We start from the raw sequence: 288,358 nt of genomic DNA, 5'->3' as shown, positions 1-288,358 counted from the left end.
CTTTTCCTCCAGAGCCCCCCTGGGTGCGGCCCCCTGGGCAGGCTCTTGGCACCTCCAGTGTCACCGCTGGAGGGAGGGACTCTGGAAATGATGAAAATGATGAACGTGTCCCTCAAAGGTGACCCGGCCTGGAGACAGCAGACAAGGTGACGGTGACGGGAGTGAAAGAGGAGGACGCAGAGTGCACACTGCACGGAGGCCGGTCCGGGGCCGCTGGCAGGGCAGATGAAGAGCAGAGTCTCCACTGACCACAGAGGCCAAGAGGCCCGTCCATGCAGGTGGTCACGGCCGTCATTTTCACGCCTTCTCCACGCATCGCGAGGACCTCGGGGTGAGTCTCTATAAGTACTTCATGGGTCGGGATTGCCTCCCTGTTGGAGTCCCAGAAATGTAACCACACCTTTAGAAACCTGGGTGCATCTCACAGAGACAGGAATTTCGGTATTTAACTACCTGTCTATCTGATAACCGCGCCTTGTTCCCAATAACGTGAAAGCATTTGAACCTTTTAGTATCAGGTGATCTTCCCAGACCCAAAGGTCTTTGTGCAAATATCTGCCCCACCATCAGCCACATGGGAGAACCTTCGAGCAGATGAGGTAGTTAGTTGTACGTAATCTGAATTTTTATGACGGGTGGAGAAGAAGGCTGAAAGGACACTAACACGCCTTGAGCACACACTCTGTCAGGTGCAGGGCTGGATGCACGAAACACTCAGCCTCGCTGAGCTTCTGCCTAAAGGCATTTCTCTGCATACGGTTGGGGGTTTTCTTGGAGAGGACGTGTTCGTTTGTATGTTTGTTATTGAAGTATCACTGACATACAATGAACTGTACATATTTAAAGTGACAATATGATGAGTTTTCACACGAATACACACCCGTGAAGCCATCACTGCCATGAACATAGTGAGCGCATCCATCACCCAGGAACTTCCTCTTGATCCTTTGTAACCCTTTTCTCCCACCTTCCCCACCCACCCTGGCCCAAGGCAGCCGTGGTTCTACTTTCTGAATCGACATCACTGTAGATTAGCTTATATTTTCCAGAATTTTATCTGAATGAAATCATAAAGGATGTACCGTTTCGTCTGGCCTTTTCCGCGCAGCATGTACCGTTTCGTCTGGCCTTTTCCGCGCAGCATGTACCGTTTCGTCTGGCCTTTTCCGCGCAGCGTGATGATTTTGCGATTCATCCAGATGTTGTATGTATCAGTAGCTTTTCCCTGTTCATTGCTGAGTGGAGTTCCGTTGTGCGCATGTGACACAATGGGCTTAGCCAGTCACCTGCTGAGGGACAGTTGTGTTGCTTCCACTTTGGGGTTATTACAAATGTTATGAACATTCACGTCCAAGTCTTCGGACATATGATTTTTTATTTGGAGTAAACACCTACGTGTGCAATGGCTCGACCACATGGTAGGTATATATTTAACCTTTTGAGAAACTATGGAACAGTTTTCCATCTGCACATCTTTAAGTGTTCTTTTTGTATTCTGGAGACAAGTTCTTTATCAGATATGTGTTTTTTTCCCAAGTTGTGGCTTGACTTTTCATTTCCTGAAAGGCATTTTTTTTTCATAGTAAAGACCTTTATTGTGACAGTTCTTGACATTTAAAAAAAAAATTTATTGAAGTATAGTTGATTCACAGTGTTTTGTTAATTTCTTCTGTACAGCAAAGTGACTCAGTTATACATTATATATATATATATATATATATATATATATATATATATATATATATATATATATATATATATATATATATGTGTGTGTGTTCTTTTTCATATTCTTTTCCATTATGGTTTGTCACAGGATATTGAATATAGTTACCTGTGCTATACAGTAGGTCCTTATTGTTTGTCCATCCTATATATAATAGTCTGCCTCTGTTAATCCCAAACTCCCATTCCTTCCCTCCACTCCCCCTGCTTCCCCCCACCCCAAAAGGCATTTTTGAAAAACAGAAATTTTTAACTTTAATGAGGCCAAATTTATCAATTCTTTCCTTTACATTTGTGCTTTTGATGATGTATCTAAAGCAATCTTTGCCTAATCCAAGATCATGAAGATTTTATCTTATGTCTTCTTCACGAAGTTTTCTAATTTTCTATTTTACATTTAGATGTGTATCTATTTTGAGTTCATCTTTGCAATGTGAGGTATGGATTGAGTTCCCTTTTTGCATGGAGATATCCAATTTTTCTAGCACCATGTTTTAAAAAGTATCCTTTCTCCACTAAATTGCCTTTGCACCTTTGTCAAAAAACAATTATCAGTGTATGTGTGGGTCTATTTCTGCACTCTCTGTTCTGTTCAATGTATTTATCTGTCTACCTGTACACCAAAACCATACTGTTTTGATCACTGTAGCTTTATAATTAGTCTTGAGATCAGGTAGTGTTAGGCCTCCAACTTTGTTCCTCTTTCTCAGTTTTTTGGTGTCTTCTATGTCTTTGCACTATGAATGCAGATTCATGGAAATCATCTTGTCAATCACTACCAAAAAAAAAACCCTGCTCAAATTTTGATTGGTGTCGTATTGAATCTTCAGATCAATTTGGGGAGAACTGACATCTTAGGAACAGTCAATCTTCTGACTCACGAACATGGCATATCTCTCATATTATTTAGGTCTTTTAAAATTTCTCTCATCTATATTTTATAATTTTCAGTTGTCAGATTTATCCCTAAATATTTCATATTATATGATGCTATTGTAAATAGTATTTCTGGTGTCAATTTCTGTGTTACATTCTAGCACATAGCAATTCAATATATTTTTGCATATTGATCTAGTATTCTGCAGACTTGCTAAACTCACTGATTAGTTCTAACAGCTGTTTTCATAGATTCCATTGGAATCTCAGTGAAAGAAGCCAGACTAAAAGGAATCTACACTGTACTATTCCATTTATATAAAACCCTAGAAAATATAAACTAATGTAGAGCAACAGAGCATTAGTGAGGGGTCAGGAGAGTGGGAGAAGCGTTACAAAGGGGAAACTCTGGAGGGCCGTGGATACATTAATTCTTTTCATCGTGCTGGTGGTTTCCCATTTCTATACATATGTCAAACCTTATCAAAGCATACACTTCATGTATGTACAATTTATTATGTATCGATCAAGCCTCAAAAAATCTGTTTAAAAAAAATCATTTGATAAGTTGGAACAAAGTTTTCCACTGATCCAAACACTGGAGTTACAGGGTGAGAATGGAGGGGTTGGGAGGGAAGCAAGGCTACCCAGACTGTCGCCTTCTCACGAGTTCCAAGAGGAGGGGCCGTGAGAACTGCTCAACTCTGAACCGGTGCTGGAGGGAAACCTGGGCAGGTAAGGGGGAGCAGGGGGGTTGTGACCATGTGCGGACTTGGGATCAACTCACGGATGGAGATTCTTCCCGACTGTCATGTCCTGTATTGAAGGGACTCGAGTCATGACAAAGGAGACGTTCTCCGAGAAAGTTACAGATAATTCACATAATGATGACTGGCAGCTCAAATCCTGGATGCAGAGCCATGGTTCAGAAACATGTCAATGTACAAGGATGATAATCCAAAATTCAGGAGATCAAGTTTGTTAGGAATAAACATAAAATACTGATGTTAGGTTCAAAAATCTACTCCATGTGTTCAGCCCAGGTAACGTCTTACTTGATAGTAGTTCTCATCAAACAGACCTCGTTAGGCTTGCTGACCAAAAGTCAAAGACCAGTAAAGACTACAGAAATTACAGGATGCTCTGGGCTAAGTTAAGAGAAGCACAGACCGTGAACCACGGCTCAGACAAGCCTTCTCTCCTTTCCCACGTCTGGAGCAGGGCGTCCAGCCAGGCCCCAAACTTTAGGAGAAACGTGAGCAAGAGGGAGACATCAGAAGGGGTGCCACTGGCGAAACACCTTGGTGTGTGTATAAACACGAGCTGAAGGAGCCCCACACGTTTAACCTGGAAATGGGGCAGCTCAGACACCCGGTGGCGGCTTCACATACGTGTGCTCCTATGTATGAGACCGGACTGGACCCGAGAAAATCAGGGCAACAGAACGGCCAGCAGGTGGGAGGTAGAGGGGGAAAGAGCTCTGGAGACCACAGGGAGCGCCTTGTCACCAGAGCCGTCCAGACTCCCTTGTCCACTGATGGAGGACTGCCCAGGCTGTGAGTCTGCACCACTGTTTTCTAAGACCCTTTCTGGCTCTGAGGGCCCATGACATAAGGAGCTCAGAGGGAAAAGAAGACAGGATGGTTTGAAGGGATGTACAGCAGAGCCCACAGTCACAGGGCTGACTTCGATAGAAACCCTGTAGCCTCTGCTCACAAAGAACTTCCTCTCACCATTAGCTTTTCCACGACTGCAAATGTGGTTCTTCAGAGGGCTGACAGAGTTCCCAGAGAACTCTCCCCACACCGCCCCGAAGAGACTCGGCCAAGGCCAGGTCTGCTGATTCAGGCGACAGCGTGTGCTTTAACTTGCAGTCCTCACCGGTGTCCCGCAGGTTCTTACCTCCCAAACCCAGGCCCGTGCCTGGCTCTTGGCAGCCCAAGAAAGATTTGCAGGGTGACTCCCCAGCAGCCCGTGCGGGGAGGGCCATGGCTGGAGAAGAGACACTGCTCCTTCCAGACTGTGTCCTAGAACATTCCCTGGGGAAAATCCAGTCCCACGTCCTTCAAGGTCAGAACCCTACCGTTCCTGACTACCACATAAGACAGCTGATGTCAGGTACGTACTGGCCTTTGGAGAAACTACTGCACATTTTAAAGGTCAAACAGGGAGTAACAGATTGGCAAGCGGCTCCTGGGCTGTTGAATGCTGAGACATAAAACATTCTGGAACTGATGCCCAGAGAGAACAAAGCCTGAATGTGTGCTGTTGGTTTTTATGCCAGAAAATACAGAATCCAAGCGGCCTCTGGATCTGTTGCTGGGTGTCTGCTGGCAGAACCTTTGTTGTTTCTGATACAACAATAGGAAGAGTTCTTTCTGTTTGCACACGGGTTAGTTAGTGTCTGGGCTGGAAGCAGAATGCACAAAAGAAGTCCTCTGTCTTTTCGAGACAAATGACTCGGATATTATGGAGACGCAGCGAGAAATTCAATTAGTTCTTCAGGGCCGTGGAGAACCTTCCCCTCTTTCAGATCCAATTCCCAGATTAACAAAGAAGGTGAGCAGAGCCGACGCACCTACACTAACAGAGACGTCCCGAGGAACCGGCCCAGCTCCCACCCGGTCAGGCAGACCCCTTCCGGGCGGCCACACCACAGGCCTGGGCTACCCACCCACCCTGAATCCCACTCCCAAATTTACCTGGGGTCTGGCTCCAGAAGAACTGAAAGAATTATAATAAAAATAACAACAGACGATTCTTGGAGCACTTACTGTCAGGCACTGGACATGGTGTGTGTTGGGGGCGGTTTGTATGTATTTGTGTGTATGTGTGCATCTGCATGTATATGTGCATGTGTGTGCATGAAAATTTCTGTGTGTGTATGTATGTATTTTGTGTATGTCTGTGTATTTGTGTGTATGTGTGTGTTTGTATGTATGTGTGTATGTGTGTATATGTGCATCTGTGTTTGTGCGTGTTTGTACATGAAAGTTTCTATGCGTGTAGTCTATGTTTGCTTGTGTGTGTGAGTTTGCATTGGTAGATGTGTTTGCATGTATGTGTTTATATGTAATTGTGTGTGTGTGTATCTGTGTTTGTGCTTGTTTGTGTATGACAGCTTTTGTGTGTGTGTATGTGTATATTTGTGTGTATTTGTATGTCTGGGTTTGCACATGTGTTTTGTGTGTGTGTGAAAACATTTGGTCGCTTTGGTTAGAGAAACAGCTTCTGAGGAGCGGCGTTTGTTTGGGGGAAGGTCAGGCACTTGCAGGAATAAAGGTGTCCGCGGTGGGGAAGTCCCACCTGGGGTATGACGAACGGGGGCGGCTCTGGCCTCAGAGGCGGCCACCTGGTGGAGTCTGTGGGCTGCCAAGTGCGCCTCTGCTTGGCCTCTCTTCTCTCAAAGCGATGTCATCCCCCCAGCTCACATGTGATGGAACAGATACATGTCCACAATGCATCGTCCAAGATGATGCAAATACCCTGTAAGTATCTGGGTTTTACCAGCCCAGGACCCCTCAAAGGTCCCCAGATATTTCTTAGGTTGTCTTAAAAGCCAGATGCCCACACACACCTCAGTCCCAGCCTCCGAGAGGAGCATGTCCTGGGGATCTGTCTGTGACCGAGGTCAGCACCAGTAGAAACCCAGCCTGTCTGCCGTCCTGAGGCACCTCGTCTGCCCTCGAAAGACTCCCTAAACCCAGATGGCTGGGGACAGCCACAGCGTGCAGGCGTGTGCGTGTGCTGCGATGGGACAAGTAGACACCGCAGCTCAGGGGATTCGCTGGGAGGAGAACACAGTCATGTCACCAGCAAAGGATAAATAACTATAACATGCACCACACATCGTCCACACATGTGGACCACTCATTTGCAGTTAGGCGTGTGAAACAGTCCAGGGTGGGCACAGAAGACCGGGCGGATGGTGCCTCACAGTGGACCTGGCGAGTCAAGTGCACGTGGGGCTCGGGGGTCTTGAGAGAGGAGCGGGGGGGGGGGCGGGGGGAGGAGGTGCACGAGAGCCAGCTGCGGGCACTTGGTCACAGGTCAGCCGCACGGAGGGCACCGGGGAGCCCCTCGCGTGAAGAGCAAGGGACTGGCCGGTGGGGGTCTCCGAGCACAAGGGGCCCCTTCCTGGTGGGACGGAGCCCGCCCGGTACCCAGGGGAAGAGCGACTCCCTGGACAGAGGGATCCCAGACCCTTCTGCCCACCGGGGGCCCGGGTCACGGTCCCTCACCTTGTCTCAGGAGTCGACTAAACACAAAATACTGTGCTGAGTGCTAGAGGGGAGCCCACAAGAGAATAAAGACACCCTCCACTGCTCTCGGAGGATTGACCATCCCCCTGGGAAGAGCACAGAGCAAAACACAGTCTCTGCCCGGAGCCTAGTGGCCTGACCGGCCACCCACGACGGCAGCCAGCCCAGGCGTGGGAAGTGTCTGTCCTGAGCAGATGGAAGGGGGTGCGGGGCAGTCGGCCCCAGCACTGGGCACCCACCAGGCACGCCCCTGGGGACCCCTGGGTCTCAGCCGTCACCCCCGAGGCAGCCTGGCCTGGTCCTGTCCCACGAGGGCTCCGGGCTGGTCACAGCCCTCCCAAGGTTTGGGATTTCTCACGCATCCACACAAGCCTTGGCCTCTGAGACAGAAACTGGAAGCCCGTTAGACGTGAAAACTCACCAAGTGGCTCTGCCATCATCTCCAGCCACTAGGAACCCGTGAGATGCAGGGGCGGGAGCGTCTGGCCTTGGCCTCCTGGCCGCAGCCTCTCTGGAAGCCCCCTGTTCTATCTACGCCCCACCCGGCGCGGCGGGACCACCTGGAGAGGCCGGGTGGCGGGAGTGGGGAGCTCCTGGCTCCTGCAGGGCCTGGCCGTGGGCCTCAGTGTCCCTGTCAGCCAAGTGGGGCTGCGAGTCCTGTTCTGCGGTGAGGCGTGCGGTGCTGAGCCTCCCGGCCACCTGTCCCCCAGACCCCCTGCCGGCCCCCCGTACACTCACCTGCCCTTTGCCTGACACGAGCCTGAGCTGCCGGGCCCGGCGCCTCGCCCCAGGATGGACGGCAGAGCCTGCATCCTCACTGATTTCCTCAGCAAGCCAGCAGGCCGTCGGCCCCCACCCACCGTGAGGAGGCTCCTGGATCCCAGCATCCTCTCCAGACGCCATCTCCCTTCCCTGGGCCTGGACTGTGGGTCTCCCCGCTGTGTTCTCAGGACCCCACCTCTCCCCTAGCCTCACACACAGCACAGGAACCATCACTTGTATAAGCGTCTGTCCTCCCCACATGGACACCATGCTCTGTGGGACAAGGGCCACGCCCTCCCTGGTCACTGCTGTACTCCTACGTCGAGCTCAGACGCGGTCAGTAAAAACTTACTGCACTTACCAATTTTCTTCAGAGAGGTTGAACAAGGCTTCTGGAATTCGGGATTTCTAGACTCTCACCTGACTACTTAGCTGAGGTGGTTTGGGGAGGGGTGTGTGACAGCGACCCCTGGAAACGGTCCCTCTGCAGACCTCTGGGCCTGGAGAACTGGACAGGTGTATGCTCCCTCCTCTGGCCTGGAGAAAAACCAGGCTGCAGCCTCCGGGCCTGCTTCCTGCAGGATTTAACCAAGATCTCCATCCTCTAGACCAGGGTTTCTCAATGTCTGCACTATTGACATTCGGGACCAGACAGTCCTCGGCTGGGGGCTTTCCTGTGCATTGCAGGGTGTCCAGCAGCATCTCTGGCCTCTGTCCGCATCGTTTAGTAGCATCCCTGATGTGACAACCCAAAATGTCCCTGGATATTGCTAAGTGTCCCTGGGGCAGAGTTGCCCCCATTGAGGGCCACTGTCCTAGATCTGCCACTCGGACGGGTGAGAAGAGATAAGGAAGAGAAAACCAGGCCAAGGAAAAGAATATCCCCACCCCAACCCTTCCTGAGACAGGAGGAAACAGGTAAGCCGTGCACCCTGCTCATCCCTGCTCTTTCCCAGGGTCCCTCTTGGGTCCCCACACGGTTGTCCAAGAGCCGGAGGAAAGCGGGGGGCATCCTCCAAGCTTCACAGGAGATGCTCCTGGGACCCTTTGGAGCACCCAACACACAGAGAAAAGAGATTCCCATGAAGGTGCCTGAAAAGCACCAAAGGAAAAATTAAAGAGGAGGACTCCCAAAGCATGCTATACAAGGTCATCCCCCCGTGGAAGGTCATCCCCTCAAAACTGTCACCCTCAAGACACAGAGCCCAGTACTGTCCTGGGAAACAAACATTCCTCCCCGTGACTCAGCACCCTGCTCTGGTATGGGTGCTCGGTGAGGGCTATGAGGACGAGATGTCTGAGTTCTTTCCTTCTGGTTTGACCTGCTCCCCGAAGCCCGCTTCCCTCCTGGGGTACATGGGGCAGTGGCTGCCGGGATGTCAGTTATGGAGAACTGCATCCCACCTGAGTGGGCGACCTTTCTCCCTGCAGGCATCCCACCCTCTACTCCAGGAAACTATTTTCATCAGGAGTCATGCTACATCTTTTTTAGTTGCTATTTGTGATGGTTAATTTTATGTCAACTTGTCTAGGCCAGAGCACTCAGTCTAGATGTTGCTGTATTTTGTAAATATGATTAACATTTAAATCAACAAACTTTGAGTAAAACAGATGACCTTCCAATCCATTGAAGGCTTTAAGAAACGAGACAGAGGTTTCCTGAAGAAGGAATTCTCAAGGCTGCAATACAGAAATACAGCCTGAGTGTCCAGCCTGCTGGCCGCCCCACAGATGGTGGACTTGCCAGGTCCCATAATCATGTGAGCCAGTTCTTTAAAATAAACTTCTCTCCTTCCCCTTTCTATGGAGACAGAGACAGAGGTGATGGAGATGGTGGGGACAGAGAGACGGTTTTCTCAGTCTGGCTCTCTACAGAGCCCTCACTGATGCGCTAGTGACCACCTGAGCATTCCGGACCAAGGTGGAGGATGTATTTTGTCTCCCAAGACCCTATGAAACCGAATGCAGAGGAGAAGTATAAATCTACAATAACAATGAGAAAGGAAGCAAAGCCATGAAGAACCGTGAGATTTCAACAAACTTTAGGACAATGGAAAGTGAGGAAGTCACTCTGCCTAAGAGATCAGCAGAGAAGGTGTGGGCCCAGAGGCACCAGGCTTGAAGGAGAACATGGGTGAGACCTGGGGCCAACGTGAGGATGAACGGGAAGCCTGTGAGGGGACCGCCCCCCCCCTTCCCCAGCTCCACACAGAGCACAAACCACGGCCAAGTGTTTGCCCGCCACACTTCTCTTTAAAGAAAGTAAACGTGAACCTCGGAACATTTCCATGTTCTGCCTCTTAGTGGCCCCCCAGCTTAATGATGGTCCCCCGGTCCCCTCACCAGTAGGTCAAGTCCACCAGTCGGCAAAACCCAGCCACTCAGAGCTCCCATGGATGTTTCGCGCTTCATTCTTAAGTACGCATAGACACCCACAGATCACCAAATATTTGAGGAGATACAGCCACACAAAAGATAAAGTACTAGACAAAGACAAAGGAAAACAAGATATTAGAGGATATAGATCATTCAGAAAAAAAAAATAGTACTTAAAAATTTTTCTATTTTCTAAAAGATTCAGTAGACTGAGCCCATGGAGGAGGGAGGGGGAAGGAAATGGATGTTAAAAGGAAAATACTGAACAGTAGGAAGGAGCCTTTAAAAGTGAAAACAAAAGCAAATTTAAAAGAGAAAATTTAATATAGAAAGTCAAGGAGATAAAATTTTGGAATGCTTCTAGAAAATAGAACAGTAGGATATAGAAAAAAGAATTATAACTAGAAAGCTAAAGAAAAAAATGAGGATTAACCCACATTACACAAATAGATCCAGAAAGGAAGGCTACAGAAAATCGTCCAAGAGATAATAAAAGAAAATATCTTAGAGCATTTCGGAAAGAACATTCCCCCACCAAATACCAGCAGAATGAGAGTAAAATGTCAGAAGGTCGAAGGTAAAGAAAAGATCCTAAAAACTTCCAGGAAAAATACACAGATTCCCCACTGTTTCTTTCTGCTGCCCATTATCTTATAATCACCAAATACCAGAAGACAATGGAGCCAAAATTGTCAACCATGGTATGTTTCTTTCAAACTAGGTTTGTATATCTAGCTAAGCTACAATCAAATGGGAATATACATGTAAATGCAAAGCAACTTTACCTTGGAGGTACTGTCTTTTTTAAATGCAAACAAACTGGGAATATATTCCAGAAAAACAAAGGAGGAAACCAAGGTACAAAATCTGGTTATGCTCATTAATTTTTATTTTCCTCCCTCTCCCTCCCAAGAATGTTCTTCCGTTGTTAGACTGTCTGGGTTTTGGTGGGTGGGTGGTATTTGTAAAACCAAATCCAAGGGAGAAACGGAAGGAAAAAAGATGTGAAGGTTAGGAATGAAAAAATGAATTTTTAAATAATTTAAAAGAAATACTGAAGAAGCTGATGGAAAGAGGAAAGCAGATGGGAGAAGAAAGGGGGATTTTTAAGAATTGCTGTTGTCTATATAGCCTCAACATGGTATATGAGAAGTCTAAGTAGGAATTTCGGTTATTTTCAAATGAATTTTTCATTGGTGGGATGCCTTCCTTGAACCTCAAGTCTTCTATGAGACTGGACCACTTGGGTCATGTTTTCCTTGGGTTATAAATTAACAACAATAATTTCAGTCTCAAACCACAGATCATATAATTAAGGGAAATATGATGTGAAAAGTCAGGGAAGGGGACATACGATGTAGGTGAAATCAAGATATAACATTTGATTCTTTTAATCAGAAAAAATGCAGATTTACAGGAGGAGTTTTAGAAAAGCTGAAAGGTAAAAATAATTGCAGATATATACATGCTGAATAGCAGAATCTAACAATAAAAGGATTTTTAAAGTAATAGTAAGAAAAAGCCTTAAAAACTCTTAAAACGAAGGCAGTAGAGAGCTTTTCATCTTGTTCTGGAATAGCTTACATAGCATCATCATGGAATGTTTCTTAAAATAGGATATCGTCTCAGCAAAGTTGATGATTACACCCTTGAAATCCACCCTTCTAACCAATGCAATGATACTTAAAGTTGAAATAACAAGTATCCACGCTAAAAAGTGAACCTTGTATTATTATTTTCAGATATTAATTTGATTATAGGCTAACTAAGTTCAAGAGAGTCAACAATAACAGCAACTACAACAATAAAACTACCTTAACTAGTAAGGACTTCATAAAATACCCAGGCTCAAAACAAACCTACCAAAACTATGAGCTCTCCTAAGGCCACTCTGCCTCCAATTTTTAATTCTTCAGTGTTCTTGTATTCTCTCATTTTACCTCCTTTCAATTCAGTTGCATGGTGTTATGATCATGATAATAATAATAATAACAGATGAGCTGGTTTGCAGGGCAGAAGTTGAGACACAGATGTAGAGAACGGACATATGGACACCAAGGGGGGAAAACTGCAGTGGGGTGGGGATGGTGGTGTGCTGAATTGGGCGATTGGGATTGACATGTATACACTGATGTGTATAAAATTGATGACTAATAAGAACCTGCAGTATAAACAAACAAACAAACAAAACAACTAGTACTAAACTTTCATTGGGTTATCTGTATGGAAATATGTTAATATATATGTTTCAGACATTACATGAAATTTCTAAAAATCTTATATGTTCTGGTATAATGTTATAAGTCATAATTCTAGTTATTACTTTAAAATGTATAGCTCAGAAATAACTAAATTTCCTTGTCAATTGCATTATTATGAACTTTCATCAAATCTTTAACCGTGAAAAAAATAATAATAATAATAATAACCACCATTCATCAAGTGCTTACTATGTTCCAGGGAAATATGTGATAAATCATATATATCATGATTTTATATCATATATATTTATTTTATATATGTATATATATATATTTTTGGCCACGTGGCTTGCGGGATCTTAGTTCCTTGATCAGGGATCAAATCTGTGCCCCCTGCAGTGGAAGCACGGAGTCCTAACCACTGGAATGCCAGGGAAGTCCCACCCAGGTGACTCACATATAATCTTAATAACGTTCCACAAAAGCTTATTTCGGCTTGTGGATTAGAATACTGAAGTTTAACAAAGCTAAGCGTTTCACACGAATTTGTATTTATAGAGAATGAAAAGCCTGGATTTTCAGTCCACGTTCCTCTGGATACAAAGTCTATGTCCTCACCACATGTTCCTCTCCCAGGTGTGTTCCTCTCCCAGGTGTGTTCCTCTCCCAGGTATGTATACAGGTAAATGTCTGCCTCGGTGGTGAGCTGGGCCTTCAGCGCAGCCTTCTCGGGCTCATCAGTAATTACTGGCAGAAAGCGTGTTTGTGAGAAGGGGCAAAATGATGCACCTACGCAGGAAGACTAAGTCCTAGGCCCTACCCCTGACCCTGTGAATCTGAGTTCATGGGTCCACCAAGGTCAGGCACGAGCACGGATGCTATCTCATTCTCCTGGAATCAACTTCACCAGCACCTGCTCAACATTCTGAAGAGACTGAAATGCATGCTGCTGCCTCACTGATCTCTAATTCAGCGTCTTTCTGACGCTGATCAGCAATATTTACTCAGAACGTTCTTCCAGTCATTTATTTTTGTCCTCACCCAGCTGACATTCTATTTTTCACTCATTTTTATTTAGTGTCTTTCACATTTGTATTGTTTTCTCTAGTTGTTATGCCCGTTTTAGCAGGCTGGAGATGTTCTACCCTTCGCTAGGCTGGAGATGTTCTACCCCTTGCTAGGCTGGAGATGTTCTACCCTTTGCTCTGTTTAGAAGCTGCACCCGGTCCATCCTCACCGGGTTTCGTTTAAGATTGGGATTCATATCGGCCATCACTACCAACTATGGGAATGGCCTCTGAGTGTCCAGGGCCGAATCCTTCACGGGCACAGGGAGAGGGAAGGCATGCGGCCAAGAGTGGGGAGGAGGCCAGGGTCTCCCTTGATGACTCTGGACTAATTTGAGGCTGCAGCTCCTCCCTCACCTCGTCCTCTTGTGCCGCTGGTGGATGTCCTGAGAAGGACTCGGTCACCTCGTGGTGATCCTACCCAGCGTGCACGACTGGCATCTGATGAGGAGGAAACACCAGGCAACCCAACCTGAGGGACGTTCTACAGAGTAACCGGCCTGTGCTCTTCAAAAAGACCGAGAAAGACAAAAAGTGTGCAGCCCTGTTACGGATCTGCAGAGATGGCCCTGTATGAGGCAAGAAGTATATCCACAGAGGAGAGGATTGAGACAAAGGACAGAATGTGAACATGTGCTATTGATAGGCAATACTGCTGATCAAAGTTAAACGTGTTGATTTTGATGACTACACCGTAACCATGACATGTGTGACCCAGATACACACAGAGAGGAGAACCCCAATGTGAAGGCAGACAGAGAGATTATCAGCCACACCAGAAGCTGGGGGTGGGCGAGACAGAGTCTCTCTCACAGCCTCAGAAGGGACCAACCTGCTGGCGCTTTGGTCACGAACGTGCCGCCTCCTGCATGTGGGATGTAAGTGTTTGTCGTGCGTCCAGCAGCCTGAGCGGGCAGACAGTGATGTGTTAGGGGCTTTGGTTTCTGCTCTGAGTGAAATGGCGGGGAGGGCACTGGTGAGTTTCAAGCACAGGAGGGCTGTGATCTGAGTGCCTTTTTAAAGGGATCTCTGGCTTTGGTGGAAATCACAGACTTCAGGAGGAAGAAGCAAAGAAGAGGCCAGAGAGCAGGCTGGTCACTCAGGAGAGAGAGAATGGGGGCTTCCGGCAGGCGGAGGGTGGGGTCCCAGCAGCATGGAACTGTGGGCTCCGAGGGACCAGAGGACAGAGGAACACCCCTGGCTCTTCCCCAACAAAAGGTGCCACCCTGGCGGCCTTGCCCTGGGGACCCCGGCTTTGCCTGCAGGGCCGGAGGTAAAACAAGCAGGTCGTTCAGACGACTGAACACGTTTCCTCCAAGGCGCTCGCCACCCAGCTGACAAGCTGAGTCAGTAGGAAGGGGGCGCAGTCAGGCCTCTCCCTGTGGGAAACAGGGTAGATGTGGGGAGGCAGGTTCTCAGAAGCCCATTCCGCACACAGATCGAGCCGCGCCCCACTTGGAAGCCCCAGAAAGCGCTTTTTCATGAAGGAAGGCGAGCTAAGGCCAAGTCTCTCCAGCGACCTCTTGCTAAACATCAAAGTTCAGAAACAGGACTGCATGATCTCTAAGCTCAGGGAAAGAACCAGAATCCAGCAAAGTGCCTGCCCCCCACCCCCTGGTGGGAAGGAGATCGAATACTGGAAGAAAGAGGAAAACAGAATTTCCATGTAGAGAGTACACTTTTCTCCAGGACAACTTACCACTGACATGGGGAAGTGCAATTTAGAGAAACATGAACAAATGGAGAAATTGTTTATGACTGGTGATTAATAGAAGCTGATTACGCTAAGGCCAGAGGGGGCCCAGGATCACCCTTAATGACTCTAATTGTGTTCACTTGAGGCTGCAGCTCCTTCCGCACCGAGCGGGGTGCCGGCCGGGGGCACAGATCCCATTGTTGGGGCTCCACCCCAGGGACGAGGACGGAGGAGTGATGCAGACGCTGACCGTGACTCTGGCCGGGACTTGGGCGCGGGGTCTGCGGGAGCAAACGGTCAGCCCGGGCAGAGCGCGCGACCCTGCTTACGGCCACAGCCCAGAGCCCCGCGCGACACCGCGGAGCAGGGGTTGTCTAAACAGACGCAGCAGCCCCCCAGCCAGGTGGTCAGCCAGAGGAGCTGGGCCCGCGGCCGAGCTGGCTTTCTCAGTACGTCAACATGGGTGGTTCAATGGACTGAAGTTTGCAGGCCCCCCCTCACCCCGTTACAGGGACCTACACAGGCCCATCTGCATGGATTATCAACCCTCTGCCACCCTCGCATGCCCACCTTGCCACCCCACCCCACGGAGCCAGGGCTGCAATTATTACCCCCGATAGTCGAGGGACAGGAGGCCCAGCCAGCGTCTCAGGGCTGGTCGGTGCCCGAGCAGGATGCCCGGCGCCTCGGCCACTAAGTCTCCCGCCAGAGAGCAAGCACTGAGCGCCCGCCCCCGGCTTCTGTCCTGTTGACACAGGGGTTGCCCCACCCTGAATCAGGGGACTGGAGGGGCATGGGGCTCCGTGTGCCCAGAGTGTCCTGTCCCAGAGACACAGTGGTGCAGCTGTGATTATAGGTTTTCCCGCTGCGGGAAACAGGAGGACACAGACTTGGGGATTGGGAGAGGGAGAGGGGGAGGAAGTGGGGGGAGGGGAGGGGAAGAAGGAGGGAGGAAGGGGGAGGGGGGTCGGGTAGGGGAGGGGGTGTCAAGGCGACCAATGGGATCCAGCAGGAGCATGGCAGCACCTTCTATTCATGTCCTTGGGATGAACTGGGCATTGTCTAGACCGCAAATCTCAGAACATTCCTCTGAAGACATCCAGTGGGCAGTGGGGATAAGGTCTAAAGTTCAGTGAAGAGGTGACTCTATGGCTAAAGATTCTGGGTGAACTTGGGGACAAACTGTAGTGGACAGCTTGGGAACGCAAAGCAAAAAATAGAGAAGGCCAAGGTCGGAACTTAAAAGAGACTGTTTGCCATGAACCAGCCTCAGAGGCCAACCAACTCACACACCCTTTGCCTTTGTTCCTCATTAATAATATGGATCCTTACATATGTAATAATATATAAGTGATCTTTTTCCTGATCAAATCCCAGATTTTGAAAAGAATGTTATTGGGAGCAAGGAATATTATCATCTTTAAAATGAGAACTTGTAAAATCTGGGATTGCATCAAATAAAAAGTCAGTGGACTGTAATGGTTATAATCTCCCCTCTCAGATCCCTGGAAAGACAAAACAAAGACTTCCGAGCCAACAGGGAGAGACGCACAGATGGAGGCCGCCACCTCTGCTCACCTCCCACAGGAGTGGGAGCGACACCCACCTGCCTGGCCCCTGGGCAGGCGGTGGTCAGGAGCTGGGAGGCCAGGGAAGAGCCCGAGCAGAAAATGAAGTAATGACGACTCCTCAGCATTGATGAAAAGGGAGAACTCACTTGCTGAGTCCCTGCCACAGTATTAGAAGGTGTTTCGCAAAAGTCGCGGCTTGGAACACCAAGAGTCTCCTTGCAGCCATGACCAGTGGCCTCTTTGCAGACCTGACTGGCTCCTGACAGCAGCTGGCACAATCAAAAGTCCTCTGCTCTCTGGGTGCCCCTCCTTTGTCTCTCTGACAAGACCCATCTGTGTCTGCAGCAGTCTCCTCGCTAAACTTCTGCCTCCAGCCTGGCAGCTCCGTTCCCCACCTCCCCATCCATCCAACTGTCCATCATCCATCCATCACCCATCCAGCCATCCATCCATCATCTAGCCAGCCAGCCACCAGCCACCATCCATCCATCCATCCACCATCCATCCATCTATCCATCCATCCATCCATCCATCCATCCATCCATCCATCCATCCATCCATCATCCATTCATCCATCCACCATCTACCATCCATCAATCCGTCACCCATCCATCCATCCACCATCCATCCATCCACCATCCAGCCACCCACCTATCCCCACCCACCCATCCATCATATATCTATCCATCTATCCACCTGTCTACTTATCCAGGCTTCATCCATCATCCGTCCATGCATCCATCTATCATTGATCTATACATCCTTTATTCATCCAGCCACCCATTCATTTGTCTGGTGGTCACACCATAGTCAATGTGCTCCATCTAAAGAGGAGACGTGTATCTTTTCCTGCAGCATCTCTTCACTGGTCTGAGATGATATACCAACTTCTCAAAGTGACAGACAAGGTCCTTCGTGGTGGGTCCTTGCTTGCTGTCCTCCTCTCTTGCCGTCCTTCTGCCTTTGCTCTCCAAGCTCGGCACGAGGAGTTCACCTCATTCCCAAGCAGGTCGGGCTCCGAGTCCCTCACCTCTGAGTGAGTCCTGGGCATGACCTGTTCAAAGGTTCTGCCTCATGAGACAGACCTGACCAACCGAGCCCTTTCCAGTCAGCTTGTGGTCTTAGCTGAGTTGTGACTTTCTTCAAAAGGATTTCCAAGACTCCCCACCCACCCTGCAGCTGGGGGCATAATAATAATAACAGTGTCTACCTCAGAGAAGTGTTGTGAGCATTAAATGAGATTACGCAAGTCAAGCGCTCAGCACAGGGCCTGGATAAGACTGTCCCAAACCCAGCGGCCATCATAGTGGTCCTTTGTGTCCCTCCATGAAAACAATGAAGCCTGGATGAAGCCTTTGCCAACTCCCAAGCTGGGTCTCCAGGGTGTCTGTCCACACCCCTCCCTAGAGCCTATCACACGTTTCATCTGTGTGTGTGCCCTGCCCCCACGGAGCTGAGCCCTTCAGGAACAGGTGCTGGCACAACCCCCATCTGGACTCAGGCACCCAGGTAGGTATTCACTGTTGAATGTCCATGGGTGTATTGTTATCACCTTGACGAGGGGGAAACTGAGGCTTGGAGAAGTTAAGGATTAAAAACAATTCACTCTTCAACCAACTCCACTGCACAATGCACTTCCTATGGGTAGTACCACAATCAGAAAGAGTAAAGGGGTATTCCAGGTTCAAAGGACGCATGTGCGAAGTCCAGAACCTTGAAAGGTGTGGAGGCTGGGGTGACCGGAGCGAAGGCGTGTGGACCATCGGAGCAGAGGGAGGCAGGTCAGGACTAGCCGGGGTTCTGCTTGAAAGGCCAGGACTCTGGGGTCTGGGGTTTACCTTACACACACAGCCAGGGCCAGCAGGGGAACTTCAGCAGGAACGTGAGGCAGGCAGACGGGAGAGGGGCGTTTGCAGAGGAGGTCCCGGGTGAGGAGCCGGGCAGGGCTGATGTCAGGTTGACAGACACACAGAGGCCGTGGGGATGTGCAAGTGAGGACAAAGCTTTGAGCATGCAGGGTTTGTGGTGCCGGGAGGCGTCCAAGAGGTGGTGACTAGCAGGTTATCGGACATGGGGTCTGGGCCTCAAGGAAGGTGTGTGGCTTGTACACATCTCGGGAGCCATCAGGGCACAAGGTACCTGGAGAAAGGATGAAAATCCTCCAGGAAGGGGGTGTGGAGCAGGATGAGAAAAGAGACAGGTCCCAAATACCATGTGGGAGGTGGGGCTCATGCAGGGAACATACACAGCAAAGCATAAGGGGTCGGTCAGTAAATAAGAGAGAGACTTCCCTGGTGGTGCAGTGGTTAAGAATCCACCTGCCAATGCAGGGGACACGGGTTTGAGCCCTGTTCCAGAAAGATCCCACATGCCGCAGAGCAACTAAACTCGTGCGCCACAACTACTGAGCCCGCGAACCACAACTACTGAGCCTGCGTGCCACAATTACTGAAGCCCACGCGCCTAGAGCCCGTGCTCTGCAACTAGAGAAACCACTGCAATGAGAAGCCTGCGCACTTCAACAAAGAGTAGCCCCCACTCGCCACAACTAGAGAAAGCCCGCGCACAGCAACGAAGACCCAACACAGCCAAAAATAAATAAATAAATAAATAAATAAATAAATAAATAAATAAAAACAAAGCAAATTTATTCAGCGAAATAAACTTCATAGTAAAACTACCTACAAAAAAAATAATAAAATAAATAAATAAGAGAGAGGGAGGGAGGGAGGGAGGGAGCGAGAGAGGGAGGGAGGGAGGGAGGGAGGGCGAGAAAAGGAGGGAAGGAGGGAAGGAGGGAAGGAGGGAGGGAGGGAGGGAGGGAAGGGAACTTTAAGGTCAGATGGAGGATGTCCTTGAACGTGAAACTAAGGAAGCTGGACCACTTTTAATGAACTCCCTAAACCTTATTTATGTAACTCCATACATCTAAACTCTGTTTTTTCCAATAACCAACAGTGTGTGAGAGCAAAGGAACCCATGAAACCTTCCACAGTGTAGTTTAGGTGTTCAAGTTCATAGAGCGATAGCACACACACAGTGGCAAGGCTCAGTGTCTCCCCATTAGTTTCTTGATGAGCCTTAGACGCTTTCCTGATGGTGTCACACGGCACCATCCAAAGATGCACTTGTGGAGAGGAGAGAGGGGACAAAGAAAGGCAGTTCCTGCGCCAGACGCCTTTTTTACATAAAGCTTCATCTGGGAACACGATAAAGAGAACGCCTGTATGGACTTTTCCTGACAATTCCCGAGCAGAACTCAGCTGAACCACCTGACTCCTGTGTGAAGTTGAGATGTGTGGCATCACCACTGGAAAGGGTTCGGATGAACCGTCTCTGTCCTGGAGCTCCTGGGGCTCTGCTTGCACCTGCCCCAAACCACGCCCCCCCACCCCAGAACTGAGGCCGCCCTGCAGGCTGGTCTCCACCACCTCTTTGTTAATGCATTTTACTGTGACGCCCGAATGTCAGGACAATTTCCTTCCATTGCTAAGTTCACATCTCTTTTCAAGACTCACTTCAAATTCCACACTTTCAGTGACTCACTTTAATAATTAATGAGACTGAAAATATTATTTCCATCTCCCCTGAAGATTTTCCTTGGGGTCCAGTCTCACATTCTAACATGAATACAGGAAAAGATTTCCTAAAGTCTCACAAGGACATTTAAGATTCAAGTTGTAGCAAATTGTCTATGAAAAACAAACAAAAGAGTGTGTTCAGACTTAACAGTGGTGGTTCTAAACTATTTAAATATTTAAGATTGCCTGAGTCATAAAAACAAGTCAATCACAGAAACCTCTCCTCCACTGGAGGTGGTTTGTATAGGTCCTCCATAAAGGTAGGAGAATGGATCTTTTCAAGTCTGTCGGAAGTGGTTGATTTTCTAGTAACAGCTGTCATTCAGCTGACACTTTCTGCGTTCAATCCTGTTACATAACTTCTTTCAGTCAGGCCAGGGGGTCATAACATTTTCATCCAGCAAAGCTTTGTTGAACATCTGCTGTGTACCAGGTACTAATCCAGGTGGAACAGATTTAAAGATGATTTAAAGTCAGTCTCTCAACGTTGCTAACAGTCTACTTGGGAAGACTTCATGGGAGCAGGTGAGGAAAGTCTGGCAAGGTGCATGGCCTAATAGGGGTCAGTACCAAAAAGCAGTCAAATGTTTGGGGGAAGAGCAGATGGGGGGCGACCCCGACTGGGTCACAGAAAGGAAAAGCTTGGCTTGGCCTGGAAGTGGCCATGCTGGTCAGTAGGTATTCACAGGCAGATGGGGAGAGGTGCCGTGGACAGCACCCTAAGGGGAAGAAGAAGTTAGCAGAAGGGGTATCTTACCCTGGGGAATCATTGGTGCTGTAAGGCAGACAGAGCTTTCAAGTGAAAGAGCCTAGAGGTGGGGTCGGAATGGCCAATGTCAATAAATAATAAATAAATTGGGGAAATAAGAAAGCTCTTCCTGAGTTTTGGGCTTTTTAAGCACAAGCCACCCATTCTTCTTGCTTGGTCCTGCAATAAACCTTTCTCTGCTCCAAAAAAGAAAAGAAAAAGAAAAAGATAAAGGAAAAGAAAGCTCTTCCTTACAGCAGAATGCCTGTGTCTGTCTCTATATAATATGATATTCCATTATATTATATTTTGTTATGTTGTGTTATATCTTATCAATAATATCTAATAATAGATGTAGAAATAATAATAGATGTAGAAGAAATGATGGGCTTAGAAAAGCACTAACAGATGCTAAAATCAGTGGACAGAGTTGAATGAGGAACAGAGTATTTCCACAGACTCAGTGTATATCCCACAAATTACTAATTAATTAGGATAAAACGTCACTTTCCAGTAGAGACACCATCCTAACCACATGTGCGGTGACAAGGCCGACATGGTCAAGGTTGGAGCCCCCAACATCAGTGCCTCTGATGACACGTCAGGCACAACACTCTTTGGTGACAGCCCCGCCCCAGGTGCAGGGCCTGAATCCAGTCACGCAGAAGCACCGATCAATCCAAATAACAGCCCATCCTCTTCAAAGACGTCAAGGTCAAGACCGACCAGGAAAGCGGAAGAGCAGTTCCAGACAGAAGAACATTAAAGAGACGTGACAGCGCAGTGTCATTCCTCATCCAGGACCAGACTCTGATGGGAAAAGAGCATCCACAAACGATGCTGTCAGGTCAATTGGTAACAAACGATATTGCCTGAGAATGAGACCAGCGGTTCCAGGCCCCTCGCTGTGTGTCCGAATTCCCCCCGAGGGCTTGTCGAAGCTTCCTGCCCCGTCACCGGGGTTCCTGACTCAGAAGGGCTGGGGCAGGGCTTGGAGTCTGCATTTCTAACAGGTTCCCAGGAGCTGCTGCTGGTCCAAGGACCCCACCTGGAGAACCACCAGATTAATGATATACCAGGGTCAATGTTAAACTCCTCAGTTTTGATAAGTAAGCCTTATGTATGTGAAAGAATGTCATGTTCTTAGTAAATACACACTGTGGTGAAGGGTCTTGACTTAACCTCAAATTAAGTGGTTTGAAAAGTTATGTGTGTGTGCACACGTGTGTATTGGTGTGTGTATGTGTGTGTGTGTGTGTGGAGAAAGAAAGAAAATGATAAACAATGGAGCAAAAGGTAAATAACTGATGAACCTAGCTAAAGGGTATGTGGAAGTTTATTGGACTATTCTTGCAGCTTTTCTTTAAGATTGAAATTATATTAAAATAAAAATTTGCCAAAAATATTTAAAAATGAAATATCATCCCTTCTGCAGGTCTTACCAGCCGTGAAATCTGATTGCTATCTTTGGCTCCACTAACACGGATTTTAATGCCTGCAAGGGTGGTAGCAGAATTTTTGAGTATCTCACCAGTGCAGATAAAGTGCTCTGTGATGAGTGAGAACTTCAGCAAGTCTCTGAACCCCTCACTCTGTAAGCAAAATTGGGTGTGTGCACACCATTTCCTGGAGAGAGGGTCATTAGCTTTTGAACCACTGGAGAAAAATATATAAGAATTATTGCACTACAGAAAAATGCTGTGCAATCTTAGCAAAAATAACCTTTCCTTGTGCTCCTAACTCGATTCAGCAAGACCTGTCTGGAAGGACAGTTCACGGGGATCACCTTTTCCGGCGGGTGGGAGCCTGGGTCCTGCTGGTTGTTAAATATGTAGAACACCCCCAGGTAGGGTGCCACTGTACACCAAGGAGAAAGCAAAGACTCCCCTTCCATAGGTGAAAATCCAAACAGCTAAGCAAGGTTTCAGTGAATGACGAGTTTCGGTGAAGGACTCGCTGAGCCGCGTGGAGTCGGGCAGGTCACAGGGTTTGAGCACGTGACGTAGTTCAAGGTCCTCCCCAGGTGATCCCCGTCAGTCTCTGGCCGGTCCGGGGAAGGAACTGCCATCCACAGCCCTGCACTCACGTGTCTTTAGGTGATGCACAGACCAGTCTATTCCACAATCACTTGGGAAAGAGGGAAGTCAGCGCCTAAAAGATTCCACTGCTCCAATAACTGCTCCTTCCACAGACCCCACTCGGTATCACAAAGCCTCACAAGTCACCCAGCCTGGCTCTAACCATCTAAAGAATCACACACACATGGCTGGTCTCCTGCCGGTACCCGGGGCCAGGCACAGAGGGGGCTCCGGGGGTTCCGTTTCCCTGACGAGAGGCCACTTTGTGCCTGAGAGCCTGGGGCTGTCAGACACTTGGAGTGGATGGCTGGGGGCGCAGCTCTCAGTCGGGAGTGATTTCCACTTTACACCCCGCCCCAGATCAAGACGTAACCCCATTAATTCCCTACCCTGTTATTTTGCTGGCCATAAAGAAGAGAAATCCTGCTATTTTTATATGAACAAACTACCTGGCCCCCACCCCCTGCGGCGGGGAAAATTCTGCATGTTCTCTCTGCTACGGATATCAGAGGCACCTGGCGGGCCGAGAAATGATGTTATTAAATGTGGGCAGATTTGTAGCAGGAACAGCTGCATGTCAAAATCCGGTATTAACGCTGGATGGAAATTAAAGGTGGTCGGTGAAGTCCGCAGCCACAGGCCTGGCCGGGGGATCCATGTAGTTCTCTCTTGGGGTCGTTTACCTTCCCAGGAGAGGCGTGTGGGGCTTCCAGACGTCTTCCCATTGTACTTGGGGACACTTGAGGGCAGTGCCAAGTCCTCCCCGTCACGAGCAGCTCTGCCCTTCGACAATTTAAAGACACCTTTCAAGTGCCGGTTAAGCCCCATTCACGGTACCCACCGCAGGTTACGTCACCGGTGGGTTTTCTTCCTCACCTACACTTTTCTTCGATTTGTTAGACTGATAAAGAGAAAGTCTGAGGCTAAAAAACCCTTTTTCCCCAAAATGGTTCTTTCCTATAATGGTTGGGGTTACTGGTTTTAGAAGAGCGTGATTTTAGGGCAGGAAAGGGGACCATTGGCTGGGACACGCCACGGTCCCTTCCATCAGAAAAGCCCGTGGCATCCTGGGACCCGCTGTCACACCTGATTCCAGCACTTGCCAACGTGGGGCCGTGGGCAACTTCAGGATCTCCATCTCCCCGTCCACGCAATGCAGGTGACAAAGCCCCACTTCACCACTTAGTGGTGGGATTAAAGGAGACAGCATTTAGCCAGTTGCCAGGGGCACATTAGCCTTTTAACTAGGCAAGACTGACCACGGCTCCCTCCATTCTTTCCTGACTTCAGCTGCACCTCTTTCTGCAGCCGTGCAGGTAAATACCCCACAGCGGCCAGAGGGCCCGCCACCCCGCAATATGCACCTCTGACAGATTCTCCACTTCCCTTGGTCAGAAACTCTGAAATCTTAACAACCGAGGGATAAAAGGGTCCTTTCTCAAATGCCCTAGCAGCAAGCTGAGGTCGGCAGTTCTGTGGGCGAGGTGGGAAAGGAGAGGAGGGAGCCGCTTGCAGAGCAAGCTCTTCTGGTCCTGGAGGTGCCATAGAGCAGGTCCCCCACCAGGGCCACGGGGCTGGAGGAAGGGGCGCTGAGGACACACGGATGCATCGGGGTCCTCGGGACTCGCAGGCAGAGCTGTGGGGAGGTCAGAGGGTAGTGAAGGGAGGAGGGTGCACGGCCTCCTGAATGGCAGGCCCCCTGCTCCCGGCTTGTTCCCAGCCTGTAACCCACTCCTCATATAACTACACCACCCTGGAGTCCACAGCACGCACATCACAGAACTTTGGCCAAGGACCGGACCTAAAAGTCTGCACTGTCCTGTGTTGCTGCCACTGGCCACACACGGCAAATTCAGCTTGAATTAATTGCAGTTTAACCCTCAGTCCCTCAGTCCCAGTGGCCACGTTTTGAGCGCCCACGGCCATGTGTAGCCATGTCTGCTGTCGTGGGCGGCACACGTAGCGACATCCCCGCCATCACAGAAAGTGCTATGGGAGGCACGGTTGCAGGTCCACAGAATTACACAAAACAGCATGTGGAATGGGGCCCAGCTGGAGCGACTGGGGCGTCACGGGGGAATAAGAAGGTGTGGCCACCAGAATAAGGGTTGATTTAGATTCTTCTCTTCCTTCTTCTTCCTCTCCCCCCTCTCTCCCCCATCAGAACGTGATTAGATCTCATGTACACGTTTATTTCTGTAGGGTCAGAAAAGTAATGGAATATAGAGGAAACTTTGGAGGGTTGGCCATGGCCATGTGTCTTCACACAGTGCTTCTCATTATTTGTGGGAATTGTGTTCTGTAAAGTTGCCTTGTGGGGTTCCCAAGAGCCTCTGATCACAACATTTTCATCAACAGATCACTACTTAACCATGTTTTATGCATGGTTTTGTTCAAGGACACTGTGATGATTAATTCTATGTGTTGGCTTGACTGGGCCATGGGTGCCCTGCTATTTGGCCAAACGTTATTCCAGGTGTTTCTGGATGAGAGTAGTGTTTGAGTTGGTGGACTGAGGAAGCAGATTGCCCTCCCCAGTGTGGGAGGGCCTCACCTAATCAGATAAGGGTCTGAACAGAACAAAAAGACCGAGTAAAGAGGGAACTCCTGCCTGTCTGCTGGGCCTGGACGTTGGTCTTTTCCAGCTTTCAAACGTGACCTGAAACAACCGCCGTCCTGGGTCACAACTTGCCATCTACATGTCTCGGGACTTCTCAGTCTCCATAATCACATGAGCCGATTCCTTATAACAAATCTCTGTCTATATATACATATCCATCCTGTTGGTTCTGTTCCTCGGGAGAACCCTGACCACTTCAGACACCTTATTCACTATATACTGCTGATTCATTAACAAGGACCCCACAGCCATCAGTACTGACACTTGGGCACGTCGCAGCCTTCTTGGACTTACAAACATCAGACAGCATTTCAGAGTGATGCTCGGGGACCATTTCAAGTGACTACATCACCAACAAAAACCACAAACACGAGAAAACATGGCACTAAAAGGGGGAGGGGACGAAGGGGACAGATTGGGAGTTTGGGGTTAGCAGATGCAAACTATTATATACAGAACGGATAAGCAACAAGGTCCTACTGTACAGCACAGGGAACTCTATTCAATATCCTGTGACAAACCATAAGGGAAAAGAATATGAAAAAGAACGTGTATATATATATGTATAACTGAATCATTTTGCTGTACAGCAGAAATTAACACTGGAAATCAACTAGACTTCAATTTTTTTAAAAAAGTGAAAACATGGCACTAAATAGACAACAAAAGGGCTTGTTCACTGTGAGAGCCGAACCCAGAAGGCTTGGCCTCCCCTCCCACCGGGAGCATGTGCTGTTGGAAGACCCGTTCCTGTGCTTCTCGATGACCACCAGCGAAAGCCCCCCAGCCCCTGTGGTACTGACTTTAGGGTTACAAAGGCATTTGGGTGAGTAGGTGGATTTGCAAATAAACACCAAATCCCCAAACGGTGAGGATTAGTGAGGATCAACTATCTACCATTGAACATCAAAAGGCAGCAGGAGGGCTTCCCTGGTGGCGCAGTGGTTGAGAATCTGCCTGCCAATGCAGGGGACACGGGTTCGGCCCTGGTCTGGGAAGATCCCACATGCCGCGGAGCAACTAGGCCCATGAGCCACAACTACTGAGCCTGCGCGTCTGGAGCCTGTGCTCCGCAACAAGAGAGGCCACGACAGTGAGAGACCCGCGCACCGCGATGAAGAGTGGCCCCCGCTTGCCGCAACTGGAGAAAGCCCTCGCACAGAAACGAAGACCCAACACAGCCAAAAATAAATAAATTAATTAATTAAAAAAAAAAAAAAGGCAGCAGGAGTCCACGCAGCTCAAAGGCCCTTCTCAGATCCTCCAAGCAAACCTATGAATTGTGCAGAGAGAAAACCAAATCCATGATATGAAATCAGTCTCCTAGACACAAGGTGCTGAGCTAAGGAAACAGCTCAGGTGTTACCCCCACTCTACCCCATTCTTCCCTTTAAAATCCGTTAATGCCACTGTTACTCAGTCGTCCATTCAAGCCCCTACAGTGTGCCAGGTACCTGCACCTGGTGATGGGAATCTCACCTGGCTAAGACCCTGTCCCTCCCCTCACCAAGTCTCTGGTCGTGGAGAAATAAGGATACAAAACAGGAAATCGCACCTCCTCGTGGTAAGTCCTACAACAGAGAGGACAGAGGACTTCCAGATTTGGTGACACCAGAACCGCCACTGAAGACTTTTCAGTTGCAGAGACCAGGAGGGGTCTCCTGGAACACAGTCGTGCCGTGTGGAGCACAGGTCTGTACAGCCCCTTCACGTCCGTCTGCTGTCAGGAGGGACACCCCCGACCCCTCAAAAAGGTACCTGGATCCAGCCTGTCAGCTGTGACAAATGATGGGATGACATGTACGGCCGCATGCCCAGCCTGAAATTTACCAGAAGCAAAAATCTCTTCTGGCTTTAATGATTCATGCATTCATTCTTGCTCCCAAAATGCCCCATTGTATTTGTTCCTCATCAGGTTTAAGATGGAAAGGGAGAAAAAGAGATCGCCACCCCCTCTGCTCTCTGGGGTCTGGCAACAAGGACATCGTCAGAATGGCTCCTTCCTGGACATCGGCTGAGGGTCTTGGGCCCTGGAGGGCAGTTTCTTCCTGCAGAGGTCCACCACCTCTTGCGTTGGGTCCTGACCTCCTACCTCACCCCTTGAGAGCAGGGTCCCTGGTGCACGCTCTTCTGCAGTACAGACCAAGCTGGCAGTAGAGACGGGCCTCCCAGAAAGGAAGAATCCTGCTGCCCAGACCTGCTACCCAGGCTCTGCCACCCCGCCTCACCCACATGGCCATCATCCTCTGGAGGGAAGGGTCTGACCCACTCTGTGTACACTGGCAGGGACAGGAACGTGGCATGATGGGCAAATCTTCTAAGTGCAGTTGTTGTCTTCTGCTGTTGATTCCTAACGACTCTTTTAACTTCTCTCTGTGTAACCACCTCAAGTCTTCTGATCCCTCAACCATCAAACTGACTTCTAACAGGAAAAGCCTCCACAGAGAAAGAGCTGGATTTTCATTGCGATATCAAGTCTGGAACGTGATTTTTAGTAATACTCTCTTAACCAAATTATATTACTGTCGGAGAGAAATGGAGATTCTGTGGGATGTTTTACTCATCCTGCTTCCAGCTGGCTTCCATTGCTCTGGAATTTCATGGTTATTCCGTCCACAGAAAATCCAGAATTTTCCTCAATGCCTGAAATTGTGCGTTCTCTTGCTGACATGGACACAAAGTATACATTGCAGACTGAAAAGGTGTATGAACACTCCTGAGAACTCTTTTGACTGCCCTGAGTCTTTGATAGATAACCTTCTCCTCAAAGCTGTAGTCACTCACCCCTAGTATGAAATCACTATTTCTAGACCGAACACCACGTACAGCACAGCACGTTTTTCTCCCTTAGCTCATTTCTTTTTTTCTCAGTTTGTATTAATTTTTATTGGAGTAGAGTTGCTTTACATTGTTGTGTTAGTTTCAGGTGCACGGCAAAGTGAGTCAGCTATAAGTATACACATATCCCCTCTTTTTTGGATTTCCTTCCCATTTAGGTCACCACAGAGCACTGAGTAGAGTTCCCTGCGCTCTACAGCAGGTTCTCATTAGTTATCTCTTTTATACATAGTAGTGTGTATATGTCAGTCCCAATCTCTCATCTCTTCTATTTAAAGTTGCTAGTCCCATGTGTCCTGAATGTTTACTGTTTTCCTTGGAAAGCAACCAGCAAGAATGCAAACTAGTAAACATTTACCAGGCACCAACTGTGAGGCGGGGGCTGTGTTTGACGCAGGGGCAGATGGCAACCAATTCCAAACGCCTGGCGTCCGTCTAAGCGCTCCTTTCTGCATCTGAAGGACACTTCCCAACATTGACTTCAGCCCGTTGTTCACGGTGGCATGTTAAGAATTCCTTACTAATGGCGACTGCTGACGATTTTCGTTCAACAGAAGGCCACGTTGCAAAGCTGGCTGACTGCGAAGGCTCCTCGAGACGCGTGATTTGGAGGTGGAGGTCCGTGCTGACCACGTCCTGCTTCTCCGTCCTGCGGTGGGGTCACTCCGGCCCCAGCTTCTGTGTCTGCACACAGAGGGAATCAAAACCTGCTCCCATCTGTGGGCGTTTGTGGAGGCATTCGCTACACCAGGAGCCTAGGACAGAGGGGCCGACGGCTCCCTAAGGGCACAGCTGCCCCGGGGTGAGGGGAACCCACTGAATGCAAGGCTCTCTGGGTCCCCGGGGCCCTGGAGGGTTGGTCTGCCGGCTTGAGACTGGGGCCAAGACAGAGCCAGTGGGAGGGGCTGGACGGGCAGCGAGCGGGTCAAGGTCGAGGCCGGGGAGAGAAGGCCGCCCGTTGGCCGGCGCAGCCTGGGAGGGGGACACGGCAGAGGGGCTGGATGCCCAGGTGTTTGTGCTGTGCCTGTGAAGCCCTCACCCGCTCACCCTTCGGCGCGGCGTCCACGGCCCGGAGGCCCTGTGAGCACTTTGCGTGCAGCCTTTGTGGAAGTGAGAGCCAGCTCTCGGGCTGGGCCCCCGGCGCCACGCCTGGGGCCGCGCGGACAGCTGGCCGGGCCGGGCCCCGCGCGAAGGCTGGGGAGTGGGCGGGACGGGATCGCTGTCTAGACCGCAGGCGCAGAGACCACGCTGACTTCCGACGTCTGCCTGAGCGTGCTGAGCGGGGTCCCCGGAACGCACGGTACCTGGGTCGGCGTGAATGACGCAGACTCTCGGAGAAACCCCTCTGCTTTCAGCCACGCGCACCATCGCGACCTGGCTGTGCGCGGATTCCCGTCTGCCGGCTCCGCCGCCATGAAGAGTCCAGACCCCATCGCCAGCCCTGCGCCCCCCGACCTAGTAAGGCTACGGACGCAGGAAATACCGGAAAAGCGTCTTCGTCAACAGGACGCATGGCAAAGTTCAGTCCCTCCTAAGAAAGGGCCTTTGACGCACTCCCCCCGAACGCTGGGGACTCACACGGCCCCTGAGAAGAAGCCCCACCCCGTTGGCTGGGCGCCTGAGGCCTCGGCCAGTCCAGCGTCCAGAACTCCCGAGCTCTCCCCCGGGGCCGGCATCCTGGACCACCAGCAGGAACCCACTCAGCTCTGCCGAACCCCACACCCCTCCTCGCGGCCCGGCAGCCCCACCTGGGCACGAGGGCTACGGCGCCCTTTCTCTGGCAAACGCCCTCTTGTCGTTGCCCCTTGCCCGCGTTTCCCGCAGTCCTTTCCCCAGCACGTCCCCTGCAGGATTCACCCCTGCACCACCGACATATGACTCCAGGCTACGGCCACGCAGGGAGTCCCCAGATGGAAGAAAGGATGCTGGGACCATCCGCACCCCCGTCTGGCCGCCAGCCCGACCCCGTCCACCTCACCCTGACTTCCCGCAGCACGGCTAGGCCTCCTGAGGAAGGGTCAGGAACTCTTCACTCCGTTAGAAATCCCAGCGGCCCTGTTATGGAAGCTGAGTCATAAAGACGAATCCTGTGTTTTATACACGTCAATGAACGTCACGGGGAGCCTTTGCCAGATGAAGCCAGGGAGGTGCTCGGGCCAGAGTTCAGGTGACAGCCGTGTCCTGTCCCTTCAGCATGGAGGGCACACGAGGGCAGTGACCACGCTTACCCGGGGTCGGGCCCTCCACCGGCACCCCTCGGATGCAGACGCAGTCCCCAGGGAAGAGTCTGTGTCCTCCTTCCCGGGGACGCTTCTGAGCCGACGGACTTACCGCCCACAAGTGCAGAGAGATGGCAGGACCCACCCCAGGATGACCGTCACGCGGGTACACAAGGTACCAAGCAAGACGGCACCTGAAGACCTGCAGCCAGACTCACGCTTCTCCTGAGCACAGACGCCAGCTCCGACCCGGCTCCGGGTGCCGGTTCCTTCCAGACGCGCAGAGGCCCGTGGTGGCCTCGGCAGTCCGCTGTCCGGGGCCTCCTGCCTCCTCTGTGCTGGTTCTCAAACGGGCCCGCACGCGGAGGGCAGGGAGGGGCCAGAGGAAGGGGGTCACTCCGGATCCGCGGAGCAGGTGTCATAAGCAGGAAACCTACCTACGCGGCTTGCCGGGCTCCCGGCCCCGCCCGCCAGAGTCTCAAAAGTTTACAGAGAGGCCTTAGCAGGGTTCAGGCGTGTACACCATCCAGGGGGTCTCAGGCACACCTTGCTCTCTCGAGGCTGCGTCGCTGGAACAGTTCCCACTGCGGGAGCACTGAGCAGAGCCTGCATGCCAAGGCCGGGGAGGGGGTGACGGGCCTCTGATTGCCCACATCCAGGAGGGTCATCCGGTGGTCATGCCCTCTCAATGACCTCCTCCAACAGTCAATAGCAACATCCTTTAGCTTTTGCATCCATTCACTGTGACCTCAATTTCCCCTGATGCAAAAGCAGCTCTTTTTGCAAAGATGTGAGGTATGCATCATGCAAACATGCAGCTGAGGAGTGAGATGTCGGTGGCAGGGTTGTGTCAAAGGAGTGAAGCTCTAAGCGTGGATTTCAGTCCTCAGCCAAAGGGGAGAGGGATGTTTTCCTTCTGGCTATGGTTAGGGGGGCTTCTCCTTTCTATAAACCCGGCTGCACAGGTCTGCGTTCTCTGACTCAGGACAGGTTCAGCAGGCACAGGACGGATCTTCTGTGTGCTCAGAAAATCCAAGCCAAAGAAGATCCAAAGAGAATATCTGCTTATTCATAGTCTGATCAGTTTGGGGTTTTTCTTATTTTTCTCATATGAAAGCAAAGAGATTTCAGGTCAAAAAAAAAAAAAAAGACTAGAAGAATCACACCAGAGATTAAGATCAGCTGCCTTTGGGTGATTTTTATTATTTTTCAAGTATTTTTTAATTTGCATTAATGAGCTTATATTACCTTTATAAAGAAAACTAGACTTGTGAAATTTAATGATTACAGGGTAGATTTTATATGGCAACAAAAAGTTTTAATGGCAATTTCAAAGCATGTAGAAACCGTAAGGTAACATCTGACTTAAAAAACAAAAAAGACAATGAAACTGTGCTGCTTTGATTTTTGTCCCTCAGGTTCCATTGTACACTGTTCTCTTGTGCCAGGTTGCTAATTCTATTTGAGTGGATTTGTCCATGTAAACAAATACCCTAAGAGGCAGAGATAAATCAATTAATTATGTATTTGAGGAGGCCTGACAGGAACCTTTCAGGATGCCATCAGCTCCAGGTGACGGGCTATCTCTACATTTGGTCTGGGATAGAACCGCCAGGTTGCAGGGTGGGGCTGGGTTTCCAGAACCTTCCCAGTGCCGCCCCTCCCCCCATGCATCCTCCATTCTCTCCCCACGGCCCCCCTAGTGCCCTGGGGTGCAGAGAGAAAATGCTGGCCTGACAATTTCTCTGCTGCCAGGCTGACTTCAGACAGTTTGGAGACCCCTAAATCTATACTGTTTGGATTTACTTTATTTCACCTTTTTTTTAACTATTTCTTTTGAAGGTTTTTTTTTTAATGAGCCCCTTGCTGGGTGTTCTCAGCCTGTCCCTCCCTCTGCAACCCCCTCCTGTTCACTCCGTCTGGGCCTCGGAAACTGTCACCTATAAACCCCATCACCTGGTCCTTTTGCTCCTGGTTGCTTCTTGCCAACGGGAGACATTTGTAGAAAATTGAGTATTCCAGAAAAGAGAGCGTCTGGGGTGTTTATTTACGAAACCAGGTGGCGGCCCAGCGGGGGCTGCATTCCTCCCCCTGAAGCCATAGTGCCTGGTGCTTCTTCCAGGGCAGAGGCTCTGGGTGGCCACAGCCCCGGGCAGGGGGGCTGCCCCATCACTCCTGGCCCCTCAGCCCAGCCTACTTCTTCGTAGAGTGTTTGCCGGAAACTCCTCACTTGCCCTTTTTGAATCTGCCATGAATTTCGTGCCAGGACGCCACCAGCAAATGTACACAATGTGTTAGACCAGCAACACCTGCACGGCTTATGAGAACAAACACACATATATCAGGAGGGCACCAAATCCTTCTCCATGAGGCATCTACATGCTCTAGATCATCAACTTCTCGATCAGGGTGAACGTAAGCGCCCCCCGAGGGTTTCTCTCCTATCCAGGTGACCTTGAGAGTCTCTTAAGTAGGTGAAGGTAAGAAAGTACATTAAGGCCCCCATGGACCACCCGGCAGGCAGGGAGGTGGAGGAGGAGGAGACTGGGCCTCCCCCCCGTCCCCCGCCTCCAGGCAACCTTCCCGACACCGAGAGGCCGAATGCCACCCCAGTGAGGACACCCCCTGTAGTCCGGCCAGCATCCCAGGCCACAGAGTCTTGACCCAAATTAATAAGGTGGCGCCATCCTCTTTTCTCAGGTACCGCTCTCAGGGCACCCATTTCTCATTTTCTGGGAAAACCATTTTTTGGGGCATCCTCGGTAACAGGACCCGGCACACAGGAGGGAAGGAAGCAGGCTCTCTGACGATGCCAGGGCAGTAGAAGCAGAAACCAGACGAGCTTGGTCTGCATTTCTGGAGGGAGATGAAGGGCACGCACGTCCCGAGAGCCCTGCTTAGCTCCCGGGTGAGTACAGCCAGAAGCCACGGAGAGCACAGCATCCTAAAGGAAGCTGAGGGGGACGTGAGAGGCTGCCCTGAGGTCTGGCCTGGGGCGTCAGTGTGTCTGGAAGCAAGTTAGGACACAAGGCATTTTACAAAAGTAACGGGAAAGATGACAGTTCTGAGAGAACGTTTGGTTTGGATTTAATACTAGATCCTGAGTAGAGCTGATCCCCTTCCAAGGGAAGGGCGAAAGATTTCAAGTCAATTATCTTCTTTTTGTAAAGACTGTGTGTGCCCAGAATATAAGACAAAATGTTTTGTCCCTTTCAAAACAGAGCAATTTGTGTCTTTCTGAACATCCAATGTTCTGGTGCTGATTACAGGGCTTATTGCTTCAAGATGCTGTTTGTTCCGTGTCTCAGTTTTAAAAATTTGACCAACATGAATCTAAACATTGACATTGTGGTTCCTCTTTACTTGAGCATCTCGGGGAAATGGATTCTGGGAGACAGATTTTCATCAATAATCCACCCAGATATCCTTTCCTTCTCAGAAATTCAGCAAATCCTCAGATAATTCATTAATTATTGAAGAGTCAATCGGATTGATTGCCATAGCTCACCAAATCCAAGCTGTTACAATACAGACATCCTGATTTCACAGATATTAAAATGTAAGAAAGTTCATGTTAGAATCTGAGACACAGCAGGGACTTCCCTGGTGGTCCAGTGGTTAAGACTCTGTGTTTCCAACGTAGGGGGCATGGGTTCAATCCCTAGTCGGGGAATTAAGATCCCACATGCCCCGCGACATAGCCAAAAAAAAAAAAAAAAAAAAAAAAAATCTCTGACACAACAATAACAGCCAACATGTACTGAGAGCTCTTCACATGCTCAGGGAACTCCCAGCACTTCATATGCGTTGATATTAGCTCATTTCATCCTCAGCATGGCCCTAGGGGATAGATCTCATTATCTAACTGTCCCAGTTTCATGAACAGGGAGAGCCAGCCTCGGGGAGGCGAGGGTGGCCGATGCAGGCTGTATCCAGGCAGGTGGCCCCTGGGTCTTGCCACTGTCGCCTTGCATCCAACTGAAGGTACGTCCACCCTCTAAGGGCGAGTTGGGCCTAAATTGTTTTAGTTAAGGTTCAACAAAGTCCAAGTGTTGGCTAACTTGAACAAATCCCATTGTAAAGACAAACAGCCCTTGATGAGGGCAGGACTTGCCAAGAGTTGAGTAAATACATCCTAAAGTTAAGACTGCACTGCCTCATAGAGATGCAGCCCACGGGGTCCATACTCTGACCCGTTTTCTGAGAACTGCACAACTGGGGGACCACTGAGTCCTCTGTCCTTGGACCAGGGCTGGGGGCGCCTACCTGAGCCCTACCCCTCCCGGGCTCCTGCTTGAGCCGCCCCCCAGTCAACCCCACCCCAGTGGACAGGCTCGCCCGGATTGGACCCACGTTCCACACCAGGGTGCCAGGACCTCAGAACCCCGGTGCGGACGGACGCAAGCCCCCTTCCTGGGCCTGCACGGGCCGTTTCCCTGAGGCAGGAGTGGGGCGCTTGGTGCTCTGGAGCCAATTTACCTTAACCTACCAGGTTCCTGAGCCGAGGCCCTGGAGGTGAGAATTCTACATGCACGCCAGGCCCACAGGTTATCAGGAAGGCATTTCGTCAAGGAGGGGCAGGACCCACATTCGGTAGCTTGCTTTGTAACTGAAGTACCCAGACATGTGGTCCATGGGCCTCCCTTTGTACTCTCGCCCTGGGCTCCACTAATATTAGGGATGGGAGCCCAGCTCTACATGCTTTGGGGCTTGGCTGTTTGCTTGCTGCGTGTGTGTTCCTTGAAAACAAGAATGTAAGGATTTAAATGACCCCGGGAACAAATAACTCCTTTATTTTCAGCTGAAGGACGGAAGGCCCAGCGAAGTAGCCAGTGTCAGGAATGGAAAAGATGGGTGGATTCAAATAATCAACAAATCCAAGAGAAGGAGAAAGCAGACATGTATATGCAAAGGTAATAATCCACTTTTAAAGAATGAACATGACCTGGGGTCACCGCCCGCTGCACTGTTCTTACTTAATGCCCAGTGATGTGATTGCGGCTACTGTCAGACCTCCCTCAGTTCATTGTTTTCCTTTTAAAGTTATGTTTTCAAAATCTTTGCTTCAAACCCAAGAATAAAAGCAAAAATATTTTCTAGCAGAACTCAACTATAAGTAAAACCAATTGGATAGATGATTCATGTTATAAAACATACCTTTGTTGTATACTTTCTTTAAAATTAAAGATACCTGCACTATAAAGTAATACTGAGAAAAGAATGAAAACTAACTCTAATAATAATTCCAACCATTGTCTCCAGAAATAAGTGCACTCATGAGTTCTCAGACATCAATCCCAAAGGACATCCAAACCACGATGCAGGAAATAAATGTTCTCCATGTTGGAAATACACACTGGATATTTCTAGAATCATAATACTCCCACTGACTAAATGCTTTCTACTAGGGCTAGGAGTTTGGATGTAATAGTTATATCCTAAAACATTATTTTAACTTTTCAAAAAGAAGAGAAATGATATTTTGAGAATGTATCCAATACTTTCCAAAGAATGCTAGAGACATTTTTTCACTTTCAAGATAAAATATCCCAGATACCTGACAGATGGCCTTCTGAATAGTATACACTAAGGAAAAACTAAAACTGGGGTAAAATATATAATTGCATATTGTCAGGTTTGTCTTTCAGTAATGTGAAATTTTTCAGAAATAGCTGGAAGAAGATTCGGTCATTAGGTTTATGAAATGTGTGCTTGGGATGAGAACACAGTTTAAGTAGGATCTGAAAACCTTATGTGTCTGCAGTGGATAAGGAACAGCCATCTGCAAACAAGCTTTTAATTTTCAATAGCACAAGACAAAAGGGAATCTCCTAAGTCGGGACAGCTCCATACCAGATGGGTGAACTTTGGAGAGGTGATTTGCATAGAGCAGTAGAAAAGCATTTAACCCAAGGCCCCAAAGTTCCAAAGAGAGGAAGGTCAACTGGCACAGACTAAAACAGAAAAAAAAAAAAAATGAGATGCAGTTCTTGACAGATTATTATCTGCATTATGTCCTTTGAAATGGTTGACATTGGCTGTTAGCACTAAAAAAACCTGCCTATTTTTTTTAACCTAACTTTTATATGTCATCTTTTTCTAATGATCAAAAGTCATTAGGTTTAATCTACATTCTGATTCCCTAAAAAATAAAAAATGTACTTTCAAACATCCCTATTACATACTTAATACATCCTTCCTTGCCTTGTGGAAAACCTAGACCGGCCAAGGTAACCACAAGTCACTTGACAGTCCAGGATTAAAAGACTGAAATGATGTTAATGGGCGGAGAGTTCTGCAAAAACAAGTAACGAAGAGCCTTTTGACTCCATCGACATCTGCCTTAGAGTAAATCCAGGTTACTTGCTTCCTAATTTACAGGGTGGGTTCGCCTGCGTGAGGCCGCGTGCATGGCTGAGATGGGTCCCGGCGGAACACGCCGACGCTGTCCTGCGCGGACATTCACCCTCTCTCTTTATCCCTCCCTCCTCCACCTCCAGAGTCAGCTTACAGTGTTATCAAAAGTCATCAGAGGAAACTAAGCCAGTCACCTTCACACCTGTCAGAAACCGCACGCTCCACCGGACCGTGCGGTCTCGCACCCCAGGATCCAGGTCACCCGCCCAGAGTGATGCAGGCTCTCCCAAGGTGAGCTGCTACCTGTGTTCCAGGTGAGCTTGCCATGGGGGCGGGCTCAGCCTCCCTGTCTCCATGGAAACCAAGGAAGCAACAACCGCCCACGCCGGTCAGCAGCAGGCGGCCTCGGCGGGACGGGGCCTCGAGGCTGCGGTGACCCTCAGTCCTGGTGGCTCTCCAGGCTGGAGACCGAAGGCTCGGTGTCGCCACACAAGGCAGGATGAAGGCGCTGTGGCCGCGATGCGGGAGCTGGGGCTGCTCCCAGGGAGGAGCTGGTGGCTTTAGAGCCGGGACCGACCGGCTGCTGGAGGATTTGTGCAGACAGGTTCGGGGCCTGAGCTGAGAAAGCTTTGGAAGACCCTCCTGGTCCGAGTGTGCGCCCGCCGGCCCTCCCGCGTCTCTCAGCTCGCTTCCCGCCATTGCCTCACCCCCGTCCACCCTGGAGACCCGAGTCAGAAAGAAAAGAGGGATGCTCAGCCCCGGGCTGTGAGGCTGCCACGGGGCTGCGGGAGCAGGTGGGGGAGAGTCCGTCCTTGTCACCAGCCCGAGGCGGAGCCAGAGCCCAGAGCAAGGTCGGGAGGGTGGGTGCAGGGCGGCAGAGTGGCCTGACCTCGGTGACCCCGGTGACCCCAGTGCTGGTGGAGGGAGGGCGCCTTCACGTCGCTGCGTCTTAGAGACTCCACAGACTACACCTCGCATCCACCCTCCCGCAGCACCCATTCGGCGGCTCCCGTCTGCAGGCCCGCTCAGCCGAATGTCCACCAGGCTCCTAGACGCCCATCTGGTGCCCTGGGCCGGGGGAGGGGCCGTGCGGTGACAGCGGTGCCAGCGGTGCCTGGGGAAATCGCCTGTAACCGTCTCTGCCGTGACAGCATCCCCAGAGGAAACGCACCAGGCCACCCAAGCAGGGGACAAGACGTACCACTTGCTTTTCTCTCTTTTAAGTAACTGGAGAGAAACCAGGCTCAAAACCAGAGCCCATGTGCCTGCCGGCTGGCAGCTCACCACCCACGGAAACCCCTCATTTCTCCCCACTCTTTACCACGCACATCTCATGTGGAGAGAACAAAGCCACAGCATGTTAAAACAGGAATTATAGAGAAGAACTTTTCTTCAAGGCCACCAAATAGTTAAAATGCAGGAAATTATAATTTTCAGGTTGAAAATTTGCTGTGATACGTGATCAGCGGTTTCCATCATGAATAAAATCTTTTTCATCATTTCTTCCACAGTGAAAATACTCCATGAACTTTTCTTTACCAGTTCCCTTACATGAAGTTGAAAGGTAATTCTTTGACAATTAGCGATCTTTTCTTTTGCATCAATTTAACTTTAGCATAAGAATAAAGCCCCACGCGATGCAGCTCTGTCAGTGGGAGAAAGTAAGAAGGAACTTGTCAGGTTTTTTCTGACAAAGTATGTAATGAAAGCCAAAAGAATCCTGCCTTTTTTCCCCCTAACTGAATGTGAAAGAGATTTTAAAAATCAGAATTTATTCAGGTGCTCATGATATTGAAAAGCACAGAACACTAACTGCAGCAGAGTAAAATACATACAATTAGAATCCTCATTTTGAAAGACTTCAAAGAAAGTAATATTCGTTACAGCTGAAAACACATAGAGGTATGTTAAGTAAAGCATCAAAACATACACTCCTGTAAACTAATTGGATAATGACATATATTATCCCAGCTGTCAGCTTCCACCGTGCCTTTAAAAGTTCCTTTTGTTAAGCACGAAATTTCATCATTAAAATACCAAAACAACACAAAAATACCTGTTAGCCAGCACTGAACCTAGCACACACCGCTGCCTTATCTCAGTGCAAATAAACACTCTAGGCTTCTCTCCTTTTCTCTTTTCTGTTCGTTTCCGTGGGGTAAGCTCACTGTTTATTGACTCAGCTTCCCTGAAGCTCAAAGTTTGGTAGTTTAAAATTACACACCATGGTCTTCATCTCAATTTCTCCCTTCTTCAGTTCTGAACCAAGGATGGAGTTTGCAGAGCCCTCAGGCTAAGCCAGAAAATACTCATTATTTCGTAGGATTCTCACAAAAACCGTAACCCAGAGTAAAACTGCCGCTGTCCACCAAACAATCAAAACCCAGCGAGAATGACATTATTCCGACGAGGGCAGATGCTGCCCACGCCACCCTATACATTTCTCAGCACTCAGAAGGGTTTTCCTTTCTCTCCCCTCCTTTCTTTCTTTCCCCTTCTTTCTTTCCCTTTCTTTCTCTTTCCCTTTCTTTTTCTCTTTCTTTCTTTCCTTCGTTCTTTCTTTCCCTTTCTTTCTCTTTCCCTTTCTTTCTTTCTTTCCTTCTTTCTTTCTTTCTCTTTCTTTCTTTCCTTCTTTCTTTCCCTTTCTTTCTTCCTTCCTTTCTTTCTTCCTTTCTTTCTTTCTTTCTTTCTTCCTTCCTTCCTTCCTTCCTTCCTTCCCTTCCTTCCTTCCTTCCTTCCTTCCTTCCTTCCTTCCTTCCTTTCTTTTTCTTTCTTTCTTTCTTTCTTTCTTTCTTTCTTTCTTTCTTTCTTTCTTTCTTTCTTTCTTTCTTTCTTTCTTTCTTTCTTTCTTTCTTTCTTTCTCTCTCTCTCTCTCCCCTCCTCCCTCCCTCCCTTCCTTCCTTCCTTTCTTTTTCTCTGTTTGCCCTTTGAACTATATTCAGAGCCAAGAAATTGGAACTTAAAAAGCAACCAGAAATGATTCCCCAGAGCACAGCCAGGGCATCCTATCAGAATGGAAGTGTTCACGCTTGGTTACTCTTATAGTCACTGGGAGACGGTAACAGAAAATGACCTCCAGGGAACGTCCCTTCACCTGACTGGCCCCGGCCCCTAGGTCTGGGTCCAGGAGCACCGTGGCTATTTTCACAAACATAGCAAACACTTAAAGGTGGGGCTGGCACACATTTCTGCAATCCCCAGATCATAACTTTTCACCAACTTGAGAGAGAGAACAAAAGTCTCCGTTGCCCAGGTAGCAACAGTCGTAATGAATCGCAGGTGGCAATCCAGCCCCACCTGAGTCCCACGGCAGGTCACTCCTGCCCAGGAGAAAGCATCCTTCTGCCTCCTGGTCACACAGTGACCTCGAGGACCCCGAGCACGGCCCCAGCGGCCAGCACACAGGTCCCCGGGGCTCCCACGAAAGGATCCCACGCCGGATCCCGGGCAGAGCTGCCGTGGCCCAACCTGTGATCCGGGGGCAGCCACTGCAGTACAGACGACCAGACCCTCCCCCCGCACCCCAACACTCAGCAGAAGAGGCATGGCCGGGTGTGCTCCCACACGTCCCCCCTCCCCATGCCGCCCAAGGACACCCCCTCCTGCAGGGGGGACCCACAGCATACCTCCTGCGCCGGCGTCCAGCTGCCCGTCTGGGCCGGGGCTCGGGGACTCCCTGGTCCTCATGGCACTGAGAGGCTGCCCGAAGCATCCCAGCGTCCTGGGGCAGCAGGCGGGGTCTCCGCAGCCGCGGAGGCCGAGGCAGCGACGAGCACAGCTGGAGACCGTCCACAATGAGCCAAATGTTGTACGGCAGCAACAAATCAACCGGGAAAACCAGCGCACAAATCAAGCAAAGTGCCGCTTCTGGAGGATGCTGAAAGCTGAAGCCACCGAATGCTACATTTCCTCCTCAAGACCGTTCCAGCCAGCTCCTTCTGCTGTTTTTACTGTACCATAATGCACTAGGTCTGGCTTTTACCCTATTGAAAGAACATGAATATATTATTATCCACACAAAAGAGCAGGTTATTGTTTATGAATTACCAGCCTTCCCAGCAACAAAGGCTATTTTCATAAGAAAACTCAATTTCATTTTAGCTCCAATTTGATTACCAGCTGAAGAAAAGAAGCTCTGCTCCTAACCCTCAAAGGATTTTTATTCATACCATTGAATGGGCTTTATTGCTTCCTTTTCAAAACTGACGCAGAAAGCTTTTAGAGTAAAACATTGACAAAAAATTATTGCGCTGCTATTTTGTGCAATAACAGAGCTGAAGAGGGCAGTGATTTCTCAGCCATCCTTCACTGTACTTCAGAATAGCAAAGGCTGGAATTAATGACAGACCAGGGAGAGGAGGAGAGCGAAGGTCTCACAATGCACGTCAAATCTAAATGATCACCATACACTGAAAAGCCCCCCAAAAAAGCCCACAGCTGATTGATTCACGGCTTTCACAAGAAAGACAGGCTTGAAGAGTTTATTGCACCACAATTTACTCGGAATTATCATAAAAACGAACGTAGAGACTGAATGTCACCCCGGCACGCTCCAAAGACACACACCCAGGGACTAAGTTCATGCAGGCATTGTCGCCTTGTGGGCAGGAGCTGAGGGCAGTTGGGGCGTCCGTGAAGGGGCTTCATGTGCTCTTAGCATGTAGAGCCATGACTCGGGCTCCATGGGGGGAATGTTCACCCCCCACCAGAACATTTGTTCATCTTCACAATTTAAAATGGGAAAAATCCGCAGCTGCAAACAATGGCCCAGTGCCCCAGAGGCTGGATGCCTGCTTCGCACCTGGATAGTCTGTCCTGGGGCCTCCCTGGAGGGTGCATGTAGGGAGGCCCTCTGTGTGTCAGCTTGTTTGTTTCCATTCCCCAGGGAAGCGTGAAGTTTGCAAGGCCTCAGCTGCTCACAAGAACGGTTTGGAGGTAAACGTTTAAATGACACAGGTTGTTGCTAAAATGTCTCTCTCCAGACTCACAGCACTCCTCTTTTCATTAAAATTTGAGCAGTAATGGCTAAGCTGGCGGGATTGCCAAAGAAACCTGCACTTGACGTTATGCAAATAGAGTCTACAGTGTAATAACTTGGCCCTGGAGGTGCCCGGGCCGTGGCCCGCTCACACGGACACCGCAGGGGGGATCGGACCAACCAAAACTGAAAAGATGCACTTAAAAATCTACTTACTAGCCAGCGGGCCAATCCCTGCACTTGCTCGTCTACACGGCACCATCCGGTTTTACAAGTGAAGAATGTGTCATGTTCAATGTTTTACTGGAAAACAACATTGATATTTAAAAACAAACTAACCAAAAAAAGTAAAACGACCCTAGTTGGCCACTACATTTTTCAAAGACTGTTGAATTTGAACACGAAATACGGGTGTTTTCTCTCTTCTCGAGTCAGGCATCTGAGCCCCACTGTTCGCTAGGAAGGAGGGCTTCCAGTTGTAATAAGTCATTTTCCAAGACTTCCCCTGTTGTCACTGTGTGTGACTGCTGACGCCGTACATTGTGATGTCAAAGCTAATAATTAAAAAGCCAGGCTCCCGCCAAGCATCCATGTGCTTACAGATATCTAAGCGTTCAGCATTGGCTTGACAACAAAATCCAAATAACTAATGCCAGCTGCACCTTCCCTAGGGTTTCTTGGCTTTAGGGACCTAAGGTCAAATATTCACAGTAATTTTGTCCTGTAAAGTCACCGTGAACCCTGAATTAGCAAATACTGACCTCGGCTCCCGTGGACACACAGGGAGTTTCCTGCGAGCCTCTGGTCACAACATGCCCACCGACCAATCAACCCAGGAACTTGTTTCATGTATGTTTCTGCTTAAAGACACCTTACTTAATATTTATCATGGATTCATTAACATGGAACCCACAGCCAGCAGCACTCTTACTCGGGCCCGAAAGGGGCTCATCTGATGCACGTAGTTTCTCCGTACATCCCAGCCTTCCTGGACTTAGGAAAAGCAGACAGCACTTCAGCACCACGCTTTGGGGCCTTGATAACAGCAAAACCACCCCCAAATCACAAAAATTTGAAAAATGTGGCTCTAAGACTGTGAAAATGTTTATAGTGAGAAAACTAGAACGAGAAACGGCTACCGTCTCATCTGGCCTGAGCTGGGGACCTGCATGTTGGTTGATACATATTTTGTGCTACACTGTACACGCCCATCCATGAGTGACATTGAAAGCTCCGCGAATATGGATCTGGGGTTACAAATAAACTTGAGCAAGTAGGCGAATTTGCAGATATAGAATCATGAAAGAGAATCAACCCCATTCTTTTTTTGACGTAAGGCCGTTTGCGTTTGTGTCCAGAAAGCTGTGGACTGAACTTGTCCTCCCAAAATGCAAGTGTTGAAGCCCTAACCCCCGATGTGACCGTATTTGGAGATGGGACCTTTAGGAGCTAGTTAAGGTTAAATGAGGTCAGAGGGGTGGAGCCCTGATCTGATACAATTGGTGGCCTTATAAGAAGAGGAAGAGAGCTCTTTCTCTCCTTCTCCATGTGAACAAACTGAGGAAAGGCTGTGTGAGGACACAGCAAGGGGGTGGCCACCTGCAAGCCAGGGAGAGAGGTCTTAGGAGAAACCAGCCTCACTGACACCTTGGTCTCAGACCTCCAGCCTCCGGAACTGGGAGAAGTAAATGCCTGTGTTTAAGCCACCGGGGCTGTGGTGTTTTGGCGGCCTGAGCAGATTAAGACACAGTGAAAAGTGGAGCAGAGATGTGGCACTTCATCAACCATAACCACTAGTGAGCACCTACTGTATATCAACTCCAGTCCGCAGTGAGGGCAGGAAACAGCGGGGGGGTTCAGAGAGACCCTGAGGGAGGAGGTCCGGTGGGGGGGGGAGGGAGAAGCAGCACCCAGGTCAGGGGACAGGCCCAGGAGCACTGGGACCAGCCCATGGGGCCTGGGTGCCCACCCCAGAGGGGGGCAATTTTTCAAAATGTGGCTTTGGACCCCTGACATCACATCACCATCACATCACCATCCATTGTCAGGAGAGGAAGTTTGGGGTCCACCTGGTTGTAGGGCCCTGGGAATCGCTTTCCTGACTCACCAGCCCAGGTGACCCCTCAACCTCATTAAGTTAGAAAAACATTGCTATCAGTCGAGCAGATTAGAGAAGGATTGAAGGAAACCACCACGCAGAGCAGGTCAACGCAGGGTCTTGGAAAGAGCCCCCCCGCAGCTGCAGCTCCTCTCGTCCGAATGGCGACCTGGGCCCAGAGAGTCTGCAGACCCTCGGCCAGGCAGCCAAGCATGGCTCGGAAACCTGCCCTCAGGTGTGCTTGCCTAGGCTTAACTAAGAGGAACATTTCCTGACTTCGAGGGGCAAAGGAATGCACAGAATGGACAGAAAATATCCTCCCTCATCAATGACGTCAACCTCAAACACAGGGGGGACACTGAAAATGAAAGGAAGCTTTTCCCCATGTTGTTGTCGTGTCCAGAAAGCCAAGAAAGGTCTGGCTCTAGTGTCAGGCAGACCTGCCACTTGCTTGTGGGCCAATTTCTCAGTCTCTCCGTTAAACTCTGAGCTCCTCGAGGACCAGGAGGTCCCCTCGTTTGTCCTGGGTTCACGGAGCCAGCACATATTCGGTGCTTGGTAAAGTATTAGGATGAAACGCCTTAAACATTACAGGATGGAATCCAAGGCCTTCACTATACATTGGCCAAGGTCAAGCGCTAAGAATTAATATAAGTGGGGAGGGTGACGGTGAAGTCCAATGTTACGAGCTTGTTTACCGGAAAGAGAGGGATCTTTAAAATTGTGAGGCCCCACTTACATTTTCAAACAATTTAGAACGTCTTTCAGCCACACCGCGTCGGTCTCCTGCCCCTTCCTCATCATCCGGACACACGTGAACCCCACTCACCTGAAAACTTTCACCTGACCGCTAGGATCCAGACACAAAGAAACAGAAGCACTGCCGGGTGAGAAAGCACCTCCCCTGTACACAGGCCTGCAACCACCTGAAATCAATAACCATATAATCTGGGTTCCAGAAAGTCTCACCAGATCTCCAAGGGTCCAGAATGTCCCGTGATACTTTGTCCTTACGTTTCATCCCCTCAAGCAAAGTCAAGTCCCCTGAGAAGCAAAACCCTGGAACAGATTGGAAGTCAGGAGGCTGCGGAAATGAAGAACAATGTTATCCAAGAGGTAAAAGTGTCCCTGAGCCCAGCCCTGGGTGGCCCCATTTAATCCTCGCCAAGCAGTGACAGGCGTTCGTGCCATTATTGGAACATGACAACACATCTCACTGCTTCCCCCAAGGCTCCAAGTACCTTGGGAAGATACTTCCCCAAGTCTGATGGTGTCAGAGGACACATTTAGTTACCAGACATTTAAGCAGCAGAGCACGCTGCCGTTTAACTTGATAGCCATCCACTGCTCAAGGAGAAAATCTAAAAACTACACTAGGTTGAAAATCACTTTCCATTTTTTTTCATTGTCCAGCGTTTATCTTATTCCACTTTATGTTTCAAAATTATGATCCAGACACTTTGTCTGTGATTTGATGGCGTACTTACCCCGTCCCACTCTCCTCTTTTTTTCCCTCCTCCAATTAACAAAAAATAGAGACTCTGGCCTCATGTAGTTGGCTCACAAGTTCTTACAATAACTGCACATCTGAAAATTAGACTCCAGATGGGTATGAGCCATTTTAGCCTCTATTTCCATATATAAAGCAGTAAGAAAATGAGCCAGACTCAACCCAGAGGACAAATTACCTCACTGAGGAAATTTCAAGTTAAAATCCTTCTGGATTTTGACAAGACTCTTTTCAACTTGCTCCAGTGATGGGCATTATGATCTCCAAGGCTTCTCAGGTGGTGCCTGGGAACAGGCATGGCCATCTGATAAGTTCAAAGGCCAGCTGTGCCCCGAGGGGAGGCCCACACCCCCAAATGTGCATTGGATCTGTCCTCTTCCGGCCCTCCCCAGAAGGTGCACCCAAACGACCTGGAGAACGGCCACTGGGGTCTCAGGAAGGAAGTGGGTGCCGACGACAAGCCACCCCACCCTCGCAGCCTTCCTGACTGAGGGGAAGCCCAGCTTGGCCTGCGGTGGGTTTGGAGACAATTATCCCTTTAAGATGAAGAACACATGTGACGTCGGGCCAGCGAAGCATGGTATCAACCAGCCGCAGAGCAGTCATTTACCCAGGATGGTCTATGGCAATTCTCCAAGAGCAAATGCGCGTCCTGTAATTCAATCCACATCACACAGGCGTGATTGATTGAACTCTATCACCTGTCCCTCTCCCCGCCCGGGAGTTCAAAGGGGTGGGGCTGCGAGTCCTAAAGCGGCTCATCCTGCGGTCGGTTCCCAGGGGGTGGGGGCATCTCATTAGCATAAACTCAGGCACAGCCAAGAGTTTCCTTACGAGTAGCAAGACACTCAGGAAACTCCCAGGGTTTGCGGAGCTCTGTGACGGGAATGGGGGTGGGGACGATTCACATTTTCTGACGCCACCCCTCAGCGAGTGTCCCAGCCCCTCTGCTCGGGATGGTCCAGGCACATGGGAGGTCTGTGGTCCTCTTTGTGCTCCACAAGCCTGGACTAAGCTTGGGGTTGCGGTTCCACGAGGCTGAAGGTGTAACAAGCAGAAGTGAGTTGGTGTAGTAGCCACTCTGCCTTGGGGGCTCCTTCTCACTGTCTGTCCTCTCCTGGGTGGTGGGTCCGTCCCCTCAGCACCTGCAGGCCCAGCATGGCTGGCCCGGGCCAAGCCACCCTTGTCCCCGCAAGGGCGTGGGGACGATGCCTGGCCTCTGGGGTGGGTGGCGACATGAAATCCAGAATCCCCTCCCAGTGCAGATCTTAGCTGACATGTCTTCCTGTTGGGCACTCTTGTCACGTACTGGTCAGAACGGAGTGGAGCTGAACAGGCCTCAGGACAGCTGGACCTGAGGCCAGGACCACAGACCAGTAACCCTCAGCGGCGCTACACGGTGAGTCCTGTCATGCGCTACTCAAGGCTCCTCAGAACCAATAGGATGCATTTATGAAGCGGCTTATTAAGAGCCATTAGTTCACATGATTATGGAGGCTGAGACGTCCCACCGTCTGCTGGTCCCACCATCTCCAAGGTCATCCTGTTAGACCTGGGAGAGCCCACGGCATGGACCCCAGTCGGGGTTGAAGGCCTGAGGGGCAGATGCAGAGGGAGGGGAAGAGCCTGCCGCAGCTCAGCAGCTGGGGGAGAGAGAAGCCCACCCACCCCTCCTTCGCTCTGTCCAACCGGCTATGGTTGGAGGGCTACGCACAGGGGAGAGCGACCCTTGACGCAAATGCCAGCCCCATCTGGGGACACCACAGACACGCCAGAGCATCGACCGACCTGCTCTCTGGACTCTGGTACCAGGACCCCTGCCCACGCTGTGCTATACCTGCTCCGCGGATCCCGACTCCCCACCGTCACGCAGCTCCAGGTCATGGACGCAGGTCTGGGGCGCAGGGCGAGCTGTGCCCCTGAGAAGCTTCTCAGACTCGGGGTAGACACCCCCCGCCCTGGGCGTCGGCTCTGCTCCCAGCCCACGGCACCCGCGCCGGACTCACAGAGGGGTCTGTGCACCCTGCCCTCGGGGGCCTCCGCTGCCCTCGCGTTTGCTGGCACTCCAGGTTCTGAGGGTTCCTGCAGCCGCGCTCGGGCCAAGGGCCAAGGGAGGCCCCTGCTGGGGCGGACAGGCTGGGGGAGCAGCCAGCCACGCCGGGAGGAAAGGGCAGCTTTTCAAGAGGGAGGAGGGAGGCCGTGCTGGCTGAGAGGCGGGGGCAGGAGGGGGCCAGCTGAGGTCAGGTCAAGCTGTCAGACTCGACGCCCACAGGCTTCAGGGAACGGAGAGAGGGGTCAGTGCCTGTGACTGTGGCATCTGGCTCGGCGTCAGGACAGGGTCACCTGCTTCAGCTGTGTGGACAGGCCCCAGGCAGGCCCGCGGGGTCCCCCCATCCTGGGGCAGGGTGGGTGGGAGCGGCAGCCACGGCAGACAGAACCCGCCTTGAGCCTGGCCCTGCAGCCTCAGCGCACCCCCCAGGCCAGGCATCCTCAACAGGGACATGGTCTGTTGTGTCCCCTCGTGGCTCATCCCGTGTCCCTGCCCCGGGGATGGAGCCCTGGAATGTCAGTCAACACGTATTTTTCTCACCTATTTCACCCAGAGCAAACTGATCCCAGACTCCATCCCCCTTGAGCCTCCCACGTGGGAGAAGCAGGGTGTGGACCACATTATCATCGGGGCTTCACCTTCCTCCAGAAATGCACCTCATCGTGGACACAGCTGGTCCTGCAGGCCACATCTGGTTCAGAATCTCCTTATAGCTGAATATACATCCGATTTGAAACTGATCAGCTGGTACATCAAGACCAGCTATAGACATTTTCTTTTCCCAGGAAAAAAAGAAAAGGAAAAAATCTAGATAAGATATTAAACCCAGGGAAACAGAGGAGGAAATGATTTGGAAAGAGAGGCAAAGAGAAATACAGGTCCAATACAAAGAAACACTGGCGTCAGACAGGACATCACGCAAATGCGTGGGAGGCGACGGGCCAGAGGAGGTGAGGGAGTCCGTGGGGAGAGGAGGACGCGGCCAGTGGTCTCAGCGGGGGGCAGGAGGACGCAGCGCTCCTAAATGAAAACATCTTTTCTCCTGCAGAAATCAAAATATTACCCCAAAACCCGAGACCACCCTGGTAAGCCGAGCTTACAATAAGCAAAGCAGGAGTTGATGATTAGCTGGTGTGGAACCATCCAGAATGACGTGTGAATGCAACTTCACTTACACACACACATTCACGTACACACACTCACTCACACACACACTCAGAGACACACAACTTGCTCACACATACACACTCGTACACACACCCACACACAACACACTCTCCCACACTCACACTCACACACATTCTCACACACTCACGCACACTAACAAGGCTTAGAAAGTGCCAGACTTGCTCCTGTGTATCCAAATCAGAGCAAGGAAATAAATCTTGCTGAAGGCTGTTAAATGGGAGCTGAAGCCGTTAGGGAGGGTGAAATGCAGAGATCGGAGCCTCTTCACAAGGTGGAGAAGGAGGAGCCGTCAGAGGGAGGAATGTTCCAGAGAAAAAAGAAGAAAAAGGCAAAGCACAGAATGGTTCGGGGAGTGCCGTGGTAAGTGACGGCCTGTAGCAGGCGTGCGTGTGGAAGGGTCTTCGAGAAAACACGGGGAGAGCGGGCTCCACAAAGGCCTCAGGGCCGCGTTGGGAGGACGGGGCAGAGCCCGGCTGCACAGTGGTTCCCAGATCATCTGGGCAAAACGGGTGCCGTGGCACCAGGAACCCAGTGAAAGCTGAGTGAGGGACTGTGGAGGCATTTAGACAAGTTCCACCTGCTGGTTGACGGCCAGATGAGTCAGCCGACTCGCCTCATCGTCTGTCCATCAGCTGAGGCTCAAGGTCAGGCTGCCCTCTGTCCTCTGGGAGCCCAGCACTCGGCCCACGGGCACAGAAGCATCGCCCCCTTTCACAGGCGAGGAACCGCGGCCTCAAAGCACAACCCAACAGCAGGATTCCAACTCAGATCCCCAAACTCATGTCAACACGCGAGACCCCTCAGAGGGGCCTGCCCTCCACCCTCCTCTGGCCCCGCCAGCGTGAGAGGCTTCCTCTAGAGCTGGGTGACCGTGTTCTTTGTCTCCCATGTGGGACACTTTAGAGAACGTGGGCGGGAGGGATGCCGGCCTATGCTCGGGAGCCCCCAGGCCAGAGCTGGGGGCCGGCCCAGCAGGACACGGCCAGCAGCCGTGCAGACAGCAGCCTGCCCAGTACTCACCAGTGACAATCAAAACACTCAATAACCATACGGCGGGGCACCGGCCAGTCACACAGGGGAGACGTCGTACAAAGACAAGGGCCTGCGAGCCCTGAGCCCCTATGCCGGTGGCTCCGGGGGGCCCAGGGCCTGGCGGCAGAGGAGTGGGACTCAGGAGGCCTGAGGGAGGGTCTATCACCAGCCGCTGCAGGAGCATTTCTGTGTTCTGACCACTGGCACGGCCGCACCTGGGTCATCACACTGCAATAACACAGCGGGCGACCTGTGACAACGTGTTTTTGATGCAAAACAAACCACCCACACTTGGCGGCTTGCACAACAGCTGCTGGTTTAGATTTGGGCTCTGGGAACCGGTGCTCTGAGCGAGGCTTGACTGGGGCACATCTGGCCTCTGCGGGCAGCGGTCATCAGCTGGCGCTGCTTCTGCTGGTGCGGCGGGGTCCCTACCGCCAGCCTCCAGCAGGGAGCCTGGGTGTGTTCACGGGGCAGCAGTAGCGCCAGGAGGGGCGGGAAGACACAAGACCGCCCGAGGACTGGGGCGAGGACAGCCTTACTCCATGTGCTGGCCACAGCAAACCACGTGTCAGCCCAGGTGCCAGGCGTAGAGAACCGGCCCCGGCTCTGGTGGGAGGAGAGCCATGGTGCAGTCTGCCACAAGGCGCTGTGGACCGGTGATACCCACAAACCTCCGGACTCAGTGGCCAGGGAGAGGTGGGGACAGGCCGATGCGGAGAGCTGTTGGGTTTTCAATTTAAAGCATCGGAGGGAGTGGGGAAGAGGCGGCTCTTCTGGATATGTTTGCCTGGAGATCAAGAATAAAAGCTTTGGCCAGTGGAGTCAGTTTTTATTTTGTATATTTAAGTTATTTTTTCTTTTACTTATTTAGGAAATCAACTGAGTCTGGGAGTAATTTTCTTCTGTGTTTTCAAATAAGGCTTTAAAAGGTTGTGCCCTGGGTCTGCATTTTCTGGCAAAACCTCTGCACACAGCTGTGCAGACAATTGAGGGGGGATGTATTTATATTTAATGCCGTCACATTTGCTGGTGATCTGGGTGAGGATTCTTTAAATAGAAGAAAGGACTGGGTGTACAAAAGACCAGAAAGGACACCCAAAGCAGCGGCTGAGAGATTCCACTTGATTCTGCAAATACCCAAGCCCTTCATGACCAAAGGAAGGGATTGTTTGCTTTCTGTTCATCCTCATGAAACCAGAAACCCTCCACCGTGGGCAAAGCTCCTTTTTCTCTAAACGAAACAAAATTCTTCTATCGATTTGTTTTGCATTTAATCTGAATGAATCCGATTTTTTAAAATACATTTAGTGTGATGAAAGGCTGACCATTTTATGTAGGAAAAAAGTTGAGGGCAGCTGGGACCCTGCTGGCATGCCGGGGATGCGGGTTTTTATTAGTGTTTTAATGACCCCAATGAAAGAGCACGGCTCCGCCAGATCGAAGAGCAGAACGCCAAAACCCAGAGACGTCCCCGAAGTCCCAGAAAGCGCGCAAGTGTGTGTGTAGCGTGATGTGTGTGTTTCCTCCCACTGCTGCTCTGCCACGTTCCCAGACCTAGATCCCCACCAGTACCAAGAATACCATGGCAGGACACTTAACCAGAATGTGCCCTAGCAACACTTGTTTTCCTTTTCGGTTTGGTTCCGTGAGGCATTACCATAACGTTCTATCTGGGCTGCCCTGGATCAGCCCACAGCTCTGCCAGAGACGGAAGCTCCGTACCCAGGGAGCTGCCCCACCTGCACCTCCCACAGCTCAGCCCCCTGATCTCGCTTCCCACCCCCCGGGAGGGGCCACCCAGACCAGGGCCCAGCAGAGCTGAGTTACTGCGTGATCTAGCTCCACCAGCGACAAGCTGCAGGATTTGGTTTAGAAGAAGTCACTTCACACCTCTCAGCCCACGTCTCTCGGTAAGGCGAGGAGCAGGCAGAGAACCGCCTCGATCCCGTTGATCTGGGACTTCTTTCCCCAGGGATGCCAACACCTATCCTGACGTCCGCCTCTGAAATTATTAGTCGCAGGGAAACTCATCTCTCAAAGGGTTTGTCTTAGACCCCAGAACTGAAAGCATTTGTGGACGGGGTCGCATTCAGTACTCTCTTCCATCCTGGCTAGACAAACTGAGGCTCAGAGAGGCGACAGGGCTTAGTAGAACGGTCCACGTCCTCAGACGAGAGCTCGGAAGAGTCTGGCCAGTGGCTGTTACTCCGCACCAGACCCCTCCCGGTCTGCCTGGGGGAGGGCGCCTCAGGGGCCTTGGTCTGATGTTTCTAATCTCCTGGGGGGGGTCGCCCACCTAAAGAGCAGAGCATCTGTGGGCTTGAAGAGGACCCTGGACGCTGAATCAGGAGAGACGGAGGTTGCAGGGAGATAACGGGGTGGAGGGGCAGGGGACTGAAGCTCAAATAGTTTGGGGAACCCTTTTCTAAAAAAGAATCCAAACTTGCAAACACAGAGCCAGGCAGAAGCCTTGGAGGGGAAGCTTTCCGTGTCAGTAGTTCTGTGGTAAGTCCACCTCTGCGAATAACTGGCGAGAGAGAACTGGACAAGGAGACGCCCCTGTCACCTGAGTATAAAGAGGCATCAGCTTCAGATACGCGTCCCTGAAGCCTGGGAGGGACGGGGAAGGTGGCCTGACAGGGTAGTCTCCTGCTGAGTGTAGACAGTACCTGGACCACCCGGGCCTGTGTCCGAGCCCAGACAGAGGGTGCACGCAATCCAGCGTGGTCCACCATGAGGACACACCCACCCAGCCTGGCTGCTTCCTCACCGGCCGGGTCTCAGCCTGCTCGGGGCTGCCCTCCCCCCAGACCAGAGTCACAAAGATGCCCAACCACAGACCTACCCCTGCCTCCAACCCAGAGCAAAGCCCTTCCTTAAACCCTCCCCAAATCACCTAACGCGGGCCTTCCGTTGAGTCCCTCTGGCTGCTCTCCCTGGGACACCCGGCAGGTGTGCTCCAGCTCAGGTGTGTCCTGGGGTCTCTGCCGAAGGTGCTGACAACCCACGACCACGACCGCCAAGGCCAGGAGGGCTGCCTTGCCCCGCCCAACTACGCCTGATGTGCACGTGAGCCTTATCCCCCGTCAGCGTGAACAGAAGGGAGGAGAGGATGGAGAAGAGGAGGAGGGGGGAGGGAAAAGAGGGAGTGAGGAAGGGAGAGTGTTTCCTGGACGCTGGGGGAGGTGAGGCGCTGCACCACCCCACCTGCCCTGTCCAGGACCAGCCCCGCCCGAGGAGACCCCAGGGTGCGCCTCTCCCTCTCCCCATCTGACTGTCCGCCTCAGGCTTGGCACCTTAAGGCTTAACCTCCTTCCTTGCCCACAGCACAGCCCCGGAAGGGCTCCTGATCCCAGGGCTAGACTCCCAGGCTAGCCCTGCAGCCCCCTGACCGCCCAGGTCCTCCTTCAGGTGACAGACTGCCTGGCCCCAGCCCTCTCTGCCCAGCCTCTCTGGGTGAGGGTCCACTCGGACCCTCTGCTTGGCTCCTCAAGCACACTTTTCCCACTAGACACTGTGTCCACTTTCCTCGGCTGCCCGACGCTCAGATGGGCCCCAGCATCCAGAACCCCGGCTGGGGTTGGAGCCTGGACCTCCGCTTGCCCGGGGAGGGAATTAAGAGCTACGGGCACAGGTGGAGGTGCGTTTCCGACAGGTACAATTCAAAAGTCTCACAGCAGAGTGGTTCGGGGCGGGTCTTGGAGGCAGTTGGGACTTGAGTCCTGAACTTTGTGACTGTGGGGAAGTGTCTTGGCCTCTCTGTTCCTTAGGTTCTGGCTGGGAAGTGGGGAGATTGCTGTGCCTTAGTGCAAAGGCTTGTGGTTGGGATGAAATGATGTAATAAAGGGGACCGGGGCTGTCCCTGGAGGTCCAGTGGTTGAGACTCCTCGTTCCCAGCGCAGGGGACCTGGGTTCAATCCCTGGTCGGGGAGCTAGATACCGCATGCCGCAACTAAAGACCTGGTGCAGCCAAATAAATAAGTAAATAAATAAAAGGGGGACGGAAGCCCACGAACACGCTGGTGGTGGCTGCCGCGCCCGGAGGGCTTGTCGCGGACCACTGTGCTCCCCAGGCAGCTCCTCGGCTGCAGTGCTGCTGCAGTGACCGGCCCTCTGTCGTGGCTCTCGCCTCCCCCCCGTCTCCTCCAGGACCTCCCTGCTGCCTTCTGTAGGACGCACGCCACCCCATCCCGTGCCTGCTGCACCCCAGGGACGGTTGGTGACAGGCTCTGTCCCCCCAGATTCTGGACGCCCGTTGTCCATTTAGACTCTGCCGTAGCGAGGCGCGGAATGCGTCCTCGCTTCTTTATGTCCCCAATTTTCCGTCTGTGAAAGAAACATCATTCCTGCCAAATACCTGCCCTCCCAGAGGTGGAACCAGAATGAAACACGTCTGCGCAGCAGCTCGACGTTTGGGGGAAGAAAAAGAGCCCCAGAAGCAGAAGGTATTGTCTTTCTGTGTGACGGGCTTGGGCTTTATGTTTGTAGCAGAAACAGTGAGGACCCATCTCTTCACCGCGTCTCGTCCCCCTGGGGGCGCCCTGGCTCGGCTCGAGCCTCTCTCCTCCTGAACCCCCTGTGATTCAGGCTGGTCCCCCGCCCTGCCAGCTGCTCTCGTGGGTCTCAGATGAGCTGAGAAGGTGGCTGAAAGCGCACGTGGCCACGTCTCGAGACCTGACATCTCCGCATCTCACGCAGCCTGGGCTCCACCTGCATACTCTGAATTCTAAAACCACCCTTCTTTTCTGCTATGGATTCAGAGCTAATCGTATTGCAGCTTCTACTCGCACGTGCAAGGGGTAGGAGACTTTGGGACGAGGAACCTTGGTTCCCTAGAGAAGGAAAAGTGTGCAGGGCCAGATCCCAAAGTCCTGGGTTACATTCTTCACAGTCTAACATTGACTCGCCCGTCTGTCACCTGAGCGTCCTGAGGTCGATGAGGCACCACTCAGAAACCGCCCATCCTTTTTAATGGTTGACCAGACTGACTCACCGTGGCCCTGACCGCTCTTGCGAAGCTCTCACACATCCATCCCTCCTCTCGTTTCTACCGTGATCTAACCAGAAGAAACAGCGCCCCAAAGTCCCTATTTTCCAAGGACACATTTTTGTTACTTGGAGGAGCAGTCAACGCAGCAGCACCCGCTTCTGCTGGGGAGGCTTCCCCCGTTCTCCCTGGGCTTGGTGGGCACGGGGGGCCCCCAAGCAAATGACTACTGTTGGGCCGAGGAGTTACCCCGAGACCTGCAAAGGCCGACCCGCCGCTCTCCCGCGGCTGCACGCGCGCCCGTGTCTGAGCGGGAGTTTTGGGGTTGGCGATGACTCTAGGAATCACTTTGAAAGAAGATGGAGCAGGAGGCCTGCCCGCCGCTCACATCTGGACTCGAGGTGCATCAACCAGTGTCGTCCGCAGATGCTCCGCTGGCACCCGGTGCAGAACCGAGCGCCCGCTGGGGACCACAGACAGCAGCCACGGGACTGAGCCCAGGAGGGACCTTAAGTAAATGAGATGATGATGAACAAAGAGGGAGAAAGGGGAGGGGCCGTCAAGCGCGTGAGCGCCCGCGTGGGGAGCGTCGCAGCTCCTATGCAACGCGCTTTCCTCCGGATCCTGAGCGGGGCTGCGTGGGGCTTTGAGCAGGTCCCGGCCCTCAAGGCAGCGCAGACCGAGCGGCTCTGGCAGAGGGTCCCGGGCCCGGCCGCCGAGCTTTTGTGCTTGCTTCCCGGGGTCCTGTCCCCTCATTACTGACGCCTCTTATCTAGAAAAGCATGTGTTTGGTGACGGTGGGAAATGACTCTGTTAATGGGTTAAGAATTGAGAGCAAACGTTGTCCTGACCCCTAAAAATCAGTAGCCGGGACAGCGGTACTGACTAATGTAATCCGGGGTGTATTGAGAGCAGCCAGTTGTCTCTCCGCCGCAAGCCCTGGGGTTCGCGTGCCCTCCCGCAAACCCAGACTCCAGCCTGGTGGGAGGCGCTGGGATGGGAAGGAGAACCGGGCACGGTCCCCGGTCCCCACCAGCCTGCAGACTCGACGTTGGCCATCCGTGTCCCCAGGGCTGTTTTCCAGGGTGACGCCGCCCCGGGACGGGAGCGGGAAGGCGAGCGAGAGCAGGTGGGCGCCCAGACCTCGAGTCTCTCGCCGCTGGGTTCCCAGGGGCACAGCTTGTGAACCACACAGCCTGCCTACCACGGAGCCTCAGAACCGGGGTTCTCTCTCATCTCGGTGGGGACCCTCAGCCCTGCACAGTCACGTGGCAGCAGACACTCCAGGCGTCCTCACTGCCCTGAGGACGAGATCCTGTGATAAGCATCTCCAAGATCTTCTATCTTTCATTTGCAAGTGACTGAGATCTCGTGGCATATCTCAAGCAAAGGAAGACAAAACAGTTTAAAGGAGACCCACTGGGTCATAGACCAGAAGAGCTCAATTTAACAAACGTATATGTTATGACTTTGTTAATTTAATATTTGTTTATATAGCTATATATGTGTATATATATCTCTGTATACGTATATTCTCAGAGAACATGTGGCTAATAATTAACACTGAACTTGAAAGTAAACGGCTCTCGGTCAGAGAAGCAGAGAAGGAATCCAGTGGACGCTGGCAGCTCGCTGGGTGACCCGGCCACCGCTGACCTCCAGACCCAGCTCCGCACCGCCACCCTCTCCTCCCCTGCCGACCCTCTGCTTGTCACCAGGTGCCGCCAGCTCCCTCTGCGATGTGCAGTCTGTGCCTGCATCCTGCACCCTGGCACTCCCACGGGACGAGGCCTGTCCAGGCATGCGTGGCCTGATGCCCCAGCAGGCACTGGCACTCGTGCACACACACATTCACACACACCCGCACACGCCCCCTCCCTTTCTCACACCCATCCAGGCGGAAGTGAAGGGGGAGTGGACACTGCCTCTCCATGGGCACGTTCAGGACGAGGGTACAGGGAGTAGGGAAGCTGGAGGGACAGTCCCTCTGGGTGACGTTGGCTTACACGGAGGGGAGCGAGGCTTGGAGCCCGTGGAGGACCCCAGTCCCTGAGTGAGAGGTGTTGCGGCTGAAAGAGAAGGGGTGTTTTAGACTCATGTGTGCATTCCACTCCTACTCGGATGGACCCACAGTGTGCGGGCAGCCCTGGGCTAGATCTGGGGTTGCGGTGGAGGTCAAGCAGGGGTCTGGCTATGGCGGGGGCCGCTCATCAGTGGTCACAGGCAGGGATACGGCCCCCAGCCCTTGATCGGTGCTGTGAGGGAAACGTGAAAGCAGTGACAAGTGTCAGATGGGGAACCCCACCCGGCCGAGGGGTCAGGCCTCGGGGCCCGAATTAAGCATGCTGCACTTCACTGCGCTTTGGAGAGACATGCCCGTCCGGCCATCGTGGTGGGATGGAGGGGAGACAGGCAGGAGGCCCCTTCAACACCCCGGTGAGCAGAGATGGAGGCACGAGCAGACCCCGCAGCGTCTGGGGACCAGCCCTCCTTCCTCCCCTGCAAAGCCAGACACAGGAAAGGCAAACAGACAGCCTCCTAATAAAACTGAGGGCAAATACGTGGGTGTTTCCATTTATTCTCAATTGGATTGTAGAGTCATCATGCTTCAGACACGGACAGCATCTGTCTGGGTCTCCACCCAGCTCACCAAATGTCCCTTTTTTATGACAGTGTTTGTAAGGGCTCCTTCACTGTCCTGAAATACAAGGCATAGATATAGGGTCTTCTCACTGCTATAATTTCAAAAAACGTATAACACTGTAACTATACTGTAAATCAGAAGTGAGAGTAATTCACAGGCGGTACTGGTGTCCCAGCCCTGGTGTGCTGATGACGTGCAGGGGTCTGTGCTGGACCACCTCTGCCTCTGCTCAGGTTCCCGCGATGGACACTCGGGTAAATCCCAGAGTAGTGCAGCGTCACCTCCATTTCCACTGTGGCTGCATTCTCAGGGGGAAAATGAGTGCATATTGAAAGTGTGCAAGGGGCTTCCCTGGGGGCACAGTGGTTAAGAATCCGCCTGCCAATGCAGGGGACACGGGCTCGATCCCTGGTCCGGGAAGATCCCACATGCCGCGGAGCAACTAAGCCTGTGCACCACAACTACTGAGCCTGCGCTCTAGAGCCCGTGAGCCACAACTACTGAGCCCATGAACCACAACTACTGAAGCCCACACGCCTAGAGCCAGTGCTCCGCAGCAAGAGAAGCCACCGCAATGAGAAGCCCGCGCACCGCAATGAAGATTAGCTCCCGCTCACCACGACTAGAGAAAGCCCGCGCGCAGCAACGAAGACCCAATGCAGCCAATAATGATAATAATAATAATAATAATTTTAAAAGTGTGCAAAATGCTTTGCACACATTTGTAAGACAGGGCTGGCTTCTAAGCTCAGCCAATGACCACCTGTTTTCTCGCCAACGCGCATGGCTGGCAGGACAAGTGGGATGCAGGCCACACCTGGCTTTCAGCTCCACGTGTTGTCAGAGGTCTGGCACTGCTGAAGTCACCCACTGAAGGCCGTTTCAGCTCACCCCACAATCATTAAGACCCCAAAGATGTCCCTGCAGTAGGAGCTACTGATGTAGCCCAAGCCTGCACTGACAATGTGAGGACACAGACCCCAGAAATGAGTGACTTGTCCTCAGAGGCAGTGCTGAGGTCTGCCCAGCCTCCATCCAGGTCCTCTGTGGGGTCGTCTCCAGTGACACACTGGGGAGCGGGGGAGACCCCTGACGGCCAAAGGGAAAAGGTCCATCCCTCAAGTGTATCACTGTCGAACGAGGTCCTGGAAACACTGAGCGCCAAGTGGATTTCACACAGTAGATCTGGGACTCAGGATTTTAAATATATATATTATGTTGTATTATATCTCACTGCAAAATAAAACGCCTTCATTGCAAAAACAATTAGAAAATGCAAGTACACAGAAAAGAAAAATCACACAGAGATAAGCATTGGTAGAATTTTGATGTATTTTCTTTCAATCTTTTTTCTATGTATATGTGTGTATATATAACAGTTATATATATATAGCTGTACACACACACACACACACACACACACACACACACATTCTATTGGTTTTTTTCTCCAGCAAGCTACAGAAAATTAGTCCCTGACTGATACATGTATTTATACACATTTTTAATAAAAATCAACTCATCTTCATAGTGACGGACACCTTGTTTTATTCACCTGAGAGCAAGGCAGGTAGATTTGTTCATCATGAAAGCTTCTCCCTGTCCTGCTCATTTCCAGTAGCTGCATAGAATTCTATGGATATGCCAGTTATTCAACCAAGGATTTGCTGATTTTCCAGCTGAATCTGCTTTCCTACTCTTCCCCAATGTTTCTTATACAACCCGTTCCAATGGTGGCCCAGTGGGAACCAGCCCTTCCAAAGTCCCATCTCCTCCTGCTGAGGCCCTTGGATGCCGGGCTCCCCTGCCCTCCACCGGCCTCAGGTGCAGGATGGGGAGGGGTCTGCGGAGCACAGGCACTTCTGTGGGGACCCAAGCTCCCTTCATGGAGCTGCTGGAGGTGGCTCCCAGGTAAGGGGGTCGCACCCGACCACAGTCTACACCTGGCGCTCCTCATTGATAACGTCATTAGCAGGAGAGTCATACGCTGCACACACAGCGTTTTCAACCATTTATCACAATGTTGATCTTTATTTTAAATATAAATCAGGCAATCATTTATGTCTTTTATGTTCTTTGTATTTATTCAAGAATATTTAACTGCAGACAAAAGGTGACTTATTCATTATTCATCCTGAACAAGGCAAGTATAGCAATTTGAAAAGGCTGACATTTGAGCTTTTTGCCAACACTAGCAAAATTATATCCTTCCCATTGTAAATCAATGAAGTAGAATCATCGTGCACAAAGGAATTAAATTGCCTTGTCACTTTAATAAGGCCACCTTATGTACAACCTTCCACCAGTGCCATTGTGCAGAGAAATGGCGGTCCTCATCCCCAGGCGCCTCAGATCTCAGCTGGCTTTCCAATTACAGGGGCATCCTGCAGGTCCTTCTCTTTCCTGGGAGACAGTGTCAGAATGTCATGGGCACAACTTGCTATCAGTGACGTGCACGCTTCTGAGCAAATTAGCATCCAAGCTACAGCTTTGTTTTGGGCATTCTGTGAACTTATCTGGTCTTCCTGTACTTGGACACTCCACTCTCATTCTGCCTTCCACTCCTTGCACACCACACACACACACTTACTCACACACACACTCTCTCATACTCTCACACACACTCACACATACACTCACACTCGTGCGCACACACACATTCACACTCACACACACTCTCCCACACACACTCACACAACTCACCCTCTCACACACTCACTCTCTCACACACACACACACTCTCTCACACACTCACACACACTCACGCCTCGAGAAATAATTCTACCAACTCATTTTTGTTTTCATTGAGAAAGGTCCAAATTTTCCGGGTAGGAAGCATTTTTGTAACAACAAATGACAACTTTTCAAATTTAAACATCTTTGTAGACATGTCGAAAAAGAAAAAGGTAGGGTTGGTGAGGCCAAAATGATAAATAAACAGCTTGACAGCAACACAGAAGGCAGCTTCCGGTTGAACTCAGCAGGCTAGAACATCCTTTATCTCTGCTCCCTCGACACTAAATTCACCCTGACAGAACAGAAAAGGTGCTCCCCAAACAGAACGGAAAAGGCATTGCTGGCAGATTCAAGATATCACTGAGTTTTGGGAAGATGGAAAGCAGGTACACAATGGCAACTGACAGAGAAAAATAATGATGAAAACTAAGTGCCTTCGGGGTGGAAGAGGCAACAAGCAGCCACAGAAATCTATCACATTTAGCCACAAGTAAAAGTTTAGTAATGAAATACAAACATAAATCTCCATTAGGAATGCCCAAAAGCTGGAACACAAAATCAAAATACCAAAAAGCCTTTCTCTTGAAGAAAACAATAAAAGGGCTTCCCTGGTGGTGCAGTGGTTAAGAATCTGTCTGCCAATGCAGGGGACATGGGTTCGAGCCCTGCTCCGGGAAGATCCCACATGCCATGAAGCAACTAAGCCCGTGCGCCACAACTACTGAGCCTGCGCTCTAGAGCCCGCAAGCCACAACTACTGAGCCCACGTGCCACAATTACTGAAGCCCATGTGCCTGGAGGCTGTGCTCTGCAACAAGAGAAGCCACTGCAATGAGAAGCCCGTGCACCGCAATGAAGAGTAGCCCCTGCTCGCTGCAACTAGAGAAAGCCCACACACAGCAACAAAGACCCAACACAGCCAAAAATAAGTAAATTGATTAATTAATTAATTAATTTTTAAAAAAGAATTGATTCACACTGAATTAATTGTACACTTCAAAAGGATGATTTGTATGATGTGTTAGATATTGCTCAATAAAGCTGTTTTTAAAAAAAAGACAAAAAAAGCTCCGTAATAAACAGCAATTGACTGAAAAGTACAAATAAAAGTTGTAGAATTACTAAAATTTAGTGGTGATAAAAATGCTGCATATCAGGATTTATGGGATACAATTAAAACAGTGATCAGGGAAAATTTTGTAACTTTAAAAAATTATAGCAATAGATGGGACTTCCCTGGTGGTCTAGCAGTAAAGAATCTGCCTTCCAATGCAGGGGACGCAGGTTCAATCCCTGGCTGGGGAAATAAGATCCCACATGCTTCGGGGCAACTAAGCCCATGCACCACAACTACAGAGCTTGTGTGCCACAACCAGAGCTGACACGCTGCAACTCCTGGGCCCACGCATTCTGGAGCCCACACGCCACAACTAGAGAGAAGCCCGCGTGCAGCAACGAAGACCTGACACAGCCAAAAAAATAAAATAAAATATTTTTAAAAATCACTGTGTTCAAAACGGAACTTCTGAAACTCCTCACACTGTCAAAACAAACAAACAACAAAACAAAGCTACTTTGGTTGATGACAACTCCATTTAAAAAAATATTATACCAATAGAATAAAGGAATAAAAATAAAGGAAATAAGTTCCCAACTGAAAACCTGGAAAAATAGCTGTAAAATAAACCAAGAGAAAAACAGAAGGAAAAAATAATAAGGCTAAAAGCAAATGTGACAGAATAGAAACTAAATTAGTATTAACTTAATATTTACTTAGTAATATTGACCATAACTATTAATAGAGTATAATCGGATATTAAACAGAACTATTAAATAAATCAAAATGCCATTTCTGTTAGAAGAAATGAACAGACACTTCTATAATTTGCCTAATCAAGAAAATAAAGAAAAAAAAAAGAAATAAGGGAAAAATAACAATGAAAAAGATGAACATAAAAAACTCATAAGAACTGTTTTGTACAACTCTATGCAAATTCATTTAAAAATACAGATGAAACAAATAATATCTTAGGAAGACACAATTTGCTAAAATTGACTCAAATAAAGATAGAAAGCTTAAACAGACCTACTTCCACACACAAAATACAGAAAGTTATCAAAGAACTGTTTCATTAAAAAATAAAACCAAGATGGTTTCATAGGGAATCTATTATGCAAATACAAGATAATCTCAACATTAGTTAAATTGTTCCAGAATATAAAAAGCTGGAAACTTTCAAATTCTTTCTTGAAGCAACTATAATATTGAGAGAAACCAATAAAGACAGCACCAAAAGGAAAGCCAGAGATCCATATTTTTTATAAATATCAATACAAAAAATCCTTAAAAAAAAAATTAGCACATAAAATCCAAAAACACATTGAAAAAACAGTACATCATGTCCAAGTAGAACTTATTAGGAATGTAAGGCTGGATCAATATTAGAAAATCCATTAATATTGTTTGCCACATTAATAATAGCTGTAAGGAAAAAAATGATATGATTTTCTCCAAAATACTAAAAAAGTCTTCAACAACATTCAACAATAATTTCAATAAGAATTCATGGATATTTCTCTAAATACATACACATATTTACACACATATATAGAGCTATCTACATTTGTATCTATACACACACATATGCATGTATATACATACACAGATGTAAAATCAGCCTTTAGGTCATTATCTTTCTTAGCAGGAAAACAATAGAGGTATTTCCCACTAAGAGCAGAAACAAGGCAAGAATTCCCACTATCTGCACTACTATTTAACGCTGTATTGAAAATATAATGAATACAATTGGATAAGGAAAAGGCATTACAGCGTTAAAAATTTGGAAAGAAATAAAACTTTATGTGCACAGATGTAATAATATACTTGGAAAACCAAAGAGACGCAATAATGAAAGTAACAAAAACAATAAAAGAATTTTAAAAAATAGAAGAATGTAAAATGAATCTACAAAAATCAATAGCACATGTGTGTGGGTGTGTAATGGAAGAGAAACTCGCCATTACCAAAGCAACAAAGAGGATAAAGTGCTTAGCTTAGGAATTAACTTATCAAGAAATATGCAAAATCCATATGAAAATAATTTCAAACCACTCAAAGAAGAACACAAAAATGACTTGAACAAATGCAAAAATATCCTTTTTTCTTGGACAGGATAGCTCAACATTATAAAAACATCAATCCTCCTAGAGTACTATACAAATTTTAAAAAATTGAAATAAAACTCCCAGTAAGTTTTTAGTCTGGACTTACACAAGTTGATTCTAAAGTTTAAATGAAAAATTAAGCCTTCAATGTGATTATTATTGTATATTATTCAAATGCAATAAATGCAATAAGAGCTAGGAAAATTCTAAAAGCAGAGCAGTGAGGGAGGATTAATCCTACCAGATATTAAAACATACTAAAAAGGCTCAATAATTAAACTGTGATCTTGGCAAATGAATAGACTGACCAATGGAACAGTAAGTCTAGGCAGAGACCCAAGAGTATATGCGAATATAGTAAAGGGTACGGGTGCCAGATCAACTCACGGGGAGTAGATAGACTCTGTGATAATAAAGGATGTTGTTAAACCAGAGCAGGACCCTATGGTCCCTCACCCCCATGTTCTCAGCCTGCCTTTTGTCTGTGGAAAAACTTTAGCCAAAGAATAAGTTTAATCAGAGAAGTGAGAAAATGCAGAAACAAAGGAAAACAGTCCAACAAGACTAAATAATAATAGTTTAGACATTAAGCAAAGTCAAGGACCTTTAGTTCCTTCTCAAGGGCTATAGGTAATATTCTGAGCCATAACTCTTGAGCTGTTTTATAGGTACTGAAACCCCACCAAGTGGGAGAAGTTAACCACATGATGATCAGACTGTAGCCATGACAGAAGTTGCCACAATTCTGAGAACTGGCCTCAAAGAAATGGAAACATGCTGGCTATGTTTCCATTCAGTTCCATAGCCAGCAGTTCCAGGGAGCTTCTGGCTATGGAACTGAGGACTAACTGTACTTAAAACAATCGAGATGACGCTGATCAGACCACCGAGACTCATTTCAAGATGACGGTCAGAGCTGCCTGTACTGTGTGTGCATGGAGCCCCTGCCTCAGCCTGTAAAAGCTCTTGCCCCCTGATTGGGGTGGGGAGGGGAGCGGGGATTCGACCCTTGGATAGGAGTCCGCCCTATCTTCCGGGTTGCTGGCTTCCGAAATAAAGCAAACTTTCCTTTCCACCAACCTGGCCTCTTTACTGGCTTTTGGGCTGCGAGCAGCCGGACCCCACTTTCGGCAACATTGTGATCATTGGATGGCCGTTTAAAAAAGGCAGAAATGGGTCTACACTTCACACCATACACCAGAATAAAGACCAAATGGATCAGTGATCTAAATGGGAAAACTTCTAGAGGAAAATATGGGTAAATTGTTTTATAATCTGTATATGAAAGGGGTGAAGAAAACTATTAAAACCGTGACATAATTTATATGCAGTAAAAGAAACAGTTGATTAATTTGACTATGAAAACTTTCTTAAACTTTTGGAAAGCACCATAAAGTCGAATAACAAGAGACAAACTGGCCAAAAGTCTGCAACACTCTCGCAGGTTAATCTCCCTTATACATAGCATCTCAAAAACAAAGGAAAAGAAAGCGTGAAAATCCAGTGGAAAATGGACAAAAGCATGAACAGTTCATAGAGAACAATATACAAAAGTCCCTTAATGTATGAAACGATGCTCAACTTCGCTTATAAAGACAGATTAAAACTGCAGTGAGGACATCTCACTTCTCATGCTGGGGAAACTCAGTAGCCTGACCACACACTCTGTTGGCAAGACTGTGGGAGAAGCAGGCATGGTGTACGCTGCTGTTGGAAATGCAAAATGGTACCCACCTATGGAGGGGAATTGGGCAATACCTAAGAAAAAAGTGCATTTACCCTTTGATCCAAAAATCCCACTTCTAGGAACTAGTCTTGAAAAATACATCTTCACAATGACATGCCCAAGATTATTCACTGTGATGTTATTTGTAATTGCAGTATATAACTACCTAAGTGCCCATCCACAGGCAACTACTTATATAAACCATAGGACAGCCAGATAATGTACTATGCAGTTATAAATAGGAAAATATTATAAACGAATATAGAGTGATTTCCAGAATATATTTTAAGTTAAAAAAGCAAAATACAGAAGAGTATATACAGTATACTACCTTTTGTGTACATACAAAAGAAGGTTAAATAAGAAATACATATATACTATATATATATGCACTCACATATGTAGACACACACATACATACACATATACACAGGAGGATAAACAAGAAACTAATAAAAATTATTACCCAAGGGGCTGGTGAATAGGGAATAAACAAAAGGGATGTAGATGGGAATAAGAATTCTCTGACTACACTTTTTTCATATAGTTTTGTTGTTGAAGCATGTAAAAGCTTAACATACTTCTTAAAAAGTCAAATATGATGATAAACCTCATACCCTAAAGTTGGTAACCCACAGAAACAAAGGAATGTGATGTCATACCAGATTGATAACACAGCCTCACAGCAAGGAGAAGTAACACAAACAAAGTTCTAACCCAGTCCTCTGATTATTCACACTTCGTGAGATCTAGTCTGACGACAACAATTATTGCAAGGAAATCTTGAATTTTTCTTCACAAGCTTGTTTTTGGCAGTGGCGTTGCTGTAGTGATTCTGGGGTGAATTTGCGCATGGTGTAGCGTAGAGCAAAGAGGTGGGGTATATTAACCTTTAGGAAACCTGGAGTCTTACCATAAGAAGGGAAATACAAACATGGGACAAGGTACAACCCTGTGGGATTGGACTTGAACTGGAGCATTTGTGTGAATATATAACTTCTAGCCGTGTCCACTTGAAGGCCCAGAAGCAATGACACCCCAGGAGCGATTAGCACTCCTACCACCAGGTCTTTGTTTATAAACTCCACTCCCCACAAAAAGTAACCAAGACTCCTTAGAAAAATAGCTCATCCCAGGTCTCAGGCAGAGAAAGTACAGTAAGCATGGACCACTTTTCATGTCAGAAGGCAGAGAACCACTTAAAGACGAATGGGGCATATCAAAAAGTACAAGAACCTGATGGAAGAGGCTTCTACTGGCCAGACTTGGAACAATCTGATCATGAAAAAGGATAATAATGGTAATAGATTATAATACATTGAATTAAAAAGAATAATTGAGTCCACAGTGAATTATTTTTTAAAAAAAGACTAGAGAGGTAAAGTTATTCTTTACAAAAGAAAGTCAGTTAATAAATGTGGGAGCTATGATAGAATTAGAATATCTGCAACCATAGTTGATAGCAATAAAAATCATCATGTGAACGTTTTTGGGGGTGCAGGATATTCACATGGCTTCCATTTATCATCCCACAGATTTCTTACCAGTTTCAAAAAGGGCCACGCTACTTACACTGGAGAAATCTGGCAGTCAATCATCTCAACCAAACGATTAAATCCAACCCATTGCTGTATCCTCCCGATGCGATGAGGCAGGAGGTACGCAGATCACCCATGTGGCCGTCTGGCCAAAATGTTTGACCTGAACTGAATCCCGAGGAAACAAGCACCCAATCCACTCCGTGGACACCACACAAGACAACTCACCCCGACTCCGTGGTGTAAGAGTCACGAGGGGAGGGACAAGGCAGTAGTATTGCTCTAGATTAAAGGAAATTAGAGAGAAGTTATAACAACCGTAATGTGTGACCCTTGATTGTTCCTAGATTGAAAAAGTATGTAAAAGACATTTTGGGGACAATTGGGCAAGTTGGAATACAGAGTGTTTCTGATTTGCTGGGGATGAGATCAGCACTGTCAAGTCGGGGTACCCTCGTTCCTGGAAAGTAAGTGCTGAAGCACCTCCGGGTGAGTCAAGAATTGCGTGTGTGTGTGTGTGTGTGTGTGTGCGCGCGCACGCGTGTGTGTGTGTGACAGAGATAGAGACAGAGACAGACAGAGACAGAGACAGAGCACGCACATGAACGTGGCCATCAGTGGTGCAGACGGGAAGCTGGAAGTAGGGGAAACATGGGAGTGGAGGATGTGAGAGAATAAGCCTTGACCTTGCATGACGGTAAGTCAGTGAACAGGAGGAAAAACTGATACACCAACAACACCGGAGCCGAGACGTCAGGGTCAAAGCCCATCCCTGCCTCTTGCTCGCTGTGTGTCTGGGCCAACTACTTAACATCTCTGTGTCTGTTTTCTCATGGGTCTACGGATAGTACCTGCCTCATTGGGTTGTTGAGAAAATCAGGAGTTAAAACGTGGAAAGCGCTTCGGAGAGTGCCTGGTACAAAGCATCAAACAGCGCTGGTGAAACAGCTACTTAAGCAGGAGATTGTTTAGAAATATGCAGGAAAATCCCAAAGTCACCACTGAAACAAGTAGCTTTGGCCACCTCTGGGGAGAGGATCTGGGGGTGGGAAGGAAGCTGATTTAGTTATAAACTATGTAGGACTATGTGCATGTTAAACTCCGCTCCTGAAGGAATCTGATGGAGGGTAATTTTTAAGAAGGAAGCAGCACAGGATTCAAGGTGCAACTTCTAACACCGTCTGGATAGAAACCAGCTCTGAGACGTACACACCTCTGTGCTTCCGTTTCCTCCTGGAAAATGAAAAGGTAGAACTGAGCAACCAGAATACAGCTCAAATGGTTCTTATTCTGAAATAAGTAAACCTACAGCCAATGAACTGTTATATAAAAATCTTGAGGGCAAATGGAAAACCACAGCAAAACGTTCTACCGCCACGGGCACTATCGTGACACCCAGAGTTAGCTAGCCTGCCCACCCTCACCTGTCGGCACAGCCTGTGGGACGCGGGTCTCTGGGGCCACTCCGCCCCCAGGATCATCTTTCCCTGTGGCTCCAGGCACCCTCCAGTTCCGACGGGAGCAGGGTGTCTCTCTCTCAATCTCAACCCACACCCGGAACTGGGAAACAGCAAGGTGTCATCCTCAAGAGCTAATAAAGCTCACGCTGCAACCACAGACCCCAAGTAAACATATTTTCTCAAAGTTACAAACACACATACACATATGTCGTAGCATTGGAACTCTCTCTGCTCTCAATATTTCGTCTTGTTTTGAGAGTTTCCTGAAATTGCACGACTGAAAACACACACACAGGGGAAGGTATTCTACGCGCTGCTCACGTTGCTAGTTCTAGTCAGAATATGTTAATACCAAATGACCTTTTTCCGAAGGGTATTTTAAGGAGACAAAGCAATTTTCCGTAATATGGTTACCATAGTGATTGGCCCTTTAAAAGGCTGGGGGAGAAATAATGCACATCCGTAATCAACAGCAACTGCAGCAACAAATGGTTTGATAAAAGCAACATTTGGGGATTAATCTGAAGCAGAATAGATAAGCGGGCTTTTCAAAGTCAACCAAAAAAAAAAAGAAGAAGAAGAAGAAGAGCCACAGTGCTGCACAGGTGGGGCCTGGGTAATGGGCACAGACCTCTGCTCAGGAGGAAAGGAGGCCCTGGGCGGGTCCCAGGAGCTGCCGGGAAGAAAGGTGGCCCACGTGGAGGGGACAGTGAAGCAGCCTCCTGAGGGGCGAGGGAAGACCCCCCTGCTCCCCTCACGGCCGTGTGACTGTAGCTGTGACCTCATATTCAAGAGTAAAGCGGGAACCACTAAAGGAACCAGGGCTCCTGGGAGACGGCCACTCCCAGCGCTGGACCTGGAATACCGAGCCGTGTCAGGAAGCAGGAAGGTTCTCATGGAACAACAGCGACATGCCAAAGAGAGGCAGAGCCAGCTTGCAGGGGCTTCTTCTGGCTGAACTAGAGAGAATTTACACATCAAAGTAAATAATGGTAGTAACAGATTATAGTCCTTTAAACCATTGGACCACAAGTCCATGCGGTTATGAATGAATGAATCAATGAATATATAAATGGGAAGTTTAATGAGGACACACATAATTCCAAAGTACGTGTACACAAAATACTAGCTAAGATGGGGAAAAGAGAAACATAAAATGGATACCCCTGGGAGACGTCAACTTCATCGAGTGATTAACGATGACGGACACCCGCAATGAGGCTACTTAAAGGTGACTCCTGAGGGGTGCAGTGATGAGACCCAGCCCCTCCTCCGTGTGCCTGAATGTGGTCACGAGGAAACATCACACAAACCCAGAGGAAGTCACACTCGGTAACTGGGCTGTAATCTTCCATGGTCGTCTAGGGAAGCCTGAGGAGTGTTCCGGACGGAAGTCGACAGGGGCCTGACAGATAAGGGTAAGATGTGCCGACCCAGGTCCTACCCGTCTCTGCTCTCCGGGACTCGGGCAGGCAGCACCTGCAATGCTGTTAAATGCACATTCTGCCTCAGTCGGGCTGCTGTGGACACAGGGGCCTGCGTTTCTAACGAGCTCCCAGGCGGTGCTGATACCGCTGGTACCCAGGGTCCTAGACGGCAAGTTCACAGCGGCCCCCCTCTCCCCAGGCCTCCTCCACCACCGTCTAGCATGCTGTTGCTGCCACGAACGTTGGGGCACGACGCAACACAACGTGTTATCTGACGATCCTGAGGCCAGAAGTCCAGCACGAGGCTCCCTGGGCCCAAGCGAAGGTGTCACAGGGCTGCCCCTCCCAGAGCCTCCAGGGAGAAGCCGTGCTTGCCTTCTTCCAGCTTCCAGAAGCACCACACTCCCCGGGTCTCGGCCCCTCCACCTGCACAGCTGGCAACGTCACACCACTTTGCCTCTCGCTGTGGTGGGATTGCCCTCTGAGCCCCCCCGGAGAGGCCGCCCTTCTCAGGACCCACGTGGTTAGTGGGGCCACCTGGACGATCAGGACCGTCCTCCCACCTCAAGGCCCCTGGCCGTCAGCCCATCTGTGAAGTAGGTTCCAGAGTCACAGGATCCGGGCTTAGGGTGTGGTCGTCTGCGGGGCCGTCTTCCTGCCTCTTTCCCATCCTGTCTCCTGGCTGAGGATGGTGCTTCCCGCACAGGATTTTAGCAGTTTCACCACCACCCCCGTGTCCCCCAGGCCAGCTCTGTCCCAGCCCTGCATCCCTGGGCAAGCTCTGTTTCATTCCATCTCACCCAGAACCTGGCACATGCAGACGCTTCATAGAAACCTGTTCCTTCATTCATCTGAAAGGACTGATTACATGCTGCTCTCAGACAGGACGAAACGCTCTGCCCTCGGCGGCCGGGCCGGACAGCAGGCTCCCCCCACCCGCCCGGCATCTCCTCTGCCTTGCCCACTGCCCCCAGTGATGCCACAAACGTCCCGGACGAGGGGGCCCATGCTGAGCCCGAGCCTCGGCCACTTGCTCTGTTCCCTCTCCACGTCCAGATGTGTCCGTGACGTGAAAAGATGACACCTCACCCCTGTCCCCAGCCATGCTCCGGGAAGCAGAGGCCCCCGTGTGGAGGGAGGACAAAGCCTTCGCTCGCAGCAGAGGGACTTGACCTTTGTCCTAAGCCCTCCACTTAATTCCTAAAACCACTCTAACAAGGCAAGAGATGGGGATTCATTTTTTAAATCCATGTGCTTGCAACCTAGAAACAAGCAAAAGAAAAGCCAGGCTGGAAATCATCGTGGGAGGGCAGGGAGAGTTTTGAGCCAGAGCAAAAGCCCTGACTTTATTTCTCTTCTTTGTGGAGAATCAATAACAGCCTCTGTGTGGATTGGACCCAGAAAGTGCCGTGTGCCGGCGGGTGGCTTATAGACACCCGTGTGCCCACAGAGAATGGGGAGAAGGCTGAACGGCATCGGGCGCTTGCATACGCTGGATCCAAATTAGGACTTATCAGCAAGTTCATTATCTAAAAATAAATCAGCTTTTCTTTGCTTCATCAAAAGATCAGATTATAGTGTACGCCGCCTCACTTTCAGAATAAAATGTTTTTATTCTTAGACAAGCGAGGACAATGAAAAGCATTACATAATCTGTCAGGCCAACTGTGAAAGGGAATCGTTTCCTTGCGGTGAGGGTTCTCTGGTTCCCCTGTTGCAGAGGGAAGCCGACTTCAGCGGTCGAGAACAAAACAACTCCAAGATTCAGCATGCAGACAGAGAGCGTTTACTGCCCGGGTTTCAGACGGGGTGCTCTCGGTGGGACGCAGTTTTCCTTCAGGCACAGAATGTCCCTGGCACCCCAAGATCAGAGCTTCGTTCTCCCCACCTCTGCCCGACCCTGGCGAAGACGCCTCATTCTGTGTGTTTGCAAAGCAGGCCTGGCCCCTCACAGCAAGGCAAGGGTTCTCCTGTCCCCAGTGAGCAACAGAGCAGATCTTTACAGGAGCGTGTAAGTCTAGCTCCCACCCCGGCCAGTGGGGGGCCGGCAGGAAAAGCTCTGCAGTGAGGAAGGGGTACAAGAGCATGTACCACAGCAGCCTGAGGGACCAGCTCTCGCCCCCGATGCCAGCCCCAAGTCAGGGTCCCCAGACCACCCACACTTCAGGCCAGCTGGCTGCCAACGTGGGGTTCTTCGAGACCACCCTCATGTTCCGTAATTTGTGAGAACTCACAGAGCTCAGGGAAGGACTGTTCTTACGATTACAGTTTCACGATCACAAAAGGATGCGAATCAGAACCAGCCAAAAGATGAGCTACACAGGGCGAGGTGGGAGGGTCCCACAGGTGACGCTGCCGTGTCCTCGGGAAGCATCACCTCCCGCTACATCGATGTGGGTCACCCCGCAGGGGCGCTCGGCCCAGCCTCAATGTCCAGAGTGGTTTTTGCAGCTTCATTTATACAGATATGATTGATCGTCGCCTGGATCTCCAGACCTCTTCCCTCCCAGAGGTTGGGCTGGCATCCCGGGGTCGGTCTTTCTGGTGCGGCCAGCTCCCACCCTAAGCCACTGTGTCAGCGTAAACCTGTGGGCTCCTCCACCCCGAGTCACACGGACACGCCTACCACTTGGGAAGTGCCGTGGGTTTCAAGGTTACCTCCCAGGCACCAGATCTCTCTTTAGGCTGAGGCTGACTTCTTTATTGCCCAGAGGTGTACTAGTCAGCATTCTCCAGAGAAACAGAATCAACAGGAGACTGACTGATTGATTCTAAGGACCTGGCTTGTGCAGTGATGGAGGCTGACAAGTCCTCCTCATATCGGGAACCTCTTCCCCACTGAGCTCGTTCTGACCGCCACGCTGCTCTGCAGTAATTCTTTCCAGCTTGTGCTACTTGTGATGTTGCCGTGCGGTTCTGAGTTTTGTAAGCCCAGCAATGCAAGCCGGTCTTGACCCCTCCCAGCTTCCCGCGGTTCACGCTTGGAGAGCGTGTGAAGACCCCAGAGGCGCCTGTGAGAGCTCACTCCCGGCTCTAGAACCAAATCGACCTTGTTTCCGTTCCCCGCATCAAAGAAAGACCAGAGGGCTAAGCTGTTGAGGGCTAAGCTGTCGAGGGCTAAGCTGTCGTTTCCCGAAGACTCAGCCTCCTCAACAGGACACTGCACTCTTGGTGGAGCTGATGCCTCTGTCGGCTTGGCGTGCACTCCACGCAAAGCGATCTCGGAAATAAAACACCGCGGTACTTCCAGCTTTGAGAGGAATCGCTGTGGCTCCTAATTGTAGAGGAGACCCGAGGTGACCAGCGGGGCTGATGCCAACGTGAGCGCCCCAGGACCCCGTGTGAGCCTGGGGACCCACGAGGTTGGCGTCACAGCGACATCAATGTCAGTGAAACATCCAGCCAGCTTCCCTCTTCCGTTCTAAAGATTTGCAAAACTCTGCAGAGTCTCACTCCCCAAACAACCAGAAACTCTGCCACGCATGGAATTTCTTCCTGGTACCCTCCTCCAGTCAGCAGATGCCTCCTAAGCCTGATCAAGTTCCAACTATTCGTAACTCGGGGGAAGTACCTCCACTCTCCCAGATTTTCTTGGACGGTAAGTCTCTACCCCTCTGCTTCCCCAGTCACCCACCAGGAAGGTTGCATGTTTCCTTGTGAATTATTCCTTTATTATTATACTGCATACTTTTCCATGCTGCAAGTTTCTATACCAAAGTGTGTCCACCCTCATCAAATGTCATTGCAAAGTCTCTTGCCTCCATATTTTCTTCCTATACAAAGCATTTTACAGACTACTTTTTTGCAAAAGCAAATGTTTTGGACATCTCCTTGCAGATCTTAGTTTGCAAAGTTGATGCTTTATTAGTAAAATATCTAAAGCAATTTCTTCACAAAGGATTTACCACAAAAGTCGATTTATTCTGAATTATTTGGGAATAATTTTGGAAATTGGGAAATATAGACCATCTGAGTTGAGGTTAGTGTAAACATAACCCTAGATGCATTGAAGAAGGCAGGTCAAGTCCATAGATTAACTTCACTGCTATCAACTCACAGCTCACAGCCCAAGAAAGAATAAAGACATAGCGACATTCAAGGCACTAGGCTGAGTTTGATATTTTATTCGGAAATCGAGTAAAAGCAGAATTAAGGTAAGGACACAGATATACATTGTTACAGAAGTGATAATAGAAGGAAATAAAGACAATTTGGGGGAAAATGATTTGCAAGATTTTTCTCTCCTCGAGAGCACATATAAAGTCTGGGTTAATGAGCTTGTGGAAGAGAAAGGGCCACAGGACATAAGAATTTCTACACAGGAGGTCTCCTGTCTCTGATAGAAGAGTCCTTTAAAATTTTATCTTTTTATCAGCCTCATCAGTATGAAAAGATAGCTCAAATATAATGGGTGCAATAGTCACAAATGTGGAAAGCCTTTTTTTTCTTTTTTGTAAAATTGGATCATACTGAAAAGAAAAGATGCAGGATAATTAAGGAAACGAACTACTGAAGGGAGCTTGGTGTTTGTTAAAGATTTAATTGTTGATTAAGAAACATAAAGAACCGTGTGGGTAGGGGGAAAATCAGAACTCGGCTCCAGGGAACACCAAAGCTGGGATGCCATCACGTGTCTGTGACAGGGTGGAATTACCGCGCGGGCTGTGCTTTATCACAGTGTTCAAATGCTCCTCTGACCCGAGTCTCTGATGGCACAGGAATTAGAACTTCCCTGTTGCTCTGAACCGAACGCCATGCCCGTGTCTGCAATCTCTGCAGGCTGCGCTTGGGCTGCTTGACTTTTTAGAGGCTGGTGGCCATTTCATCGGCCTTTATTTTCTTAATGTCAGAAAGACTTCATTTTACATTTTTTAGCTTTTTAGTTTGAAATCACCATAGTTCACAGGAAGTTTCAAAAGCATCCCAGAGAGGTTCTGTGTACCCTTCAGTCAGAATTTCCCCATGGTTCCATCAGCACAGAACCAAAACCAGGAACACTGCACTGCAACAGTGTGTGTGTGTTTGTGTGTGTTTAAGCCATGTTGACATGTGTACACTCATGTGACCACCACTGAAACTAAGATGCAGACCACAGGGCACCACAAAGACCCCTTCATGCTGCCCTTTACGGGTACACCCCCCCTTCACCACCACCAAGAACCTTCCTCACCATGGCGACCACTAGCTGCTCCCCATCGTACAAGGCTGGCATTTCTAGAATGTCGTCATCTGAATGGAATCACACAGTATGTGACCCTTTTAGATAGGTTTCTTACTCAACATAGTGCCTTTGAGATCCGTCCAAATTATTGCTAGTTATCATTAGCTTTTCCTTTTATTCCCTGGTATGAATATACCACAGTTTAACCGTTCACTTGTAGGACTGTTTCTAATTTGGGGCTATTACACATAAAGTCTCCATGAACATCATTACAGGTTTTTGTATAAATGTTTTCATTTCTCTGCCATAAATGCCCAGGAGCACATTGGCTAGTTGCATGGTAAATATATGTTTAAATTTTTAAGAAACTGGCAAACTATTTTGCACCGGTTTGAGTGAAGGGTGGAAACCTTCCTTCCCCTTCTGTCACTTTAGCCGCATCCATTTGTAATATAGCAGTCTTAGATATTTCCTCCACATGCATTGAAAAGCACATTACAAGAGTGTTACAGTTTTTACTTCAACCATCAAACATAATTTAGAAAACTCGAGGAGAAGGAAAAGCTAACAAATTCTTAAAATAACTATTCTTTTTTTAAAAAATTTTTATTGGGGTATAGTTGATTTACGATGCTGTGTTAGTTTCTGCTGTACAGCAAAGTGAATCACTTATACATGTGTCCACTCTTTTTTAGATTCTTTTCCCATATAGGCCATTACAGAGTCTGGAGTAGAGTTCCCTGTGCTCTACAGTAGGTCCTTCTTAGTTATCTATTTTCTATATGGTAGTATGTATATGTCAGTCCCAATCTCCCAATTTATCCTTCCCCACTCCTTACCTCCTGGTACCAATAAGATTGTTTTCTACATTTTGCAAACAGGCTCTAACAGTATACAAATAGGATAATATGTTATGACTGAATGGGATTCACCCCAGGAACAAAAGTTTGGGTTAACATTTGAAAATCAGTGTAATTCACCCTATTAGCAAACTAAAAAAGAAAAACCATATAGTGATCTCAGTTGACCCTTAGACATCAATTTAAGTCATTCCTGGTTTTCTGGACTATTTTCTAACTTCTCTGAATCTCAAAATTCCTAGGATAGTGTACACCAACAAAGCAGGCACTGGTTTATAAATGAGTCACACCATCCATCACAAAGGAAGGCAGATTCAATTTGTTTTATTACCATCAATTTTGTTATAATCAGTCATGTGATGGTTGATTCAGTTTAAATACAGTCAAACAACCTAGAAGTGCCCCAGTTTTGGATCCCCCTTCTGCATGGGCCGGGGGCTTGGATTCGTCCCTCCGTCACCACAGGGATCCCCAAACCTTCCCCGGCACCAGAATCATCTCAGGGAGATGCCTGGAAAGAGATTTCCAGGCTCCACCCCAGACCTGCTGCATGGAGAATCTCTTATTTTTTTAACTCCGAAGTGATTTTAGCACAGAGCTTTGGCTCCACAGAGCCTACCTGAACGCTGCTGTTTCAAAGATGGCACCGCCCCCAACCGTCCCTGAGAAGGAAGAAGCTTTCTGGCCCACCATCCACGAGGTTCTCCAGGACAGGTAGAATCTGAGTGGCTCCCGATGCCCGAGTCAGGCCACCTGGGGACCAGCGTGTGCAGCTAGGAGCAGCAGAGCAGCCAAAGGCGACGTGGGTCTCCCTTCCAGAAGGTGTGTGCTCAGCATTGGTAGGGGAGTCCCAAGAACCTCCCAAGGTCAGCGGCCCAGGATGCAGCCCAGCCTTTCGGCTGAGGCTGTGCTCGCCCCATGCGGACGCTCGGCCAGCGCCCTGCGCTCGGGGCCCCGCCGGCTTACCCAGCTGCCCCCTCCCTCAGGCCACAGTCCAAAGGCTCCCGCTCCGCCCTGCATCCTTCTCCTGTCCCAGGAAGACGCCCAAGAGCCCGCGTGCCCCCCATCCCAGTGTCCCCTGCCCAGGCACCAGGTGACACGCAGGTTGTCACTCACTCTTCTGCTTCCACCACAAGGTGAGAGGCACTCAGATCTCCGCCAGCTCCCACCTCTGCTCCGAGCCCAGAGCGGTTGCCGGGGGAGGGGTCAGTGTCCCCCGCAGCCCCACGGACCTCCGCACGGACCCCCAGGCCCAAGACCGGCAGCAGCAGGACCGGCAGGGCTGAAGCTCCGAATTTCCCAGGAGGAGCCGTCGCCCCGTCCTCCTGACACTCCCCTACCCAGCAATCCCTCCGTAATCTGGAAAATAAGGGGATGACGGGGCCCGGGATCTTGTCTGGGGCCACGTCACATGCCACCCAGGTGGTTAAATGTTGTCGATGTCACCTGGCCCCGAGGGGGTCACCGTGTTGCGGCTGCTGCTCAGGAGCCCATGGGAGCTGCCAGGGGAGGTCAGCCCGCACGTCCTGCCGTGGCCAGGCTCACCTGAGGGCCGCGCATGGACGACCTCGCTAGCCCTGGGAGCTCAGGACCATCCCGCTGGGCCCACCCTCTTCCTGGCTCCACACCAGGGCACCGCCCTGCCTTCAGACCCCATCCCACCACCCTCAGCAGACCCTGCACCCAAACCCTTGAGGGTTGCTCAGTGAGCTCGGAAAATGGGGAAGCCCTTCCCTACACCCAGACCCACCAGGTCAGAGGGGCTTCAGCAGCCAGGTTGTCAGGGACCCGGCCCCTCCTCCAGCACATCGCTGAGCTGGGGCAGCTTTAGGGAGGGGCAGTACCACCTGGAGCTTGGTGTCCAGAGGCCGCGGAGTCGCCTAAGGGGCCTGGGGCCTGGGGAGCACAGGCCCAACCTACCCTGGAGGAAGAGATGCCTAGAGGCCATTTCTACGTCCCTTGGAAACACACTCCATTTCCCATTAAAGGCAGAAGCTCTGCAGTAGGCGTGCCCTGCACCGAAACTCGGGGCTTAAGTGCTGCTTCTGGGGCATCTAATCCCCCTCATCTCTGCAAGCGGTGGTCCAGCCCAGGCCAGGTAGGGACCAGACTCCCTCTGGACAGCACGAATCTATAGACAGAGCTCGCCCCCATTCACTGGCCAAGGCCTTGGGCATCTTCCCCTTTATTCAGAGATAGTCCAAGGAGTTCACAGGTACCCAGGTCACACAAACACACTTCTAGTATCTCAGGACTCGGGGATGACAAACCACGGCCGGCGGGGACGTCCACCCTGTTACCTGTTCTCATAAAAAAGATTTTATTGGAACCTGCCACATCCACCCAGGCATTTCCATCACCTGTGGCCGCCTGGATGCCTCACCAGCAGAGTTGAAGAGGTGTCGGGACGCAGGGCCCGCAGAGCCTAAAATAGTTGCTATCTGGTCCTTTATGACCGGGGTGCTGACACCTGACCGAGACCAACCCGAGGGTGACAACCAAGGTCAGCAGGACGCTTGTGAGGCGGAAGGGGCAGTAAGACCCTGACCCACCACCATTCACATCCACATGCGCTAGAATTTACCAGCTAGAAAAGAAACGAGGGCTTCTAGGGGCTTTTTTGTGCGATTTCTTATCCAAATAATCCCTTTGTGCAGCTCTGGAGAATGCAAGTTTCCAACAGAAAAGCAGGGATTCTCCAAGACCACGGGGTCTCCCTGGGCTGGCATCACCCACACTTAGCATGTGTCAGTCACGCTGAACCCATGTGCGTCCTGTCACAGGAGGGGGACCCTGGGCGGTGTCATGCTGCTCCTGCTGGGCAAGGCCTGCCCTCCCTGTGGGTCTGAGTGGCAACCCGCCCGGTGAAGCTGTAGCCTGTGCCCTGCAAAGGGGGCCTCAGTGCTCAGTCAGCACTGTGAGCTGCCGGTCCCGGGGTCAGTACCAAGCCGAGCGTCAGAAATGAAAGCTCCTGGTGCATGGCCTCAGCTCCGACGGCTTCCTGCCTCTGAAGGTAAAACTCCAGCCCTGGGTACACAGCACGGAACACGAAGCTTTCGAGATATTTTTATTTTTTCTCATCGGGTGGCCATTGCATAACATATTTCAACAGCCGTTCCCCTGCTGCCCCATTTCTTTCAGAGATTCCCTCCCATCTTCACTTGGTCCCCAGCACGCACCTCAGTCCTCAGTTTCTTCGTCTTCTGGTATGGCCAGTGCTGCGGGATGAAGAACAAAATAAAAAGAAGTGGCTTCTGAATGGAATGCTCGGCCACCCCAGGGGAATTTCTTCAAGGCCTGTGAACACAGCTACATGGCACACACTTGGCCATGATTCACTCCAAAGCAAGTCTGGTGGCGGGGTGTCTCTGCTGTCCCGAGTCTCTCCACTCATTCCCGGGGGAGAAGCATCTGCACCTCTCCCCGCAGGGGGCACCCCGAGAAGGTGCGCGCCGGGCCCGCACATCCGCCAGGGGCCTCGTCCAGGTCCCTGAAGACGTCGGGGCAGGCCGTTCACTGCTCCAGGAAAGCCACGCCTTGTGACCCGTGATACCAAGAGCCCTAGACGGAGCTCCCGCACGAACGTGGCCCAGGGCAGAGCCGATCACTGAGGACACTCTTCTCTAACCTGCCAGGGGCTCCGGCCAAAGGCCGCCTAAGAGGGTGAGTGACCAGACAAGCAACTGGGCTTCCTGGAAACCAGAGCAGCGGGGAGACACTTCACAGCTGCAGGCGCTGCAGAAGGAGACGCTCTCACGCCGCCAGCCAGCACCTGGGCTGCGGCTCAGCCGGCACTCCCGCTGCCCACGCCCCGGCAGGATGTGTCTGCGGGGACATGGAGGGCAGGAGAGGGAAGGCGATGTTTCCAGGAGGGAATGGCCTTGTGGACGGGAAGCCCGTGCTGAGGGCAGAATCTGCCTTGCAAACCCGCCCCTCCCAGCTGGAGAAGATAGACTTTTGTCCAAACTAAAAAACAAGTATAACTTGCAGAAGGGCTGACATGGCTGCCGAGTGTCTTCACCAAAGACCGCCGAGGAAGTAAAGCTGGTCATTCCCGCCACCTTACCCTCCTCCCTACCGCTCTCCAGGCTCTTGTGCGACGGCTCTGTGCTCGGGGCCTTCGACCCCGCCGGCCGCTCGCCCGAGGGCACCATTTCCACTGTAGCGCTGGACTTGGAGGACAAAGGTACCTCTGTAGGGACTTCCTTTTCTCTCCTACTCTCTTGGACAACTCTGATGGAAAGAGAGTTTTTATCACAATCAGAGAAATTAAGGGTGGAAAACTCTATGGGCCGCCCAGCCCTCCGCCAGGACGTGCCCCTAAAAACACAGGCTTCATGATCATGAACGTGTATTTGCCAAGATAAATGCTTTGTCTTAATAGTCTTCGTTTTTGTTTCTTACACGTGCTCTAAACAGACTCGGCACGTGGCACCCCGGCTTCCCAGGACAGAACAGGGAGCGTCACGTGCAGGTCACAGCCAGGCCCGTCCATCTAGACGCCACCTGGCACCACTCGGAGGAGGACAGCGGTTTTCCTCCTTGTTGGACGCAGTGACTCAACTAATCTCAGTGGCTTTTGTTCCTGTCACAGGTGCCAGGGCCCCGCATGATGGCTGGACTCCAGTCCTGCCCGTGGACCACAGGTGACTGCCAGGGCCTGGTGAGTCCTCACCACTGCCACCGCCCGGGGACTCGGGTCTGAGCACACAGCTGCATCACGACCATCACAGGCTGAAGGACAGGGCAGCCTGGGTGTGGACCAGCGGCCGGGGCTCTGCAGACCCAGCGCTCGCTGGCCATGAGGCTGAGGCGGGACGAGCCAACCTGGAGATGTCAGGTGTCCTTCGATGCCACTGGCATTGCTATCAAGAGCGCCGGGGACATAGGCTGGTCCCCCCAGCAGGCTCGCGTCCACAGAGGGCCCTCCTCGTTCCCCATGGCAAGGCTGGGGAGCCTCCCGCCCGCACCATCGAGTTCCTCTCCCTCTCGGGTCTGCAGGTGAGGCTCAGAGAACGAAAGCACTGACCTGTAAATAATGGTGATGATAAAGGCCCCGGCGATGATCACGATCAAGGCGGAAAACACTTGCACATAAGCTGGAAAGCAATTTCAGTTCATCATTTGGACCCAGGTCCATCCCCAAAGGGATGCTTCCCGGAGTCGGCCACGCCCTCCACCTGCCCCTGAGGCCCAGCTCCGCCCTGAGCACCCGCCTCTCCACCTTCTCCCCCCCGGAAACACGTCCAGGATCCAAGCCACTCGCAGAGGGAAGAAGGCTCCACCTGCAGGCACTCAGGGCAGCCCGTGGCTCCCAGAGGACCCCTGAGGACAGCTGTGGGGAGAGGATCCCTGGTCTGTCCTCCAGAAAGAGCAGCACGCGGCCTCCTTGCCTCCTGTGCCCAGGCCCGCGCCCTGCCTCCAGCTCCCTGGAAATGGCCCCTCAATACTCAGGTCAATTGTCCCAAAACATTAGGAGATGATTTTGGGTGACCCCCAAAATCCCGCAGGTCTGATGTCAAATTTCATGGACTGAGCCCTCCTTTATTAGCGAGGGGTGTGCACTGCCCCAAGTTGCTCACGTCTTCTCAAAACCCACCCCCGACAGAAGAACCTGAGCCTTTCAAGGTGCCCCAGGGGCAACCGCTACCCTGGCGCTTCCCTGTGCGGGAGCATGCATTGGGGTCAATTCCTGGCCCCTCTCCACGCCGGGGAAGGGGGGGGAAGGAGGAGCTGGGCGAGCCCCCCAAGCCTTCCCCAGGGCTTCCCCACCGCAGGGGCCTCGCGGCGCCCAGGCTCACAGGCGGGCCTGGGGACCAGCCTCCCACGAGGACTGACGGTGGGCCTCCACCCGCCGGCTGGCTCGGCGCTCGGGCAACCGAGGGGCGGCACCCACGGCTCCTGAGGCCCGGCAGTTCTGCGTGAGCGCTGCTGCACTCAGTAATCAGACAGCCTTCCGCCCCGGTCCCACCCTCCACGTTCCCTTCATCAGGCTCACGCCAGGACTTGAAAGGAGCGAACGCGAGCACGCCCGCCAGCATGGCGCCAGGAGGAGCTCGTGCACGGTGACACTTGCTGGGCCACCGGCATTGCTGGCCTCTCTCCGACTGCCCTTCCGCCCTTTCAAAGGAAGGCAACCGGCGGGCTTGCAAACGCCGACCTCGAGTGACGTGATTTGCTTCAATTCTCTTACTTCTTCCTCCCTCTGAACCATTTCACCTTAACCAGTAATAACATCATCAGACAGAGTGTCCCCGCTTGGGCAGTGCTTTCCTGGGGCTGTGATGACGGAGGGGCTCCACCACTGGGCAGCTCGAAACCACAGAAGTGTATCGGCTCACAGCCTGGAGGCCAGAAGCCCAAGGCCAAGGCGACGGCAGGGCCGTGCTCCCTCTGAAGGTTCTGGGGGGTGGAGGTGGGGATCCTTCCTGCTTCTTCCAGCTCCTGTGGCTCCCGGCAACCCCAGGCATGTGAGCGCATCACCCCACCTCTGGCTCCGTCATCACACGGCCGCCGTCCCTGTGTGTCTGCCTTCACCGAGCATTCTCCCCGAGTCTGTGTCTCCCGAGTCTGTGTCTCTGCGTCTCCTCTTATAAGACACCAGTCATGTTGGAACAAGGGCCCACCTCCTCCAGGATGACCCCATCTTAACATCACATCCAAACAAGGTCACACAACAGGTACTGGAGGCTAGGGCTTTAGCATCTCTCCTCGGGAGACACAGTCCAACCCAGAACAGAAGGTAAGCGATGGTTCTAGAGAAAGCTGCCTCCCAGGATGCGAAGATGACTCCAGTGGGACCTGCACTGGCTAATCTGCAGGGGCTCTGGCAGTCGTGGGGGGCACGGGGGTCCTCGATGTGGGGCTGAAGTCAGAAAACTGAAAGGGGTTGAAGCCAAATAGCTCAGAGATGGAAACGCAGATGCTCAGTTTCCTGGAACTGCTGGTGCTCAGCGAGCAGAGGCTGGGTATACAGCAGGCGCTCACGCTCGGGAGTTCACAGGGAGAGGGCGGGGTTCGGGGGAGACCTGGGGCTGGATACAGTCTGCCTCCCCGCAACGGTGACCAAATTAGGAAACTTCCTGTTGGAGGCTCTTTCCGATCAGTTGGCTTCTTTCTTTCCATGAGGCCTTTCCCGTGGAAATGCGTGCACCTGGGTTCACTCCCGAATCTCCAGGGCCTCCGAGATGCCTCCAGTGATTCTCGCCTCCTGGAATTTACACCGTGGTGTAGACGCTTCTGCGGGTGTAGACGCTTCTGCGGTGTATGGGGCTGACCTCTGAACCCCCAAGGCGAGGTCCGAGTCACCGTGGCTCCTACTCTGCTCTTTCGCCGCTCGCTGGCTGTGGGGAAGACCGTCTCATGTAGAAGGACGTGCAGGCAGACTTGTGACAAGGTGAGACCCACGGGGCAGATGGTGCAGCCCCAGGCCGGCCTCGGACGACTGGCGCAGCCTCCTGAAATCTTGACTACAATTCCCATGAGTCACCTGAGCCCAAACCACCCAGCTAAGCCCCTCAGTTGTTGCTTGAGGCCACTGAGTTTGGGGTCATCTGTCACACGGCGATAGATAACTAATACAGGGGGTCCTAGGCCTTGACACAAAGTACGCTTTAAACGATGTCGAATGAATGGAATTGAAACAAACAAAGTGCGAATTAGGAGATTTTAAGGGACAAGAAGGCAACCCACGAATTCTTGAATTCCAAGGAGTGTATATTCCTTAGTGTGGTTTTGTGTCCTGGTTCGTGAAAGAAATTCAGAATCTGTATGTAAGTGAATCCCTGTTAGTGAGACACACATATTTAGTCAATGATTTAGTTTTCTACTGTCAGCATGTCTTCTGCATCTTTACATGTGCGAGTACTTTTTGTTCTTGAGGTCAAGCTCCTGAAGGCAGAGATTGAATCTCAATGATTCTCTCTGCACAGTCTCTGGCCAGCACGCTATTTGTTACAAGCAATATGTGTGATTTATCATAAAACACATACTATGATTGATCACTCAGAAACAGCAGCAACTGAAGGAATATCTTGGCAAGTCCTCCCCCAAATACAGTTAAACAAAAGTTTTGAAATCGTCTCAGCAAGTCCCATGAAGAAACTGAAGTCAAACACTTAGAAGAAATGACAGGTTAAATACTGTACCCTACAATCAAGACTGAGGAATGAAAGCAAGTCATCCTCTTTGAATTCCCAATTCTTTCTCAAAGATCTAATGCTAATTCCCCAAGTTCATGTTCCTAATAATACAGATTATGCCACAACACAATGTGCACTTCAAACCAGCCAATTTAAGAAGTTGGTGAAAGGTTTTCATAACATGGAATTACGTGCACAAAGAACTCATAATACCCTGTCACCGAATACTACAACTTACACAGTACAAAGGTTCGCTCGCCGTCTTGAATGAGAAGGATGTCAAAGAAATGAAAAATAATTTGAGGGCATGGTGAGAACCCAAATGCAGGGCTCACTGCCCAGACTCTTCCCACAGATGGCCCAACCTCTTGAGCTTGAAAGAAGTCTGAAGAAAAAGCCTAGCTCACACATCTCATTTATTATAATTGAAAGAGTGGAAAAAGGATTAATACTCACCTCCATGCAAAAATGACATACCCACTTGCAGAACAATGAGCCCTCTGCAAGGACAAAAATTCTTCAGTTTGTGTTCTTTTCTGGGTTCCTTAAGGACACTAATAATTAAGGTGCTATAAAGAATAAGGTTCATTTTTCAAATAAGTGACAGGCATCAGGTGATTGTTCTAATTTAAATGATGTCTGAAATACTAACATTTACAAAATGGCCAACTCCCACAATAAAACTCTGATGAGAAGATGCTCAGGGGATGGAACAGATGAAAAATAAAGAAAAAGCAGCAGCAGCAGCTTGGATTTCTGTTCCTTTGCTGGCTGCATTCTTCCTTGAATGATCCATTTCATTGCTTTATGCTGTTAGGGCTCCATTTCATTAGGATGTGAGTAAATTGGGACAATTAATGGCCAAAGACTATGCCCTGGCCTGTAACTTGACCTGGGAATTGAATGCCTTTTGCCTCTTTATATGTAGACGATTGAAGGAACAAACTCACATACCCTTTGGTTGTTAATGTTTCCTGATTTGAGGAGCCCCATGCGGTAAACGTCTCAGAAAAATTAAGTTGCATACGTGCCTAGGACACCAGAGTCCTCTAAGAAGCAAAACTCCGTGATGGAAATGAAGTGAGCCAGATTAATCATCGGCTGCTCTCCAAATAGTGATATGTGTGTGCGTCCAACCGCTAAAACCACAAAGCAACAAAAGGATGACAAGTGCAAAAAGCAGCAAATTATGGCCAAACCACCACTCAGTGCCATGAAATCAGCTTCAGGAGTACCTGTCACATCCCCCAGTGAACGAGCGGCTGGGATGCAGCAATGTGGTGGGTCATTCAACAGTGGAAGACCTGAGACTCATCCAGCTCTCTCAAGTAAGATGCCATGGGTTTTACAATGAGATAGATGGAGGAGAATGAACTCCTTTAAAAAAAAAAAAAAAAAGTACTATATCTTGTGGTACCTCTCTCACTACCCCATTGTGTACAACTGGACTAGAGGTCCATTAAAGCCCAAAATTAACTTTCAGGGTGACATCAGAAAAAATGGCAGAGCAGAAGCCCCTGCCCCAAAATACCCTCCTTCAGAAAAGCAATGAGAACAAGGGCCAAAATTAAGGTAATAAACTTTTTCAAAACTTTGGAAATTAACCAAAATCTTGCAGCAGTCTCTTTATTCAAGATGAACAGATGAATCTCAGCAACAACAGTGATATTTGGACATTTTAACATGCCTGTTCCCACCTCTCCTGCCCTCTCTCCAGTTCCATGACAGTCATGAAAACCTACAGCCCACAGTCCTGGTGACAACCAGCAGCTTGGTACCACCGGAGGGTAAGGAACAGGACTGAAGCTCCTTCAAAGTCCCATTCCCAGAAAATGGTCACCCTTTGTTCCATCTGGTGCTTCACTGGAAGATCCCACTCACAAGGTTGTCTTTATGTGACTTGACTTGGAGCTCATGTAGTGTGAACAGCCTTTCCCTCAGCCATTTGCTGGAATAATCAGAGGCAATTGTTGAGAATCACGATGGCTGAGGTGGTTGATAGCAGTTGGGGGCAAACAACAGGCTGACCAAAAAGCTTAGAGGGAAAACCTGGGGGATGATCTGTCTACAGGGAGGTTTGGAAAGCTGTGACATAGTCCTTGGAACCTAGAAGGCAGTGGGCACGTCCAGGGCTGTGCACATACCTAGGAAAGACCTGAGAAGGCTCCAAGCTTGCACTGCTGGCTGACCTTGAGGTTCTGTGCAAGCAGGAAGTGAAGGTTAAGGTAGAGTTGGGAACTATCTGGCTGAGTGTAGAAGGTGGGTCCCAACACACACACAGGGCCCTCAGCAGAGACTGAGAGATAATTGTTTCCAGGTGTTTACAGAGATTTCTGTCCAGCCATTAGTCTGACCACTAGGCTGACCAAGCAGAGTCTTCAATGAGTACACACCACAAAGAATACAGACGTTACAGAATTCATCCAGAAAAGTCATGAAACAATGACAATAGCAAGAGCAAGAGATCTGGGGAGGCAGGAGAACCTGATTTTCAGAGTTGCCACATTATATTATTTAAAATGTCTACTGTCAACAAAAAATACGAGACATGCAAAATAAGAAAATATGGCCATGTCCATGGAAAAAGGCCATCCACAGAAATGGTCCCCCAGGAAGCCCAGATGTTAGACTTACTAGGCAAAGACTTTATTTTAAATATGTTCAAAGAAATAAAGGAAGCTATATCTAAAGAGCTGGAGTATGAGAATGATATCTCACCAAATGGAGAATATCAACAAAAAGATAGAAATTATTTAATTTTAAAAAAAGAACCAAATAGAAATTCTGAAGTTGAAAGTATAATAATGGAAATGAAAATCTCACCAGAGGACCTCAATGGTAGATTTGAGCAGGCAAAAGAGTCAGCAAACCTGAAGATAAGTCCATTGAGAGTAACCAGTCTGAGTAACAGAAAGAAAATCAAATTAAGAAAACTTAATAGAACCTCAGAGATCTGTGGGACACCATGGAGTGTACCAAATATGTAGGATGAGAGTCCCAGAGGGAGAGGAGAGGGCAGAAAGAATATTTGAAGAAATGGCAAAAACTTCCTAAATTTGATAAACATTCATCTACATTCCCAAGAAGCTCATGAACTCTGAGTAGGATAAAATCAAAGAGATCCACGCCTAGACACATGATAAACTGTCAAAATAGAACCTTGAAAGCAGCATAAGAGAAGCGACATGCTGTGTATAAAGAAGCCTTAAGATAATCAGCAGATTTCTCACCAGAAACCATAGAGGGCAGAGGCAATGGGATGAAATATTCAAAGTGCTGACAGACTGTCAACTCAGAATTTTATAAACTTATCCTTCAAAAATGAAGGAGAAATTAAGATATTCCCAGATAAACAAAAACTGAGAGAATTCAGCACTAGCAGACCTGCCTTACAAGAAATACTAAAGGGAGTCCTCCAGGATGAAAGAAAAGGACACTAGATAGTAACTCAAATCTACATAAGTAATATAGACCACCCCTGAGGGGGGGTGGTGGTCGTGGGATGGATTGGGAGATTGGGATTGACATATATACACTAATATGTATAAAATAGATAACTAATAAGAACCTGCTGTATAAAAAATAAAATAAAATAAAATTCAAAAAAAATACCTCTTTTGCATCTTCCCACCCCTACTTTATATTGATGTCACAAATTACATCTTTATATAAATTGTATCCATTAACATAGTTTATAGTTAGTTATTTTTATGCTTTTGTCTTTTAAATCCTATACAGAATTAAAAGTGCTTTTCATAACACACACACACAAAAAGACCACACCTGAGGTGCTCATAGATGCAAAGAATTTGATAAAATCCAACATCTTTTTATGATAAAAATACTCAAAAAACTAGGAAGACAAGGGAACTTCCTTGACCTGATAAATGATATATAATAAAACCCAAGCTACCATGGTACTTAATGGTGAAACACTGAAAGCTTCCCCCAAGTATCAGAATCAAGACAAGGATGTCCAGTTTCACTGCCTCTATTCACCACTGTACTGAAGTTCTAGCAGGAAAATGAAATAAAACCATCTAGATTGGAAAGGAAGAAGTAGAACTATCTCTATGTGCAGATGATATGATCTTATATGTAGAAAATTCTAAGAAATAAACTAAAAAATGACAAGAATTAATAAACAAGTTCAAGAAGGTTGCAGGATACAAGATCAACATACAAATTTTATGTTATTTCTATACACTAGCAACCTTTCAATTCTACTGCATATATACCTAGGATTCTATATACAATCTGAAAATAAAATTGAAAAGACAATTCAATTTACAATAACATTAGAATAAAATAAGTAGGAATAACTTTAATAAAACAAAAACAGATTAGCATACTGAAAACTACAATATATTATTGAAAGAAATTTAAAACAATATAAAGTGGAAAACATCCACTATTCAGAAGACGAGAAAACTTAATATTACTAAAATAGCAATACCCCTTTACACCTTCCCCCAAATTATCTACAGATTGAACACAATCCCTATCAAAATGCCAGATGGCTTTTTGCAGAAATTGACAAGGGATCCTAGAATTCATATGGAAATTCAAAGGACCCATAATAACTTAAACAATCTTGAAAATGAACAACAAAATTGGAGGACTCACATTTCAGTACTTATTACAGGGCTACAGTGATCAAAGCCTGGCGGTGCTGATTAAAGATAGACACATAGATCAATGGGATGGAATTGAGAGTCTAGAAATAAACCCTCACACTTAGGAGCAATTGATTTCAACAAGGCTGTGGAGACAATTCAGTGGAGAACAGTCTTATCAACAAATGGTTCTGGGAAAACTGGACATCTGTAGAAGAATGAAGTTGTACCCCTGCCTCACACCACGTACAAAAATGAACACAAACTGTATCAAAGACGGAAATGTATGAGATAAAACTACACAACCCTTAGAAGATATCCTAAATGTAAATCTTTGTGACCTTGAATTAGACAATGGTTTCTTAGATAAAAACCCCCAAAGCACAAGCAACCAAAGAACAAATAGATAAACTGGACATCATCAAAACTGAAAGTTTTTGTGCTTCAAAGGATGCTATCAAGAAAGTGAAAGGACAGTCAACAGATTTGGGAGAATGTATTTGAAATCATATATCTGAAAAGGGTCTACGAGAATATATGAATAGCCCTTACAACTCCACGATAAAAAGATAATTAACCCAGTTCAAAACTGAGCAAAGGATTTTAATAGACTTTTCACCAGAGAAGATACACAAACAGTCAATAAGCGCATGAAAATAAGCTCGTCATTACTCATTAGGGAAATACAAATCAAAATGACAATGAAATATAACTTCACACCCATTACAATGCGTATAATCAAAAAGACGGATGAAAAGTGTTGGTGAGAAGATGGAGAAACTGGAACCCTCATATGCTGCTGCTTTAGACTGTAAAATGGTACAGCCACTTGGAAACTAGTTTGACATTTCCTCAAAATTTTAAAATAGAGTTAATATATGGTCCAGAATTGAGAACATGTTCATGTAAAATCTGTGTGCATTTGTTCATAGTAGCTTCATTCATAATAGCTAAAAAGTGGAAACAACCCAAATGCCCATCAACAGACAAATGATAAACAAAATGTGGTCCATCCAGGCAATGGAATATAATTCAGCCATAAAAAGGAATGATGTACTGACACATGGTACATCATAGATGAACCTTGAAAACATTATGTAAGTGAAAGAAGCCAGACACAAAAGGCCACCCCATATGGTATGATTCCATGTGTATGAAATGTTCAGAACAGGTAGATCCATAGACACAGATTGGTGGTTACAAGGGACTGGAGGGGGAGGGGAATAGGGTGATGGTTCAGTGGGTGCAGGTTTCTTTTGGGGATAATGAAAATGTTCTGGAATTTATAGTGTATAACTTTGTGAATATACTAAAAGTCACTGAATTATACACTTTAAAAGGGTGAATTTTACGGCATGAGAATTCTATCTCAGTAAAAATAACAACCAAAGGAGGTAACTTCCAATTGCTTCTATCTTCAGGTACAGGGGAAGGGGTGTGGGATCCTAGGGGTGCTGGGGTCCCTGAAGGTGGCAGGTGGGATGAGTAAGGAGATCTGGTCCCAAGTCTTCTAACTCAAGATCTGAAGGAGAAATTGTCACCAGAAAATCCTCCCAGCTATGAGGAGTGTTCGTTGTGGCCTCTTCTCTGCCTCTTTTTGAGCTAAACTGACTCCGCTTTGGCCCTACACACCAAATCTCCACCATAAAGGAAGACACTGCGCTCCCTTTGGCTGAACCCGGATCTTGCCAATGCTTTAGCTTCTTTTTTTTTTTTTTTTTTTTTTTTTTACTAAGCAGGCAAGTCCCTCAACCCATGTTATAGCTACTTTATTTATTTATTTATTTATTTTTGGCTGTGTTGGGTCTTCGGTTCGTGCGAGGGCTTTCTCTAGTTGCGGCAAGCGGGGGCCACTCTTCATCGCGGTGTGGGGACCGCTCTTCATCGCGGTGCGCGGGCCTTTCACTATCGCGGCCCCTCCCGTTACGGGGCACAGGCTCCAGACGCGCAGGCTCAGTAGTTGTGGCTCACGGGCCCAGCTGCTCCGCGGCATGTGGGATCTTCCCAGACCAGGGCTCGAACCCGTGTCCCCTGCATTGGCAGGCAGATTCTCAACCACTGCGCCACCAGGGAAGCCCAGAATATCACTTCTTGAAGGAGCTGGCGGAAGGTTTTGAGTCTGTGGGATGGGGCTGCCCCGAGGGTAATGTTTCTGACTTCCTGTGTCTAGGAACGAGAAGGCAGGCCTTGGGGGTGGGCGGCTGAGCCCAGCTGGGACCGCAGAGGAGAAACAAGGGAAGAAGAAATCCCGGAAAGTCACAGGACACAGCTGCGCCCTTGACCCCCGAGGGGTGAGGGCGGAGGAGGGTACAGGACACATTTCTCAGAGCATTGGAGCTGAGGGTCCATGGCCAGCTTTCTGTATCTGGGGACACATTCCTCCTCCCCGGTGAGGTCTCCTGCAGGCTGCCCTGTTCCAGGGACGTGTTTACCCCTTCCCCAAAGTCCTAGAGCCCTCACCCCCGTTTCTAAAAGGGATGCATACAGGGCAAGGAAAAGCATCAACCGTCAAGTAGAATTTGAGTGTCTGGAAATACTAATTTAGACAATTCCAGAGGCAGAAGTGTGGGGAAGTATCCAGAAAGCGTCGTTAGGGCATCCCTTCTGGGCCAGGAGACCCAGCTCACCTCCTCCTCCCCCCTCGCCCCTCCTGCTGCCCTCTGAGTCCTGGGTGCCTCCCTTGCTGTCTGACTGGGAGGGCCCGGCCTCCCCCCCAGCTCGGGCCCCCTCCCGATCCCAGGCCCTCCTACTAGTTCCACCTCCCCAGGCACATCCTGGGCTTCAGGGACCGGCAGCCAAGCTCAGTGTCAGGTCTATGTTTCATCCTGACCCCAGTTGGGGGTCTGTCCTGGGTCCTCAGGGCTCCAGCTCCCGCCTGGGTCAGGCCTCCCCTCGCGCACAGCCGCAGGGGCCCCGCCCCGAGCCAGCTGCTTTTGCAGAACCGTCTCCTCCAACCCAGGCTTCTACACCCTCTCGCCCCCCCAGGATGGAGGGATCTCAAATAAGCCTCTTCAACAGCACGTCTGGCCCACCCGGGAGTGGACTTTTTCCGGTGGCTGAAGTCCCAGGCCCAGGCCCTCAGAGCCGTCTCTCCTGCAGCTGCACCGAGCAGGGCGATGTGACCACGGAACAAAGAAAGAGGCCCGAACAGCAACGGAGACCCGGGAGAGGGAAGCAGGCCGTTCTTGGCCTGCGTGGCTTTGTCCGCCAGGGCGGGCCTGGCTGGATACTTACTGGGAATGGCCTTCTCATAGCAGATGCCTTTATAAAAGCAGCACCCGAGTTCCTGGCACCGATCTCTGGTGACGTTGTAGTCACATATGTCGTACAGAGGGATGTCGCACACTGCAAAGCAGACACACACGGACATTACCCCGATACCCAGCCCCCCTCTGACTCGAAGGAACGCGGGGCAGGGAGGGGGAGCTCGCGGGTTTGCGTGGTGGGTTTTGTTACAGTTTTCATTATGCATCATATACGTCTCACTTTGAAACTCAGATCTGGAATGAATTAGACTTCTGACCACGACAATGTCAAGTTGATGACACACACAGAATAATGCGCGGTCCCCCAGTGATTAAGGAGATAACGCATCCCGGCGGAGAGCTCGCCGGGCTCAGCGCTCCACAAAGCAATTGGGAAACAAAGACCTAATACAATGGGTGTTTGGGAGTTCGGGCAGTAACATGTTCTTAATCCACATTTAAGCGCAGACTGAGTTAAAATGACCAACATGAGGATTATTTCAGAATTTAAAAGTCGAATCGAAAGGACAGAAAGTATAGTGCCAGGAAGGCACGTGCCTTGCAGCGGAGGGCGAAGGACCGCAGGGTCTCAGCTCTGAGCAGGTGCCCATCAGCAGTAAACACGGTCTCCCCGGGCGGGCGCGGAGCAGGGCCCACCCTTTCCTGAGTCTCCAGGGAACGCCGTCTTCCTCGGGTCGGTGGGGGGAGTTTGTTCTCTCAGACTGTGGGATTCCAGGGAAACCTGCCGCCCTCCCATGCCCTTTCCTCCATGTCCCAGGACACCCCTACTCCAGGTGCGCCCCATCCCGTCTCCTCGGCCTCCCCGTCGTGGGGCCTGTGCTGCGGAGGCCACCGCTGCAGACGGAAGGCTGGACAGAGTTGGGGACGCCCTGCAGCCGGAGCCTGGGGGCCAGAGCCGGCCCACTGGCCCGGGGCTGGCAGGGCTGTGCTGGCTCCTGGGCCGTGGTCGCCGTGGTCGCCAAGGTCTCGGGCGAGGGCTCGGTCCCTGCAGACTGTGAGGGGACGTGAGCTGTGCTGGGTTTTGCTTCAAGTGTGTCAGGGCTGCAAGGAGCCCCCTCGGGGATTTCTCCAAGTTCTATCTCCTTTGATCGTTCCAGCAGCCCCTCTTCAGAGACCCTCCTCACGCCCGCCAGTGTTAGAGGTGAGGGAGTGAAGGTCAAGCCAGCGTGGGGAGGAAGGGCTTGACCCGGGGACCTGGCCGTGCGGCCTGTGCTCTCCGCTGTTGACCTACTGTGCACCTCTGTCCACTCTGCCTGTCGGTCTAAAGCCAACGTTGATTCCCTCACAGAGGGGCCGTGAAAATTGCAATCGTTTCTGCGAAAGCGCCCTACAAACTGTAAAGCGCCGCACAGACCATTTGGGTTATTTCTGCAGAGTGGCTCATAAGGAAAAGGGGGGCTCGAGAAGCAGCACGGCAGCCGGTCCTGTGCCCCTGGACCGCGGGGCATCCCACACCCATTATACCCTCGTCGGGGTCCTCTTGGGTTCCAGAATCCACGGCGCTTCCCAGACCCGAGCTTCCAGGTGGAAGGGACACCCGGCACCCGGACGGCCCCTCAGAGCCCCTGCATGGCCTGGCCCGGCTGCGACGGCCCCGTGGGTCCCCTCCCCACCTCCTTCCCCTGGTTTGGCTTCTGCAGTTCAGGAGGCCTGGACCCTTGTGCCCAGACAAGTGACACGTGGGTTTGGACCTGAGCCCAGCACGTGACGCGGGTCTCAGATGTGAGAGGGACACGTGTCCCGCGTGGCTGCATCAGGGCTCCCCAGACAGACCAGGGCGCAGGGTCAGGGCACCGGAGGGTGTCAGGGTGCCCGGGTCCCCGGGAGAGAGCCTCCCACTGGGGGAAATTCCCTCGGTACATAGTTGGGAAACCACGTGTGCTTTTAGGCATTTTTCTTCACGTCAGGTTTCCGCGGAGCGTTTCTTCCGGGAAGCGAGCACCTGGGGAGGCTCCCTGGGCCCTGTCTGCGCGGTGGCGCCCACCCCCAGCTGGGCCCTCCTTCCTGGGAACCTCTGTGTGACCCCATCTCGGCCCCATGACCATGCTGCCCTCTCCAGGGAGCGGCTCCACCCTGCTGCCCTCCGCCTGGCCCGGTGTCCGAGGCCCCGGATCCCTGGGTCACTCGGGGGCATGTCCCTCCGAGGGGTCCCTGGACGGGTGACCTGACGGAGAGAGGGCAGCGGTGGGGCAGTGTGGGTGCGAAGCTGCGGGACTGCCAGGCAGAACTGGACCCGCAGACGACCCCTCAAGGGCTGCGTGTCCCCGGCCCCCGAGGCCCGGCCCCGTCCCCTCCGCACAGGCGGTGTTCCCACGGGATGCACACGGCCCTCCCCCGCTCCGGGCTGGCCCTCCCCCCGCTCCGGGCTGGCCCTCCCCGCTTCCCGCTCGGCCCCCGCGCACCCTCCCGCCGCCCCTGCGCCGGGCCTCGTGGCTGGGAAACCACAGCCTCCCCGGAGCCCTGCGCGGCCCGGCCTGTTACCGGCAAATGTCTTCAGGAGGTGCGAGGGGGACTTCTTGAATTCTGGAGCGTATCTCATCGCAGCAGCTGAAGGACAGCCAGGGGGTCAAGGGAATCTGGGGGAGACAGCAGTCAGCACAGGGGACCCGGAGGCCGGGCCACAGCGCAGTTTGCGCCAGGGAGGGAGGAGGCCGGGCGGGCCCGTCCCCGGCTGAGCTCCAGTCACACAGCTCACGGTCACGCTCACGCGGACGGCAGCTCTCGGATCAAACAAGAGCCTGGCCGCCGCCTCCCCCCCCACTGCTCCTGGCCAGTGGAAGGCCCGCCCCGCGGCTGTGATGTCACACAGGCCCCGCGGCATCACACAGACGGCCCGGACAGGGGTGGAGGCCGGCAGCCTCCAGACCCCGCACCCCAGCCCCTTTCCTTAGCGACGCCCACCCCATCGGCCGGCCAGGCTCATCCTCAGAACCGGGCCCAGCGAGGCTGAGGCAGCAGTAAGTGCCCAGGCCCTGGGGTGAGGCAGGCCTGCCTGGCGAATCTGAGAACCGCGAGGACCCGGCGCGGCTCGAGGGAAGGCAGGCAGAGGAGAGGCGACGGAGGCCAAAGCACGAGCACGCGTGTGGGTGGCGTGGGGGGCTTTGGCCTTCACGCCGAGGGAAGTCGGGCGGTAGGACAGGCTTCTGTGCAGAGGGAAGGTGAATTACGTCTTAACAGCATCACCCTGGCTGTGCTGAAACAGACTCTAAGCAGGCGTGAGTGAGCTTGGGGATAACGCGATGAGGTAGGAGAAAATTAGAGGGGGGACCGGGGTCAGGGCCGGTCGAGTGCTTTCCGTGTGTCCTTTTAATTAGAGTCAGCGACTGGTAGCCTGATGGACGCGGTGAGAGGGGAGGCCAGGCTGGACAGGTGGACACTGGGCCCCGGGGGTGGGGGGGTGGGGGGGATGGGGGCAGAGAGGGGAGGGGAGGAGACAGGACTGCTCAGGCCCAGCGGGTGATGGTGACGAGAGGAGAGGGCAAGGGGGGAGGCCGAGGGCGGAACGGAGGCTCACGGTGGGAGCCAGAGCCCAGGTGTGCCTGACCCGGGGAGCAGGTGGCCGAGGCCTAGAGGGTCAAGGTCACTCGAGGTCATGGACGGATGGGACGAGGAGCAGGGAGAACCAGGGAGGGGAGGGCAAGCCACGTGGGAGGGGGACGGGTCAGAGCCTGCAGGGCGGAGCCGCGGGAGTGACCGGGCCCTGGTGGATGGCGCAGAGCACGCTGGTGCCAGATGAAGCGGCTTTGGCTCCTCCTCGTGACCACGCGACCAAGCCTCCCAGGGCCTTGGTTTCCTCTTCTGAAACCAAGGTGATGATACACACGCACAGGCACTTGACTGTCGCGTGGCTGATGCCCAGTAAACGGCGCCCACGTCCGGAGACTTGGAAGGTCAGGGTGGGCGTCCGGCAGCTCCCGAGGCTGCACTGCCGCCCGCTGCGCACAACTCACCTGTCTGGAGCGTACGCTGCAGTGGCGCTCGGCGTCCACGGTCTGCGTTCCCCAGCACGGCACCCTCGCAGCCTAGGAAAAGCCCCCGTGTGGTACGCAGAAGCTCCGCTCCCCACCGCTCCTGGTGACCACTAGCCCACCCCGAGTCCGGGGACTCGTGCCTCTGGACACGTCCCGTCAGTGGAATCACAACGATGCGTGGCCTTTGAGTCTGGCTTCTCCCACTTGACGTGTTCAAGATACACCCGCGTGACAGCGCGTGCCAGAGCCCCACTCCTTCCACGGCTGAAGGAAGTCCACCACACGGACAGACGTTTCGTTGATCGGTTTCTCTGTTGACGGACGTCTGGGCTGTTCCACGTTTTTGGCTGTTATGTGGAATGCAGCTGTGGGCCTTCACGTAGGAGTTTTGTGTGCACGTGTTTCCATCTCCCTTGGACACGCTCCTGGGCGTGGCCTGGCTGGGTCAGGTGGTGACTCAAGGCTAACCTTCTGAGGAATGGCCAGACTGTCTTCAGAGCGGCCGCCCCAGTCGCCGTCCCCACCAGGAGTGTAGGCAGCCGGGTCCCCTCCTGGGGACTTCAGACTTCAAACCACCTTGGAGAGGGTTCAAGTGCATTTATCAACGAGCTTCCGGGAAGCGGTGGAGACGGTCACATGTGGCCATGTGAAGGCTGGGTCAGCACAAGAGGCTGAGGAAGCCCAGGGTTGGGGGGTGCGGGGTCACGTCGGGCCCCCCGGGGCAAGGCCAGATGGGATCTGAGGTTTCAAAGGATTGACTCAGGTGGAGACAAGGGAGCAGCGTGGGGACTGCCCTGGGGCTCAGGAGGTCACAGCGGTGCTGGTAGGACCCAAAGAAGAGAAAGGAACCCACTGCCCGGGGACCCCAGGACGACGCGCTGCTACTTCCGCCACCGGGTGGCTATAACCCGAGAGCCGAGCATGCTGTATGGGGAGACCCTGGGGGCATCTCGGGGTGGTGGCCGGTGCCTGGGCTGCCCATGACCTGCCGTCCACTTCCCTGACCGGCCAGGCCTGCGGAGGATGGAGGCTTCATGGGCCACAGGGGGAGCTCCAGCGTGACCTGGGCTAAGGTCTCCCTTTACCAGCCAAGCCCTGTTCCCCTGTGATACAGTTTTAGCTAAAAAGCAAGACGCTTGCTGTCCTGGACCGAGTGGTGTTCCCTTGGGAACCGTGGGAGCTGCCCTGGCTTTTCTAGAACAGGAGAAGCTCTGCTGGGACCCACTGCAGCCTCTGGGGACCCTGCGCGACTCCCCTCCCTGGTTATCGTCAGGGTGGGGTTTAGCTGAGAACCTGCGGCCACACTCAGGCCGGCTTCTGGGAGGGCAGGTACCCCACCCAGGCTGGAGGCGGGGACCGGCCAGCGCCCGTGACGGGCTGAGTCATGTCCCCCCGAGGAGATGCGTTCAAGTCCTGACCTGAGTACCTGTGAACGTGACGCTGTTTGAAGCTGGGTCTTTGCAGATGTCACTGGGCTAAGATGAGGTCATTGCCATGGCCCTAATCCAAAACGACTGGTGTCCCACCAAGGAGAGAAAACAGACACATGGGGAGAAGGGCGCCGAGAAGACACAGCCGGCCACATGCCAACAGAGGCAGAGCCGGGCACCTCTGGGACAGGCGCCACGGGGGCTGGAAGGGGCCTCCCCCAGCGCCTCCAGAGGGACCAAGGCCCCCCGATAGGTGGGCTCCAGACTTTGGGCCTCAGGACCACGAGAGAATCAGCCTCTGCTGTCAGGACCCACCAGCTCATTGTACCTGTCACAGCAGCCTCGGGAAACCAGCACCTGTGTCATCAATTTTGCTGGGACAATAGCCAGAGAAGGAAGCCTCCAAACCCTAACACACACCTAACGCGGCTCTTAGGGGACCAAACAAACCCAAGGGCGGTGGCTTAAAGGTGGGTGGGCCTGGGTCGGGCACCGCGGGCCACGCCGCCCAGGGCTGGAGCCCCACGGCCCCGCCACGTGCTCGGCCCTCACGGCCAGGACAGAATCTGAGCGGATTCCTCAGCGCTCACTCCTGCAGGGGTGCCGTGTGCAGGGGCGGCGCCACTTCCCGCCTCCTTCCTGTTAAGCGCCAACCACTTCCCTTTACAAGTAAAATCGAGTTCGTCAAATACCGCATCTAAGGGAGAAATTAGAACGGCACAACTTCAGCCCCTGCGGAGCCCAGGTGATCAGCATCCAGCCGTGTGTTAGGAAAAGGCAGCCTCGCGTGACCTGCACGCAAGGAAACCTCCAAAAGACCTACGCTGTCCCCATCCTGTCCTGTGGGGCAGTTTTCAGACTGTCCAGCGCCTCCCCCTCCCTCTGGTGGATTTCCAGAAAACACTGGAAACTCCCGGCACCTTCCAATCCAGAAATGAGAGAGGACCATCCTACAGTGATGTAACGTGCAGCCCCTTCACAGGAAGCACTCGGCAAACTGCTGGCATGTGACCCGCGGAGCAGCAGGTGACGGCCACACGCCTGAATCCTGGGGAGTAATGGTCACCTGTTACTTCTAAACGGGCTTCAATTTTCTGCAATAAAAAGTCAGACGCCACGCGAGCAGCAGCGGCCAAGCGAAGGGCCTCGTCCAGGACCGGGAGGCCGGGGGGCCGGGGGCACTGGCGGGCTGGCGCGGCTCCTCCCGGGATGGAAGGCGAGCGGCCCGCGTGCCCGCTGCCCTGCCCGCCCCCGTCCTCCCCCAGCCAGCGCGGTGGCTCCCTGGGCCCCGGGGAGCAGGGCGGGGGGCAGTCCCATCCACGGCGCCCTGGGAACCTCTGCTGGAGAGGATCCTTGGCGGGTGGGGATGGCAGACTGCGGGCGGGGTTTACTTGCTTTCTAACTACCGCCAGATAAAGGAGAAATTCGGTGACGGGTAGACTGGGGACAAAACGGGCATCATGGGGGCAGGTGGGGAAACGCCGGCACCACCTCCTCCCCCGGTGGCGAGTTCATCGTGGAGCCCGTGGCGTCGGTGTGAACATGTCAGGACATTTCAGGCGGCACTTAAACCTCCCTCCCTCCCTTTCGTGAGGAACTGGAACCGTGAAGCTGGGAAGGACATCACGTCTAACACTCCCCCCTAGGAAATTGGCCAGCTCTGTCGAAACGTTAGAGCTCAGAGGAGGTTTCTAGGCCCCGTCACGGGGCTGCAGGTCCTGAGGGGGAGGCGCCAGCTCGCAGCTGCAGGGGCCTGCGGTCTGTCCTCACCAGCCTGCAGGCCAGCCATCTGGAGGGCCGGGGCCTGACCAGAGGACCCTGAGGACCGCACACACACAGGGACAGACAGACAGACTGGGTTGTCTGCCAAGACACACGTCCACCGTTCGTCTCCCTGAGATCCGACCGAAACGTGACAAACCCTGGTTCCCGAGTTACCCGAACATTCCCTTAAGCCACGGTGACTGTGACAACCGTGCCACCAGCTCCGTCCTCAGGTCGAGGGTGGAAGCACTGGGGAAGGAGAAGCACCGGGAACCCTCTGCCCCGCCTCGCCCGCCTGGCTTCTCCCCTGAACACGGGTTTCTGGCCTCCTTAAACGGGGTGGCGTGTAGGGCGAAGGGCAAGGCTGCATCAGAGGCCACTTCCATTTGCCACACGACACTCTAGAAGGACCCACAGAACCCAGAGAGCGGCGCTCAGCCATCGAGCCCCACGCTCGGTTTACCGGGACTCCGGGACGGGAGCCGTTGGTCCACGGACGGCAGGCGAAGCGGAGGCCGCGCCTGGCAGCCTTTCCTTCCACTTCCTGCCCCCAAACTTTGTTTTCTATTTTTATTTATCGTCCAGTGTTCCCAAACCCTAGATTTTAAAGGCAAATGTGGTATTTTCCAGTGTCAAAAATTCAAACCAGAATTTTAAGGTATAAAAAAAAATCAAAAGGAAGTGTAAAGGTTAACACACACGAAAAAAACACATCACAGATAAAGTGACACGTCTGTAACATAAGAAAAATAGTTTAATAATGACAACAACGTAGCATGAGTAGTCAAGGCCAGGACACCGCCTGTGGCATGTCGTGAAGTGTCCCCACAGCTGTGAACGGGGACTCCGCATGTCCGAGAAATGAGGACGGGGCCGGGGGGGGCATCGGGAGTCCACAGGGGAGGCGCACGCGGGCCGGCACGTCCCACCGCAGAGCGCGTCCCAGGGCCGCGCACGCCTCCAAGCGCTTCCCGTCCCAGGCGAGGCAATGGCTTCGTCTCCTCACCCACAAAAGGTGGGAGCAGAGGTGACTCCAGCAGGCAGGGGGCCCCTTCCTGACGTCCCCATCCACCCCCCAGCCCCTCAGAAGGTCACACGGAGAAACGGGTGCAGTCCATTTACGACGGGGCAGGTTTTTAGAAAGAGCTGCTCAGACGCATGCTCTCTGCTCCCTCAAAAGCTTAGTCAAACCTTGGATCCACGGGAAGAAAAGGTAATGCGTTACACAAGCATGTCAACGGTCACCCCTTCAGGAGAAGGGGTGCTAAAATCAATAGGTAAGGCAGGTTCTGCAAGAGCCCCGTCCCAGGGTGCTGGCGGCAACAATGCCGTCACAAAGTGCTGGAGAGATCAGGTGATGAAGGTGGTTCCTGAGTTAGAATTTGCTCGAGACGGCAAACTTCAGTACACTCGAACTGGATTGTTTCCCACTGCAACGTCTTACGCATCCTCAAAAGATACTACTGTAAAGACAGGGCTTACCAAAAATCCCCGAAGACCACCTCTTCTGGCCCCGGCACTAATGAACACAACGCTAAGTACAGGAAGTCGGCAATTCTCGTAACAAGGTCGAGTGTGGGCAGGTCAACGTCGGGCCCCAGGCACACCCGCTGAGCAGGTAACGGCCGAGCCGGGGAGCCCGAGAGTGAGGCCGTGGGCCGAGGACCACAAGGACCGAGCCGCCCAGCTCGGGGACATCAGACAGTCCGATGCAGTGAGAGGGCGCAGCTCACAGAGTCACATCTGGTGCCACGTGGGCATTTCTGAGACGTCTCCGACGCCATGTGCTGGGATTCTGGTTTTTAAAGACACGACACTTGTTCTCTGCAGATTATCTCACTTTAAAAACGGCCTCTTCAGAAGGGCAGGGGGCAGAGCACAGGAACCAGCTGGGCCCGAGGCTGGGCTTCCCGCCCGCCCGGGGCTGCAGAGAGGACAGGCTTCCTCCTCTGTGCCCCCTGCTGTCTGGACGCGGGGGTGGAGGTGGGGCGGGGGTGGAGGTGGGGCGGGGGGAGGGGCACATTTCAGCTCCCACTCCTTAGGGGAATCTCAGGCGTATATTGCTTCATTCTTGCTGAAACAGTGGAAACACTGCCTTTTCAGCGAGCACGGAAGGCCTGCCTGTTCTGCCTGTTGCACCCAACGGGAGAGCAGGCCTCAGGGTCAGACCGGCCTCACACAGAAACCCCACCCGCGGGACGGCTCACCCTCGCGGGCTGCGGCGACGTGTAATAAATAACACACTTTATTTACAGGCTCTAGTGAGCTTGCTCTCTCGGGGGAGGACAAAACAGTGCACCTGGCCAAGGTATTAAACCAGCCTACACGTCAGGCCCCCCCCAGCGGGCCGGACACCCTCCAACGCTCAGGTGTTCACAAGAAGCGGACGCGTGCACACCTGTCTCTGGACACAGTGGCGGCAGACGCGATTTCTTGTGTTCGGGGCTGAGGCCCAGACCCCCGAGTTCAGCCAGAGTGCCGCACGCCAGTGACTGCGGTACTGCTTTACCAGGAGACTCTCCAGCGGGATGAAGGTGTCTCTGCAGGTACGAACAAGGTGAGTTGTCTAGGCAGACTGCAGTGGGAGGCGTTTTCGGAGCACTGCGGTGGCGGAGAACAGAGCAGGCATCTCCCAGGAACACCTGTGCGCTCCCCAGACTCTGCTTCCCACGAGTGCGTGAGCACGCGTCCCAGTGCGCGGGACCAGAGAGGTTAGTGGAGGGGGACTGTAGCACAGCCATCAGCCCCGACACGACCACCACGGATACGCATTCAAAACGGAGCATTTACAGGCGGCGTATATGTAACATTTATATATATTCAATCAAAGCCTGAAAGACCAGACGCAGTCACTGCACTTATTGCAAAATGAGGTACTGAGATGTTGAGAGGAAGGTAGCACAGTCCGGCCTCGGCGTCTACACCTCATGCTGGTTCTTCAGGAACGCCACGGCCGTGATCAGCTGCAGCTTTTCTACGCACAGAAGGCAAGAGGACTTCCGTGCAGCCCTGCTCTGCGGTCCTGAGAGTCACTCGGTTGTGGTCACGGGGCTCCAGCTTGGTCTCGTAACCAGTCTTCGAGAAAGAACCCAGGACGTTCCTTAGAGGTTGGTCTCATCCCAAGCAGGATCGTTCATGTTCTTTAGAACCTTCCTCACCAGCTTTTCCAGGTCTTTGCGGGCTCTCTGCTCCTCCTCCAGAGATTTCTTCATCTTCTTGTTATCCTGTAAGTGAAGCAGACCACCGGCTATTAACCGCCTTCGGTGCTGAAGCGGACCCCCTCCCCCAGGAGACTTGGGGCCTCACTGGAAGAAACCCTGGGCTGGGACCGCCCTGCGCCGCGGCCAGGGGTGCAGTGACCGGGACCCCCCAGTGTCTGACGGACGCACAGCTGCTCCTGGGCAGCAAGACAAATCACAGACGGAGCAGGCCTAGGGCCCCCACTTGTAACTGTGAACAAGAGAATAAGCGAACGGCTGAAAAGAACAAAAGGCACACCTCACGTCCCTCCTACTCCTTCCGCGTCTGCGATGACCTATCTACAGGGTTCTGTGAGAAGGAGGGCAACAGAGACCGAGTGAGTAGGACCCGTCACTCCCTGCACACACAGACGTATGCCACTGCTGAGAGCCAGGAAGCCCCCCGAACGGGGAAGAGGAAGCATGTGGACGGCCGAGGGCAGCTCCGAGCACGTGGCTGCTGCCCCCGCCGCCTGCCCAGCCCAGGCCACGCTGTCCTCAGGCTTCTCCTCGGCCTCCCCTCCTCAGACAGCAAAGCCACTGATACAAACAAATAATGCACAAACACACAAAGTATGCTTGGCTAGTTAGCCAAGTTTAACTGACGTTCTGATGTGGCTTCTCAAGAACAAGGACCCTGTGTTGCGCCAGGAAGTGGCAGAGAACGGTCACAGTGGGGACCTACCAAACTGTTTAACTAGATGGAATTTTAGATCTCCTGCCTGATTATTCCAGCAGAATCTGGGATGGTTTATGGTGTCAAAAACAGGGCAGTGGAAAGAAAGCCACTTTGAAGATTCACTTCCTGGTCTATCACCTGTACGGAAGACCAGCTGTTGTCCTGCTTCTGAAATCTCAATACTGCGAGTCAGGCTCTCTCTTCCGCCTTACTGCGCTTACGGACAGCTGGCTTCACTTCCAACGCCACGTTTTCCTCTCTTCCCCCATCAAAAGGAAGATTAATGACGGACGACGACCCACCTGTCGTAACTCCTGGACTTCATCCTTCAGTGCATACACGGTGTCAACGAGACTCCTAGACAGAAGAGAAGGCGCCCTGAACAAGGACCGGGTCAGAGGGGACCCCCGGAGCCTCCCCGGACGCACATGCTGCCCACCTGCCCGGCACGCCCAGGCCCTCGGTCCGGGGAGGCCCACTTCTGCGCACAGGGGCGCGGACCCCAGCCAGGAAGTCCACACCCCGGCCCTCCTGGAACCATCCTGAAGCCGGGGCTCCCCCTCCCCCGACAGCCCCCTTCCCCCGCCCGCTTTAAAGCACTGGAATACAGCTTACTTTTCTTCTATCACTGTCTGACCGTTACTTTTAGTTTCTTCAACTATAATTTTCTCTTCTTCTGGAAGCAAAACTTGGGGTGCAGATTCTTTGCGTGAACCTATCATCATTTAAAACAAAACAAAACACCCTCAGGTAAATACCATGGCAGAACTAAAAAAGAACTTGACTATACAACACTACTTAATTATTAATATTAAATTCCAGGTGTTAATTCCAGTATGTTAAAAAATACATTTTCTAGATAAAACAGGGAAGGGCAACTTTTAAAAACCCCCTCTACCTCTGTGTACTGAACCCAGCCTTCTTCATGCCTAAAGCATGACACAGGAAAGGCAACATTAGCTTTTTTTGCAATTTATTAAGCTTCAGTTTCTTAATCTGGACGATGGATCTTTTAAACCCTGAAACTTTCAACAGAAGGTTCTGACCATATTGCCCTGGATATTTTGGAGGAAATATTCGAACTTTTTAGGGATATTCGTATCAACCAAATTTTGTGCCATTTTATTCCAGGAATTTTACAAAGACCCATCGGATCATGCAGTAGACATATACCCACTGTTTATCAAGTCAATGAACTGGCCCTTATGACACGTTAACTCCACAGCAACAGCTACCGATGTTACAGCACATGGTTAAGAAAAGTGCAGTTTATTACTTGGTTCTCTTATGAAAACTTTATTTACATTCCCTGGCATATAAACGTTTTTCCAAAAGGAAGTAAACTGTTTACAGTATCAGAGGAATGTTTATGTCATTTAACCAAGATCCAGCACAAAAGCTTACCCAGGACAGTGGCCTGATAAACATTTACTGCAAAATAAGTACTTCAGAAATTAACTGGGAAACCCAAACGTTTTGAAAGGTGAAAAACGAGAATCCCATCTTATTTAAGGGTGCAAGGAAGAAAATAAACTTTTTAAAAGGTTATACTATACAGCACTAACACATGTCATTTATATTTTTGTAAAATTACATCAGATGCACATTCGAGGAAGGACAGAACCCACCACAGACCCACTGCGACTGGTGTGATAAATGCAGCTTCTCTCCGTTAAAATACACGTGACGTTGGCTATACGCTCATTAATCACAGAGATGGCGGTTCAGCTTGCTTGATCTTGTTTTTTTTCTGCTTTACCCTTAGTTTGCCCTCCCAAAGGTCTGTCACATTGTAAGATGGCACTTGTGCATCCTCACGTCGTGGGGACATTCTGTATAACACACGTTTTCAGGACAGGACTTAATGGTTTCACCAGTGTTTTACTGCAAGCTTACACTCCTCTGAACAGAACAGGGCTGATGATTACTGTCAAAGCCTGATGACAAGAGACTCATTCGATGCTCCTGACATCCAGAGAGCACGTCCGTCACCCCCAGGGCAGCTCATGACATGGAGAGGAGGACCGCTGTTTACCGGCCCCGGGGGCCTTCCCACATGCCCCCTGCATCTGCAGGGCCCAGCTCCATCCCCGCCCCACAGGCTGGGAAGGCTGCTTGGACGCCGACCTCCCTCCTCCTTTGCTGTCTCAGGCAGAGGAAGCTTCAGCTCTGGGAGGGCAAGGACAACTCCATGTTACACAGTACGAACTTCTAGACAGATAAATAGGTACCTTACACCAGTAAAGGAAGGGCTTTATGCGTCCTGAGCAGAACTTCCGTATTATAATCATAGGCAGTACTTAGAATTCTGTCACAAGCCGTAACGAGCTGGCGTGTCGGAGCATATCTGTACCTAAGTTTGTCGATTACTATTTCAAAGACGACCCTCCGCTAGTGCCTTCGTGTTCACACCGAGGTGCCGGCCCTGTAGCTGCAGCTCTGGCTGGTGCCCGGCTCACACCGCACCCAGCACAGTGACCCGTGCGGCCGGGGGGTGACTTCTCAGACAGAAGGCGACGTCTCTCATGACATGGGCCCACAGAGGGACACACCCTGAAAGCCTTCGTCACGCTGACAGCCATCGGCTGCTCCGGGGCCTCCGTGCGGGGCTGCGGGCACGGCGTCTCCCAGGCCTTTCTCAGTAAACGGGAAGTGCTTCTGGGATGTCTGGGCCACGTGGGAAAGTGCTGCTTAAGAAGGAAACGCGCACGTGAAACACACGACGGAGGAAGCAGAGGGACGCTGCCAGGTTAGGAATTCTGAAGGTCGAGAAATTCCTGTGCTTCCAACACAAACGCAAATGCTACCCGTGTTTTTATCAGGAAAAGTGAACTCAGGTTATTTTCCTTAAAAACAGACAAGGATTCCTAAAGATTCAGAGGTGTGGACCACACGGACGGACAGTGAAGGGCCCCACTTAGTTTTCCCTGTAAAGAGAAGCAGGCAGGTGACGTCAGACCACTTAGCTCCTGAGGGTTCCCGCTGTTACCTGCTTTGCGCCCAGACGTTGCTGTGTTACAGCCAGATCAAGAGCTACCCGTGGTGTATCTGTCACGTTCACTTTGTAATACAACATTTCTTCACGTGAACTAGCCAATGAGACAACAGGTTGGAAATGCTTTCTTACGTAACAGTGCTTTAGGAAGACTAAATTCCATGTATCTCAATTACTTTTGCATCTTCTAGCTTCCTAGGCAACCTATTTACATTACGTGTTTGCAGCAGTAAATTCTTCAAATAACACATAAAACAGAATCAATCACGAGGGATGTCCACTCTGTGAAGCGCAGGTCGGAGCACAGCGGGCTGTCGTGCAGGGGCCGGGGCTGCAGGGACTCACTCTCACGGGTCTGTGGGTCTCGATAAACTCAGGCCTGTCACCGATCCGCAGAGCCTCGATTCCACCACCCGTAAGAGAGAACAACAAAACCAACCACCTCTGCAGAGCTGTTCTGGGGATTAGTTTAAAAGTTGTATCTTACAGATATCTTTTACCAGATGAATGCGTAAATATAAAAGCCTTACACTCCACCATGCGATGTGACTGAATCAGGGGAACTAATAAACGTGTGGGAACTGGTTCAAGAGCTGCACAAGCGAGAAAGACGTTGTTCTTATTTTTGCCAATACACTTAAAGCACACAAGGAGGCGACAAATGTAAGTATGAGAATGTTACGTTACAGACAGGATGTACTAACTGCTGGGTTCCTGAAACGTGCCACGGTGAAAAATGTCATTTATGGATTTGATGGTGAGCCAGGAGGCTTGTAAAGGAAGATTATTTATCAGCCTGAATAGAAATCCATGGGCTTCCTAGTTTCAACATAACATATTTTTTGTAAAACGACTGAAAAAAATGGATAGTCTTTCAGTAAAACAACAAAGGACTATTCTCCAGCCAGGTTTATAAGTAAGTTGACTATTTCTATAAGAACAAAGTTCTAGAGAGTAGGTAGATTTAACAAGCCCTCTCAAAGATCATCTTAGTATTTTTAAAGGTACCACGGCACATTTTCTCTGAATTGGCTAGGTTGGAAAAACCATTTAACAGCAGAATTACCAGAGACTGCTCTCTCACTTTCTTTAAAACCCTCTAAAAGGGGCCGAGACACAGGTGAGTGTGCTCACGGATGCTGCAGCACACTCGAAACCCTAAACACAAAGCTCTGTGCTTCCAAGAGAGAACTGGGATTCTGCAACATGTAGTTCTGGAAAACTCTGAATGCTGTAGCCACTTCCTGGAGATTCACAGTGCGCATTTAGCACACTTAAGGTTTTCAGTAAAAATACCCATTTAACTTGAATTCAGCATTTCCTAAATTTGTCTGAGTGCTGAACTTTCTTCCCCCCCATCATCAATATTAACATTTTGCAGTTTTCTGGTTAACAGTTTGAGGAGTGGACTGGCCTATAATCCCGCCTGTGTCTATGAATACACACACACACGTGCGCACGCGCGCACGCGCACACACACACACACACACACACACACACACACGAGTGCTGGTTGGCTTTGTTGTTGTTCAGGATGGGGGTGAATACAATGAAATAATAATCATTAGCGCCAACCCAGCCGCCAACGCCCGCTGACAAGGATGCGGCAGTTCCACGCTGCCGCCAGAAGGGGCCGCTCTGTGCCCTCAGCTGGAGATGGTGCAGGTGCTGGGGGCCATGAGCTCACTCAGATGTGTGACCCAGAAGCTGGAGACACGCTCAGAACCCTGTCCCCTAAAACAGTCACAGGTCCCCAGAGGACTGTGGACCTTAGGTTGAGAAACACAGATGGATGCAGCACTCCCACCTCCCGGACAGAGGACCTGCCCAGGCAGCAAGGAGAGGGCCTCAACGCAGGGTGCCGTCGTGGTGGTCAGACTGCCACCTGCTGCCTCATCAGATGGCCTGCGGCTCTCAAACCCAGGGCACATGTGGTGCGTCTGCCCCCGCGAGGGGGCTGGCCTGCACTGAGAGCCTAAAAACAGGGTAGGTCTGTCAGAAGAGAACATCTGCTTATCTAGCCAGCGGTGCAGCACATTTGTAGCAAAATTCACATGACTTCTTAAATTCCTAATCTTTCTAAAATCTGCATCTAATTATACTCAACAGAAACTGAAGTAACTTTCAGAATGAAACAAAATGTTACATTAAAAAAAAAATCTACTTAGTAAAATCTCCCTGAAAGGCCACTTTGTTATTTATGGCTATGATAAGCTTCTAATTCATTTTTCTTAAAAATCAAAAACAAAAACACGAGGACCCTCTTTAGAGAGTGATGTGCATTTGTTTATCGTTTGCACCTTGTCCTGGCCCCATACCTGCCACAGGTACTTGTTTTCCTTTTGTTCTGCTTTTCCTAGTCGGCTGGACATGCACTTTACCAAACAAAAATTAAAAACTGACCTCAGTCTCGGTAAGAAACATTCAAGTCGGGGCTTTTTTCCGTTTATGCACACGTCCCCACCTCCATCAAAAAAGAGAGAACTCTTCTTTCTGAAGACAAACGTCCCAGTGATTGAAAACTTGTTTTAAAAAAAATTCGAGGGAAACAGATGAATTAAAAATATACAAAGAGTCACCTTGCATCGTCCAGAACACACTTAACCTAAGAAAGTGCAAGCTTTGCCATCAAGGCAGATAAAAGGTGTTCTACTGCCGGGCCTTCCTGTGGAAGAGGTTACATTCAAACAGCAAGCGTTAAACTGCAAACTCTGCTACTCCCTCCGCCCCACATAACAAATATTAAAAGCCACAGGCTAGCAAATGCAAAATTTATTTCAACTGTACATAACAGATGTCTTTTTTTTTTTATAAATAAAACAAACACTTCATTGCCATATGCAACCACAAACAATATGCATACTGTACAGTACAATGCAACATTCAGGTATACATCCCACTGAGTCTCAAACGGCAGTCACCCAATGAAAATGGCTTTCCCGTTCACAAATAAAAAGCACAATATATAGATTTTTTTCAAGGTCTTATACCACTATATACAAACCACTGTGTTTTCGCAATTTTATGCAAAACACATAATTAATATAGCTTATATACTTGTGGCAAGTGTCAATTCAATGGGAACACCGTTTAGGCCATTTGCAAAAGCGCCTGGTAATGGCTTAAACCTACCTTCTAGTTCAGATTCTTCACCCTTTCATTATAATACTAACTGTACACATAGATATTACAGAATTGCATAAATGTAAGGTACTATTTCAGCGCGACTAAAGTTCCACAGAAGTAGAAACACTGGCCTTGGGATGCCACATCACTACTGCCACATGAGAACTGTTTTCAAGCCAGTGGCACTAATACTTCCAACCAGGTCACAAGAGCTAATGGTGCCAGACATCAGAACAAATCCAAACAAACAAACAGCCAGGTTGTTATTCTGCAGTGATCTTAGCATCAACAAAAAAATCATCGCCAAAATGGCTTTAACTGGCACAAAAAGGAATGATGAGAAAATGTCAAAACTTTGGTGTATAGAATATCAACGAAAATGTCTCACCAGGACAACCCAAATGACACTTGGTGTTAAAGAGAAACCCAAGTGCAGCAGCTGTGGTGCACACAGCACGTGACACGACAACCCAAACTCACTAAGGCATGGTCGAGGCGTGTAAGCCAACACACGTTATCACAGTCTCCAAGCAAACAAAAGACCCTCTACTGTGAGTATCAGAAAAGCTGCAATGTGTTACTTGATGTGATATAAAGTAAAACAAGACGCTTCTAAATTCATCGCAGGATATTAAGTATGTGAACCTTGGAGTGATCATATTTCTCCCACAGTCCCATTTGCTATTTGGCTGAATGTACAGAAACCCCTCTCTACCACGGGTGAATACCGGGCTCCGACTAATATTAAAAGATTGCTCCTCAACTTTCTTATTCATACTAATTGATAGAAAAATATGAAACCTCCAGATGGCATAAGCAGTTCACTAGCTACTTGGGAACAGACAGACGCTTGGATTTCCTGGTTTTCCTAACCACCTCCCCGCACGCAGCTCTGAGGGTGGCGGCTCCCTAGACAATGGGGGGGCCCTCCTGCCGGGAGGGATCGAGGGCGCCTCGGGCTGTGAGCAGGGGGACCGGCTCCCCGACACCGGGCGGAGCACAGCAGAGCCGCTCTGTGAGAACAAGGTCAGAACACTGAACGCATGGTTTTGGCGGGGGAGGTGTGGCGGGAGCAGAGGGTCACAGCCACCCTGAAGGGAGGAGAAAAGGTTACGCCCGGTTATCACGGCGTCTCATTTTCTGAAGCTGCTTTCAAGGAGTCCTTAACACACAGCCTCCGGTCCCACTTGCACACCAAGCCAGGCATGCGCGGGAGGGACCCCGCTCTCCTCCCCAGTGTGGACCGGGTGTGGACCGAGTGCTACCACCGAATGCAACAGGGCACGTTCAGTTCTTTATGAAGCAGAAATCGGTCTGAGGGAGGGCAGTGAGGTCTCCTTACAACCACTCCCAGGGAAGCGGGGGAGTCCCTCCAAATCTGAGACGTTCCTGCAAGTGAGTTACGTGGCAACTCAGCACGTTTTCGGGCGACTTGCAACCGCAACCCCGTTACGATCAAGAGTGAGGGTGACGTTCCACCGGGTGCCGCCAGGGGAGTCTCGCGGCAGCTGCTGCTGAGAAGGGGCAACGCGCCCGTCACGGGCAGCGAGCTCGGATGTGGGTGCCGGGGGCACCGCCCGCTGGGGTCGGCACACCGACCGCCCCGACACAGCCTGAGCCACGTGCGCGGCGGCACAGGCTCGCCACGTGCCTTTCAAGGGAAACTCCTCCACCTAAGGGAAGTCTGGCGTGGCGGCGCGGGGGGGCCCGGCCCGCGGGGAAGCGGGGCTGCAGAGCCGGCCGCCTGTGGTGTGCGGACTCGCCCCTCGCGCTCCTGCCGGCCGGGCCCCCCCGCGCCGCCACAACGACAGAGGCTGCTCGCGGCACCCCGGGCCCTGGGGCAGCCTGGCACCCGGCCGTCTGATCTGGACTCGGCGCTCTCGAGGCACGGGTCTTCTTCTCATCTCTCCACAGCTACTGGGTCGCCGCGTCCAGTACACACACAAAATTACATCCCTGTACGGAAGGCCAGAGTCTCCTCCGTGTCGCTGGCACTTAGATCACAAACCTGTGTGGTTTCAGTATAAAATACAAAAGTGTTCGTATGGCTGTATCTAAAAAGAAATGAGACAGTTGCTACACTGAGAATAAAAAACCAAACCATTTGGAGACACAAAGCCACCACTGCCCGCTGAGAAAGGACCCTCGGGTGCAGGCTGTGTGGGCACCGTCTCCTTCAACAGTCAGTAACTTGAGTGGATACTCCAAATGGCAATTAAACCGCCACAATGTACAATGGGAAATATCAGAAACGCTCTCAAAAGTTGTTAAAATATCACATAAAAGAGACAAGAAACAGCAAGAAAACATCTAAGAAAAGCAGGCTGCGGTACAACAAGCATTGTTAAGAAAAGCTCAGAAGTGCATTAGTTCTGGTGAGAGATATATGAGCAACAGCTCTTACGAGATGTAGAACCCATCCTGTAACTATGGGCTGTCCATATACTGTCATAGTCAGAGTCTTCCGAGAGGTCTGAAGGCTCCAAACGAGAAAGGCTGCTGCGACGACCCAGGGAGTCTAGACTTGACTGGTCGTCATCAGCCAAGACGTGATTATGCATCAGGTCAGTGCCTTGCCATGCTAAGACGGGGTGGGGGTGGGAGTGGGACGACAGGGGGTGGGGGGACAGGCAGAGGTGGGTGAGCAGGAGAACGGCAGGAAGAGCCACAACCAAAAACATGGAAACAAAAGCAAAAGGTGATGGGAAGAGAAGGGAAAGAGAAAATATTGTTAAAAAACGGCAACAATGTTCATTTCTCCTTATTTATGGCTGGGTTTTATTTACGAACTTACTAATTAGCACAACCCTTAGACTAAAACTAGATCAACTATTATTTAAACAAACCTAGGTCACGAGTCTGTTTCCCAATTGTTCCTTTTTAAAGCTACTGCTATTAAGCCCTCACTTACGAAATCTTTTACAAATTAAGCCCATGTTCACAAGAAAATTCTAAAGACATCTGACAAGTAACCAATTCTGCTACACATTCGATTAACAAACAGTCTCATTTGAGACACTTGTGAAAGGAACCATTTATGTGTTTAATGCGGATATACTGAATGCAAAATACTTTCCAAGGATTTCTGGTGGACTTCTTCAGCTATCTCTTCGCCAGACTCTAAATCGCCAGAAGCCATCTTAACAATGGGGGTCTAAACTTACCTTGTCCCACTGCAGTGACTGAGAAAACTTCAGACGGAGAACAGGGTTTCACAGGCCCCTTCCCCCTCGCTCCCCTTTCCCGCCACCCCAGGGCGCTCACCCCCACTCAGCCAGGGGAACGGACATGGCGGGGAGACACGTCTGCTCAAATGCCATCAACCCGGACGCAGGCGCAGGCCCTCCCGTTGCCATGAAGGGAGACGTGAACAGGGAAGGCCCCTGTGTCGAAAGCAGGACGGCAGAAGGAAGCGGGCACAAAACGGGAGAAGGGGCGTGAGCCCGTGAGTGGCCAGGCGGCTGCGAGCGGGACGTGCAGGCTGAAACGGGCCCGCGGAGGGGCCGGAGGACACACACGCTTGACGGGAACCAGGGATGGCTCAGCACAGAAGCCACGGGCTCCGTCCTGCTCCTGCTCCGGGCGAAGTTAAACCCATCCCCAAACCAAAGCGAGAGCGAGCAGGGGGCTGGGCTGCGCTTCCTCGACTACATCCCTACGGCCCCTGGGCAGGAAGTCAGTACTAAAGACGTCTGCGTGATGAAGGCTCCTTGGCATCCAGACGTATACGGACCAGAACTGAGCTTTAGGTGAAATAGATCGTCCCAACTGTTTTGACTGTGCATTTAATATGGACAGAGCTGCTCTGGGGTCAGATGCACCTGACCCCATCTCTAGATTCTTAGGTACTCTACTCGTCCAGCACAAAGGATCCATTTCCCCATCCTACCTGTTCCTGAGAACGTTCAGTTTAAGGTCATCTATGACTGTATGACCTCTGAGGCCCCGGAGTGGTTAGCCCATAATATCAGTTAAAAACAAAAACCACTGTAGTGTCCAATGCTTTTCTTGCATAGCAGAAGTGGAAACACATAACACAGGCAACGTGATGAGACCTGCACACACCAGGGCCACAGCAGAGCAGGGCCCCGTCTCCTGGATGAGGCAACGCAGCTCACACAAAAGCTCACACAAAGCTCACATCACCTGGTCCGTTCACCTGAGATGGCCCGGTTAAAATTTCATTTCAAACAGTTGAAGTGGAGATGAATAATTTTTTAAAAATCTCAAATTCAAAACCCAAAAACAATGGTCACATATAGCCTATTACCTAAAAACACAATCTCTTATCAAATACAGGAAACTGTAATATCGTAAATGACAAATTAACTGCTCCGTCACCTGCAGGCCCTTCCATTGCTCTCCTGCTCTGCTGACTAGTCACGACAAACAGGCGTCTTCACCAGACGGAGGACGGACCGAAAGTCCTAACATCATGGGTGGGACACGTAAAATACTAGCCATAAAGAAGTTTCTAGATCATCTGCAGATTTAGCCGGGGTTAATCCCGTTGGCCCTGTCCTCATATCTGCAGTCATCTTTAACAAAAGCTCAAGCGGTTGAAAATTCCTCTGTCTACCTTTTCTTTTTCTCCCCATCACTGGTTTACACCAGACATGACACTGAGTTGAACCACCACATTGCAGGTGGTGCCAATGAAGTGAGTTGAGCAATTTGCCAAAAGTCAAGATGGAAAGGAAACCAAAAACACAAAATCTAACAGAAACCAGTTTTCATGCCAGAAGTAATATATGTCATCCAGTTCGAAAGAAAGGGAGGGAGGGGGAGGGAAGCTCAGCCCCTTTTCTCCTGGACAAACCACATCATGACTACATCTGCTGCAACCATCCTGCACTCCACTCTCAAATATCGGGGAAGTTTCAAAAAAAAAAAAAGAGCCCATCTTTTTAGTGTTCTCACAACAGATTAAAATTTTTTTCACATCAGACATTATGCATAAGATGCAGGTAAACTCAGTGGTACTGAGATCTACCCGATAAACTCACTGGTGTCTACTTCAAAAATTTTTAAGTGCAATCATTTTTTAAAAGGGGGAGAGGGCTAAAGGAACTCTTACCCTAGGCTTATATTTTTGACAACAATTCTAAGAAGCACCCTCCCCAAATTGCACTACCACACCGTAGTTTAAACAGCTTAAACAACTGAGCTGAGCAAGTCCCCCGCTGTCTTCCAACCCGAGAGAGCTTTATAAACTCTGGCAGTGCCCTACACTTCCAGGTTTCCCAGCGGAACCTTCTCTAGAAACCAGTTGCTTTACTGACAGCTCAGACCCCTTCCCTTGACTGAGGGACGCCGGGCCAGGCCCCGGAAGCGCCCTCACCGGGGACCATGCCCACGAGCCTGCCCAGGGCCCACAGCTGTGTCCTTCAAGTCGTGATTTTAAGCAAAACAAGCCACCAGAGCCCCAGCGGGCTCCTACGACACTTACTCGAGTTGAGCGTCTGCCGCGTCTTGGCGCTGGTGCAGTAAGCCTCGATGACCTTCAGAATCTGGGCATCCTCCTCCAGCGCAGCCGTGCCTGCAAGGGACACACGGCCCGTCACAACCCAGAAGTAACACGTACAGTTAACCGGACAAACACAGATCATCAACTCAACCAACGATGGTGACAACTAACAGTCCCTCCTTTTGTTTTCTCGCCAGATAAACGTTCTCCGATATTCACAAGATAGTTATATTCAGAAGGATTTTTATTTTTTTCTAAGTATTTTTTTATCTGCAACATATCTGGCAAAGGGCTAATATCCTAAATATACATGTAAGTTGTCTTACTAACCCACAAGAAAGACAGCATCCCCCATCCTGAAAATGAAAAAAGGCAAGAAATAGGAACAAACAATTCACAAGAGAACAGTCAGAAAGAAAAAATGTTCCTTCTCACCAAGAAAAGAAGTGAAAATTAAAACCAAATATCATGTCTTCACATGTCAGCCTGACAAAAATCAGGATGCCTGAGAATTCTCAGTGTGGATGCGGATATCGGAAAGGAAAAGTTCCCTCCGTCCTCATCTGGGAGGGGGAGCGAAGACAGGTACGACCCCCTGGCGAGGCCGTTTGACCCCACTTACCAAAGGCCTCAAAGCGAGCACCTCCTCCGACCCACAAGTTCCTACTCGAGAGTTAACCTAGGACGCTCCAGAGCGCTCCCTGAAACTGGGCTCCAGACCCGGCTTCCTCTGCACTCGGAGGCCACGTGCGCGGAGGAGGCAGCCCGCAGAGCAACAGCACCTAAAGGTCCTGGTACTGGGCGCAGACCCTCACACCCCGCATAGTTCATACCATCGTGTGGTTCAACTCTGCTTTCTGTTTTCTAGATTTTTCTGCATCTTCTAAGATATTACTTAGAATATATTTTAAAAGGCTCAACTACTCTAACAAAGAAATGTGGGAAGAACAGAAGACTGAACTATCTGTAAGCTGTATAAGAAAGCCCCCACACCATCTTATGATATCGACACACACAGGCAGGCCACATGCTCGCTCCTAAGAGTCAGGGTCAGCACAGAGAGCTGAGGAGCGACTGAAAAACTGACTTACATTCCACTAGCTGGGACGGGTCGTTTAACAGGTTTCCGTAAGAACAGCACTTAACTAGTCTCGCTCCAGCACACGCCGGGAGCTAAGGCCCACAGGCGGGCCAGGCCGCTCCCCTCTGCCAGCGGGAGGGCGGCCGCACGAGTGACGCTGCCCGTCCCGCTGAGGCAACCAGACAGCCACCTTCAGACACGGGTCGGCACGCAAAGCGCAGCGCCCGCGCACAGCAGAAGACACTCGGCGAGCGCTGGGGTGAAGGTCCGCCAGGCCTGGCTCAGAGCTGCACACGCGGGGCTGGCGCCCGCCCCCGGCCAGACCCTCTGCACAGGCGGACCCTCCGCACGGGGGCGCTCGGCCTCCCCCGCTCCATCAGGTGTCCCGCAGGTGCGCTCACCATCTGAGGAAGTGACCGAGTGACCGCAGGACAGCAGGACGAGCGGGGCTGCGGCAGGGGACGTCAGGTGGCCCGGGCGGAGGGAGCTCACCCGGGAGCAGCCTCCGGGCCATCCCTGCGCCCACTTCCCCAGGGTCACCATGACCCTCGCCAAGGACGGGGGGGCGGCCCACTTGCAGCCACGGCACCAAGCCGCCTCCCTCGGGGTGACGCCGGCTACTCGGCTCCTGTCTAAAAGCCTTCTTCTGGAAGTGAATCCCCAAAGGCTCCCCAGTGGGTGTGGGCAAAAGGAGCAAAGGTCCAGGAAGTCACAGGGCCCCGTGGCAGTTCTCGGGGCAGGGGGAGCTGCAGAGGCGGCCCCGCTGCACGGGACAGAGGGCAGGAGGCACAGCCCCCACCCGCCCCCCAGGCAGGGCTTCCCGCAGCGCCAGGCGGGGCTCCAGCCACCGGTCCCGCAGAACCCCTCCCGCCTGCCACACCGGGACGGGCCGGACGCGGGGAGCGAGCGGGCCAGCGCCGGGTCGCTCTCGCCACGTATCCACGCGGGAGGCCGAGGAGCCGGAGCTGCCGTCCACGCCGCCTACGGCATCTCAGGAGTCCTCACTGAGCATGGGGTTCCCCCGAGCACACGGTCGGTCCCACGGCGGAGACCCGCAGCCGTCGCCCAGGCGGGGTGACCCCGGGTCGAGGGGCCCCGCACAGAGGCCCACCCAGGGGAGGCCCACCCAGGGGAGGCCGGGCGGGTCCCGCGGACCCGCACCTCCCCTGCTTGCGGGGTCGGCGCTGAGGCGGCCTGTCGCTGCCCCGCTCCAGCTACGTCCTTTAGAGGGGACCCTCGGCTGGGCCCTGGCTTCCGCATGTGGCCCTGGAAAGCCCGCTGCCCGCCGAGAGCCCCGCGTCCTCGCAGCTACTCACTTTTCCTCAGCGCGAACTCCTCGTCCGAAGGCTTCCGCTCAGGCTTGCGCTTGGGGAGCAGCTTTTTCATGGTCTTGGGACTCTTGCTGAGATCCTAGGGAAGCAAAGGGGGAAAAGGCTGACAGACCCCGAAGGCAGGAGCTTCTGCCGGTCGGCAAGGAGGGCCGCCGGGAAGGTGTGAAGCAGTGAGCGCTCCGGCGCCGCGGGGGCTACACGCTCTGGCACCGCGGGGCCCCTGCTCCCCTCGGACTCGGATCGCTCTCTGCAGGCTGCTGAGCAGCATCTACAGTCAACAGGGTGCAGACCCTGGTAAGAACCCTCGTGTCACCTGGATCCAGTGGCACCGGGACCACAGCCACGCCTGGCTCGGAAAGGCCAGCTGGCCGAGGCCCGCACAGGGAGCTGCGCGCTGCTAATTCTGGGGCAGGCCCCCCTGCTGCGGCCAACCAGCGAGAGAGGGGGAACTAAGGCTACTGTGTAAACGCAACTCCTTTAGGAAAGCGTCTGAAGCCTCAAGGGAGAAGAAAAGGGACTAAAAGCGGCCCAGGGGCTCGAGGGCAGAGGCGCGCAGGAGACAGAGCCCCGGCCGGCCGGCTGCGGAGTGTTCCCACCAGCCAGAGCTACGCTCACCGCCTCAGGGTCTACCCCTCCCCCCCACCGACACAGCGCCCGAAAACCCCCCCCCGCGAAGGGGAAGGTGGAAGACAGAGCAGGCCCAAGCCCAGCGCGGCGGGCAAGGTTTTGACTGTCAAGCGTATCCTGAATTTTCATGTCAGAAAAGGCTAACTTCTGCATCGTTTAAGTTATATAAACCACTGGTGAACCTTACGATGAGAATCCAAGACTCGGAACGTGACTCGTGCTATGGGATGGATCAGACTGAAAAGCAGAGAGAACAGAGCCTGAGTTTTAAAGGTATCTCTTCAAAATCTTCCCCGTGAAAATGAGAATGTAAAGGCTTCTGAAAATGCAGCAGAAATCCGTCCCTGAAGAAGTGAACCCAGCGCGTGCCCTGTGGCTCCCCTGAGTCCTGGGGACGGAGGCGAAGCCGGGCACAGCGCCCACTCGGCGGTGCCCCGTCCGGCCTTCCGTCTGTGCCCACTTCCCAGCAGGCGGTCTGCGTGCTCAGCGCACTGGACCTGCTCACGGCCACACACCCCCACGCCCTCCTCTCCCTCCTCCGCCCCGCGCTCCCCCCCCAGCAGTGAGGGCACCAGGGCTTGCCCACACGCCTGCAACACGGACATCAGCACTCTTCCAGGAGCTGCCAGGGCGAAGAACGCCCCGAGCTGGGCGCAGGGACACCCGCCAGGTACACGTCACAGAAACCAAACTTCATTAACAGAAACATAAAGGATTAATTATAACTTAGGCTGTACTCTTCTATAGATCTTAAAACACCTAGGGTTGCCAGCAAGCACGGAGGGGGTGTCTGCTGCAGGGCCTCTGCAAATGCAGCCTCGTGGACACGCAAAGGCTCACACCACGCTCACAGCCAGGCCACGCCCACCACACTCACAGCCACGCCTATGGTAACCGAACTCCACCCACACTCATCATTTCACACAGTCACCAGCTTCCTCAAGGGCAGATATTCCGGGACCCTACTTCTCGAGCCCCTTCCCCTTCTCATCAGGGCAGAGAGGGAACAGCAGACACGTGCAAACACTGTACGAGTGGAGGAGAGCGGGTCCGCTGTGACCACGCCACGAGGAGCGCTGCCTTCCCCCCGCCTTGCCCGTGAACGTTCCCTCCACCTTACACAGGTGACCAGACGCAGGGTGCCCGGGCAAGAGCTCAAGCCTGAAGAGGGTCACCAGGTGTGGCAGAGTGGCACGCACACAGGGAGACCCATCACAACCAAGTTCAAAGCTCTTCCAGCGCGAGGCCGGGAGGCCCAGGCGAAGCCCCCCGGCTCCGTGGCCTCCGGGCAAAGGGAACGGAGGCCACGTGGGCAGAGAAGCAGCTCCCCCGTGACGGGCACAGAGAGGGCCGCACCCTGAGGGCCTCCCCAGGGCTCCCGGGATCACAGGCAGGGGTAACAAGAGAATGAGGCGAACCCTTCACGGTTCTGAAGAAGCTTATCGGCTTTATGCCACAGACAGAAACACAGGATGGTCCACACTTCTGAATTCACCGGACTGAAGCAGGGAACGGCCAAAGTAACACGCCCAGCCGTCAAGTCGGGGCTTACCTCCTTGTAGCAGAGAGCAGCTGAGGGCCGGAGAGGGGGTGCGGGTCGCAGGCAGCTCAGGCTCCAGGGCTTGGGGGTCTTCGGAGGCTCCAGGGGCCCCCAGTTGATGGTGGTGTGCGGAGTGCCGTGGTGGGAGGGGTGAGGCAGCGTGTGGTAGGCGGGCGTCAGCGGCACGGGCTTGCTGTCCGCATGCTTGCTGGACGGGGTGATGGAGTGGGAGGGGAGCTGCCCGGGGAACAGGGCGGGAGAGAGCAGAGACACCGTTCAGCGTCAGGAGAAGCTGGAGCAAACACCCCCAGCCCGCCAAGGCGCTCCCACTGGGACCGCCCCAGCTTGTGAGCATTGCTCCTGACTCTCCACGTGCTCAGTTTCTGGGCCTCTCGGCTTGACCTGGGAGCCGCCGTCCCGCGCGCTGCTCCAGGCCGCGGCTGAGCTGGGGTCAGGAAGCAGCAAGGCGCTGGGGGTCCAGACCCGGAAACTCCACCCACCACCTTTAACTGCCATGGAGTCACGTTTGCAAAAAGGTAATTCATTTAGTACAGATACCAGAACTGTATGACAGAACAGGCATTCCCTGCACTGAGAATGTGATTATGGGGAGGGAATGATTACCTCCCCAGCGGTATTACTCACTGCCTGGTGATTCAGGGGTGGGCAAAACTAGGGCCTGATCCCTGTTTTTGTTTTAAAAAAAAAAAGAGATGCTCCTGGGACACAGTCAGGCCTATTCCTGTCAGTGGCTGCTTTTGCATTACAAAAGCAAAATATAATTATAACAGAGATCATATTGCCTAAAAACCCCCCAAATATTTATTGTCTTTTTATAGAAAAATTTTGCCAATCCCTGGGATAAAACATTTTCTCAGAAAAATCAGCTTTAATCAAAACAAAGTTATATAAATCTAATTTCTCAGAAGGACCTTATTAATAGGGTTTATATTCCTAGAAAACCCAAAAGTATTCCATCACACTGACAATTAAATAAGAAAATGTTGAATAAAATAGATAACATTCAACATTAGCTAATGACCTCAAATTAGCCGAAAACAATACAGTATGCTTAACAGGAGAAAGAGCTGAGTGGTTCTGTGAGCTGGAAACCTAAGTGAGACCATCATTCAAAAGAACTGAACAATATCTGAAAAACAGGCTTAAAGGGAAGCCCAGGCTCTAGCTGAGGCTGGGTGTCCAAGGACAGAAGCAGTGGACTCTCTGCAGTGACCATACACCTGTCCTGGGTGTGTGTGTGTGTGTGTGTGTGTGTGTGTTGTGACGTGTTATACAACCACTATAAAATAATTTTTTCAAACTAAATAACTCACAAAAGGAGAAAATTACGCAAAACATCCCTTCTAGCAATGTCACAGTAAGTAACATTTGGTTTTATTTCTCCTTGCTCGTAAAAGTCAAGAGAGGTAGCTTTATGCTAAAGTCAGAGTATCATTCAACCTGGACACAGCAATCACAGGGAGAACACAGACACCCCCAAAGACAGCCTCCGTAAGAAGAGCACACAACACTTGACAAGCCTGCGTGGGGGGCACAGCGCCCTCCAGACAGTGGGGCTGTAACTCCCTTGCCACTATGTGACAAGAAAAGGAACGAGAGCGGCCAGCGTCCCGATACACAGCACGGTGTTACTTGATGTGACTTTATAAAGGTTAGCCTCAGGCTGTTACAGACAATCTGAGCGAGAAGGCACTTGCCTTATGGACGCACATACGTCCTCGGGATAAATGTAGTCCTGTGAAAGCTAAGCATCTTTAGTATATTTTAAAAGTATGGAAAAAGTATCTTTAGTATTTTTTAAAAGTATGGAAAAGTTATAAATGGTGGAGCCATTCAAAATGAAACATTAGCTGAAGCAAACGAGCAGTTTTAACCCCCAAACTGTTGAGAAATGGCCTAAGACATTGCACCTGTGACCAGCACGCTGTGCCATGGCCACCGTCCCTGAGCTAAAACTTTAACCCCAAGGATGGCGACCGCAGGTGGTAGAAAACTCCCAGTGAAGATCGTCACAGTCTGGCAAGGATGGCAAGAAGAACCCACCAGCCAGAAATGCTGTGAGACCCTAGTCATTTGTAAGAAGGGTGCCTGGTTTTTCAATATTACCTGGTAAAGATGATGAATGTTCAGATGATTCAATACCAGTGTTTCATTAAGCGTGAAACACCAGTAAAGAGAAGTTCTAAACACTGACACTTTGGTGCTGATATATTTTGAAATGTTTAAGTATCTAAAAACTTAAAGAGCTATTGAGTTTTTCTAAAAGTAGAAGATACGGATTTCTTACAATCAAAACAATGAGTCAAAAATTACATTCTAATGCCTTCAACATGAATCTGGTCCTTTTTGTCATCGTAAGTATTCATTGCTTGTTTTTTTATGAAACATAATAAATACAATTAAAATGTTCAGAAAAGCCCTCTATGGACCAGTGGCTCTCAGACTTTTGGTTGAAACCAACTTAGGTTACATGACCCACTCTGAGCAAGACAGCTTCCTAGCCAGGGGCCATGAACTGTATGTGTGTGTGTGTGTGTGTGTGTATGTCCCTGTGTGTGTGTGTGTGTGTGTAGCGATTCACCATCCACTGGCAATGAGCAAGTGCGTGCAGAGAAACACAACGCACATGTTGTGCTTTCCTGACCCAGAGGCTGACTATGCCTTAAAGCCCTTGATCACTTGCTGGCAACCGAACCCAAGGCTGAGCCCGGCGTCTGGCGGCGGGAGAGGGGCGGGGGCCCTTACGGTGTGAGATGGCACAGGGTGAGGCTTGACGGCGGGGTTCCCGGCAGAGGTGACCTTCGTCTGCTTCTGCAGACGGTCCACCCACTCGTGGAGGTCCTGCTGGTCGCTGCAGGACACCAAGATCCGCTCAATCATGCTCCCTGCAGGAGAGGAACGCAGCTGAAGTGGGGAGCAGGCGGGGCCCACACGCACGCACACGCGCCCCCCGAGGAGGGCCGACAGCGCTGCCGCGTCAGCCCCCGGAAGGCTCGGCAAGGGCCTGCACACTGAGGGCATCCACACAGTCTGTGCCTATCACCTGATATTTCAAATGCATTTCTATGATTTTCACTGTCCTCAAGCTTTGTGATTGTCATTCCTGTCGTTGGCAGCTTTCCCTAAAAAAGACCCCCCCCCCAAAAAAAGAACAATTAGTGCTTTTCTAGTAATGAAGATACCATTAATAAAGCAAATATTAAATGATTTTAGAAATGGCAGAGGAACTGTCTCTGTAAAGCAAAAATGCTCTTTTGTTTGTACCAAATGCATGTATAATACGAACCTCTATCTCAAACAAGAAATCCTAATACTATAATCAAGAAATGAGCCAGCAAAAAGGTACAGGGCAGCAAACCAGAAAACAAATAAATTTCATCTGATGGGTTACTCTAAACATAAACAGCAGGACACAAAAACATTACACATCATGATAAAAAAACTAGAGTCTACAGTGGCTGTTTTAAATGATGTTCTTTATGCAAAGGAAGCACAGATTTGCCTTAAAGAAATGCAGAGGAAGTTCCACGTCTGAAGGCAAAGTAAGAAGGAAGCCGGAGCAAGAGGAACTGTACGGCAGTCGTGCGTGGTCGTCACCAGACAGGAAGTCAAGAGCTGTGCTGAGCGCTGCACAGAATGCAGAAAGCAGCAGCCAACCCATCCGCTCTGACAACAGAGGGCTCGGGGAGGGGAGCGGGAACGTCCACGGAGAGAGGCCAGAAATGGGCCGGAAGGGGAACGCGGTGGCCAAGCAGGTCCTCAGGGAAAGTCTCTCCCTGAGGACTGGGGCCAAGCCGCCCCCCGAGAAGCAGGACTCTCAGTGGGGTGGCAGCGGGAGTCCCGCCCTGCAGGGGGCGCCGGCGATGCTACAGCCCACAGGGCTCCTGACATCTACAGGGGTGACGCCGAGCACCCCACAGGGCACGATGCGGTCTCCCCACCCCTCCCCTCCCGAGACAGGTCTCATCCAGTCCACGGGCCACCAGGGCTCGGCAGGTGGGACGGCAGGTAGCACTGGCACAGCCGTGGTCAGAGGCAGACACTGCAGACGCCCTTCCAAGAGTCCTAAGGCACAGGGGTGACCAAGAGCTCTGAGAACTCTACAGGAAACAAAGCTGCAGGGCTGCATTTAACGCAGCAGCAACCCCGGAGGACAGCACGTGCTCACTGTTGCTGGATGTAGTGCTTTTTAACATCCTTCAAAGCCAGAAATGAATACTGACAGTACGTGGGCCGTGGGCCACAGCACTTGGAGAGAAACCCCCCAGGAAACGGTGCACAGGACGGGAGAATAGTGCTCTGCTGGTGGCACGTCAATGCCACCATCCTAGGGGCCTAAGCCTGCCCCAGACGGCAACCTCAGCTCCTGCAGGTCAAGGCAGGGCCCCGACTCAGCCTCTTGGGTGTAAAGCACGAAGCTGGAGAAGGCTGATGGAAAAGGACCAAGGTCATTTAAAGTGGGAGCCGCCAGTTTGGGGGAACCTGCGTAGGTGCTCCCTCAGCCAGACATCAGTCAGCGGCAGGCTTACAAATTAAGAGGTATTATTTTTCTAGGCTTGCGCGTGTATAGCTGCTTTCTCAATTTTAAAGTGCTCCTTTTGGAGTGTGTGATGACACTCCTCTTTGGGTGGCAAAGCTTTCTGTGCAGGTACAAACAAGCCATGGACACTCTGGACTCAGGACCCACTAGAGCTCTCGTCGGGGACAAAACAAACAATGTGCTACGTATGCAGAAACGCAGCTCAGAGAAAACAAAGGACGATCTCTGTTGAAACAGCATCTGGTGACTAGCCAGGCCTTGAAAAATTGATGGGAAAGGCAGAAGCTTCTGTAACTACACAGAGAGAAGGCAGTAAGCCTTGCTAGAAGCTCCTACTAGACAGACAGAAAATGCATAAGGCACTTAATACCACATTTGAAGTCAGCGTACAAAAAAAGAAATTTTTTTTCTTTTTTCTTTTTTCCCCTTGCATGTTCTTCTTAAATCAGCTCTCATATTCTCTCAAAGAAAATCAGAAAAATGATTAACAATAAAAAGGCCGAATGATCATTCACTACCACGTACACCACCCGACGTGTGCCCACGACTGTCGTGGTGGTGCACTGCCCCCGAACCACCTCGGCCGCGCGTCCCCCTCCAGCTAGCCCGCTGCTGTGCCCACCGTGTACCAGCCACCAGGAAGGAAGCGGGACACGACTTGGTGGCGACGGGCTGGCACCGCACCTCAGCAGTCTGTGTCCTTGGGGGCAGCTCTACAAATTTCAGTTTCCTTCTTTTTTTGCTTTGGATTAACACAAGGATCCTAATTTGCACAATCACATCGAAACGCACAGACAGGACTTGTGTGTACGTATTTGAATGTAACACTATACATACAACACTACATGCAGCCCACAAATAGATGCATGTAGTACTGAACACAAAACTCAAATCAAGCCTGGAAATGATTCTCAGATCCACAATAAACAATTAAATATAAATTTAAAACGTGTTTTACCTGGTATATAAAACCACTCATCCTAGGACTGGCAGACAACATTAGCAAAATATTTGGGAAGAGCAGAAGATACCGTTCATTCTTTTCCTAATGTAAAAGAGCAAATTCAAATAATTGTTTTAAAAACACACATTTTACAGTTGTGAGAATATTTATATTAGGCCTTATGAACTATTATACCATACTTCCTGTTTAGATATTTCTCTCTACCAAATTTAATTAGCTAAATTAAAGGGAAACAAAATTATGATAAATTCTTAGACTCACAAGTAGCCCACGTAACATCTGTTTATAAAGTCTGATTAAGGAGTTTAGCTCTGCCATTAACTCTTAATTAGTAAAATCTTCTTTCTGTGGTTGAGAGAAAATGGAGGAAAAGAACCTGTAAGCCTTTAGGGGCAGTGGGTGACCAGGTGGGCCCTTCAGGCTGAAGGAGGGTGGGATAAAATGCGGAGATGGATTTAGTCCATTGATAGACCCTGGCACTAACCTAAAATCCAACACGTCACCTCAATGTTTCCATCCACCCCATAAACTTTACCCAATCTACATGAAAGACCTAACAGCACTGTTCACGTATTAAAACTCATTTGCTTCAATAGGTAAGAAAAGCCCCACAAAGACCACAAGCGAAGGACAAAGATTCCCAAGAATCTAAAAGGAGACACAAAGAGAAATGCAGGCAGCACTTCCACGCACCGCCATCGACACACTGCCCACAAAAGTGAAGGAACGCTGGGAAGCCGTGTCCCAGGCAGACGCCTCCCAAACCGGCCACGTGCAGGGGCCCTTGGAAAGCAGTGTTGGGAACGGCGCTCGCGCACTGCGGTACCTCGCTCCCAGCGCACTGAATCAGGACCTGGGACATGTAAATGACATTGCCCAGGGTCTTAATGTCATCTCCCTCCCAGCTCCGGATGGCTTCCGTCAGGATCTGCAGCTCCAGCTCCTTCCTTTTCCGTACTTCTTGACACTGCGCCTGAGAAGCACAGAACACCGTCAGAAGAAACAGGACTCCTGGAACCTTAGATTTTGGCCCTATTGCTTTGTATCTTACTTCTTAAGACAGATCACCTAGTGAACAATTTGCTTACTTCACAAGTATGGAATCAAGTCAAGAGAGACAAAACACGTGACAGCTCTAGAATGAGAAACACTGTTTTAGAAAAATATAGCCATTCCTGCCACTTTTAGAAGAAAAAAGTGGACTGGGCAAGGAAAATATTTTCTGCTTTTACTAGTGAATGCAACAGAGAAGACTGAGAAGAGGGGAAAAAAGAGTAAGTTCCACTGGTGCTGTAAATAAGACACATACTCCAGAAACTCAAGTCAGTAAGACAGCATGACAACCGATAAAAAAGACCCAGCAGCATTCCATTTCACACTCAGCCACGAAAGACACTGTGGGATGAGGTTAACAACGTGCTCTGAGCCACCGTAAGTAGCTACAGCGTCACGTGGTGCCTTTTGCAAAATTTAAACAATTATCAGTTCATTTTCCTGCTGGCCACAGTCCAGTAAGCATGAGAGTTTACCAGCCATGGCGTAACCACTATGTATTTATTTTTATTTCATCAGAGTAAATCCAAATTATACTTCACAAGTACTCTTCTGCATTTGTTTGCCATAATAATGTCTGACGGGAAAAAAAAACACAACGTAACATGCTTCATCACTTACTGAAAGGTTTTTGAAGGCGGTCATGGATTTTTGAATATCTTGTCTATCTGGATGATAATCCTTTGAACAGAAGAAGCACACTATTAGCTTTCATCATGAAAAGTTTTTTCTTAGAAAGGCACTCTGTAGACTGGCTCGGACCTTCCCTATACTTTTCAACCTGTAACCCGTCCTATCCTTCGCAGCATTGAAGTGCCATTTCTTAGTCCTTGAGGGGATCATGCGGCAGAGTGATTTGGACTCTGCCCTGGAGAGGGAGGCCGGCACGCGGCCACGCCCATCCCTTACAGGCCTCTGCTGCTCTGGCACCAGAGGGCAGAGGGGAACAGCTGTGAAGCAGACTGGATGGCCTGCCCTTTGGGAAATGGTTCCCTACGGCCTAACCAAGCCAGTAACCTGAACCCAAATTTCTGCCAGGCCCACAGCCTGGTATCTGAACGCAGGATAAATACATATCATTAGTTGATTCTTTTACTAGTATTACTCTGTAACTTATGCACTTAACAACACTGTAAGTACGCGTTCCTGATACGACACCTCAGCGCGCTGAACGTTTTCTAGCGACTGGAAAACCTCCCGTCAGCAGCAGCGGGTGGGAGAGGAGCTGAAGGAGCAGGTGCTTTCCGACAGAGCCGGGATAAGGGAAACAAGCTCACGTCTAACAACACCATTCTGAAAATCCCGAGCTACGGGCCGCTGCGTAAACCCCCTCTGCAGGATCTGGCCCGGGAGCCCTCTCCCCGGCGTGGCGTAGCACAGGCGTGGCCGGCGGCGTGGGCGGGGCGGGCAGGCGGTACCTCCATGTGCCTCTCCAGCTCCTTGAGCAGCGCGGGGTACTTGTCCAGGCGCATGAACGGCTTGCTGAGGCCGGTGGTCAGCATGAGAATGCCGGGGCTGCTGGCGCCCTTCATCTCCATGAACTCGCCCAGCTCTTCACTGACCACGCGCAGCACGCGGGGAGGGGAGGAGAGGCCACCGTTAGAGCTCAGAAGGGCCGCGCGCCCGCCCCCCCCACCAGGACTGTGAAGTACCGCGCGGTGTCCCCGACGGTTCACAGCCCAACACGTGCCGGTTATCTCCCGACATCAGAGGGGAGATCCCCACACGGTTCACGTTCTCGCCCTCAGCCTGAGCAAAACCACGTGTGCATGACACAGAGCACCTGCGGTTCCCCAGCAACCCCATCACGAAAGGCCACCTCAGCGAGTCAATTTCCTGTGGAAGAGTGTGAATGTGAGTGGCCTTCTGAGAGCAAGAACAGGGCCCAGTTACCTGGAACTTCAAGACGGTAAAACGTGTAAGGAGATGCGTCCCGACTACAACGAACTGAATCGTGGCGCTGACCCTCCGCGTGCTTTAGTCCCTGAAGGCGGCTGCACGATGCAGCACGATAAAGTAACTCACATGTACTCAGCCTTTAAACTTTCAAAAGCATTTTCGCATCATCATTTAACCCTCCCAATGTGTGTGAAGAAAGTTTTCCGCATTTGTAGGTGAGGTCACTGAGTATACACTCAGAAACTAAATTAGCTTTAAAAGCACGTCTTTAATATCGTCCTCCTCCTCTGTCACCCTCACCCTCACCACTTTCCACCTAACGCTCCAGTGACAACGCCCTCCTGAGCTGCCCCGCATCGCGCCCTGTGCCGCCCTGGGGGCTCCAGCTCAGGAAGACCCCAGGAAGGCCAGGGGCGCAGCTGTGGGTCAAGCTCTGTCACCCACACATTTGTGGCTCACGTCTGTGACTGAAACTCTGCGCTTCTGTCTCTGCACTGAGGGACAGATGACGTTTATAAAGGGTCCGTGGGAGGAAGCCAGTCTGTGCCCCTCACTGCCGCCGAGACGTGTCCCTCCAGACACTGGGGACGGAGGACACCTGGACTGCAGGCTGTGAGAAGAGGCGGCACCCGGCCACTGGGAGGGCGGGACAACCTCGGGGTCCTGAAGAATCACCGAGCCCATCCCCCGCCCGGGTGCGGGTCAGCTGAACCCACCTCACGCCTCACCTCCACCCCCAGCTGTACATGGCCGCCCGCCCAAGCTTCCTAGGAGCAGAAGCCCCACTGAGGGCTCCTGGCAAACAACGCATGGTATTCAGGCTAAACCGTCTGAAACTGCTAGTTCAAAAGCGGTGAATACGAGAGTCTCCTACGGTACAACCTAGAGTGACTTTTTGTGGGAGGTGTGACAGCAGAGCTGGTGCTGGCACTGCCCACCTCTTACTCTCAACCCTGCACATCGATTCTGCTGACACATCCAAAGGGGAAGGTATCTGACTCGACTAAACCAACTCAGAAACAAAAGCTTTCAAATATCAGGCTGAAAACAAATTAATCAATCACTGGGAAATCAGCCTTATGTCTCTTAAGCAGTAAGACCTCTCTCGAAGACAGCTCCTGTCTACGCTGGGGCTCGTGACAACGTGGGTGGCCTGAAGTCGGAGCGCCGTCCTGGGCTGCGTAAGAACAGTGACAGCAGAGTTAACAGCACCTGCCCTCTACCTACCTACCTATACATAGTTTTTTTCAAAAATCAACCTCTTAAATAAATATACATACACATTTAGGAGCTATTATCAAAATCAAAGCAACTTATAAAATGGGAAAATTTTCACAAAGTCCTCGTTATAACAACTCAGCATATACAATACACATTTTTCCCATTTCCATCAGAAGGAAGGCTTCATAATGACTTCCTTCCTGTGAGACAGCCTGCCACAGTGGTGCAATTTAAAATATTTAGCACAGAAGCGGCCCAACTACTTCTAGGGCTCTACGTGCACACGCGCTTTCATAGGCAACACGACCCAACACCTCTGTGCACAGAACTCTGTGCTTCCGAAGAACGGCCTTCCTGGAAAACCACAGGGCTGGGCTTCCGAAGCCAGGCAGGCAGTGCTCCGGGACCCTGCTGTGGGTGAGCCTGGCGCTGGCACCGCCGCGCACGGTTCCACGCTCTGCCATCACCCTGCCTTCCCCTCCTTGCAGGGCTCTTCCAAGCCTGACCCTCAGGGCTGCCTCCTGGCCCACCTCCCCAAGCTCGGGCAGAGGAGATGCACAGACAGGAGCGCGCGTCAGGGAGAGGGACAGAGGAGGGGCGACGGCACCGGACACGCACTGTGCATCATTCCTGCCCACGCCACCCCGGGCCTGAGACAGGGGTCATCGTGCACGTCTGCAGACGGGAGCCACTGCCAACAGCAGCCGAGCCCAGGCGGGATCCCCCTACCCACACTCGGCCGCTCCACGTCTTGCGCCCACCGCGCCCGCCCTAGCCCTCACACATTTTCACTCGGGAACGTTCGCCTCTTCAGATCAGCCCACCCATCCCTAACGTGTGAGCAGAGAGAAATGATGGCTTTATGGAGGAGAAATTTATATTTTACCAGCATTTCTCTGAGTGTTGAACAAACGATCAAGCACAGTCCCACAAAAATGAAGCTTAATGGTACCAACAGTACATTTCGACTCCTTTAAATATAATCCAACTGGGGCCTTTTCTACCACAAGAAAAATCGTCAAAAAGTCTCTTCAGGCTATTTTTGATATTTCAGTATTATACGTGCAGTTTCATAACCATAGTTATGGCAGATAATAATGAATAAAACTAAGCAAATTATCCTCATCACCCACCCAGCCCCCAAAATTCCCTACAACTAAAAATTTATGTGGAATTTTTGCAAAAGCAAAAGTAACTTCTTTTAATATTCACATGACAGCCTTGCAACGCTAGACATGTGCACAGTTAAGGAAACAGAACTTCTTATAAATCTTTGTAGATCAACGTAATATTTTCTTAGTTTTAAAAAAAATTTAGTACTACAATAAAACAAGACAAAACGGCCGGTTACAGCTTTTCTGACAAAACAAAGGCTCTTTCAGCTTAATTTCTACTGATGCCGGCGATCCTTACACAGCGCACCTCCTCCGTATTTACTGGAATGACACCATGGGCTGCAAGACGGCAACCAGGAGAACACACGGAGAGCCATCAAGTAGCCCAGCAAAAAGCCACAATTAAAGTGCTGGAAAAAACGCAACCCGTAATTCACTCAGAACAGGCAGCCACGAGCCTATGAGGCTACTATCATATGATAAAGCAAAAGGTACACATCAGTTATAATTCAACAGAACTGGTGATTTTTTTTGCCATCCCAGGGCAGCTGAACTTTTTTTTTTTTAAACATCTTTATTGGAGTATAATTGCTTTACAATAGTGTGCGACTTTCTGCTGTGTAACAAAGTGAATCAGCTATACATATACATATATCCCCATATCCCCTCCCTCTTGAGCCTCCCTCCCACCCTCCCTATCCCACCCCTCCAGGTGGTCACAAAGCACTGAGCTGATCTCCCTGTCCTATGCGGCTGCTTCCCACTAGCTATCTATTTTACATTTGGTAGTGTACGTATGTCCACGCCACTCTCTCACTTCATCCCAGCCTCCCCTTCACCCTCTGTGTCCCCCAGTCCATTCTCAACGTCTGCGTCTTTATTCCTGCCCTGCCAACTAGGTTCATCAGTATCGCTTTTTCAGATTCCATATATATACATTAGCATAAGGTATTTTTCTCTTTCTGACTTACTTCACTCTGTAGGACAGACTCTAGGTCCATCCACCTCACTACAAATAACTCAATTTCATTCCTTTTTATGGCTGAGTAATATTCCATTGTATATATATGCCACATCTTCTTTATCCATTCGTCTGTCAATGGACACTCAGGTTGCTTCCATGTCCTGGCTATTGTAAATAGTGCTGCAGTGAACACTGGGGTACATGACCCTTTTGAATTATGGTTTTCTCAGGGTATATGCCCAGTAGTGGGATTGCTGGGTCATATGGTAATTCTATTTTTAGTTTTTTAAGGAACCTCCATATTGTTCTCCATAGTGGCTGTATCAATTGACATTCCCACCAACAGTGCAAGAGGGTTCCCTTTTCTCCACACCCTCTCCAGCATTTGTTGTTTGTAGATTTTTTGATGATGGCCATTCTGACCAGTGTGAGGTGATACCTCATTGTAGTTTTGATTTGCATTTCTCTAATAATTAGTGATGTTGAGCATCTTTTCATGTGCCTCTTGGCCATCTGTATGTCTTCTTTGGTGAAATGTCTCTTTAGGTCTTCTGCCCATTTTTCAATTGGATTGTTTGTTTTTTTGATATTGAGCTCCATGAGCTGTTTGTATATTTTGGAGATTAATCTTTTGTCTGTTGTTTCATTTGCAAATATTTCCTCCCATCCTGAGGGTTGTCTTTTCGTCTTGTTTATGGTTTCCTTTGCTGTGCAAAAGCTTTTAAGTTTCATTAGGTCCCATTTGTTTATTTTTGTTTTTATTTCCCTTACTCTAGGAGGTGGGTCAAAAAGGATTTGCTGGCTTTGCAGACGCCACCACCCCGGAAGCTGCCGCGCTGCCCAACCATGGTCAACCCTACCGTGTTCTTTGACATCGTCGTCAACGGCGAGCCCTTGGGCTGCGTCTCCTTCAAGGTAAGGGACCTGGAAACCAAGAAGTGACTGCTCTTCCAATCCATAAAGCTATGTTAACAGACTGGAGCTGTTTGCAGACAAAGTTCCAAAGACAGCAGAAAACTTTTGTGCTCTGAGCACTGGGGAGAAAGGCTTTGGTTATAAAGGTTCCTGCTTTCACAGAATAATTCCGGGATTTATGTGCCAGGACGGTGACTTCACACGCCATAATGACACTGGTGGCAAGTCCATCTATGGGGAGAAATTTGATGATGAGAATTTCCTCCTGAAGCATACGGGTCCTGGCACCTTGTCCATGGCAAATGCTGGCCCCAACACAAACGGTTCCCAGTTTTTCATCTGCACTGCCCAGACTGAGTGGTTGGATGGCAAGCATGTGGTCTTTGGCAAGGTGAAAGAGGGCATGAATATTGTGGAAGCCATGGAGCGCTCTGGGTCCAGGAATGGCAAGACCAGCAAGAAGATCACCATTGCTGACTGTGGACAAATCTAATAATAAATTTGACTTGTGTTTTATCTTAAAAAAAAAAAAAAAAAGGATCTTGCTGTGATTTATGTCACAGAGTAGAACTGATGGTTCTGTATATACATTTTCAAGATTCATACTCAGAATTCAAACTAACACAATGTAAGGACCGTAAGACTGCAAATAAGACTTTAAAACTGCAAAACACTATGTTTAAATCAATGCTGAAGAAGTATATTGACATATATACACTAACATGTGTAAAACAGATAATAAGAACCTGCTGTATAAAAATAAATTAAATTAAATTAAAAAAGGAAAAAGTATATTTAAGCAAAAAAACAGATTAATCTACCCCTAAGTGTGGCGGCTTTAAGACAAACGTGGGGAAGCGGGAAAGAGGCTACAAGCTAGGGTCCCAGAATGGAACGTGAAGGCCGACAGAGGCCACCAGCCCCCCGCGAGCCTCCTCTCAATCCCCCGACTTACGCCTCAGAAGCGGGCTCTGAGCTGCAGGCGGAGCGGGCGCCGTCGCTGCCCCGGGGCCTCAGGAGGGCACACAGGCCGCGCAGCCTGCAGCCGCCACGCTCTCCCGCCGTCTCCGGGCTCAGTCCCCCCACCTCCCGCTCCGGGACTCGCCACGTGGAGGAGGGCAGAGGTCCCCACTCAGAACCGCATCTGTATTCTCTCCCTGCTATTCTGGGAAAAAGCTCCACTGAGGTTTCAGCTACGACACAAGCAGTCATTAAAGTGATAGCACAGAAGAGAGGGAAACAGCACACGCTTGCGAGCATTCCCCTTGAACGTCTAAACATGTTAGGAAACTTCAACAGTCTGAACTGCTTTAAATGTCGCCTTCGGCACAGAGCCTCACGTCCACCCTCTTTTCATACTTTCAACCCATCCCTAGGGGATCAACCCCTGACCAAAAAGGGGGAAGGAGCGAGCAAAATTAAAAAGGTGTGCAATTTTACCCTAACATTCTATTTGCAGTTTATCTCCCCCATGGCTGTGTCAGTAATTCCTGAGGAATTTTCAGAGACTCAAATGTAATCTCTGCATTTCACCGGTGTGGAAATTCCATTTAACTTGTCATTCCCAGGAGTGGATGCCGGAGCATGTAACTGCATCCATGCTTCACGGTTTAACTAGGAAGGCACATGCTAACACTGCCCACACTCCCAGAAGCGTGAGGAAGAAGAACACCCGACGGGTTTTTCATTTCTGTGGTCACCGTGTATCCTAATCTCTCTTCTTTCCATCACCGTGTCAAAGACTGCTTGCTTCGCTGCAGGACTGGAAATGCTTTACTACAAATGGAGGTTCAGTATCTAAGTGCACGGAGAAGCAGTAAACACCCAGAGTCTAGATAAGATAATAAAGCAATTCGCACTTATTGAGGCTTCATCGTGCTCACTCAGTCCTGACAGTTTACATGTTCTGCTTCACGCCTACTGTACCCTATGGCCAGCGCTCTCAGAGAAGAGGGGTGACCTCCTGGGACCCATCTGCTTCAGAGAGGCAGTCAGGGCTCAAACCAGGTCTGACGGACGCAGAGGCCCTGCCACCAGGCCCACACAACCCAGGCACCCTCACAGGGGTGCTACGCTGGAACCTGAGCTCAATCTCAGCGATGCCTGCTTCCCAGCACAGTTTCTAAGCTTTAAACCGAAACACTTAGTAAGTTGACACTAAATATTTAAATCACAAGCGCAGTGGCGTTTACCCTGATGCGACTAACACAATTTCTTCATTTATGGTTTAAACAATGATTGAACTGCTATTTATGGCTGAACTGCTGTTTCCAGAAGAAACCATAAATACTTTCTAGAACACTTATTAATACAAACGTGTGCCCTTCTGGGAGCAGAAACAGAGCCTCATCGCCCACTCCATCTGCAGGCCGAGCCCGTGGTCCTCGCCGCTGCCCAGGGCGCCCGGCCCTCCTCCAGGACACAGGCACGGCCTTGTCTTACCAAACAAGCAGGAAATCAATCTGTCTGTTGTTTCACTTGTTTCACCGCTGCTTCGGGGTGAAAAGCTAAAGCTAACGGTCTCCAACTTAATGTTTTCCTAAGAAATCCAGGTCTCACTGTAAATGGACATTTAGTCCTACAGCAAATGTACTTCTGTCTCACGTGGTCTGGTGTTTACGCGCTGAGAAACGCGATTCCAGCAGCCCGGACTCAGCCTGCAGCCACATTCCAGAACACTTACCAGCTCCCTCAACCCACTGTCCAAAGGGTCCGAGCTGAAGGGGAGACTTCAAAACACATCCTTTTCTATTATAAAAGCGCTAAGCAGGATTTCAAAGACTTCCAACCAGTACTTCTCAGGCACTAATTTCGAGGGTAATTAAAATTATCATCTTTGAATAAACGCGTGAATGTTCACACTGCATTGCACGTAATATCTGACAGAAACAAGCTGCTCCAGGGGGGACCCCATGACGCCCCTCCCTGCTCGGGGAGGCAAGTCCCGGAGACGCACCTGTGCTCCGTGAGGACGCTCACTGCAGACGGGTGGTTGGCACAATACGCAAGGTACAAGGTCTTCATCTGCGGCATCAGGTTTAAAAAGCAGCCTCCGACTCTCTGCTGAGCTTCAGGCATCCTGGAGAGGAGAGGCACAAGGGAACCATCCTGAGTGCCACAGACAGTAGTGAACGTGGGAACCATGCGGGAGGAGGGCCTGTGCACCACCCCACAGAAACGACACACACAAGTCCCAGACTCTATGTGCTCCGACCACGAGCCAGCGGGGGGAGGGACCTGCCTCGGAAGCCGCTCTGCCATAAAGCAGCCAACCAAGCCCGTCCTTTTCTCCAGCGTCCAGACTCCAGGACCTGTGCGCAAGTCCAGGATTCCTTGGGCAGTGAGAAAAATAATGTCATGAAGCCTTAAATTGTGTGTAAAATAAGGAGAAATATAACATGTGGTTACTTGGTCGGTAAGGTTTTCTACTGAAGGAGCATCAAGACAGGCAGATGAGAAAAACAACAGCCCTCTTTCCCTTTGGGCAAAGGCTGGAGAGAATCGGTGGTAGGCAGAGAGACAAGCATGCCAACGAAACCTACAGGCAATCACCACCACCATCATCATCATCATCATCATCACTGACGTGGGGAAAAGACTCGTCCAGAGCAGGAAAGGCGCCTTAATCCTGGGGGAGGACGGGTCAGCTGTCAACAGCACTTCCATAACGCAGCAGCCTAGCCTAACCCTGACCGGGTGTGTGCTTCTTATTGCGAGTTTCACTGCTCAGTTCATTGATTCAGCTCTGAAGCCAAAGTAAGCTAGCATCTGCACTTTTAGCAGACTCTTCTCCAGTGTGAACTTAGCCCTAAGTGGGTTTCTAATAGCCTTCAGGGATTAGTCACAGTTCCGTGTATCTGCAGGAGAAACAGTCACTGACTCAACAAATTAACTTCAACCATTCATTCAGGCACCGCGAACAGATTAAAAACAGAGAAAGAAATGATCTCTACCTTAAAAGTGACTGCAGTCTTTCAGGGGAATACAAAACAATTTCAAAAATAAACTAACTATAAGACAGAGATGATGTCTCAATTTTCTGAGACACAAACCGCAGCACCCCTCAGAGGAGGACAGCACACACCTCCAGGAGAGGGACAAAGGCCAGCATCCTTTCCAAGTCACCAAGGACCAGGCATCACACACAGCCAAGAATGCCTTCCTCAAAGACACACTGAGACGACCTGCTTGCTACCAGGATCCAGACACCTAAGACACATCTATTGAGACTATTACACACTGACATTTGAGCAGGTGATGGCCATACTCAGACACAGTGAAACAGGAGGAGGCTGGCTTCTACAACGAGAAATCCAGCAGGGAACCCCGACTGCCCAGCTGAGGGGGTTGAAAGCAACGGCAATGATGGGATGTCAGAGTTTGGCCAACAAAAACAGAACACTGCCGGAGACAGGGCACAGGGAGACTAGAGATGCACTATCTAAACGAAGTTACTGCGACCGCATACACACTGCTCGGTGCCGGGCTATACGCTGTCATGACGTCATTTCCCACCGGGTCCAACACCACAGCCGCGAGGCACTCAAAGGAGAATGTAGTTAAAATCTAGGTCTAGGGATTTTCATTTCTTACATGTCCATGAATTATATACGGACAATGACTTCACTATACAAGGTTTTCTTTCTCTTTTTCTTTCCTTCCTTCCTTCTTCTTTCTTTCTTTTGACCTGTCGAGTCTTGGCCCTAGAGTTTTATGACCTCTCTCAGGCCCAGTTCTGCAGGAATTCACTACACTTGCTCCCCATCAGTTTATAAAACCCTCATAATCCATCAACTTGCCAGAAGGCACCAGCAGACGGAGCTCAGAAAGGTTACATGAGCAGTCCTAACACGGAGCCCAGGTCTTGTGCCAACACGCCTCACACGTAACACCGTCGAGAGCACTGAAATAACGGGGCATGCAAAACTCACAAAGATCATCAACACGGAATATGACTTAAGAACTGAAACAGAGGATTTTCATTGTGGTTCTCTCCTGTGCTTCTAGAGGTGGCTTTTAGAGCATGACAACGTGTAGGCAGGGCCCCCACTGGGGTGTGGAGGCCACAGGGCTACCTGTCAGCCACGTCTACCCGCAGCCTCCTGGTGGCCCAACGCCCAGCTCTGACAATGGGTACGGGGTCAGCAGTGGTCTGGTAAGTATGGTTTTATCACTGATCTGATGACAGGAGGGATGTTACTAATGGCCTGATAACAGGTGGTTGTTACCAATCAGTGGTCTGATAAGGGGGGGTGTTATCAACCGAGGATCTGATAACAGGTGAGGTGTTATCAATGGTCTGATAATAACAGGCGGGTGACACAAACAGTCCAGCCAATAGTCTCTGTAGCAAGAGGGGATAGCCAAGGGCCTTTCTCCTTCCCTAGAGTGAAAAGGAATAAATCCCAGGAAAAACCTGAGAAATCAGAACTGCTACACCATTTTCCCCCAGAGCACATTTATTCCTGCTGGTAATGCTAGCTGGACAGAGAGGGGGTTCACAGTCCGGTAACCACCGATTTCCAAGGGGAGACGAAGGTCAGCACGAGGGCACGGCTACCCGCTAGGTGAACCTCAGCACGCAGTTCGGCAGACAGCATCGAGAGAGATGTCTACACGAGTGGCCACAAGTGCCCACTCACAGGAGCCTCAGGGGCTGCCAGCAGCCCCCGGCAAGTCCTCTCCTGCTGAATCCCAAACCCTAAACGTGGACGACCCTCTTAAGGGTGCCAGAGCCCCGGGAAGGGGCAGCATCTGAGGCTCTGGCGGGAGGAGTCCCTTCCCACCGGCCAGCAGCTCTCTCAGGCTCCCCCCCCCCCCGCCCATCTGCCCGGGTCCCCGCACACGCCACTGGTCTGCCTCACTTTCTAAAATTCCCTAGACTCTTAAGGTTCTAGTGCTGGACATGTGCTTTGAAATCACGTTTCTATGGAATCTTGCAGTCTCAACAAGTAAGGAAATTATGGCAAGAGCTACTCAGGGGCCTCCCAGGTGACAGCATGGCGGGCCAGGGGCAGAAGGTTAGTTTCTGACGCTGAGTCCACCGTGGAGACTCCGCCACTGAGGTGAGAGGTGATTCCCACGACCGGAATCACCTGGGTCAGAGCGCCATCAACCCCAAATCACCTCCAAATAAGCTCAAGTCCTACGCTCTGCTCTTTAATAAGGACGGCCCAGGCAAAACCCAAAGTGTGCTCTGCGTCTAAGCCACTCTATTCTACAAAGTCGAATATTATCTCTGGATCACCCATGCTTGCTATTATTTGGATGGTTCAAAAAAACAACTTTCAAACAAAATGAACTACATCCTCTAGTTCAAATTTGTATTTTGATAATAATCTAAAACAAATACTATTTTAGTGTGAAAATGTTACAGTAATGGTCCGTTATAAAAATGAATTTATTTATACCTTAAGATATGCTTTATAATTAACTTTTAAACAAAATCAATACACAACGTGTATTTAACCAATAGCAATTACATTAAATGCTTATTTATTAAATATTTTCTTCGATAAGCTGAAGCCCTACAATATATAAGAGAACTGATGGGAACTCAGTCTACAATACACTAAAAAGTAGTCTGCAAGTAAACAAAGCGCAAATGTGCATGTAAACGAACGCGGGGAGAGGGGCAGGCTGTGACCAGGACTGACCGTGTCCACTGGGCTGAAGGAGACAGCGGGATTTCAGTTAGAGGGGCAGCAGGAGGAAGCGGATCCAAACGGAGGGGACAGCAGGGAGGGCCGGGCGGGGAGTCACCTCTCAGCACCCCTGCTCCCCGCCCTGGGGGTGGCAGGCAGTGACAGAGGCCTGCTTTCTGAGCTGCGGCACAAGGAGGGGAAGGAGCGGGAGAGACGGGCGGGAGCCCATCGGGGAGGGACCCTGTCAGACTGCCACCACTCAGAAACTCATCTCCTAACTTAGCTCTCCCCGCACGAGGCGGCCTGCACAAGCACCTCGAAGGCCAGTCCGTAAAACACAGCTGTGAAGCGACACGTGAGTAACCGGGCGCCACCCAAAGCTCCTGAGCAGAGCTCGGACCAGAGGCTGGGGGAGAAGTGGACACGCAGCGGGCCACCTGGAGGTCTAGGCCTGGTCAGGAGTCCGTGCAGGACGCAGGGAGGACGAGGCCGGCCTGAGCCAGGGCAGTGTCAGCACAAGGGCAGGGCAGACGCTACCACAAGAAAGAGAACTCCTTTCAGGCAAGAAGAACGCTTGGAAAGAGGATACCAGCTACAAGAGCTCTGGGCGTGGGGTGATCCGTGAGGGAGGGAGAACAGGAGAACCAGCAAACGCATGAACGAACGAATGCATGAGCACACAAGTAAGTGATGAGACAGGCTGGACCACCCCCTGACAAGGGCGGCTGGCACAAGCTGCGGGGACCTCGGGGAACACGCTTGATCCTAGAAAACCCAACCGTCGCGACATTCCGTCTAAAGTAACTTTTACAAAAGAGAAGTCAATTTTACGAACAGGAAGGGTTTCTAGCTACTTGATGGAAGTCACCCTACAAGGTGCCCGAGGGCAGGGCGGCCCAGCCCTGCCCTGAGGCTCCCCTCCTGCCTCACGGGCTTCAGCCGAAGCCCACTCCCCCCTCGGGGCGCTCTCCCCCTCTAGAACCCTAACCCCACATTTGGGCTTGGCTCCCACTCCTGGCACAGAGCTCCTAAAACCCCTGTCATTTCCTGAGTGACAGGAGCGTCTTCTGTTACCCATACCGCGCCCCTTTAACCACACCGGGGCTTGGGCTGATCCCCCAGACGGCTTCAGGATGGGGGGGGGCCTGCCGGGGGAACCCACCACGTGATTGGAGGGTGGGGACTTCAGCCCACCCCAGACCTCCACGGAGGGGAGAGGGGCCTGAGACTGGGAGGATCGCCAGCGGCCGACGATGTATTTAATCAATCTCGGCTCTGTAACGAGACCGCCGTAAAAACCCCCAAATGCCGGGGCGCCGGGGCTCCGGGGCTTCCGGGCTGCTGGACACATGAAGGTGCTGGGAGGGTGGCCCCCAGGGAGGGCATGGGAGCAATGTGGCCGCCCACACGGTGGCACGTAGGGCACGAAGCCGTGGGCACCCCAGGCCCTGCTACACGCCGTGCTCTCTCCCTCTTCAGGGGTTCTACACCCCTGCTTCCCCGACCCCGCTGGCCCCAAGCCAAAGAATCAGCACTCAGGGAAGCCTTTCTTCTTTTTCTAAATAGTCAGTAGATCCCTCCTATGAAAATAGTCTAAAACACAGCTTTTACTATAAAAGTTGATACACCCCAAAGATTCAAAATAACCTAGTTTCCAGGGACTTCCCTGGCGCAGTCAGTGGTTAAGACTTTGCCTTCCAATGCAGGGGGTGCAGGTTCGATCCCTGGTCAGGGAGCTAAGATCCCACATGCCTCGCAGCCAAAAAAAAAAAAAATCAAAACATAAAACAGAAGCAATATTGTAACGAATTCAATAAAGACATTAAAAATGGTCCACATCAAAAATAAATAAATAAATAAATAACCTAGTTTCCACCTTCAGAAATGTGAATTCTAAAATTATGCTAAACCTGATCCTTTAAGTACCATTTATATCAATCAATCTGAATTTTGCAATTTTTAGCATCTTACTTACTTGGTACATTCTTCTAAAGACTGTACAAGCATTTGCTGGAAAGAACATATTTCTTCTAGATTTCCCATTAAATATGAAGTGTTTGCTGAACTTAACCTAGAGCCGAGAAAACAACAGGAGAAATAAGTGAGCAGTTTTACTTACATTCCTCTCCTCTCCCAGCCCAGCACCCTATTAAAAGTCTAATAAACAAATTGCGCATGTCTATGGGAAACTGCTGCTAATTCTGTTCCAGTAGCTCAGCCTCCGTTCTCTGAAAATACGAAGGAACGGCCAAGGTGACGACTCTTCCACACTTGACACAATTATCATCTAACTTACTTCTCAGTGGTCTGCAGTGGCCGTAGATAGGTTGAAAGCACAGTCTGAAGTTCTTTAGAATATTCATTTTCTGTTTCCAAAATATTCTGTAGCACCTACGATAAATGATAAATAAGTATTATTTGACATTAAGATGTATAAGCTTTGGCAAGTTCATCACCATTGTTCAATTCACACTGTTGCTTCTATGTAATACTAATTTGTTTGATATCATCAGTCACTCCCTGTGATTAACTACTAAATCCATGTAATGAACTGTTACCAAGGCTACACAACTGACTTCATCCCACTGCCAAGCACATTTGACACAGGTATACCTAGAATGAGGCCAGAATGAATTCATCACCAGATAAGTAACGCCAAGTCCGTTTAGAAAAAAAGAAGGAAGCACTGATCATCGCAACAGCGTGGATGCGTGGATGAATCTCTACAACACTGTGTTGCGTGAAAGAAGCCGTTCGCAACAAGGACATTCCGCACAGTCCATCTACAGCAAGTCCAGGAACAGGCAAAACTAACCTATGATGGCAGAAGTCAAAAGGCGGGGGTGGGAGGGAGTGACAAAGGGGAAAGGGGCGTGAGATAAATTTCTGGAGTAATGGACAAGTTCTACGTCATGGTTTGGGTAGCTGTTACACAGATACATATACTTATCAAAGCTCACTGACCTGTACCCTTAAAATCTATGCATTTTGACATACGGAAAGTATATCAACTAAAAAAAACATGAAGTTTACCCTTTAGATGGCGTCTAGTAAACCTCAGTCCATTTCTGGGAACCTCAGACCTTCATTAGAGAAGATGATCGTCTCAGATCATCCTATACACATTAAAAATTAAAGGTCTACCAGTGTAAAGCAACCTTTATATAGCCACCATTGTATTTAAAGATAGGAGGATAATTAGAAATCAACCTTGACATTAAAATGTTTCCTGATACCCTATAGCAAATATAGCCAAAATCAGTTAACAACTCTTAAAAACATAAACATAAGTGCAAAACAGTGGAACTAAAAACACGTGCCCCTTTCCATCAGCAATCGCCAAGAGCAAAGCTCCTCCCTGGGCAGGGCGGGACGGCTCCGGGTCTGCAGGTGGAGCCCGATGGAGCCCAGGTGTAAAGGTGGCCTTCTACTAACTCCCGATGCACGCTACACTCTGGGCACCGAGCAAGGTGTCCTACCCATAGTATCTCCAATCCTCGCAAAAACCTTCCTTTTACAGAGGAAAACAGTAAAGCAGAGAGAGGTTAAGTAACTTATCCAGAGCCAGAATGTGAGCCTTCAGCTGACCCTGCACTGCCCCGCGCTGCCTTCTCCAGCCACAGGCTAATGGCTCCAGTGGAAGCAAGTAAGATCCCTTCCTCAGCTATGGTTTCCGTCCCACTCTGCTAGAGAGCCAGCATCTTCTTCAATCAGAAAATCGTACTATGTATATTTTCTGAGGATCTACTGCATGCGCTAAAATGTGCTGTCCGGCTTCCAAAACTGACACATCATCCTAAGTTAACCCTCCAAAAGAAATTATACAGAATAAAGATATCAAACACGCTCGGTTTTCTCCCCCGATTTTTGATAATCAAAATGTATGTCTAAACGTTTAAGAAAAAAGTAATCATTAAGCTAGATTTCAACATTAATACAAGCAACATGGATTATTATTCTGCTCACTGCTGTTTTCTGCATTCTCGAGGAGAGTACAGTCATTCATGAGTAAATGCAACCCTGATTAGATAACTCACATACTACACTATGTAAGATGAAGAGAATCAGGCTCTTTCACTCTGACTCTCAGCTCTGGTTTCGCCCCTGAATGGACCTATTCACAGATGCCTGGTGGAGGGGGCGGGTGGAGGGGGAGGGGTTTCTCCAGGAGACCCTCCCTTTGTGGGGAAATGTGGGTGCTGATCTTACAGTTACAACGCCTCCCCTCAAAGAAATACTCGGTGGACCCAAGGGTCAAAAGGCTGGAGAACAGAGAGCACAGAGTAGCCCTGCCACTGCACCACCAGAGCACACACTTGAATCCACATCTTATCCTGCAGAATGACGCGAAGCAAGCCAAGCATAATGAGTCCCTGAACTAAAAAAAAATTAAAATTTAAATCTGTCACAGGTGCATAAGACAAAAAGCCCTTTTTTAATGTGAAAATGAACATTAAACTATGATTTCATGTCTCAATTACAACTGTTAGGAACTATTAGCAACACTGCTTAGGACATGCTCAGAAACCTCTACACCTATTTTATAAAACAGAAAAGCAGTTCCTGTGCGATGGAAGAGGAAAATCCCTGCGTGGCAACATCAGGAGCATGCGCACAAGAAGAAGAAAACGACACTTCTTCAATCGCGGCATTAAGCAGAGCAAGCAGAGACAAAAGCTTCCCAGAGAATGTACCAGAAGCAATGCCAAAGAAAAGACTGCACCAATTATGACAGTTAAGTTGGTTAATGTCAACTACTAGTTGTAAACATGATCTTCAAGTAAGTGCTCAAGTCAAGCTCTATAGTAATCCCACCCAAACCATCCAAGTTACACTTAGCTTTTCACAAACACACGACCAAGACTTGCTAAGTGAGTCATGCTGGCGCCGACCATCCACTCTGCCAGGAGGCCACATGTCCCTCCCCGGGGTCAGCGGCACGTCTGTGTGCTCCAGCCATCACCTGTCTCCCCTTTCTTGACTTCTGCGCACTCTGGCTGCTGCAGGACCCCATGAGACCTCACAGCCCGGCTGCCACAGCTCCATCACACAAAGGCTGGTCCAGAGAACGCGAGCAGCTTTCACAGGAAGAGCAGCCTTTGCTCGGCACCGTGAGGAACAGCCGGGCTGAGCCCAGCCGACACACGCTCTCCCCGAGGCGGGAGGCGTGGAGAGCCCAGTCGGGTCAAACAATGGTGCCACACAGGAGGACGACATTGGGCAAGCCACACAGACAATCCCTGAACTGTCAGCTGTTACAGCAAAGCAAAACAAAGGACCGACTCATTACCCTGCAGACCACAGAAACTCACTTCATTATTGCCAGGGGAGGAGCGTTGAGCACCGCTCATTTTACAAATGAGTCACAACTTCCAGTGCAAATTTTGGTAGCTGCCCTATGTTCTATTTTATGTGTTACTGATACTCCTTTAAAAATAAATAACTGATTTACGTGTAAGAGAAAAAACAGTAACATTAAGTCATCTGATCCAGATACAATAAAAGATTATCATCACAAACTAAAACCCAATTTCAAAACCATGAGCCTGGTTCAGAAACACAGTAGGAAACACTCAAGAATGGCACAGCTATTCTTACCCCTCTCCCACCCACCGAACTAGCCCCCTGAACCACAAGGAAAAATAACCATCGCACATTTCCTTTCAGCCTGGTCTACTTAAACTGTATTTTAGGGGTTCAAGTTTCAAAAAGTAAGAGAGGACTTGAGCCGCTCCTAGCTACCCGCCCCGAGGGAAAGGAGAGGAAGGAAGGACAGGCAGGGCAGGAAGCTGTGCCTGCAGCCCTGCCCGCCCCCCAGAGCCAGAGGCATGAGGACAGGGCAGCGGCGAGCCCACTCCCCAGCCCCACTGGCAGCCGCTGACATGACGCAGCGTGCTGAGCAGTGCACTGATTTCTGCGTGTTCTTAGCACTTCACAACATTAACTCGCAGAGAGAGTCTGGGGGGCAGGGCACGCAAAATGTGTACGTTACTGTGCCTTTTAGAAGGAGTTACGTTACTTCAGGATTTCTAAACTTGGGAGTTCATGAGGTCTTGGGATGTATTTCCTCCGAATGCTGCAGGTTTACTACGCAAGAGCTCCAGCAGAAGCTGCAGGGCCGCTCTGGTCTGTGTCAGCCAGGGGCTGGCCCTGGGAGCCAGCAGACCCGGGCGCGAGTCCCAGCTCTGCCAGGTCTTCACCAAAGGGCTCTTACTGGTTTGTGACAGGTACTCAGAGTCCACTCCCTGACCTCAGGTAGGAGGCACCTTACAAAGCACCTCGTACAGCCTTCCAACCCAAACCCGCGCAAGTCCTACTGGGAGCTCCTTCACGTGACTCCACTCTTCAGGAAGTGACTAGTTCACAAGACGGCCCTTCCCACGACTGAAGAGCTCAACCCTTCCTTCCTTCACAGGCCCAGCCTCAGCTGCTACTCTACCCAGCTCCTGCTACCACCGGGGAATCTCCACCTATATAAGACGAGGAAACTACATAAACACAGTGGGAGCAGAATCTGTCAAAGACGCCAGCAGGCCCCTCGCGGTCGGTGTGAATGGGGGTGGGATACAGGAGAGGAGGGCACAGCTCCCCAGAGGGCACAGGGAGCTGAGCTGCCATCCCGGGTGAGAGCCATAATGGGCCTGAGCCTCGTACGGGCCCCGGGCGGAGACACCAGACGTCAGGACTGAGAAGCGGTCTTGGCTAAGGTGGGTGAGGTAAAGGGACCATAAAGGATAAAAGAAGCCAAAGCAGTGCTTGGGGTCAGTGTGGCTCCAGGCCAACTCCGGCCACCAGGCAGAGGCTCCAGGCAACTCCAGGAGCCAAGGGGACGGACGAGCGCAGATTCGCTCTGGAGCACCGGAAAGGTCCGTGGAGGTTTCCTACGGCATTTCATGAAAGATGCACATCTATTCTGAACATTTATTAAAACTATTGATTGCTACCTATTATATTTGCAGTCTTTCAAAGACAAAGCTACCTTGCCTTTTCATTGTACTCCGGGGAGTAGAAGCAAACAATGCCCCATTTGCTGTCCATAGATAAGGAGTACTGATGTAACCCTGGAAAATAAAGCCACAGTGCATCACTGGACACGGAAGGCCATAAGGACCCGTATCTTTCCAGACGGACATATTTAAGAAACCTCGTTCTCTACTGGTGACTGAGGAAACTCCTCATCCCCTAAAAGAGGTGCCGAAAGACCGTTCACTCCCTCTGGGGGTGGGCATCCAGCTTCTCTGATCTCCACCGGGAAAGGTGTCTGCTACCAGGCCATAGGTGCAGTTAATTTCTTTCACTGTCAAATCCATCAAGCTCAGGCAGGTCACACACATGCTCCCTTTAATTATATGATCCTGTCACCCCTGACTACAGCTCTCCCAGGTAATTAATCCTCAAATGGGATGCTTGTTGGCAAATGGAATGGTGGCCTCAATGAGGCCTAATGCCCCGAATGCTTCTAAACACTCTTCCTAATAACCATGAAAACCTCTTAAGGGCCAACACTTCACCAGGCACCTTAAGGTCAACCGCTAATCCTCGCAACAACACTACAAGGCCAAGGCCAGCATTTCCAACGTCCTTTTACAAACACATGACTGTGCGAGCAGCTGGGGGGCCTCCGCCAGGCCAGCCCCCCGAGAGGGCGCCCAAACACTACACACAAAGCCGGAGCACCCCTCCCCCCAGAACCTAAAGAAGGGCTCTCCGGACCATTCGCTGGCCTAAGCCTGAAGACAGACTGACCTCAAACACTTTCACGTTAGAAAACAAAGTTAACAGTGCTGGCTGGCTTTGTCACAAAAACTAATCAACTCTTTACTTAAAGCAAAGCTACGGGTTTTTTCTTCCATCGTGACTCTCCATGTCTGAGGCCCGGACTCCCCCACTTGAGGTCTCTAACGCCCTGCTGACATTTCCAGCACAGTCTGGGCTCTGGTGCCAAAGTAATCCTCCAAACATCTCTATTACTTGCATTATCAAGTAATGAAATTCTGCCACATTCTCTGGTACACTTCCTTCTACTTTCAGTGACAACATTTTTACATAATTAAATCACATTACCTATGTAATTTTATATTTTGCTTATTGCACCTAAAAGGAATATTTGACATTTTTTAAAGCTTCACGTGCATTTTTAAGAATTATAAATGGATGTACTGCTGGTGTCTTAACCATTCTTGTACTGCTACATATTTAGGTTGCTTGCAACTTATTGTTGTAACAAAGCATCCTGTGAAAACACCCTTGCACAAGCATCTCTGAATACCTTTCAGGTAATTTTTCTGGGGTGGATTTCAAGAAGTAGAATTACCACATTAAAGGGCTTCAGTGTTTTCAGAATTACATGAACAGGTGCCATATTACTTTTGAGAAACAGTTCCTGGTTCTGCACGTGAGGAACATGGAAGTCGTCACTCCACCCTAACAACAAGTAAAAAGCTGAACAAACTGAAAATTGACAACTCTTCTCGAGTCCATAAGGGGAGGGGACACAAGGCCACTGCCCCCAAGATGGAGCCCCACTGCCTGGAGCAGAGACGCTGGGGTGGGAGGACCTGGGCTGTAGCTGATGACGCGCTAGAGGCTCAGTGCAGACCGGCCTGAGTTATAAACCCTGGGGGGACACAGTCACGGGGGACCCCTGCCCCCAGTATCGGGAAATTTACCCCTAGGAGCTCAACCAGGTACCCAAAGTAAATATCAGAGAAAAGTCGACAATCTGGATGATTCCAACTATAAGGCAGTAAAAAGATCAGTGGTTGCCGGGGGTAGGGGTTAGGGTGGAGAGGAAAGAAGCCGCAAAGCACAGAGGATTTTTAGGGCAGTGACATATTTGACATTATAATGATGAATACACGCATGTACAGAGAGTGAACGTTAAAGTAAACTGGGGAGTCTGGATGAGTGTGTGTGTCAGTGCAGGTCCATCCTCGGTGAACAATGTCCCATCTGGTGAGTGATGCTGGTAATGAGGCGGGGGGGTGGGGGGGGGGGGGGGTGGGTGTGTTTGTGTGTGTGTGTGTGGGTGTGTGTGTGGGTGTGGGGCGGGGTGGGAGGAAGAGGGTACGTGGGTAGTCTAGCTCCCTCTCAAGTCTACCGACAATTTAAAACTGCCCTAAAATAATAAAAGTCCTGTTTAACAAAGTGTCCAAAGAACTAAAGAAAACTATGCTTAAAGAATTTTTTAAAAGTATGAGAACAATGACTCAAATACAGTCTGTATTGAACTATAAAAACAATCAAATGGAAATTATGAATTGAAAGGTAGGGGCTCAAGATCAGATTTGAGCTAGCAAAAGCAATAATTAGCAAACACAAAAAACTCCCTAGAACAGAAGGAAAGAATGAAGAAAAATGAACAGCACCTCAGAGACCTGCAGAAGGCCAGTGCGTCTGCCAACACGTGCACGGGGAGGGGTTCCGGAAGGGGAGGAGAGAGAGGTGACGAACGGCCCGTCAGGACAGCCATAAGTCACTAGGAGCCACTTCCTGCTCCCCAGTCTTGACCATCACATGACGGCGGAGCTTCCTCACGGCCTCTTGACCTCCGCGTGTTCGCATCTCCACCTAGAATGCTCTCCTGTGCTCCCCACTGACCCCAACTGGAGACCTAAATCTTTCACAGATCATCAGCCCACACTGGTCTCACCTCCTAGAGAGTGTTCTTATCTCTCAGTGGGGTTAAAAATATCTGTACTTCTGCAGTTTTCTGTGAAAACAAAACTACACAAGGAAGTGTGAAAAGTTTAACACATTATCTATTCTATTTGTTCTGCTTGTCATACTGTGTCCCACATTTTACTTTTCTGTATAATTTATAAATATGGAATTCAGGAAAGCTGAAACTGACTCCTGGCTTAGTCACTAACCAGTTCTGTTCCCTGCAGAGTGAGAGTGCTATAGGCCAAAAGATGATTCCCACGAGCTCTATACGTCGATGTCCGTCACGACTGCAATTTTAACATGCGCTGTTCACTCATACAGCTTTATGTAAACAACCGTTTGGATGTGATTCTGAAGCCAAGGTGTTTCCCCATCATCCAGAATGAAAGAGTTGGCTGACTCAAAGACAACACCACATGTGACACAAAGGCTCTTCTCCCTGTATAAGCACAGTTAAAGAAGGAAATCTAAAACAGCACTGGTTACATTTCAGTCTGGAGAGGATTACACGATACACAATGCCGAAGAAAACAACCCACCAGGGTTTCTAGAAAAGCACGGCTACCTAGTTTTACGAAACACCCAATGGAAGCAGGGCTCCCGGAGACTAGCGCGGCACTGCTGGCACCAGTTCACACGGCACCGACTGCTTTCCTCTGACACAATTATCTGGGCAGACACTAGTGGAAGGTAAGGATCTGCCTCTGGAACGTCACCTGGATTAAGAGTGTACTGCTCGCCGGAGCCTCCCCCAGAAAAGAGACCAACATCCCACATAAGGATGCATGAAGAAAAGGCAGCTCCGTAAGTTGAAAGTTTTCCTCCTAACAAACCCTGAAGAAGCACAGGACACCACACATAACACATTCCATGTACTAAACAGCAAATATGTGGGCAGAGCCACATCCCAGGAACAAACCCCGAACAGACAAAGATTCGAATGAGGGGGGTTTGGAGAGCAGAGCTCAGCCAGGAAAGGCAGGCGCCCTGAGCCCTCGGGACGCAGGTGTGCTCTGCCAGCGGGTATCGGAGTCCAGATGAGGCCGGTGAAGAGCGCTAGCGAGAACAAGGACAGACCAGCAAGACGGTGGAGAGGTTCAGAGAAGGAGGTGATCAACACGAGGAGAGGGGAGGCCACGGGCCACCAGGGGTGCGCTCAGCGGCCTGGCGCACAGAGAACGGGCAGCAGAAGAGGTACAGAAGTGAGGTCCTGCCACGAATCGGGGGCAGGAGGTGAGAGGAAACACCGACGGGGAGGGGTTCCTGCCATTCTCTTCACCGCTGCGTCAGCAACGCCTTTAGCAGGGCCTGGCCGAGCGAGCCCCTGACAAATCCTTGAGAAATGAACGAGGGTCCCCAAGGCCAACTTGCGCTGCAAGATCTGGGGGCAAACGCGTAGGAGAGAGCTGAGCGCACAGCCCCAGGTCACTGGTCCAGGTCTGCACGACTCTGCACCATCTCTTCATAAAAGCACCGGAGATGAAACGCTCATGATGAAAGGGCTGCTGCCAGGAAACGCTCAGCAGCTGCTGTTTTACTTCAAACCCTCAAAGGTCTCGTGACTCAGATTTATATCCCCGATCAAGAAAATAAAAAAGATTGGGAGTGGGGAAAGAAATAACTAAATAAGTGCACACTGCCCACAGAATTCAAAACATAGCCATGTTTAGAAAGTTTACCTTGCTGGCTTATCACACCAGGTAAGATATATACCGGCAATGTAAAATTTACCCAAATCGAGACTATCATTTCCCATTTCCAGCAGATGCAACGGTTCAGGAAAAAGGAGGTTTGGATTAGATATTAGATTTAATACCACAGGTACTTTTTAAGCTCACAAACTGCTCAAGTTTCAAAATGCAGCAAATTTTAGGATTCTGAAACCCTTGTCTTCACTATGTACAATGTCTAGACACTCTCCTCTAATTTCATGCTATTTGATATATATACACATCAATCTCAGGAAAGACTACGTTAACACACAAAATAAACTAGAAACTGTATTGATCTGGAAAACTGACGATCTACTCCAAATATGAGTATAATGGCATTTGATGCACATAAAACCTGTAAATCACATTATGCACCTTTTTAAAATCCCACTGTTGAAGATCTGTAACCGTATGGGGAAATAATCACAATACCCAGTTATGCAATAAAAACAGGGTACTATTCCACACATTAATACAAAAATATAAGAATATTATAGAAATACATAGAGGCCAGAAGGAAACAGAGCAGAACATTAACGGTGGTTGTATCTGTGTGGCGGACGATACGTGATTTTTATATCCTTCCTCCCTCTCTAGGCAGTTTACCTACATTCTACACTGCTCAGTTTTAGAGACATTCAAAAAAACAAGTTATTCTTCAAAAATGTTTTGCAATTACTCACCACATTATAATAGCTTTTGTTAATGGCAGTCGTATCAAATCCTTTGGGAGGGCTCTTCAAGGCTCCAGATTTGGGTGACACGGGCTTTTCTGAAATAAAGACGTAGGGCAGGTTTACGGCTTCACCCTAGAGAGGACCACGCGCGGCAGCCCCGCACGGCCCCAGCTTCTGGGCCCAACTGAGCCCCCAGCCCAACGGGCGGTGGGACAGAAGCCCGTGCAGCCAGCAGGCCCCCAGCCCCATCTCCGCCTCACGGTCGGCCCCCTGAGCTCAGAGGCCTCCACACCCGTGCCTCCTCCAGCCCGTCCTCCCAGCTCAGGCTGAAAATCTGACGGATTATGCACCATTGCCGTCAACAAACAAAAAAGAACTGATCTATAAGCTAAACATGCAGCCCAGGCGTGCAGTACGGGTGAATTATTACGCCCACAGCATCAGAGACAACGTTAGCAGACACGTAACAATATTAAGACATCAAGACCCACAGGCTGGACTGTATTTGGAGGGACCCAGGTCACTCAGGATGCAGACGTCCCTCTAAACAAGGGTGACAGACAAAGCAGGAAAGCCACCCCACACAGGGCGACAAGAAAAACCACACTGCCTTACGAGCCTCTACACCAGGGGCAACACGGAAAGCAGTCACGGTTACTGCAAGGATTCAAGTACTGAACATTACATGGGTTTCATCCAACTCCATTCAAGAGAGATGTATTCAGAATAGGTACTGAAGAAGCGCTTGCCAACTGATTCCTTGGGGGGGGGGGGGGGGGGTGGGGTGTGTGTGTGTGTGTGTGTGTGTGTGTGTGTGTGTGTCTGTCTGTCTGTCTGTCTGTCTGTCTGTGTCTGTCCCTGGTCCCGTGGGGCGGGTGTGTCCGTCACTGAGGTTCCGTGGGGCGTGTGTCTGTCCGTCACTGGGGTTCCGTGGGGCGTGTGTCTGTCCGTCACTGGGGTTCCGTGGGGCGTGTGTCTGTCCGTCACTGGGGTTCCGTGGGGCGTGTGTCTGTCCGTCACTGAGGTTCTGTGGGGTGTGTGTCTGTCTGTCACTGGGGTTCTGTGGGGTGCGTGTCTGTCACTGAGGTTCTGCGGGGTGCGTCTATCACTGGTCTCCAAGGCTCCTGAGGCTGGATATCAGAGTGGGGCCGGTGGGGAGGAAAGGAGAAATGGTGAAGAGCGCTGCCGGGGGCCTCGGCCTGTACAGCCCCCTTCCTCCCTTGCCTCCTCTGCAGGCTCCTGCTGCACACGTGGCTGCCGGCGCCCCTCCAGCGTGTTAGGTGAAAGGACGCTGAGCACACCTGTCCAGAATCTCTCTCTCGGCAGCATTTCCCTCCCCCCCACAAACATTCCTGAGCTCCAGGTCCCTAATCCCAACTGCTCAATATCTCCATTATCTTCTCAGCAACAGAAACCCCAAAAATGCCCAAAGCAAAACGCACTGTCTTTAGCTGTGGGTCCCCCTCCTCCTATGGAGCTGTTTACCTAAATCTTCTTTCAATGCCTCACTGTAAGGGTTTTCCAAACAGCTGAAAATAACGAACAAAACAGAAGGTGTTATTCCTAGCTGAAAGAATTCTCTCTGCCCATGGGATGGAAGCAGAACTCCACAGGAAATAAACTACTTCTCAACCATGAGAAACACAAGGAGGAAAACCAATCTAGCCTAGCTAATACACTTTGCTGCCCAATCTTGTATCTGCAGCTAAGCCTTTAACTGTGGAAGAAAAAACTACGACGTTTCCATCCGAAGAAAAAAATGCCTTTTCATCTCTAAAATCCGCAATTTGGGGGAAGCACGTGCAACGACAGTAAAGGGAGGCGGCTGAAGCCTGAACTACCGCCCCGGGGGTCATAAACTGCACGCGCAGGAAGACGCACCGCACCACGGGCGCCAGCAAGGCTAGTGCACGAGAATGACTGGAAGCTGCTTCAAAGTTTTTAAAAGCAAATAACTTGGCAACTGCCTCATTTTACTTAAACTTAAGACATACCTCACAACACCACGGTTAATAAAATTCAGTCAATTTACTATGAGAACTACAAGGAAGAAGTTTTTTCAAAAGCAAGCTTCAATCTACTAATATTCTATAAAAATAAGGGACAGGCAGAAGAGACCCAGACAAATCAAGGTTTAAGTCCAAAGAGGCTGTCTTTTCTCCCTCAGAAAAAGAAAGCACACAATGTGCTGGTCGCTAAACGGAAACTTCTGGGCTGGGAGGCGTCATGAACACACGCCCAAAGCCTTGGGTCCAGACGCTCAATGAGCTGTCACATGAAGGAGCCGCCAACACGCCCTCTGCAGAAGGTGCAACTGCCGCCGTGCCACCTGCATGCCACCTGTGTGCCACCTGCGGGAGACCCGGGAGGGCAGCGCTGGCTAACGCTCCAGGCCCAGGCTCCAGGGACAGTCACCCGTGGTGGCGGGGCGAGCAGAAGCGCAGGACCCCTGCGAGCCTCGGGTGGCCTCTAGCGCCTCCACCAGAGAAAACGTTGAAGTGTCACTGCAGCATAACAGAGGCCAAGTCATGGCCACGCATAATAGAGGAAAATGCACAGGAAACATATTAGAAAATAATCAGCCTTCCCAGTATCCTAAGAAAAACAAGACATTGTTCTGGCCCATCCAATGGCTAAAATAGATTCCACTCACTGGGATGAGGGTGGGGAGCCAGGAGGACAGCACAGCGCCCCCTTCCAGGGCCGATGGACGCAGCACGTGCCCCCCTTTCTCGCAGTAAATGTTGAAAAATGCCGATAACAACAGGATCTAAACACAGATGTGCTAAAAGAAGAGGGGGATGGGGACCCCCCCCACCAGGTGTCAAAAGTAAAGGAGGCCGCAAAGCACTGGCAGTGGTGGGGGCTGCCCCGGGGCTGGGCTGAAACCAGTGCTGCTACAGGACTGCCCCGTCCCACCGGGTGGAGCTCTGGTGACCTGCACGGCTAATGAAAGGAAGCCTAGAGACTTCTGTCCGCCGGCCAGAGAAGCAGCTAGGAAGTGTGCTGGCCACTCAGGGATGGGGGACACAGCCTATGAGAAACCAAACCAAGCCTGATCCCACCAAGCGTGCAATCCAAGGCCACACCATCTCCTGCAGGACCACCAGGATTTGCCAAGGGCAAGAAAGCTCTCTGGGAGCCCTGAGGAAGCCAATGTCAGCTGTCTCTGTAGGTACTTCTGCAACCCAGGATACAGAGGTACCCACTGAACAACCATCCATCAAAGAACAATCCATAAAATAAAGCACAAGCTCATGAAGAATGAACCACCAAGAGAGTGTAAACAGAAAACATACGAGGGAACCAGTCCCCGAGATGTAGAAATTAACAGGATAATCTAGGAGGCTGTACAGCAAGTGTGCTTAAAATGCCTGGAAAGAAATTGGGACCATAATGAATTAAAAAGTCATCATGATAATGAAGAACATCCGGAAAAGAATGAAACAACTTCTAGAAACGAATACGATGGTCACTAAAACGAAAATCTTGGTGGACAGGTAAACAGGGCAGTGAGGAGGGACCTGGGAAGGGAGAGATCTGAGGAATGGACTCCAAGTGAGTGTGGAACAAAGTAACGAAAGCAAAGAAACAGTGAAGCCAAGAAACAGCGAAGCAAAGAAACGAAAGTATGGAAAGCGGATTCAAAGCCACGGAGGGTAAAATCTAACCAGATATTCAGGAGACGACAAAGCAAATGAGCAGGCAGCATTACTTTCCAGAAACGGCAAGTTCTCGCGTCCTGGGCTAGGGCAGCACAGCAGCCCTACGCAGTCACCCCTCCACCGCCGTGGGGCGGCTCTGGAGCTGGCGATGCTTCCAGAGGCAAAGGCAGTCAAACCCCGGCAACCTCAGGACCGAGTTATCATCCGCTTTTCTTCCGCCTCTTTCTGGAAGAGTAAGGGCTCCCTCTCGTCATCCCTCGTTTCCCTCTGCCTCTTGTCTGAAGGTTTCACAGCCCTGCTTTCTGCGCTGGTGGCGGCCCTCCCGCCAGGCTGTGTGCACTGACCCCTTGGAGCCCACAGGCGACGCTCAGCCCTGAGGACAACTCCAACTCTGGCTCCCGCTTCTGAGTCCCCATTGTTTGTCAGCCGGCCTGGAAACCATTCCACCCCCGGTCAGGCACTCGCTCTCCAGGGCTTAAGCCCCACGGTCACTGGTTTCTGTGCTGCCAGTTTCCTCAACCCTGTACTCTTTCCTATTGGCTTTCAACTGCTGAACCTCTTCCTAGTTCATTTAGCGATAATCTGTCCTTGTGGACACTCCTGAACCTCTGTCTGAGCCTTTGTTACAGAGATTTCCAAGTGTGCACAGGAGCGGGGAGAACCCCACACACGTGTGCCCCTGCTGAGCCTCCACAGTTACCAGCCCCCGGCTGCTCTCATACCCTCTTCCCTCCTGGAAGCCTCACAGCAAAGCCCATCAACACTTCCATGTCCATCCTACTCAGAGGGATCTCCTCTTTAATTAAAATCCTAACATCAGGCACTTATCACACCTGACAAATTCGTAATAATTCATTAATATTATCTGATGCAAGTCCATATTCAAATTTCCCGGTCGGTCACAACATGACTTTTGTAGTTGGCTTATCTGAATTAGGAACCAAATAAGATCTACACCGTGCACGGGGGCTGCTCTGCCCTAAGCCTTCTTTATCCTCTCAAAGCCCCTCCTCTCTTTACTTAACGCCAGCAGGGAGCACAGGGCACCGTCCCCTTCCCCATCATCCATGCTACCCAATTTTCTATTCAGGGGACCTCAGGTAGGCTTCCTGATTTATGGGTAGACATTTTGTTGTTTTTTCACTGTTTTTCCCCCAGTTCCCACAACAGTGACGACTCAAGTAAATATTTGTTGAATGGACGTTGGCTGTGATTTTAGAACCGAGTGCAATCGTTAACAACCTTGGAGTATGAAAAACAGAATGCAAAGGTGGAAAAAGGTCAAGGGTAAGTCCTCGCGTTACAAAGTGGGGCATCAAGAGATGACTGTCAATGTCCACGGACACGAAACAAAGGATATTAGTTAGCATTCCTGATAAAGGGAACCAACAGGAGAGAGGGAAAGGGAGGACAACAAGTCAGAGAGAAAGTCTGCAGGACGCAAATCAGGCAGAGAAGTCCCACACACAGGAAGGGGCTGCGAGGAGAAGGCAGCTCGTGGCGGGGGGCCGGGGTCTCCCAGGGGCAAGGGCCAGGAGGCGGGGAGGGGGCGCAAGGACCTCTGCTCGTCATCACATCAGCCCTTCTGTCCCACGTGCTTTGTTTTTACATGTCTGGAGTACTTTTCACATAATATTTTACAAATAAAACTTTTTTAAAAAAGAGCATCTCTATTACTGAAGACTATGGACCCTGACCCCAAACTGCTCCAGGACAGTTGACCCATGGGCGTGTCCTTGAACCAGGGGGTGTTAATCACGGTCACTGGGACGTGGCCACGCTCACGGAACACGCCCTACAGTGCCCAGTAACATCGGTGTTCGTGTGAGTGTGCATTTATTATGTTACTCTACAGGGACACTCACTTCCACATTCCAGAACAAATTACCAATCACCTAACCGCAGGCCTCTCTGTACATGTGTGAGGTTCCCCACAGGCCCCAGAGGTGCCAGGCTTACATTTTATACTCTCCCCACCCAAAAAATGTGCATCAGGAAGAGAGAGCATGGAGAGGCCCAGCCCCATCCCGGGTGCCTTCAGAAACGGAGCATCAAGCGCACCCATGCACACGTGTGCATGCACACGCACACGCCCAAGCCCATTCCATGCCACAGAAGGGGGTGAGGGCAGAGGCTCTTCCCAGCCACACAAACGAGACAAGGTTCTGCGTCACGCTGTCCCTCTCCCTGCACAGGTTATATTTCTGTCCAACACTGCTCTTTCACAGCCAGAGAAAGAACTGCGTCCAAAATCCAGCTTGCATTTCACGCCACTTTAGTATGCCAAAAATAAACAGAAAATACTGGAAAATGAGAAACTTAGGAAATGGCAGTGTGAATGCTCATTAAACATCACACTGCAAGTGAGAGTAGCAAGTGAGAGTCATTTGAGTTCCCACATCACTGCCAAGCACGGCTCATGACTCAGCACCCCAAGCTCACCCGATCGTAAAGGAACATTTACAAGAAGTGCCTTCATTGTTCACGGATGAGAAATGGGAGAAAGTAAACTCAGCGCATCAGAAACAACCACTTAAAAGAAACCTGGTGCACGAGATGCACACATGAACCGGGACTTGTGAGCACCCCGAGCCCACGGGCACACCCAGCAGCAGCCCAGCCACGGCGGCGCTCACGTTCTAACCCCCGGGAGACCCAGCGCCTCCGCGTTCCCTGAAGGAGAGCAGCACCAGCGCCGCTCACTGTAGAACCGGCCTCCTGGCTGCTTTCCTTCCATCTCCCTCGAATTCAAGAAACTATCGCGCAGACGCGCGTGTGTAAAATACACACTTACATGTGTGAATAAAATGAGTTTCACATATTCAGGAAGAATATCCAGTGCTTTTGCAGCAAAATGTGAAATATCCTCAGGCAGACTCTTGGGAGAGATCTGTCTTCAAGGAGGGAGTATTGCAAACAAGAAACCACACACAGGTCCAAGACACAAACACTTGGGGTGAAGCCTGACCAGAGCACTGCCACCTCCGGCCACAAGGGGGCAGGCGACCGCGGCCGCGCACAGGCCCCGCCCGAGAAGCGGGACAGAAGACATGCAGCCCAGGGGACATCACGGAGAAGGAATCTCAGCTTCGTTTATTCGATAAAAATATTAGTAAATCAAATCAAAATTTAACGCAGAAGAGAAACTCACCGTTAAAGGAAGTCGGCGTTTGTCTTTGGTAAGGAAATGACCCTGACATGATGGCCAGTTAGGGGAGTCTGCATGTTGGGACCTGGCACATTTTCTTTACAGAAAATTAAGCATTAACGACACTGTGAATTACAACATTTATGCTAAACTTGCTCTTTCAAAAAGGAAACCTATTCCAAAATCAAAAAGCCACATTAATTACAAAAAAAAAAAAATGCAATACAGAAATGTTATTGTGATCCTAGAGTTTCACTCTCAACTGTTACAAAGTGATACGGTAAAAACATGGTTTCGCGTCTTTCCTTCTCAAATGCCCACGTTTAAAATCAGACGGGGACAGCTTTCCTTAGAATATACTGAAGTAACCTGAGGACACCCAGGATGGAAACTTACTCCCAAAAGAGGTTATTCCTTTGGTTCAACAGTCAAATAAAGAATACTTAGCATAACAGATCACCAATTTAAGCAAATATGTTATTCCCTGTATTTTAAAAAACAAACAGGAAAAAAAGGAAAGTTTTCAAAGTTACTTGGGTCTCAGTTTGGTATGAAAACTAGGGATTCCATGTGACCCCTGCAAACAGCCCTTTGACAACAATGCAGTTACGCACATACGATTAAAGGGGGTCTCTCTCTCTCCCTCTCTCTCTCTCTCACACACACACACACACACACACACGCACACACAGAAACACAGGATAAAGACACAGAAATAGGAATTTTAGGCAGAACAAAGTGATGCAGTCACTCCTGATGCAGGTAAACACTCATAAACATGCAATGGCTGGTTCTTCTTAGAGCTGCATCTGCCCCCCTCGCCACCCCCGGCTCTCAGCCCCAAAACCCCCCTCCAAAAGTGGGGCTGAGAGCAGAACACTCATGCCAGGCTGCTAGACGCTCAGAGGCCAACAGCTGTGAACAACCTGCCACCACAGACAACACTGACCACACTCACACATCCACCTGAAAACAACAGACGACACTGACCACACTCACACATCCACCTGAAAACAACAGACGACACTGACCACACTCACACATCCACCTGAAAACAACAGACGACACTGACCACACTCACACATCCACCTGAAAACAACAGACGACACTGACCACACTCACACATCCACCTGAAAACAACAGACGACACTGACCACACTCACACATCCACCTGAAAACAACAGACGACACTGACCACACTCACACATCCACCTGAAAACAACAGACGACACTGACCACACTCACACATCCACCTGAAAACAACAGACGACACTGACCACACTCACACATCCACCTGAAAACAACAGACGACACTGACCATACTCTCATCCACCTGAAAACAACCCTCCGGGACTATCTTTTCAGTGTAATTTTCAAAAGTTAACTTTGGAAACTCCATGAGGAGAAATACCTGAAAAGGAAAAATTCATTTGCACTCATCTGCACTCTTACTATGGTGACTCAAAATCAGACCAGAATTCCCATTTAAATGAGTTGTGCACAGCAAAATTCAAGAAGCCCAGATTCAACAGACGTCTGCACAATCAGCAAGTTCCACTCTTTATGGCTTGCCCCACCACCAGCTCTGTGACCCCCTGAGGACGTGCCCGCCACCAGCTCTGTGACCCCCTGAGGACGTGCCCGCCACCAGCTCTGGGACCCCCTGAGCACGTGCCCGCCACCAGCTCTGGGACCCCCTGAGGGCGTGCCCGCCACCAGCTCTGTGACCTCTTGGATCTCACTGGTAAGGAGGAAGACCCCCCTCACCCTCACCCTCCTGGAAAGGGGCCAGTGCTGCTCTCTCTCATCCCTCGAAAAAGAATGAGTCGCTCGGCCTGCCCCAGCCCTCAGGCTCCAGGGCCGGCACCAGGGCTGCCCCGCTGCCCCAGGACTGACTGGTGACTACTGGCAAATCCAACCAAGCTGCAGACTAAGCCACATTTTCCAGCAGCCATGTCTGTAAAGCCAAGGCAACACTTCCCAATCAGCCTGACAGCAGTGCCGGGCTCTCAGCTGGTTCTACACATGGACAGATTAAAAGGAGGGTATTATTTGTACCCTATGCCCTGAATATCCCAACAGTACTTATTCTCTGGAGTTGTGGTGAGGACTGAAGTCACAGATAAAAAGCACTTCCTACAGGAACCAGAACATAAAAACTTGGCTATTATTGCTAACTGTATTATTACGATAATGAAAAAATACTGCTTCTATTATCAACAATAGAACGATATCAACTACAGAAAAAGAGCAACAATGAGATACCACTTTATACCCATTAGGATGGCTAGTATCAAAAATACAAAACAAAACAGAAAACAACAAGTGTCAGCAAAGACGTGGAGAAATAGGAACCCCTGTGCATTGCTGACGGGAACGTGAAATGGTGCAGCTGCTGTGGAAGCAGCACAGCAGTTCCTCAAAAACGGAACAGAGTCACTGCATGAGCCGGCAATTCCACTCCTAGGAATACGCCCAGGAGAACTGAAAGGACTCTGGACAGACACCTGTACACCCATGTTCACGGCAACATTATTCACAAGAGCCAAAAGCTAGAAACAACCCAAAAGTCTAGGAACAGAAGAATGGATAAACAAAATTCGGTTGTGAAATAAAACACATACACATATATACTGGTCTCTGCCCCCGGTTCCTGGCACAAGGTTCCTGAAACCCTTGGAACGTCCTGACAAGACCACTGGGAGCATCTTCTGTTCTAATACTAGGTCTCTGACCCTGTTCCTGACACACAGTCCCTAAACCCCTTGGAGTTTCCTGGGTGATAGGAGCGTCCTTTGTTCTCATGAGACGACTCTAGGTGGGCTTCTGGATGGCTCCTGGTCACCACAAGCTCGGAGCTTTCAGCCCCACCCCATTCTCGGGAAGGAAAGAGGGCTGGAGATTGAGTTAACCATCACTCATGCCTCTGTGATGAAACCTCCGTAAAATCCCAACAGCGTGGGGTTCAGAGAGCTTGCAGGTTGGTGAACACACCTACGTGACAGGAAGGTGGCACCCCCAACTCCACGGGGACAGAATCTCCTGCGCTTGGGACCCTTCTGGACCTCGCCCCCTGTGCCTCTTCATCTGGCTGTTCATCTGTGTCCTGAACCATATCCTTTCCTACGGAATAAACCAGTAAACCTGAGGAGTGCTCCCCCCGAGTTCTGTGAGCCCTTCCAGCAAATTACCAAACTCTAGGAGAGGGTCACAGGAAGCCCGATTTACAGCTAGTTGGTCAGAAGCCCAGATGACAACCTGGGGCTTGGGGCGTATGAAGTGGGGTCAGTCTTGTGGGCCTGAGCCGTCAACCTCTGTGACACTAACCCCAGGCAGATGGTTATCAGAACTGAACTGAACTGTAGTACACCCAGCTGGTGTGATCCAATGGTCTGATGTGTGGAAAGCCCACACACTGGTATAAGAAGTGCTCCAAGTGTGGCGGCAGTGTGAGAACAAAGGAGAAACACAGAGGTGTGAGGGTTTATCAGTGGCATAACCATACAAGGGCATATTATTCAGCCTTAAAAAGGAGTGAAATTCTGACACACACACTACAACACGGGTGAACCCAGAAGACATGCTGAGTGAAATAAGCCAGTCACAAAAGGACAAATAATGTACGATTCCCCTAACATGAGGCTCTTAGGAGTCAAACGTCAGTAGAGACAAAGAGTCGCATGGGGACTGCCAGGGGCTCAGGGGAGACAGGAATTGTTTAATGGGTTGAGAATTTGGGAAGATGAAAAAGTTCTGAGATGGATGGTGGTGATGTCTGCACAACAATGTGAACGTACTTAGTGCCACTACACTGTACACATAAAATTTTTTTTTAAATGGTTAAAATGGTCAATTTTGCATTATGGTAAATTTTACTACAATCTAAAAGAGACGGAAGAAGCACGTGTTATTCCCCCCCAAAATCCAACGCCAGAAACCTTTACCCATCAGGGCTGCAGGCTGCCTTATTAAAATACTTCGGTCTGACGTCAGTGCTAGGAAAATACTTGTTTTATCAGAACTGTCACGTTCACCTTTAGACAGCTCTTCTCCTTGCTACCTCAGAAAACCAAAGAGCAGCAATTATCGCTCCCTGAGCTCCTGCTCTGTGCCAGACCCGCAAACCCGAACGCGCGAGCCCCGCTGACCCCACGAGGGAGCGCCGTCCCTGCACCCTAACCTGAAACGCCCGCGGGCCCCGGGGCTCCTCCCCGCGCCCCATGCGGAGCCGCTCCCATCACACTCCCTCCACGCGGCCCTACCCGCACCCGGACCACCAGCACTCTCCCCAGGCAGAACCAGAACACCGCAGCACACAGCAAGGCCTTTCCAGTCAACGGACGACATGCAAGTCAAGTCACAGCAGACTCGGCTTGCAAATCTCTCCCCACCTCTGCGTCTCCGGCCACCCACTCTTCCCCTCAAGACGCTGGTTCTGAAATCTCACTCATCAGAGCGCCTACACCCCAGCTCCATATGAATACAAACATATACACATACACACAGGAACCCACGAGGGCAAGGACTACACGACTGCACTGATAAAACCAGCAGTCTCTGTCGATAAATTAACGCTGCTTCAGGGAATGGGGACCACTGGGCAGACGTGCTCGGGAGGCCCGCCATTACCCCCCCGTGACGCCACGCAGGACAGCACCACGCACACACACGCAGAGGCCGTGCGCCAGAACTTCCACACCCATACCGCAGTGACATAAATCACAGATCCCAGGCAGCAGAGAGAACCTGCGATTCCACGACGTGAGTCTAAGCAGAAACGAAAAAAGTGCCAGTACCACTATTCCCTTTCAAAATAAGATAAGCCTCTGAGTAATTTTTTAAATTCAGTAAAGTAACGTTAAGCAATTGCAGAAAACCTAAGGAAAGCGATGCATTTTAAAATGCTATTATTAGCACAAAGAAAAGGACAGAAATTACTTAACTGTGCATGACGGGCAAAAGCACCCACAGTCAGAAACTCAACACAGCCTGCATGACAGAGCGAACTCCCAGTCCTGACACTAGCCCTACAAAAGGGCAATACATTTTACCTTATATAAAAGTGTAACCACAAAAATAAAAACTAACAGATTTGAGATGTTTCTCCTTACAAATGGAACATAAGAGAGTAAGTCTCTATTTTAAAGTGCTGATGTCGCAACGGAATGAAAAGCTAGCCTGTGACCGTGCAGCCCTTTCCCCAGCGCGGGGGCAAACACCACTCCCCCTCGCAGAAAGAACGCGGGAGGCTGACCCCCGCCCGGGACGGGGAGCCAAGTGCGGGAGCTTCCCGAGCACGTGCCCCGCCTCCTGCTCCCCCGCCGGCCACTCACCGCTGGGCTTGATCTCGCGCACGTAGTTGCTGGGGAACCAGCCGGTCCTGCCGCTGTGCGTGCCCTCCCACCAGCCCCCTTCCTCCACCCGCGTGACGTGGATGACGTCGCCTTTCGCAAAGGACAGCTCGTCTTCATTCGTCTGCTGGAAGTTAAACTTGGCTCTTACGACCAGTTGATTGTTGCTATTATCCGTCATGTCCTGAAAAGGGGAGAAGGGAGGAGACGTCACGAAGGACACACATTCTGCAGCGTTACGATAGGAACAGATTTTGCTTTTGGACAAACGGAGCGTAACCACCCCGTTCACAGGGCAGAGGGACGCCTGGACACACCCAAGTCCCCACGGCCCTGTCCACCGCGCCAGGTCCAGTACCGGAGGAAACGCTCAACGGCTGCAAAGGTCTCACTCCTGCCAGTGTTGTGCCTACGTGAACGGAGACACACTTTCACATACATTTACACACTACGCACTTCTCTACAGTTTGCAACAAGTTAATACACCGCGACCATTTTCCCAGCAGTCCCTAATTACTGCAGTCTTAACTAACTGCTTAATATTACACTGTACGGCAGTGCCATTAGTTACTTAACCAAGTCTCCACTACTAGACTTGAGACCGTGTCTAGTTGTTTTCTACTGCAAAACAAGGCTGCCTCAGAACTGTCTGCACATGTCTTTGCATACGCCCGTAAATGAGCCGATACGTTAAATTCAGGTCAGAGAACACGGATGACACCTTTTAAATCTTAATGCCCATTTCTAAGTTGCCCTCCAAAAGGCTTCCACAGACCAGCGCCAAGCGACATATCCGCCAGCAGCGTCTAAGACGTCTGACTGCTTCAAACACTCACCAACGCTGGATATTGCCAAACCGACAGGAAGAAAGGGTACCTCATTTTAACTTGCATCTTTCTCAGAGATTAAGCCTAACCGCACATCTCTGAAAAGTGGGCAGAGGAAGGCAGACTGGCTAGAATGTCTTTTTGTCTCCATCTATTCCAGACCGGGTGCTGGAGAGGCTTGCAACCTGGAACTGCCAACGGAAGTCAACAGACAAAAATCCCCAAGCAGAGTCTGCTCTCCTGGCCAGAGGGGCGGGAAAGGGACAGCACATGGGCCACTCAGCCAGCACCCGGGTGTCCAAGGGGACCAGGCAGGACGTCCCGTGGCCCACCAAGCCCCAGAGCTCCGCCAGCACCGGTGACATCGGCCAAGATGAGGCTGGGAGTCCAGCGTCCAGTCCCCCCAGGTGGCAGCAGGCAGCCCCATCTGCCCACACAGGTGTCCCCTGCCCTCCACCCAGCCTCGGCGGGGAGCCAGGCCCAGCGTCTCCCCGACCCCCGTCCAGCAGCACTCTCAGGGGTCCAAGAGAAACCCCAGTGACCCCAGGTCAATGAGTCTGACCCGACACCACTGCAAGGAAACCAAGCTGTCCCCAGAACCACGGCCTACCACCCTCGGCCAGGACCGCCACACAAAACCCCACCAGCCAGGGCTGCAGCCTAAGACGCGAGATCTCAGCAGGATCCAGCATCTTCCAACACACTCTCCAAAGTGTCTAGGATAGAACTGAAGACACCCCTTATTCCAAGAACAGGGAAGATCGGAGCCTGACTGAGAACAGAACAGACATGGATCCCAACACTAAGATGAAGCTCTCTCAAAACAGACAAAATAGAAAATCCCAGAAATGAAACAGAACCTATAAAATCTACTCAAACCGACAGAGTGAAAAAAAATTAAGAGAGCCCCAGGGACTTGGGGGAAATGACAAAGATCTGAGATTGGAACCATCGAAGTCTTGGAGGAGAAAGGACAGAGGTGAAAAGGAGTCTAAGAAATATGGCTAAAAATGTCCCAAATGTGACAAAAGACACAAACACACAGAGTCAAGAAGCTGAGTGAACCCCAAACAGGATACACCTAAGGAAATCTGGACCAAGTCACACCGTAACTAAACTTCATAAAACTAAAGACAAAAAAACTTTCGTATTAGGACAAAAAAGACATCTGCGGATATGCAAGATCTGAAAAACTTTACCTCGCCTGCACCCTTGCTCAAGAAGCTAGTATAAGATGCACTCCTCCAAAACAGGGAATTAACCACGAAAAAAATGAAAACAGAGAAAGACATGGAGGAAGCCGACTCGGGTCAGAGGAGTCTGCAGGTGATGAAGGAAGCACAGAGGCGGCAGCTGGCACATCCTGGCTGCAACCAAGAGACCCTCCAGCGGCCAGAAGACTTCACCAGCGTCCCCCAGGAAGAGGAAACTGAAAAACCCTAACACGTCTGAATGCGCAAAGATGAGATTCTTCCAATGAAGGCAAAAGACCAGACTATAATCTGCACAAGGTGCACAGAAAACTAAAGAGGCAACAGAAGGTCGTCAGGAAAGAACAGCCCCAGCACACGGTGGCCCCGCTGTGAGTCTGGGTCATGCTGATGTTGCACTAACACCCACCCAACGAAGCCACTGCAGGACTCAGCCACGGGGAAGGGGGGCCCAGAAGCACCCGTGAAGCTAAGGCCCAGGGGCAGTGGAAGAGCCCTGAGGCCCCCTGCCTCCGTGGGACGTCCACAGTGGCAACACTGTGGTAGTTAAAAAAAACCAAAAACCAAAAACCAACCTTTATATAAGGCATTTTATTTAGAGAGACACAGGCAAATGCCTAAAGAACCAACAGAAAAAACGGGAAGTGGTCGTCTCTACTGATTTTCTCCTAACAGCAAGTCTTGGAGGACTACCTGAGTCTTTAAACTAGGTGCATGTGTCACTAAACAAGATGAGAAAGGTAAGGCACAAACACAGCGCTCAGGCAGAACTTCGAGAAGAGGAGCTGATATAACGCCTAAAACAGTTCACATGCATTTACCTATTTACGTGTTTATACGTTAACTGCTATAAATCGTGTTTATTTAATAATTCAAATTAATACATTAAATATTTATCTAATGAATTAAACATTTAATGCATACTTCACGTTTAATACTTAGAATATTCGATAAAGCAATCTCTCATCCACATTTGGCAGGAACCCTCCGGCTGACCCCTGTCCCCTCAAACGCGGGGTGGCAGGGGCACCGGAGCGGTGAGGGCCGGACAGGGCTCACGTCACAGCCGGGACACGGCACACACTGCCCTCGCTCTGGTCAGAGAAACACGACCTGCTCATACGCTGTGTCAGGTTCTCTCTCTCTGCAGACCACTGTCATCACTCACCAGCCGTCTACTCTGATCTCCAAGACATTCTCCTTTTTGTGACTTCCCCTGGCTTTGCAGAGCCGATTCGGGTGACAAATTCCAATAACGGAACATGACACGTAACAAACACACGTGCAGAGCAGGCCCCTAAGGAGGTCAAACTGCCCCGGGAGCCCTGCTGTCGGCCTGTCTGTCCCCCCCACTGCTGGGCGCACGCCGGCCGGCATGCAAGTGGCACGCGGGGCTCCCGTCAGCATGCTGCCGAGGCGGTGACCTACGCTCTCCCCACAGCTGCAGGCCAGGCAAAGAGCAGGGACGCCTTCCCCACTCCAGAAAGGGACACTCCACTAAGGACAGGAAGGGGCGACGTCTGCGCAGGGCCAGGCGGCCAGTCTGGACCCCTTCATTTCTGACGCCACAGGTTCCCAGCCGTGGAGCATGGCCTACACTGAAGGATGGGCTCTAGGAGCGCTGTGAGCGGGCGCGGGCCCAGGCGGGGTGAGGACCGCGCACCAGGCAGACAGCCCAGCCCTCCTCACGGGGGGCTGCCGCCACCGCTGCTGCTGCCCCGGGAGGCTGGAAAGGGTGTATTCAGTCACTAGCTTACCGCTTCAGCTCTTTTCCTCCCCTTTTCTAAAAGCTCCCCTGAAACGAGGGGCAGAGAAATCGTTATTCCCTTTTTTTTTTTAAATAAATTTATTTATTTTATTCTTGGCTGTGTTGGGTCTTTGTTGCTGCGCGTGGGCTTTCCCTAGTTGTGGCGAGCAGGGGCTACTCTTCGTTGCGGTGCGCGGGCTTCTCATTGCGGTGGCTTCTCTTGTTGTGGAGCACGGGCTCTAGGCGCGCGGGTTTCAGTAGTTGTGGCACGTGGGCTCAGTAGTTGTGACTCACGGGCTCTAGAGCGCAGGCTCAGTAGTTGTGGCGCACGGGCTTAGTCGCTCCGCGGCATGTGGGATCTTCCCGGACCAGGGCTCGAACCCGTGTCCCCTGCAGTGGCAGGCGGATTCCTAACCACTGCGCTGCCAGAGAAGTCCGAAATCCTTATTCTTACCTAGCAGGTCAAGAGGAGTCTCACCGCGTTCGCCTCATGAGCGGCTCACCGGGTCCACGGCACAGGCAAGGTGGCTGGGGCTTTTTAGTTCTGGTGTAACTTAAACTTTCTCTCACTAATGAAACACCAATGCTATACTTACCGTAATCTCAGCAACATTCATCACAACAGAACATTTAACTTTATTTTACTAAAATTATTCCTTTGCAATCCATTCCTCATTTACTCAAAAACAAAAGAAACAAAAAAACCGACGACAACTGCCACAAGTGAATGTGTCAGACAGCAAATATTTCTTTGTCCAAAGCTTGTTGATTTTTCTTGCATTTTCCTTGTGTATTTCATAAAGCTAATTGAAACTATTTTTCAAGTGGTCTGGGCATCTTCCCTTGCTTTGGACCACAGAGCTCGCAATGGGACCCTCTAAGTCCATCCAGCCACACGGGGTGGCCGTGAGGGTCACACGAGTCAGTCCAGGTGAGACACCGAACCAGCCAGAGCTGGCACAGAGAAAAAACGTTCAAGGTGTGTTGTGTTGTTCACAAGGCCTGAAACAGGGCAATGGGACTTCTCAGAGAGGAAGAACAGTCACAGACACACAGCAGGGAGAGTTAGTTTGAGTTCAAAAAGTTCAAGAACACATAAAAATTATATCCCTTCTACAGCTCTCCGTTTTTACCGCTGCTTCGTGACCAAATTCAAATTAACTTCTCTCTACAACACACAGCTCCAACGAGGTTAACTTCCGTTTCCGAGGATCACACCAGCTTACTGGGCAATATTCCCTTGTGGTAAAGTAGAGAGCGGTGGTCTCTGAAGACTCCAGGAGGGTCGGTTCTCTTCAGACTCACAGGACGAGATCACTGATTCTCCAACATACAATAATTTACTAAAGTGTCGCATGAAGCAAAGTCACAGCACCGGCTGATCGAGCTGAGGACCAGGCCGCCATCCGGTCCAGAGCGGGCTCGGCTGTCCGTCAGGCGGACACTGGCCCCGGCTGGTGGATGGGGCGGCCTCTCCCCACGGTCTCTGCTTGGCCCTGTACTTCACCTTCCCAGGTCCTCATTTCCACGCCTGTGCTCGCAGCCTGTCTCTTGACGATTTACAGATGGGTTTTCCTCACCTTCCAGGAGGACTGTTCATCTCAGGTGGCTTCCCCACCTCACCAGCACCGTTATAAGGGAGCCCTTCCACAAGCTGCATCCTGACTCAGTAGGGCGCTGTCACGCTTTCATAAAGAGAAAAAACCCCTCTAGGTCCTTCGGCTTTCAGCCATTTTCTTCATCATCTAAGTACTAGATATGGATTTCTTATTCCCAAACTTCTGTACCTTTGTGCAGAGTAGGTAAGAAAATATGATGCAAGTGACCAGGAAAACATTTTAAAGCTCACATCCCTCCAGATAAACAGATCTATATCTTAAAATAGAGTGCCTCAAATACACAAATTTCTTAGAAGCTGCCATGAAGCGTGGCACGCGGATAATCTGGTGATGGGCAAACGCCAGGCCCGAGAACAGGAGCGACAGCAGCAAAGGCAAACCGCCCTCTGGCTGAGCAACTCCCCGGAGGCCCGTGTGTCCTCCCAGACACGCTGCACACGCCCGGCTCCCAACACACTCCCATTCTCAGGGACCAACTCTCACACTTACCAAACTCCGATACTGGCCCTGGAAGAGTCTTGAAGTCCGACCGTGCGAAGGCTGGGGTCCCAGGGAGTCGAAAGACTTGATCCGGTGAGAGGAGGGCCGGGCACACACGGAGTCACTTCCCAGGCCGATGTCTGCAAGGTCGTCACAGGGGAGAGAGCGAGCTGAGTCCCCTGGCACTGCACCCACACCCGGCACCGGGCTCCGAGGGTCGGGGGGCCACCCGCGCAGGAGACCAGGAGCAGAGTCCCCGCCACGGGACCGAACGACCGCACGCGCCCCGGGCACCTTCCCGGGAATTAACTGAACATAACTATCTAGCAGTCCTTCTCTCGCTAAGTTCCGAGTTTACAACGTGTTTCATAACTGTTTCAGTACTTTCTCCTCACCTGGAAACAAGAAGCCTCTCACGCTCGACTCCTGAGCAGAGCACCACCCAGACTCCCCCGCGTGCCCACCGCACGCCCGCTCCTCCAGGATCACTCTTTGCGCAGTGAGCGAGCCGCAAGCGCGATCGTGCCAGAGACGGAAAAGATTCTCTTACTTGAAACAAACAGACCCCCTGGCACTTTCCGGCCAGAAAGGCCCTTCTGAGGATGATGCCCTCGGCACGACAGCAGGCACGCTTCACTCACCTCACAAGGCTGTGAAAGGACCAGAGACCACACAGCACTAAAGGCTCAAATCTGTCTCTCGAGTCGCTGCAGGATCACACACCCCACTCAGGCCACCAGCACGTAAATGTCAGCAGCCCACTTCGCAGAAGCGATGTGATTTTTTAAAAAATGAGGCCACGAGAGCGTTTTCTAGGGAAATCACTGTTTCGAGATGCACGCGCCTAGCAATTTCCTAAAGCTATGTGGGGGACCTTCTATAAAAATGTCCTGAAACTGGGGGGTCTCTAGGTCCTCTTTCTCTGGCAGATCCCTTTGGACTGGCTTACACAGCGTCTTATGAAATTCTGAATTAGGTACCAACAGCTGAAAGTCGGGGGACTTCCCAGGGAAACCGGCACTTCCAGCTGTTCTTGAAGCACCGGGGCTCTGGCGCCTCTGGCTCTGCGCTCCCTGACTGACCCAGAGCTGAGCAGGGCGCACGCGGGCAGAGCAACCGCTGCCCTCTGCCCCCCTCGCTCCTCCATGCTGCCTGCCGGGCTCCACGGACCTGGCGTCCAGGACCCCTGCCCTAAAGCCACCTTGACGTCTCAGTGTGGAAGCCCCTCCAATTCTCAGGCCCTGCTCAGCGCTGGCAGTAAGGGCCAATGTCTGCTCCCACCGTGTGGCAGAGGCCTGGCAACTGTGGGCACAAACAGCGCCCAGAGGACAGGCGTGAAGAAGCTGCCCAGTGGCTGCCTGACGTACCCAGGGAGTGTTTAGGGTCCCTTCCTTCCCCACCTCCCATCTCTCCTCCGTCCAAGTAAAAGGCAAGTATTCCTCCACACGCCTGGAGAACACAAAGGGTCTCCCTGATGTGCCGGAAGCAGAGGAAAGACGGTGACGGGCTTCCCCAACAATGACCGTGGAGTCAGCAGGTGCACCCGTCTTACACTTGTGTCAGCCCCTACAGCCGACGGCTGAAAAGGCACCGTCACCTCCTTCACGCTGACTTCAGAAACACAAATGAAGAGCAGTAGCCAACAAATACAGAAGCAAAAAGTTCTCTTCATCTGAGAAGGCTCAGTCCTCTTGTTTAAAAGCTGAAGAGAAAAGCACCAGGTTTATTTCAGAACTTCCAAACAGGGCTTTGTAAAGAACAGCGCTACGTGCTCTGCGTCCAGGGTACATCCAATGATGTCAAGAACATACGAGAAACACTTCTGTATCAGATGGGGGTGGGAACGACGGTAACACGTGACGGGAAAATACAGCTCCCGGCCTGTGTCCACGCTTCCCGTGCCCCGCGGGGCTCCGCCTCGATCACAGAGGGTCTCGCGGCCCGGTGGACGGAGCGAAGCCGCCCTCGTCACTCCCCCTCACCTTCCGACCCACCCGAACTTACACACCCAGGGCGAGAGCAAACCTGCCATCTCCCGCCTGTGGCCTCACACGTGGGGACCGCGTCTGCCAAAGCCGCTCTCGCCCCAGCTGCCAGAGAGCGAGCTCAGCGGAGCGCAGTGCGTGTCAAACTGCGGCCCAGACGCCGGCGAAGTGCTGCAGGCGGGCCGGGGCCGGGGAGGGGCCCGCGCCGCACCCGCCGCCTGCACGCGCCCTTCCCTGTGAAGCCGTCATCAACTGCCAACGCTTCAACTGTGGCGGGCTGGCTCCTTTATTACCTGTCTGCTCACATTAGGTCTATCACTGCTCCACGGAGGGATCGAGGAGGCAGCACAAGCTTGACAAAACGCCACAAGCCTCCCGTCTGGACGGTGCGATGGCTGCATGTACTTATGTCCGCCTTGATGCCCCCCACTTCTCCGCCCCCTCTCGCCCTCCTCCTGGACTTGGACCCTCACGCTTTCCTACACTCGCTCACTGGGGTCCTAATTTAGCGTGTCCCCAGGTGCTGTCACCTCAACAGCCCTAGACATTCTCAACTTCAAGCCCGAAGTCAAGCTATGAAAAGGGAAGCCCTGCCTGGGACGGCGGGCAGCACAGGCTGCTCTGGGCGCACGTCCCCAAGCGCGGGCAGCGGGACAGCGCCCAGACAGCCCTCCCAGCAAACGAATGGCGTGAGGGGCCCCGGAGACGGTTCCTGCAGCCCCGAGCGTTCTGACCCCATCCCTTCCCCACACGGTGAGGAAGGGTCAGGGCGAAAGGAAAGGAGACCCTGACAAGAGAAACTTACTTTTTCTGATGAAAAGAGACGAATCAAGGGTTAACTGCCCCTCCCAGGGATCTGAAACTACAGTCCGTAAAAGTAAGTTGAAAACAAAAATGACTTTAAAACAAAAGAGCCTCTAAGCCCTTCAGGTGCCTCAGGCAGCCTCCAGGCCCGAGCTAGCCCCACAGGAGCGCATACAGACCCCGCTGTCCTCTCCGCAGTTGGGGAGCCCACTTCTCCCTAGAGGTGCGACTGGGGCTCGAACCCGCAGCCCACAGAGCCCAGGTGCCCTCGTCACCCTCAGGAAACCTGGTCCAGGTAGGTGTTTACTGTAGAGGCCAGCTCACTGGCCGCACCTCAAAAACAGGCACTAGATCTGCTCACTAGATCTGAGCTTTAATCAGCATGAACTTAATAAAACTCCAGAGCAAGGTGCTTCAAGCTCCAGGACAGCCCATGAGTAGCCCCTGCAAAGGAGGCACTCCCCCTCTGCTGTACTTCTCCCTCTGCCCACAGGAAGGGAAGCACTGATATCTACCAGGACCTCAAGAGGACTCTGCTCGCAGCACAAGTGACGACCAAGAATTTAATGCACTCCTTTTTTAAATTCAATAACGTTCATTCTGCCTCACTAACACAAAAGCCACAGGTTTTTGCCCCTTCTTTCTTCCCCTCCCCTCAAGTTCCGTAAAAAGAGACTTACCTGCTGTTACTTTATTTAGAGTCACTAAGGAGCTGAGGACCTTGTTGAAATTCTGCCCCTGATACAAATCGTTTGCATCAAACGTCTGAAAGGGAAGAGTGAACAAGCAGAATTAGCAGAGTCCGGTGTTGGGCAGGCCTGCGCAGCAAGAGGAAGACAGTAGGCTTCGCAGGTGAGACCCCAGAGAGGCGGCACACCTGGGAGCTCGGCTTCCGGTCGGAGCGGGAGGCCGGGCCAGACTCCCTTCCTGGGGCCGCTCTGGGCCTGAGTCCAGCTTCCCAACCACCACGTCCCCACCCTGCCGCACCCTGCTTCATAACCTGGGGCGCTGCTGGCACTCCGTGAGGGCTCCTCTCCTTAGACGGAGGCTGAGGCCTCAGGGCATGCCTACTACAGACTTCCTCTCCCGGCCACAGCCGATGCCAAAACCAACAGCAGCAAAAGGGAAACGCAGACACCAGAGAGGATACGAGAGGGAAGGAAGGGAAGGCAGGAGAGGCCGACTCCAGAAGAGGGGGGGCGGGGACACCGCCACCCTCCGGGCAGAGCACGAGGCCAGACCGGGACCGTCTAGTCTGCATCCCTGCGATCTCAGCCGCCTAGAGACTGGGGACGCGCCCAAGCTAGTCCCCTCCCCGCCCACCCTCCAACACCCAAGAGCTGAGAGACGCTGCGCGTCAGGCTGCCTAGACACAGCACGGCTGAGCCGCGATGCGCACAAACACGCGCGATGCGCGCAAACACGTCTCACTCCCAAACACCGTCTGAAGGCCACATACACCTTCTGATCACTGAATAACTCCTGCCCTCCCCCCAAAAATTTAACAGTCAAATCGTCCACAACTCTGTGCCAGAAAAATTGTGAAAAAAATTCTTTGAGATGCAATTAACATAAAGATGTGTTTAGACGCCCAAATGAAAACTGTGTTAACATTCTTCAAAGGTTCTCTCACTGGGGCAAAAATGAACTATGGTGACCAGTCATCCCAGGAATGACTTCCTCTGCAGGTCGCCTGTCACCTCTCCCCCGACTAGGCGGTTCCTCTATCTCACACCCTGCCAGGAACCCCCGCTTCTCCTCTTCCTGCCTCTCCCACCCCCTGCACAGCTAACTCTTACTCATCCGGCTCCCGCCAGCCTCACCCCCCCACTAGACTCAGCAGGGCCCAGCCAGGCTCCCGGCACATTCATTGCCACAATCTTACGGTCTGTGTGTGCACGCTGCCCTAGACCGTGAAACCTACACAAGCAGACCTCACAACACCCAACATCCAGAAAATGGCCAGCACACAGTAAAAATGCAAATGTTTGCTGAATGGGTAACAAGGCACCAATCCACCCAGCCACCCACCCCGTGGCACTGAATGTCACTGTGGGACAGACACATAAAGAGCAGCTGAGAAGAGCCATTCCAAATCTAAAGAACCACTGCTGTCTTCCACAGAAGTCTTCAGTCTTAATTTCTGAGATGAGTAAAAATCATCATGAGGTATGTCCATTTAAACACGAACAAGAGAGAGACAAATCCAGAAGTTGAAAAACCACCTCCAGGAAGGAGGCCATCAAATCCAAGTCAAGAGAGGAGCTGCAAACACAGAGCTGGGAAGGGAGCCGTAAACACAGACACCCAAGCCCTCTGTGGATGTCACTCATGCATTTCTCATCTGATGCAGCAAAAAAATAAAACAATTCATGATGCCAGATCCTGCCTGTAAAAAAGAGTATCCCCTTAGAACAGTCTTTAGAATCACCTTATAGTACAGACTTTAACTCATTTGTTCTGATATCTATTATTTAAAAAGAAATTCCAAGTCAAATGAGAGCATGATCTAGGCTGATATATCCAGCTACGTTTTGTAATGGGTTGGTTGCATTTTTTAACAAAAGTATGACCCTCAATAGGCCTCGGCTTCCTTCTGTGCAGGAAATAAAAGTGCCTTCTCTCATAAAAGGCGGGCAGATGATCTCAGCTCTCAAGTTCTAATTCTAGAGCTTGGAAAATTCAAATTGTGGTATTCTGCAAAAAAGAAATATACACGAAAACATCTACTAACCTTCATCGTGGTGAGGCAGAGAGTCACAAAACCCAGAAAAACAGGATGTTGAAAACTGAAGTTTCCTGTTATTCCAGAACTATATATCTTTCTTACTTGGATACCAGGAAGCGTCTGGTTGGCTGAAACGGCCCACCAATGGGCTCCAAAGTGACATCAGAACTTAAGTGAATTCACACACACACCACATTTCTTAACAGGAAGCTACACAATGAGATGAGATAAACGCTTGCCCCTGAGAGGGAAAAAATGCACATTCTGAGTTAATAAAATGTTTTGACTAAGGTGCTTCTCTAGAGAAAGAAAACCAACTACTTCCTGAAATAGAAATCTATTCAACAAAAAGCAAAAACAGAAAAATCTTAGGGTACAGAGAAAGTCTGTACTGTGGGAATAGAGGAAAGTCTCATTTTAATAGGGCACACAGTTACCCCGGGGCGCTCATGCTTAGGAGATAAGCCTGCCTCTCCCGTGGACCTGCCATTCGGGCTGAGGGCACACACGCCCACCCTCCCCGCCCCTCGGGTCCACGCTCCCACGCCTTTCCTCAGGGGGTTCTCAGGAGGGGCCGCACGTTAGGATCTCCCAGGACCTTAGAAAACCAAGACACTCAAGCCACATCCCATACTAATTATCAACAAATTAGAATCTCCAAGGAAAGGATCCCGAATCAGAATGTGAACACTTGCCATGCAGCCAAGGGTGAGAAGCACCTCCCTGGAGAGAGAGGGAAGGTGTCAGGAACCCTCTCCCCAGGCAAGCTCACCCCCTCACACCCATGACCATCCCTTATAAGCACAAAGAAGAGGGAACACATACCACGAAGATCTCGGAATCTACCCAACTGGGAAAGTGTATTTCCGAAAACTCACCCTCACTTTTACATTTAAGTGAATTAAAGGTACAGTAGACTAATCCAATATTCTCAAACTTATCCTACCAGTTTTCTGCCAAAAAAACTCATAATATTAAATGTATTAGTTATAGTTCATTTTTAATATCTTACTTTCAAAAGAAACAATACTATGCAATGAAATACAATACCAAACCATGTGGAAACCAAGCTAGAAGGGACCCAGAATATTTAAAGTGGGACATAAAAATACTTTCTGAGAAGTGTCTGTCGTCACCCACAAAGGGGAGCGAGGTTGGGATGAGCTGGGAAGGAGGGAGACAGTCCTTCCGAGCTTGAAGGCTGCCCCCCACCCCGTGGTTACGGCCCTACACCGTGTACTGAAGCCCTCTGGGCCTCGGCTTCACATCCATGAGACGGGAACGAGGAACAGACAAAGGCCTGAGGATGAGGATGCCAGTGACGGGAGGCAGCACCGTGCCAATGCCCCACGAGTTCAAAAATGAGTGAAATTACAAATACTCAATCTTGTACACCAAACCTCAAGGTCTCCTGAAAAAACTGACCCACTGATAACTACGTTCTACCAAGGAAAATTCTCTTTTTCTATAATACAAACAACTACAAAACAAAACAAAGAAAAGCTTCCTCAAGGGGGATGCTCAGGAACAGAGAAGAACATTCGAGAGCCTGTCCAGAGAACAGACCACACGGCTCCGCACACCGGCAGGTGCTGCCCTCCACGGGGCCCCCTGAGCAGCGCCCCGGCTCGCGCTCGAGCGGGTGACCCCCTCACTCGCCAGAACGCCGAGGCTCCCCGCAGAGCTCCGTGCACGCCAGGGCGGCGGCAGCTCCAGCACCGGCATCGCTCCGCATCTGTCCAGCAGAGGCCCAGGTCCTCAGAGCACCCAACGCTCTGACCACTGAGCCCCAGAAAGCACTGTCAGGGCCACACCACCTAAAGGGCTAAGCCTGAACGTCAGGCACCTGGCCCAAACTCAACCTCCCAGCCTTCCCTTTTGCTAGCCCTCTAGATTATCCTATTTTGACATATTCCTTATTTCTACTTAATGTCACATTTCCAGACGTTCAGGTTCAGTTCCAGAACTAACACCTGGAATAAGGAGGCCTCACCCGCACCTGAGCTGCACGTATGTGAGGCGGCACGTATGTCGACCGCCACCAGCACCAAGCTGGCAGGGCGAGGCCATCAGGGTGGCCCACGCGCGTGGGCTGGAGCTCTCCAACGTGCAAACAAACCTCTAGCTAGAAAGAGGACGCGCCTGTGTTTTGGCAGAAAGAGCCACCGTGGTTTTCAGGGAAGCATCACCAATAATGTTGTAAAATAAAGAAGTTTCCAAGGCACAAGATAAGAACTGATGCTGATCAATCCAGAAAGTTCACGTTCATCACACTATTTTCCAACTTCCTTTTTTTATTCTTTTAAAATTTATTTATTTATCTATCTGTGGCTGCGTTGGGTCTTTGTTGCTATGCACGGGTTTCTCTAGTTGCAGCGAGCAGGGGCTACTGTTTGTTGCAGTGCGCAGGCTTCTCATTGCGGAGGCTTCTCTTGTTGCAGAGCACGGGCTCGAGGCACGTGGCCTTCAGTAGTTGTGGCTCTCGGGCTCAGTAGTTGTGGCTCACAGGCTCTAGAGCGCAGGCTCAGTAGTTGTGGCGTACGGGCTTAGTTGCTCCGCGGCGCGTGGGATCTTCCCGGACCGGGGCTCGAACCCGTGACCCCTGCATTGGCAGGCGGATTCTTAACCACTGCGCCACCAGGGAAGTCCCCAAACTTCCTCTAACTCCAGGTCACCCCTAAAGAGGGGTGTGCGTCCCCACCCACTGCCACGCCTTCCCATGGGTTCCGGCCAATGAGCTGTGAGCACACGTACCCGCTCTGAGCAGGACAGTGCGTGCCAGGCCCCAAGCGAAGCTTTAGGAGCCTTCAGGCATTTCAGCCAGCCTCCCCGGTCTTTTCCTTTAAGTGAGCATGGCAAGGCCCAAACTGGAGCTGCCCCACCAGCCTGGACCCGCGAATAAAGAAGACACTCGGATCAGAGCAACCCCGTATCCGCAGCCAACAAGACGGGCAGGATACACCTTCAGTGCTGTCAGCCACAGAGACGAGGGGGCTGCTGGCTAACACAGCACCGCCCGGCGAGAGCTGGCAACACATCCACATCCCACACTCTCCCTAACTGAACTGGCTCTTGAAGGGGAGAGTACATCTCCGAACAACAAGCAGGAATAAAACGGTATTAAAGTGAAGCAGTCAGCTCATGTAAAGTTGGACCGTTTTAACACTAAATGGTAAAAGTTAAAACCTCTTAGGCTGAGTCACAGAATTCCCTGTTATTCAAAATAAGACTGCTCCCAAAAAAGTACCTATCACTCCATAGCAAACAAAGTTCTTCCTTCCTTCCCAAATTCTAAAGACAGTTATCACATAACTGCTAAAGGCTGCTGCTTTACAGGAATCTCCAAGAAAAGACACAAATGCCTCCGTGCTCGCCCTGAAAGGGCTCATTCTCGCTCAGAAGACTTCCTCTCCCCTCCCCGTTGATCAGCAACCTTGAGCAGGTGCCATAAGAACCAGGAAGGAAGGCGGGGTCAGGAGATGGAGGGAGACCAGAGCACAGTGCCACCCGTTGATCAGCAACCTTGAGCAGGTGCCATAAGAACCAGGAAGGAAGGCGGGGTCAGGAGATGGAGGGAGACCAGAGCACAGTGCCACCTGTAACCCCCAGGTCATCCCGTCCATATAACAAGTCACCCTAAAACTCAGAGGCCTAACTACAGGTGGTCTGGGTGTCAGGAGCCCAGAGCCACCTGGCGGGGACGTGGCTCAGTCTCCCACGGGGAGGCCCCAGGTGTCCACTGCCAGCCTGACAGCTCCCGGGGCTGAGGCTCTGGAATGGCGGCTCACCGCATGGCTGTGTCCTCACGGCATGGACAAGGCCCCAGAGACAGCAATGGGGCAGCGAGAGCAGGAGCGGGAAGGAAGCCCCGGGGCCTGCATCCCAGGAATGGCGTGACCAGCGCTCCAGACTGTTCCACTGGAGGGAAGGGGCCACGCGCCAGCTTCAGGAGGGAGGCGTGGCCCTGCTGGGAAACCAGCCGCCTGCCCACCCACTACGGGAGTCCTGCTTCCTGCGCCACACTCTTCTCCCCAAATCCAGCTGCCACCCCTTCTAACTGGGCCCATCAGATGTCACAGCCACTCGGCAGAGCGCTGCCACTCCTGACAAAGAAGTGGGGCGGACCCCTGCCCCGGCAGGGTAACAGGAGGCTGACGAACACTTCCATCTGAAAGGCTCCCCTAACCCCAGCATCAGTGAGCTGCTTCACCTTGGAGTCCAAATGCACAGATGGTACTGGAAATCAGCATTACCTTCCACATAATAAAACAGAAAAGCAAACTTCATTTCACAAAATAGAATGTGTTATACACTTCACATAACAAAGGTCTTGTTAGTCAGGAACCTTCCAACTGTAAACAAGTGAAACCCAACTCAAACTGGCTTAAACAAAAGAAGAAATTACTGGTTCTCACAACTAACAACTCAAGAATGGCAAGAACCACAAGCACGGAAGTCGGAAGCTTCAGGCCATCTCCTGACTCGGCTTGCCTCTGCGTGGGCTGCAGTTTCAGGAACGTCCTGGCTCATAAGGTAACACGGCTGCCAGCAGCTCCAGGCCACAGCCAACAAGTCCACCACCTCCGCTGCACCTGGCTGGCCCTGCCTGAGTCACAGCCACATGGCCAGAGGCAGAGCAGCAAGGCGAGCTGGGCAAGGCCCAGGCGATAATGTGCAAAAGCCTCCTGCCAACCTGCACACGCATGCGACTTGGTGCAGGCAGGTAAGGCAACCCTGTGCAGCACCAGGACGGACCAACGGATCCAATAAAGGACGACACAGTAGTAATGAGTGGTTACCACCAGCGCCCCAGAGTCTCATCAGCAATCACAGCGACCTGGCCTTCACAGAACCCAGACATCACAACCACGACGGACTCTGACCCAGCGGGCCACGCTGATACAAACGCAAAAGTAGGTGACTCACCCCTAAATGATGTCACCACCAGCCGATGACACCCCTGGGTGTACCCAAAGAGAACATACCAGGCAATGCAGAGAAGTCTTCCTTCCCCCACGCCAGTACTAATGGAGAGACCCCTCACGACGCAAGGCAGACCGACCAAGCACTTTCTCAGCTCACGCAGCCTTAATATTCCACATGCAGCCAGCCAGGTCAGCTCCTCAGATGAATTCATGAGGAAGCTACTTCTGACACAAGAAATTGTTACTTTGGGCACAGTTCTGGAGTGTGGTTCTCGAAGTTTAAAAATATAATCTTGTCCTATCACATTGTCAGATGGAATTTGTGATTTTAGAACAAGATGAGTAAAGACGAATCTTAACTAAGTTGTGCTATTTAAGTTTAATGCAAATGGTCCACATTGTTGGGGATAGACATGTGGAAAACAGGGATCCAGCAGGGAATTCTCGCCTTCTTGGCTTCTGTAGATTTTGTACTTAATTCCACCTACTCCTACGCCCTAGGGATAAAATTAAAGTTTGACGACGGATTCTATCAATACACAGCACTTTCACCCAATGTGCCCCCCATTTCTTTTAGTTTAAAATGACAATTAAATCATATTCAATTTTGTGGATTCCACTTATCAACACCAAAACACTAGGACAGGGAACACTTATACACGAAAAGAGATACCAAATATTTTAGGTAGTTTCCAGGAAGGGTTGGGGCGGAAGGGAGAACAAAGTCCTGAGAAGCGAGGCAAGATGACTGATGCAATGAAAGGGCTGCTACGTCTCCGTCCACCGTAAAGGAGCAATCATTCCAAACAGACATCACCAGGTGGGGAAGAAGAGGAGGAAGCATCCACTGAAGCATCCCCTGGGCGCTATGCTGCAGATTTCATGCCCATCTTATTTTATAAAGGGGAAAAACGAGGCTCCAAAACACGGTACGGCAGGTTCCACAGGAGAGCAAAGAATTGAACCCGATCAGTCACTGCTGCTCCCCCTGCCACACACATGGGTCCGTGGGGCAGCAGCCATGGGCCCATGGGTCCCAGAGCCAGCTGGCACAGGCGCAGCACCCCATCAGCCCACCGTGGGCTCCTAGTCCGACTCCTAGGGACAGTGAGGCAGGCCGGCAGAGAACAGCCACACGGCCGCCAGACAGAGAGGGTCTGGGCAGGTCACAACAACTACTTAGGCTGACAATTAGTTTAGGTGCTAACATCGAGAGCCAAAAGGGCAATGAGTACCTTGCATTAACTTTAATACTCAAAACAAGTAGTTATAAAACCCAAACTTTGAGAAACATTTCAAGACAGTAAACTGCACACATACATTACCTCCCATCCCTCCCAAGGTTCCACTGAAATAACAGAAAAGGCAGGCTTTAAAAAAAATAGCAATAAATGGGACTTCCCTGGTGGTCCAGTGGTTAAGAATTTGCATTCCAATGCAAGGGACATGGGTTCAATCCCTGGTCGGGGAGCTAAGATCCCACGTGCCATGGGGCAACTAAGCCCGCGAGCCACAACTACTGAGCCTGCGTATTCTGGAGCCCACGAGCCACAACTGGAGAGAAGCCCGCCCGCCCGCATGCTGCAGCAGAAGATCCCGCATGCCACAACTAAGACCCGACGCAGCCAAATAAATAAATAAACAAATAAAAAGAAAAAATTTTTAAATGTATCCAGTACATAACCAAACATACTTTATTTAAAAAAAAAAAAAGGTATCTGGGAGAGTGGAAAGCGAGTGTGTTAAGGAGTGTGGTCTGATGTAGTATGAATGTCCAACAGCGCTTGAGGTTGGAGGGCAGGAATTTAACATGAGACGAGTTGGCATGATTAAGTATTAAAAAAAAAAACAAAACAGTAATAAAGACTCCACTGCAGTGCTAAAGGGGGCAGCGGGGAGGCCAAGAGCAGTCGAAGTGAGGCTCAGGGAATCCTTGAGGACAGGAAGTAGACGAGCTCTGCGTGATCAAGGAACACTCTCAACAGCAGCTGTGGGGAGCCTGGGGGAACAGTGCGGAGAGTCCTCCAGCACCAGGGCAGGAGAACAGCGCCCAGTAAACCGCAGCACAGCAGCCCCTTCCTCTAGGAGAGGCCAAGCACCCAGACCGCACCAAGGAGAGCCCGCTGCCTGCACTGGCTTCCCAACGTAAGTGACAAACTTGAGGTGCTGCTAGACCCACGTAACAGGCACTGATAGGAGGAAACAAAACTGAAATACCCTAGGAGCTCTAACCACACAATAAAGCCTGAACTGTCCCAGAGCTGGAGCGGGGCAAGGAAATGGGATGCAGGGACAGTCCACCCCTCCACCCTGCTCATGGGCCTCACCCACAGTTCCCCTGCCTGCTCCCAGCCACGCCCCTACGGTGAAAGCATCCCACCACCTACGTGGCTTTACATTCCCATCGCTACTGGGCCCGCATTCACAAATAGGAAGAGGAACCAAGGCCACGTGTGACAGAGAGTAAAGAGGAGGACAAGTGAGTTCTGACCCCGAACAAGATGCAGCAGACACACTCTCCTATTCCTCCACTTCAGTGCAGCTAAAAGCCCTGGACGTCCACATAAAACAAACGTAAGACAAGACAGTGCTGGATACGACAGGCCAACTGGCTACGGGCTTCAAGACCTGAGAAACAACATGGCAGTGGGTTCTCTGGATCTTCTTTTTGCTCCCCCAGACTGGGTGCTGGAGAAGTCTGCAATCCAGACACACCCAAGGGTGCGGACTACCACAGCTCCGGGAGAAGCCTGCCCTCTCCGGCCAGAGCACCAGGAAAGGAGCAGCCCAGCAGACAGGAGACTTCTAGACAGTAACCAACCCCCCACCAAAGCCCGCAGGAAACACGGCCCACCCTACCAAGGCCTTAACAAAGTGCCCTCCCTCGGCCCTGCGTACAGGGGCCCGCAGAGTCACACTGAGTTCCTCAGCTTTCAGACAGGAGTGAAGTCTAAGACGATAAATCAAGAGATACAGGCTTCTGGCTCATTATTTATAAAGGTAACTACTGAAAAATTAAGAATCACTAAACAGTGCAATTAGTAAAATGTGGGACACAGAGGGATTGTGAGGAGTCAGGGCACGTGTGCTAAGTCCCGTCCTTTCATGCGGATCTAAAGGAAGCCAGAGTAGGACAGAGAGGAGGAGCTGGGTTAGAAGAGGATTTCACAGGTAAAAATCCAAAGGGCTTTGAAAGAATTAGCTATCACAACGAGAAAATGAGAACGTACAAGTACGTCATAAACTACTCAATGCTACGCAAGTTTAACTTTCACCACACACATGAGACGTTCAAAGGAAGCTTGAGTGACCAGAAAAGTCAGAATCGTAGATGGTGCTTCACATGAGACTTGAGGGTAGATGCGAGATCGAAACATGCAGATGGAGGTGTTCAGACCATTTCATAGAGAAATAAAGCCAAGAATAATTCAGCTGTGACCAAATATTTTCATTCAGAACATCTTTGTTTTTTCCTAAAAATTAGGCACCAGTACTTCTACCTAAATGCCGTAAAATGCTACATCTCTCTCTGCCTTTCCCTATTTAACTTCCAGTTTCCAGTACGTGTACACTGTGCACTGATTTCAAAATAAGCACCGTTTACTAAAGCTTGCCAGCACGAACACGATGCCATAATATGAGGACAACGTGGCCACTGGCACGCTGTCTCCCTAGAATTCTTCACCACTTACTGGTCTTAATTCCACCTTGTAGGGCTATATTTGAGTCCCCAGTGCTGGGCCCAATTTCTCTTAATAAAAAGTTTTCTCAAACGTTTGGGCACCTGTATATCTAGTCTGAGCACTCCCTTCCAAGCCTATTATGATCTCCAAGAGAACGCTAAAATTCTCCCATCAAAGTTCAAGGTTATCACATACCCCCAAGCAGTTAGGACCCGGAATGCCGCAAGTCCCCTTTAATTCCTCTTTAGGACAGTTCATCAATTTTAGGACGTTCTGTTGGTTCAACTCCACAAATCAACTTGAGAAGCCTGGGGGAAGCAGGAAGCAGCAGCAGGCCCCACCCACCCAGGGGTGCCCAGCCTGGCCAACTGGGGGGGTCTCTTTCTCTCTCTAAATCCCAACCCCATGTCACCGTCCCTCCTGCAGGACGTACAGTCACTGCCCTGTATCCCAGTTACGTATATTCATTTCATGAGCCATACAACGCTCCACGACGCTTCTGGCAGACACATGCTGGGCCTCTGTGTGTCTCCGCAGAACAAGGCTCAGGGAATATCCTCATAAATCCTGTGCAGACTGACTAACAGCACCTGGAGAAACACTTCCCTGTTCTATACTCACAATGAAATAGAAATGTACTCTTCAGTCTCCTGTAACACATTCTACCCAATAAATGCTCTGGTTGAAGGGTCCACCACCTCATCCTATCTGAGCTGTGTACCAGTCATCCTAGCAACGCTCCAGTCATATGATAAGTCAAACTCTCCTCTCCCAGGGCCGGTTCTAAAGTAAGATTCCAACAAGATGCTGGAAAACGAGAAGGGAAGTTTCCAGGTCTTCTCTTGGCAAAGAGATGTCAAACCTGAAGCTGGAACAACATGAGACTCTCACTACACATACGTCCCATCCCCTGAGCTGCCTTGTCCTTCCTGGTCCTTCAAACATCGCCATTTGACTGACGTGCTTCAAACTCCTGACCATGATCCTCAATAAGGAATGCATTTTACATCACAACCAGTACACACACACAAAATCCAGACAGCTGTTGTGCAATCTGAATTTTTAATAAATTCACCACTAAGTAAGAGATAAGCGGTTAACAAATGCCAACAAGGATAGAATTTATTCAAGCTTTAAATAAAGTTGCTAGTGAGCCATGGGTTCTAATTTCTTTATTCTCCAGTTATAAATCTTTCACTACACTGAATGGCTTTAACTAAGTTATGTATTACACCCAAAATGATGGAGGGATATGTAGAAAATTAACATTCTGCAACTAAACCCCCTAAATCTTAGGTAAATTTCCTCTTCAGTTGCATGGTGCAGATTATTTATACCTACATTAACACATTTATTACAAATTCAAATTGCATGAATTATAGACACTACATTCAATAGTTCCCTAAAGAAGATCAAATGCCCAGGTGCCCACAGTCTTCCCTCTTAACGGAGCTTCCACCAACTGGAGGGCCGCCGTCCCCTTCTTCCAGCTGACCTTTAGTTCTAAATTTATAAGTTCTGGAATCTCTGTAAACCTGGATTCAAGTACCAACTCTGCCCCTTAGTGACTAGTAGAGATCAGGCAAATTCCCTCACCTCCCCACATCTCATTTCTCCTCTGTGTACCGGGGCTCACTGCATCTGCCTGGCAACGCTGCCTTGTGGCTGCTTCGGTACTTAGGAGCCAGTCAGCAAGCTGCTATGCGGTTTTAAAGGCCTTGACAGGCACACCTTGGAGATATTGCAGGTTCGGTTCCAGACCACCGCAGTAAAGCGAATATCACACTAGAGTCCCATGAATTTTTTGGTTTCCCAGAGCAAATAAGTTATGTTTATACTGCAGTCTGCAGTCTGTTGAGACAGCATTATGTCTAAGAAAAAAAGGTGCATATCTTAATTTAAAAACGCTTTATAGCTAAAAAATGCCAACCATCGTCTGAGCCCTCAGCTAGTCGTACTCTTTTGCTGGTGGAGGGTCTGGCCTCGACATTGACGGCTGCTGACTTTTCAGGGTGGTTCGTGGTTGCTGAAGGCTGGGGCGGCTGCTGCAATTTCTTAAAATAAGACAACAATGAAGTCTGCCACGTCGACTGACTCTTCCTTTCACGATTTCTCCGCAGGATGCGGTGCTGTCTGATACCATTTTACTCACGGTGGAACTTGTTTCAAAATCGGAGTCAGTCCTCACACACCCTGCCGCTGCTCTATCAACTAGGTTTACATCATATTCTAAAGCCTTTGGTGTCATTTCACCCATCTTCACAGCCTCTTCAGCAGGCGGAGATTCCATCTCAAGAAACCACTTCCTTTGCGCACCCGTAAGCAGCAGCTCCTCGTCCGTTAATGTTTTACTGCAAGATGGCAGCAATTCAGTCCCATCTTCAGGCTCCACTTCTAGTTCTAGCTCTCTTGCTGTTTCCACCACATCTGCGGTTCCTTCCTCTACTGAGGTCTTGAACCCCTTGAAGTCATCCATGAGGGTTGCAATCAACTCTTCCAAACTCTGTTAATGTTGGTATTTTGACCATTTCCTATGAATCACAAATGTTCTTAATGGCATCCAGAACGGTAAATCCTTTCCAGAAGGTTTTCAATTGACTCTGCCCTGATCCATCAGAGGAATCACCATCTGTGGCAGTTGTAGCCTTACAAAATGCACTCTTTAAATAATAAGATTTAAAAGTTGGAATTCCTCCTTGATCCATGGGCTGCAGAAAGGATATAGTGTTAGCAACATGGAAACAAGATTAATCTCATCGTATACCTCCATCAGAGCTCTTGGGTGACCAGGGACATTGTCAATGAGCAGTAACATTTTGAAAGGAATCTTTCCGAGCAGTAGGTCTCAAGAGTAGGCTTAAAATATTCAGTAAACCATGTTATACACAAACGCACTGTCATTCAGGCTTTGTTGTCCCATTTACAGAGCACAGGCAGAGTAGTTTAGCATAATTCTTAAGGGCCCTAGGATTTTCAGAATGGTAAATGAGCACTGGCTTCAACTTAATGTCACCTGCTGCATTAGCCCGTAATGAAAGAGTCAGTCTGACCTTTGAAGCCAGGTACTGACTTCTCCTCTCTAGCTATGAGAGTCCTAGATAGCACCTTTTTCCAATAGAAAGCTGTTCCATCTACATTAAAAATCTGTTGTGTAGTGTAGCCGCCTTCACTGATTATCTTAGCTACATCTTCGGGATAACTTGCTGCAGCTTCCGTATCAGCCCTTGCTGCTTCACCTTGTACTTTTATGTTATGGTGATGGCTTCTCTCCTTCAACCTCATGAAGCAACAACCTCTGTCAGTTTCAAACTTTTCTTCTGTAGCTTCACCTGTCTCAGCCTTCATAGAATTAAAGAGAGGGAGTTGCTCTAGATTAGGCTTTGGCATAAGGGAACGTTGTGGCTGGTTTCATCTTCTATCCAGCTCACTAAAATTTTCTCCATATTACCAATAAGGCTGTTTTGCTTTCTTATTTGTGTGTTCACTGGAGTAGCGCTTTTAATTTCCTTCAAGAACTTTTCCTTTGCGTTTACAACCTGGCTAACTGTTTGGTGCAAGAGGCCCAGCTTTTAGCCCATCTCAGCTTTTGACACAGCTTCCTCACTAAGCTTAATCACGTCTAGCTTTTGAATTAAAGTGAGAGACGTGCAACTCTTCCTTTCACTTGAACACTCAAGAGGCCACTGTAGGGTTATTAACTGGCCTAATTTCAATATTGCTGTGCCTCAGGGGACAGGGAGGCTGGAGGAGAGGGAGAGATGGGGGAACGGCTGGTTGGTGGAGTGGTGAGAACACACACAACATTTATTAAGTTCTGCCGTCTTATATGGGTGTGCTTTGTGACAACCCAAAACAATTACAATAGTAACAAAGATCACTAATCACAGATCACCATAACAAATATAATAATGGAAAAGTATGAAATACGTTGAGAACTACCCAAACGTGACACAGAGATATGAAGTGAGCATGAAGTGAGCAAATGCTGTTGGAAAAACAGCACCAACAGACCTGCTCCATGGATGGTTGCCACAAACCTTCCATTTGTAAAAAATACAGTACCTACAAAAGTATGGCAAGTTTGTACATCGGTATGCAGAGCTCAGAAGTGAATGGCTAAGTTCACAAACAGTACCAGTCTTCAGATTCTGGAAAGCAGAAGTAACATTTTCTCCTCTCCCACATGCCAAAATATACACAACTTTCTAGCTTAGATCCCAACACCGCGCTCAAATGTCCCTTCCTGACCAGAGCTTGAGGTCCCGAAGGCAGCCTCATGCCACAAGTCCCCACCTGGCGACCCCGAGAGGAAGGACATCAGGCGATGATGCCAGGGGCACCAGGCAAGAGGCTCTGGGCCCCCCCCCCACAGACCACATGCCAAGTACAAAGGGAAAGGGCACCTGCACAACGGAGAGACCTGGTGGACGTCCCCTTCGCCAAGTGATGGAACTCAGCGCCGGCAGCACGGAGCATGTCAACATCACAGGTCTGATACGACCCACGGGAACACAGAACGGCACCTGTGCAGAATTCTTGCCTAAAACGTTTGACCTGAATCAGATCCTGTCCAGACTGTGGGGCACTCTACATGATAACGACCCCAGATTCTTCAAAAACGTGCGAGTCATCAAGGATAACGGTGGAGGAACCGTTCTGGAAACTACAGAGACCAACGAGGCACGACAAACTGAATGCAACGCAAGACCCCGGTTTGGTGCCTGTGTTTAAAGAAAAGCCACAAAGGTCACCTGGAGACCATTGGGACCGCATCTGAGACGGTATCCCTAGAACAGTGTACAATGCCTGGGCTGTGCCAGCAGGACGTGGTTACGCAGGAAGAGGTCCCCGTTTTAAAAATGCACGTGCTGCGAGCACCCAGAGGCCAGTGTCACGAAGTGTACACACGGGTTAAATGGTTAGTGAAGCAACGTCTGCACAACGATGGAGTGAAGGCACAGGGCACTTACACTAGTCTTCCTGCCTTTCTGCTAGTTTTAAACCTCTCAAAATAAAGGAAAGGCGGGCAGATTACGAGGCTCTCTCTTGCATCCCCTCACCGCTCTGGCTTCACTTTTAAGTAGACAGGGAAGACTTCACTCACCATCCACAGTTTTCCTGTAAAGGTCTCATGGAACAAGGACTCAAACCAGCGATGCTGAGAGGCCCCCGTCACTTCAATCGCTCCACACCAACTTCCCTCAAATGCCCAGCACAGCCAGGCTGGCCTGATTCTGCCACGAGAAGTCTGGAGGAAAGCAGCCTTCCCTCTCTGTCTCCTCAGCTGGGCAGGCTCCTTGGCCCTTCGGCAAGCTTGGGGAAAACAAACCCTCATTTAAAGGGCCCGCCAGGTCAGCTTTAAACACGAACTAATTAAATCAGATACTCTCGGAGGGGATGCTGGAATCACTACTTTAAAAGCTCCACGGTCTACAGCCCAAGCGGGTGCCACGATCTACCTATTAGTCTTCCTGAAGAGCACATGCACACACCTCATTAACCCCAGAGCCCGGTGGAAGATACTAATGGTCGGAGGGAGAAAGACCCTTCACTTCTCAGCTCAAGGACCAGGCACTTTCTCTCAACTACCAGGGAAAACACCCAATACACACCAAATAAATTGGGTCCAAAATTTGGGACAAATTAGGTCAGAAATGCATATTCTGGTAGGAAGTTCTTTTTTTAAAACATACAAAATGCAGATCTTCACATCTAAACATGGTCTGAAAGGCCTCGAGATTTGTTTTGCTCTGTAATTATTCACTGGGAATCTCTCCGCTCGCTGGTTCCCACGACTTAAGGGAACTCCTCAGGGACACAAACTGCTTTAGGGCAACAGGGGGAAGGGGCTGTGCCCTCCCGCGAGGCCAACGGGGAAATGCCTGTCAGGAAAAGGGGTCCCCCTCCCGCGAGACCAACGGGGAAATGCCTGTCAGGAAAAGGGGTCCCCTTCCCGCGAGACCAACGGGGAAATGCCTGTCAGGAAAAGGGGTCCCCGTCCTGCGAGACCAACGGGGAAATGCCTGTCAGGAAAAGGGGTCCCCTTCCTGCGAGACCAACGGGGAAATGCCTGTCAGGAAAAGGGGTCCCCTTCCTGCGAGACCAATGGGGATTTTCTTGATTTGTTTTAAAATAAAAATATCAATAGAAAAGTGACAGCTAAAAGATATTCAAAGAAGTCTGTTTTACTAAACTTAAAAAAGGTGGGAAATAGGAAGTAAAAGAGGGTAATGAGGTCAAAAGGCAGGACCCCAAGTGACTAGAATTTCCTATGGCCAGAGAAACAGGCGGTCACACCAGCTCAGGACTCTCCCCATGTGCAGGCAGGACGCAGCGTCCAACAGGAGCTGCTCTACCTGAGTCGCTTCCGAAAGGCCACTGGGCCGTGACCAGTTTGCAACAGGAGAAAGAGCGTGTAGAGGGACACGGGTACACAGCAGAGCGGCACGTGGGCTTCTCCAACACACAGCTGCCCACCCTGCTCTAGGTCCTCCTACGGCCTTCCACGGTGCGGCCAGAGAACACGGTGGGGACCAAGAACTCATCCCTGCGCACCACCTCGGGACGTGGAAACAAATGTCCCCCCGCGGCTCCCACCAAGAGCCCACCCAGCTGACACCCCGTCCAGGGCCTGTGAGACCCCAAGCACAGAGCCCAGCCGAGCTCACCGGACCGCCGGCCTCACTGCAGAGCTGAGAGGCAGGCAATGGCAGTGTTTCTGCCACTACGTTTGGGGTCATTTGTTAGGCAGCTACAGAAAACCAACACACTACACCAGCTGTCTCACAAATAAAATGCAAGAACTGAGATCAACTTTACCGCAGAGTAGCTATAAACCCACTGAAACCAAAACTTCTGTAAGAGATCTAGACTCTCAACTCAGTTCTCCCTTTGGCAGAAACTGAGGCACCTTTCTCATTCCAGTTGATAGCAGACTTGGTGCAACACTGGAAACAACAGTGAATGGAATGAAAGTACTTTTATCGATCTTAGAAGAATGTAAGTTTTTTTTAAAACAAGTTAGGAGACGCTTTTGCTACCCTGCAGTACTAAAGAAAGCACTGCCGGGATCAATTCTCCCCTCTCGGCTTAGTGACGCGGGCAGTGGGCTCCTGGCCTCGGAACCGCACTGGCAGCCGGACATCACTCCCTGGGATACACAAGAGCTGCTCCAGATACTCTTCCAAACGACTCAGAGTAACCGACACACGCCTCCACAGGATCAGAAGCCGTCTTCAGGCTCAATTCAGGCCCCAAGGTGGAACTAACAGACCCGCGGGCTCGCCACGATGCTGCAGTTACTGCTCAGCGAAGCACGTCCTCACTTTGAAGCGCCATCTTTGGCACAGGCTGGTCATTAGCCAGATAGCCTCCTTCTTAAATGAGCACCTTGCGTGAAGGAGCTCCAAGAGGGAGCTCTGACAAACCGAGCAGCTGCGGAAAGACGAAACAACTAGAATTTTACTAATAAATGCCCCTCGAAAGCGACAAGCTAACCATTATCAACACAATAAACTGAAGTAAAGATGTCGCGGTGTCTCATCTTCTGCCTCTCAGATTATCACACAGACCGATTCCAAGGTCTACAGATTATCCTTTTCAAAGTCGCATTTTACAGAAGAAGAAACGGAGTCCCAAAGGGGCTACGGGTCCTTATCTGCCCCGAACGTTTCCAGACATCTTCTGGGGACCTGCCCTCATACAAACCCAATTCATGGACATCCAAATTGAGGTCTGACCCAAGAGTGGAGACCCGCAGGGTGTCTACCTTCAAAGCCCTACAGAGCGTCCTGAATGCACCCGTCCTACATGCTGGCACCTCCTCAGCAGCTGGCCACAGCTGAGACCATCCTTCCTGCAAAAGGACAGTCCATTCCCATGAAGCACGTCTGAACGACGCATCAGAACCCTGCAACATGAGCTAAAAAGATGGAGGCACAATTGTTCACATGGATAAAGCGAACATTAACGGATTAAACCTTACTGCTGTCCCGTCCATCTTGTTCACCCTTGGTCTCACGCATTCAACACAGATCTGACCTGAGTGCCTAAGCATGCCAGCACTGGGACCCACGTGTATTCACAGTGCCCTCGAGGTTCCCAGGCCAGTGGGCTGGGTGAGGAGGGAGAAGCTTCACTGAAGACTGCAACCCTGGCTTTGCAGGACGCGGACGCGTGCCCAGCCCAACACCCAGCCTCTAGCCGAGCCCCTTCCTGGAGGCTCTGAAGAGTCAGACACAAAGTGAAGAGACGTGCTTCCAATTCCTCCAAGAGAGCCGTCCTCTCCTTTCACCCCACAGTTCTCCTGCCTCCCACCCTCCACCACCCAACAGCGGAGGGGGGCTTTCTCAAAAGGACCCTTTGGAAAAGCAGCCCCAGGTCCATGTTACTTCCTGTCATTACTGCTGACAGGCAGGAGGAATGGTGGCTGCCTGGGAAGCTGTACTAAACCTCAGTGCACGAGACGAGGCGCCGCCCTCGCAGCGGGGACGGACGTGGGCCGAGCTGCTGCACCCCGTCTCAGCCTCGTTCCTCCACCTCCTCCAGCCCGGGTCAGGGACACAGCTCACTGGCCTTACCCAGCCTGCCTGGGACCAGCCTGGGGCTTTAGCCTCATCAATACGACAAGTGAGAGGAGCTTAAACTATCCGAGCCGCCTCCACTTTTCCCATTTCAGCCTTAATTCCACCTTGCTCTGCTCCTGAACCTCTTCGGGAAGCTTCTCAAGGGGCGTCACTGTTCAGGAGGCCTCTGATGAGCGGGACGGCGGGCTGCTCCACCTTCACGAGCTGTGGACGTAGGCAGGCACCCTACGCGCCAGCGCCTTAGTTCCCTAGGCACCGCGCGGGCAGAACGATCCACCCTGAGAGAGCTGCTTGAAGACTGAGCGAGCTGACCCGCGTCTACGAGGCAGGGCCCAGGACGCAGTGGGCACGCAGGGGCCGCCGCTCATTCTCACCACCTCTCGGGTTCCTCTAAGAGCACCGCCACCAGGGGAGGCCCAGCGCAAGCTGAAACTGCAGAGCTCGTCGTGCAAAGATTCTTGAGAACTTCAGAGGGGGGCAGCAGAGCATTAAACCAAGCGTGGGGCCCCGCCTGACGACTCGGCGGCAAGCCCACGAGGCCAGCCCTGCCGCCAGCCAAGCTCCCCGAGAACCCCCGCTAGGAGTCAGGCTAACAGGACTGCCCTGCGATCCTCAGTTCACCTAGTCCAGCCCGGGCACAGCGTGCCCGGCAGAACGCAAACCCTGGCTCGCACGCGCTGGGCTGTGACCCGAGACCTCCTCGTCACCTCAAGTCTCCGTCTCCTCGGCTGCAAAATGGGGAAAGCACCACCTCCTCTGCAGGACACCTGGGGGGATCAGACGATACAGCACATATGAAACGCCTAGGCACCTACTCTGTACCTGACGAATGTTAACCCCATTTAATTCCAAGCTGACTGTCCTCCCCCAGCCTCTCCAGTGATCTAGACTCGCGTGGTCCAACGTGGGGCCGCTTGCCTTGTGAGCTGCTCAGCGCTTCCAATGTAGCTGATGCAGAGTGAGAGGTGCTGCGAGTGTGAGAAACACACACCAGATTTTAAAGACTTAATGTGAAAAGACAAAGTAACGTCAATAATATTTTTATGTTAACTACACGTTGAAATAAGAACATTACAGGTACACTGGGTTAAAGACAATGTATTATTAAAATTAACTTAATGTTTCTTTTCACTTTTTTTTAATGTAGTTACTAGGAAATTTTAAAAACACAAATGTGGCTCACATTATATTTCTATTGGATGGTGCTGATCTAGACAATGAGACACCCAAAGACCTGAAGGGAAGTCTAGTTCTCCACAGTGGAAAGCAGCCTGGATGCAGAAGGGACGAACCACTCGCCCACAGGACAGCTGGCCAGGCTCTCCAATGGAACACAGAGGGTGAACGCGGACAGTCTTCCAGGAAAAATTAAATAGAATCATAATATCAGAGTAGAATTTGACTTTCTCTGCTTATAAGTACCTACAAGATATTCAAAGAATAGTTATTCATCTCCTAAATGACTTTTTAATCACTTACTGTCTCTCAACTTCTTTAAACAGCAAGTTCTGGCAAAAACATGAATAAACTGACTTCAAGAATTGATTGAGTTGGTCAATAAATACTACATCATTACCTACCACTTCCAGCTCACCATGGAGTCAGGAGCACAGGTGACTACCTAACACGACAGACTGCTGTGTGACCGCAAACACACCTTCAGTGCAAAGTTGTAGCAAACAGCTTAACCTGAATCTAGGTCGAAGGTAACACCTGGGTGGGGCATCTCATTCCCAGAGAAAGAACTATATACTTTTGTCTTTGTTTCAATTAATCCTGAAGCCTACATCAACAAGTTTCAAGTTTTCACATGAGCATGTCTTAGTTATCCCAATAGTATTTTTAAATATTCTTTTGGACAAAATCTCAATCATAACCTTGTTAAAAATCTAGAAGAGAATTGAGCAGGAGGACAAAGAAGTTTAACAAAAGAATTTGTCCGTCGGAAATACACAAAGAAGACGAACGTTTTAGAAAGATGTAAGGCAATTTCTTTCCCTAACTCATCAGCCCATCAGCCTAGCTGATTACAGCACTGGGGAGCCCACCTAATACCTTTCCCTTCTCTCCCGACCTTAAAGACAGAAAATGAAAACTTCATCACTCACACAGAGGGAAATCAGCACCTCTGCACACAGTCTCGAGCCGTGCTTCCAGCCAGAGTTCCCCCTTTACAGAGCGACCCCGGAACAGCCAGAGGCTACTTGTCAGAAAGCTGGAAGGAGCACTGCAAACATCTACAGTTTTCAACTTTGATTTCCTAGTCTAGCAGCTCTTCTTTCACATCCTCCTCTGCGAGTCCAACGGAGGAAACCTTGAGTGCGTCACATCTGCTTTCGTTTACCATTTACGCAGAAATGCGGGCACTGCAGATGATACAAGAAAGAAAAGCCAAAATGTTTACCCCAAGAGGTTTCCATTTCCCGAAGGAAAGAGAAGCAACTGATACAGGCAGTCACAGGACTGACTGCAAAGGCGTGCTCTCACACACCGATATAGGGGCAAGGCAAAAGGATAAAAATGTCTCTGGAGACAATTTGGCAATAGGGCTTGGAATGTTTAAAAGCCCTACCTTTGACCTATGCACTGCCCTATCAGGGAATTTCTCCTTCAGAGATAATCAAAGATGAAGGATTCTGTACAGAAATGGCCATCACACAGATCACTGTTTACCACAATGAAAACTTAGAAACAACCTCTACACCCAAAAATGGGGATTAGCACCACAAACTACGAAGAGGCCATTAAAAATAACTAGACAAATATTTAACACAAGAAAACAGTCACTATGTTAAGTTAAAGCATATTATAAAACATTTATACTACGATGTCATGGATATTTTAAAAGCATATTTACGTATGTGCAAAGGGGAGAAAAGACTGAAAAATATACACTAATTTTCACATCGGTTATCTCTAGATGGCATCATTATATAATTATTTTCTTCTCACATTTCTCCATTTCCTGAATTTTGTACAACTGAATATGGATTATGGGGTAAAGTTTTTTAAAAATACATACCAACGTTGTTCAAACTACAAGAAAACGGTAACAGTAACAGCCACTGTCTATGTAGCACCTAAAACACGTGAGGCACTGTTCTAAGTGCTATATGCTAATTCATTTAATCCTACCACAAATACGAAGGGCCTGCATCGTGGTGATGCCCCTTCTCCAGATGGCAGAGCTGGCAAGAGGCAGAGCGGGACAGAAACCCAGCGGGCTGCAGGCCAATGTGCTCACCGGCCCTCCGAAGCAGAAAGCTGATATTCGTGGGCAACTACCAGGAGGTGAGCAAGGCCCTGCAAGTACACAGGACACTTTTACTAAAGGCCCAAACTGCAGCAGGAGAGCACGCCCAGCTGACCGTTCCGCGTCCGCCCCAGTACGACCTGCTCGTGGCTGCGCAGCGCCGTGTACACAATTCCTGGGAAGTGAGACAAACTGGGTTTTCTGTGAAAAATTACTCTGAGGAGTGGCCAACTGCTGCTGATGGTGATACAGATGGAGAGGCCTAAGAAAGTAATGACTCAGCGAACAGATATAAAGTTGTTAAAAACAGGTAAAAAATGAGATGGCATCCAAGTCAGCAAAGACTCACATCTGTGATGTGAACAAGTCCACCATTCACCCTGCAAAACAAACACCAAAGTGCCACCAAAACAGTCTCATAGAGTGAAAGTCAGAACATTTCCTCCTAAACAGTCTCACGGTCAAGGGAACAGTTTTCTTTCACAGTTTTAAGCACTAATAAATGACTACAGCATTATTTCCCTTACATAGATCTGCCTGTTCCGGCTTACCTGTGGTCATTACAGACATACATTAGTTTGCAACTGTTGACGATTTACCTAATCACACAGATTAGTATAAAGTGAGTAATGCTGCATCCCAAACCGGACACCATCCGCTTCTCCAGGAAGGGTCCAGAAGCAAGGCTGCCTGCAGCAGTGGAAAAGCCCCTCACTCAGGGCCAAACACCAGCTCCGCGCCCCAGCTCCGCACCGCCAGCCCCCTCAGCGGGCTGCACGGCCCCGGCTGGCCTTTCTGCTTACTTCCAGCACGGAGACTCTCACATCCGCCCCCACTCCCCAGGACCTGCTGAGCGCACAACCTCTGGAGATGGGTCCACACATCAGTATTCCTTAAAAAGCCCAACAGCAGCCCTGTGGCTAACGTTCATGCAGTTAACAGTGAGAACTGATGAGTTAGGCTGCGTCTCCTTCCTGTAATACAAGGACTGTAATAACTCAAAAGACGAAGGAGCAAACTAAGACAACACGTGGAAGTCCTTTAGAAAGTGTTACAAATAACCAAAAACAGCACGCTATTGAGAACTGAAATCAGGGGTCAGATGGAAACTCTGGAAAACTATACAAAGACAGGACTTGGTCAGCGTGAGCAACTTTCTCTCTCACACACAACGTTGCCTGCACGTCCAGGACAAGTTCTGTCCTTGCTACACGTGCTAGGCAAACGAGGGTTTCCAAACACAATATTCCCAAGCTGGAGAGAATCATGGTGCCTGGCTCCTTGTATCAGTAAACTTAACTTTCCAGAAAAGTTCTGACTTTATTTATCAAGACATACATAGTCCTAAACAGGGTCATCTGACATCCTTATTACACCATTAGGAACATGAGAAAAAACCTAAATTCTTATCAAATTCCATACTATTTAAGGAAACAAAAAAGTCAAACAAGATGCTTGCTGGGAAGCAAACATTATATGAAAGATGAAAAGATCATCCAAGTTATATGTGCTGTTTTCCTAAACACAGTTTTCCAATTTTTAAGTTTTTTTAAATTTTCCAAATTTAAAAATGTTTTCCAACTTAAAACCTAAATTGCTTCTCAAAGTTTAACAATAAATGCAAACTGTACAATATTCCTTTAAAATTAAAACGCCTTTCATAATCAGAACAACTCATTAGGGGAATAATACTTGATTTTCCACAGCGAGTTAACGTGTGTATGCATTAAAATAACTGATAAAGTAATTATGATGTTCAGTTCATCTCTTCCTTTAAGAAATCTTAAGACAGTTTTTTTTTAATAAATTTATTTATTTATCTATTTATTTTCAGCTGCATTGGGTCTTTGTTGCTGTGCGCGGGCTTTCTCTAGCTGCGGCGAGCGGGGGCTACTCTTCGTTGCAGTGCACGGGCTTATTGCGGTGGCTTCTCGTTGCAGAGCACGGGCTCTAGAGCACAGGCTCAGTAGTTGTGGCGCACAGGCTTAGCTGCTCCGTGGCATGTGGGATCTTCCCGGACCAGGGCTCGAACCTGTGTCCCCTGCACTGGCAGGCAGATTTTAACCACTGCGCCACCAGGGAAGTCCCCTTAAGACAGTTTATAATGGTGGTAGACAAAAAAATACATATACCAAAGACAAGCAGTCTGTTACAAACACAATGCAGTCTAAACTAAGCCCTGGAAAAAGCTACCTTGACACTTATATAGAACAAAAGCTAATCTAGAATTCAAGCTATCAATTTTGAGTTTCATGTTTGTAATTTCAAAAGCTTTCCTGTCGGGGGCTTCCCTGGTGGCACAGTGGTTAGGAATCCTCCTGCCAATGCAGGGAACACGGGTTCAAGCCCTGGTCCGGGAAGATCCCACATGCCACGGAGCAACTAAGCCCGTGCGCCACAACTACTGAGCCCACGTGCCACAACTACTGGAGCCCGCACGCCCAGAGCCCATGCTCTGCAACAAGAGAAGCCACCGCAATGAGAAGCCCATACACTGCAACGAACAGTAGCCCCCACTCGCTGCAACTAGAGAAAGCCCGCGCACAGCAATGAAGACCCAATGCAGCCAAAGATAAATAAATAAATAAATATTTAAAAAAAAAAAAAAAAAAGCTTTCCTGTCAGTCTCTTGTCTTCCAGCATTTTGTGAAAATGAAGTGTGTAGAGCTACAAAGTGTTTCAAAAGAGCAAAGTCCTTCTCTCCTCACTCCCTTTCCATGTATTTTTCTTTAAAAACACTGGGAAACCGCCCGCCACACTGTGTTCCATGTGTGAGGCTGTCTTTCAGCGAACAGGCCTGTCCCTTCACATCACAGATTACAAGTCTGGAAGCCCAAGTTGAGTCCATACCATACAGAGCTCCTTTTTCACAGTGACTAACCAATGTATGAGCTTTCCGATGTGCTTTTTTAAATTATTACCTCTGATTTCATTGGAAGTTTTAAAGTTTAACTTATAACTGAGCTTGAAAGAATGTTAACTGAACTCGCCTCTATTGTAAATTGACTGGAAGAGATATTTAAATAGCACAAAATAAGTCATACTTGGTTTTTTTTATATAAAAGGAAACCTTTACTACCAACTACAACTGCCAGGTCATCAGTCAATCACAAATATTTACTGAAGGCCTGCTATATGCCAAGCACTGTTCTAGATGCTTAGGATGTGTTAGTGAACAAAGTCTCTTCTAGAACATCTTTAAATAAACTCAATTTTAAAAAATAGCAGCTATATAAAATTTCAACAGCAACCTTTGGAAAACTAAGGATGAGATGTTTTGCGTTTTTTTTACCTCCAACTTTCTTTAAAACAATATCTTCTTAGAAAAATCCTACACTTAAGTGTCAGATTATAATCAATGTGCAAAGTGAGTTTCAAATTTAGTCTAATGAGAAACAAAACTCAATAGTTTGAAGGGGATAATAAAATTCCTCAACAAAGGTCAAAAAAAGCAAAAACTGCTACAAGCATTTATTATCACAGCCTAACAGGGAAACTCAACGATAAAAGGACAAAGCCCACCCAGCAGAGGAAAAGACCTTTCTGAAACAATGTCTCTCCCACGCCTAAACAGCAACCATCTCCACTTTGGACTCTCCTCTGAGCATTTTCACTTATCTGTACATGATTTCCTCACAGACATCAAATGCTACCAACTTAGTGTTTCCAATCATACTCACAAAGACAGTAATTTACTCTGTATCAAACTTCAACTAAGAGATAAGCTTTCCATATAGCCTTCCTCACAGATTTGATGACTTCTACATTTATTTCCCAAGAAACCTAAAAGACTGTTCTTTTAGGATGGGAAACTGCTATGGTTCTGTTGGAGATGCTTTCATATACTGTTACCTAGGAGCCTGGTATAATTCATCTCAGTACTCAGATAAGGAAACAAAGGCAGAGAGTGGTAAAGCCGCAGGTAGAAAAGGCAAGATTTAAACCCCCAACTGACTAGAACCTCATTAGTCTGTAATTTCCAAATAAAAAAGCAGCTAGATTTCTGATCTAAAGCAGGATTAAGAAAAATCACACATGGTAACATAAGATGAAAAAGAAATTTCCAGAGAGCTGCTACTGAAAGACTGTATTTAGCACAGTGACAAAATCCTAAGCAACATGGAAATGACACCCACGCCCCAAGACATAGATTAACATGTCCCTAACCTAAACATCAATTATCAGAGTAAAAACCAACTAAAGGGAGTGACACTTGGAGGACTGGGGGCCCATTTTATTTCTCCTGGCTCCGCCTGATCACCTGCTTAGGGTTCTGACGGCTGACCCAGACCTGGATGCGGGTTCCCCGAGAATCCCTAGGGCAGAGTTAAAGCTAAGGCAAGTACCAAGGAGTCAGAAAGCGCCCCTGCCCAACAAACGGCTGTCGAAAACGTGTTGTCACCTGCACCACGAGCTACTGGAACCACTTTTCCCCATTGCAGTGGGCAAAATGTGGGGCTCCTCCCTGCCCTGAGCCCGTAGTCGCCCCTGGGGGACCCGCGAGCCGGGCCCCGGGCGCCGCCGCTGCGGGCCGTTACCACGCCCGCCCGCCTCGCGCCCCAGCGCCCAGCCGGCCCCGGCGCCCCCGCCACTCACCTCCAGGCGCAGGGACGCCCCGCAGCCTCGCAGGAACTCGCGGATGTTACTCAGGCACTCGCCCTCGCTCCGGGGCTCCGGGTAGACCTGCAACACAGAGCACAGGCGCTGAGCGCCGCGGGCAGGCCGCGGATGCGCCCCGAGGGGGACGCGACGCGGCCCCGGCGGGCGTGCCGGCCGCGCGAGCGACCAGGGCGGGCTGCCCCGGCGGCCCGGAGCTAGCCCGGCCGCCCCCAGCGCCCGCCCGCTCGCTCGGCCACCGCCTCTCCTCACCCTTTTTCCTTCCTCCGGGCTGCACCAATCTCAGCCCCCTTCCCTCGCCAGGAAGTGGAGCGGCGCCGGAAGTGACGTCTTCAGACCGCGCCCCGGCAGGCCCCGCCCGCGATCTCTTCCGGTCCTCCGCCGTGAGGGCGCGGCCTCCTCCCTCGGCAGCTGGTGCTGGCCCTCCGACGCGGCCCACCTGGCGCGGCCCACGCGCGGACTTCTCCTCCCCGCACCTGGCGCTCGCCCTCGGACGCGGCCTGCCTGGCCCGGCTCACGCGCGGACTCCCCATCCCCGCACCCGGCGCTCGCCCTCCGAAGCGGCCTCGCAGGCGCAGCCCGCCCCGCCCAGAGGGACCCGGGAAAGCTTGGCCTCCGCCGCTTGAAGCAACCACGAAGGGGCTGTTGAGAACCTGTTGTTTTCTCAGTTCTTCCCCGCCCCCGGCTCGGGGAGAGTGGAGCTGGAATTCTAATACGATGACTTAAAACAATTAGCGACGTAAATTATGCCGGTTGCGATTAAAGTGCAGTGTTTTCTTTTACTACGTATAGACCATGTGCTTCATCAGTGATTAACCAAAATAGCCGGTCACTCGTCAGCGAAAAGTCAGCTGGGGAGAGATTGTGGCGAATGCAGCCTCCATCACAGGTGAAGAGCAGCGAGGGCTCCTGCAGACTGTCTGGTGCTTGGTCCGAGGCAGGGCTGTAAAGGCCACGGCCACACGTGTAAGAAGTTACTGACAGCCTCCCAGGGCAAGAAACAAAGGAGACCAGGAACAGCACCAGTTACACAGAACAATCAAGGGAGAAGCCTGAGATCTCGGAAGAGCTTTTTGTCGTTCTGAATGGCATGTGAAGACTTTTTACACTAAAGTATCATCCAGAATTCTAGCATTTGGGGACGTTGAAGACATTTTTGTCCTTCTGTCCTCTAGGGGGAAATCACGACATTCCATCAGGCCTCTCTCAGGAATACTGCAGTTTCATTGCAAAGTGGTCAGGTCTTCTAAAACTACAAAAGAAAACCAGGGTGTTGAGCAGTGCCAAGAGGGAGGAAGTGACACTTTTTTTACTCTACAGTTTAAAAATTCTTAGAAGTGCCAGCATATTTCCCTCCAAATATTGAACAGGTTTGTTTTTTTCAGTGGAACTTGAGAGTGGAACAGCAAAACCAAAGCTGCCTTCTAGTCCATTTTACTCCTCCCTCACACTGTTTTTCATACAAATACAGTCAATCCTCATTCACGGATTCTGTATTTGCAAATTCGCCTACTCGATAAAATTTATGTGTAACCCCAAAATCCGTATTTGCGGCACTTTCTCAGTCATTTATAGACATGTGCAAAGCAGCAAAAAATTTGAACTGTCTTATGCACACGTTCCCAGCTGAATTTGAACAAGGCCATGCTCTGCCATCTTCTTGTGGCTCATAATGTAAGCAAATGTCCTTTTCACTCCACTGGTGCCACATTTTTCACCTTTTTTTTTTTTTTTTTGCTTTTTCTTGGTGATTGCGCTGTTTTAAATGGCCCCCAAGCGTCGTGCTAAAGCACTGTCTGGCGTTCCTAAGCGCAAGAAGGTTGTAATGTGCCTTACAGAGAAAATACGTGTGTTAGATAAGCTTCACTCAGGCCTGAGTTATAGCGCTGTTGGCAGAGAATTCAATGTTAATGAGTCAACAATACGGTACATCCAGAAAAAGGAAGAGGATATTCGCAGATCTGTACGTGAAGCCGCTCAGGAAAGTGCTAAAGTAACCTCTGTAGTGCGTGATGGAGCTATGGAAAAGATGGAAAAGCAACTAAATTTGTGGATTCATGAGATGACAAGCAATAAAAAGAGTGTAGTGGACAGCGTTGTTGTGAGGCTGAAAGCCAAAGAAATTTACGGTCATGTTACCCAGGGTCAAGAAAATGTTAAACCCTTCTCAGCTAGTGCAGGCTGGCTTGCACGATTCAAAAGGCGATACCACATGAAAAATGTTAAACTTGCAGGCAAGGTAGGTTCTACGGATCAGGAGGCTGCAGAAGAATTTAAAAAATACCTGCTAAGCATTATATATGAAAAGGGTTATATGGAAGAGCAGGTTTTCAACGCTGATGAAACTGGCTTATTTTACAAGAATGTTGGCAAACGAACCTATGTAATGCAAATGGCCTCCAAAACTCCTGGCTTTAAATCATTCAAAGACTGTGCAACCTTGCTATTATGTGCAAACGCCAAGGGTGACTTTAAGTGCAAACCCCTTATGGTACACAGAGCACAAAACCCACAAGCACTTAGAGGGAAAAACTTGAACCGTATGCCAGTCCACTGGAGATGGAACAAAAAAGCATGGATGGCGTCCAAAATATTCTGGGATTGGTTCCACAACTGCTTCATCCCAGAAGCTGAACGTTATCTCCATGGCAAAAACCTTGCCTTCAGGGTTTTATTAATTTTGGATAATGCCCCAGTTCATTGCCGTGAAGAACTCGAAAATGCCCACCCCGACATAGAAGTTCTCTTCATACCCCCAAACACAGCATCTCTTATCCAACCCCTCAATCAGGGCGTGATAAAAGCTTTCAAGGCACACTACACCAGGGAGCTTTATAGCAAGGCTTTTGAGGCTCTCAATGCCAATGAGGAGACCACCATGATGGACTACTGGAAGTCAGTCACCATACGCAATGTTATTGATTATATCAGCACAGCCTGGGACAGCGTAAAGCAGGCTACTATCAACAATTGTTGGGGAAATGTTTGGCCAGACTGTGTGAAAATTTTTGAAGGTTTTGAAGGTGTTACAGAAAATATAACAAGCAGTGTCAAAAACATAATGCATATTGCACAACAGATAAGTGGAGAAGGTTTCAGTGACATGACGGAAGGCGATGTGGAGGAAATTTTGGCAGAAGCGGCAGTAGAACCCACCAACAAAGACCTGGACGAGATTGCAAAACAAGGCAATGGAGTTAGTGATGACGAGGATGGTGAAAGTCAGCCTGAGACTCCAAGAATCATCCCTCTCACAGCAGCCAAAATAGAAGAATGGAATTCTGCCTTGGAAAAAATTTTCAATGACATGGAAAAGTGTGACCCTGTGCCCGAACGCAGTCTCACGTTTAGGCGCCTTACCTCCACCGCGTTCATCCCTTATGCCGAAACGCTTAAAGATTTGAGGCAAAAAGCCAAGCGGGTGAGGCTGAAGCAGTTTTTCAAGCCAGATTGGGAGGGCAAGTTGCTGACACCGTCACCCAACTGGGAAAACCAGACTCCTGAGGCAGAGCTGCCAGATCTCACAGGCCACCCTCCCTGACATCTTCCTTCCTGACCCTCCCTCTGTTCCCGTATGGCAAGCCGAGGTCACGAGGTTTAACCCCACCGTGCACTGCCCCATCACGTGTCCCGTGGCTCCATCAACAGTAAGGTGGTTTCCATAACTTTTAAATGTTTAATCTTTGGTTGGTGCTTTTGGGGGGGCTTCCTTTCTTGCATTATGCTGTAGTATCCAATATACAGTGTGTATTTGCGTGTGTATGTGAGCAGTGAACATGTGTACTGTGTATGTGACTGAATGGAAGAGCTAAATTAGAACAGTCACACTATGGTAGACTACATTACATAACGCTGTAATTGAGATGGTGTTTTATTATAAAGATATACTGCATGTAATTATTTGTAAATATATATATATGTTAAATAAGCTATCTTTAAACAGAAATACACCTAAAAACAAGATTACGTATTGACTGGTTGACCAGATGTTGTGACCAGAGGTTCAAAGGAAACTAACCCTGTATTTCTCCATGAACAATGGTTCAGTAGTTGCTAATTCAGTGGTCATGGTGCCCTTGTAGAATGTAACTACCACAAATAATGGAATCGACTCTACGTTTAAAATTATTGATCCATAAGGATCTAATTGTTATGACTTCTCTTCTGAATTGAGTCAACACAGCTACTGTGAGTTCACAAACGATGGAAACATATTTTACAGTTCTTGATAAAAATTATTAAATATAAAATGCGAATTTTATTTGGAAATATATATCTTCATGAGATGTATAGGGTTTTTTTTTTTAATTAGTTCATTTACCCATGGATAATCATCGCTTACTGCTGGAAAGAGATGTGGAGCAGCGCCAATTCTACTCCTATCTTGGGGTTTTTTTAATGCAAAAACTGAGAAACCTTGTTCATAAAAATAAGCACATGGAAATGGAAGGAGTTTTGTTAGGATGATTCTTTGAAGCCTTCTGAGTTACATAGCCAAAGTCCAGATATAATCTGTCATAAATAAAAACTTAAAATCATCAGCCAACAGCTTGATTGGAGTTTCCTTCAATTTCTGTGAAAGCTAAGTACAACCCTGAGCTGCAACATGCAATCATCAGAGTCACTCCCCTCCCAGCACCGGGACCCTTTGTGACAGCTGGGAGGCCTTCCACCTGGCAGTATGCACCTCGGGAAGACAACAAAGGGTGAAGTGGGAGAAGGCCATTGTGAAAGGGGAGGTGGGACAGTTGGACCAGCGTGATGCTCTCCTTGCTCAGAGACAGCTGCTCTGGCTCCTTGGTTTTAGTTGAGCATGGATGCAAGCTGAGGACCTAGAAATGGAAATGGATTCCCTTAAAACTATCCTGAACTCCACCTAAAGCAACATACCTGTTTGGAGAACTGTAATGTAAAAGAGTCAAAACTTTATAGTAAGTAGTTCCTAACTGTAACACACATACTGACCTCGAGCAGGCCACTTGACCCCTCTATGTCTACACCTGTATCCCCAGTTTAAGCCTGACACATTCAGCGTTTGTCAACAGGGCTGTTGGGAGGGTCAGATGCATAATAAATTGGTTCAACAATATTGGACTTAGACTCCTGCCAGATCGTGTGATGAGTACTGTGACTGCAAAGAAGGGGGGGGCACAGCCCCTGCCCTCGGTGAGGAAGACCTGCTCACAGTGTGGCGAGTGCAGCCACACAGGTGTATGCTCAGGACCCTGGTGGCACAGACAGGGCAGGCCAGAGGCTTAGCCACCCCAAACGGTGACAACCGAGTCGGAGACGAAAGGGTGAAGAGGCAGATGAGACTGCATTGTCAAGGGTGTGACACTTGAAAAGTCCATCATGTTTTCAAGAGTGGTGAATAATCAGGGCAACTGAGATCATGGGTGAAGCTGCAATGGAAAAAAATGCATTGGAGCGATGATGATACAAAAGGAGATATTTAAAAGCTCCCCCCCAACACCATATTTTGCTGAAGAAGCTGTATGAATGGTAAGTGAGCACATGAAAAAGTGTTGAGCATCATTAGTCATCAGGGAAATGCAAATTAAAAGCACAGATAACACTACCCACCCACCAGAGCGGTGAGATGGAAAAGGCTGACAGTATCGAGCGTTGGCAAGGATGGGAAGCAACTGGAGCTCCCACGCGTGACCGGTGGGAGTGTCAGGTGGTGTGCTTGGGAAACCGGCAGCTCCTTGCAAAGTTAAACATACCTAAGCCCCAGCAATTCCTCCCCTAGGTGTTTACCCAAGAGGGATGAAAACATATGGCCACAAAAATCCATGTTCAAGAATGTTCACAGCAGCTTTATTTACAGTCACCAGAGCCTTCACAACCTGAAGGCGAGCTCCGCTCAGTGCATCTCCAGATGTGTTCAGAGAGGAGCTCTGGCCTCAGATGACCAACAGCTGCCCCATGCGCTTTCCAGAAATCCTCTCCCAAACTTGCCACGATAATAAATTCCAGGCCTTCCCGCCAAAAACTCTTAATCAGGCAGAGGCATAGACAGCCCCCAAACCATTGTGATTTTCCTTTGAAATATGGCTTTTGTACTCAATGTTGGACAAGGGGTGTGTCTGACACTCTGAGAATTTGCTACAAACTAAATCACAAGGCAATGTTAAGGCCAGACTTCAGAGACCTCCGCAGATGCCCAGCTCCCGCCTTCTCAACTCCTTTCTACCACCCACTGCACGCCGGGGACAGCCAGCTCTACCCTCAGTCCAAATAAAGTGCCAACTGGAGGAGCTGCCTTCTCTCCACGTCTGAAGGAGTTTAGAGTTTTAGTTTCCAAAACTGAGGAAGAAGAATAGGCAGTTCTAGCAAGCAAAGAATTACATAGGTTCAGTGTTACTGCAACACTTAAGATGGAGAGTACAGAAAACCACTACAGCTTGTCCCAGCCCTCAGCTGCTCAGGAGTCTAGTTCCCAGAAGTGGTGGCCTGAACTGGTGACTTCCCAGGGTGCCTCCATATCCTTATCCCTGCCCTCATTTTGTAAATAGTCTCTTTGTTAAACTCTCTTCAACCATTTCTGTTTAGCATGCCGTCTGTTTTCTGCTGGGACCCTAACCCAGTGAGCTTCCTGGTGGTATGGTTAAAAACAGAAAACAGTGTCACAGCAAAAGATGAGAAACAATTTAGGGAAAGGATTAGGTCAATTACAGTCCTGCAACAGAACAGACCACCAGCCTACCACACAGCATTTACAAAGAGTCAGCTTTATATACTGATATGTCACAACCTCCTGGTTACAGTAGGTGTGGGACAAGGAACATGGGGAACAGTATGCAGGACATGCTGCCTTAGTGTTTAAAGAAAAAAAGCAAGAAGAAGATGTGCCTGGGTGTTCAGAAATGCATGGCCTGGGACTTCCCTGGTGGCGCAGTGGTTAAGAATCCGCCTGCCAATGCAGGGGACACGGGTTCGATTCCTGGTCCGGGAAGATCCCACATGCCACGGAGCAACTAAGCCCGTGCACCACAACTACTGAAGCCCGCACACCTAGAGCCCGTGCTCCATAACAGGAGAAGCCACCACAATGAGAAGCCCGCACACCGCAACGAAGAGTAGCCCCCGCTCGCCGCAACTAGAGAAAGCCTGCGTGCAGCAACAAAGACCCAATGCACCCAAAAATAAAATATAATAAAATAAATCTTAAAAATAATAAAAGAAATGGGGGCTTCCCTGGTGGCGCAGTGGTTGGGAGTCTGCCTGCCAATGCAGGGGACACGGGTTCGAGCCCTGGTCTGGGAGGATCCCACATGCCGCGGAGCAACTGGGCCCGTGAGACACAGGTGCTGAGCCTGCGCGTCTGGAGCTTGTGCTCCGCAACGGGAGAGGCCGCGACACTGAGAGGCCCGCGCGCCGCGATGAAGAGTGGCCCCCGCACGCCACAAGTCGAAAAAGCCCTCGCACAGAAACGAAGACCCAATGCAGCCAAAAATAAAATAATTAATTAATTAATTAAAAGAAAAAAAAAAATTTAAAAAAATAAATAAATAAAAGAAATGCATGCCCTGTCTCTGGAAGCACGTGCCCGATAACAGGGGCTGCCTCCAGGGAGAGGACCCGGGGCTCGGAGGACAGAGGGGAGAAGGGAAACTTGCTTTGCACTCTCTACTTTCTGGTACCCTTTGAATTTTGTACCACATGAAAGTATTAAATAAATACATTTTTTAAAAGAACAATCTAACGTTCTCACAGGTCAAGTTGCCTCCCCATTGGAAAACAGTTCTCTTTGGAGAGCCCAGCTGTCAGTGTGTTGGGGTTCTTGTGAGGCAGATCTCCACCACACCATGCCAGTATGCAACGCTATGCTTAAAATCCTAAATTCACCACCTAAAGGTCTAATTAGCACTGAATGTAATGACCTGGTAGCCATTGCTTTATTCTAACTAGAGTGCAGCTGTCTCCTGATCAGGGATCACACTTGTCCATAGCTCTCTGCTCACTCTGCAGCCAAAGAGTTTCAGGGGAGTGAAGGCAGAGGTCTGCAGAGCTCACTTGGAGGCTACGGGGCTCCTCCTCCAAATCCATGGAAAACAGTGAAGCATCCAGCAGAGAGCTCAAGGACTTGGCAGCTAAATACCAGGTAGTAAATTAGCTCCCAAAGTGTGTGGCCTGGGGTTACAAGTAGTTTACTGGAAGACATTTAAGCTTTTAATAAAGTACATTTTTCTTTGGCTTCCCTTCTTCAGTATATCCCAAAGCCCAGCTCCTGTATGGATGCTACGGTCGTCTGGGGAAAAATAAAGATGTCATCCATTAGCGTGGAGCTAGGCAAGCCATAAAGGGTGATCAGAAATATGAATGCACTAAGTTCAGCCATCCCAGACATGGGGGATGTCAGGGGCAGGCGGGCCAGCAAGACAGCGTGGCTTAAATTAGCTTGGGTGTCCCCCGAGGCTCGGTTCCCACGAGCTCCAAAAGCACATTGTAAGTCCTTCAGAGATGGTAGCGACAGTCCCAAATTGATACCAATGCCAAAAATGGATTTTTTTAAATGTGGGCATAAACTTTCACCGGACTACCTAGGTTAAATTTCTCCACTGCATTCGTGCTCTGCTCTCCCAGTAACGTTAGCTCAGAACAGGCAGGTGTGTGGTAATCGTCGAATGAGAGCAATCTTGAAAGCAGCACGTGCCCTGTGCTGGCTGTGACCCAGACACCTGGGACGCAGAGGTGCGCGGGGAGGCCGTCACTCGTGCTCGCGCCTCCCTTAAGCAGGCGCCATTCCTCACACCTCCGAAGGCTCTTGATACGGGCAAACAGGAGTACGAATTCCGAAGACAACTCAGACTGGGCCTTGTAATCAGAGATTTTTCTTAACTGAAGTTTCGCCTGTTCATATGGAATAATCATCCCTTTTTTCCTCTCAGTCTCATGCTTTCAGCCCAACGGAAACATGTATTTTGTAAATCTGAGCCACTGCTTACTTTCTTCTTAAGCTCAATTTCTGCAGTGTTTCTGGTCCTTTGACATCCATCTCCTCTCCTCCTGAGCACAGTTCAGAGTGGCTACCGATGTCTTTGCCTGTGTCCATTGGTGGAAAAGCCTGTAGAGAGGCTCGTAGTCTCCAGTGGGAGGGTGCCATGTACCTCTGCAGTGTCAGTGCAGCAGGTAGGGGCGAGAATACCCCCAGGAGAGGAGCCCCGCCCCCCAGGAGCATGGGGCACTGGTGACCGCAGGTCTCACGGGTCTGCTCTTTGCCTCACGGACAACCCAACCTCCTACCTTTGACCGAGACACCTCAAGGCAGAATGTCAAGTCCTGTCCCCGCAGCCACTGCTGGGATTGTACCGATGACACCTGTGTCCTCAGATGTCTGCGCGGGGCCTGTGCGGCCTGCCACCCCGTTGGTTTACCTCGCTGTGCACGCTCCACCCTTTCCCACACAGTGAAGCCAGGGGCAGCAGTGGGAGCTTCGGAGCAGCGCCCTGCTTCGTGCCCGCCCAGCCCTCCCGGCTAAAGAACCCGTCTTTCATTTCTAAACAGCCCGAGAAGCTGCGTTTAAGGCAAGTTAAAGCCTCTGGGCCAGAAGACGGGACACTGACCACCTTGGAGAAAGTTCTGTTTTCACCCACACGTTAGCATGTGGGAGGTTTGAAGGCGCGCAGAGAGGGCTGGCTGACTTTGGAGAGAGGCTGGGAAGCGAAAGGGAGCCTTCACCAGAGGAAGGAACATGCATAAGGGGAGAGGAAACAGCTGAGGACGCGCACTGGCAAGTGTGCCTCTCTGTAAATAGCAGCCAGGACCGTCCCCAGAGGGAATGGCAGGGGAAGCAGGCACCCACAGCTTGGAACGCTCGTGCTGTAAAAGCCTCTTGCATGAAAGCAGCCAGTCGAGACTTCATATTAAGTGTGAGTAATAAACAGGTGATAAAAAGCTCGTTATCTCCCGGAGCTCTTAAGCACCTGCAGAGTACCCGCTGAAATAGGGCCGTAGCTGTGAGTAAGATGTGGAGCAGTATGTAGTTCAAAACTACATTTTCAAACGATCACTTAGAAAAACTGACCTTCATTAGTTAAAGATAAGGCGGCCAATGCATACTCAGGAATTCTATTTCTTCCATACTACTATAGCTGGAACATCTCCCTGCACATTTATAATTTGCCTGTCACATCACTCCTCTGCTCAAAACCCTCAAAAGCCCCCCATTTCACTCAGAGTAAAAGCCAAAATCCTTAAAGAGAATAAAAGGTAAGACACAGACTGGACGAAAGCACTACATTTGCAAAACACACAGCCAATCACGGACTTATATCTAAAACATACAAAGAACTACTAAAACTCAACAGTAAGAAACCAGACAGCCCAATGTAAAAATGGGCAAAAGACCTGAACAGTCTCCTTACCAAAGAAGATATACAGATGGCAAGGCAACTAAACATATGAAAAGATCCATATCATATGTCATCAGGGAAATGCAAATTAAAAGAACAGTGAGACACTGCCGCACACCCATTAGAATGACACAGATCTGGACTTCCCTGGCAGTCCAGCGGTTAAGGCTTCACCGTCCAGTGCAAGGGGTGTGGGTTTAATCCCTGGTCGGGGAGCTAAGAGCCCACATGCCCCGTGGCCAAAAAACCAAAACATAAAACAGAAGCAATATTGTAGCACCCAGTGCTGGCGAGGACGTGGAGCAACAGGAACTCTCATCTCCTGCTGATGGGAATACACACTGGTCCACACCGTGGAAGAGACTTTCTTATAAAACTAAACATCCTCTTACCATAAGGTCCAAAAATCTTGCTGCTTGGGTAAATTTGCTTTACCCAAATGAGTTGAAAACGTGTCCACGCAAAAACCTGAATACAAATGTTTATAGCAGCTTTATTTATAATTGCCAAAAGCTGGAAGTAATCAAGATGCCCTTCAGTAGGGGAATGAATAAATAGACTGTGGTGGATTCAGAAGATGGAAGATCATTCAGCAATAAAAGAAAATGAGCCACAAAAAGGCATGGAGGAGACTTCAGTGCATGTTACTAAGTGAAAGAAGCCAATCTGAAAAGGCTACACACTGTACGATTCCAACAATATGACATCCTGGAAAAAGTAAAACTATGGCAACAGTAAAAAGATCAATGGTTGCCAGGGACCAGGGGAGAGGGCAGGATGAACAGGCAGAGCACAGAGAATTTTTAGGGCAGTGAAAGCATCCTGTGTGACACTGTGATGATGGATACATGTCATGTCCAAACCCACGGACTGCACAGCACAGAGTGAACCCTAACGTACATTATGGACTTTACTTAATAATGTATCGGTACTGCTTCATCAGCTGTAACAGGTGTCCCACACTAGCACAAGACGTTAATAATAGGGGAAAGTGGAGAGGGGTGGATGGAAATTCTGTGTACTTTCTGCTAAATTTTATGGAAACGTAAAACTGCAAATAAAGTCTACTCATTTTTTTTTAAAGTCAGTCCTTATGATGGCTGAGCAGGCCCTACACGGTCTGTTCCCTCGTTCCCTCCTTGACCTCATCAGCCAGCTGCTACTCTCCCCCAACTCACAGTGGCCTCTGCTGTTCCCAGAATTTGCCAGGCAGGCTCCTACCTCAGGACCTTTGCACAGCCTAGTCCCTCCACCTGAAATTCCCTTCTCCCCAATAATCACATCACGCCTTTGCTCATATACATCAAGTCTTTGTTCAAATGTCACTTCTCTGTAACGCCTACCCTACCTACCAGAAGTAAAACTGCAACGTCACCCTAATTGCTGGCATCCCCCCCATTTTTCTCCATAGCCCTATCACTGTCTAACATGCTGTGCAATCTACTTGTGTACTATGTATGCGTCCAGAATACCTCCCTGTGCCGTGAAATATATGCTCCACAGGCAGTCTGTTTGATGGTGTTACATCTCAACACCTGGCATATACAAGCACTTAGTATGTCATTGGTTCAGTGAATTAATGGTTTAATTAAGGACCTGTGCCTATGACACTAATTCGGTACCAGAATCACTTGGTTATAGCTACCTGAAGTGAAGGTGAATGACGCTGACAGCACCTAGAACCGAAAAGTAATATAATCGGTCTCATATGAGAATTGAATATTTGAGACAGGAACTGTGCTGAAAAACATTTGGAAATATAATCACCATAGACAAAACATTACAGTGACATAAAAGACGCTCTTGGGTTTTACCATAAACCCTTAAGCCCTGTCTGTCACGGCTGACGGATGCATCCTGTTACCGCCGGCTCCGTCTGAGGCCGGCCGCCCGGCTGCTGCCCAGCTCTCCGAGGACCGCCAGCTCGGCGTCCAGGGCTCCGTTTTCGCTCTGTGTGTATCAGGCGTCGATCAGGCGTCGGTCAGCCGGGCGCCGCCGAGAGCCAGCGCTCTGGTTTCAGCGCCGTCTCCTGTCACTAAGGAAGATCGCTGCCTCGAGCGGGGCTCCCGGAACCAGCTGGCCGGCTCCCCCAGCCCTCAGCTCCTGTCGGCGGCTGACACGTTGTACAGCCGCCCACGAGGCCTGCCTGGGGACAGGCTTGCCTTATGCCCGGGTCCTAAGTTTCACAGAGGGGCTAGAACAAGCCGATGAGGCCCTCCCGTAATTCTGACATTTCAGAGCTGAGAGAGACACGGGGAGCACGGGACAGGGAAAGCAGTGAGGAGGGCGCCGCCGGAGCTGCAGCTTGTCCTTGGTCCGCTAGCTGTCTCCCCGTGGCCTCGGGAGGCAGGCGCAGCCCTCACCGCATCCCCTCCTTCAGCCTGCTTCCTCTCCGTCCCCACGTCCACAGATTCTGTCTTCTGTCCTCTCCACTCGACTTCTGAGCCCAGCCGGTGAGCTTTACTTCAGTTATTTTGTATTTCAGCTCTGTAATTTCCGTATGTTTCTTTTTCATAAGCCCTCTTTCTTTGCTACGATCTCCTATTCTTCCACTTGTCTCAGGAGAATCTGTTTTTGAAGGCTTTTTTGATGGCGGCTTGAAAACCCTTGTCAGGTGATTCCAGACTCATTCACTGCGAGGAGACGGTCGCTGAAGCTCATCTCCGCCACGACACCTAGAAAAGCAGCATCCTGTGGCCGGACGTGGGTAGGGGTCGGGGAGGTTGCCAGAAGCCGTCTCTGTTTTCTCCGTATTCAGTGACAAAGTGAATTCTTAGTTGGCTACTGAATTGAAAAGCATAGACTAGAATGAACTCAAGACGCACGTCCTCGGTGGCGGTGGAAGGCCAGCATGTGCCGCAGACCCTGCAGACCTGCAGAGAAGCAGGGCCCCAGTTTAAGGACCCTAGGCCCACGGCCCCTGGGTGCAGCACGGGACGGAGGCACAGCTCAGCGGACCTACTCGCTGGACCCAGATACCCCCCACCCACAGCTCAGCAGTGCGGGTGATTTACCCCTCCCCCGAAAGCCGTAGTTTCAAAGAGAACCCTTACCCACAGGTGTCTCCATATCTTTCGGTAGCTTTTAGTGACTCATCATCTTATTTAGCTATAGTTCCTCCCAACCCTAATATGAATATTTCAAGGATTCCTCCTTAAGTGCCTCAACTTAAATAATACATTCATCAAATCTCATACAAGCCTCCTGAGCTTGGCCTCAATACACATGGTGTTTCTCTTCTGTATATTTTTTTAAATATTTATTTATTTGGCTGTGCCGGGTCTTAGTGGCAGCATATGGTATCTTTAGTTGCAGCATGTGAGATCTCTTGAGTTGCGGCTGTGGGATCTAGATCCCTGACCAGGGATCGAACCCGGGCCCCGTGCATTGGGAATGCGGAGTCTCAGCCACTGGACCACCAGGGAAGTCCCTCTCTTCTGTTTTATGCAACAATTTTCTAGATATAAAGAAACATGAGGAATCCCCTTTTCCAGATAAATTCCAATTGCCCCTTCCAATCCAAGGCAGGATTTCGTTCCAGGCTCTCCACCTCCATGTTTCAATGCCCCAAAAGCCCATAGAGAAGCACCATGGGGTCTGCTCTGTCCTGAACTAAAAGGCACTAGGTTAGGAAATTTCCCAAGCATGGGGGCACATCCAGGTAGGCCAGCAGCCCGTGCTCACCGGTGGAAAAGCCCCCAGGTGACCACACCTCGGTCTCCCGTCTTCTGAAAGCGCCATGCATGCCGTCTGGCTGGTCGCAGGTTACGGTACTCCTGGGCTGAGGAGCTCAGCGGGCCGTCAGTGGTCCTGAAATGCGTCCCCTGGACCAGCCGCATCAGCATGACCTGCACGCTTGTGAGAAACGCCGATCCTCACCCCCACCCGGACCTGCAGAATCAGAAACTCTGGGGTGGCGTCCGGCAGTCTGTATTTTCACAAGCCATCCAGGCGCATTTGGGCACACTCAAGTGTAAGAACCACATAACCACCTAAGCCAAAGGGACAAAGCGATGGAAAGCTATATAGCTATAGTTCCTCCCAACCCTAATATGAATATTTCAAGGATTCCTCCTTAAGTGCCTCAATTTAAATAATACATTACTTGAAAACAACTTGAAATGCAGGTACTGCTAACTCTGATATCAGTAATTTCACTAACATTTTTACATAAAATTGTAAACATTTTTATACAAAAAATTGTTGGGCAGCTTGCAGCTGTAAGAAAAAGAAAACCATCCCAACCCAGAAAATTTCAAGCCATAAGCTCCTCAATGAGAAGGAGAGAGAGAGAGAGAGACTTCTTCCTTCCCTACCCCCGCTCCCAATAATACTCTCCCCACCATCCTCTCCAAAAGGATTAAGGAGAAAAAATAGCTGGTGAGCTTCCATTCCCCACACGTGGAGACAGGCTGAATAGTGTGGGTTTTATTGCTTTGATTGGGAAAAATAATACCCAAAAGCTAAACACTGCTTACATTTACTGTGGTTATTTAGGGACAATATTCCCCATAAACACTACTTGATTTACCTTTATCTCCCTTCTTTTATTATGATATGTAACTAATTGTGAGCATTTTCTAAATGAGAAAGAGAAAGCAAATCCCAGGAGAGATGTGTGTGTATTCATAAAATTATAAAACAAATAGTCCTCAACTTGAACCTGAACTTTCTAAAAATTATACGTTGACATCCCTAAAAGGCCTTAACCTCCATCAGATCTGGGCTTTCAAATGTCAGCGGCAAAACAGAGAGACAGCCTAGAGCAGTAAGTTCTCAGCCCCGTCCCCATCTTTACCTTTAAAGCCATTCATGAATGTAAAATGAATCAAAGGGGCAAGTAAAATGAATCAAAGGGAGAAGATTAAACACCTGACGTTAATTCATTTAAGACAAGACGGAAGCCTCAGATGGCTCAGAGTCACCACTGTTTAGTCTCAACACACTCTCTGGACTTGAACACATGTTAAAACAGGTAGGAAATGAGGGGGAAAACACCATAGATATACTTTCCTGAAGCCACTGAAAGAAATAGAGTTTTCTAGAGTCTCCTTTATCAAGAAAGAAACAGCTGAAGGTCAACTTCCTCTTAACAAAATCTCCGAGTTCCTGAGCATCATAATGTGAAAACTCGCTGTAAATTCATACATCCCTGCGTCCAGCGGGCCCTCTGTGGGTGCCCAGCTGTCCCCCCACTCTCTCACGCTCCACCCTCTACTCCAACGTTCCCTGCTCCCCAACCTCCGTGTCTGCAGCTGCCCCCGTTCCAACACCCCGTCTCCAGCCCCTCTGTCTGTCCTGAGCTCACACTCCCCCCTTTACCTGAGCACAGGCACCCTTGCTAAGATCACGAATGACTGGGTTGACCGCTCAGCCAGGCCTGCCCAGCAGAGTGCAGGCGTGCCCGCTGTCCCAGGATGATCGGTGACAGAGCCCTCTTCCCTTCAAGCACACTGCCTACGCTTTTTGGGTTTGGGGTTTTGAAGCCCGCTCCCTTGGCCTCTCGCAGTCTACTGGACGTCCTCCTCCACTGACTGCAGGTCACCACACTCCCCCCGGACTTAACCGCCACCTTCCTTAGCCCCTCAGGCTCGTCCACACTGCCTGGCCAGCCACGTCCGAGTCCCCAAGGCCTTCTGGAGTTCTCACTCTGTAATTTCCCCGTGGGAAATCTCACCACCCCACACTTGCATTCACATCTCTATGGTGTCACTCCCAAATTTATACCCAGCCCAAGTGTCCTCTCTGAGCTCCAGTTCAGCACCCTCGGCACTGAATCCATTCATGACCTTCTTGTTCCAAGCCTAGGCCCCAGGCCAGGCTCCCGCTCACACAGGTGACTCCGCCAGCCATCCCGGTGCACAGCCAGAATCCCAGGAGTTACCGTGGACCCACCGTGGAGCCCCGCTGCCTGCCTTCCGTCACCCTCTCCCCGCCTTCCCTCACCCTCTCCCCCGCCATCTTCGTGGTTTTGGCAGCACGGTGTCCATCCCAATCCCAGCTCCCGCTGGCTCTCAATGGACCACACTAAGAACTGAATAACGCTCTTCTCCTCATCCGTTCTGGGCCCCATCTAATCCATTTCCCACACTGGAAAGTTTGGAGTACTGTTTTCAAAATCTGCAACTGATCACATCATCCTTCCCTTTAAAACTCTAAAAAACCTTTAAAACCAAAAGTCACTCAACGTCCTGTGGAGCCTGGCCCGTGGCTGTCTCTCCAGGAGCACTTGAGCTCTCCCTCGGTCTCGGTACCGTGACCACCCAGACGTCCCCCACTGCTCCTCTAATTACACACCCCCTCTACTCACGCCAGAGCCCACTCATGTACTGCTTCTGGAGGAGACCTTCCCTGAGACACCACCCGTCCCCATCTGCCAGGTGTAAATCAGCTTCCTCTGCTACACACTTTGAGAAATCTGTTCCTCGCCTTCAGAGCGTGTATCTCAATTTGTAAAGCAAATTCAAACGGTATCTTTAACGTGCTTCTCCCTCACTAGATGGTATGCGAGTCTATTTTTGTTAATCATTAAGTGTCCCAGCACAATCCTTGAACCACAGTAGACACCTGATACAGATTTGATGAGAAGATAAACAGATAAATAAGTGAGCTCTTGGGCAAGGAGGTTAAGTATACTTGCACTTTAAAATTCCGTACATGTTTTCTGAACAATCAGGTTCAGAAGTAGAGGGCTGGCAGTAAAATGAATTAAAGCTCCACTACGCACAACACGCAGGGTGAAACTGTCATGTAACACACACTGAGATGTGATCGACGTACAGTAAACTGCTCATACTTAAAGTGTACAGTTGGAGCAGTTGTGACACGTGTGCACTTGGTGAAACCATCACCAGAATCAAGATTATGAACATCCGTACCCCCCAAAGGACTCCTTTGGCCCTCAGAGTGTCTCTACGCAAGCACTGGTCTGCTTTCTGTCACTACAGATTATGATGCCTTTTTGTAGAATTTTACATAAGGAGAATCATACAGTATGAACTTTTTTCCTAGCTTCTTTACTCAGCATAATTTTTACCCACGCTATAGCACATTCCCTTTTATTTCTGAGTAGTATTCTATGGAAATACGATACTTTGTTTATCCATATACCAGTTGAAAATATCTGGGTTGTGTCTAGTTTGTGGCTATTTAAAAATAAAGTCCGATTTTCTTGGGTAAACACCTAGAAATGGAATTGCTAAATCATTTGGTTGATGTGTGTTTAATATTTCAAGAAACACCATTTTCTAAAGCGGCTGTACAATTTTCATTCCCACCAGCAGTGGATGGGAGTTCCAGCCCATCCACATCCTTGCCAACACGTGGTAGGATCAGTCTTTCCAGTTTTAGCTGTTCCAATAGGTGTGTGTAGTGGTATCTCATCGTGGTTTTAATTTACATTTCCCTAGTGACTAATAATGTCGAGCATCTTTTCATGTGCCTGTCATCTGTATATCTTCTTTGGTGAAGTATCTGCTCAAAACATTTGCCCATTTTTTAAATTGACTGTTTCCTTATTATTGAGTCTTGAGAGTTCCTTATACATTCTGGATATAAGTCTTACTTGGTAGAATTCACCAGTTAGGCCATCTGGCCTGGAATTTATGAGAAGCTTTTAAACTACAAATTTAAATTTTGTAGTAGATACAGGGTTACTGAAGTTATCCGTTTCTTCTTGAATGAGCTTTGGTAGTCTGTGTCTTCCATGGAAATTGTACTTTTCACCTAAGATATAGAATGTATTGGCATAAAAACGTTCATAATATCCCATTATTACCCTTTAAACATCTGTAGAATCTATAGTGATTCTTCACATTGGTCATTTGTGTCTTCTCTCTATTTTTCCTGACCAGTTTAAGAGGCTCATCAACTTTATTGATTTTTCTCAGAGAACCAGCTCTTGGTTTTGTTGGTTTTCTCTAGTAATTTTCTGTTTTCCACGTCACCCATTCCCATTCTGTCCTTTATTGTTCTCTTTTGTCTATTAGTTGCTGTGGGTTTAATTTGCCCTTATTTTTCTATCTTCCTAAGGTGGAAGCTCTATTACAGCCAACAAAAGACTTAAATCGTATGCAGGGTGAGTTCTCTCTCACTCCCAGAATATCGTTTTAACAATTTATAATCAGGTTACTTAAGACTCACACCCAACAAAATATAGTTACTGTTAGTTATTTGAAGAACCAGCCTTGGCTCACTGACATGGCAGTTACTTGAATTCAATCTAAGTAAATGTGCTTGGTCAGAGGTCAGAGGAAGGAGAAACAAACCCTTCTTCTCCATTTCTCATCCGCTGATTAAGTCTGGGAGACACTCAGTTCCAGTCTCTCATCACTTAAAAGCAAGGCTTAAAAGCGTGGTACTTTCTGGAAGCTTAACCTTTGCCACAAGGCTGTCGAGAATTTAACCCCATTCTATTTATGGAGCTTGTTTTCAAAAGAAACAAAAATGCCTTAAAAAATAAGAGAACTGCGACCAGAAAATTTCATGTTTCCGTGAGAAGAAATCTGTTACCAGCACCAATGTCATATGAGCATCGTTGAACAAGGCAATTTCTCCAGCACCACAGAAAGATCGCCCTGCGGTTACTCAAGAAATCGAGGCTGAAGAAGATTCCATGTGTTCCCACGCCTCTTACACCTCCTGAGAGCAAGCAACAGAGGCTATGGGCCAGGATGATCCCTCTGAAACTCCTAATTTTCTGTCAAAACCCCTTTAACTTTCTTTCGTAAAGTGAATGACAAAGTCATAACCTTTTGGCATGCATTCAGAAAGTAACAGGCTTTTTCAGAAAATCTGTATTCCTGACAAAAGAATTCTGAACAAATTTGCTAACTTCAGATGGAACTTAAAAGTCTCTTATGAACTTATACCGTCTCAAGCACAGGAAATCGGTGGGAAAGTGTCTTCCTGGCAGGAGCATAGCAGTGAGACACTCAGAACTGAGGGAGAAAGGCCACCACAGGCCGGGGTGTTTACAAATAACCCGAACTAGACTGTTCTAAGGATTTTTGTTAGACTGCTAAAAAATCATGCTGCCAGAGCATGACTTCACTGCCAGAAACTGTGACTTCAAAGCAAACTTGGAAATGAGGATTCCCATTTTAAAGTAAAACTAGATATAAACTGGAAGAGGTTTCAAGTGCTACACTTTTTTTGGTGCTGAATTACATTCACCTTCTTTAAAGAAAAGATAGGAACTTTATCAGTCGCTTTAAAAAAAGCTGCTCTAAGTGTAATAATAATTAAAGTTACGCACAAAACACCACTTCCGTTCTCCAGACTTGTACCGTGTCTACTGCCACGGTGAGGCTGCAGAACAAGCAGTCACAAAACCTCAGTGGCAGCTGAAGTGAGCTTGTGTTTTTGTCCGTGGGGCTGCAGGTCCACCGGGCAGCGCTGGGCTCGCCTGAGCTCGCTCACGCAGCGGTGAACTCTGATCCGGGTAGCAGCTCTGCCGACCTTGGCTAGGCTCTCCCACAGTTGGGGTTGGTGGGCTGCAGGTGGGTCCAGGAGGCCTCGGCAGGGACAGTTGAGCTCTCTGCCCTGTGGTCTTGCATCCCTCAGCATCCGGGGCCCGGGCTGGTCCTCAGGGTGGAAGCAGGGTCTGAGAGAGCGTGGAAACACACAAGGCCTCTTCAGGCCTGGGCTAGGAAGTAGCACTTGTCACTTCTTTTTTTTTTTAATTAATTTTTTTTTTTTTTTTGGTTGTGCCGGGTCTTAGTTGTGGTAGGCGGGCTCCTTAGTTGCGGCTCCAGGGCTCCTTAGTTGCAGCAGGCATGTGGGATCTAGTTCCCGGACCAGGGATCGAATCTGGGCCCCCTGCCTTGGGAGCACGGAGTCTTATCCACTGTGCCACCAGGGAAGTCCCACACCTGTCACTTCTGCCACATCCCATTGGCCAGAACAAGTCAAGGTCAGCTCAGATGCAAGAAGTGAGGAAACAGGCTTCACCTCTCAATGGGAAGAGCTGCAGTGTCACGCTACAAGGGCATGGCTGCAGGGAGGATGGAGAATTGGGGCCACCTCCATAACCTACCACAACCCTCCTCTAATCTGCTGTGTACCCTAGGAAGCTCACCTCCATAGAGGCTCACCTTTATGCACCACTGCCCCAGAGCCTTCCCCCAGCACTGTCCTGGAGACACCATGCACTTAGACTACAGTGTGAATGACTCTCCCTAGACTGTGCAGTGCACAACTTACACAGCCATATGGTGCTGCCCTCAGTGAACCCATCTGTACAGTGATGAGTTTGGGCTGTGTGACGTCTTGAGTATTCCTTCCACTGAGAATTCACAAATGCTTTACACTTCAGACCCGACGGTTTCTCTTATGACTTGCCTGAAAAGTCAGCACAGAACACATGTATGTGTGTGCATGCGTTTCTGTGTATATGATGTGTACACTAGCATGCACACAGTAGGTGATAAATACATCAGTTAGATTTAACTATTTTGAAAAACTGTGTTGGAAATGTGTAAACATCCCCACCCTATCTCCCTGCCTTTAGACTACAGCAGACACAGCACTATCCCACAGAAGCAAGGCTGAGAACTACCAGACTGGTTCATAAAACTTTAAAAATTCAGAGCTAAAGTTAGAAATATAAAAACATCAGGAAACAAATTCTCCTAACCTAACTTGGTAGAACTGAAAAGGAGGGGAAAAGTCAGAAGTCGAGCCCAGGATACACAGGGCCCAGGGATGGCCCCAACGCCCTCCCCCTGCAGACACAGGGCGGGCTGGTGGGCCCTCACTGCCCGTCTGTGACTCCTGGCCCTTCCCATGGGTGAAACTCTATCTACACGAAACCTGAGCCCGCAGCTTGGCCCTCTGGCCCCGCGAGGCAGCAGCTGCATGCGCTCAGCAGAGGGCTCAGGAAGCCACAGTCCGTGTTCCCACCACCCCAGACGATGGTAGTCTGTGAGGGTGGGAAGGGAGGGGCCACCAGCCCGCTAAGGTTGCAAGAATCTGCCCAGTTGTGAGAATAAGGAAATATTCCCGGATTTGAGTGGCCTTATGGTTCAGATCCTGGCTTACAGTTTTCCTGGACATAGCAGGAGAAGTTTTCAGTGTTGATCCATAAAATAATAATAACTTCCATCTGCGAGGACCTGCTCTGTGCCCAGCACTGCACAAAACCCCTCGCATCTACTTGTTTACCCTCATAACGCCCCTACTGCCCCAATAGGCCATTCCCTCCAGACAGGAATCGTTAATCTTGTTTTTAGGAGGAGGCAAGTGAGAGAAGTTAGGCAGGTTGCCCAAGGTCACACAGCAAATGGATGACTCTGGAGCACATACTGGGACCACCCCATTTTACAGTGGCCCCCGGGGGGCGGCCAGTGGGTCTTAGGGACGGCTAAGCCTCCCGGCCCCCCATGCTGCCCGTGGCGGAGGTGAGTGCCCAGAGGGAGGGTGTGCCTTTGCCACCTTCTGCCAACAGTGACAGACTCGTGGGCGACTCCAGCTGCCATGTGATTCCCGTCCAGAAGTCTAGAGACAGTCCTACCGAAAAAGTTTATTATACACACACACACACACACACACACACACAGAGTATTGTTTCAGATCTTGGTTTTGATAGATTCCCAGTAAATGCAGAGTAATCCCTGAAGCAGGAACCAGCCCTGACTTAGCGCAGGTGGGTGCCCAGCAGGTGCTCACTAAGGCAGCCCCGAAGGTCCCCAACCAGGGCAGCAGGCACACCTGGGGTGGAACCTGCCACCTTGAGGCAGCTGAGGACCCGGCTCGGCCAACTGCTGGGCCTCAGTGTCCTCACCTGTGAAACAGGGAGACATGGGAGGACAGCGGGACAGAGGTTTAGCACGGTGCCTGCAACTCAGGGCGCCCACAGTTGTTTCTTTAAAAGGGACGTATCTAAAGACGGGCAGTGCTCAAAGAAATGAGGGAAGAAGGCCACGACGGGTGTCACTTCTATTAATAGAATGCAGTCCTGGGAGAGCACAGATGCTGAGTCCTCCCACCCGAGAGCTCCCAGAGGCAGCTGCCCCTGATGAAAGGCCATCCTGCAGCCCTTCCCCCAGCGCCCTGCAAGCCCAAGTCACCCCGGGCGCGTGCGTGCGGGGGTGTGTATGTGTGCGTGCGGGTGTGTGCGTGCGGGTGTGTGTGTGTGTGCGTGCGGGGGTGTGTATGTGTGCGTGCGTGTGTGTGTGCACGCGCGTGCGGGGGTGTGTGCGCGTGCGGGGGGGGGTGTGTGTGCGGGCGGGGGTGTGTATGTGTGCGTGCGTGGGTGTGTGCGTGCGGGTGTGTGTGTGTGCGTGCGGGGGTGTGTATGTGTGCGTGTGTGTGTGCGTGCGGGGGGTGTTGTGCGTGCGTGCGGGGGTGTGTGTGCGTGCGTGCGGGGGTGTGTGCATGCGTGCGGGGGGGGTGTGGGGGGGTGTGGGGGGTGCGCGCGTGCAGAAGGGGTGTGCGTGCAGGGGTGTGTGTGTGCGTGCGGGGGGGGTGCGTGTGTGCGGGGGTGTGTGTGTGTGTGCCAGCGTCCACACCATAGCACTTCCAGCGTGGCTCTCGGGAGATCTCTGGAGGTAGTCCCGATTTAAATTGATTTTAGGTGGGATTATTCTGAATGAGCCCGCAAATGCAGTTACATGGGGCCTAAAATCCAAACAAGAATCATCACCCTGGTGCAGGGTCATGATGGTACTTGAAAGTCACATGCTTCAAAGGCAGATGTTTATCATGACAAAATGAGCTATTCTCAAACTTCAAGCAGTTTCATTAGAAGCAACTTAATACAGCCAATAATTCAGTTTGCAAACTTTAAAGAAGCCTCCTTAAAAACACAGGAGGTCACGCGTTCTATAACTTTCCCCCCTGCGGGCTTCCCCCGCGCTGCTGAGCAGGTATTTACGGCAGCTACAGGGCCGGGCGCCGCCTTCCACACCGGCTGGTCCTGAGTGAGGCCTCACACACCACACTGCCATTGCTGACCACGTCCTTCTCAGGGCAGAAGGGCCTAGAAAAGGCAAATCGCTCTCAGCGGGCGCTCAGAACTGCTGTCCGACGGCCACTGGGAGGGACTTCTCTTCCACCCCACCCCGCCCAGCCCCAGAATCCTAGGACGGAGCAGAACACAAGTCAGGAATCAATTAGGAAAAAGCAGTTTCTCCTTCCCATGCTGCCTCAGAATTCACTGATTTTCTGCAAGCCTGCGGAAGATCAGCGAGGACTGCCAGATCACAGTTTGGGGAAATACAAACCATATTCTAATCCCCGTGTCAGAAAAATCAGCGGAGGCTGGGCAGCTCAGACACAGGTCCCCTCCAGCGCCTTCGTCCCTCGGCTCCTGTTCCTCTCTGCCTGATGTCCTGACATCCTGACATCCCGACATCCTGACTTTTGATTTCCTTCTGCCCCACACTGCTCTTGGGTTTTTTTTTGGTTTTTTTTTTTGAATTTTTGAATTTTATTTATTTTTTATACAGCAGGTTCTTCTTAGTTATCTATTTGACACATATTAGTGGATACATGTCAATCCCAATCTCCCAATTCATCCCACCACCACCGCCCCCCCCCGACCACTTTCCCCCCTTGGTGTCCATATGTTTGTCCTCTACGTCTGTGTCTCTATTTCTACTGCTCTTGTTTTTATAGTTATGTTTTCTCCTGGACTAAAACGCTTAAGAACTTGTTATTCAGTCTTTTTCTCTCCAACAGCGCCTTGCACCCTGCAGACAGGTAAACACTTAGTAAATTGGTTTGGTTCCAACGTATCATCCGACCTGTTATGGGTTGGATTGTGACCCCTGAAATTCATATGTTCAAGCCCTAAGCCCCAGGGCTGCTGAACGTGACCTTATTTGGAAACAAGGTCGTTGCCGATGTAATCAGTTGAGGTCATACTGGGGGAGGGAGGCCCTAATCCAATGACTGGTGTCCTTATAAAACGGAAGTTTGGACACAGAAGAGACCCAGGAGACACCGTGGGAAGACTGGTCTTGAGCCGCCCCAAGCCAGGAACAGAGGGGGCGGCCCTGCCCACACCGCCATCAGGGACTTCGGCCCCCAGGGTGTGAGAGAATGAAGCCGCCCAGTCTGCGGTACTTTGTTACAGCAGCCCTAGGAAGCTAATACACAGCCAACAGCTTAAACCAGTCTGAACACACACGCACACCCAGGGCATCTAGCAGGGCCAGCGGGCAGCACCTGATTTGTGCATTCCGCAAATACTGACAGATGGAGTGTCTCCTGGGCAGCATTTTATGGGTTATGGTGTGCTCTGTTATCCTGGGCAAAGAGAGAGAGAACCAGGTTCCTGGAGTGTTTCGTGGTGAACCAAGAAACTTCATCTGCTGCAGTTACAAGTAAAATGAAAGCAGCCTTGGGAATTCCCTGGCAGTCCAGTGGTTAGGACTCGGCTCTTTCACTGCCATGGGCCCGGGTTCATTCCCTGGTCAGGGAACTAAGATCCCGCAAGCCACATGGTGCGGCCAATAACTGATTTACTGACTGACTAAATAAATAAAGCAGCCTTTCACGGCTTCCATTATTTGAATGTGTCTTCCTAATCTTATGGAAGTTTCAGAGGATGGAACATGACTGCCTCTCAATTTCACCCCCTTCGACTAAGTAGGCCAGGGATGCTTAAAGTGTTAACTCACGAGCTCAGGGCTCACAAGCCTCCCTGGAGTCTCCAGCCGTGTGTTTCTCATCACAGGAGGAATGACGGAAGCAAACAGTGTGGGCAGGTCAGCAAAACATCCTGGCCATTACTAGACAAAATCAAAGCAGCAGAGCCTCATACACGAAGATTCAGGAGACCTTGTAACGCCCATTTTTCTCTCCCTTACGGCAGAGAACATATCAGAACACAGCGTTGGCAATAACTAAATGTGTCTCTTTTCATAAGCCCCTCTTGTCCCTGGCTGACCTTCCACCTAAAGAAAAGCAGGCTGCATGGGGGGAACCTCAACAGAATGCTCTTTAAAATGAGCAGAACAATCTGAACTGAAATGAACTTCCCCTTCGCTCTTCACCCTCTTCGCTGGCCCTAAAACAGAACAAACCAACAGAATGCACGAAACATACTACGACATGTTTTCTTAATAAAAGGCACATGGGAAACCCAAGCCACCTCAACACTTTTCTCCATTCTGCACTACGCTATCCCTGGTCGAATGGTTCGTGTTACATTTTGTGAATTTGCAAAAGTTAAGCTGCAGGCTGCTTACATATCATTGTTAATCAGTCTTCCGTGTGTTCATGTAGGAAACTGGGGTCAAGTTAAGAGCCTTTCAATTCCATATGAATACTCGGTGAAGTTTCCAAATGTTCCTTTTTAAGGAAAAACGTCCTCAGACTAACATTCCCACATTCGGGTGAAAGCTGTTCAGCGTGTGTGCTTTCTGGCAGACGTTATTCGGTGTGCACGCAAACATCAGAAATTTCAAATAAATAACTCTTCTTGGGAAATGGAAAATGCTCGTGAAATTTCTAAAACCCAGGGTTTCTAGAGGTGGGGAACAGCTAACATTTTACTGCCCAAACCTACCTTCATACCACAGAGAATCGGTAGCTCTGTCTATAATTTGCTACTTTGACGTTGAACTTTCACTGTGACTGTGTCCCTCCAAACAAACCCGTTGGGGCCCAGGGGGAATAAAAGGGTAGCTACACTATAAGAAGTTTCAAATGACCACAGTTTTAGAACATGTTGGGTTATTTCAGTTTGGCTTCTGCAAATTAAACATGTTATTCATTCCTCTCTTTGTTGTTTCCGAGATGAAAGGAACGCTACAGTTTTCTAAGAAAATCTTTCTACATTTAAAAGCAAGTGATTATTGAAGTCTGCCAGTCAATATGAATGCAGTTAATATGCCAAATAACATATGCATTGATAATGACATGTTTTTATCAAACAGCCCCTGAAGTTTCTTAAAGCTTCACTTTTAGAAATGGAAGTCTTTTACATAAGCCTATTTTGGTAAACTTAGCATGCATTTTCAATGCCTTTCAACATCTGTCTTTTATTACCAGAGGTCCTGATATCCAGATGACAGCGAAGTATTCTGAGTGCCTGGAAAGATACAGCCTGCTCCTTATTCCCGTCTTAAATCATAATTTTATTGTGACATCAGGTTCATTTAGAAGCAACATTTTTATTTCCTGGACAGACAGGCAGCTATTCACTCTAAAATGCAGGTTCTGTTTTCATAAATATGTTCCTAAAACTAGTAGGCGTACACAATTCATATTAAATAAAATCTTTTCTGACCTTTTAAATGTAGTGCCAGAACATGAGCAACTTAAAAGTTTAAACAGTTTACTTTTTTTAAGTCACCTAATTAACATTTTATTATTAGCAAACTGATACTGTGCGTTTCAGGCCAATACACCCATTTTAAAAATTAAATAGTTTTTCCTAATTATGGCGCACTTTAATTTCTACATTTAACACCATTTAAGTAATTGTTGATCCTAAGATTATGTACTGGCAAAAAAAACTGGGATAAGATTGTAGTGTCTTTGAGATACAGGGATCCACCGTTTTAAAAAGCGCTCTCTCCGCTCGCCCCTGCTTTGTCAGCTGAGCCAGAGGGAAGCAAACTTTAATCACTCACAGAGTTGCGGTCAAGGTTCACCCTCCAGCCCCGAGGAAACCACAAGTCACGAAGAGGAGAAGCAGGGTCTGTAGGACTAGGGATTCTGTTCAAAATCAGGTATGAACCTGAAACTGAAATCTAGGACTTTAAGCCAGCCTTGAAGTATGCCACGGCTTTCCAACCCTGTGTCTGCCATCCTTTGGGCTTGGAGACATGAGCATTCTTTCATGGGGAGGGCAGTAAATCATTTCACAACCCAGCCCTCAGCTACTGATACATGCATCCTTTAAAAATCCATAGCAATTGGTCAATTAAACAGAGGGCGAAACTCTCGTACGACACCACCAACAAAAGCTGTTCAAACAAAGCCTGGGAGGACGCTTTGCACGGCGGTTTTCTGCTCAGGTCACGGAGAGGGGCGACTCCTCCTTCGGGCGGGGCAGAGCGGAGCTCCCCGTCCCTCCCGGCCTCCCCGGGGCCGTTCCCCTTGAACGCGGCCCGGACCCCTCCCCAGCCGACCCCGCACACAATGGCGCCCCGAGCGGGATCCCGCCACCGGGTCCTCGCGCCAACAGCGCGCCCCCCGCGCGGGCCGCGTTCCCGGGTCCGCGCACAAAGGAGGCGCGTGGGCTCCTCCGCGCCCCGCGCTCTCCCGGCCCGCGCGGCCACCAGGTGCCGGCGCCAGCGACCCCGCGCCCGAGCGCCTCCGCGCATCCCGGGCCGCGGCGGGGGCAAGGTGGGGCGCGGGGCCTCCCGCCGCCCGCGGCGCCCGCCGCCGGGCCTCCCACCGCCCCGGGCCTGGCCGCCGCGGGGGCGCGGGCCGGGGGGCACTCACTTTCTCGATGGTCCCGGGCAGCAGGCGCTCCAGCAGCCTGCAGAGGACCACCCCATCCTTCAGAGACGCCTGCAGGAAGCCCTCCGGGTCCGAGATGGTTTTCTTGGGCGACTCCAGCACCCCCAAGGTAATGAGCCACGTAACGGTCTGCTCGGCGGAATTCATAGCGGCGGCGCGCCCGGCCTCCCCGCGCCGCGAGCCCGTCTCGGCGCCGTTCACCTCGGAGCGGCCGCGGCCCGGCCGGCTGCGCCCACCGCCCCCTCCTCCTGCTCGCCCATGGAGAGGCCGGCGACGGCGATTGGCTCGGGCGGCGCCGCGGTCCGGCCGGCTCGCGCTCCCTCGCGTGCGTCCTGGCCGACTGTCAAGTGCCTTTTCATTAGATGCACATGAACCTGCGGCGGCCGCCCGGCGCCTCCCCCGCCGCCGCCTCCCGGCTCCCAGCCGCTGCCGCCGATGACATCACCGAGAGGAGAAGAAAGGCGCCGCGCTGGAGCGGCCCCGGGCCTCCCGGACCCCGACCCCCGGCCGCCCCGGCACCCGGCTGCCGCACACGCGCCCCCGCGCTCGGGCCCGCCGCCGTGCGCCCTCCGCGCCCCGGCCGGCTGTGCGCGCGCGTCCCCACCTGCGCCGCCGGGTGCCGGGCCCCCGCCCCAAGGGCCCGATGACCTCCAGCAGGCGACAGCCCGCCGGCCGGGAGGGCTCGCCGGGCCTCCGAACCCGCGGGCCGCGCGCGCCCTTAACCGATGGCGCCTGGCTGGGCCCAAGGGCAGCCCCCTGGGACGCGAGCGCCCGGCCAGGCTCTTCTCGTTGTCCTGTCCCTTCTGCTTCCTTCTTCCCTCCTTGGAAGACTTGGAATCCTTTCCTTGTATTCCTAATTCATGAGTGTTTAAATTATTAAGTGCTTCCCAGAATGCTCTTTTTATTTTTGCCGGTTTTATTTCAAGAGGTAGGGGGTGAGGGGAGCTGCAAACGAGACGCTTGCTTCCCTCCGCTACCTTGCAAGCCAATAATTACAGAACACGGTGATAATTAAGTCTGTAACCAGATGGGTCTAATTCGGGGAGGAATTGATTTTCCTGGTGCTGCTGCGATCCGTGGGGACGTGGACGCCCCGGAGCGCTGCGTGGCCTGTGTCACGTGTGCCCCCTGCCGGGAGGCCGGTCCCCAGTGCGTGTGACCTCCCCGGCCGGGGTGCCGCGGGCCCAGTCTCCAGGACCAGAAGCCTTGGAGCGGCTCCACTTTAAATTGATGCTGATGTTTCAGACACTGTCAGAGGAAGGTCAAGAAAACAGCAGAGCCTGAACTGGGTGATGATCGGGAAGGAAGGGCTGTGAGAACAGCCCGGTCCTAACAGGCCCCTTGGCCAGATCACACGGTGCGCAAGAGGTGCTCAGCTGGAGACCCGGCTGTGAACCCACACGAGGGCCAGACCTAAAGAGCTCAGACATCCCACCGCCAGGCAAAGAAGAAGCTTCTTCAAACCAGGGATGACCCTGACACATGTATATGCTAAGGAAGGGAGAGAGACTCTCCTTAAAGAAGGACCGTGAAGGTGTACGTGTGTGTCCATTTCCTCTACCCTGTACCTGAGTGCTTTTCCTGTTTGCTTGCTGTGACTGCCCTGGCAATTTAAAACAGCATTTGCAGTCACCCGCAGAGAGCTTACTATGTGCCAGGCACATATATTAATCTCATTAGTGACAAAAGCTAGAAAACGTGAAGATTTAAAAAAACAGAAGCTTACCTCTCCCCTTCCTCTGCCTGCTTTTGCAATCATGAAGTGCATTTATTTCCAGCTTCGAGTTAAGCGGTCAAGTTTTCTTTCCACGTGAGAACACAAAGTGATTTGAAGAGCAGTATGAATTCTGGATTATAAGGGCCATGTATTCGGTGGTCACAGCTCCCACCTCCTGAGCTGCCCAGCGCTTGCTCTCTGCTTTGTGCGGCATAATCACGACGACAACCTTAGGAAGTTTCTCTCATCGTCCCCATTTTACTGGTTGCACATCCCACAAGTGGTGAAGATGGACTCAAGCCTGGGCTCTGCAACTCCAGGACCAACCCGCCTCACCCATTGTCCATACCGCTTCCCTATACACTTTCTGGGAAACAGGACGATTCACAGCTCCGTCAAGTTTTGTGCCCAAGGACACTTTATCAACAGAAGGGTATTAATCCCAGAGTAGCTGTTCACTGAGATTCCTGTTTACTCTCATTACTGCTGAATTGGTCACGTGATTTAGAATACAGTCATTACAATTCCAGATTCCATTAAATTAGGTCTGGCGCTTATAATCTGGTAAACAAGAGTAAGATTCAACTTGACTCAAGGAAATGGTCCTGCAGAAAGGCAGCTCTAGGGAGTGGCCTTAGGTGGCCAGTGAACCTGGCAGCCAGTCATTGTCAGAAGGGGGACCCAGAGGCCACCTACTATAACGGGTCTTGGAAGTCCCTGAATGTTTTAATGCTTTATAGCGACTAGTGGCATTCTTTTACCTTGGATGTACATTAATTTCAAAGAAGCTTATTTGGAAGTTATTCTAGAAAGTAACATTGTTCAAAGCTAGGCGTTTTGGGGACTTCCCTGGCGGTCCAGTGGTTAAGACTTCAGCTTCCAGAGCAGGGGGTGTGGGTTCGATCCCTGGTCGGGGAGCTAAGAGTCCACATGCCCCGCGGCCAAAAGACCAAAACATAAAACAGAAGCAATATTGTAACAAATTCAATAAAAGACTTTAAGAATGGTCCACATCAAAAAAAAAAAAAAATCTTAAAAAAAGCTAGATGTGGGGCTTCCCTGGTGGCGCAGTGGTTGAGAATCTGCCTGCCAATGCAGGGGACATGGGTTTGAGCCCTGGTCTGGGAGGATCCCACATGCCGCGGGGCAGCTAGGCCCGTGAGCCACAACTACTGAGCCTGCGCGTCTGGAGCCTGTGCTCCGCAACAAGAGAGGCCGCGATAGTGAGAGGCCCGCGCACCGCGATGAAGAGTGGCCCCCACTTGCCGCAACTAGAGAAAGCCCTCGCGCAGAAACGAAGACCCAACACAGCCATAAATAAACCCCCCAAAAAAAGAAAGTAGCTTAAAATAAAATTATTTAAAAAAAAAAAAAAGCTAGATGTTTTTAAGGGTTTAATTGAGCTGAGTATCCAAGGTGAGCATTTGGTTAAACTTAACATTTTTCCAAGCTCCTATTACAGAGGACACGTGCTGTGAAGGAGAACTCATTGTTCTCGTGGGCTGGCACCAATTAAGGTTGTTGTCGGCGGAGGATTCTGGCCTTGCCTCTGGAGGCCCTTTGGCGCACCTAAAGATCGTGGAAGGGCTCTCAAGTCAGGCGTGTGTCCTTCGGTTCCCTCATTTCTCATGAGAGAACTTCAGCCTCATGCCCAGCTTGGCCGGCTGTTATTGCCTGATGGCCACACGCAGGCCATTGTTAGGGGTTCACCCACAAATAGCCCCAAACCAGGAACTACCCAAAGCTCAGCTGAACTGTGCTAGCTCAATTGGAGGACGGTGTTACAAAGATGTTAAAATCTACCCCAGCCTGAAGCCAGACGGACAGATGGCTGTTTACCTGGCCATCACACCCTGTAGAGTCGCTTTTATTGAATTGGACCATCATCTAGATTGAAAAATGCAGCGAGAAGCAGTTCTATGAAGCTCACTGTATCTAATGTAAGTATTACCGAAGGCACTCATTTTATCGAGCAGTGTACTATTTATTTGGCATATATATGGTCGAATGCTAAAAATTAAAGGTGCAAGTCAGGAAAAAATATTTTCTGAACATATATAGCTGAGAAGTTACTCAGGACAGGAAGACATTTACAGATATAGTAATCATGACATGTAATGTCAACAAGACGCATATCCTGGTTTGGGTCCCGGAGCAGATCCTGCGCCACCTTGGGTGAACGTAGTTCACTTGGGGGGTGATCCCAGGGAGGACAAGTGAGGAAAAGGAGAAAGTGACCCAAAGGTGTGCAGTGAACAGCGGGGCTCAGCTCCCCCGGGAGCCTTGAGAGGCAAAGTGGATGCTGAATCAGTCAGGGTCCTCCAGAGAAACAGAACCAGTAGCATATGTATAAAGACATTTATTACAAGGAATCGGCTCACGTGATTACAGAAGCTGGCAAGTCGAATCTGCAGGTAGACCTGCAGGCTGGAGACGTGCAGGCAGCTGACGTTCCAGCTTGAAGACATCTGTTGGAGGATCTTCCCTTACCTGGAGGAGGACTGGTGGTTTTGTTCTTTTCAGGCCTTCAACTGATTGGGTGAGGCCCACCCACATTGGGGAAGGCAATCTGCTTTACTCAGTCTACCAATTCAAATGTTAATCCCACCCAGCTGTGGTGCCAGGGGTGTGTTAACAAGCTGGCTACCGCTGGCGGCATGTGGGTCCCTCTGGGGCCCTGTATTAGATTCCTGCAGTGACCATAACAAAGCACCACAAACCTGGGGGCTCAAAACAACAGAAATGGATTCTCTCACAGTCTGGAGGCTGGAAGTCTGAGATCAAGGTGTGGGCAGGGTGGGTTCCTTCTGAGGCCATGAGGGAGGACCTGCTCCAGGCCTCTCCCAGCTCCTGGTGGTGGCTGGCCATCCCTGAGCTTCCTCCTTGGCTTGTAGATGCGTCCCTCCAATCTCTGCCTCTGTCTTCACATGGCATTTTCTCTTTTTCTGTGTCAGTGTCCAAATTTCCCTCATTTTATAAGGATACCAGTCACCAGATTAGGGCCCATTCTCATCTTAACTTGATTACATCTGCAAAGATCCTGTTTCCAAATAAGATCACATCCAGAGGTACTGGGAGTTAGGACTTGATCATATCTTCTGGGAGAGAAAATTCAACCCACAGTAGTACCCTTTGAGTAACCAGGGCCATGCCTGCCCCAGACATATCCCACCAGAGGAAGGGGAGGCCAAGCTTCCTATCATGTGACATCAAAGCAAGTATGACATCTCAGAATCTCTCTTTACATGATGCTCGGATCCATGGGAGATTCTGGTGGTGTCATCCCGATCCGTCCATGATAAATCTCCCCGTCACTGTCATTCGTTTCAGGAGCTGTCAATAATTCCCTCCCAGATTCCATATTTCACTTGGAATTGCCATGGCTTGACATCCCTCCGATACTTATCAGCTGGAATTCTGTAAAGAGGCCCTGTTATTATACAGATAGTTCCTACAGGACAGAGAAGATAAATGCTTATTTTCTGCGTTTACCAGTTTTCAGTGTCATGGGTTGGTGCTGTAGCATCCTGCCAAGGAGACCGATGATTTTTTTAAGTTTCATTATGAATTATGGATCTTGAAAAACATATTTGATGCATTTCAGCTTATTTCCCTCTTCCTAGTTTCTCTTTTTTGTACTTGTTGGGAGATTCTTCTCCGTGAGTCTCTCACATTTCCGAATATCTGAGCACAAGTAGCGATAGCTTTTGTTCTATCTTTTCAAGAGTGTTTTGGACCAAGCACCAAGCCCTTTGAAGACAGAGATATGGTCCCCTCTTGGGCAGAGGACAAATCTGCTTGCTGACCAGGAGATTAAAAATTAGGTCTCCTCTGGGACGAAGTTCAGGCAGGTTCACTTGCAGTCCCTATAAGATCGGGGTTTGCTAAGCTGGGGTTCCTCAGCTGTGACACAAGCCCACCATGTGTGTGGCACCCACCTGAGCCCAGCCTGCATTGCCTTGGACTTGGGAGCAGGGGGCCCTGGTGAGAACCTGAGGCCCATGCTGTCTGCCCTGCCAAGTCACGTATCCTTTGTCTCTGACCTGGGAGTCTTGTGTCTTTTGCCAGCGCCACGAAACTCTGGCTTAACTGTGTTAGCTTTTGAGTAGGTTAAAATCCCAGATCCGTTATAGTTCTTTATGGTGCTTTTACTCATTTCCCAAGATTAGTGATCAATTACCCTTTTTTTTTTTTTTTCTGAATATGGCTTTCACTGGGTCCCATGAGTTTTATTAGAAAGTACTTTCTTTTTCATTGCTCCCAAGAGGATTTGCAATTTCCCTATTGAGTTCCTCTTTGAGCAAATCTTTTCTAGGAATATGGTTCTTAATTACCAAGAAGTTGAGAGTTTGTTGGCCATAGACTGTGATTAGTCAACTGAGCCTACGAATCTCTACTTTTCAACATTTGCTAAGATTTTAAATGTCCCATGAACTTAAAAGGATGCATATGCTCTGTTGAAGAGATTATATACTTATATGTATTATGTAAGGTTTTTGTGCTTTTTTAAAAAGAACTTTTTATTCCAAAATAATTTTAGACCAACAATAGGTTGCAAAAATAGTACAGAAGGCCCCCAGGTAGCTTCATCCAGCTTTCTTCAAAGATAACAACTCACACAACCAGAGGACAGTTCAAAGCAAGGGAGTGGACATTGGTATAAGACTATCAGCTAACCTACAGACATTATCGGATTTCACCAGGTTTTATATGTACTTTTCGTATGTACTTCTATCAACTCCACCACGTGTGTAGGTGGTGTCATCACCACCACAATCGGGCTGAAGAACTGATCCATCACTGCAGCAAAAGTCCCTGCTGCTGTCCCTTTGGAGTCACACCCTCCCCCGCTGAACTTTTGAGTCTTGTTCCCCCTTTCCTATGAGATACATCTAATTGTCAAAGACATAAATGTTAAGATCAAGTTTTCCCTAAATCTCAAATCACACATTTGAGATGTTCAAAGCACAGGTTAATTGAAAACTTTTATCTTTTTTCACAAATTATGCCTTAAATCAATTCATAATGTTCATCTTTCTCTTGATTATTTCTTTTATCCTTATTTTCCCTGGATCTGATAATATTTTTCCATTCCTGTTTTCTTTTTACTTGTACTTACCTGATGACTCTTTACCTATATCCTCATTTTCAACCTTTCTTTATCACTTTAAGTTAGATTGTGTAAAAAGCATAAATGGGTTTATTTTTTGTGCCTCATTGACAGTGTCTGGTTTTTTTAAATAAGAAAATAAGTCCATTCATGTTTAGTGTACTGACTGATAGACTTTATTTTGTCCCTGTTATTTTAAATAAATTATTTTTCAATTTACATTGCTGTTTTCTATTGATATTTTCCTCTTCTATGTGTTTACTGGTGTGTTCAAATGGCTCTTCATTCCATTTTTTGTCCATTGTTTTCAAATTAAAAATTGCATCATAGTTTTCCATTTAACAAATGGCTATCTTTCCTATCTTGGCTTGTAGTCAGACTCATATACCTTTACTTTTTACGGTGAGATGCCATGACACACTATTTCCCCACCAACACGCTCTGTTTTCTACCTGCTCACCACCTGCCCCATAAGATGAGACTTGGGGGACTTACCTGGTGGTCCAGAGGTTAAGACTCTGCACTCCCAGTGCAGGGGGCTCGGTTCGATCCCTGGTTGGGGAATTAGACCCCGAATGCCACAACTAAGGATCCTGCATACTGCAATGAAGATTCCGCATGCCACAACTAAGACCTAGCGCAGCCAAATAAATAATTTTTTTTTTTTTTAAAGATGAGACTCGGAGAATGCATGTGCCACCTCCTCTTCTTCTGCCTCAACCCCGCGCTTTCAGAGAGACCACTGGAGAGCTTTGCCTGCTCCCTTTCCTTTACCCCAAATGCCCATATTTTGCAATCAGTTTAGCTATGTAGTGTAGGATATACCTTCTTTTCCAGGAGTCCTTATTGAGCACTTGTATTACACACATGGGCATGTGTGCATGCATGTCTATATGTCACTGCTCATCACCACTTTTTTTCCCTCCCTTCATGCATCCTAAGGTTTGTGTGCTGTTGGTGTCGTGTCACAGATATCTACCTCTAACGGGGCACAGGTGATAGACTATTTTATTTCACCCATGCGTGTAAAAATACCTTTATCCCCCAACAGTGAATGGTATCATGGCTGGGTAGAGAATTACTAGGATGAGTCCTCTTTTCATCCTAGTATCTGGATGGAATATTAGAGTGGAAGTATTCCATCCAGGTGCTCTTCCGTTGTCTCGCAGCTTCTAGTGTTGCAGAGAGGGAGTCTGCTGATTTGATCCTTTTATTCTCTGTAGGTAACTTGATCTTTTGCTCTAGAAACTTGTAGGATTTTCCTCTTTATTGTTAGAGATTAGGATTTTCATCAGGATATGATCAAGGGGTGTGTGTGTGTGTGTGTGTGTACTCCCCGTGTGTGTGTGTGTGTACTCCCCGTGTGTGTGTGTGTGTGTGTGTGTGTGTGTGTGTATGCGCACATGTATTTATCCTTATTCTTGCCTGGACCTTGATGGCCTTTTCAAACTCCTGACTCCCATCTCGCTGCAGCTTAGGGAAATCTTCTTCAGTTACTTATATTGAATAACTTTCCTTCATCTCCTCTTTTTTTTTTTTTTTTTTTTTAACATCCTGGAGCCTCTCTTACTTTCCTGTTAACCCTTCTTTACGTATTTTCAATGTTGCTTTTCTCCCCTCGTGATTTCTATTCTATATTTTTCCTCTGTGCTTTGAGGTATGTCTTCCATTTTATATTCTAGTCCAACAATGTGGGTGTTCTTCCCCTCCGATTCAGCAATTAAATTTTTCTTTTAGATTCAGGAAGTCATTTTTGTGTTGTACTTGAAACTCCTTAAGCCTGTTTTTGTCTCATGTTTATAATTTTAGGAAAGAAAGTATATTTTGAGAGGAAACATACTCCCCTTCACAATCAAGGGGATCTATGGTGGCTAAAATGATTGTTCCGTGATTTTGTGGTCCAAGCAGAGAGCTAAAGGGAGAGTCAGGAGGTTCCTGGGGATTGGCAGCCCTCTTTTCTCATTTCACAGCCACTCTCAGTATTTCCGCCCTGTTCAAACGCTTCACTCTGATTCTGCATTCCCTTCTTTCTGGAACATGCGTGTCATACTAACTCAGATTTGCAGTCTGTTCGTCACACTGGGCTCTTGCCCGTCCTCTGGACGGTGTTCTGCTAACCTCCCCCCCCTTTGCCGTCTCCTCTCTCCTCCACTGGTCCCTTCCTGTCCTCCGCTAACACATCCTCGGTTCTCCCCACCCTCTCACCCCTCACCCCCACCGCACTCCCAGCCTTTAGGGATCCCTCCAGCACCCCATCCTCCCCTCACCTCACTGTCCTGTGATCTCCTTCCCTGCACCAATCCCTCACCCCCCCCCGTCACCCTGCACTGAGTGAGTCTCTGTCACCAGTTCACGGAAACAAAGCACAGTTTATGTTGGGCACAGAGTTAACGCTCTGGCTGGTATCAGAACCTCACCGGGGCTGAAAGGCTTCCACACCTTTCTTATCTCCAGGAGGAGAATGAATCCGAGGTTCTCAGGCAGGCTTTTCACACTAGCTCTGTAAGGTCCTGGGGTTAAGAAGCCCTCTGAGATCTGATGGAAACTAAGAAACCCTCCTTGGAGGCAGGGAATGTCAGAGGGCTGTGGGATTCCCTGTGCGTCCATGGGCCTCAGGTCAAGACCATGCTGGCTCGAGAGCAAATGTGATCAGAAGACACACACGCCTAACACCTCCTGTGGCTGAGCAAACCTACTTAAACAAAAGCAACAGGAATTAAGATTAAACTATTCCAATCACTTTTGTTTGTGTAAATTGTAATGAGGTTGTAATAGACAAGGATTTTAGAAAACAGAATGTTTTACAAATCTGTTCCTTCCCTCATGTGAAGTTACTTTGGGAATACCAGTGAGTATCGTTCTCAGTGCCCCCGCCTGGATATTATATAAAAATATAAAATATATAAAATTTATACAAAACACCAGAGACAGGAGTAGATCTGGGTGCCAGGGCTCTGTGGATCTGCTATAAGCCTGAAATAAACAGTGACCCTAAAAGTAGGCGGTGCTTTGATTTTTATTTTAAAATACCCATTGATTTTTTTTACCTATATTTCCCGCAAAACCTAAAAATATTTTTCTGTTGGAGAAGTACTTTTTGAAAAAGAACAGAAGCAGATGCCAACAAATAAATATTTGGTGGCGTAATTAGCTGCTGTCATATTTTATACGGGGGCAACAAAATCCATCTTACATGAACATTTTTTGCTTTATAAATGGTTTCATCCATTTGGATGTAAAGTCTACTTCCGAAAGGAAACGTTTTTAATTGCCCCATTTTCTGTCCTTTTGACTTATTGCAGAAAAAAGCACCTCAAATGAATCACGGGTTTGATTAATTGGAACCCAATTTTTAGAAGCCACAAATTATTGAAGATTGAACATAGAGAAGTCCCTTAGGGAACAAGGCCTTGAGTGCTTATCCAGTTACTAAATGTCATTAAGATGCCGCCTGAACAGTGAGCAAATTAGCCTGGTGTGGAGGAGCCTCAGTCCCCACAGAACAATTTCTGACGGAGAAGGTCCTCTTAGTTCAAGGAAACCGAGCAGAGCGGAAGGTGATGAAGTAAAATGTGGATTCACAGCAGAGTTGAGAAAATATGCCTGGAATTACGAGTCCAGTAGAACAGGGATCAACCACAAGGATCAAGAATGGTGGCGGGGAAGATGGAGAGGCCCAGAGTACAGGCTGGCAGGGATGTTGCAGGGACACGTGGGTATGGGTACCAGGTGGCCTCACTGGAAGGTGGAGATGGCCTCAGAGTAAAGGGTGAGGGTAAGGATACACGTCCAATGAGGGGAACGTAACACACACACACGTGCTTTCATAGCAGCAGCGTCTATGAATGTTAAGAAGCAGGAAAATGTTCACATCACTGGGAAAGAGCTTGGCAAACAAGATCCATGAGATAGGAAATGTGAAGAGCGGGAACTAGGTGTGTATGAAATAAAGCCAGATTGTGGCCACCGTGACTGCTGACCAGTGGGACAGGGCGGCAGGGACCGCGACCGAGGAGCTGGGATGCTGTACGTGAGCGCGTCATCATTCCCAAGGTCGGGAGACAGCGGGGTGTTGCCACCGTGCGATGGTGCCTGGGGGCACGCGGATACAGAGCGGAACTGCCTGATGCCCTAGAAAGGGATCTTCCCCGTCCCGGGGCCGCTGCACCCGCAGTGCAGTCCGGTCGGCAGGCCCAGCAGGGCTGGAAGGTGGCACGTTGCTCGCTGCTCCTGCCACCCCCGCACCGGGCGTGGGCTGCTGCCCGTCTTCAGTTCTGCCCGCACTCCCAGCTCTCCGGGCGCCACCCCGCTGGGCAGACCCCGGCTAGAGGGCTGAGCCCCTGGGCCGCCCCCCGCAGCCCCGCGTCCCTCCCGCGGAGATGGGGCCCACGTCCCCCTCACAGCCCCCCTGCCCCTTCCCCTCAGCACCCCTGCGCCTCGGCCGTCCTCCCACACCTCCTACTCCGCAGCCCGTCCCGCAGACTCATTCTGTCCGTTCGGACAACCTGTGTGGCTTCATTCTCGTGCTGGCACCGGGCTGACACAGGATCCTGAAGAGTGAGACATCCAGTCCGAGTCAGGCCTGGGATGGTGTAGACGCAAGGAGCTGAGGACAGTTTCACAGGAGATCAGGAGCAGGGCTGTGTGGGGCGGGATAAGAGCCCACTGGAAACGTCGTCAAGCAAAGGGAAGAAACAAAAGAGCAGCTGTACTGCTGCAGAGAAACGCCTGGTAGGGATCCCACATTCTAAAGTGAGGTGCTGGGGGCGCCCGGAGCCAGGGTCCTGCCAGCCCCCCTCATCCCAGCCGAAAAGGGGAGGCCGGGAATCAGGGTGGGGGGGTCAGAGAGCGCTGGGGAGCCTCCTCTGGAAGGAGGGGCCGAGGCTCTGCCCGAAGGCAAGAGAGGGCACCTGGGGCCACTCAGAGCTTCATTCACTCCCCGGGTTGGGGGGTGCAGCGACAGGCACCCAAGCTGACTCACCTGAGTGGTGAGACCGGCTCTGGACCAGGACCCTGTGTCCAGACTTGGTGCCTCGGAGAGGCTCACCTCTGAAGCAGACCTCCGGAGAGGTGAGGTGACAGCAAAAGCGGGGTCTCGGCGGGAGGAGGGGGTCCTTCTGAGGCTCAGGAACAGGCCAGGTGCACGCCAGGGACCTGTAGGCAGGAGGTTCCCTCGGGGCCTTCTCGAAGGACCCACCTGGACCCTTCCATTGTCAGGAGACACCAATCCCCCTGCAAGCGGGTGGCAGGGGAGGGGAGGGGATCCAGGTGGGAATCTGCTAGAAGCACAGCGCCCCTACCCCTCCGCATCCTGGGTCACAGTTGGGACCAGGCCGGGGGAGGAGAGCGGTTTCCAGCTGAATGAGAAGTGGAAGCCTTCATAGTAGAGTGGACTGGGAATTTTTTATGCCCCAAAAATGTGATTCTTTGTTAACACCTGACAAGGACCAGAAAAGCGACGCCCTCTGCCCTAGATCTCCTGCAGCGTGTTTCTGCGCTGCCCGCAAAGAGAGGGCAGACAGAGCGGCTTAAAAGGGCCGCAGAGAAGGAATAAAGGCGCTTTCCTTTTTCATTCTACTGAAGCCAACTTATTAATAAACTGCAGACACTCTTCCATGAAAGAGAACGTTCTGACAACATGGGGTGGTCGGCACGAAGCAGGAACGTGGGCGCAGGAGCAGGAAGCTGTGCTGGGCTCGGGACCACGGGGGTGGGCGTGGCCAGGGACAGGGGACCGAGGGGGCACTGGGCGCGAGGGTCATGCTCCCAAGAGGGGACTCCTGTGCAGCGAGGAGACCTGAGGGCTGGTCCCCACGCGCCACGTGCCACCTTCTAGCTTAGTGAACAAGCTGGCGTTCCGAGTGAGCGCCTGGCAGGTGTGGCCGGCTGGAACCACCCTTCCTGCCCACGGCCAAGGTCTGGTTTCTGGTCCTGGAAGTCTGGGTCCACGCTTCAGACGGTGTTTCTACAGGTAAGTAACCACGTGCTGGCAAGACTGCTCTGCCCCGCCCTGGGCTGAAAACGTGACCCATCCTCTTGTTTTTCCTGCGAAGAGTTCAACACTGGCCTGGGGTGGGGGCGCCTGGGACCCCACGGCGGGCTTGCAGCCAGCGGTGGCGAGGGGCGCACGCCCTGGGTCTGGCCTCTCTCGGCTCTTTGTCATTAACCAGGGGTAGCACGCCTGTCCTGGGCAACACGGAATCTGTCCATCCACGCTCTTCAGCTCGAGGGCAGGGTGGCTGGTGGGTATGAGGGTGTCGGGGAAAGAGGCCGGGGCGCATGTTTCAACACAGACCCAGGAGCAAGAGAGCCTATTTTCAGTCATAGCAACACCTTACCTTATTCCATAAGCGGCAGTGACTGCAGCTTCTGAACAAGCTGCTAGGATGGGTAAACGTATTGGATTGACATACTGGTCAGCTAAGTGACTTTTCTGCTATGTAGAAGAAAACTCCAGCTATGTGGCCAATCTTCATAATGAGGATATACCAAAGCTCAGATGTGTGCACCCATTTTTACGTAAGGAATTCATTAGTAACCCAGATGTCCAAAACCCAGACTCACGGAATAAGACTTGAAATTGATTCTCAATGGCACAGTAAATTATTCTCCATGTGCCTATATATCTTACAACTTAATAGTTTTTAATGTTCTGTCCTCAAACTAATGTTTGCTGTTACAAAATAACAGATGCGTCCAATATAGGTGCACTTACAGCCGTCCTGAGGCCGGGAGACCCTCAGGTCAGCTACTCGAGAAAAGGTGAAGCACTCATATCCAGACAATGGCTGGTGGCTGAAGTGTTTGGTACTGGCCCTGTCACACCCCAAAACCCAGCCACCAAACCAGGTATAAGCTGGGGTTCAGAGCAGTGGTTTTCATATATTTTTACTCATGAAAAATTATTATAGCCTTGCAAATTTTTAATTTGATTTCTAAAAGTTTATTTGTAAGTTAAAATAGTTGCAAAGGGTGTAATTTTCAGTGTGTCATAAACACTGGCTTAAAAATAAAATCAGGTCACTCCTTTCATGGTATCCAATGGAATCTCTAACAATAAAAATTATGGTTAAACACCCACCATATCCATTTAAAAATGCACTGATTTAAAAAAAAATGCACTGACAAGTTCTTCTTTAAAAGTCTAATTTTACATTTTACTTTTTTCCCTTAAAATTGTATGTTTTAATATACTTTCTCCACAGAAAGTGGAGTATATTGACACAACTTCTGACCAGTATAATATGACAATGTCATTCAAAATTATAAAAGCACTCTTTAAATCAGTAATTCCACTTCTAGGAATTTAAATTTAACCTTCAGATATATTCTCACCAAATGTGAAATAACATATGTAAGAGGTTACTCATTATAGCATTATTTGTAATAATAAAAATTAAAAATAATTAATTGCTATGGAGCCCTAAAAAGAAAAAAAAAAAGAGAGAGAGACACTAAATGCCTGGATACGATATCCAAAAATAAGGGAAACAGGCAGGTTGTACAACGAAGTGTAATGTGTGCTGCTGTTGCTATTTGTCTAATGTAATACACTTTTAATCTTAATGTAATATACTTGTATATTAGAAAGACTTTTACTAATCACTCAAGTAGACTGCTCTGCATGCAAAATACAGATACAAATAGAAATACATATTATTAAATGTGATCAAAATCTGTAGGCGTCAAAAACATTTATTCTGGATTGTATCATTATAATTTTTTTAGTTCACAGCTGATGAAAACAATGCAGCATACCAATTTTTATAACTGAGTATTAAGTATAAAAAAATACTTCTGGAAATGATGGAGATGGATGGGGCCATTTTACTTTTCGATTAATTCACGTATCCGTGTATAAATAGTTCCTATCGCCAGCCTGAGACAAAAGTCATTTTTGTTGAAGGTTTCTCCCTTGCTGTGGAAATGTGACCTTGGGTTAAATGCCTAGCTGTGCTCCCCTGAAAGCTTTATCCAGGTGTCACCTGTGTCACCAGGTAACATTGCTTATGATGGAAATCACTGCCCTGCCGCTGGACTGGGGGCCCCAGCGTGGTGACACCTACCTGGGCATGTCAGCGCCCTGTGTATTACAAGACCTAAAATTCCACGTGCTGCCTTGATGCCTTTGAGCCTCACGGGGCCCCAAAGGTCTGACCGTGAGCTGCCCTGTCCTCGCCAGCCGTGCCCCCTGCGCCCCGCCCGGCAGGAAAGGCCCCCCTCCCGGCCAGTTCCGCCACCAGCTGGGGCAGCTGCACTGCCCCCTCCTCAACCTCCCGGCCCGCCGGTGGGATTATTCAAACAAGTCAGTCGCGTCCCCCTCGGGAACCAGGGGTCGCCACCCTCTTGTTACCGTGGGGTGTGCCTCTCTCAGCCCCCTGGTTCGTTCTGCTGCCTCGTGAAGCCCCCATGGGGCCCTGCAGGCTGTGTGCTCTCCCCCCACTCCCAACCCCGCCGCTGCTGGAAGCATCGCTGACTCGTGAGCCACTGCCCAGGGTTTAGGGCAGGTGTCTTCTCACCAACAAGGTGACCCGGGGGTGATCAGAATACCCTGGAAACCACCCCTAAGCTGTTACAGAGACAGCAGTGCCTCTGCAGGATCTGCGTTGCTCCACATCCCGCCTGCGTAAGTCTTCTTTCCTCGCTCTTGAACTGAGCCTCGTGGGGTGGGGCGGGGCAGAGGACAGTCCCCAGACAGCTGCGTGGGCCACTGCGAGGACGCCTCCCAAGGGAAAGTGCCAGACTCTGCTCTTGGCACCGGTGTCGATGCGTTCCTGCCCGCGTCCTCTGCACGAGGCCCCGGGTACCCTCACGAGTCTAAATATCTGTGAAGCCCAAGACCCCCTAGTGGGCATCGCAAGCACTAATTTTATCCGTGTAAGGGCTGAAGAACCTCGTTCCCAGAAAGAAACAGCAACGAGTTATACGCAAAGATAATGTATGCTAAACGGACAAATTACATGAAAGACTAAAGCTAACAAAACTCATTCAAGAAATCATCTGAATAGCCTTATATCAAATAAATTGAATTTATAATTAAAAACCTTCAAACAAAGAAAAGAAAGGCCCTGGGAACACAATTAGGATTCTTTTGTTTTTTAATTTATTTATTTTATTTTCGGCTGTGTTGGGTCTTCATTGCTGTGCGCGGGCTTCTCATTGCGGTGGCTTCTCTTGTTGTGGAGCACGGGCTCTAGGAGCGCGGGCTTCAGTAGTTGTGGCTCGTGGGCTCTATAGCACAGGCTCAGTAGTTGTGGCGCACGGGCTTAGTTACCCCATGATATGTGGGATCTTCCCTGACCAGGGCTCGAACCCGTGTCCCCTGCATTGGCAGGCGGATTCTTAACCACTGCGCCACCAGGGAAGCCCCACAATTAGGATTCTTAACACGGGAATGTGAAATGGTGCAGCCACTGTGGTGAACAGTATGGTGGTGCCTCAAAAAATGAAACAGAATTACCACAGCAATTCCACTTCTGAGGGTGTGTATCCAAAAGAATTTAAAGAAGGAACTCAGACAGATACTTGTCCTCCCATGTTCATAGCAGCTCTATTCACAACAGCCAAAAGACGGAGAAAACCCAAGTGTCCATCAACAGATGAATGAATAAACAAAATGTAGTCCATCTATACAATGGCATATTAGTCAGCCTTACAAAGGAAGGAAATTCTGACACACACACTACAACATGGGTGAACCTGGAAGACATTATGTTGAGTGAAATAAGCCAGACAGAAAAGGACAAATACTGTCTGATTCCACTAATATGAGGTCCCTAGAGGAGTCATATTCATAGAGAAGAAAGTAGATGGTGCGGGCCAGCTGGGGGAGAGGAAGGCGGAGCTGGTGTTTAATGCGGACAGAGGTTCAGTTTGGGAAGATGAAAAAGTTCTGGAGACAGATGGTGGTGATGGTTACACAACAATGTGAATGTACTTAGTGCCATTGAACTATACACCTAAAATAGTTAAAATGGTAAATTTTATGTTTTTTATATTTTACTACTCTGTGTTCACACGTCAGTGTAAAGATCCAGAGAAAAGGCAAAGCCAGCCCCACTTGCTTACATGTTAGTAACCTGGACATCCACGCCTCCTGCAGCTCAGCACCTTCTGACTTCATCTGCAGACAGCACTGAGAAGACGCTGGGGTCAGCAACACGCAGGCCACCTCTGGACTGGTGACATGTGACCGGAATGATGCTGAGCTTTGGGATGGACGCCTCCTTGTGCGAGGGAGAGGTGTTTCTGCCGTGGGATGTCAGACGCTCTCTGTCCGTCCCAACACTGATGCTCAGTTAGGGCCTGGGGGTTAATCACTGCAGCAATTTAAATGTAACGTGGGCTTAAAATGAGTAAGAATAAAGGACTTTATCCACAACACCTTGCATTGATCAAGAAGAGGCCTCCCTAACTCAAGGAATGTCTTAAAATTTCCGTTAGAATACTTGGTGTGCTACATACGTATTCTGAGTTCTGGTAATTACACAGCTCTTAATCTTCATTACTCTTTCCCTAGTATCTGGCTAAAGTTATACTGTTTGGAAAATCCTGGAAAAACTATATGTCAAGTAACGTAAAAATGTCACACAATAAAAAATAGGTTTACGATCAAATGTTGGTGAGGATATGGAGAGACAGAAATTGCAGCCGGTGGGAATGTAAATCGGTACCACCTTTCTGGAAACCTGTGCAGCAATTCTACTCCTAAATATACACTCCTCAGAAATGCAAACATACGTGCACCGAAACACGTGTACAAAACGTTCAGAACCGCGTCAGTCATAAGAGCCCGGCCTGGGGGCAGCCCAGTTGCCTGCTGGCCGTAGTCGGGTAAATGACCGCGGTATATTCAGACAGTAGAACGCTATAGTGCAATGATGTGTGAACACACCACACACTACATACGTACTACGTGTATACTACATACATACTACCATGTAATATTGCTTCACTCAGAACATGGACAATCTCATGAACATAATATTAAGAAGAATCCAGACACACAATATAATACAATTTATTCAGTGTTTAAGAACAGCAAGACTACCCTATGATGAAACCAATCAGAAGAGCACTTACTCTGGGAATTCCCCAGCGGTCCAGTGGTTAAGAGTCTGTTGTGCTGTCGTCGCTGAGGGCACAGGTTCGATCCCTGGCTGAGGAAGCAAGATCCCAGAAGCCTCGCAGTGTGGCCAAAAAAAAAAAAAAAAAAAAAAAAAAGAGCACTTACTCTGAGGCGGTTGATGACTAGGAAGGGGTGATGAGGGAATTGCCGGGTAACATCCTGTATGTTGCCCCAGTGGTCCCACAGATGCGTTGCCTTTGGAAAAATTCTTCCAGCGGTACATTTGGGATTTGTGAACTTTTCTGTACACGTGCTATGTTTCCATTTAAATGTTGACTTTAAAATACATCTGTATCCTTCAAAGTGTATTTGTAGACATTTAGGAAAATTTTGAGACTAAAGGATACGTAAGTGAATTTAATGAGAGTGATAAAAGTCCTATGCGATTCAAGGAGTTAAATATTTATGTTTTAATAAATGTGTTGAAATTTGACACATACGCATGTTTTTTAATTTAGATATCAATGAGCAGAATAGAAATAAAGCTGTTGATTAACACCCCCTATTGGCCGTCAGCAGTAAGTGCAGGTAGAATCAATACAGGAGAATAGATCAATGGTTGGGAGCTCTGACACTCATCTTTGCTCCTAGGAGTTATACATCAGCATTAGGGTTTAGTAGAAAAGGTGGAAAAGAGGTCAGGGTTGTAAAAATGATGTCTGATAAGTGGACAGAGCTGTAATGACTGCATCTTTGTTTCAGAACACCTATTTCCCTCATTTCACCGTCTGGGTGGTCATGGTCCAAACCCCTCTGCCCCCCGCTGGACGCGACGCAGTCACCCCAGAGGGGAGCCCGTGGCTGCACCCTTCTCTGTTCTGCCGCCCGCTCCTGCGTCAATTGCTCAATTTAACGACTCCAGGACCTCATAAAAGTGGAGTCATACAGGATTTGTCTTTTTGTGACTGGCTTATTGTTTTATGTTCATTTTTAACAAGAAAGCCTTGCAGGAATTTTTAATAAACTCTGCCTATTCCCGTATAATTAGTTTCATGAACGCTTCCCCTGTTCTGTCTCTTTGCGATATTTCTTCTCTTCCTCTCTGCTTAAATCCTTTATTCTACTATTTCTTCCTACCTCTTGCTCTCAGTGCATTTTACTCTCCCTTTCCTGGTTTCCCCTCATTCCCACTTTCCATGACATCACTGGGAGGGAACTCTAAGGAACCATGTGTAGCGGATGACTCATGGGGAACCGGGGTGGTCATCCTCGGGCGCCCCGGTGGTCAGTGCCAGCTCTCACTGTAGGGCTCACTCGCCAGTGCCCCCTGACCCCCAGGGGGCAGTCGCCACAAAAAAGCATGAGGGGAAGGGGAGGAGATGCCTTGAAGAAAGTGAAGACACCTCACCGAGGCCACTACATCTTTTATTTTCCAAGGAGATAAGACAAATGTAACCAGGTCCCAGGGGACCCTCCGGGGCTGCGAAGAAGGAAGGGGTCCCAGGTCAACACTTGGCAGGTGGGGAGCGGCAGATTCCGGAGGATGGGGGAGAAGCGGGCACTGAGGGACCTGAGGCCGGTTTGGTCCTGAGGGAGGGCAGGGGCTGCCCTCAGCTGGGAGCCTCTGAGGTCCCCGCACAACCCAAAGGAGGAGTAAGGGGCCCTCGTGATGCACATTATGGGCTGAACTCTGTCCCTAAAAGGATGTGTTCACGTCGCAACCCCCAATACCTGGGAATATGGCCTCACCTGGAAAGAGGGTCTCTGCAGATGTCACGAGTTAAGATGAGCTCACATCCGAGCGGTGTGGGCCCTTCGTCCAATGTGACTGGCGTGGAAGGTGAGTTTCCCCACCTTGTACATATCTTGAGGTCTAAATTCTACTTCCAACAAAGAGAGAAAGCTAAAGGCTTTTTAAAACATATTTTAAACAGCAAAGCACGGAAGGTATATACAAAGAGCTCCAGATTCATCTTGCCACGCTTTGCATTTTCTCAGCTCATATTTCTATTTTATAACCGATCATGGCAATAAATCAGCATGTTCTTGTGGACAAGAAATATGATTTCCCATTTTGCAGAGTCAACACTTAGATGAGCAGTAGCTACTGAGGTGGTGACTGGGCTGTTCTCTGGTGTCTATTTATTAAGTAACAATCTAACAAATCTTTCTTGAGCACCTACTATGTGCCAGGGCTGGGCACATCCTGAGGACCAGTGGGATGTGGTCTGTGCCCTCACAGTGCTCGTGTTTTACCCACATTGTTGTTCATGCTTCCCTTTTTCAGTTCTCATTGTCTTATTTCCTATGTAAACTGAGTGCTTTAAAATCAATGACGTTACATCACATTTTATGGAATCCTGGGCAAATTCCTACTTCGCTGGTTTTCAGTTTGTTGAAATACAAGAGTTGGCCTCAGGCTCTCTGATTCTGACGGCAGAATGCAGAGCATCTTGGAGCCTTTTCTCCCTAAACATGAATTTCATATTTGATTTATAATGAAGTTGCTTACATATGTGTAGGAGATTGGAAAAGTACGTCTATAATAAGTAAAGAGATAAAATGTGATGGTTTCCATTTTATGGAACAAGAAATATCAAATAAACTGCTAACCTGCCATCTTTCAGTTTAAAGTTTCTGTTTACTCTTTGCAAGGCCTTAAGATGAAACAGGAGAATTCAGTCCCAGCCCCGTGCCACTGCAGAGGAGTTCAAAATGACGTGTCATTGTTTTGTAGGCTGTGTCCTAAAAATATGGGGTGACATCCCCACATCAAGATAGCGGGAGCAGTAAACAGAGGAGATGGAACCCAAGTGAAGTCACAGCCTCAGAATCTTTCCTTCCCACGTGGTTGACAAAGAGCGGCAAGTGTTCTAAGATGACCTAATTTAACGGGGGTGGTTTGGGGACACGGTGAAGATTCCAAAAAACATGAATGAGAGGGTTAGACGTGAGGGTAGGGCAGCAGCTGTGGCAACTGCAGCTTCTGGAAGGAAGCCCACCTCGCCGTGGACCCGAGCCGCTGAGGCCCCACTCATGCCTCGCTGAGGGTGGCGCCCAGATCAGGCGAGACAAGGCAGGACCGCAGCCAGGACGGACGCTCAGCCCTGCACCACCAGCCGCAAGCAGAACTCAGGGGCGACAGGTCCCTGTGCCCGCAGTCGTTTCATAAACATCAGAGCCCTGTTGATTCTCTTCTGTCCCACAATTTGTTGAGAACCCGTGACGTGCCCGGCATTGTGCGGGGGGGAGCCCAGCTGGGGGCTCTGCTGGGGGCTGAGAGTGTCTATTCCAGGGACGCAGCCCACACCTGGGCTGATAACCACAGGACGGGTCTGGGGACCCGGTGCCCACCGTGAGAGGGACCTGAGCTAAAGCTCATCGACCACCTGCCCTCCAGAAGCCCCTACTCTGACTGGCGGCCGCGGTGAGTCTGGGGTCTCCTGGAACCGGCGTCAGTTCAGAGCCAGCGTCCAGGAGTCCCCAGATGTCCGATTCTTCCCCTTTCCCCAGCGCACGGTCACCCCGGTAACAGGCCGTGTCCTCCTTGGAGAGCTGGGAGAGAGGTGAACTGTACATTATCCGCAGTGGACCAGGGTCCTTCCTTAAAGGGACCCGGCCTCCCCTCCATTCAAGGGGTCTGAGAACCGGCCGAGCCTGGGAACTGACTGAGGGGCCGTGACTCTGTGTTTATAATTCAGGTTAGACTTCTGTTCCCTCGACCTCAAACTTTTCTGCCCGTACAGATCAAGTAAGAATCCAGTGGGGTTCCTCTGTTTCACCTCTAGGGACTCCAGGACCGGCCAGCCGCCGCCCCGGGTCTCTGCGCGCAGACTATCCCGAGGCTGCTTGGCCTTCCTTCGCCCACGGTCACCACACCCGCCTCACCTGTCGCAGTTCTGCCCCCCTGGCGCCAGCCCCTCGGGACCCAGCCACTCCCGCTGCGTTTAGGTTTGCCGTGTGAGGTCTGCCTTCAGGGAAGGGTGGTCCCCGCTCTCCCAGGACGCAGGGCTCCCCCCGCGGATTCGCTTCCCCGCTCACGGTGAGAGGTGTGGCCTCTGGACCCCCCAGGTGAGCAGGTCTTACCCGGAAACCCACCCTCACACCCAGGCTCCCTCGGCCTCGGGTCCCTTCCTCTAGGGCACCCAGGCGTTCCACTTCATTTAATACACACCACGTCAGGGCCGCGTTTTAGCCAAACTAACCAACCAAACGCCCTGTCTGACCTCTGAGACTAATGAGACACTCAACCCACCACCTCCGCTTAGTGAGCCAAGTCCTTAAGCCCAAGCTGACCCAAGGGTCCGTTCCTTCTGCCACCATCCCACGCCCGCACACATTCCTGCTCTCTGTACAAATCAGGAAGGCTGGCCCTTCTGTGGGAGCACAGGGCACCTCCCCTAGGGTCACGTGGCACCTCGCCCTGCGGGGCCTGCGGGGATCTGAGTCCAGTTACAGGTCTAGAAGCAAAGAAGGCCAGTGGGGGCGGGACCCCAGCTTCGTCAGGATCCTGCCATCCCGTCCCTTTCCAATTCTCAGGATTCCAGGAGGACGGATAGTCTTAACAAGTGTGAGCGAGGCCCCGGCAGACCAGACACGGTAGTTTCTGGAGCCCAGACGGTTCCTGGCCCAGTTCAGATGGGGGTTCCTCGTAGGGAAGAGAGTCCTGAGCCGGATCGTAATGCATGACTGGGCTTAGGGAAACAGGGCACGAGCAGCTGGACAGAGGGAAGAGCCAGAAGAGGCAGAGCCGAGCCTGTGCCTGTGTGTGCACCTGTGTGTGTGTGCACGCGTGTGTGCACCTGTGTGTGTAGGAGCAGACAAGTGTTTCTATTGTTGCTGAAGTTTAAATTATGAGGCAAGAAATCCTGAGACTGTACTGGTTCACTAATGGAACTTCCATAAGCAAACAGCATTGTAAATCGAACACACTCGTGTTAACTCATGTTCCCTCACAAAACCCCTGAAGGGTTCTTGTTCTTGCTGTAAATCAGTCAGACCCATTTTCCAGATGAGGAAATTGAGGCGAAAGGTCAGCTGCCTGACGATTCTGACCTCAGAGTCTCAGCGGAGGACGGCGTCCAGCCGGGGAGCTGAGAAGCGCAGGAAGAGACCTCAGGTAATGCCTGATGAGCAAGTAGATGGGCTGTCCTTCCGGGCTCAGAGGGAGAGCTTATCCCAGAGAAGAAATTGCTCTGGGCGAAACTGTCAGGGATTGTCAACAGGCTAGTAAAGAGAAATAGATAGGGAATAGTCTTTTTATGGTGACCTTGAACTAAAAGGTCATAGGAAGCACACAAGTGCTCAAGCGCACCCACACACACACACACGCACACACTCCCAGGCAGGGCTGAGAACCACCGGCTTACACCTCCCACCTGTGGGTGAATGCGTCTGGGGAACTGACCTGCGTCTCCTCCGTGGCTGTCCTGCAGCTTCATTTTTGGAGGCTGGACCTGTGTCCACCTGCAGGATGTGCAAACAGACCAGTGTGCCTAGGCCAGAGCATTATTTAGATGAAGCAGTGCTTCCGGCTCTTGGCCAAATGAGACACCCAATAACTCCTGGAGAACCGGGGCCTCTCTCCTCCCTCTGTGTGGATGCAGCGGCCCAGGGCCGCCTGCACCAGGACCACTCACCGTCCAGACCGCCAGGACCGGCGGCGGCCCTGACTCCTTGATTAGATTCTCACTCTGGACCTAGATAGAAGCAAACCTCTCCAAGGAGAGGGCCTGGAAGAGCCCAAATGACCCTCTTGCTCAGGAGTACAAACCTGTTTCTGGTGGGATTTTCATGGTGTTTCCATGGCACCTCAAATGACCATTGCAGATTTCTCTGAAACACAAATAATTTTACTTTTGTCGAAAGGTCAGACTGGCCTGCTAGAGTGTCTTGTAAAGTGTTATGAAATCAAACAAAGAGTGACAAGCTGTCGCCCCTCCAGACACTTCTTGGAGTTACTGATCCAGGGAGGAAGGACTGGATCTCTCTTACGTGCTGCTAATGATTGTACCGTTTGTTATGCACTGAATCCTGCCCCCAAATCCGTATGCTGAAGCCCTAACCCCCAGCACCTCAGAGCGTGACCTTATTTGGAAGTGGGATGGTGGCAGATGTGACTAGTTAAAATGAGGTCATAGTGGGTCAGGCTGGGCCCTTGTGCAATGTGACTGGTGTCCTTATAAAAAGGAGATATTCCCCGGGAGAACACCACGTGAGGATGAAGGCGGACATCCAGGGGATGCAGCAGGTGATGTTGCCAAGGTTGCCAAAGGTTGCCGGCAAACGACCAGGTGCTGGGAGAGGCCTAGGCAGATCCTCCCTCGAGGCCTCACAAGGAACCCCCCGTGCCCACATCCTGATCTCAGACCGTGAGACACTAAACGTCTGTTGTTTAAGCCGCCCAGCATGTGGCAGGTACTTTGCTACAGCAGCCCTGGGAAACCAGTATGCTGCTTATTACGGCCATTGCTTCCTGAGTGCTTTTCTGTGTTAACCTCGGAGCTGAGCTGCTATGTCGGGCATCACACTGAATCCTCCTGAAGCCCCACGGGGAGGTACCAGTGTTAGCCCTGCTTTCCAGATGAGGGGTAAGAAGCGGTCTCGGGGGCGCTAAGGAGCCTGCCCTAAGTCCCACTGCTAGCGAGTCGCAGACCAAGACGGGAGTCCTGGTCGGCCAGGCTGAGGCTCTGCACGACGCTGCCACAGCTCCAAGCATTGCTGTCGTTGCTGTTTCAGTGCTATTTTACATTTTATTCTGAAGCAGTTTCAAGTTCACAGAAATGTTGCACAAATAGTACAAGAGTTCCTGCTGACCCTTCACCCAAGACCCTCGTCCAGATTTCTTTCCGTTGCCCCATGGCTTTTTATGACAAATGACCCAATCTAGGATCCAGACTTATAGCTGATTTCCAATGTTGTGTTAGTTTCAGGTGCACAGCACAGTGATTCAGATATATATATATATATATATATATGTTCTTTTTCAGATTCTTTTCCATTGTAGGTTATTACAAGATATTGAGTAGAGTTCCCTGTGCTACACAGTAGGTCCTTGTTGGTTATCTATCTTATATATAGTCGTGTCACGCCCAGGTTTATGCATCTTTAATCTCTTCAGCCTGGAACCTCCTTCATTGTCTTTGACTCCCATGACCTTGACACTTTGGGAGATTATGGGCGGGTCATTTTGTAGGACGTCCCCCACTCCTCATGACCTGACGCTAGGTTAGGCTTCTTGGGCAGGTAACTCACAGGAGTGCTGCGTCCCTGTGTTCCTTCAGGTGGCACATGGTGTCTGTCTTGTCCTGTCGCCACGGCATGAACATTGGTCACTTGGTCAGGAGGGTGTCTGCCAGATTCTTTTCTTCCTCTGTAATCGATAACTATTTTGCGGGGATGTACTTTGAGAGCAGGTAAATATCCCACAACTTCTCGAGCTGACCCACCGGCCCGGTTACGGTGATGGTTGTAAATGATCTTTTCACTCCATTATTCCTGCTACTTTAAGAGTTTCCCCAGAGATATGTTTATTCATTTGTTTATATCATTCAAGCTAATTTTTTTAATGTTAAAATATATTGAACAAGTTTGAAAATGGAATGAATTATTAATTGATTATTTTTAAATGTCTAGTTGTTTGACTAGAATCGACCAGTTTCCCTACAAAATTTCATCCGAGAAAGCCTGGCCTAAAATGTCGTTGATTTCATATATTTCTGTCTCTCACTAACTTCGCTGTCACCCCACCCTTTCTGCTTATTTAGTTCAAATTACTGGTGGTATAGAAATAAAAATATGAGCAAGATAATGTCACACTTGTGAACATTTCAAACCAGAGTTAAGGAGGTAGGAGGGTCTTACCATAATCCCTTTAGGGAATACGATATTTAAAGCTGTAGAATTTACTGAGCGTGATTTCTTTTTCCACTGGATGGCATAGTTAATATCTAAAAATAGAAAAATCCATTAGACTAGCATTTAACAAGCAGCAAACGTATAACTTTGAGATACTGTATCATGCGTATGCTGTCATGAAAGCATTTACAAAACATCCAGAAATTTTGGATTTTTGTTCAGAACCCATTGCTCCTGTCTGGCTTAGAGTTCACATTCCCTATAACATGTCACTTTTGACCAGAAGTTCAGCAGCTTTTATAAATTCAATTGTCTTTGGAAGCTTTTCTACAACCATTCGTGGGCAAGGGTAAGATGCATAAAACAAAATAGAGTGGTTAGGACTACACATTTCAGTCAAAAATTATTTCGGGGTAAAGAATGAAGCAGATTTTTGCCAGAAGACAGGGGCACTTCATGAGCCAAAGAGATCTGAACACACCTGAGTCCCAGCCGAGGCCAGAAATCTAAACTCCAGGTAGCTGATTGTTTTATATACTCTTGTCCTTCTCTGAAGAGCTCAAGGTTCAAATGTGAATGTCAATCATCAGTTATGTCCACACCAGCTAATAAGCTGTAGCTTTCCCTGCAAGGTGTCTCTGAGGAATTCTGGAAGCAAACAAGCATGGAGATGGGTCAAGCCTGTAGCCGCCCCGTCCGGCTGCAGCATTTCTTCTCGATGGCAGGAAATAAGCCCAGCTTCCTCGGTTGGCAGAGAGCCCTGGACTTTCACCAAGGGTGGATCTGGAGGGCTCGCCTCATTGGGCATGTCAAGGTAGAGCTGGCAGAGCCCCAAGTGAGCTATGGAGGTGGGACCTGAGCGGAGAGCTGCACCTGCACAGTAGGAAGGCGGGTCTCCATCAGCGCCTCTAGACAGGCTGAGTTTGCAGAGTTCTCAGAAGTCACGTTGGCAAGATGCTCACGTATCCAAATGCTGGGCCCTTCCATCCGAAAGGTGTTAACTGGTGTAGACATAGGGCAGGTAGGTTTCCTAACGAACAGATGGGGCCGCCCACCAAGCGGGCTAGGTCAGGCCTGAGGAAAGGTTTTGTTTCAACTACAGAGTGTTTTTAAGCTCTTTTAAATTGGTTGGTCATGTTTAAAAACAGGAAGAGTTCACGGAAGATATGGATTTCTGTTTGTCTTGAAAAAACGGACCCATCTGGCAATCCTGGGCCGGCACCCGTGTGAAAATTCCCCCATCACCCAGCGCGGCCCCTAGGAGCTCCCCCCGACTCCCAAGTGCCACTGGCAACCCCTGACCTACACGCCTTTGTCACCTTCTTTGATTTTATTATTTATTTATTTATTTTTTAACATCTTTATTGGAGTATAATTGCTTTACAATGGTGTGTCACCTTCTTTTAAATTGACAACATCAAAACCTACAAGCCCGAGAGAGAAACACCGTAAATAATGATTAGAATAGTAAAAGGAAACGAAGAGCAAATGACAGTCCTGCAAAGAAGTGTATTCCCCGGTGGAAACCAGGCATGCAGCAAGCCTTGCAGGTGGACGGTTCCTTCTGTGAAGCCCTTTACTTACGTGTCCATGTAAGGGAGTTTATTGGGTAAATAAGAAAGAAAAAAGGGAGGTGTTCCCCTTTACAGGGGGCAACGATCTGACACCTCTTGAGGGCCCCTTGTCCTCTTCCACCTGGGTGTTTACACACGAGTAACACCTGCAGACGTGCAGCAGGCCTTCCTAATGGCCGCAGGTCCTTCGTTTGGTCATTCTTTTCAAATAGGGAGAAAGAATCGCTCTATTTTGGGTGCATTTCAAGTTAAAACCCAGAGTAGGAGACGTTCATCTGGGCTTTATAAAAACACTGGTGGTAGAATGTTACTGAGTTTTAAAATTTGCTAGAAAAGTTTTGGTCAAAAGACTCTTGCATTTTGGGTACCTTAAGTACAATAAATAATCTTAACCTCATTTTATCATTATGGGATGGAACTGCTTACTCGTATATGTTCAGTGAGGTTATATAACTCTCCCATCTGATTCTACACATGTAATGTTTCATGTGTCGAATGTCTATGGGTAAAAGTATAACAAAATTAGGGGCAATTTCGAAAATGGAATGCAAATTAGGTAAAGATGGATAATTCTGCTTGTCTATTTAGTAAAAACAATGCATCTTTTAGAGCAGTGGCTCGGGACCAGGCGTGATTTTGCCCCCCGAGAGACACTGGCCGTGTCTGGAGACATTTTCGTTGTCACGACGGGTGTGAGGGTGCTGCTATCCTCTAGTGGGTAGCGACCAGGGGAGCTGGTCCCCACAGCGCACAGGATGGCCCCAGGACGGAGAATGACCTGGCAGAAAACAGTCGAGAGACCCTGTTTTAGAAAGTTAAGTGGCTGAGAGATAATTATGTCAGAACTTGAAGCAAACAACTCATCTGCATAGCTTAAGCAAAGACAATCATCCTTGTTCAAAATTGTCCAAAATTACAAAGCTCTAAATCACCCAATAATTGTACATCTTCCAGAGAGCTTAAGGAACGAAGGTGGAAGTTTCCTAGAGCCGTGCTATTGTCCAGTTAGGGGAATACAGGACTCAGACCGGACACCTTGTGAAACTGCTTTGGAAAGAATATGCACTGATTAGCGTGCGAACAAAAGAATGTTCTTGAACATTCTCACTATTAGCTCAGTCACCTCCCTAAATATCACTAAATAATCACTCTATTTCCTATTTCCTTTACTATTACACTATCATAGCTTAATTTTTTAATCATAGTTTTGATCTGTTAATAAGTAATAGTGCTTCTCTGTTTATAAGTTTAAGAACACAGAAAAGCCCAAGTATAAAATAAAAACATTCATAAGCCTATCTATTCAAATATTTGAGGTATATACTTTGAATCTTTACCTTCGATGTACAGAATTTTTTAATATAAAAATTATAACATATAAATTAAAACATATAAATATAATATTATAAATTATATAATATAAAAATATAACAATATTTATAATTATAATTATAAAAATTATAAATTTTCTGTTAAAAAATATAACAGAATTATAATCTGCCTTTTATTATTCAATGATATGTAGTAAATATTTTCTCATATCAATAAATACATTCTTGGGATGATTAAAATATTTATTTTGTGAAATTGGTACACAGTGTTCCATCTTCTGGATGTACCATCATTTATTTTAAAAACCTGTAGGATATACAGGTAATTTTCATCTTTTTACTAATTTAAATATGCGTATTAAAGTAATAATAGGTAAATCTATGTAGACATCCATGATAACTCCTTAGGATGAATTCCTGGAAGTGGAAATTATGGATCCAAGACTATTACAGTATTGCCAAATTGCTTTCCAAAGAGTATACTGGTATATATTCTCACTGGTGTGTAAATCCCACCCTTGCAAACAACGTGTGTTGGTAATTACCTGATATTTGCTAACTTGATTGGGAGAGACATAATATTTTAATTTCATTAATTTGATTATTTGTGAGAACAAACTTTTTTCCATAGGCTTATTGGATATTAATTTTCTGCATTTTTTTATGTATTGTCTATTCATGTCCTTTGATCTTTTTTTACTGGTACATTTGTCTTTTTTATTGATCTTTAGGTATTAATTACATTGTCCTTGTAATTTTCCTTCCAATCTTTTGTTTGGTTTTAAATATAATTTATGCAATAAATTCTTTCTTAAATCTAAGTCTGTCTTGTCCCTCATGGAGTCTACCTTCACGTGTGAATAGCACAACTTAGCATCTTTAATAATTTCTCTCATAATGCTTTCATATTCCCTCAATCAATTCCTCAGGACTTGATTATACAGCTTTTTTAAAATCACGAGTTATGTTTGGATAACAGGTATTTTCTGCACCCCTCCTACTCTGTTCTAGGAGCTGCAGGAGAGAGGATGGTCCAGGGTCTTGTTCTCGAGGTGGAGGGGGAGAGACAGAGCAGTAAACAGATAAACACAAGCTCATTCATGGCAAGAAGTAAGACAGGACACAGACCCACACAAGTGGCCTTGTGATCAAACGTAAACATGAACAGTTTCAGTCACAGGGAAAATGCCGCAACGCTCACAGTTTTAAGTTTGTTTAAAATGTGTGACACTCCCCCACCGCCCCCCCTTTCCAGGACGCTGGCGCCTCCCTTTATCCATCGGCTCCTCTCCCTCCCCCGGCACCTCTCACGGCAAAGTGTCCCCGGCCCCCTGGGCCAGCAAGGGGGCCTCTCGCTTCCTACCAGCCCAGGACAAGGGGCAGATCTGATGGGAACCAGAAAACGCTTCCCTGAAAAAGTTGTTCTGCCTGAGTTTTTCTTCTTTCTTTTCCTACCAAAATAAATCGCCCCCAAGATGCCAATGACATCGTTTTGGAGCTAGATTCTTACAGAGGAAAAAACCTTAAATCAACCCTAAGTGTGGATTTCTAAACTTTCAAGTATTTTGGAATCAGAAATCATAACTTTAATAAAAATTGTGACTCAGTATTATGACTCACGATTGACAGGGAAAACAGTTTCATGGAACAGATTGTTGGAAGTAATTCTTTTTTTTGAATTTTTTTATTGAAGTCAGTTGATTTACAGTGTTGTGTTAATTTCTGCTGTACAGCAAAGTGACTCAGTCATACATATAAATGCATTCTTTTCTATATTCTATTCTATGACGGTTTATCCCAAGATATTGAATATAGTTCCCTGTGCTCTACAGTAGGACCTTGTTGTTTATCCATTCTGTATGTAATAGCTTGCACCTACCAAACCCCAAACTCCCACTCCATCCCTCCCATACTCCCCCTCCCTCTTGGCAACCACAAGTCTGTTCTTTGTGTCTGTGAGTCTGTTTCTTTTTCGTAGATGGGTTCATTTGTGCCATAGTTTAGATTCCACGTGTAAGTGATATGGTACTTTTTAAATTTTTTTTATTGGGGTATAGTTGTTTTACAATGTTGTGTTAGTTTCTACTGTACAGCGAAGTGGAGTTCCCTGTGCTATACAGCAGGTTCTTATTAATTATCTATTTTATATATATTAGTGTATATATGTCAATCCCAATCTCCCAATTCATCCCACCCACCCCCTACTTTCCCCCTTGGTGTCCATACGTTTGTTCTCTACATCTGTGTCTCTATTTCTGCCTTACAAACCGGTTCATCTGTACCGGTTTTCTAGATTCCACATATATGCGTTAATATGCGATATTTGTTTCTCTCTTTCTGACTCACTTCACTCTGCATGACAGTCTCTAGATCCATCCACGTCCCAATAAACGACCCAATTTCGATCCTTTCTATGGCTGAGTAATATTCCATTGTAGACATGTGCCACATCTTCTTTACCCATCCGTCTGTCGATGGGCATTTAGGTTGCTTGTTGGAAGTAATTCCGAGGGCGTGGCAGGCCCCGTGGATCCGTGAATGAGGACCTCACATGGCGCGGCGGGGAGGGGCACACCTCACCGCCCCCTTCCTGTCCCCGGAGGAGGGGACCTCAGGCTGCAGTGACCGGCCCGGGGCCCTCCGCAGAGTCACCCTGTGGGACACATCGCAAGACAAGGTTTCCAGGAGGGGCAGGCGTGGGCGCTAGACCCAAAAGCCCACCGGGGGTCACATGACCTGTGTGTGTCCACGTGGCTGGAGGTGTTTAGCCTGACGACCAAGGCTGCGGGTCCTGCAGGGAACACAGTTCCTCTCTCTCTGTCTCTCTCTGTCTCTGTGTCTCTCTCTCCTGTCCTTATTTCTGTCTTGGCTTGTATATTAGTTTCCCAAGGCCACCATAATAAGGAACCACACACTAGGCGGCTTAACAGAAGAGGTTTATTCTCTGACAGGTGTGGAGCACAGGAGTCTGAGATCCAGGTATCGGCGGGGCTGCGCTCCGTCCAGAGGCTCCGGGGAGGGCCCTCCTGCCTCTTCCAGCTCCCGGGGCCCCAGGCGACCCTGGGCCGTGGCCGCGTCCCTCCATCTTTGCCTCCATCTTCACACGGCCGTCTCCCCTCTGTGTCTGTGTGTCCTCCTCTTCTTATAGGGACACATCATTGGATTTAGGGCCACCCTACTCCACAGAGATTTCATCTCTTGATCCTTTGCAGAACTTATTTCCCAATAAGGGCACATCCAGAGGACCTGGGTGGACATGAAATGGGTCGACACTATTCAACCCACTACAGCTTGTGACATAGGAAGTTCTGCCTTCTTGAGGTGTATGGGAGAAAACCCTCTGCTTTCTCTCCCTTCTTGGTCATTCTTTCTTGAGAAAGGAAGAGTAACATTGGAAAAAAAAGAAATCCCAGACCACGGACGCTCTAGAGGCTCTTGGTCTGAGGGATCTGCCGTCTCAGACACGTGCCTGCCCCTCCCTCACCAGGACACCCACAGGCTGACCCTGCCGTTGTCCCGCCTGTGACTCAGCCGGGGTGAGGGTGCGGGGTGGTGTAGGAAGCCCAGATTGGGGCCATGTCCAAGCCCTGGCCTCAAGTCCAGCTTGGCCAGTAACACAGTCTGTCCGACTCCTGCGCACACCCCTCAGATTTGGGACCCAGAAGGGGAAGGGTGTGACAGCAAAGAGAGAATTCCAGAAGCCTAACAGGCCTGCCCTTGCCCTTGGACCATCTCCCCTGGGAGCAGGGCCCTAAGGATGGGACCAGTTTCCAGGGCCAGGGATTACCATCCTAACGGGAGGCCTGGGGGAGTGGCATGGGGGCCTAGCCAGAGGTGAAAGGAACAGCATGTGAGGGAACCAAGCCAGAAGCCCCTCCCATCACTGCTGTCCTGGCGGTTCTCACCCAAGTCCCACTGGGGGTGTGGGAGAAGGGCGGGTTGAGTCGGGGTCAGGTGGGCCCAGCTGAAGAGCAGCTTTGGGTGGAGGCTGGGGGAAAGGGCAGCTATCCTTGAGCCCCGACAATCTCCAGGCCAAGGCCTGTGAGGTGCGGCCAGTCCCGAGTCGGGACTGCTGCGGGGTCGTTCTCCCAGGCGAAGCAGGTGCTCGCCCACTGGCTTGGATGAACAGTGAGAGTGGCATGACATCAAGGCCCTTGGGCAATCGGGTGCTTTCCGCCTTCTGACCATGGCGGGGGCGTCTGAGCGTGCAGGACTCTTCAAGGGAAGCCAAAGTTTAAAATAAAAACACCATGTGACAGGACATTCCAGCTGCTGGGAACAAGACTCTGGTTTTGAGGTCACTGGTTCAGATCAGGACCGGGGACAGCTGGGCCCGTGATGCCGAGGACCCTAGTTAGGACATGAGTGAGCTGGGATTTCTGCCCCTTCCTGGGGGACAGCTGCGTCCATCCCAGCAACCTGGTCACCCAGGAAGGCCAGAGCCGGAGCGGGCCTCTGGGAGCAAGCGCTGCCTCCTTTCCAACGGGGCCAGCGCCTGGCGTTATCCAGCATGAGTGGCACAGCTGTGGGGTCTGTCATTCAGCAAGCGGCCTCTCGTCAGAGGACAGCTGTGAATGGAGGGGAAGGGCTTTGGTGAGAGTGGGTGATTTCACTGCAGGCCCTACTGGAAATGTCACCTGCATTCTGAGCACAGGATGACCATCTGGGGAGGAGGCCCGCAGCAGTCTGTGCTCATTCTGGGATTAAAGCTTTGATGCGCAGAACTTGAAAAACTGAATAATCAAGAGAAGAATACAGATGTAAAGTTAAACTCTCTTTAAAAATTACACCTACCGTCAAAGGTGATTGATGTAAATTCATTTGGTCTAATCAGTGATTCATTCTAGAGTTCTAATTTCTGTTAGTTTTCAGAAGCCGAAATCAGTTGCTTTATTAAGAGCAGGACTTTGTCTTGGGGCCATAGTTGTCATTAGTGTAAAGGGGTTGGGGGCAAGATGCAAAGGATTTCAAAGCAGCATGTGCCTAACGGTCTCAGTTTTTACACCAGCATCATTTGAGGGCACTTTAGAAATGCTTTTGAGGCTAGAGTAGAATTCTGAAAGTGGTCCGGACAGGGGGTAGATCAGCTCATTTTTCTACCCCACACAGAGAAAAGAAGAGGTTAACAACCACGCTTAGCAAGAGTGTCTGTCCCAAACGCCACTGGCCCATAAGCGTCGTCTGGGCGGCCTGGGCTCTGTAGAGAGGGCACAGTGCCCACAGAAATCTTGGTCACCCCTGTGGCCTGGGAGCCAGGCAAGGAGGACTCCCCGGAGGTGGCATCTGATCAGCTGGGTACCTGGCTTCCCCCGCACACTGGCCAGAGGACGCTCTCTGCCCCCAGTCACACCCTTGCAATCTGATTTCACAAAGGGGGTGCCCGTGGAGCCCCAGGCCGAGGACACACGGAGGCCCTAGCGGGAGGGGTGGGGGGGCAAGCATCTACCGTGACAGCGTGCGGGACGCAGAGCCACCGTCCCAGCAGCTGAAGGCAGCCGCACAGAGACGCTGTGAGGCAAAGGCACGAAGTCCGCATCTAGGCGTGTGACCCCAACGCCACCAGAGGACTCTAGCCCGAATTTCATCTACAAAAACACAGCCTGCAGAGCTGGTCTGTGGGGCACAGAACGGGAAAGCAACTTCTAGGTCAGGGAGGCGGGAGCCAGTAAGCATTTTGTCAAAGAAAAGGAAGAGCCAGACCCATGATGAGAAGCAGCTGAACAAACAGAGACAGCGGAGGGACGGACGGTGTGCACTGAACCAATGCAAAGAGGCAAATGGCAGGAATCAGGAGCATTAACACGCTACACATCTGAAAGTAGACCACACCCCAGGCTTTCCCACCCCCAGGCCGCTGTATTCAGAGAAACTCTTTCTTTTGCACGTGGTTACATACTGAATAATGTAGCAACGGGCACAATACTGGTATCTGTTTCAGAACGTGGTATTTTCTTTATTCTTCATGTCACCGGAGCCAGATTCTAAAGATGGCAGCCTGTACGTTTTTGTAGCTTTTCCTATGTTGTTGTTAAATTGAGGTCGACCCTCCCTGGAGCCCTTGAGAACCTCAAAGAGATGACCCAGGCTGGGGGCTGCCCTCCCCGCTCTGGCGGCAGAGGGAAAAGGGCCGGCGAGCGGAGCCCCGAGAAGTCCTAACTGCAGAAACACAACAATATTCTATTTACCACCCCACAACTTTTTTACCCATTTTCAGTAAAATCTGAAAAAGTCACTGAACTATAATTGATGACTTCATTTTGTTTTATCTTGTTTTTATTTCATTATCTCCAGGCAAATAAGGCAATCTGGCTCACACTAGACTTTCCCCCAAGGTCCTCACTCCATCTTTTCTTCTTGTTCTGACACCTCACAACTACCCTCACTATGCAGACAGCTCTGCAATCTATCTTCCTTCCTGAGCTCAGTCACCTCGACTAACCAAAGAAAATCTCAGCACATTTTCCATCACAAAGTACCCTTTATTATTTCTCTTTCCAGTTCCTGCCCTTCTTTAATAGGCTACCGTGTTTTGGAATATTTATCCACCAAATAAAATTAATTCATTAAGTGATCATTTGTTTTCTTATTTAATAAAAACATATATAACTGAGAAGCACAACTTCGATACAAGTTAGCTCAAATTAAAAAAAAAAAGGGAATGAACCTTTTAGTTATACTTCAATTGCATTGATGTCCAATCACTGTACAATTTCTCATTGACATTTTGAAATATTAAAAATATCTGGAGGACCCTTATTACTGACATAAAGGACCTCTAGTGGGGCGAGGGCCCCAGATAGGTAAACACTGTTCTAGATTTCTAATTGCCTATTAAGTTAGCCAACTACTAAACATACATTGAAATGTCTTGCGGTTTATTAACTCACTTCACAAGGATAATCTAGTGTTTTCCGCTCTCTGGGAAGCACAGATGTCTGGAATGTTTTGCAAATGCTCTTTTGCATATGGTTCAGCTGCAGGTTGTCATTTCCAAGAATAGCCACACTATCTCCCATTCCACGGGCTTTTTTTTTTCCCCAAAAAATGCGACCTCAACACTTCTGTCAAGTCAGTAGTTTCCTCCACTTGAATCTGGGCAGACTTTGTAACAGTCTTGACCAACAGAGTGTGTCTGGATTGATGTGAGGTGACCTCTGAGGCTAGATGATGCTGTAAAAACACCCTGCATTTTGACCTGGCTCTTTTGAGGCGCTCGCTCTGGGAACCCAGCCACCATGGTGTGAGGAAGCCCAGACTGGACCCCCGTGCTTTAAATCCTCACCAAAGTTCCTTGGCATCCAGCCTGTGTCTCACGGTGATTTGAGCCGTGAACTTCTTTGTACATGGATGTAGCTGTAGTAACTATTCCTCCAGTAACAAGAGAATAGCTACTTTCTATTTCCCCCAGAGTCATTTAATAGCTTCAGACCATCTTCAGCTACATTTCTGCAAGCTTTAGCCAGCAGCAGACACATGAAAGGAAAAGAATTTGGCCTGGTCTGATCTCTATTGCTTGATAACAGGAGAAAGAATCAGTAATTTTTAAAATTATCTTTCTAATCAAATGTTAATTATATAAGCGATACAAGAGCATTGTAAACAATTCCAAAAAAGTAAAACATAATAGGTCAACATCCGTACCTTTCCTATTTCCTGATCCTGAAAGTAACTCTCTTATCAATTTGATATGGGGTTTTTTTTCAGATCTTTTATTCATTTACATGCATGCGTCCTCAGAGAAAATACATAGTATGGTTAAACTATGTAGTGTTGTTTTGTGTGGGGTTTTTTAAACACATAAACTTAATGGTATGATAGAAAAGGTTCTGCAATGTCCCTTTGTATTTTATTTTTTAACAGCACACTCTAATCCTTACACCCCCTGAGACCTTTACTACTTTTAGTAGCACTTTCTCCTGTTTAAAGCGTTAGGGTTTGAAATGTCTTCATATTTTATGTGATGGAGTTTGCCTTTCTGTTTCTTATTCTCCTTTCAAATTTGAGACCATTTCTGGATAACTGAAAGGAAATACCTAACTTTATTACATTTTCCCCACACCAGACATCTTTTGTATATACAAAATAGTCTGTATATTTTGAGTGTGTTAGGGTTACAGCCCTCATCTAGTATAGTTTTTGCTATAACGTGAAGAATATTTTTATCGCATCTTATAGTTGGTTATTACTAAGATACAGAAAAGCTATTTATTTGATTGTATTACTGTTGTAAACTTGAAGTTTAAGGGTTAATGCTCAATGGGGCTTGAGGACTAGATAGTGGTAATTTTAAGGAATGTATTATTGCACAACATATAACGCATCAATGCTACTTTCCTGATTTTGATAGGTATTTTATAGTTGTGTAGGCATTGTTTGCAAAAAATACATAATGAAACGCTTCGGGGGTGATGGAGTATCGTGACCTCAAGTCACTCTCAAATGGTGCAGGAAAAATGCTCGCTGTACTGCTCCTTGCAATCTTTACGTAGGTTTAAGATTTTTTTAATTTTAAAGAATAATTGGAGATGCCTGCTGCTAAGAGAGTGAAAACTCAAACAGAGGCTAGGAATGAAAGTGTTTAGCCAAGAGGTTCTGAATGTAACTGCAATGTTGGCCAATTCGGAAAAGTGGCACTGACAGCCGGCAAGGAGTGGCTCACTGACTTCCCTCCATCTACACAAAACCCCCTACACGGCACCGCCGTCCACACAAGGCTGTCGGCCTCAGGCAGCTGCGCGCTCCTCCTCGTCACGTCACGGCCTCCCATCTCCTTTCGTGGCTGCTTTTTCCTTTGACGTTTTGGAGGTTTTAATCCTGGCTCAGCTGCCGCCAGGTAAGATTATCGTGTCTCGGTCTCAGCTAAACTTTTTTAAAAACCGTTTACAAATGTTCTTCCAGGGCAGGGGCTGGACGAGTCACTTTTGGAGCCCCTTCCAATTCTGTGATTCTGGACCTAAAAACCAGGCAATGAGAGAGAGCGCCCTGGGGACATCATTCTGGTCAGTTGCCCGCCCTGCCCCCTCCACCTGCTCTGAGCCAGGAGCTGGGGAGAGAGCCCCACGCTTCAACCAACTCAGCTTTCCGGGCAGTGGGTTTAAAGGAAACCTTTAAATAGCAGCAGCTGTTGCTTTCTCGGGGAAGTTTCTGGGAACATGTCTGCTTAGTTCAGGTCACATTTTGAGATTCTCTTTAGGACGAATCTACTAAGAAATATCAAGCGTTAGTCTCCTAAAGCAGTTTAGTCTCACATTCAGAAGTTTATGTCATTCACACACGCTGAGAAACTGAATAGACAGATGGATAATGAATGACCAGAACATACACAAAAATAGAACCTTGGCCCGTAACCTGCAGCAGCGGCCCAGGACACCAGCCCCTTGTCTACAGACAAGCAGCCAGGAAGCCAGCCTGCTGTGCAGCAGACACGCAGGAGCCGGACAGCTACGTCCTGTGACAACAGGAAGCTAAACTCTGGGACAATCAGCCCCCAGTGGCCAGGACTTGATCAATAAGTGACAGCTTCCCTAACCTTTGTTCCTGCTGGAAACGTAGGACCAACTAGAGGCTACTGAAGCTGCTCTTCTAACCCAGCATCTCTCCCACCTCAAATTAGCTCCCCGAGCTCTCCGGGTGCCCTCCAAGGGCTTGGGGATGACCATCTGTGTGACAATCCCCTAGAGCTTCTTCCAGGGTATTGGGGAAGGAGCGACTGTGAGGCCCACCCCAGCTTCCTAAGGCACCTGTCCTAAAAGGCCTGGGGAGAGCTGAGGAAAGCGAGGCGAGGTGTAGGAGTTACCCTGGAAGGACACCCTGTGCCAGGCACTGACACCTGTCACCTCGCTTAAATCTCCCAAAGGCTCTACAAGACGGCACTTGTCCTCACTTTACAGGCAGGAAACTGAGGCAAAGGGGAGTTGTCATCCCAGTCGGTGGGGAGAAGAGGCGGGAGAAGGGGAGAAGCTGCAGCGCCCGCGGTTCCGCCACCCTCGGGCGCGTCCCCCCATCACACCTTTGCGGCCTGAGCTCCCAACCTGTGCCGCTCACCCACCACCAGGGCTCAGCCAGAAACCGGGACCCCCATCAGAACGGACAGTTGTATCTGCTGGACATCAGAGGCCGACGCCCAGGGCCCTCCGCTCACGTAGCCAGGAAGCCAAAGGAGAGAACAAGGCGAGAGGCAGAGCCCGAGGCCTGCGGACCCTATAGCGAACTGTGCACCTGTGCTCACAGGTGAGCGGGTGAGAGGGCGAGGGATGGAGTTCACCTCCTCCTTCCTCCCAAACGCTCTTGCCATGACGCCAGCCTCAAGACAGCCCACCCTCAGAGGCCCTAGCGAAGGCCCGCAGCAGAACACGAGCCAGGGGGCTGGCACCATCTGCCCCCCTGCAGACAACTGGCAGTCACAGGGATTAGGCCAGGATTAAAGCACAATATTGTTTTTCTCCCAAATGTTACTAGATGTTTGGAATTACTAATAGGTGTGAAACAAGTTACATAGAAAGCGTATAGAAGTAGGAATTCTAAGTTTAATTTAAAAAAACTGGTGGGTAAAAAAAACATATCTTTTAATATTTATTCATTCTTCTCCCTTCAAAGTACAGGTTGAAAAAAAAACTATGGTAATAGGGCTTTTTAAAGCCTAGGAGTAGAGTTTTTAAGAAGCAATTTTAATTCAAATGTTATACAATCATCTACTTAATGGCTCTTCTTAAAATTTCTATCCTTTTTCTTATTCCAGTTAACAGCCTAAAAGTTAAATACAGTTATGAATTTTTCTATTAAAAAATAAAAACTCAATTCATCACAGGCAAGAAAGAAAGACAATATTACTTCTCATGAATCTATTTCAAAGACTGACTTGTCATCCTAGCTAATTACCCACAGAGTTCATTCATTTATTCACTCCTTCCCATCTTCCTTAAACCAAAAGTGCGCAGGCGTTCTGCTGGGCGTTGCCTTGAGTTTTCATTTTAGTCACACAGGCAGACAGCTAACTAGGACACAAATTTTTTAAGCGATTGGAATCACGACAGTGGTAAGTGTGGCATCGCGGGGCCAGAACCGGTGGGTGAGTCTCGGACGCTGCGCAGGGCCTCCCTCCTTTGGGAAGAGAAGCCTTTTGTGATAAAGCACACTTGGAGTAAATTTAAACGTAAATCACGGTCCCAGCAAGCTTTTCTGTAGATACAGACAAGATTATTCTAAAAGGTATGTGGAAAGGACAAGGAACTAAATAAGTGACTAAACAACTCAGCCTATTCAAACTCTAGGTGGGGATAGGGTACATCAGGACAGTCCTCTGGCAGGGGACGGACGTGTGTAGCAGAGCAAGCACAGCGGAGAGTCGAGGAATACTCCCACGTGAATAGCCCCCGAAACATCGGTAGGCAAGCAGACAGAGGCAAAAAGCCAAACCCAAAACCAACAACAAAAACTAAGCCTAAGTCCCAAACCTTGACCAAAAATTCACTCAAAATATAAAACAGAAAACTATAAAACTTTCAGGGAAAAGAGCACATAGAAAATATTTGGGATCAAAAGATAGGCAAAGAGTTCTTAGACTTGACATCAAATGCACAATCTACAGAACGAAAAACTGACAAATTGGACTTCATCAAAATTAAACATTTTTGTTTTACGAAAAACCCTGTTCAAAGGATAGAGATAAGCTACAGAGTGGAAGAAGAAAATATTTGCAAAGCACATATATAGCAAAGGCTTAAGTAGAACATATAAAGGACCCTCAAAACTCAACAGTAAAAAAGCAATCCAATTAAAAAATGAGCAAAAGATGGCAAATAAGCACATGGAAAGATGTTCAAAAAATCATTAGTCACTGTAGAAGATGCAAATTAAAACCACATGAGAGGGGCTTCCCTGGTGGCGCAGTGGTTGAGAATCTGCCTGCCAATGCAGGGCACAAGGGTTCGAGCCCTGGTCCCGGAAGATCCCACATGCCGTGGAGCGGCTGGGCCCGTGAGCCACAATTACTGAGCCTGCGCGTCTGGAGCCTGTGCTCCGCAACAGGAGAGGCCGCGATAGTGAGAGACCCGCGCACTGTGATTAAGAGTGGCCCCCACTTGCCACAGCTGGAGAAAGCCCTCGCACAGAAACGAAGACCCAACACAGTCATAAGTAAATAAATAAATAAAAATTAAAAAACAAAAACCACATGAGATATTACAACACACCTGTTAGAATAGCTAAGATAAAAAATAGTGACATTACTAAATGCTGCTGAGGAAGCAGAAAAACTGGACCACTCAGACATACATTGCTGCTGGGAATTTTAAAAGGTACAGCCAGAGAAAATATATGCAAATCATATATCTGACAAGGGACGCGTATCCAAAAAAATAAAGAACTCATACAACTCAAAAATAAAGAGGCAAATAACTCCTCTAAAAATGCGCAAAGTATTTGAATAGACATTTCTCCAAAGAAGATACACAAATGGCCAGTAAGCATCTGAAAAGATGTTCAACATCATTAGTCATTTGGGAAACGCAAATCAAAGCCACAATGAGATACTGTACCACTTTACACCCACCGGGATGGCTATCACCAAAAAGATAAATAATAACAGGCATTGGCGAAGATGTGGAGAAATTGGAACCCTTATGCACTGCTAGTGGGGATGTAAGATGGTGCAGCTGCTTTGGAGAACAGTTTGGCAGTTCCTCAAAATGTTAAACTTAGCTATATGATCAGCAATTCCACTCCTAGGTACAGACCCAAGAGAACTGAAAACACATACACACACACACACACACACACACACACACACACACACACAAAATGTATACACTAATGTTCACAGCAGCATTATTCATAACAGACAAAAAAATGCAAATAACCCACTTATGGATGGATAGACACAGGTGGTCCATCCATACAAAGGAATGTTGTTCAGCCATAAAAAGGAGTGAAGTACTGACACCTGCTGCATCATAGATGAACCTTGACAACATGATGCTAAGTGAAGGAAGTCAGGCCCAGAAGGTCACCTTACTGCAGGATTTCATTTACATGAAATGGACAGAATAGAGACATTATCATGGAGACAGAGAGCAGGTTAGTGGTTGCTGGGACCTGGGGGCAGTGGGGAGTGGAGAGTGGCTGCTAATGAGTGTGGGGCTTCTTTTTGGGGGGGATGAAAATCTTGTGAAATTAGATAGTGGTGATGGCTGCACAACTTTATGAATATACTAAAAACACTGAATAGTGAACTTTACAGCAGATGAATTATATTGTAATAAAGATAGATAGATACATAGATGTTACATAGATGCTAGATAGAGCCACTCTGGAAAATGGCTTGGCAGTTTCTTTAGAAAACTAAACATGCAACTACCATATGACCCAGAAATTTCACTCCTGGGCAGTTACCACAGAGAAATGAAAATGTGTGTCTCCAAGAAAACCTGTACACCAATGTTTATAACAACTTTATTCAGAATAGCCCCAAATTGCAATCAACCCAGGTATCCTCCAAACGTTAAATACCGTGCTAAACCATATCATGGAAGAGTCATCAGCGATCAACAGGAACGAACTACCAGTGCACACCGCTAGCTGGGTGAAATGTTCAGAGAGCGATGCTTAGTGAAGAAACCCAATCCCAAAAGGTTACACACCGCATGATCCCATTTGTCAAGTGTTCCTGAAACAACAAAAGTACAGAAATGGAGAACGATGAATGATTGCTGGGGATTAAGGAGAGGATGGGCAGGAGGGAGGCGGGCGTGTCTATGAGGGTCATGTGGTCCGTGGAAATAATTACAGACAGGACAAACACAGACCTTGGCCCCCCGGAGCTAAAGAAAATCCACTGCCACCTAATTTGAATGATTATAACTGCTCAAGAAATGCACAAAGCAACTGAAAGGAAGAGCAAGGCAGGAAACCACAGTGAGCTAGTGTCTAGCCTATTGACTTCTAAATGGAACTGTGTGCATTTGCACTAAGTGCCCAAACCAACGTGTGGGGCGTGGTAGGCCTTCCACCAACATGCGCCGCTGAGTGAATCAATGCTTGTTTAATGAATTCCAGAGTCAAAATGTCACATGTGCAAAATAAACTGATTATTCTCAATGGGGCTCTAATATAAACAGATTATTCAAACATTAGTTAAGTAAATTGTCATTAATCAGAAGGAACACTTTCTGTATAAGGAATCCAGCCTAACTCGGTAGTCATGGCATTGGAATATGAGACAGGAATTATCCTTGTAAATACAACCTACTGGTCCCTGAATTAGTCAAAATCTGTACAAATAAAACTTGGGTTTAATACATTCATTGTGAAGAATTATGCCCCCAAAGAAATATGACACCAAGAAGGATGAGGAGAAATTGAAAGTAGCGACAAAGGAACCCAAAGGGATGGATGGGGGCCGATTAAAGTTGCTTCTGATAATGAAAATTATCGTCTAATTCTGTTTGACTTTCGAGGAAAGCCAAAGAAAATTTATATCTAGCAATAAGTTTTAATATCTGGCAAGTTCTTCAGAGTCTGAAACACTTGAAGTTCAGTGTAGAAATGGGGCAGCTGAGGATGTGTTCAGATCCACGGTCAACTCCAGCTATCAGGAAGGAACTATGCTGGGAACGTCTGGGATTATCATCACCCAGTCTCATACTTAATGCAGCAGAACTGGTGTTCGCATTTTTCTCTTGTAAGCAGCATCTGTGGTCCAAGGGCGGACAATGACACAGCCTTGAAGGGAAGAAGGCTGGAAACCAACAGATTGACGGGGTAGAGACCAGACCTCAGACACCAACACAACAGAAAGAAAATGAATGTCACCTGAATTCTTCTGACATGAATAGGTGTGCTCCCTTCCTATGAAACTCTGAAAAGTCACCCACAGTGGGGAAGCCTCTGTGTGTGTGTGTGTGTGTGTGTGTGTGTGTGTATGTATGTGTACATGTGCAGAGGATCATAGTTGGAAAGGTACAAGAGAGTCAAAAATCCAGGCCGGACGTGGACTTTGGAATCCATTCCATATTATGGGACTTTTTAACTGGAAATGTTTACCTTTGAACTTTCCCTATATTTTTATATTGTATCTGTTTCCTATAGGAAGGGAAAAGAGGCTAGCACCACGTGCAGATCTGTGGTTGAAACTGACTCCCCCAGAGGCTCACTGGAGTAACTCCCCTCGGGGTCCCCAGGGAGCGCAGGAGTGAAGGCCTCATCCTGACCCTGCTCCCAGCCGCAGTGACCTCTCCAAAGCAGGGGTCAGCTCATTGCCCCTTCCTATCCTTTAACCCCAGGCTCCCACCCAGCTCTGCTCTGCCTCAGCTTTAGTGGTGAAATGCCCAGGAAAGCCTGAGCGCAGGTTCCTGCTGCAACACAGATGGGTCTTTCCGGGGGTTCAAAATGAGCCTGTTCCCTTACGTGAGGCTCTGCTCCTTCCCAAAATCTTAGTGACGCCAGAGCCATATCTGTTAGACGTCCTGCTTGCGATGTCTAGCAATCCCCAACCAGCGGAAGCAGAAAGGGGTTCCTGGGAACACTGGGCTCGCCTGTGATTCCATGGGCAGGGCAGGCTGATGGGTGGCTGGAACCTGGTCCCAGGTGCCCGGGGCGTGTCCCCGCCTCTCCGCTCTCTAACGGACCTGTGTCATTTCTCCCCTGGGGCAGGGACCACTCCCTGGCTTTCCTCCTAAGATGGTCTGACGCTCTGTTCCAGGTGGGTCCTTGCTGAGAGCTCTAATAAAGGCCCAAGTTGGTCAGGAGGAAGCCAGGGCTCGGGTTATCTGCCCATCACTATGGAAAAGGAAGAAGGTGCCTTCAGTGCAGATCAAGCACCTTTACAAGAAAAGAGAGAGGAGCAGTGAGGGGACTGCTCTGAAGCCCCCCGGGCCTCCACACTTGGGCCCCATCTCTCCAGCCTCCCCTGGAGGCTCACTTCAGGGCAGAGGCAGACAGTGATTTCCAGAATGGTCCTCATCCCAGTGTCAGCCCTGTTGTTACTACATCCTGGCAGTTAACAACCCCATTCATCAAGGCAAGGGAAAAAGAGACTATTTTCCTACGCATGAACTGTCATCCTGGCTAAGCCATCCATCCATTCACTGGCAAATATGGAGTCATGTGTTGTATTATCTTCACCTTCTGGGTGAAACGGCAGCCCTGCCCTCCCGGGGCCGCGCGGGGCACCTGCCTCCAGAGATGGCTCAGCCTGCAGTGGGCTCTGCCCTCCCCACTCCAGCACGCAGCCCCCCGCTCCCTGAAGCCGCTGCCGACTCTGGTTGGTGAGACCCTGCTCGGGGGCGACAGGCTGCCTGACCCTCTGCGGTCAGCGCCTCCGTCTTCCAGGCCCACAGCCCCTCCTGAGTGAGCCCCTCGACCCGGCCCGGCCCGGGCTCCTCTCGGAAGTGACTCCACAGCCCACGACTCGGCCTGATTACCTGATGGCTCCTAAGTCAAAGGGCATTTCTGTCCCCAAATCTGGAGTGGCGTTTTCTAGAGTGGCTTCTCCTGCAGAGTCATCTCTGGAGAAATGCTTCAGATAAATTAAAAGCAGCTTCCAAGGTCAAAAAGCTTCGGGCAGTTTCTCCGGGAGATACACAATACATCATCATTTCTGGGAAGCTCTGCAGTAGAGAAACTTGCTTCAAATTTCTGATTGTATGAATCTTTAAACTGAAATTAAACGTAAATCCTAAGAAGTTCTGACCTTCGCCCTGGGTCCATCTCTGCACAGCCAGCGCCCCTGACGCCCCTTTTCTTCTAAAGGGACTCTGCACCCGAAGGGATCGGATGTGGGTAAAACCTGAAAGGATGCATCACGCAAGCAGCGATGGGGGCGCTCCCTCTGGATCTGCACTGAAAGTCGCACACGGTCTGATTTCTTGGTTTCACTGATTAAATAATTCATATACTGAAGCACAAACTCTGCCAACCCCCAGCCCCCGAACCTGGCAAGTGAACTATGTCTCTTCATAGACAGTCAAGAAAGAACCAACACATCTGAAAGATAATTGCTTTTAATTTTCTAAGTTTTCACTTACGCAACATAATAAAGGCAGATTTATGTGACTCGATATGACATTTTTACAAAAAATGTCCCCCCAGCATCTGGGCAGTAGCATATAAATATTTACAATGAAAAAATAGTCAAGGAAAAAGGAAATCTTCATTGTTCAAGACAATTTCTTTCCAATGCTTATCAGAATCTTGAAAATAAAATACTTCATTACCTTTCTTAGTCATCCATATTTACATGTTGATTCAGCTGATGGTTCAAGAAATCTAGGCTTAAGGATGTTTTGTTCTATATCACTCCTGCTCTTTTTCTACGCTATTTTCCAAGTTATCTAAAACAGTTAATCGTGAAAGTGTAGACCTTGAAAGAAGAGAAAAAAGAATAAATTATGTAAAGATGGTGCAGTAAGCTACAAGGTTCTCACACAGGTAACAGTTGATAAACTTGACTACCAAGATGATAAAATGCTCTCTATTTTTCTATGTATTTCAGTTTAATTTTATATTACCAAAAAAACCTTCTGAAGAGGATGCCAAAAAAATAGCAACGATGTTACCATCCTAGCTGATGAATATCCATCACCCTAATTTTCTCTAAAAGAAACTGTCTTTTTCAAAAAGTGACAAACATGAATTATATCACGGAGAGCTTAAAAGCCTCAACAAAGTGTGGTATCTTTTAAATATGAAGACTTTAAAAAATAAATTTGAATAGTGCAAGCCAGCCTCTTTAACGTAGTGATATTACAAATATATTCAACGTAGGAAAGCACGACTCTGCCGCCACCCGACGCCGGGCTGTCGAGGTTGCCGGGATCGAGGGCAGCAGGCGGTCCCCGATGAGGCGATGCGAGCGTTTCCATGACGACGCCTCCAGGGGTAGCTGCCCCGCCCTGCGGCCGGGGCCTCACGTGTGGGAGCTGCGCCGGCCCCTGGCGCCCACGGACACGCGGAGCCGCGGCTCCCGGGCGCGGTAATGCTCGTTGAAATCCAGCCTGAAGCTCAGGAAGCGCAGGCTCTCATCGGGGCTGGTCGCCAGCAACACCAGAAACTGCTGCACGATGCCCTGGAGAGATGCAGGGGACACACGCCCATCTCAGGTCCAGGAAGGAACTGCCCACACAACCGCCCCGCCTTTAACCCCCTCCGGCGTTATTTCCACCAACACCCACCCTAGCGGTTGTCCCTGGGACCAGAGTTCACCCAGCCAAGGGCAGCCCCACGGGGAAGAGATGCCCATTTCCACAAATGCAAATTCACAATAGTAATTTCATGGAAAAGAACGAACCAACAGATTTTTCCTTTTTGCCCTTAAGTTCTATAAGAATTAGCAAAACAGCAAAGCAACTGGTGGGAAAACATCCTATTTTTAAAATTTTGAATAGATAACTTCAGTGTGACACTTTTCATCTTTCACGTGAGTTATGAAAGAGTATTTAATCATAAAGCCCTGACGGGAGGACAAATTGAGAACACCAGGAACAGACATGTGATGTAAACCATGGCCTCGGGGTCCCGGTGCCTTTGGGAGATTTGGGCTGCGGTTGCCCCCGAGGGTGGGCAGAATTCGGCCGCATCACCGCCTTACAGGGTTCACAGACCATGTGTTGTGAAGAATAACATTCAATGGCATGAAATAATCCTCATTAACTACTTCAATTTTAAAATAATACAGCTTACAAAACACTACATATTTACCCTGCATAGCATGATCTTATTTTATTAAAAATGTTATAGACCCAGAAAAAAGGAGGGTGTATACAAAAATACGAACAGAGATTATCTGTGAGGTGATGGAATTTTGGGTGAATTAAAATTTTTCTTTTGCATTTCTATTATATTTGAAAATTTCTAAAATGCACAGTATCTTAAAATTAGGGCAAAAATTATTTTAAATCAAGTAAATCAGACATAGTAACTCATAGTGCCAGTGAACCATGGTATCAAGTTTTTTTTTAATTAACATGATTTTCCCACGATTGAAATGAACAAGCCAAGGGCAACCAAGAAAAAGAGATTTATTTTCTTTCATAGAAATCTATTCCCAAGGGTAAATATTTAAGAAAACAAATGTTTTAAAGTAAGTTTCAATTATAAAGACATTTTGATCAAAACAATGATTACATGGATTAAAAATGTTTAGAAAATGGAGTCTTACATCTTAACTTTAGAGTATCAGTGGACAAAGTGTTGCATTCCGGGTCCATCAGCCCAGGCCTCCCTTTGATAATTTTGTTCGCTGCAACTGAATCCAAAATTTAGGTACCATTTTCTGATCTTCAGCAGACTCGCCCTGTGCACATCTAAGTCACCTTTGGCACGTCAACCTCTCCAAGCTGAGACCAACTCTATGACCGTAGAAGTCACAGGACATTTGCTCCAAACGGATCTAGTAGTCTACTTGTTTTCTTTATATTTAACTTTAAAGTTTCCTTAAAACATGACTCAAAACATAGCTTTCCATTTTCTGCCTCATGGTCAATTCTCTGAAACTATCTAATACTGTCTCCATGATGTGAGATTAAAAAAGAAACAACCCCAAGTTAACATAAAATTACTGGTTGGTACAGAAGTCAATATTATGATTACCCTACATTTAAAATTACTACTGAAATCTAGGGAGTTAACACAGAATCATAAAAAACACCACACTGAGCTGCTCAGCACATCACACAGGACTTTATTAACGTTATCATGAAACCGCCATCTTCACCATATCCCTCCTAGAAAACAACCTGTGACATAAAATGCTTTTCGAATTTATCAAAATTAGTTTTGCTGTACAACCAGGGAACACCCTAGACACCTGCTCAGCAGGGAGACGATTCACAGGGTGAGCTGAAGGATGCAGGAAGGCCCAGCCTGCACCATCACTTCCCCAGGGGCCGTACAGAGTCACTCTCTCCTCTTAGTTGATGTAAATCAGAAGGAAAGACAGTGCTTAAGGTCGTATCCCCACGACACCACCATTGAAATAGAAACACCTTGCAAGTAAAGGGAGAGAGAGAAATTCTGCCTCTTTCATCTTTTCCCTTTGGCCTAAAATGATCTAAGTTCCAGAGACACAGAGAACTTAGCCTGAGAAGTCGAGGTGAAGATGAGGTGCCCTCCCCATTTGGGACGATGGGGCAGATGTTTAGGGCAATGCAGCAGGCAAGATCTCGCTCACCATCACTCCTGGGACACACACTGGGTGTGTCAGGACTGATTTTACTGAAACGTGTACGGACCTTGTGAATGGACCCTCACATGAGGCCACAGGCTCCTGGCTATAACCAAGCAGACAGCCACACAAATCTACATCTGAACATCTTTACACATTAGCCTGCCCTAAAACAGTCCGTAGGAAACAGGACTTGAGTAGGGGAACTCATCTCTTCAGTAATGTTTAAGCACCTTCCATGGTGAAGGGCCTGAGTTGGGGGCCGGAAGAATAACAAATCTATCTAACATGGTACCCACTCCCAGGAGCCCCAGGAGATGCAGTGGACACATGAATCGCGGCAATAAGACGAGGTGATGGGCACTGTGAAAGCTAAGTATTCCGGAGGTTCAGAGAAAGGACCCGATTGCAAACAGGAAAGTCACTTTTCATCCATTCCCCAAATAACGTACTTCATGCTGTTATTGTTCTGTGTCCTCAGTGGCATACAGAGGTGAGCAACTCGGAAACAGTCCCTGTCCTGTGAAGCTTCTATTGAGAGGAGAGAAGACCCACACATAAACAAAGGATGCACTTAGCACTACCCAGGGATATGCTTTAGTAAATCAGGTGGAAAGAACACGGAGAGAGTGGGCAGAAGCCACTTTAGATGGGTCAATTCATCCAGAAAGGTTCTGAGGGGGTGTGTGTCTGTGTACATGTGTGTATGTTTATGTGTATGTGTGTGTGTGTGCGTGCACAGTGGCAGGTGCTATGTGTATTCAGCCAAAACTAATGATGTCAAGTTCTTACATTCGATCTTTTAAGTAAGAACTGAATGCTGTCAACTATGTACCATCAACCTCCTTTATCAGTGGGCATGTGGATAAACGTCAAAACTTTCATGACCACAGGGAAGAGATTTTTACATTTACTTTCAATCAACATATCTAATCTTAGAGAGCAATTAAAATTATTAGCTGATGTTCTTTTTAAAAATTGTGACTACTGGGTGTACATTCGTTTTTAATTTTTAAACATATAACTAATGACTGCTTTGAGGAATAAACAAAACTACTGGAATGAGGTTATCGTCCCTTTAGTATTAAATTAAATGATTTCTGGTAGAAACCAAACATTTTATAGTGCAACAGGAATGATCTAAAAGGTTACCTCACGACCACGCTCAGCCTCATCATTCTGTAATCGTCACTGAACAGAGGAGATTAATTGCATGTATGGTTTTTATCTGCTCTCCATTTAAACAGCAGAGCTAGTTTCTACAGACAACACACTAATTTATCCTGATAATTGGAATGCAGCCAGATTTTTATCAGTATGAACAAGAAAATTTAATTTTTTAATATAAAAAAAGTCAGGCATTCAGTCACCTTTAGAAGTTATGAAAGCATCACTTCATCTGAGGGCAAAGTAGCACTCAATCACCCTACTAGCAAACATCTAGAAGCAAACACCAAGAGACCTGGGCATACTTTAGAATATAATTAATCTTGTGAAAAATATAGTTATGGAGGAAAAGAATCAAGGTCAGAATATAATTGCAATATGCTTTTATTTTACTGATGCACTTTCCACTTAAGGTTCTTTAATTTTCACCACTATGTCAAACACAGAAAGAAGTGAGGGAAAAATAAAGCATAATTGAACCATGATTTCTCATGAAGTGCTGGACAAACGCCAAGGCCTTCCTGCTAAGAACAGAAATAAAGAGGGTAATTTCCTCAGCAAGCGACTTATCTTCTAAGACCAGATCCATTCATTCACACCACGAAGGACCCCAACTTCAACAGGTCAATAGGCAGGCCGCCACCAAGAGACCCGCCTCTGGCCACGCGGAGAGAAGCCGGAGGCTCTGGACCAGGGGAAGGCCAGAGGGAGCTGACCAGGCAGACTGGCAGACGACAGCTTTCAGGGGTGGGCGTGAAAGTGCCAAAGTGTAAGATAGGTACATGGTCAACCTTTAAATCCAATAATTCCTAGCAAAAGTGTAAGAGGAACAAAATAAGGAGAGTGCTGAAGGCATCCACAGAGATAGTCCAAAAAGCAGCCCCTGCGTTCTCTCTAGTTAGTGCACTGACCTTCCGATCCAAGGATGCAGATTTGGGAGCACCGTCAGAGCATTTCAGTAAACATTTGAAGCAAGTGAGAATTTTCTAACTGGAAAGCAGGCATGCTTATCCTAACTGTGCCCTTCTCTTTGCCCCTGTGTGAAGCTCAGATCCTTTACAGCTCTCGCAAGTTTAACCACAAACCTCTCCACCCTCCCATCCACTTAACACTGAGACCACCTGTTCTCACCCACAATACGCAGACTTGTTTACCTCCGTCAGTTTATGGGGCTAGAAGCCCTGTTAGCCACAAAGAAGCACTAGGATATGGCTTCTCTGGGTATTTAATAGCAAATGATAGAAAATGTAGCTTTCTTATATAATATTGCTTTTCCTTCCAAAAATATCTGGAAGCTTCTTCCCAAACATTGCAAGCACTTTCTACACTAATCATTCAGGATATCTGTGAATTCTTACAGGGCTCTATTCTTGCCTGCCTTTGCATTTCATCCTAATACAAGATAAAATAAAAGCCAGATGTCAGTCCCTGCACCACTGGACTAAAGGATCATATCTTTTTCACAATTAAAAATAAAATCCCAACTGGTGGATCCAGAGGCAGTTTTAATGACGCCACAGAAATAGCAAAGCTCAGAGGCCACCTGGAAGTTTTTCTTTCAGATAAAAGGACTGAAAACTCATCCTTGGGTTGCAAGTCAGTCAAACCCAGAGGCAGCCAAGGTGGGACACTGAGCATCGCTCTGCAGCAGGAAGGGGAGAGAAAAGCCTCCTGGGAACCAGGTAAACATGGGTGTTTCAAAGAGCTTCCTGGAAGGACCACAGGATGAAGCCACGTTACACAGAAAGTGAGCTCTGAACAGCCATCAACAAAGATCAATAGGAGCTGCACGCAGGAAAGTTACTGAGGAGGAGTGGACGGCGGGTCAGAGAAAGCAGGTCCAGGAACCCCGCCAGGCAGACAGGGGCAGAGATGGCCCCGGTCCCACTCTGACTAGCACTCCACCAGTTCCTGGCAGGAAACCAGGGATGGTTGTTCACATTCACGCTGTGCTAATCTGCAGAGAACCGGCTCCCAGTCAACGGTGTCAGGACCAGTGCCCAACTCTTCTCGTAGGTTTTGTTCTAACTGGGGGTTTCTTGACCTGGGGTCCACGGTGCAGAATGCAGAGGGGTATGTGAATGTGGAAGGGAAGAAAACCCTTGTGGGTTCAGGGCTTGGGGCCGGCAAATAAAACTGACAAAAGACAGGTTAACCAGTGAAAAGACATACAAATTCTACTAATATTTGTAAGTTAACATGCACGAGGACTTTGCAAAAAGGAAGTTAAAAAAAATCACAGAAGTGGTTAGAATTGGGAGCTTCTATATCATTTGAACAAAGAGTGATAAATTGTGAAAAAGTGACCAGGAGGTATATGGGGAACTAACGGAAGACAGGGGTTACTTCAGCAAGACCTGTTTGTGCAGACTCGTCTCACGGTGGCTCTCTGTCTCTGGTGACAGGGCTGCTTCCCTTTGTCCTGGTTCATGATGGGGAGGGGAGTTATGCCACCTTCACAAAGGGAGACTTATGCCCTGCTTTTAGGCAGAAAAGGGGAGGGCAGAGAAATTTTCCTGTGTATGAGGATTCTCAATTGCCTCTAACTGAAATAATCGTTATGCCAAAATGGCATGTTTGGGGGTGGCAAATTCTGGACCCTTTCAGCATCTTTCTTCTCCTGCCTAAAACTTCAGTTTCTTTATACTTAAACAATGGCATTGACCAATGCTCTGCTAAGCTTTCGGCATGAATTTGATCTCAGAATAAAATTATCCCTCGATTCCTCATCCAGGTGGAAATTGTATGACCTTCCCTCTCCACACTTTCTTAATGGTTCCTTCACTACAAAACTTCAGCTGAATGACTCAGCCATCCATAAGATTTGGAATTAGATGTACTGAGTGTAAATCAATAGAAAGGAAATCAAAACTAAAAGTCCAGAATTATTTCTTCAGCTCGCTTTGTGCAAAACAACTTTGCATTGACCCTCTGGACCACTTGGAGACTCCAGAACAACTCTGCATTCCCGCTTCAGGCCACGAATGTAATGAAGCTACTTTTATGAGCAGACATTAATGACAAGATCTATTAAAATGGAATTATTTGGCCTATTTACCTCCAAGAACTACTAGATTAAAAAAATTAGAAAATTCAAAATTGGTTTTAAGTGTTTGATTTCAATTTGAAAAAGATTCATTTGTGACCATGTCTCAGCTCCCTCTCTCTGCTCCAGGTCATCACATTACTGTGATGTGATTTTTAAATGCATGACTTTCTCATTTAGCCGCTAAGATGTACAAGAAAGAATTGGGTTAACATAGGAAATGTTTCTGGCCAGATATTAGAAGGTTTATACCTAACCCTGGTGATTGTTCCCCGAATACTAATTAGTACCTAATTCTTTCTACGCTTTTCTTTCTTTTTTCCTTTTCTTTATTTTGAAAGCTGCCTCAAAATATGTTCTATGTATTATATTCAATTTTGCAGAAAAAACTATTTGTTCAGTTTTTATTGGATTTTTTTCGTTAACGGGAGGAGACCGATTCAAAACAGAATCTGAAAACCTCACATTGAATTTGGCCAACACACTGGCACTAACTTGGGCAAGTCTTGGCTTTCTTAAACCGCTTGGCAATTTTATGCCACTAGTTTCAAAGCTGAGCTTCTTAGCTGATTAGTTGCTGAGAACAAAAGGGAGGGGTCAGAGGCTCTGATGTCTTGTGATTAGAAATGCATAACCAATCTGATTTCCTTAACAGCAGCACTGAAACACGATCCTCTCAGATAATGCAGCCCATGTGGAGACAAAGAAGATGAATGAATGAACGGATGAACGAATGGATGGATGGATGGATGGCTACAGCGGTGTTCTCCGGGGTCCCCTTACTCAGGCAAACCCTCCCTGCTGCTTCCTCAGCAGAGGTGGCATTTCCCCTGGGCATTTCACTTTTCTCGCCCGCACTCAGAATTCCCAGTAGAGGGGTCCTGGGAATGCAGAGCTATTTTGGCCCATTGAGGTCAAGGTTGGGGCCCCCAAACGCAGCACCCGGCACCACCAGCAGCCTCGGGCTGGGCAGTCGCAGGGCTGGTCTGCTCGGACTCGCCTCCCGTGGACCCTCCCCGGGTAGTAAAGGCCACTGGCCACAGCCCACGTGGCCTCCGTGCGAGACCCATGTCCCCTCCTGCCTTTACAGCATCCACATAACCAGTCTCTACAGTTAATCCGTGAAGCATCAGAACTTGGTGACTCTGACACAGTTCACCTTTCCCAGCAACTCTATTTAAAGCTTTCTGAAGACAAAAGTAAGAAGACAATTATACAGATTGCGGAGACCAGAGAAAGAGCAGGAGAAAGAGAAGCTGGAGAGACAACCACAGTGGAAAGCGCACAGCTCAGCAAATCACAGGGCAGCGCCCCAGCTGATAGGACGACGGCCCAGCTCCGGAGCACACGCACATGCCTGACTAAACACCGCAACACACACCCGGGAAGAAGACTGCAAGCTGGGATACGTCCTTGCAAGAAGCAGCACATTAACCGCTGCTTGCGTACTTCTCCAACTACAGTCCTTTAATTCTTCCATTTAGAAAACAGTTACATTATAACAGCCAGCACCACTTCTGTTTCAAAACAACTGATTATATGGCTATTGCCAAATTATGGGTCCACTGGATATTTTCATAAGTGAAAACAACTGCAAATGTGCTTTGAGAGCTATCTTTAATTGATGAATCTGGTGACCTACAGACATACTGTCTAATGGTTGAAGGGTAGCAGAATATGCCACTTACGGAGAAGGATTATTTTGAGCTGAAGACAATCAAGAATCAACAGATGTAGGAAGAGCTCTCTGGCCTCTCCTTAACTCCCTAAAGTCAGGGCATAAATCTCCCTTTGTGAAGTTAACTCTCTCCCCCATACCAGGAAGGGGAGAGCACTCTTATCATGGGAGGTAGAGAATCATACTGGAGACTTTACCATAAAAACCCTCATCTAGGGACTTCCCCGGTGGTCCAGTGGTTAGGACTTCGCCTTCCAATGCAGGGGGTGTGGGTTTGATCTCTTGTCAGGGAGCTAAGATCCTACATGCCTCACAGCCAAAACTCCAAAACATAAAAGAGCAGCAATATTGTAACAAATTCAATAAAGACTTTAAAAATGGTCCACATCAAAAAAAATCTTAAAAAAAAAAAACCCTCATCTTCCATTCATTCCGCCCTGTACCAATATTTCCCAGTTGCTTCTCCATGATTTACCATCCCTTGATGTCCAAACCCCCTTTCCTTTGTTAAAATGGTATCTAAGCCCCCAAAGCTAACTGCTTCTGTGAATATTGCTCCTTTTCTGTGGACTCCCATGCACATAAATATTGATAAAAATTGCATACCTTTTCTCCTGTTAGTCTGTCTTTTGATAGTTTAATTTGCAGGCCTTAGTGACATTTCCTAAGAGGGTCGAGGAAATGTTTTTCCTCCCCAACAGTTTTGGCAAGGGGATGGCATGGGCTGGGACTTCTTGGTCACTCTGTAGGTGGTCCCTGAGGTCGTGTGACATCTGAAAAACCTGGCAAAGTAAGAATCCCGGATTTCTGCTCAGAGTCTGGTCGAGTGAGGGTGACAAGAGGCACCCCTTGTCTTTTCCTTTCCACATTTGGATCGGAAGGAGAACATGTCTGTGGTAATTAGTCCTTGGAGTGTAATGTCTTATGAATTCGGGTTTGAGTACTCTTTTTTTTTTAAATTAATTTAGTTTTATTTATTTATTTATGGCTGTGTTGGGTCTTCGTTGCTGCGTGCGGGCTTTCTCTAGATGCAGCGAGCGGGGGCTAGTCTTTGTTGCGGTGCACGGGCTTCTCATTGCGGTGGCTTCTCTTGTTGCGGAGCACGGGCTCTAGGTGCACGGGCTTCAGTAGTTGTGGCTCGTGGGCTCAGTAGTTGTGGCTCGCGGGCTCTAGAGCACAGGCTCAGTAGTTGTGGCGCACGGGCTTAGTTGCTCCGCGGCACGTGGGATCTTCCCAGACCAGGGCTCGAACCCGTGTCCCCTGCATTGGCAGGCGGACTCTTAACCACTGAGTCACCAGGGAAGTCCTGAGTACTCTTGTTATTGCTCTTTTCCCCCTCAAGGAGAGCCATCGTTTTCCTTAGTCTCTGTCTTTTGCGTCGTTTGTCGTAAGAAGGAGAATCATAGGGAAGGACACAGACATAGGTCCTGTGAGCAGCCTCACAGACCAGTGGGTTTACGGTTTTCGCCACACCAGCATGTTTGGGCAGACCTTGCTGTGATTCACGAGCAGAAGGAGCTTCTCCTTCCGGCTCGTTTAGTGTATTGAGAGCTCGGCTGGAATCCCGTGAGAGGGTGCTCTCTCTGGTTTTCCACCTGCGGGGGGCACAGGCTGGCAGGGCTGCCCCTGCAGCAGATGAGCCACCAGCTGGGCCTCGAGACGCCAGGCGCACAGCAGCACTTTCTGTCCGACGGTGCCCGCTGTCAGGGGCGTTCGTCTAAACTCAGTTCTCAGCCCTGGTCGCCTTGTTGCCTCTTCCCTCCTTCCCTTGTCGGCCCTGCAAGTACCATCTCAGTGCTGCCACCCAAATTCCTCTCATTTCCTCCAATATCTGGCTACAACTTTCCAAACTAATGTTCCTAATTTTTTCCCATCCCTCAAACTTGAATCACTAAAATAAAAACTGCCCTTTTCCTAAAGCTCTGCCAGCTGAAGCTGGACAATTTGATAAAAACTTCAGAGAATTCACCACAGCAGCTCATGTGTGGACAACCTTCATGCCTGTTTCTGTGTGGGCCACTCAGATAGTTCAAGTTCACCAGAGTATCTGATGACATCATCAGAGACTTTCACACTGTAAACCAGGAAAATCTGTCAGGGCTGCCTGCCTTCCCTCCATCTGAAGATGCTTTGAGCCCGACATCTAGAAATCTTCTCCGGTGACTGTCCTCTGGACCCGAATTTAAAGCTTGTTCTAACCGTTAGCCTTTCTCGGTTTGTTTTGTTTCCACAGACATGCGCAGGGCTGAGAGACTGGGTCATTGTGTAGGGGACAATCTATTCTGGACTATCTTCTTGGGAAAGTTTCAGATGGGAGAATGATGGGGTTCAGGAAACACTACTCTAAAACATGGCCCCATGGCGTTTTGGGTATCTTGAGCTGAGGCATTTGAGGAAAAGGCAGAAGCAGGAAGGTCTTCTGAGCGTCCCTCTACCCTCCCTCCCTGAAACAGGGCCCACCCCATACCCAGAAGAAAGGAACATCCTCATCTCTGAAGACAAATGGATCCCAAGAAGAATCCCAGTGAACAGGCCTTGCTGAGTGTCCCTGTTCATGACACTTACCTCCTACTCCCTGACCTTCCGCATTCCTCCATGACTCTCCCTTCTTCATCAAACACAGCATGAAAACACTCAGGTCCAGCTGTTTCTTCAGATCTTCATTTCCTTACGAAGGTTTCCATTTCATGTAAAACATATTTAATAAATGTGTATGCTTGTCTCATTAATCTGTCTTTGTCAGTTTAACTCTCAGACCCAGTTTAACTTTCAGACGTAAGGGGGTGGAAGAAGACTTTGTCCTCGTCCACAAGAGCCACAGTAACCACTAAAAAAGATGCCCTGTAGTCCGAATTTCACTGTGCACATGTATCTTCCAGGGCTCTGGTGAAGATGCAGATTCTGATTCAGGAGATCTGAGCTGGGTCCCACGCTCTGCATTTCTAACAAGCTTCCAGGTGAGCTGTGGAAATAGCCAAAGGATCTCCAGGACTGAAGAAGGAACCAGAACAGGAAACAGGCGTGAGTAGAGGCGAATCTCCACTAGATCAAGGCCCCAGCCGGCCTCCCACCTTCTTCCCAGTTACAGACCCTGAGCACAATTCTCTGCCACCCCATACACCCAGGGCAGGACCAGGCTCGCTTCCTGCCGTGATGTCACACACCCTGGACATTCCACAGTGTCCTGGAGACCAAGGCGGGAGAATCTGAGGGGACGTCAGGAGAGCGTCTTCCTTCCGCAGCTGGAGGGACATGGCAGCTAATACAGGAGTGACCCTCTTCGTCCTGCTGCTTTCTTGCGGGCAGGGAGCTGAGCTCCAGCCGATAAGAATGTTTACAGGTATGGTCACGGGGCATTGCTGTGGCCGGGAGAAAATGGGTGCCTCCCCGGGCTGAGTCAGGTGGGCCATGGCCTTCTCCTAGGGGTCCCTCCCCTTCATGCCTCCCCGAATTTACCATTTATTCCCGGGGGAATGGAGCAAGTTGAAACGTTGTTCTATATTTGAAGCTTTTTTCAGATCCAATACTCCATGGGAGAGTAGCATACATTATATATTTTAACTTTTAATTATGGAAAATTTCTAGCTTACCCAAAAGTGGGTGAATCGTGGAAACTCCATCACCCGGTTTCAATTGTATACGTTTTGCTATCTTGTTTTACACACACACACACACACACACACACACACACACACACACACACACTCTAGTTGTTACTGGAGCATTTTAGCAACGTCCAAGATGTCTTATGATTTTATGCAAACGCCTTCTTGCTAAGATAAAGGCATTTTTCTCTTACATACCTACAGTGTCACTGAAACACTAACAAAATTAACAAAAACCCCGTGCAGGGCTAGTACTGGCCCACACTCAAGCCTCCCCCTAGGTCTCAGAATGTCCTTTACAGGTGGCTGGTTCAAATCCCACCCAAGCAGGCCCCACTTGGCTCCGGCGGTTGTGTCCTGACCTCTGAGTTGAGGAAGGGGACAGTGGACGCGCCCCCCTTGCTGGGATGTGACTCGCTGGCCGAGGAGGCCGAAGGTGCAGACACGGGCGGGGCCCCCCGACCCCCTCTTCCTGGCAGGAGGCTGCAAGCCCAGGCCCCCTGCTCCCTCCTCCCCTTCCTGCCCCCCTCAGAGGTCACCAAGGACGAGCTCGAGGAAAGGGGCCCCGACAGGCTCCCGGCCCAGCTCCCAGGCCGGACGAGCAGGCCCTGGAGAGTCAGCACAGGGCCCATGCGGCTCCCCTGAGAGCAGGACGTGGCCCAGGCCGGGCCCAGAGTTACCAGGGGGGCGGCCCAGCCCAGCCTGGGTCTGGGCAAGGAGCAGGAGGTCACCCTGCATGACCTCGTCATGAAGCTACTGTTTCCAGCTCCTTTCCTGCAAGAAACTTGGAGTTTTGAGGCACCTACCAAGGACGGCATCCTTTGGGTGCTGGGGTGTCGAAGGGTCTGTGACAGGTGGGGACGTGCGGTCACCCCACACTGCTGGGTTCCCCCGGCTGCCCGTTCCTTTTACGCCTGTCGGGCCGCCGGTGCCCGCGGGAGCTGCTCCCACACAGGCTTGAACCAAGCCCTCCGGACGCAGCCCCAAGTCGGGTCCGTCTCCTCGTCCAGACAGAGACGTCCGCAGGTGACCTTCAAGGGCTTCCCAGCTCGTCTATCCTAACGCGGGCACAGGGCAGGTGGAAAACTGAGAATGTCAGGAGGAGGAGGGGGTGTCAGCAGGCAAAACGCGGTGAGGCAGCTACACTTGACAATGCACTTCACAAACCGGCCGAGATCACAAAACATAAATATTTTTCTGCCTACGCTCACTGGCTGGCTGGCACAATGGCTCCATTATAATTGGGGACAGACACAGAATGAGAAGAGTATTTTTAACAAAGTGCTTGCACGAGCAGCTGCACCCGTTCGTAATGACTCCTTGCTGTCGCGTCCAAGGAGGCCTGTACTTTTGTTTGCTGCGTTTACGGAGGTCAGCACACTGGGAAGCCACTGTCATCACAGCACGGCCCTCTTTCCGCCTTTTCCTGTATTGTTCTAAGCCGCGGGCCGCAGATGAGCCGATTGGTATGCAGATTGTCCATCATTAAAACTGTTTGAAAATCAGCGTCGTCACTGCTTTAGTGCTGGAACTTGAGCGTCTGCAGGCGCCACCTGAACGCTCTGTGTGCCCCGAGGGGAAGGTGGCCCTGCCCGGCGGTCCCTGGGGGCGGCTGTCTGCTCTCTGGTCCCCCCAGGGGCTGGAGGAAGAGGCTGACCTTGACCTTGAATGGAGGCCTTGGAGCCGGACACCCAGCTCTAAGAAGAGTGGGAGGAGCCCTGGGTGGTGCTGCCGGGGGACCGACACTCACAGTCACCGCCCACTTCCCGGCCCGCGAGGCCGGTTCAGGTCGGCAAGGCCGGGGAGGCCGGCGGCCAGGAGCCCAGGGGCCCCACGGAGGACTGGCTTCCGGCGGTCAGCTCCCCCAGGGGCCTCGGACCACCCGGATCGCTCGCTTACGGAGGAGGAGCCGGCGGGGCCAGTGTCTCTGCCCGCCCCCCGCCCCCCAGAGAGGCACAGGGCAGGGGGCCGTGACGGTCTCCCTTCCTGCACGTCACATCCTCAGCCCCCAGACGCGCTCGTGGCCGGCACCGGTCCTACGGGAGCAGCGTGGGCTTTGTGCGGAAGGACGTGCGGGTCCCCCCTCACCCGCCCGGCGCTCCTTGCCCCCCCGAGGGGCGGCGCCCGTGAGCGCTGCCCGGGAGCGGCCCGTCCTCACCCCTCCCTCCTGACGAGCCCCCGCGTCCCAGGAGCCCCGTGCAGGGCTCCCCCCCTCGAGCAGGTGGTCGGCCCCGCAAAAGCCAGGCCGCTGACAGAGAAGTCGGTGCAAACTCAGGGAACGCTGTTAAACGATTGGGGCTTTTATCCTCCCCTCCAGGTCCAACTACTGAAATGAGAACCAGTTCAAAAAGTCAGGAGGATATTCCCGGAGTATTTGGTAAGGAGCCTCCCTTACCGCACGTCGGGTCCATGCCTGGAGGGGGCGGGTGACCGTCGGGGGGTGTGTCCCTGATAAGCTGGTGCAGTCGCGCAAGGCGGAGCCAGGTGACTTGGTCTGAGGCTAGGATCGCGTTCCCACGGCCCCGCGCGGGCGGGGGCTGCGGCGCAGTGAGACCCCCTTAGGATGTTGCTGGTGAGGCCGCGCAGCTCCTGGGCCGCCCGCTGGTCAGGCGAACTCTCGGGGAGAATCCGGCTCCACCAGGTCAGGGGGCGGCTGGGACGAGGACTCACACTTGCCTGGCGGGTCTGACAGTTACTGTAGCGGAGAATTACAGTCCCGACACCCGCACCCGCCCCGTCCGGGCGGCCCACCACCCAGAGCCCCAGACAACCTTCGGGAAAAGGTCAGAAACGATGGAGTCACCGGGATTTCTGAGGATTTTCTGGGCTCAGCAAGCTAACCCTGCAGGGGAACTGCAGCCCCTGCCCTGCCCTCACCTCCTCCCAGGTAGAAAGTGGAGAGCCTTAGAAGTGAAAACTCCTTGTGTCTGGAAATAAGCCAAGGCGACCCACATGAGAACAGCAGAGGTGCGGATTCAGAGCTCGCTGTGCAGGGTCACCCACCGGCACTGGCGTGTGGCAGAGACTCTGGCAGATGGGAAGGGGAGAGCTCATGGTGGGAAAAGGGGTTCAGGGGTGTCCTGGGGGAGGTGCTGGGGGGACAGCTCAGGGGTGTCCTGGGGGAGGTGTTGGGGGGACAGTTCAGGGGTGTCCTGGGGGAGGGACTGACCAGAAGCAGGTCCCGTGTGATGGGTTAGGGGAGCACGTCTGACTCTCTCGCATCCTGAGTTGGAAGCAGGGAGGAGCACGGGAAGCCATCCGTCACTGATCAGGCCCGGCCGCCAGGGGGGCACCGATCCCTGCGGGCGGGTGTTTGGCCTCCAGGATTGTCGCTGGGGGCGGCGTCAGCTTCCTGCAGGTGTGACGTCTGGGCGGCCAGCTGGCTGCCCCGCAGGGCACTCACACAGTGGGCCAGAGTGTTTTCTGTGCTATGTAGGTC

At 49.7% G+C, this 288,358-nt stretch overlaps 3 protein-coding genes and 1 long non-coding RNA gene across 6 annotated transcripts; 1 reads left to right on the top strand and 3 right to left on the bottom strand.

Annotated features, from left to right (window-relative positions):
* Positions 1-78,720: 78,720 nt before the first annotated feature.
* TEX29 (testis expressed 29) lies at positions 78,721-94,102 on the bottom strand. The gene is made up of 5 exons (XM_068527072.1): positions 94,045-94,102; positions 91,532-91,642; positions 80,570-80,639; positions 79,607-79,773; positions 78,721-78,758 (listed from the first exon to the last, which is right to left on the bottom strand). The coding sequence occupies exons 1-5, from the start codon at positions 94,100-94,102 to the stop codon at positions 78,721-78,723; spliced, it is 444 nt and encodes a 147-aa protein (XP_068383173.1).
* A 5,362-nt stretch (positions 94,103-99,464) lies between these two features.
* Positions 99,465-226,851, bottom strand: ARHGEF7 (Rho guanine nucleotide exchange factor 7). Of its 2 annotated transcripts, XM_068526341.1 has the most exons (21): positions 226,591-226,851; positions 198,812-198,898; positions 171,722-171,806; positions 168,262-168,392; positions 162,351-162,552; positions 150,211-150,299; positions 140,446-140,540; positions 140,125-140,220; positions 134,462-134,584; positions 126,810-126,948; positions 126,013-126,072; positions 125,165-125,311; positions 124,333-124,419; positions 121,878-121,956; positions 121,580-121,719; positions 118,826-119,050; positions 116,632-116,725; positions 114,217-114,306; positions 103,262-103,361; positions 102,949-103,003; positions 99,465-101,952 (listed from the first exon to the last, which is right to left on the bottom strand). In XM_068526341.1, the coding sequence occupies exons 1-21, from the start codon at positions 226,753-226,755 to the stop codon at positions 101,830-101,832; spliced, it is 2,412 nt and encodes an 803-aa protein (XP_068382442.1). In that variant the 5' UTR covers positions 226,756-226,851; the 3' UTR covers positions 99,465-101,829. The 2 variants fall into 2 exon arrangements, with proteins under 2 accessions (XP_068382442.1, XP_068382443.1); XM_068526342.1 differs by lacking the exons at positions 171,722-171,806; positions 198,812-198,898; positions 226,591-226,851 and adding an exon at positions 171,043-171,091.
* Positions 131,437-132,033, top strand: LOC137751805 (peptidyl-prolyl cis-trans isomerase A-like). The gene is made up of 2 exons (XM_068526486.1): positions 131,437-131,505; positions 131,573-132,033. Exons 1-2 carry the CDS (start codon positions 131,437-131,439, stop codon positions 131,996-131,998), a joined length of 495 nt encoding a protein of 164 aa, XP_068382587.1. The 3' UTR covers positions 131,999-132,033.
* Positions 226,852-242,565: 15,714 nt separating the features above from the next.
* LOC137752173 (uncharacterized) lies at positions 242,566-250,340 on the bottom strand. 2 transcript variants are annotated; one of them, XR_011071074.1, is made up of 6 exons: positions 250,277-250,340; positions 249,911-249,969; positions 246,253-249,729; positions 244,518-244,618; positions 243,504-243,754; positions 242,566-243,394 (listed from the first exon to the last, which is right to left on the bottom strand). It is a non-coding gene; the product is annotated as an uncharacterized lncRNA (long non-coding RNA). The 2 variants fall into 2 exon arrangements; XR_011071073.1 differs by having other exon boundaries at positions 242,566-243,754.
* Between the last annotated feature and the right edge of the window lie 38,018 nt (positions 250,341-288,358).

The sequence above is a fragment of the Eschrichtius robustus genome, chromosome 18 (genome assembly GCF_028021215.1).
Source record: "Eschrichtius robustus isolate mEscRob2 chromosome 18, mEscRob2.pri, whole genome shotgun sequence".
NCBI classification, from domain to species: domain Eukaryota; kingdom Metazoa; phylum Chordata; class Mammalia; order Artiodactyla; family Eschrichtiidae; genus Eschrichtius; species Eschrichtius robustus.
This window is presented reverse-complemented; position numbering and strand designations above follow the sequence as displayed.

Coding starts and splice junctions, on each gene's coding strand:
- ARHGEF7 (XM_068526341.1), bottom strand. CDS start 226,755: ATGAATTCCGCCGAGCAGACCGTTACGTGGCTCATTACCTTGGGGGTG. Junction 126,949..134,461: donor AGCGTCCTCACGGAGCACAG/GTGCGTCTCCGG, acceptor GCGCGTGGTCAG/TGAAGAGCTGGGCGAGTTCA. Junction 121,720..121,877: donor AAATGCATTTGAAATATCAG/GTGATAGGCACA, acceptor CCTCTCCTGCAG/GGAGCATGATTGAGCGGATC.
- TEX29 (XM_068527072.1), bottom strand. CDS start 94,102: ATGAGATACGCTCCAGAATTCAAGAAGTCCCCCTCGCACCTCCTGAAG. Junction 91,643..94,044: donor CCTCCTGAAGACATTTGCCG/GTAACAGGCCGG, acceptor TCTGCTTTGCAG/TGTGCGACATCCCTCTGTAC. Junction 80,640..91,531: donor CTATGAGAAGGCCATTCCCA/GTAAGTATCCAG, acceptor ATTGCTTTCCAG/CTTATGTGCAAGTGTTTTCC.
- LOC137751805 (XM_068526486.1), top strand. CDS start 131,437: ATGGTCAACCCTACCGTGTTCTTTGACATCGTCGTCAACGGCGAGCCC. Junction 131,506..131,572: donor TGGGCTGCGTCTCCTTCAAG/GTAAGGGACCTG, acceptor AACAGACTGGAG/CTGTTTGCAGACAAAGTTCC.